This window comes from Prionailurus bengalensis, chromosome D2 (genome assembly GCF_016509475.1).
Source record: "Prionailurus bengalensis isolate Pbe53 chromosome D2, Fcat_Pben_1.1_paternal_pri, whole genome shotgun sequence".
NCBI classification, from domain to species: domain Eukaryota; kingdom Metazoa; phylum Chordata; class Mammalia; order Carnivora; family Felidae; genus Prionailurus; species Prionailurus bengalensis.
This window is the reverse complement of record NC_057351.1, coordinates 23,199,972-23,488,329: the sequence shown is the minus strand read 5'-3', so window position 1 is coordinate 23,488,329 and position 288,358 is coordinate 23,199,972. Positions and strand designations below refer to the sequence as shown.

Here is a 288,358-nt window from a genome sequence, read left to right as displayed (position 1 = left end):
ATATCCAAATGCATTAAGTAGAAGCTTTAGCTGAAATTTAGACTGTTCCCCTAAGTGAAACAAGACAAGTACAAAACACACACATGTTAAGAGTAGGTGAGAATGAGATCCCCGAGCAAGGGGAGTTAGGCACAGAGAAGACAAAGGGGAAGGGGCAATGGCCTGGCTCCCTCCCTCAGTCAGTGCTATCTCACAGTCTCCATCCATGAACCTTGGGTTGACTCTCAGTGGTGCTGTCCTCACCGACTGGCCTGAGGCCAGTCAATATAACTCTGCTACGCCCCAGACCCATAGGACCTTCTTCAGAGGGTCATTACAAGGATTTGGTGAGAAACTTTCCATAAAGCTATCTGTAAGGTTCCAAGAAAATAGTAAGTGTCCAATAAGCATTAGGTACTAAGGCTATTATTATTGTCCCACCACCTGAAGTTGTTCTAATCACGAAAAACTTCTGGCGCACTATTTAGGAGAGAGCCCAAAATGGCGTGGTTGCAAGGTGAGGATCCAGTGGTCATATGCATCTGCAACATGAATTCTGATATTAGGTTAACCTGGACTCTTCCTAAAGGAACCAAACCAGGAGCTCCTCCTTTGATGTCTCCCTGCCATTTGACAATGAGACAATGTCTTTGCCAGGAGCATTTTTTGAATCAGAGTCAGAGGAATTGATGCAATCAAATGCTCACTTGCTTAGTACACAGCACCCAAGTGCCAGTCAACTTGGAGGGGCTGCCAATCAAAAATGTGAGTTTTTATTTTTATGATGAAGGTCTTATTTAAGAATAATTATAGATGCGAGGGATGGCAAGCTAAATTATATGATGAAGCAAGAGTCATCTGAAGTTGGCACCAAAATCAGAATCGTGGGTGGAAAGTTAATTAGAACCAGGAGGCAAAAGCAAGAGGAAAGACATTAGCAAGATTTCTGGGAGAGGTGGGGATGCTGGTGGTGACGGATGGCCCTGGGCTGAGCGTTGACCAGTTAGTGGTGTACTGGTTAAATCTGACAGATGTTTGGCCTGTGAATTGTAAGATTGCCAATGAACTTAAGGCATATGAATACCTGGTCAAACCTATACTTTCATTTAACTCTCTTCAGTAATTAACAAAGCCTGTTTGTTTTCTTTAGCTCCATCTCTGGTTTGAGATCATTGTTAAATATAAAATATAAATAGAATATTAGCATCTTGGGTGTATTTGATTGTTGAGAAATCTTTCTCTAGAGAAAATATGACTTCACAATTGTACTTCAGGTTCTGAAGGAAGTTCAAAGGAACTCTGAACCACCTTCCAGGGGCAGGAAGTCTTTCACCACCTTCCAGGGACAGAAGGTGTTCCCTGAAGTCCATATCTATGGATATCTAGCCTCCATTTGACATAGGTTTTGTTTGGGTGTTTTAATAAAAAATTTATATTGTTTTTTAGAACCCTCAGCCTGATTTCTTGTAAGCTCTGGTTCTAAGAAAGGTCTTACATATAGAGATGGCTCATCTTTCCTGAGACTCGCAAGTTTTTCCACTGACAGCACTTTGTGATTCTGCTTGGTGGTGATTTTCTGGGTTTCTCCTTACCTTTGTGGGGCTAAAAGTGATTTTTTCAAAATAATAGTCATCAACTACGTAATTTCCAGAAACGGATATAACCAGTGACTTCCAAATTCCTCTTCACATCTTCTCCAGCATCTCAGATACTTCATTAAAACAGTTACGCCAAACTTAAAATACAAGGTGGCATTTCTGTGGCAGAGTGTAAGCTTCATGAGGGAAAAGACATGTGTTTTCTTCTTGTATTAGTAGCACCTAATACAGTACCTGACACATAATAATGGCCTTAGAAGAATTCTTAAGAGGCATCGAATGAACGTTTGTTTGAGCTGTCATTGTTTATTATTTTTCATTCAGCGTGTACCAGTAACTTTCTTTTAAAGATGCCTGCTATTTAGACAGTCACTTCATTGTTCATTAGTACATGACTTTGGTAAGTATATCTCCTGTGAAGAGAAATAATTTAACAAACTATTATGGCATTCAACACTGATATTTCAGTTACTCAACTAATCCACCCACTGATAGAGTGAACTTTGAATTAAATGCTTTGAAGAATAAAGTCAAGTAAATCTTGATAAAAATCAAAGGCTGCGGAAATCTTGTTTGACAGAAGGCATGAACAAAAATGCTAAAATGAATACTGTTTGGGGAGAAACAGTCATTCTACGGCAGGCTAAATGAAGAGTAATAGTTCAAGAGTATCAAAATGCCTGTGTGATCAAAAGGCAGAAACAGCTTCTTTTTACTATGTCTTAATATTCCAAGACTCATAATATCCTGCCTACATGAGCACCTGTCTTTGTGGTAACTCAAAAGTATTTGAACACCTTATCTCATCCAACCTCATATTTCCTGTGAGGTAGGTAAGTGCTGAGAGCTCTTGGTGCTGTTTTCAAGATGAGGCAAGTGAATTAGAGAGGCTGTTTGCACACTCCAAATTTCACAGAGGCCTGAGGAGGAAGTGAAGGTAAGAATTAGCAGTTCATTCACAGTTACAGAAATCAGCATCAGAGCTTGAAAGGACATTGCCAAGACCCTGGTCCAACCAGGGCTTTTCTGATAAGATCTATTTGTGATGACTTGGTTCATTTCACCAACCACTCAAATTTTATGTAGTTTTCTAGTTACAAAAGTAATACAGGATGTAGTAATACATACATACATATATATAAAACATGGTACCGAAGGGTATTAGATTTAAAAAGAAACAAAAGATGTGTATTACTCTCTCCTTTTATATCCCAGTGCCATTCTTGAAGATTCCCATCACCCTGAGGGAACCACTGTTAACAGTTTTTAATGAGTATTTCCAAAAATTTCCCATGTATCTAAAAGCGTGTGCATGTATACGTGTACACACATGTATATGCAATTACAAGTCTCACTTATTAAATAGCTGCACTTGAAAGTTCACTAACAATTCCAAACTTAACATGACCTTCTACTCTTCTCTCCCGATCCTGATCTTCTCAGTTCATCTGCTGAATGCTGGCTCCATCCTTCCAGTTGCTCAGGTCAAAAATCTTGGCATCATCCTTGGCTTCTCTATCTCCTCCTCACTCTGTGTCCAATCATCAGTAAATCTTGTTGGATTTGTGTTCAAAGTATGTCCAGAATACAACCACTTACCACCCCTCCACTGCCTCCATCCTAATCCAAGCCACCATCATCTATTGCCTGGATTATTACAAGAGGTGGTTTCCCTACTAGTATTTAGTTTCCTATTGTCTATCCTCAGTATAACAGATAGAGGGATCTCATGAAAAGACAATTTAAAATACAACGTGTGTTCTGTTGGTGGGAATGCAAACTGGTGCAGCCACTCTGGAGAACAGTATGGAGGTTCCTCAGAAAGTTAAAGGTAGAACTATCCTATGACCCAGAAATTGTACTACCAGGTACTTATCTGAAGGATGCAAAAATGCTGATTCGAAGGGGCACATGTACCCCAATGTTTATAGCAGCACTATTGACAATAGCCAAAGTATGGAAAGAGCCCAACTGTCCATCAACTGATGAATGGATGGAGAAGATGTGGTATATATAATGGATTGTTACTTGGTGACCAAAAAGAATGAAATCTTGCCATTTGCAACAACATGGATGGAACCAGAGTGTATTATGCTGAGCACAATAAGTCAGAGAAAGACTAATACCATATGACTTCATTAATATGTGGAATTTAAGAAACACAACAGATGAACATAGGGGATGGGAAGGAAAAATAAGCTAAAAACAGAGAGGGAGACAAACCATAAGAGACTCTTAGCCACAGAGAACAAACTAAGGGTTGATGGAGGGGAGGTGGGTGGGTGGATGGGCTAAATGGGTGATAAGCATTAAGGAAGGCACTTGTTGGGATGAGCACTGGATGTTATGTGTAAGAGATGAATCACTAAATTCTATTCCTGAAGCCAATACTATACTATATTTTAACTAACTTGAATTTAAATAAAATCTTCAAAATAAAATAAAATAAAATAATAAAATAAAAGTAAAATAAAATATGTATTTCTTTTATACTCAGAAACCACCCAAAGGCTTTCTATTTATTTCAGAGTAAAAGCCATTGTTCTTACAATGACCTACAAGACTCTAAAACATCTACTGACCCTTTACCTCTCTGGTGTTATCTCCTACTATTCTTGAGAGCCTCATTCTCTCAGACATACCAGCCTTTTTGCTGTCTTGAATGTGCCAAGCATATTCCTGCCTTGGGGCCTTCGCACTTGCTGTTTCCTCTGCCTGGAATGTTCATGGCCCCAGTTAGCTCCATTTCCTTCAAGTTTTAATTTAAACGTAACTTTGTCAAGCAGTCTTTCTTTAACCACCCTGCTTAAAATTGCAACTCATACTACACCCTTCCCTACTTTAGTTCTCTTCTTAGGAGTCATTTTCACTGACTTATCTTCATTATCCCTCTCTCTGAGGTGGATTATTTCCAAGGGTGACTACAACATTAGCTGCCATCCCTTTTGCTCTTTTCTGAGGTAATACTGCCACTCTCCCATCGAGAAATAGTCTATTTCCCTTCACTTGGATCTGGGCTTCTGCCTTTGATCTTTGGAGGGCTTCCTCTTGGAAGCCAACAGACAAGTAAGAAAATCAACTACCCTGAGGCCACTAAGCTAGCCACGTGTTGAAAGGCCTCCTATGGGTAAGTGCCAAGGCTCCAGACATGTAAATAAAGCCTTCTTGAACTTCCTAGCCTGTCATAGCCATCAGCTGAATGGAGTCAAATGAAGGACCTGGCCAACACTGTGTGGAAGAGAGCTTCCAAGCTGGCCCCTGGATACCTGACTGAGCATCGTGAGAAAATAAAAAGCTATTGTTTGAAGACACTGAGTTTTGGGATAGCTTATTAAGCAGCAATAGATATACAAAATATTCCTGTACTAGAATGTTAAATTCTGCGAGGACAAGGATTTTTATTGGTTTTGTTGACTGCTGTATCCCCATCGTCTACAGTAGTGCTTGGAACAAGGTAGGTGCTCAGTAAACATCTGTCGAGTGAACAAAGAAATAAATGAAAGGGACAGAGAGCATAATGAAGAGAAATTTACTAGTGGATATGTGTTTCCTTCTAATGCTATGAAAGAATCGGATATGGACCCTGACTATAGCAGTGAGAAGAAGCCTTAGTGGCCACTAGCCTGCCTGCAGGGCCAGCCACCCAGGCTGGCCAGGGCACAGAGTGTACTCAGCATGACACATCAGGAAAACCAAGTTTCAGTCATTGTCTTCAAACGTTTTATTTGAGATATCAAATCAGTCTCTTAATAAACCAAAAAGCCTTTTAAGATGAAGCTTGTTTTTCTAAATATAAAAATAACACAGACACGCAGGTCTCTGTTTTATCCCTCTGTTAACAGTTCCTTTTGTAGTTCATCTAGAAAATATCCAGGCACAAGTGGGGCCTTAATATCCCCCTTATTTTGTTCCTTGCTTTCACTTTCCATGGTATGTTCAAGAGCGTTCCCAGAATGTATCTAAAGCATTTTTTTCCATTTACCGAATACTTATTATAGCCATGGCCCATTTAATCCTTACAGTAACCTGGTGAGGTAGATATCATCATTATTCCCATTTTATACATGAGGAAATTGAGGCTTTAATAAGCAACATAACTTGTCCAAGTCAAACACTTTGGAAATGGTAAATTCAAACTCTTAACTTCCTTCTGCTGCTGCCTCAGTCACAGATATCGAACTCTTTATCTTTAAGTGCTGCATTCTTATACTCCATTGTGGTAATCAGGCTAGCAATTTTGAAACCATCTTCTATGCACTCTAGGCTTGAACAAGTGATAAATATACTGAGGATAATGGCATCCAGGCTTCTCACTGTTGGACTACAGGTATGAAAAGGGGAAGAGTAGAATATACCCTGTATTGTTGGATTGGAATTGGAAGTATCACTATTCACTCGTTTTTATTACATATCTATATCCTACCTCTATCCACTGGTAAGGCCTTGTATACAATGACATACTGGTATCAGTGAGTATACCTAGTACCCAGATGTTGGTTCTAAACACTCTTCTCCACTCAAGGAAACCAGAGTTCTTTGTAGAAATGGCTGATACAATTACTGGGATAGGAATAGCACAAGATGAGTCTGGGACACCTTCTTCCACCAGAAAGTATGAAGCTGGAACCATGTGAGCAACCAAATAAAGTAGTATTAGATTAAACACAAAGTATAAAATAACCATTCATGAATCCATACCAATATAAATTAATGATTGGATAAATAAATAACAGGAGAAGAATTCCAATATACATTCATTTGTAATTTATGTAGATACTCCCTTCTCCAGTCCTTAGGCTGAGGCTGAACATGGCATGAACTTCCTTCCAAAGAGAACACTATGGAGAGGAGGGAAAAGAGAATAACTTCACAGTGGTGAAACTTGACCAACACTACTTCAGCCATGTGAGCGCTTTCACTTGGCCCTGTATTTCTTCGACATACCCCCAATTACTGTGTTTTTCTTTGAGCACTTTCTTACTTTGTAGTACCACAGAATTCGCCAGGCTCCTCTGTGCATTTCCCACCCCACTCCTAGAATCAGCCATTTCTTCAAAGAACCCTGGCTTCTTTTATTGGTGATGGTGTTAGAAGCTAAGATCTTGACTCACTGTGCTCACGGTTACTAAGTGTCCGTGCTTCTGGATGTCTCTGTTGACAGAGCAGGAAAATAGGAAGGCATGAATGTATCCATACCCATAAATATTTCTGTGTGTAATCATATATTTATAGTAAGCTAAACATGAGTTTAAGTTTATGTATCTAGCTCGAAACCATTACCACAGAGATCAGTCTAGCCACTTCCCCTTGATAATTTGTAGCCTCCCAGGCAAATAGTGGGAAAGCTGGTTCCCACCTCCACCATCAATTTGCCTAATTGTTCAATTCCAGTGTACACACGTAGTGGTGGCCAGTCTTTTTCATTTTAATCATTTTAATGAGTAGGTAGTAGTATCTTAGTGAGGTTTCAGCTTCCATCTTCTTAATGATTAAAGATGTTGAACATCTTTTCATGTGCTCATGTGCCATCAGTATATATTCTTTGGTGATGTATCTGTTCAAATCTTCTGCTCTTTTAAAAAAATGAATTGTTTTCTTCTTCTTATGTTTTGAAAGTTCTTTATATACTCTGTATACAAGCCCTTTACCAGATATTTGGTTTGTGAGTATTTTCTCCCAGTCTGTCGTTTATCTGTTCATTCTGTGGACAGTGATTTTAATGTTGATGCAGTTGATTTATCAGTTTTTTATTTCATGAATCGTATTTTTGGTGTCATATCTACAAAGTCTGCCTAACCCAAGATCACTGAAATTTTCTCCTATGTTTTCTTCTGAAAGTTTTACAGGGTGTAGTTTTCACATTTGGTCTGTCGTCCATTTATAGTTTATTTTGTGTATGGTGTGAACTATCAAAGTTCATTATTTCTCTATGCATATCCACAACCATTTATTGAAATGACTACTCTTTCTCCACTGAACTGCCTTTGCACATTTGTAGAAAATCAGTTGCCCATGCATTTAGAAGTCATTTTGGACTTGAACACTCTATTTTGTTCCACTGATCTATTTTTCTGTCTTTACACCAATGCCACACTGTCTTGGTTACTCCAGCTTTGTAATAGTTCTTCAGATCAGATTGTTAGTCCTCCAACTTTTTTCTTTTTCTAAGTTGTTTTGCCTATTAGAGATCCTTTGCATTTCCATATGAATTTTAGAATCAGCTTGCTAATTTCTATAAAATTCCTGCTGGCATTTTGATTGAGATTCTAATGTATAGATTTATTGGAGGCCTCAAACAATGGGTTGGGAAGTATGACATCATTTTCAATTTTCTGGACAAACCTGTATAAAATTTGTATTATTTCTTCTTTCCATGTGTTGTAAAGTTCACCAAAAAAATGATCTGGTCTTGGATATTTTTTCTTTGAAAGTTTCTTTGAAAAATTTAATTCCTTTAATTGATACAGGGCTACTCAGGTTATCTATTTCTGCTTGAGAGAGCTTTCATTGTGTCCTTCAAAAAATTTGTGCATGTAATCTATGTTGTTAAATCTGTTGACATGATATTATTTATAATATTCCTTATCTTTTTAATATCTGCAGACTCTAGTGGTATCACCTCTCTCATTCCTAATATTGATTATTTTTTTCTTATTTTTTCCTGATCAGCCTAGTTAGAGATTTATTAATTTTACTGATCTAAAAAAACAGCTTTTATTTTATTGATATTCTTTATTTCTTTGTTTTCAAGACCATTGATTTCCACTTGGTTTTCTGTTATTTTCCCTCTGCTGATTTTGAGTTTCATTTGCCCTTCATTTTCTAGTTTCCTAAGGTGAGAACTGAGGTCACTAATTTGACACTGCCCTTCTTTTCTATGATAAGCACTTAGTGCATGAATTCCCCTCGAAGAAACGCTCTTAGCAGCATCTTACGAATGTTGACATGCTGTGTGTTTTTTTTTTATTTCATTCAGTTCAAAATACTTCCTTCACTGATCATGTTACTGAAGAAAGTGTTATTTAATTTCTAAACATTTAGAGATTTTCTACAGATCTTTCTGGTGTTGATTTCTAATTAATACCATCGTGTCAAGGAAAATACTTTGTATAGCTTGAATACTTTTAAATATATTGAGATTTGCTTTGTGGTCCAGAACGTTGTCACTCTTGATTATTGTTTCACATATGTATACTTGAAAGAACATCTATTCTGCTCTATACATGTCAATTAAGTCCAGTTGATTGATTGTGTTATTCATGTCTTCTATATACCTGTTATCTACCTTTTATTTACCTGTTTTGTCAATTAGTGAGAGAGGGATATTGAAATCCCTAACTGTGGATTGAAATAATAACTGTGGATTTATTTATTTCTCTTTGTAGTTTTATCAATTTTTACTCATATATTTTGAAATTCTGTTAATAGATTCATAAAATTTAGAATTTTCATATCCTTCTGATGAACTGATCCCTTTATCTTTGTGAAATGTCCTTTTCTCCCTGTCACTACTTTTGCTCTAAAATCTGCTTCATTGATATTAACATAACCACTCTGACTTTCTATTTTTTGATTAATGTTACATGGCATATCTCTGTGTAGCCTTTTACAACCTTTTACATTTAACCTCATTTGTTCTTTACATTTAAAATGTGCTTTTTTAAAGACATCATATAGTTAAGGTCTTGCTTTTTAATCCAATCTGATAATCGCTGCTTTTTAATTGGGATGTTTATTTAGATACTTATGTTTAATGTGGTTATTGATATGATAAAGTTTAAGTGTATCATCTTCCTGTTTCTTTTCTATTTGTTCCATCAGTTCATTGTTCCCCTCTTCCTTCTTTTTTGACTTATTTTAGATTAACTGATTTTATTATGCTTTTTGACTTTTGAGCTGTAACTTGTGTTTTAATGGTTCTTTTATTTTATTATTATTATTTTTTTAATATGAAATTTATTGTCAAATTGGTTTCCATACAACACCCAGTGCTCATCCCAACAGGTTCTGTCCTCAATACCCACCACCCACCTTCCCCTCTCTCCCACCCCCCATCAACCCTCAGATTATTGTCAGTTTTTAAGAGTCTCTTATGATTTGTCTCCCTCCCTCTCTAACTAACTTTTTTTTCCCTTCCCCTCCCCCATGGTCTTTTAGACTGTATAGTAAAGACCATCTTTTTAGATATGGGATTTCTCTGCTATATATTGCTTGCCTATGTCTTTTTTTTTCTTTTTTAGACAGAGAGTACAAGTAGGAGAGAGGGGCAGAGGGAGACAGAGAGACGAAGAGAGAGAGAAGGAGAATCTTAAGCAGGTTTCATGCTCAGCACAGAGCCAAATGCTGGGCTCAATCCCATGACCCTGGGATCATGACCTGAGCCAAAATCAAGAGTAGGATGCTGAACCCACTGGGCATCAATACAGGTGCTCCTATATTGGCTTTCTTAAAAGTTTTATGGAAATAACACTTTTGGATATGTACTATGTGCTATGTACTGTTCAGCACTTTAAGTACATTAACTCATGTAATACAATAAAACTGTGAGGTATGGGCTATGTGTAAACAGTCCCATGAGGTTCAGTGACATTTGCTTAAAGTTACCAGCTGGTGAATTAAACCACTCTTTCCTTAGTCCTGAATCTCTGAATCTTAATAAATTCACAGTGATGATTTCAAATCAATACTATATGTGGTAATGGCCTCATTTGAAAATTTATTTTGTTATGTTTTTATAGTTATCATTTTAACTCACAAACCTGTTTATGGTAGATTAAACATTAAAGATTTCTTCCTTGTGATTTTTAAAATGTTTATTATAATTAAATTGTTATAATGAGTTTTTTTATTTATACAGTATTTTTATTATCTGTATTTTATTTTAATTACAGTATAGTTAATATACAGTGTTATGTTTGTTTCAGGTGTACAATATGCTGATTCAACAATTCTATATATTAGTGTTCATCAAGATAAGTGTACTCTTAATCCCCTTTACCTATTTCACCCATCCCCCACCCAACTCCCCTCTGGTAACCATCTGTTTGTTCTCTGTAGTTAAAAGTCTGTTTTTTGGTTTATCTTTTCTTTTTACTTTGCTCATTTGTTTTGTTTCTTAAATCTCATATATGAGTGAAATCATATGGTATTTGTCGTTCTCCAACTGACGTATTTCATGTATTTCATTATACTCTCTAGATCTCTTTATGTTGTTGCAAATGGAAAGATTTCATTTTTTTTTATGGCTGAGTAATATGCCATTGTATATATTACCACTTCTTCTTTATCCGTTCATCTATTGGACGTTTGGGCTGCTTCCATAATTTAGCTGTTGTAAATAATGCTGCAATAAACATAGGGGTGCATATATCCTTTTGAATTAGTGTTTTTGTACTCTTTGGTAAATACTGAGTTGTGTGATTACTGAATCATATGGCAGTTCGTTTTTTAACTTTTTCAGGAAACTGCATACTCTTTTCCACAGTGGTTGCATTTGTTTGCACTCCCACCAACAATGCATAAGGGTTCCTTTTGCTCCATATTCTCACCAACACTTGTTTCTTGTGTTTTTTTTTTATTTTTTTTATTTAAAAAAATTTTTTTTTTCAACGTTTATTTATTTTTGGGACAGAGAGAGACAGAGCATGAACGGGGGAGGGGCAGAGAGAGAGGGAGACACAGAATCAGAAACAGGCTCCAGGCTCTGAGCCATCAGCCCAGAGCCCGACGCGGGGCTCGAACTCACAGACCGCGAGATCATGACCTGGCTGAAGTCGGACGCTTAACCGACTGTGCCACCCAGGCGCCCCTTCTTGTGTTTTTTAATCTTAGCCATTCTGATAGGTGTGAAGTTTTAGCTCATTGCGGTTTTGATTTGCGTTTCCCTGATGATAAGTGATATTGAGCATCTTTTCATGTGTCTGTTAGCCATCTGAATGTCTTCTTTGGAGAAATGTTTATTTATGTCTTCTGCTCATTTTTTAATTGAATTATTTGTTTTTTGGGTGTTGAGTTGTATAAGTTCTTTATATATTTATATATTTTGGATACACTTTATCTGGTATGTCATCTTCTCCTATTCAGTAGATTGTCTTTTAGTTTTGTTGATTGTTTCCTTCCCTATGCAGAAGTCTTTTATTTTGATGAGGTCCCAACAGTTTATTTTTGCTTTTGTTTCCTTTGCTTCAGGAGACATCTCTAGAAAAATATTTCTATGGTCGATGTTAGAGAAATTAATTGTCTGTGCTCTGTTCTAGGACTTTTATGGTTTCAAAAAAGGACTCAAATTTAGGTCTTTAATCCATTTTGAGTTTATGTTTGTGTATGGTGTGATAAAGTGGTCCAGTTTCATTCTTTTCCATGTAACTGTCCAGTTTTCCCAACACCATTTGTTGAAGAGACTGTCTTTTTCCCATTGGATATTCTTGCCTCCTTTGTCAAAGATTAATTGACCATATAGTTGTGGGTTTATTTCTGGGCTTTCTATTCTGTTCCCTCGATCTATGTGTCTTTTTTGGTGCCAGTATCACACTTTTTTGATTACTACAGCTTTGTAGTATAACTTGAAATCTGGGGGCGCCTGGGTGGCTCAGTTGTTTAAGCGTCTGACTTTGACTCTCAGGTCATGATCTCTCGGTTCATGGGTTTGAGCCTTGCATCAGACTCTGTGCTGACAGCTTGGAGCCTGGAGCCTCCTTTGGATTCTGTGTCTCCTTCTCTCTCTGCCCCTCGCCTGCTCTCTCTCTCTCTCTCTCTCTCTCTCAAAAGTAAATAAACATTAAAAAATGTACCAAAAATGGGGAGTCTGGGTGGCTCAGTCGGTTGAGCGTCCGACTACAGCTCAGGTCATGATCTCATGGTTTGTGAGTTTGAGCCCCACATTGGGCTCTGTGCTGACAGCTCAGAGTCTGGAGCCTGTTCCCGATTCTGTCTCCCTTTCTCTCTGCCCCTCCCCTGCTCACACTCTGTCCCTCTCTCTCAAAAACAAATAAACGTTAAGAAAATGTACTAAAAAAAATCTGGAACTGTGACACCTCCAGCTTTGTTCTCTTTCAAGATTGCTTTGGCTCTTCAGGGTCTTTTGCAGCTCTGTACAAATTTCAGGATTGTTCTAGTTCTGTGAAAAATGCTGTTGGTATTTTGATAGGGATTGCATTAAATGTATAGATTGCTTTGGATAATATGACATTTTGACAATATTTGTTCTTCCAACCCATGAGCATGGAATATATTTCCACTTGTTTGTGTCATCTTCCATTTCTTTCATCAGTGTTTTATTGTTTTCAGAATACAGGTCTTTCACTTCCCTGCTTAAGTGTATTCCTAGGTATAGTAAAATCTTGGTTTGCAAGCATAATTCATTCCAGAAAAATGCTTGTAATTCAAAGCCCTTGTATATAAAAGCAAATTTCTCTATAAGAAATAATGGAAACTCAGATGATTCATTCTACAAACCAAAAATATTCATATAAGAATGATTACAATACTGTAATATAATACAAAATAATAAAGAAAACACAAAATATGAAGAAAAATAAGCAAATTAAGCTGCATTTACCTTTGAAAGCCTTCATGGCTGGTGTGACAAGACAAGAGAGAGTAGGGTTATTGTGTAGGAAGACATTCACTATCACTAATAAAATCACTGCTATCTACTGGCTCAATGGAAACTTTTCCTTTTCGTGCAACTTTAACAAAGAACTTATCCAATGACACTTGCTTTTACCTCCTTTTGAGGATTTTGCAGAACTGTGACATTGCATTGACAATTATCCACAATCCCTCAGTGAGAGAGAGAGAAGAACCATTGGCTAGTAGTGATCATTTGACATTCAGTGTCACTGACTACTTGTACTGCAAGACATCACTCATTTATCAAGTTAAAATTTATTAGAAATGTTTGCTCATCTTGGAGAACACTTGCAGAACAAGTTATTCACAATCCAAGGTTTTACTGTATTTTATTATTTTTGGTGCAATTATAAATGGGATTGCTTTCTTAATTTCCTTTTCTTCTGTTTCACTATTGGTGTATGGAAATGTAGTGGCTTTCTGTACGATGATTTTGTATCCTGCAACTTTGCTGAATTAATTTATTAGTTCTACTAGTTCTTTGGCAGAGTCTTTAGGAGTTTCTATATATAGTATCATGTCATCTGCAAATAGTGGAAGTTCCACTTCTTCCTTGCCAATGTGGATGCCTTTTATTCCTTTTTCTTGTCTGATTGCTGTGGCTAGAACTTCCAAAACTTCCTTGAATTTTTAATTTTATATGATTTGGGAAATTGTCATATCACAAGGCTCTATGCAAGGCCTTCTCACTTCCTGCAAAGTAATCCATCAAACCAAACTCACAACATTTGCTGTTTTAAAATTCTTTCGCTGGATGTTACGTTGAACTCCATTATTTCTGGGGTTCTTAACCAACCTTATCAGTCTGAGTGTTAAAATTCTCCCCAGAACTGATTACTAAAAAGTTCAATTTGTTTATAATTGTTAAATGTTATGTTCTCCATGCAATATGGATGTCCATGTTCTTGCTTCCAAGAACATACTATCCCAAAAGAAAAAGATTCCCTTGCTCAATGATTTCAACTAATTAATATAAATGTGTATTTAGCAGGTTGGTGTATAGCAGTGGTTATCTAAGTGTGATTCACAGATCCCTGGCTATGGAGGTAGTGGGGGTATCTCTGAGACCCTTTTGGCAATACGAGAAAGCAAAATAATTTTCATAATAACACTAAAAAGATATAGGGAAGAATTTGTCTTCATTATATTCTTAGTAATCATTATATTCTTAACTGCCATGTGAAGGGAAAGAGAAGACAGTTTTGTTTAATGCCCTTGATGGATCAGTTAAAAATTCTTACTTTTATTAAACATCAACCCTTGATTGCACATATTTTTTGAGTACTCTATCTGATGAAATAGGAAGTATGTAGAAAGCACTGTGTCCCAAAGTATGATGGTTGCCTCCAGGAAAAGCATTTGTGTGGTTGCTTGAGTTGTGAGCTCAACTAGCCTCTCTCCCTCTCTCTCTTTTTAAAGTGTAACATTTTTACTTAAAAGAAAAACTGACAGACAAATTATGGTTATTTAGACTTGGTTATTTGGCAGACATTTTCTCAAAAATGAATGAAGTCAGCCTGTCACCACAGTCATGCAATTGACAGTATTTTTTGCCAATGCTAAAATTTAAGCTTTCAAGTGAAAATTAGAATTTTAGAAAACTTGTATCTGTCACCATGAATGTGACAGTTTCTTAATACTTAAAACTCTTCTGATGAAATTGGTAGTGATACCTTTCAGCTCACACTGAGCCTGCCTCTCTGATAATTGCCCCTTCCTCTGTCCACGGGGTTTGATTACTTACCTAGGCTATGATCCTTCCCCTCCTCCCCGTCAGTGTACTGGGGGATAGAAGGGGTTGGGAAGTGGAGTGCTGAGTGGATACCTGACCTCAGCAGGCCTATCTTATTCTCTTACAATTCAAGTGGGGCCTAAAATGTGCTCGTGTCTCTCTAATGCCATTATACACGATGTCTGTTGCCGTATAGGGTCCAACTTCCCACCGAGTGGGGAGAATAGAGCAGGTATTGGTTTGCAGACTAAGAATAACATGAAGCCGATAAACAAAGAGAATAGAGATGAAAGGCAGAGAGAAAATATAAATTTCCAGGGTTTCCCACAGACCTCCTAGTCTTGGTTCCAGTTTATGCCTGAGCACAAGTGTGGGTTCCATGAAAGAGCCCAGTTTCAGAGTAATAAATAATATCTTTTCCTTTAGCTAGCTTGAGTGGGTGTCTCTTACTTGAAATCACATGAATCATTTATAGCTAATAAAGTAGGACATATGTGATCCGTTATCAAACTTTGTAAAGTTTATGATGTGCTCTACATTTTGGAGCATGATTAGGCTAGAAATACAAAGCCAAAGCTTCCTGGAAATGCAGAGATACTACTTCTGTATTGAAGTTAAAAAGAAGAATTACCATAGGCTACGTATGGATTAATTACTATCTTCAAAGAATTAGAACTCTATCAAACATCTTAACCACAAAATTATGCTGAACAAAATTTAATCTTTCTGTGACTGTTCAGAAGAATTTAGAATCTTTTAATGCTCCAGGGACATTACCATTTTATAAATTGCACACACACACAAAAATTCTCATTATTTCAGCTTTCTGGTAGTTTGGATTCGGAATAAATGGGAGTTTACTGTAATACTCTGAATTATTAAGTTCTGGGGAGCTCAAAGTACTTCAAATATACATGAATTATATCACTTATCTTTCTCAACGGTAGAATGAAATTTACAAATGGAAACAGCAATGGGTGGATTCAGGATACAAAGTCATGTTTCTTGATGTTCTAGTGAATAGTCCTTCTATTTGGCTATTCTGAACTGATACTGGCTTCCCTTTCTACTTAAAAGTATGATTTTTTTTTCAGCCAAAGATCAAATAGGACTAAGGCCAGCAGCAAGGAATGTGGGCTATAATTTTATTTTATTATTAAGTACATAGTGATTTGATATAGGTTTCAGCTCATACATGTTCAGATGAACCTGGATCCTGCAGTTAATTTTCACAAAAGAGAAGCACTTAAACATAGTGGTAAAAAAAAAATTCAAATGCATTTACATATAATCCTGGCATTTGTCAGAACTAAAAATATACTTAAAATGTATGAGGAAATAAATAAAATACTTAATTAAAAATGTATGTGCTCTAGTATTTAGACTAGACCTCAGTATATCATTGTTTGACTTTCTATTCATGGGTTTTCTGTGACCAAATATATTTAAAATAAAAACTACCCTCAGGGTGCCTGGGTGGCTCAGTTGGTTAAGCAACTGACTTTGGCTCAGGTCATGATCTCGTAGTCCGTGAGTTTGAGCCCTTCATCGGGCTTTGTGCTGACAGCTCAGAGCCTGGAGCCTGCTTCACATTCTGTGTCTCCTTCTCTTTCTAGCCCCTCCCCTGCTCACGCTCTGCCTCTTTCTCTCAAAAATAAATAAACATTAAAAAAAAACTACCCTCTTGCCATCAAACTCCCTTCTGAATATCTTCCTCCCTTAAAATGTAATTAGTTTCTTTCTGCTACTAAAAAATTTAATGCTCTCTGAAGCCAAAGCTTATTTCTGTATCACCTGCTGTTTTGGGGTATCTGAACCTTCCCTCCTGCCAGTTAGCATGGATAATCAAAAGTGAACTGTAAGGAGAAATCTTCCATTTAGGAAACATCAATTTGTACTAAGTCTAATCTAAAAGATTAATATGGAGCATGTGGTACATTCAATAGGAAGATGGCATTTAAATATTAATACTAGATAAATACACTCTTGCTGCTATCTTTGATAATTTATAAGTCATACACTTCTAGAAGGAAGTAAATCACTTTTTTTCCTTTATGCTGTTGCTCAGTAACATTATACAGCAACATGTCAAACAAGGCACCATTTTCCTAGTCAGATCTGACAAGGGGAAGTGAAATATTGGGGTCCAATTTCAACCTCATTTCCTTACAGCCTAGATTTGTGTCACATGCCCGATCCTAACTGGTGCTTTCCAAATTAAATGTATATTTCTCAAACCAATATCTTAAGTGGTAATGTTCCAACAGTCCAAATGTCGATTACCAAAACAAACATTTGTTTCTCTAGCAAGTGTTTTCACACAAAAGCATTTGATTCACGTACCGCAGCAAACAAACATTTGCTTTAGGCAGTTCAGGCAGCCAAAAGTTCTTGTAGAAATATTTCACAGGCTGGCTGGCATCCGTCCCCGGAGAAGGGCTTGCTGATGTCCGAGAGTGCTGGTGAAGCCAGTTGCTGACCAAGAGAATCGTTTGCAAGACATTGAAGCTGTGAGGAGGCGCGAGCATTTTCAAAACACATCTTTTGAGAAAATGTGCTTCGAATTATGGTGTTTCCATTAGAAAATGTCTTCATGTCTCTTCACAGAGCTTCATTTGTTCATGCAAATTCAGACTTTGATATAATTACAAAAGCAAATTTTTATGAAAGTTCACAAAGGCACTTTTCACATAAAAACATTCGTACAGTTCAGGAATCATTATTTATGCAACAGCCCATGAGAGTTCACTACATAAATAGTCCTATTACTACATTAAAGTCTATTTTCTCTCTGAACAAGATGTAGATTATATGTGTAAATATGTTTTCTTTAAGTGCATGTCTTCTTCACTGTGGAGATGCAGATTTCACATGAAAATCCTCTTGTTTTCTATATTATTTAAATGCTTTTGGAATGAATCAATATTTCTGAGGAAGTCATTTACTTAAATATAAGTTCTTTAAAGCATGGGGAAATTGATTCTTAACTTCTGCTCCAAAGACAGAGTTTCCTAGCAACCAGGCCAAGATTGATTCTTGGCTAGCTCTAAACTGAGAATAGTTACTAGCTCACTTAAAAGCAAACTAACAGGAGTTCTTGGATAATTGATTGATTGAATGAATGAATAAATGAATAAAAGCACATACACATATGCACACACTCAAAGTGTCATTTACAGTGTATTTGATAGAACACATGACAATTTGGACGTCTACCTGATGAACTTGCTAGTGTTTGCTGACTACTTTCCATGGGTTTGATTCTATTTTGGCATTGATGGGAGGGGACAAGTATGCAAAGCTTGGTTCTGATATTAGAACCCTGTAAACTGTACTGCCTTCACAAGGGAAGCCCAAAGTATTTCTTGCCTTCCAGAAACTTCCAGCCTCACTGTAAAGAAAACATACCCAAAAGAATTAGGGTGTCACCTGAGAAAATAGATGCTTAAGGGTTAATAATATTAAAATAACAAAAGCTTGCATTTATTGAGTGTCAGGGGCTGTGCTAAGGACCTGACCTCATGTAGGAGATGGAGCTCAGACTTGGCCTTGAAACAAGTGGGGGTGGGTGGAAGCAAGAAAGGAGGGTCCTTGTAGCATAAGCAAAGGCCCAGGGGAGGTGGTGTTATTGGGTACCTGTCAGGCTCTGGATGACAGTTTGGTGTGTGGGAGTGGCACTAAGTGGGTAGGTGGGCCTAGGTAATGGAGGGCCTTGCAAACCAGGCTGAGATGCAGAAACTTGACTCGGGGGAAACAGGGATTCATTTAATGGATGACCTGATAATTATCCATTATAATAACTGTAATTACTAGAACACAGGGAATATGCATTTTCTGTTGAAATAGCTACTGCCAATATTCTTTCCAAAAGGCTTGCCATTCACACTACTGCCAATATGCCAACAGAGCCTTAGAGTTTTCTATCTGCCATATTTTCAAAACAGTTTAATATTTACTAATATTTTTCTTTAAAATAATATCCCTTTTAAAAGATGTTGTACATCTTTGGCTTCTGAGATGATTGTGCATCTCTTTATAGATTTACTGGCTATTTGCATTTATTTTTCTGTGAATTCATGTTTGTATTTTTCTTTTCTTATTCATAAGTGTAATTTGAGGGTTTTTTTCTTTGTTGATTTATAGAGGCTCTTTATATATTATGGTTTCTGTCTCTTTGTTTATCACATATTTATAGTATTTTCTCAGAATATTGTTTTTCTTCCAACTTAGATTATAGTGTGTTATTTTCCATATAGAAGTTTTTATTTACTGTGTATTTAGCTAAAGAATTTTTTTTAATGGATACTGTGCTCCATTTGCCTAGAAGGAAATGCCAACATTATAAAAATATTCCAATGTTTTCTCCTAGAACTTAAAACTGCTGATACATTTACATTTCTATGCATTTGATACATTTGATCCATCTGGAATATAATTTGATTTAGATGTGAATTAGAAATTTGTTTTTATTTTTGCTACTGATTTGAGATGCCTAATCATCATTTGTTAATTTTCTATATGTGGGTCTGTTTCTGATCTGTATTTCCTCATTCTATGATGAAACGGTACCATATCGGTTGAATTACTATTGTTTTATTTAAAAAGTCCTGATATAGCATAGTAGAGTGGTTAAGAGCATAGATACAGTATAATAGATAAGAGCACAAACTCTGGGGCCAGTCGACACTTAATTGCTTACTAGCACTGAGGCAAGTTGCTTAGTCTCTGTTTCTCAGTTTCCCCCTTTTGGAAATGAGGATAACAGGATGATTGTGAGAATTTCATGAATTTCTATACATAAAATACTTTGAGCAGAGTCTGGCATATAGTTAGCATTTAAAAAGGTGTTGGTTGTTATTATTTGTCATAACTTTTCCCCCAAATTTTCTTGCTTCCCTATGCATCCTCTGGATGGCTTTTATAACCAGTTCCTAAGAGGGCTAATGAAGAGACTCTCAAAAGACAATTCCCTTCCGGCAGGTAATTCTGAGGTCATTAAGACAATCCATTTTTCTACCTGGCACATAGTAAGCGCTCAATAAACAGCAGTCATTATGATAGTTGTAGTTAGTTATTTTGGTGCAAAGTGAACACATTTTCCTTAGTTGTCTCATTCCCCTCCGCCTGGAGTGGAATCTATGTAGAGAAGGGAAAGAAAGAGAGCTCAGGGGGAGGGATATGGGGAGGAGGCTGTGGAAGGAGCAGTTCCTCTTAAGTTTCTTTGGGGGAATTTGTAAGTCAGTCCCTGTTGCCCATCAGAGCATTCTCCTCTGTGGCCCTGGCCTTTAAAGAGAGCCTTTGCGAGAATTAGAAAAAGCTACCCCTCCTCTGTATATCAGCCCCTTCCTCCCTGGCAGATATGCCGTTAGTTCCTCAGAGATCTGGGGAGGATAATCCTCTCAGAAACCGCACTTGAGGATTAACACAAGCTTTAGCATAGAGTTGTTCTGCTGTTTGGCCAAAGCAGGAGTCAAAGACTGAAATACCTGCAGGTGTCCGCAGGCAGCGCAAATCAGTGGTAGTCATGAACCTGTCCCCAGATTTTTGGAAAACTGTACCACCCTCATCAGATTTTTAAGTAAAAACCTAAAATTTGTAATTGTAGGCTTAATAGTTATTAAAAGGATGGGGTGCCTGGGTGGCTCAGTCGGTTGAACATCTGACTCTTGATCTTGGCTCATGTCTTAATCTCGGGGTTGTGAGTTCAAGCCCTGTGTTGGGCTCCACACTGGGTGTGGAGCCTACTTTAAAAAGAGTGGGGTGGGAGGTAATTAGTGATGTACTATAAATGGTAATATTTTAAAATAAAAAAATTACATCATTCCAATACAATTTAGACCCCACAGCAATTTGATAACCACTATCAACCATAAAAAGAATACACAAACAAGTTCTTATTTGACAAACAGAAATTTTACTTCTTTTTTCTCCTTGAACTTGTATTTAAACATTTTTTTTTATTTTTTTTTAATTTTAGAGAGAGTGAGTGTGTGAGCAGGGGAGAGGGGCAGAGGGAGAGACAGAATCTTAAGCAACCTCCAGGCTCACTCAGCGCAGAGCCCAACCTGGGGCTCAGTCCCACGACTCGGATCACTACCTGAGCCAAAATCAAGAATTGGTGCTCAACCGACTGAGCCACCCCAGGTGTTCTTCCTTGAACTTGTATTTTAATTACTCCTCCCCCACAAAATTTTACTCAACCGTAATGCGTTTTATTCACCACACTCAACCATAAAGTGTTTTATTCATCACACTTCCCTACTTCTCTGCAACATAAGTAAAAATACAAATTGGAACTTAATATCCTTTGACCATAAGGCCATAAGTGCAGAAGTATCTTTCTTCTGGAAAAATTGATTAAAATAACCTAAATATACTTGTAAATTTTTAATGAATAATTATTAAACATAAAATTCAAATTTTGTTTAAATCATACCTATATGAGATAGATCGGTTTTATTTTTTCCAATTAGCTCATGTATGCACAGATGAATATTACTTACTGCTAGCATGAGACGGGGCTCAGCACCAAACCTTTTTCTAAGTTTGATGTTTATGGATGCAAATGCTGATAAAACTGGTTTATATAAATAAGTAAATGGGGGTAGGAAACTTTTATAGCAACATCAACATCAATATTTCGAACTGTCCGATTGTTACCCAGAGAGTCCTAACACCTAGAGGCAATTCATGGTAGGAAGACCTGAGATGGTAAAAGGTGTGCATTTTCTTCTGCAATAACACGTTGGGTTCTCTGTCACATGCTGAGACAGAATGTGGGGAGCGGGATGTTTATGAGGGATCAACACATGTGTAGAGAAGGAAGAGAAAGGAAGCCTGGGTGAGAGGAAATTGGTGAAGACTCCCAGCAGCCAGCGCTGAAGTGAACACTGCCCATTAGACTTGTGTTGGTGACAAGTACCCCACATGCTTCATTGTCGGATGTGGGGCTGTCCTGGAAAGGGTGTGACTTCAGTCAGGGTGGCCCCCTGCAGCTGAGGCCAACCTTGAAGGAGCTCCCCCCAGAGGGGAGTATATTAGTTTTCTAGGTCTGCCATAACCAATGACCACAAATGTGGTGGCTTGAAGTAACAAATTTATTCTCTCACAGTGCTGGAGGCCAGAAGTCCAAAATTAAGATGTCAGCAGGGCTGGTACCTTTTGGATGCTCTGGGGGAGAATTTGTTCCTTCTGGAGGCTCAGGGGGAGAATTTGTTCCATACCTCCTGTCTTGAAGCTTCTGCTGGCTCCTGGTGTTCCTTAGTGCCCCTTGGCTTGTAGCATCACTCTTATCTCTGCCTCTGTCTTCACATGGCCTTCCCCTCGGCATCTCTGTGGCTGTTTTCTACTTTTCAGCTTCTTATAAAGACATCTGCCATTGGATTTGTAATCTACTGTAATCCAGGATGATTTTGTCTCAAGATCTTTACCTTAATTACATCTACAAAAGCTTTTATTCCATATAAGTTAACATTCTGAAGTTCCAGATGGACATATCTTTTAGGGGTCACCATTCAGCCCACTCTGGGAAGCAAGTCATGTGTGGAAGCTATAGCTGGGCAGCATTATTTCCATATTGACCTCATTTTGTGAGGTGGGAGAAGGGTGATCCGAAAGGGGAGCTGAGAGAGAAAGGACAAATGTGACAGCTCAGGAGGCAAGCAGGTTGCAAGCAGATCAGCTATAGAAATGGGAACATATGGAAGTTGAGTGTCTGAAGATTGATACTCCTTGGAAAACCTTTGTGTATCCCCAGGGTGACTAGTTTGAGGTGACCCAGTTTGAGGACTTCGTTCAAGCTGATTATTCTCTTGCAAGAATACAGGCCTCAGGTTGCTAGATCTCCAATTAAGAGAAAGAGAAAGTGACACTTTAAGTGATATCTCATGTTTAAATGTTGTCAACTAATTCAAAAGAAATAAACTATGTGGGCCAGAGAAAAAATGTTTGTGGGCTGAATATAGCAACTGAGGTAACGTGTGCTCTATGTTTCTATCCCTACTCTTACCGTAGTAAGTAGAAGAAATATCAGTGCATCTTCCTTTGATGGCCACAAATTGATCGTCTCACCTGGAGAGCTGTATCAGTGTTCCTCAGAGAAAAGAACCAATAAAATAAACGTGTATATATATATATGTGTGTGTGTGTGTGTGTATGCTAAGAGATTTATTTTAAGAAATTGGCTCAGATGATTGTGGGAGCTGGCAAGTCCAAAATCCACAGAACAGTCTGGAAAAACCTAAACTCAGGCAGGGATTAAAGCTGCAGTCTTGAGGCAGAACATTTCTTCTCCAAGAAACCTCAGTTTTGTTCTTAACTTCCAATGGATTGGAAAAGACCCACCCACATTATTGAGCATAATCTCCTTTACTTAAAGTCAACTGACTGTGGATGTCAACTACATCCACAAAATAATCTTCACAATGAAACCTGGATTTGCATTTGATTAAATTATTGGGCACTATAGCCTCACCAAGTCAATGCACAGAACTAACCACAATATGGGGCACCTGGATGGCTCAGTTGGTTAAGTGTTCAACTCTTGATTTCAGCTCAGGTCATGATCTCATGTGAAATTGAGTCTTGCATCAGGCTCTGTTGACAGCACAAAGTCTGCTTGGGATTCTTTCTCTGCCTCTCTCTCTGCCCCTAACCCTCCCTTCTCTCTCTCTGAAAATAAATAAACTTAAAACAAAAACAACCCCCCCCCCCCAAAAAAAAGTAACTACAACAGGAGCCATTGCTTACCATGTTGAACTGAAGGACCTGAGAAGAGGAATGTGACCTGGGTCACTAGCACCCTATGGTACAGAGGAAAAAAGTGAGGCACAGGAAGCTGAAGTGACTTCTCCAAGGTCACACAGCTGGCTGGGGAAACAACAGCTCAAAGCAATGTTCTGGCCTTCCAGTACAGTACTCTTTCCATTATTTTACCTTCCCAGAACTCAATGTCTCAAGATCAAGTTTGTGGCATTTAAGAGCACAGAAAGTGCCTCAGAGGTTATACAGGCCATATTATAATGAGGTCCAGAAGCATGAAACGATAAGAATTTTGATTCCTAGTGGAGGGCATTTTCCACTACATTACATAGCCTTTCATACAAGGCAAAGATGATTGTGCTCAAAGTAAACTCATCTATGTTAATTTTTCTCTTTCAAAACATCCTTTCCAACAGGAGCTAGTTTTCTTATCATTGACTTCTCATGAGTGGATAATGGTCAACAAAACAAAACAAACAAAATCTGCACTTGTCCGATTAATTGAGAGTTGAATTTGTTGAATGCCAATCAGTATTTTTCCGGAAAATTTTGTGGATATTCACTGGTTATGTTTCTAGAACAGCTACACCAAATATCCATCAGTTCCTTTATGGACAAACCTCTCTGTTGCAGCACTGACTCTCCCAGAAAACTACAAGAATGTCTCCATTCATTAGCTCATAATGAAGTGAATTCCAACTCTAATCAATTTATGTCACATTAAAACCACTGCTCTGCTCAATCAGATATCAGAAGTCACATTTCTGAATTACCTTTAAAGGGAATCAGAATATTGCCCCCCCACACCTCCCACCTAATATGCCGCTTGGGAATAAGGATTATTTTAAGCTGAAGGCTATGGAGAGATGGCAGACACAAGGGGGGCTCTCTGCACTCCACTGATCTGCCTAAGAACAGAGCATAAATTTTTCTTCCTGGTTTTCTGCTTCCTCCTCCCATCCCAGGAAGGAGAGCACAGCCCTTATCACTGGAGACAGAGATGGCATTGAGATGGGTCTGCATAAATAAACCTTATTAAATAACCTTATGTACCATTAGTTTCCCTTTTTTATATACCTTCCTGTGATTTACCACCCCTAGAAACCCAAACTCCTCTTCCCTAAAACCACAAAATCTCCTCTACCTTGCTGCCTTCTCCACACCCTTAATTTAAAAAAAAAAAAGAAAGAAAAGGGAGAAAGAAGAATGAATATAATTTTACAGTAGCATGGAGTTCATTGTCCCTCTAGGAAGCAAGGGATAGAATAAAGTCCGTGGATACAACATGTTCTCTGAAATAACAGTGAAGAAAAAATAATTTAGCAAATTCTATTTATTTTCACAGCCAATTCTCTCCCCGTAGAATCGAGGTCTAGAATCCTGATATCAAATTTAGCAATAGCAAAATTCTTTATTTTCCAGGATAAAGAGGTTTGGGAAATGGCCAGTGGAATTTTCCAGTTCAGTGAGCTACAGGGGGGAGTGTACATTGTTACACAATTGCAATGAAGTTTAGTAATGAGTATCACCATGGAAAATTAATAAAAGCTCAGTATAGCCCAGCCCACTCAAGTAATTGTCAATTAAGGCTACAATCAATACCGAGGTAATAGCTCATGAACAAGGATAGTTGGGTACTTACTTCATTAATGTCGCAAATCGATGTTCACCATTTGGGAGTAAGTACAGAGAAATGAGCTCATATATTGGAGGTAATCATATTTGGAGAATTTGCCAGCTAGAAGTTGTCTCAGGGATCAAAGTCTGCAAATAGACAAATGTCAAGGAATGGCCCAATCTGGTTAATAAAGTGTTCTGGTTACTAGAAGGTGGAAACTTCTTTGTACCAACCTTTGATGCTGAAATCCTTTGAAAAGAGCTTAGTCTTTTTCCTACACTTGATCAATTTCCTTTTCACCTTGAGACCACTACAGGTATTTTTGTTCTTCTTATGCTATTAAAAAAATGGCCATAGATATATTTCTTACGCAGTCTTTTGTAGCACCAGAAAACCCTCCCTGAGCTAGGTCTGTTTATTCAACAGGCAGACCTTCAAGAGATGTCTATCTAGAGAAAAAGGTCTTCAGGGCCCTCATTTGTTGGAACTGTGTCTTTGCCCTACACCATCATCTATCCCCCCCCCCCGCCACCGCCCGCTGACTACAATAGCACTTAAAACAAATATGTACATAATATGAAGTTAAAAATGTATTCCTAAGCCTGAAATACGTCTAATGAAAGAGCCTGATCACATAGGGTATCCCAAACAGTGAATGGTTTTTGATCTTCCTATCTAAGCTAAACTCAGTACAAATCCAGCACAATAACCATGCTGATAAATTCCACCACCCCCTTATTCTCACCCAAAGAATTTATTTTCTTGACCTTGTTGTCTGAGAATTTATGGATGTCTTTCTTGCCTCATATTCCTCACCAGAGTGTGTAGCCTGTGGCATCAGATAGGTCAGATGTGAGCATTTCACAAAACCCTTGTAATGTTGTATGGAAAAGAGAGACACAGTGACAGGGCTGGGGTCACAAAGTTAGCGACAGGACTGGGTCAGAGGGCCAGGAAGGGATTTTAATGGCAACCTTGTAGATTTGAGGCTTGACGGGCCTTCCACACCCCTCACTGCTTTCTGAGGCATTTCATGAAGCACACGTGTTTAGAGCACTTGCACTTGGGACTCATGGAAAAGCAGATATATGGGCCAAGTGGAAATCATAGGTAAGACTTAGCCTTCAATTGAAGAGCATCTCTTTAATAGAAAAGTGGGGAAGAAAAATAGTAAGAGGTGGGGAAATGAATGTTTATTGGGCACCCACTACTAGTGTCAGGCACAGGGCCAGGTGCCCCCATAACATCATCTCCTAGCTCTCACCTGAAAGGCAGGAGACAGGATTTAAGGGCCACCTTGTGTGGCCTTGGAGAAGTCCCTTAACCTTCACCAAGCCTCTATTTTCCCATCTACAAGCAATGTCAAGATCCAACAAGACAATATGCACTTGGGAAAAAGATAAAGCTCTCCCCTCAAGGGTTTGATATCATCAGAGCGTAGCCCTGGTTATGTCTGCACACACAGATCTGGGTAGAAAATCCAGCCAATTTAAACCGTGTTTACAATCATTCAAGAATACCATTTTAAAAAGAGACATTATTTTCCTGTTTAATTTCGCCATGATTTTTCTTTTCCAAACCAAGTGTCCTCCCCCATGAAGAAACGACTGGGAGTTTATACTTAACCTAACAGCCGTGGAAGCATCCGCCCTTGCTAATTCCGGGGCAGCTGTAAATTGGGGCACACACACGCAGCCAAGGGAAACCATTTCCTTGTCTGTCACCTCGTATGTCAGCCATCAGTCAGGAGCATGTTTTTATGGCCCAGGAAATGGGGGACCCTGGTGGAGCCGCCAACGGGCCCTGGCCGACCCCACCACAAACTGAACACATATTGTGAGCTTGTCTGCCGGGAGATGCTTTCTTCACAGAGTTGAAATATGAGGTGTTTACTATAACACTTCATGAAGATTCCCCCCTCATCACAAATCCCTCCTCTCTGGAGGCTTCTCTCCCCCTCATTTTGTTCTAGGAGGGTAGACGGTTGCTCCACGGAGGGCGTGAGGGGACAGTGTCCCCTGCATTCTGAGTTACTCTTTCCAGAGGTGTGCAGGATGTATGCACGTGCCCGGCTCCACCAAGCTCGAGCACTGTGGGGTCCTGCCCAGCTCTATGTTCCCTTGCTCCCCAACCTCCCCAATCCCTCTACTGTTCTAAAGTGTCCTCATCAGCACACCATGGATCAAAATTCCTCCATGGCCAGGTCTCCTTGATGGAGTTTTGTTCAGATATGCCTAGATAATGCTCCTGGGGGGGCGTGGGGGGGTGTTTCAAGAAACAGCTATTTGAAACTCACAACTGTGTTGTCTTAGGGGCGTGTTATCTACTATCTCACAGAAAATTGCTTTATGAAGATTCATTAAAAAATTTCTTTGCCCCAGTGCTGGAAAGAACTGGGCCTTTCCTCAGGCCCTGGCTTCTTGTTATTGTTCTAATTCTGTTTCTGTGAATCTACCAGCTGAACTTTGTGCACTTTTCATTGGCTGCCCAGAAGACTTTGCAATTCACCTCTATTCAAAGCTACTCATTAGGGGTGTTAACCATTTACTCTAACCCTTATTTTATTTTATTTTCCTTACCTTCACATTCTTTTCCTCTGACTTCCTCATTTTTTTCACGTTTTTTTTTTCCTTAAGTTTCTTTATTTTGAGAGAGAGAAAAAAAAGCAGGAGTTGGGGAGGGGCAGAGAGACGGAGACAGAGAATCCCAAGAAGGCTCTGTGCCATCAGTGCAGACAGAGCCTGACACGGGACTCGAACTCACAAACTGAGATCATAACCTGAACTGAAATCAAGAGTCAGGTGCTTAACCCGGTGAGCCACCCGTGGGCACCTCATGTTTCAATAATATATGTAGCCCTGTACGAAATTCAAAACAGCTTTTGAATTGAGTGGAGTATAGACACCTAGAAAGCAGATCCTCAGTTCCAACATTTATTGAGCGCTTACTCGATGCCAGGTACTGTGCTTGGTCCTGAGGCATATAGATTAAAGTAACCCACCCGGCTGCCCCTGGGGAGTCCAAGGCCTGGGTTTAGTGTAGTGCTTTGTGCTCCTCAGAGGCTGGAAGCTTCCACCAGGCAAGCCACATTTATGTGGAACCCTGAGGATGTGGGAGCCAGAACCATGACAAAGGAGGTTCATCTCCTCTGGTTCTGTGGCTTCTGGGTCACCGGTTCCTTCCCACACTTCCTCCAATGTGTGGGAATTGGTTTTCGAAGTGCTGGCTATTTGTGTCTCTATTCTCCAGGATGCTCAATCTCCAGAGCAGTTTGTAGTCACGAACACGGGCCTAGAGAAGGATCTCAAGGAACATTCACTGACCAGATGGATGGATGCAGGAATGTCGCTTTCCTGCTTAAATCCTCCAGTTTTTAACATCACGCTTAGCATATACTCCAAATCCCTTGCATTGGCCTGTAATGAACTTCTTCGTCTGGCATCCATCTATGCCTTCAACCTTCTGACCTCCTTGGTCTGCTGACAACCCTCCTCCTGTTACTATTCCCAGTGCTCGGAAGGTTTGCCTCCAGGATATAGTAAGGCCAGATCCTTCTCTTCTTTCAAGTCTCAGCTCACATGTTACCATTTGAGAGGCTTTTTATTCCAATGAAAGTAGCACCACTGCCAGCCCCACCTCCATCACTATGGATTGAATGGCCCTGCTTTCTCTCCTTCATACCACTCATGTTGACTGCCGGTTCCTACACAGACCACTGAAATAGCCTGCTGATTGCACAACGCCAAATTTATTGCTTAGTGCAGTAAGAGATACCGTTACTTTGATGGAATCATAGAAGCTTCTTAGAAGGAAGAGGTCAAGGGTGGAATATTGATAGGGTTTTGAGGGTCTAGTTTAAGGTGGGTCTTTAAATGTGGAGTCCTGATTGGAACTGTGCAAAGCATGTGATATAATAGTCTAATAGTCTAGGACTGATCAACACAGTGAAGTGTGGGCTTTGGAGAGGACTTGAAGAATATTCAGCCTAGTTGGGTTGTTCAGAGAAGGGGACGACTACCCTGATGAGGGCTAGTGAAGAGTCTGCTGTTCAGATAAATGGGTTTTCAGCAAGTTCCTAACACACACAGGAACATTGTTTGCAGCCTCATCTTTTGGGGGTCAGCTTTTGCAGAATATTGCAGTCCTGTTAATGCTGAGTACCAAATCGTTTAATCACATTACCGTGAACATAAGCTGTGTGGCTATAATAGTTTTAGTTCTCATTCATCACTTTATGAAATTATTATGTTTATTTATTTACTCTTTTATTGTCTGTCTCCCCATCACCACCTACACACAAATACAATTTCACAGGAATGTAATTCTCTTATCACATTCATTTCTGTATCCACAGTACCTACAATGGGACCTACTAAAAGGACACTTGCTGTAAAATTTGAAGAAAAATGAGGACTTTGCCAGTGCTCGACACCAGAGACCAGAATGCTGAGTCTTGAGTTGTCTGTTGACTACTTGCTCTAAAGTTCAAGCACCTCCTTTTCCATTCAGCAGGAACCTGTGCAATGGCAATGTGGGTGTTGTGTTTGGGCTGGGGTGCTCCTGGGATCGAAGGAGTTCATTTATTTATTTATTCACTTAATCAGTAAGCATTTCTGGAATCCTTGCTATGGGTCTGGCATGGTTCAGACTGTTGCATATCAAGCATCTGATGGCTAACTACTATTTGTAAAATAGAAGGGTCTGAGAAGCTCTGTTCTAAATTCTCTGTATAATGGGAATTAACATGAGCACTTTTTAGCCATTAAAAGGCCTGCTAATGGAGAATATTTAAAGACAGGAAAATATATATAATATATATTTTATATATATATATATAGTAGATAGATAGATCTAGTGATATTTGAAATAAAGTATTTTATATGCATACACACATATATACACATACATGTAATGTTATATGGAAAAAGCATAATAAAAACCTAATATTTGGGTTTTGGTATAATCTAAATTTTATAAATATATGACTGACAATAAATCACACATACAGATGTACATATGGAATAGACCAAAATGTTAGCATGTTGTCATGGGTTAATAAATCTGGGTGGTAAAATTATGACTGGTTTTAATTTGATTTTTTGTATTTCTCTGCATTTTTTAACAGTGAGTGTATGCTTTTTAAAAATGGTGTTTGGAAATGTCACTTTTCTGTTTGAAGGTGGAAAGAATGGGAGAGTTGCCAAATACATGGTGCCCAGTTAGATTTGCATTTCAGACAAACACATTTTTTTTTTTAGTAGAAGTATGAACCCAATATCACATATGCTAAGAAGTATTCATTGTTTTTCTGAAAGTTCCATTTAACTGGGTGCCTTGCACTTCTGTTTGTTAAATCTGGCAACCCTGGGGGCAACCTCCTTGGGAACTTTCACAAACTTGTTCCCTGTCCTCCCTGCACACACTCACCCAGCCAGATTCTGATGCGTCTCCTTACCTACCTGTCAACATTCAGAATTTCAAATCTCCCAAGGTTGTCCCAGAAACCGGAGAATGAAAGTGGCATTGTAGAGGGGTGCTGTGACCTGACAAGGCTCTGAAGGTGTTTCAGTCACACGTCTCTCCTGTTCTTTCTGGTAGAACTTACTGCATTGCCCACTATGAAGACAATACTTTTGGAAGATGCCTTTCTGACTGTGTTCTGACTGGGCTGTTCTCATCACTTTCATGCTCATGAAGGCACTACTGGAGCCACTCTGCAGGAAAGGGTAGGAAGGCTGCAAAGGAAGTTGTTGAGGCTGCTTGAGGCTTCTGGCCCTACAGCTAGTCCCCTGAATCCCTGGATCTCCCAATGACACTGGTGTGGGGACAGAAGGAGGGTTGCCCCCTCTTGCCTCCAGAGCACAACTGTCTCGGCAAAGCCACCCATTAAAGGCCAGGAAGCTGACTGAACTGTTCCCCTCCAAGTTTACCACCAAGGCCAAGGAAGAAGTGTCTTTCTTCCAGAGGACAAATTTATCCAGAGAGAACAGCCCTCTCTCAGGAATGAAGTATCTGGGTGCCATGGCTAGGGTTCATGAATCAGCCTGGCACTTCTGGAGAGCTGTGAGGCATCCATAGCATTACTTTTTTGGGAAACCATTGCAAAAGACCTAAAATAACCCCATGAGGCAACACCTCACAAAATAATACTGGAGATGCAAACAACTAAACATTAGCCAGGATTTGTAAACACAGACTTCAAAAGGGTGATAATTAATAAGGTGTAGGGCAAAGAGCAATAGAAAAGAAACAGCAGGCTTTTAAACAAGGCCCTGAACCCTCCAGGCCTCAGTTTCATCACCTGCAAAATGGATGGGTTGAACAAAATGATGGGAAAGTGCCTTTTAATTTTGATGTTCTGGAACATTAATTTTGGGAATTAATTGGGGTGGGCAGTTTCTGAACCAAGGAAGCAGAAAAATGACTCAGATAAACCCAACATAATTTACTGAAGCTTTAATTATAGAAGGATTGGAGGGATTAATATTTCTCTGGTATTTATTTGGTATTGACCACTGTACATGTTAGATTGATGCTTTATAACAGCTCGTGAGGGTCAGTATTATTATCTTCATTTTATATCCAGGGGAATGGAGCCATAGGGAGGTTGAGTGACTTTCTTAAGGTCACAGAGCTGGCAAGTGCAAAGCCAGGATCAGAGCCAGATCTGTCTTCTCCTGAACCCAAGGGCTGCCCACCACACAGTATAGACTATCCCTGGCCACCAGTATGGCTGGGTTGCAGCCAAAGTTACCTGTTCCTGAGCTCTTACCAGCACCAGGTGAGGTACAGAGATGGAGGCAGAGGGAAGTCCATCCAGTAAGAACTACTCATCTTTCTGCTGTGATTAACTTACAAACTCTAAGTAAGAAATTGCCTACAACCAACTTTCACTCACCAGGGACAGATGCAAGGAGGTATGTTCAAGGGCCTCATCTTCTAAATTTCTTCTCATACTTATTGTCTGGCCCCTGGAATATTTTGAATAATATCCAAAGCTTTTTAGTGTGCAAGGAAAGAGTATATTTTAAATACTCTGAATCTCCTCTCCCCATCCTGTACTAAGAGAATAAAAGTAGCCTGTGAATTTCAGCCACAGACTCGTTTAATCATTTCTCATAAATAGGTTTTGACTGGGCAAGTGGGGGGAGATGTGGGTGGCATTTTTGCCTGAATGAAGTCACTAAAAGAGAAAAAGAGAAGCTGGAAAAAGGAGGAGTCAGAAAGTCTAAACTGATTTCAGAGTAAATACTCAAGCAAACTTCTTTGAATATGGTGGTCAATCAAATGAATTATTTGGCTACCGTGGGCCCTGATCTTTGTGGGCCTCTAAGGGCTAGTCACAAGAAAAATATTAAGTAAAAAGATTGGAAACAAGCAATAGCAAATAATTTGGTTGGGCAGGAATAGAAAAGTTCCTTTATTTGTATGAGCAACTGCTATTTAAATAGTGTCAGGTACTTCACTTGGAGGAAACAGATCATTTTGGAGTAGATCAACCCTTTTGGCTGTGAAAATTTAAGACCAAAAGGCATTCTTGAGCCCTTTGGATGATGTCTTAAGTTGAGTTCTCCAGGATCAGACTCCAAGATGAGAGCCATGAGGAAGTGGTTGATTAGGGAAATGCTTCTAAAGGGAATGGGTAAGGATGGGGAGGAAGCAGGACAAGGAAAGGAAGGAAACCAAGCAAGGATATGAATTAGCTTCACCCTCATCCCACGGAGGAAACTTGGAGTGTTAATTTCACTTCACCTCCAACCTGAGGTGAAGGGCAGGGCAGAACCTTAGTGAAGGGCAATTGGGGGAGGAAGATAGATATAAATTCCCAGACATTTCTAGCTCTAAGCAAATGCAAGCCACACAGTTCCACCCTCAGGATATTCCTCTGAAGATCCACAGGTGTCTTAACTATACCTCTTTCTATACCTCTTGGAGTACAGAACTAGTCTCTGGATAGCAAGTGGGTGAATCAGATGGATCTAGACCTGAACTCTTCCCTTTTGAAGATCTGATAAACTGAGACTCTATTTCAGCTTATCATATCTGAATGAGTCCTACTTAATAGGAAAGGAAGTTCAAGTGAGAGGGAATTCACCATGACAATAAGATAGTATAAGTTTGTAGATGCCCCTATTAAATTATCTACCCTGGTATAGTGGGTTCACTTTGGGACATTGGCTGAATGTGTAAGGGCGGCTGTTATAACCTCAAGAGTCCAAAAGTAGAGTACATGTACACATGCATAACATTGAGATAGACTAAGGTCACCCTCAAAAAAGTACCATAGTCTCAGCTGCAAGTAACATTATAGGATCTGTAGGCAGCATTGGGATGGGAGAGCCACATCTTTTCAATGGTAACATAGTCATTGCAATGGCATGGGATAAAAAGGGAAATTTGCTAGTGGACTGGTCATATTCTGCAATTTCTCTCTGTAGAATATCTGAAAGGTCCACTAACTAGACTAAGTGCTGGTATTCTTGGACCATCCACCCAGGAGTTTCCAAGATAAAGACATACTCTTCCTGCTGATATGAACATATGGTGGCTCAATATGTTAATTTAACTTTCAAAAACATACCTGGTGAACTTCTGATTTCTGGTCCAACAAGTAAAGGGCTTGAAGTCTTCACTCATGTCTTCATGACAAGAAAAAAGCTGAACCAACTGAAAATCAACAACTCTTCTTAGATCCAACAGAGAATTGGGTCATGGGGGAAACTGTTGTCCTGAAAACTGGAGAGACCGATAGGTGAATTCAGAGAACCAGAGCTTACATGGAGCAGAAACCCTTCACTACTGCCAGTATTGGTAGGAATTTTCTAAACTATAATTGGGAAGTTGCTGAAGGTTCAGTGTGATAAGCATGAGAGGTTGAAACTCTGAGAGGGTCCAGTTTTAGGGGGGCCCCCTACATTTGTGAGTTTTGTCTCCATGAGTTCTACCAGGTTCTCACTGTGAAGACTGGAGAAAATCCCCTCATGCTTCCAGCAGGGGGAGGGGAAAATAACCATTTTGAAACACACCCAGAGTTCACTCTTCCCCTTAACAAGACCTGCTGCCAAAGGAAACTAACTTATAGTGTCTAATTTACTGTGGTTTTACTGAAGACTAACCACCCTGGGGAAAGGGAAAATACCCAACTCAGGTTTACTAAAAACCTGAAATCTAATTATAGGACTATAGATAAGTTCCCCTCCCCCCTACACCTTATTACCACATCAATCCAGCTCCTGTATAATAATAGAGGATTACAGCTGAAAGAACTGCAGGCCTCAGACACTATTTAAAATGTCTAGGAAAACCCAAAATAACAAGGGAGACAAAAACAAGGACACTAAAAGATATTTTGGTCTCTGACACCACAGCTACAGCAAACAATAAACACCACCTAACTCCTAGCCAGATAAACATAAAACTTCACACTAAAGGCCTATCTAATTGAGTTCTTTTTGCCCAATACATCATGTCTGGTTTTCAGCAAAAAAATTACAAGGTGAGCTAAAAGGCAAAAGAAAAAAAAAACCCCTCACAGTCGGAAGTAATAAAGTAAGCATCAGAACCAGACACAGACATGGCAGAGATTTGGGAATTAAAATAACTATGATTGATATGTTAAGGTCTTCAGTGGAAAAGTGGACAATATGCAAGAACAGATGGGCAACGTAAAGAGAGATACTGAAGTTTTAAGAAGCAAAGGGAAATTCTGGGAATCAAAAACTCTGTAAAATAAAGGAAAAATGCCTTTGATGGGGTTATCAGCAGACTGGACGTAGCCAAGGAAAAAATCAGTGAGCTTGAAGATATGTCAATACAAACTTCAAAAACTGAAATACAAGGAGAAAAAAAATATGGAACAGAATGTAAGAACTATGGAACTTTTGAAAAAGGTATAACATGCATGTAATGGGAATATTAGAAGGATAAAAATGAGAGAAAAGGACAGAAGAACTATTTGAATGGTAATAATGGCTGAGAACATTCCAAATTAATGACAGTCACCAAACCACAGATCCAGAAAGCTCAGGGAACACTAAGTAGGGTAAATACCAAAAAATATTACACCAGTATATTATATTTAAACTGCAGAAAATCAAAGATCAAGAAAAAATCTTGAAAGGGCCTGAGAAGAAAAAGCAACTTAGCAACAGAAGAATAAGGATAAGAATTACAACAGACTTCTTTTCAGAAACCATGCAAGTAAGAAGAGAGTGGAGTAAAATATTTTAACTGTTAAAAAAAAAAAGAATCACCAGCCTAGCAATTATCAACCAGTGAAATTATTATTCAAAAGTGGAGAACAAAATAAAGACTTTCTCAGACAAAATTTGAGGAAATTTGTTGCCAGTAGACCCGCCTTGCAAGAAATGTTAAAAGTTCTTCAGAGAGAAAGAAAATGATATAGTTGAGAAAATCAGACCTTCATAAAGAAAAGAAGAACATTAGAAAAGGAATAAATGAAGGTAAAATAAAATATTTTTTCATATTCTTAATTTATCTCACAGATAACAGTTTGTTCAAAATGATAACAACCTTGTATTTGGAAATTATAGCTTATGGATAGCTGAAATAAATGATCACTATATTAAAAGGGACAGGAGGACATAACTTGGAATATGATGTTTTAAGGTACTTATTCTACCCATGAAACAGTATGGTGTTATTTGAAAGTGTACTTGTCTTCAGTGAAAATCTATGTTTCTAACTGTAGGGCAACAACGAAAAAAAAATTGTTAAAAAGAAGTATAATCTATATGTTAGGACAGGAGAGAAAATGGAATCATATAAAATGCTAAATTAAAATCAGAGAAGGCAAGAAAAGAGTGGAAGACAAATAAATAAAGAGAAGGGCAATGAATAGAAAAGTTACAAGTACAGTAGATATTAACCTGACTGTATCAATAACCAGTTTGAATGTTAGTGGGTTTAACAACACCCAAAGAAAAAAACACCCTACTATATGTTGTCAACAGGTAACCCACAGGTACAGATAGATTAAAAATTAAGCAATAAAGATAGACTATGCTAACACGAATCAAAATAAACTTGTATTAGCTATATTTCAGACAAAGCCAACATCAGAACAAGGATCAGAGGGAAATTGTGTAATTGCAAAGGAGCCAATTCTCTAAAATATAAAGCAATCTTTAATGTGCATGTGCCTGCTATACACTCGTGATGTTGACTACCCAGAGTTAGTGCAGACTTCACAGATTAAAACCTCAGTTCTCCAGAAAACCTCCCTCACTTTAGACACCACTGGCAAGGAACTACACACCTTTCTAATCAATTGACTACAAATTCAAGGGTTCCCCTCTCCCCTAGTTTTGATATCTTTCTAGAATGACACACAACACTCAGCTAAGTGCTTTACTTTTTTTACTTTGATTATAAAGGATACAATTCAGGACCAGCCAAATGAAAAGGTGCATTGGGTAAGGTGAGGTCTGGGAGGGTCTGACACATGAAGTTTCTTTGTCCTTAGGACACATCACCTACCTATCATATTGATGTATGATTGCCAACCAGGGAAGCTCACCCAAGCCTCAGTGTCTAGGGTTTTTATCAAAGTTTTATTATGTAGGCATGCAAGCTCCAATCATTGGTCACATGACTGAACTCCGATCTCTTACTCCTCTCACTGCCTGGAATATCACTATGAGGTTAGAGTAATTATGATAATATAATAGTGGCTCAAGTATAGACAAAGGAATTGGTAGAACAGAACAGAGAGGCCATAAATAGCCCTATTCCATATACAGTCATTTGATTTATGGAAAACATTCTTCTTTAATTCAGTTGAGAACAGTCAGCCTTTCAATAAGTGATACTGAAACCACATCTGTAAAAAAAAAAAGGACCTTAATTATTAGTCACACCATGTGTAAAAATTAATGCAAAGTGGATATAGACCTAAACCTGAAATTTTCAAGAAGAAAAAAATATGTGTGATGTGTGTTCCTGCTAATAATCTTGGTACAGATAAAAGTTTTTATAATAGGACCAAGAAGCACTAATTATAAAAAAGTTAGTAAGTTGGAATTGATTAAAATTAAGAATTTCTGTTTATGAAAAACTTCATCAGAGACAGGGATTTGAATCCAAAATATATTAAAACTTCCTGCAAATAAATATTACAAAGGCCAACAATTGACAATTAAAACTTAGTAGAAGACTTCAACAAGCAATTCACAAAAGAGGGTCCAAATGACTAATAAGCATATGAAAAAGTACAGCGCAGTATTATTCATCTTAAAAATGAAAACTAAAACTACAGTAAAATAGTAGAATGCACCCATTAGAATGACTAAAATTGTACAAACTGGAAATACCCAGTGTTGTTGAGGATATGGAGCAACTGTAACTTGTACACACTGCTTATGGGAATATAAATTATTGTTAACATTTTATAAAACGGTATAGTAGTAATTACTAAATATACACCTGCTCTGTGACCCAGAAATTCCATTCTTAGGTATATACCCAGAAGAACTGAATGAATATACCCACGAACTGTCATATACAAGAATGTAGTGCTTTTACTCATCAAAGCCCAAACCTAGAGACCACCAACTCCTGTCCATCAACAGGGGAATGAATAAATCCAGTGTGGTATCTTCACATGATGAAATACATCAGCAATGGGAAAAAAGCAACTATGGATACATGCAACAACATGGATGTATATAAAAAAATTACGTGAATAAAAGAAGACAAATTAGTACATACCCTTTGAGTCTATGAAACTCGACAGCAGGCAAAACTAATCGATGACAGTAAGAGTCAGAATGGTGATTACCTCCAGGTGGGGGAAGATGACTAGCAAAGAACTTCAAGGGAAATTTTAGGTGACAGAAACGTTCTACATCTCTTGATTTGCATTGTGTTTCAAGTGCATAGACATGTAAAAATTCACCAGTCTGTACACTTACAATTGATTAAGTGTGCTATAAATTATACCTCAATTTTAACAAAGAAGAAAAAAATTGAAGCTGAGTATTGTACCTGTAGCTAGAGAAGCTGTTCATGCTAGTTATAAAGTCAAATGTCAGACAATGAATGAAACATTAAAAATAAACTACAATACATCCTTGCTGTAGAACATTATATGCTTTTAAAATTATTACTTAAGAGGGAGAGAGAGAGAGAGAGAGCACAGGAGAGGGGCAGAGAAAGAGAGAATCTTAAGCACATCCCACACTCAGTGTGGAGAGCAATGTGGGCTCAATCCCACAACCCTGGGATCATGACCTGAGCAGAAATCAAGAGTCAGACACTCAACCAACTGAGCCACCCAGGTGCCTTAAACATTATTTTCTTTTTAAAAAGATCTTTGAAGAATTTTTAATGACACGGAGAAGCGCTCAGGATATTATATTGAAAGTCAAAAAGATTGGGATACACAACCAAACCAAAAGGTTTCCCCCAAATTTATTTTACTTTATTCTATCTTAATTGTGGTATAATTGACATAAACATTATATATTTTCAGGTGTACAACATAATAATTTGATATTTGTATATATTGCAAAATGATTGCCACAATATGTCTAGTTAATATTTATCACCATATGTAATAACACAATTTTTTTCTTGTGATGAGGATTTTTTTATATGTGAGTTATATCTATTTTTTTTTTACTTAAATTCAAATTAGTAAACATGTAGTGTAGTATTGGTTTCAGGAGTAGAACTCAGCAATTCATCACTTACATATAATACTCAGTGCTCATCCCAACAAATGCCCTCCTTAATGCCCATTAACCCATACCTCCACCCACCTCCCTCCAGCAACCCTCAGTTTGTTCTCTGTATTTAAGTTTCTTATGGTTTTTATATCTGTTTTTATCTTTTTCCTTCTCTTCCCCTATGTACATCTCTTGTGCTTCTTAAATTCAACATGAGTGAAATCATATATTTGTCTTTCTCTTATTTATTTCACTTAGCATAATACTCTCTAGTTCCATCCACATTGTTACAAATGGCAAGATTTCATTCCTTTTGGTCACTGAGTAATATTCCATTGCATACATATGCAATCTTCTTTATCCATTCATCGGTCAATGGACATTTGGGCTCTTTCCATACTTTGGCTATTGTTGATAGCACTGCTATAAACATTGGGGTGCGTGTGTCCCTTTGAATCAGCATTTTTGTATCCTTTGGATAAATACTTAATAGTGCAATTGCTGGGTCATAAGGTAGTTCTATTTTTAATTTGATGAGAACTTTTAAGATCTACTCTCTTAGCAACTTTTAACTATGCAACACATTATTATTAACTATAGTATCCATAGTATATATTACATCCCCATGATTTATTTATTTTGTATTGTATCTTATGACCTCCTATATCCATTTTTCCCACCCCCACTCCCTGCCTCTGGAAACCACCAATCTGTTCTTTGTATATATGAGCTTAGGTTTTAGGAGGGTTTGTTTTGTTTTGTTTTTAGATCCACATATAAGTGAGGTCATAGAGTATTTGTCTTTCTCTGTCTGACATTTCATTTAGCATAATACCCTCAAGTTCCATCCACGTTAATGCAAATGGTAAGATTTCGTTCTTTTTTATGGCTGAATGATATTCTAACGTATATTTACACTACATCCTTTTTATCCATTCATCCATCAATGGACGCTAGGGTTGTTTCCATATCTTGGCTATTGTAAATAATGTTGCAATGAACAGGGAGGTACATATATCTTTTTGAGTTAATGTTTTTATTTTCTTCAGAGAAATACCCAGAAGTAGAACAGCTGGTAGTTCTATTTTTAATAGGGGAAACTTCATACTGTTTTTTCATAGTGGCTGCACCAATTTACATTCCCACCAACAGTGCATGAGGGTTCCCTTTTCTCCACATCCTTGCCACCATCCTTGCCAGTTATTTTGTTATTTCTTGTTCTTTTTTTTTTTGATAATAGCCATTCTAACAGGTGTGAGGTGATATTTCACTGTGGTTTTGATTTGTATTTCCCTGATGGTTAGTTATGTTGAGCATATTTTCATGTGTCTGTTGGCCATACAGATATATTATTTGGAAAAAAATGTCTATTAGGATCTTTTGTCCATTTTAAAAATCAGATTGTTTTTTGCTATTGCATTGTATGATTTCTTTATATATTTTGGATATTAACCCCTTATCAGATATATTTTATTTGCAAACATTTTCTCTTTTTCAAGAGGTTACAGTTTGCCTTTTTTTATTTTGTTGATGATTTCCTTGGCTGTGCAGAAACTTTTTAATTTGATGTAGTGCCACCTGTTTATTTTTGCTTTTGGATTCAGATCCAAAAAAATCCTCCTTAAGAGTGATGTCAAAGAGTTTATCACCTACCTATGTTTTTTTTCTAGGGGTTTTATGGTTTTGGGTCTTACGTTCAAATCTTTAATCCATTTTGGGTTAATTTTTGTGTACGGTGTAAAATAGTGGTCCAGTTTCATTCTTTTGCATGTGGCGGTCCAGGTTTTCCAAAATCATTCATTGAAGACACTGTCTTTCCCTATTGTATATTGTATCTTCTTAACTCTTTTGTCGTAAAGTAATTAACTATATATGAGTAGGTTTATTTCTGGGCTTTCTATTCTCTTCCACCAACCTACGTGGCTGTTTTTATACCAATACCATATTTCTTTTTATTACCATAGCTTTGTATATAGCCTGAAATCAAGGAGTGTGATTCCTCCAGCTTTGTTCCTTCTCAAGATTGCTTTGGCTATTTGGGGTCTTTTGTGATTCCATGCAAATTTTAGTATTGTTTGTTCTATTTTTGTGAGTAAAACGCCAGTGGAGTTTTGATAATGATTGCATCGAATGTTTAGATTACTTTGAGTAGTAAGGACATTTTAACAATATTCTCTCAATTTTATTTTATATGTTTGGGGATTTTTAAAAACTGGCAACAAATAAACCAAAATATTAGTAGCAGTTATATTTGGATGGTAGGATTAGAGATAGTGACAAGCTTAAAACATAGTTGCAAATTCTTTGACTTTCTTCATATCAAGAAGTGGTATCTGTGCCCCTTCTCCTTGAATTTGGGTGGGCTTAGAACTACTTTAGCCGAAGTGTATAGTGGAAATGACCCTATGTGACTTCTAATGCTGGTTCATAAAAGGGTTCCCACCATCTGCCTGGGTCTCTGGAACACTCTTGGAGCCCCGACCTGCTAGTTATGAAATCTAGCTACCCTGAGACTACCACGTTGCGAGAAAGACAAAGCCACATGAAGAAGCCATGTACAGGCTCTCCAGTCAACAGGCCCAGCCAAGCCTAACCACGGAGTCATCTCAGCCCAAGCACTATGCATGTGAATGAAGAAGCCTCCACTTGGAGATAATTCTAATTCCCAGACATTCAGTTGTTCTTACCTGAGGTCCCAGATGTTTGGGGACAGAAACAGCCATCCCCAGTGCCCCCTGCCTGAATTCCAGAGAGTTTGTGAGCATAATAAAAATGGCTGTTTAATGACAATAAAGTTATTAAATGGAGGTAGTTATTTGGCAATAAATAACTGGAATGGAGATGATTGTAATTGTCTTTTTTGACGAATTAATAAACAAAAAGTGAAAAAAAACCAAACCAAAACAAAACGAAAAAAAAAAGTATAGAATCTCAGCTGCTTCCCTCAATAGATCTTTCATTAGACCAGGAAGGAAGAGATTGCTTGTCTTACCTTAAATGGTCTTTCATAGAAAATGTATCTGATACCTCTCACCTGCCATTATCTAAAAGATACCCAAAGGTAAAGATTCTTGGGTAGAAAATGATTGTTGTGAAGGGGAACATGATTCCCTGCTCTCTCTTCTGGGGGCTAGCCCAGGATATGAAGAATTTTTCAGTTGGAGGGCTGCTTCTGAAAGACTATCAGTTGGTAGTTAACTTCACAATACAATTATTACATTCCACACTGCCCTGTGTGGACATAGCTCCCTCTAACACAACCACAGTTAATCAGAATATTTGAAAAAGTTAGTTATACTTAATGAAAACTTATAATCCAGAGTTAAGCCAAAACTCTCTTGATGGAAATATTTCCAATATATTATGGGCTTCATTGTTAGGGGAATGGTAGCTGCTGCCACAAATAATCTGAAACTCTATAGTGGTTTTAATTTAATAGAAATATCAAGCATTCTTGCTCATGTAACAGTAATGGAAGGGTGATTGGGTTGGCGGGAGATCCAGAGACCCATTCGAACAGAGGCTGTGCCATTAACATGTGGCTTCCAAAGTCACCTTGGCAATTTTCTGCATTTCAGCCAATCAGAAGGGAGAAAGAACACGCAAAAAAGGGGTTTGTGGCAGGTTTTATGGACCAAGACTAACAATGGAACACATTTCATTCCATTGACTAGCGCTCAGTCACATGGCATCTCTTAAGTGCAAGGAAGCTTGGTAAAGTAATCTGTGAGCCTAGGAAGAAGAGGCAACAGATGCTGGTAAGCATTTAGCTGTTTTGCCATAATCTCTATGTCCAAAGATAGATAAACAAAATGGAGTCTTCTTTAAAGAAAATCTGGCAGTGCCTCTGGGTTCATTCTGAACATCGATGGTCATTGTTCAAGAGCTAAGTGAACAAAGATTAATGTGATTCCATTCCAACTTTACAAGTTTTACCTTTATGCAGTATATTATTGTCATCCACATATTTTTAAATAAAATAAAGACCAAAGGCTTATTAACTAAATTACATATAGCAAGAAACATTCATATATATCATTTTATTTCATCCTCATGACAATCCTGTGAGATATATGTTTTGATTCTCTCCTTCCCACATTCTGCATATGAAGAAATGAGCCTTAGCAAGTAGAGTGGCTTGTCCAAAGTGGTAAAGCTAAAACTCTAATTCAGGACCTTTTATTTCAGAACCCATGATCCATAGCCATCTGTAGTGAGTTCTGATTAATAGATACAAGCTGTCAGGGCCCTATCTGTATCTCCTTGGGACCTTCAATTTCCATGCAGGTTTGCTGCCAAGCTTCCAATTACAAGCCTCTTTCTGCTTGAGGGCTTCCTCTCTTGTTGCAGAGGAGCTGACTTTTACCAAACTTTTCCTTTATTAAGCTTGCCTTAACCAAACTTGAGACAGGGTCTTCTGAGGCCTCTTTCTGATGAGGCTTCATTTTGGGGTCTGTCTTTGTCCCATTTAGTCCAGTTTTAGCAAAGTCCTGCTAGATCAGTTTAGTAAATATCCCCCATCCTCACAAAAAATGCAAAAACATGAATTCGAAGGGATACAGGTACCCCTATGCTTATTGCATTATTTACAGTAGCAAAACTATGGAAGCAACCCAAGTGTCCATCGACTGATGAATAGATAAAGGAGATGTGATGTGTGTGTGTACAATGTATATTGTATATATACAATGCATATATACACAATATACATATTCAATGGAATATTACTCAGCCATGAAAAAGAATAAAATCTTGCCATTTGCAACAACATGGATGGGTCTAGAAGGTATTATGGTAAGCAAAATAAGCCAAAGACAAATACCATATGATTTCACTCATATGGGGAATTTAAGAAACAAAACAAATGAGCAAAGGAAAAAGGGAGAGAGAGAGGCAAACTAAGAAACGGACTCATAACTATAGAGAACAAACTGATGGTTACCAGAGGGAGAGGATGAGGACATGGGGGAAATAGGGGATGGGGACTAAAGAGAACACTTATCATGATAGAAAAATAAAAATAATGAAATAGAAAAGCAAAGCATAACAAAGCAAAACCAATAAACACAAAATTTTCCTCTTTGACTCTGGCCTGCTTTTGGCAAAAATCCTATCAGAGTGGTTCAGCCAGAATTCTCCTTACCCCATGTTCCCTCCATCTGGTAATCCGCACTCTACTTGTTGGCTATAAATCTCCACTTGTCTATGTGGTACTCAGAGCTGAGCCTGATCTCACCCCGCCCCCCGCCCCTGCTAAGTAGTCCCCCTTGAATACAGTCTTCCTCACCATCTTTAATAAGTGTCATGAATATATTTTTCTTTAACAGAGATCTAAACCTAGTTCTCCTTGACTTCATAGCCAATGTTATGGTCTCTAACCTTTTGACAGAAGATTTGTAAAAAAGTCAAACTTGAACTTCCAGTAAAACTATATATAAATATGCTTAGAAACAAATACACAAATTTTATACATTTTTTATGCATTTGTTAAGAGAACTGACTGTGGGATTAGCCTGGTTGGCTCCAAGTCCTGCTCTGCCCCTCATGAGCTGGGAAAGTCACTTAACTCACTGTGCCTTTGCTTCTTCATCTATAAAATGGAAAGAATATCAATACGTACCTTACGGAGTTGTTATGAAGATTCAGTGAATTAATATATATATGTAAGCACCTTGAACAATGTCTAAATACATAGAAAGCACTGTCAAATGTTTGCCATTATAATCACAATAATATATCTTTCTTTTTTTCTTCCTCCCTCCCTCCCTCTTCTCCCTCCCTCCCTCCTTTCTTTCTTCCTTCCTTCCTTCCTTCCTTTTTCTTTTCTTCTTTCTTTCTTTCTCTCTCTCTCTTCTTTTTTCTTTCTTTCTTTCTTTCTTTCTTTCTTTCTTTCTTTCTTTCTTTCATAAGCTTCACACCCAACATGGAGCCCAGTGTAGGGCTTGAACTCACGACTCTGAGATCGAGACCTAAGCTGAGATCATGAGTCAGACGCTCAACCAACTGAGTCACTCAGGCACCCCATTACAATAATATATCATATTCATTATGAAGAGTATCTCCCCAGAAAAACTGAAAAAGATGAGATAAAAAATAGATAATATATAAGTGCAGTATTTTCTGTCTGCCTTCCTGAATTGGTTTGCACAGCCATTGGCCTTCTTATCCTCTCCTTCAGACATCACTAGGTTTGCCTCACTCACGTTGGTCACTATGGGACATGAAGACTCACAGTCTAGGCCTGTTAGGATGCCATTATACACTTAAGGCATGCCATCTTGGAAACATGCTCTCAGTGAAGGCAAATGTGAATCCCCAGTCACAGAGCCAGGGTGTGCCTGACTCCTCACTTTGGCTAAACACAAGCTCATACCTCAGAGGGGCCTTCCTGAGCCCACCTCTTCAAGTAGTCCCCTCACTGTGATATTTTGTCCACAGCTCCTATTCCTTTCTGAAGTTATCTAATTTCTTCATTTGTCTGCTCCTTTATTGTCTACCCCCTTCATTAGGATATAGGATGTTATCTATTTCATTCACCTTATTTCCAGTGGTTAACTCATGCCTGGTACAGGGTAGGTGCTCAAAAGATATTTATGGAATAAATGAGTGATGGAATGAACCCTCTGATGCTCCAGGGACCATACAAAACCATAAATAGGAAAATGAACCTGAGATCTTCTCTAAGCAACGCCTCTCCTGTCTTCTTTCTCTTGTCCCAGTTGAAGCTCAGAGACGTTAGGAGGAGGTCCAAGAACTCATGCAGAGCCAGACAGAAGGCTCCCGAATATTTGACACACAGTGACCACATCATGGTGCTTTGCTCCATTGGGAGGAAATGGAGGAAAGCAGAAATCTTCTTTGTGGTTCAATAGATTAGAAGTTTGAAAAACCAGCTCCATCATCTTCCCACTGTGCATCAGAACAAATCATGTCTGTTCTACATGGTTTTGAAATAGTTTTAACCCTGAAGCAGAGAGAAGAAGGAAGGAATGAAGCATTCTCCTCAGCCACATCAATTCCATTTGCCCTAAGATTTCGAAGGGAGACTAGATTCCAGGTCCATTTCAAGGGGCAAGATGATTTTCCCACCGCACCATTCTGTTCACATTTCTTGAGGTTTTCCCTTATCTCCTTCTGGATTACATTCCACCTCATCTTGCTCTACTTGTGTTCTAGGTAAACTTCATCTTCTACATGTCCTTCCACATTCCCAACAAAAAAGGTCTCAGCTGTTTATTGAACTGGGACCTATTATATGCAGTGACTTTTGCCCCCTCTTTCTGTGAAGTCCTCAAATTTCTGAATAGCTGTATTAGCCCTATGTAATACTTATGGAGACAGAGACCCAGAAAAATTAAGGATTAATTTATCCCAGTAAACCACAATACTGGGGTTTGAAGCCAAATTCTTCGATTCCAAGGCACATTCCACTAAATCGGAGTTATTTCCTCTTACTACCAGGTATTTCAGTTAATATTGGACTTGACTGAAAATAACAGAATATCCAATTAGTAGCAGCTTAAACAAATGGGAAGCTTTTTTTTTTTCCCAGAGAACAGAAAATCAGGAGGCCAGGAATCAGGGCTTGTGCAGTGGTCCAATGATGCCAGTGGAGACTCAGTTCTTTTTTTGTTACATCCTGCTCTCCTTAACATGTTGGCTTCACCTTCAAGCAGGTTGCCCTTGGTTGTAAGATCATTACTTCACCTACAGCCTCGTGGGCACATCCCCAATTAAAGAAAAAGGGGTAAGGGACAAAAGGCCAAAAGAATAATGTTGCCTGGATCTGTCATTTTTACAGATCTTTTCTTTTTTCACTCCAAAGATTTTTGTTTATATCTCTTTGCCTGAAAGGTGTCACAGGGCTGACTTTTGCTGTATGAAGAGAAGATCAGCTGGAGGTTGGGTCAACCAACACATCTCCAACTCAAACTCCTGACTGAAATTCTGTCTTTAGATACCTCCTTTCACATGGCTGCCTAATTGATTTCTGAGGTTCCTCAGAAACATCCAGCGGTTTTTTGAGTGTATAGGCCTTGTTTTGCCATCTCTTGCACCCTGCATGGTGCTGCACACAGAACTGATCTCAGTACAGATTGATTGGAAGGATGTGGGAGAAGAAGAGCCTCAGAAACAGGTGATGTAGAGAAGACGCAGCCAACGTCACAGGACACATCCCTGGGGTCCTGGAATCCAGCTGAAGCCTGCTGCATGTTTGGGTCATGGAAGCATGCAGGGCCCAGAAGAAGGGAGAGTGGGTGTGAGCCATCGTAGTCTGCCCAGCTAAGTGGAGGAAAAGAGAAGGCTTGAGTTGAACCTGTATCTGTTTTTGTCATCTAGCTCATTTTTATCTATAGAGAGGAAATGCTTGCACAAATAGTAACGACATTCTTTAGAAGCCTGATTTCCTTTTAACTCTGTTAATGCCAAAGCCAAGTTCCCTGAAGGTTATATATGAGGGGGCCATCATTCTTTGAGGCGAGTGGGGAAGTCTGCGAGCTGTTAGAAATTCCCCTCCTCTGAAAATACCTCTTCTGCAGCTCTAGCAGCTGCACAGACCACCATTCGAGGTTCATTCTTTTGGGTCAAGACTTCACCTAGTATCATTTTCTTTAGTGCTGCCTCCCACCACTCAAACTTTGTTTTAAGACCATGGACATGCAAAGAAGAAAAAAAGTCCCTTATCACACTATCCAGGTAATCCATGTTCATATTTTAATAAATGAAAGTAATTAGTCTATATATTTGAAAACTTTCAATAGTAGAGCAAAGTAGAAAACAAACGGTAAAAGCCTGATCCCTCAAGCCTGTGTCTCTGTCCAAAGATAGCTAAGGATAAACTATTTCTGATTGCTTTCAGAAAATTTGTTTATGCCCATACCAGTGTGCATGCATATCTATCTACCTATCATTATCTATTTGTATATACCTCTTCCCATGACACAAAAGGATGCTTCTGGACACATGGTCCTATAACAGGTTTTTTCCCTGTCTCTGTGCACACAGAACTAGTTCATTCTTTTCCACAGCTGCATAAGAATCCAAAACAAGGGAGTCCATAACCATTCAGTGATTCCTTCTCCCTGCAAGAGGTGTTTAAATAATTAGGAATATATTTCTTGGGTGCTTGGGTGGCTCAGTTGGTTAAGTGTCTGGCTTTTGATCTCCACTCAGGTCATGATCTCACCATTTGTGAGTTCGAGCCTCGTGTCAGGCTCTGTGCTGACAGCACAGAGCTTGCTTGGGATTCTCTCTCTCTCTCTCTCTCTCTGCCTTTCCCCTGCTTGCTCTCTCTCTCTCTGTCTCTCTCTCAAAATAAATAAACTTTTTAAAAAGGAATATATTTCTTACACATAATTCTTGACCAACATCTGTAGGTATATTTCTACAGGTAAATTCCTAGCAGAGTAGTTGCTTAGTTAAATGATACATATATGTTTTAGTCCATTCAGGCTATTATCACACAATGCCATAGATTGGGGTGCTTATAAATAACAGAAATTTATTTCTTACAATTCTGGAAGCTGAGAAGTCCAAAGTTAAGGTGCCAACAGATTCAGCGTCTGGATGAGAACCCCTTCCAGGCTCCTAGAGAGCTGGCATTTCACTGTGTCCTCACATGGTGGGAGGGGTGAGGGAACTCTCTGGGGTCTCTTCTATAGGGGCACTAATCTCATTCATGAGCACTCCACCCTCATTACCTAAGCATCCCCAAATCACCCTGCTTCTAAATACCACCACATTAGGGATTAAGACTGAACATGTGAATGTGAGGAGGACACAAACATTCAGTCTATAGTAGTACCTTTTTTTTTTTAATGTTTATTCATGAGAGGGAGAGAGTGTGTGTGTGCCCGTGTGTGTGCATGCATAACATCAGGGAAAGGGCACAGAGAGAGAGTCCCAGGCACTGTCAGCACAGAGCTGGATGTGGGGCTCAAACCCATGAATGATGAGATCTTGAGCCAAAATCAAGAGTTGGACACTTAACCAACAGAGCCACCCATGTGCCCATTTAAAATCAGATTGATTTTGTCAAGTTTCCTTCCAGAAATGTACCAGTGCACCACCCCTTGCTGCAGTTCAATGTCTGTCAGTTCTTAACTCTCCATAGCCTTCTCAGAAAAGGGTCTCCTCAGGGCACCTAGGTGGCTCAGTTGGTTAAGTGTCCAACTTCAGCTCAGGTCATGATCTTGGGATTCATGAGTTCGAGCCGTCATGTCAGGCTCTGTGCTGACAGCTCAGAGCCTGGAGCTTGCCTCAGATTCTGTGTCTCCCTCTCTCTCTGCCCCTCCCCCACCCATGCTCTGTCTCTCTCTGTCTCTCTCTCTTAAAAAATAAATAAACATTAAAAAAATAATAATGGGGTCTCCTCACTTTAGCTTCTCACAATCTTGAGTTTAAGAAAATCTCTTGTTGCTGTTTAATTTGCATGTCTTTCCTTATGAGTAATGTTGAGCATATTTTCATATTTACTGTCTACGTTTTATTTCACTTTTTGGTAGTTGACTGCTGATGGGTACTGCTTGTCATTTCTCTATTTTATTTGCATGAGCTTTCTAAAAATGAAAGAAATTAGCCCTTTTCCTATCACATGAGCTAAATATTTTCCCAACTTGTCATTTTTCTTTTCTCTCGGTTTATGGTATATTTTTACTCCAAAAAAATCCATTTTACATTTGAATCTTTGATCTATCTGGAATTAATATTAGTGTTATAAATGAGGAAGAGATATAGCTTTATTTTTCTTTCCAATCAGCCCATTTCTCCAACACCATTTACAGACTAATCACCTTCTCCTTAATATTTTGAAATGTTACCATTTCATACATCAAGATTCCATATGAATTTGGTTTCATTTGTGGACCCTTCATTCTTATTCATTGATCTATTTTTACCTAATAACTTAAAGCTACCTATTATAGCTTTAAAATAATTTTGGCATCAGACAGAGGCAGTTTTTGTCTGATTTTTGAGAAGTTTTCTGATTGAACATTTGTTTCACACACAAAAAATTTAATATCATTTTGTTAACTTAAAAATTGATATTTTCTGGGGCACCTGGGTGGCTGAGTGGGTGAAGCATCCAACTCTTGATTTCGGCTCAGGTCATGATCTCACGGTTGTGAGATCAAGCCCCGCTTTGGGCTTTGTGCTGGGCCTGGAACCTGCTTAAGATTCTCTCTCTCTCAGCCAAAGCATAAGAGACTGTTAAAAACTGAGAACAAACTGAGGGTTGATGGGGGGTGGGAGGGAGGGGAGGGTGGGTGATGTGTATTTAGGAGGGCACCTTTTGGGATGAGCACTGGGTGTTGTATGGAAACCAATTTGACAATAAATTTCATATATTGAAAAAAAAAAGATTCTCTCTCTCTCTCCCTCTCCTTCTGCCCCTCCCCCACTTGTGCACACTCTTTCTCTAAAAAAAAAATAAATGCCATTTAAATTGGAATTTCATTCAATTTATGAATTAATTTAGGAAGAATTGGTATCTTCCCATCAAAGACAATAGTTTGTCTTTCAATGTCTTAAGCCATCTTTGGGTCTGTCAATAGATTGATAAGGTGTTTTTAAATAAAACCTTTGAAAATTACATGTTACATTCATGTCTAAGATTCTTTATGGCTGCTATTTTACATGAGATCTTTTCTTTTACCGCAATTTCTAACAAGTATAGTTTAGGAAATGCTACTGGTTTTATGTATCTACTTTGCAACTCATATCTGAATTCTCTTGCTGTTTCGTGTTGTTTTCCAGCAGTTTTCTCAGGTTTTCTGGGCCTGGCATTGTCTTTTAGAATGTAAGTTATCCCCAAAGGGGATATTGTCATTTGTTTGACTAATACCTGATGTTCTATCATATGAGAGGTTGTGCTATAGTTGCTGCACACTGAGTCAGTACTTCTTATACTTCCTTATTCAAGCAGGGACCCCAAAAGTCTTGCTTCCTCACCCCAACCACAGACCATTCTGCTCTTTCTCAGTTCCTAGAACATTCCATGCTGTCTTGTTTGTGAAATTTCATGTATCTTATTTCCCTATTCATCTCTTCCCAGATCTCTGTTTAAAAGTCACTTCCTCCAAGAAACCTTCCCTTAATCCTAATTGAAATTACCATTCCCCTTAGCCTATGCTCTCACAGCTCTTTGTTGTCTCTTGTAATACTCAGCACACTTAGAAATACTGCTTTCACCTCTGTTTTCCTTGCTAAATTTCAAGCTCCAGAAGAAACAGAGAAAGCCTGCCTTAGGCAGTGCTCTAATTGGGAGTTCTTCACTATGCCTGACACATGGGGGCCATGTAGTGAGTATTTGTTGGATTGCAGCTGAAAGCAGCCTGCTGCAAATTTGGTATTTTGGGTTTTTTTTTTAATGTTTATTTATTTTTGAGAGAGAGAGAGAGAGAGAGAGTGGGCAGGGGAGGGGCAGAGAGAGGGGGAGACAGAATCTGAAGCAGGCTCCAGGCTCTGAGCTGTCAGCACAGAGCCCGATGCGGGGCTCGAACTCACAGACTGTGAGATCATGATCTGAACTGAAGTTGGAAGCTTAACCAACTGAGCCACCCAGGTGCCCCCAAATTTGGTATTTTTGATGTCTTTGGTTTTCATCTTAGCACTCAGAAGAATTCTGCCTTTGATAACATAATATATCTATGTGATTTTCAGCATGAAAATAATGTTGCTTTTTAATGATGGAGTAAATTAGGACAACAAGAGAAGTCCATAATCTTTCCATGCCTTTGTGAACTGCAAGAGATTTAAACTCTCCATCTTTAACTTAAAAGATTAATAATGATTTAGCTTCCCAATAATGTTATTTTATGGATGAACATTTTTTCTCCCAAAATATTTTCTGTGGGGATCAGCGTATCTCAGTTTGAGATGGATGGAGGAACCCTATCCGTTACACCTTTCTGTGGGTTCCTCTACGTAACCCACAAGAGGCAGGACACAGAAGACCAGGTTCCGATGAAAGGTTACTGACGTGTCGGTGGACAACAGGCCAGCAGAGGAAATGGCCCAGTACAAACATGCTGCCGACTGTGTGTGTGGCCACAGGGCCTGGATATATAATCAATCAATAAATGAACTTCCCAAAGATGTGCTTCCCAAAGTTTGGGTGATAGATCTAAAGAAGTTGGGAAAGAGCAGTCTCCAAGAGACCATACAGAGAGAGCCCAAGGTGCCCGGACGCAGGCCTCACATTTACTCCCATCAAGAGCCCGGCGGCAAAAGTGGAAATCCTGAGGTGAGTTCCTACTGGGTCAGTTCAGGGCAGAGGCTGGGCGCTCAGACACGACAGCCATTCGTCGTGTTCATAGTCACAGTGCTCGCTGTAGGTGGATGACTATGGGCAAATTACTTACCCTTTCTGAGCTCCAGTTTCCTCATCTACAAGGAGTTTTAATGGAAAAATGAAACAAGGTGTATGAAGAACTCAGTGGCTTGTTTGCATTGCAACAAAGGATCAACAGACACTACTCTCACAAGGTCACTAACTCAGAGCATGCAAACAGTCCATTTTTCATCCACCAACATTGACATCCCCAGATCTAAGCTGCTTACTTAAGAAGATGCTAAACCTGGTAAAGACCATTGCTCCTTGGTTCCCTTATATTCCCCAAATTAATGGAAGCTTGACTTACTTCCTGGATATGACTTGGTTTAAACACATGGATGGAGTGGCCATCTTTCAGGAATCAGACATGTCAAAAATGAGGGAGCATGGTCGGGACCTCAAGGATTAAAGAAGTCAGTAGGATGTTTTCCTACTATACAGTGAAACATCTTCCCATTCGGGCCTCTGTGAAATAGAAAGGATGATGGACTAAGACATGCTCTTAGAAGCCAGAAGGTCTGGGCTTGAATTGTAGCTTTGCCATAAATGCTCTAGATGAACTTAGGCAAGTTGTTTAACTTCTCTCAGCTTTAGTTTCCACATATGTAAAGAAGAAATAACATAACCCCAGAGGGTTGTTATGAGAAGATTATATATGTGGGAGCACTTAGCACAGTACCTGGGTTACACAAACACACACACACACACACACACATACATGGAGGAGGAGAGGGGGAGGAGGAATTGTAAATGAATCCTCCTGGCTCATGGAAACTAGTCCCATTACTTTGCAGCCTCAGTTTCCCAGGACAAAGTGTGGACACCCCCACCCACGGGATCCTGACCCTCTTGCTCTGGGAAGGCCTGTTTGCTGTTCCATACAGAGCAGTGTCCCACCCGCACACAGATCAGAAGCCAAAGTTGGAAATCAGTCCCAACATGTTCTTGAAATCTGCAACAAATTTGGTGCTTTCATTCAACCCGCAGGCACCACTGTAATAAGTGCTTGCTGGCCCCACCCGGGTCTGAGGTGGAGGGCTGGCTGTAGGGACCCCAGGAGGAGGAGAACGGAAGGGAAGGGCTTAGGGACAGAAATATGTGCTCTATGGAAGATCTGAGCCCTGCTAAGGAGATTCCAGACCCTCATCCTTCTCTGTATTAGGCAACCAGGAAAAAATCCCACCTTGCCCTGAAGGTAGATGGGGTGGGTAGGAAGAGAGGAAGAAGGAGTGTTGACAACACAAGGGAGTTTCAGGAAGTATCTGTGCGAATACTGAACACCGACCAGCCTGAGCTGGGAAGGAGCCACCCAGTGATGGAGAGCTGAGATGCTGGAATGAGCTGGGCCTGGTTCAAACCTTGTGTCTACTACTCACTTCCCCAGGAGCCTTGGGTCACGCATTTAGCCTTTGTATGCCTGTGTCTGTCTCTCCAGGGTGTTATGGGGGTACGTGGGCTAAAAGCATTTGAGGCTCTGGGCGAGGGGCTGACGTGTGGAACCCGTATAGAAGAGACTTGATACATCCCGTGAGAATGGACCTTGGAGTCAGATGCACAGCGATCCCACCCGTCAGCATCAGCAGTGATGTTAGCGGCTCGGAGGTTCCCTGCTTGTGAAGTGTTTTCATATAGCGACAACACTGACTGGAGACCAGGCTGGACTTAATTCATCCCCAGTTTACAGATGAGTTAACTGAGGCTTGGAGGCTGCAAACCCACATGTCTTTACTCCACGTGCAGTGTTATGTGTCAATTAATTCATTTTATAAAGTAGAAGTCATTTCAAATACACAAAATGTGTCATAGTACATCCCTACTTTGTTTCCACTTAAATTCAGTGAATGTTAACCTTTTGCCATCTTGCCCCAGATGTCAAAAGAACTAAATTTCACAGGCAGTAAAAGGCCTCCTCTTCCCCCATCAGATTCTCCTCCTGTAAACAATCTGATGTTGATGTGCTGCTGTTTATGTCTTTATACATTCATTAAATATATTCATTACAGTATTACCCTAGTTATGTTTTTAATTCTTACACTATGAGAACTTTTTTGTAATTTTTTTTCACTCAACATTAAGTTTTTCATCAATTCTTTACATTGATGCATAGACAGTTGGCCTCGTAGGGGTGCCTGGTTAGGCCTCCGACTTCGGCTCAGGTTATGATCTCATGGCTTGTGAGGTCAAGCCCCATGTTGGGCTCTGCACTGACATCTCACAGCCTCTGAGCCTGTCTCCCTCTCTGCCCCTCCCCCCACTTGTGTGTGTGCATGCGCGCGCTCTCTCTCAAAAATAAACATTTAAAAAGTTAAAAAAATTAATTGCAACTACCGTGTATTATTCCATATACTTATTTACCCTTTCTTCATTAATGGAATTTTATTCTGTTTTGTGTCTCTGTGTCCCTCTGTGTGTGAGGGAAATCAACGTTGCAACACGCCCCTTTTAATACAAGTTGTGAAGGTTCTCTGCATACATCTAGAAGTGTTCTTGCTGAGTTTGTAGTAAGCACATCTACAGCTTTACTAGATTCTGCCAAATTGCTTTCCAAGTCATTTTGTTAAATTTACCGTTAGGTAACTTTTGGTTTTATTGCTACTCTGAAAGGAATTTTTTTTTGAGTATCATTTCCATTGTTGCTGGTAGATAAAAATGTTATGGACTGGGGTATTTTCATCTTACTTCCAGCAAATGTACTGAGCTCTCTCATTCTTTATAAAAATTTATCTGTAAATTCTCTTGGATTTTTCTGGATAAATAATCATATTGTTATGAAAATTCTCAATTTTATTTCTTTCTCTCTAAACTTTACGCTTTTTTATTTCCTTTCCCTGTCATACCACAGTGCATAGGACCTAGAGTACTATGTTAAATAAAAGCAATGACGTGATGGTAAATGTCTTTGTGTTCCGAATTTTTAAGAGGGTGAAAAGCAAGTAAAACAAATTCGATGATAGAAATTAGGACAGTGATTACCTCTTGGGTCAGAGCAGATCAGTTGACTGGAAAGTGTCATGAGAAAACATTCTGCCAAAATAGAGGTATACTATATTTTGTTCTTGGTCATGCTCATATGCTCATATGGCTGTGCACATGCGTCAAAGTTCATTGAACTGTACCCTTAAGATTTGTATGTTTTACTGCCATTTGCCCGTTTCCTTCCTGATTTCTAGGAGCTCTTTATATATTACACAGATTAGCCCTTTTTGATGTGAATTGCAGTATTTATCGGCAATGTAAAATTTGCATTTTGAATTTGCTTATATTTTGCACAGAGAAATTCAATTTTTACATAGGTAGTCATCTTTTATAGTTTGTGAATTTGGAATCACAGTTAGAATGGCTTTCCCCGCTCCAGGAGTATAGAACAATTCTCTCACGTTTTCTTCTTTGAAATTCATCTGTGCATTGTTGTGTACTGTTCCAGGTTTCCACCCACCTTAATCATTTTCCAGATGGCTTTCATATGTTATTATAGTAATAGGAGTTTTAATGTTTCACCAAGTTGGTATCTCTAGGATGAACCCTTCTTGGGCATGGTAGAATACTGCTTTTAATACATTTCAAATGCGTACATCCTTTTAGTATATTGTGCATGCACATATATGTAGAAGACGTATTTATGTGTGTGAATACGGATGTACATTTATAAACAGAAATTTTTATATTTTTCTGATATTTTACTTGGGATTGCTGCATCTGGTTTAGAAGTGAGATTGATCTGTATTCTTTTTTTCTTTCACTGTCGTCCTTTCTTGAGTTTGGTTAATGAGGTCAAAATAAACCCACAAAAAGAACTGAGTAGTTTTCCTCTTTTTCAATTCTCTGACGCAGTTTTTAAAACCATCTTAGCCTGGTGCTTTTTTGTGGAGAACTATGCGACACCTGATCAAATCTTCAGTTGTTATTTGAATTTTATATTTCTTGGGAAATTTTTGTTCATTTCTAGCTTTGTAGAAAATGGCTCCTTTCATCTAACTTTTCCAATGTTTAAGCTTAAAGTTAATGCTGTCCTCTAATAATTGAAAAAATGTCCTTTTTTTCCCTTTTATAATACTATTTCTTGATGTCTTCTCTCTTTTTTGCCTCATTAATTGACAAACAACTTTAGGGTGTTATGTGACATTTTTGGCTGATTGCTTGAATTTCTATGTCAGGGTGGCAGGAAGCAGGAGAAGAGTTGCACACAATAAGAAAAACCTGCCGTTTTGTTGTTTTTGTTAATGTTTTACTTATTTTTGAGAGAGAGAGACAGAGACAGAGACAGAGCGTGAGCGGGAGTGAGAAAGAAGGAGACACAGAATCCGAAGCAGGCTCCAGGTTCTGAACTGTCAGCACAGAGCTTGGTATGGGGCTCGAACCCACGAACTGTGAGATCATGACCTGAGCTGAAGGACGCTTAATAGACTGAGCCACCCACGCGCCCCAAAACCTGCCCGTTTTGATTGGTTATCAAAAAGCTCAGTGATGGCTTTATTTCCCTCAACTATAGAATAGGAATAAATACAGTATCTACCTCATGGGATCCTTGAAGATGGAATGAATGAATACCAAGCAACCAACCAGCCAACAAACAAAACAAAACATTTAAAGCATAAAACATATGGAGTTCTCACTGTACACCGTTGGGTGTTTGTTGTTTTATGTGTAAAGGAGAAATAAAGGGACATACCCAGGTCTGAGGTACAAAGACCAGGACACTGAAAATATTTTGTCATGGATTCCTCCACACTTGGTTCCTGGGCCCCTCTCTCTCTTCTTGATAATCTCCCTCATGCTGAATACTCTCCTGGTGTCCAGAGTTAATTTCAAATTCCCAAGGGGTGAAGCAGCATGGCTTGAACACGGCCACACAAACATTGCAGAGACTTTCTGGAAGTTGTGCTCCAGCCTTACACAATCAGATTTAACATAAAAAGCAGGACTGATTACAAAATGCCGTAATTGCAGACTTCTTTCTTAATGCTCTCTCAATGATTTATTAGTTCATTCAGTTAAGTATTTAAATGCCTGTGATGTGTTAATCCCGAGCGAAAAATAGTGTCAAATCTATAGCCACCCCCAACTGATTAACGAAGTTTTGCCAAGAAAAGACTCAATGTTGACTGCTTTAGTGTTCATGTTAACGTTTATATGCAGATATTGACCTATCTGTAACAAAGTCTATCTGTACGTGAACACTAACCAATTAGACCTTCTGGAGCAGTGCTGTTCAACGTAGGAATCACTAGCTACAGGGGGCTATTTAAATTTACATGAATAAAAATGAAATACAATTAAAGAGTCAGTTCCTTCATCACACTAGGCACCTTTCAAGGGCTCAGTAGCCACACTGGTGGGTAGCTACGGTATTGGAAAGCTTTGAATTATAAAATATTTCCATCATCCCAGGAAGTTCCACTGGACAGTTCTGTTCTAGAAAGAGTTTCAACAATAATTAAAATAGTACTAGTTCTTGTATGGATGCCTCAGGGAACAGATCACCTTGTCCTTCCTCGGTTGGCTGAATGCCTAGGGTTATGGCTAGCATGATTAAAAATAGTTCGTTCTTTTAAGCAGGTTAAACAAATACTTTGGAATGTTTTTTATCCTAGGACTTAGCCTGGAGATTCCAAAATCCAGGAATTCTGAATTGGCAAAGCCTAAATTAACATGATTTACTATACTCCCTGGGCCAAGCTTGAAGACTATGCTTTCTTTCACATTATTCCTGGCCAGAGGTCACCCCTCACCCCACTCCTGCCTCCTGCCACTTATATACTTGTTGTTGTAAATGATCACCCATTTCCTGGTCACTATCAGCCCTCAAACATTTGTCAACTTTGGCCACTTTCCTAGAATAAATCATTGGGCATTTTCATTGCTTTTGCACTATGAGTGACATCTTTAGCAAAAGCACCCTCCTTCCCAACAGTATTTGCCAGCTAGGCCTGGTAAAAATAGATAACTTATCATGATGTTTCCTGTTGTGTATGATTCAAGTATCAGATCTATAAATGCTGAATGTGTCATAGATGGAAGAACATTTTTTTTTATGTACTCATAGCAGTTCACATGATATGGTGAAATACACATGAATCAGAGTGAAGGCAAGGAGACCCTGAGGCTACCGGTCCTGTGTTTGGAGTGTTTGGATTAACAGAGGGAGAATAGCCAGCAAGAAAAGGGAGTAGCCCAGAACATGTTGCTGTAATTCCTGCTGGTCTGAGAAGGTGAGCAGGGTCCTTTCCATGGTAAGAAAAAGGTTCTAGTGTCTTTTATAAAAATATATGTGTTTCCCCACCCCTAATCCCCCTCAGAGTTGTGGCCACATGCTTGCTATCAGATTACTCTCTCCTGTCTATTCCAAGTCCATCCTGACCAGATGGTGGGGGTTGTAAAGCAAGACCCTCACTAAAGACTGTCCACCTTCTCCCCTGCCCTAATCTCCATTAAGAAGGGAGCATATAGGGTACTACTTTGTGAATGCCTCATTTCAACTAATAAGCTGAGCAAAACCAGGGGGAAGCCTGAAGGCAGAGGATTAAGGGGACAAAAGATCAGAAATCTTTGTCCATCATCAGCATGTCAGAATACGCTGTTTGCCTAGCTTTTCACCCCTCCCTGAGTATCCATCAATTGTCCCATTTAATCCATTGCTGTCTCTTCACCCTTCTTTCTAACCATCTCTGAATGGTGTCCACTCTACCATTCCACCACCCCAACTGAAATGACTGCCATCTTGGTATTAGATTGCTCACAGTCTGCCTTCACACAGCAGCCAGCGACACCAAAAGAAATCTGAACACATTACCACCCTGCTTAAACCTCTTCTTGCTTAGGAAAAAGACCAAAATGCTCAGCCTGGTCTGTTATGTTCTACCTAACTGGCCCCTGCTATACTCTTTCACCTCACCTCAACCTCAACCTCATGCCCTGGACCTTGTCAATTATGCTTCTGTCACGCAGGCTTTTTTTTTTTTTTTTTTAAATACCTATGATAAACCAAATTTGTCCCTGCTGCCAGGCCTTTGCACATGCAATGCCCTGTGTTTGGACTCCTCTTTTCCCAATTCCCTCTCACCTGGTCAACTCATGTTCCTTCTTCACATGCCAGTTGAATCACCACTTCCTCCTCATGTATCACTTTGTTACCATACTCCTCTCCCTGGGAACTAGGTCAGGTCAAGGTTTTGTATTTATATGACTGACTACTTGATTAACTGTTTCTCATAAGATTTATAAGTTCCAGAGACAATATTTATCTTTTACTCACCATTGTATTTCCAGCTCCTAACACTAAGCCCGGCAGTTCAGGCATGAGTAAATCTTTGTTGACCAAGTAAATAGACAGTGACTTTTGTTATCTGCCAGGAGTGGAGCGTGGCATACAAAGGAAGTCATAGACTTAAGAGCTCTGGGTTCAAATCCTAACTCAGTTTGTTAGGTGACCTGGGGCAAATTGCCCTCTCTAAGCTTTAGTTTTCTCATCAATAAAACAGGCGTACCTGTATTCACGTGTGGGTGTGAAGACTGTATGTCACTTGGGCACCCAGCAAATTCCCAACAAAGTAGACACCATCATCACCATTACCAATTATCATCATCACCGCTATTATCCAATTTGGCGACAACGGGGTGCAAAAAAGTCCTGAGGCCACAGGACTCCTCAGGAAGAAGTAACAGATTGCTCACACCCAAAAGGAAACAGATAGTAACATTTTTTATTAAATATTACAGTGGATCAAAAAGTACAAAATATCTCTTGCCTGCTATGTGATTGGGAAACTATTGGCACGTAATACAGTATCAAAAGCAGTAATAAGTACAATTTGGAAAACATACAAAATTGAGTGTTTATAGTTTTGGCTCAGCATTCTTCTGGTAGTGTTTAAACTAATGCAAAGGTTACTCAATAACCTCTCCATTGGGAAACTATGTAATATCACTGGGCCATGTTGCTATATACAAATAATCACCTTACAGAGCATAGAGGTTACATAGCTGGAATCACCAAAAGTATACAATATTTACAACACAGGAAAGTTTAAAAAAGTATAAACAGCCAAGAGATTATGCTGCTATTTTCAGACATATTTCAACCATGGGGAGACAAGCAGAATATCAAATACATCAACAGCCAACACTGGAATTTAAGTGCTCAAGATACTCATTGCAATGGTGTGGGTCTCACTGGGGCAAACTTGTTCCCATTTCTCTTTAAATCTGGGACAAGAGTAAAACTGGACCAGATGGGACTTGGCTGACCACCACCAAATGTGACTTTGTGGGACAACAAGTGAAGAGAAAGAAATGGTTCTCTTTGAAGGCACACTACATAAAATATTTTTGTGGGATCACCTCGAAATTTCCATCAGACACACCAACACAGTGAAATACAGTACTTGAGAATTCATGCACCAGGTCAGAAAGTTGTAAAGTCAACATTGAGTTTTAATAAACCCTTCTGTATATGCCCTGATAAACAAGTGAACTTAAGAGCTTCTAGCTAGTAAATAAATAAGTCAGTCCTGTGGCAAATATTACAAGTTCCAATCACTTACTAGAAGAATACTTAATTCTGAATCTCAGTTGGGCTGGGGTTTTGTTGTTGTTGTTGTTTTGTTGTTTTCTCTGTGTCTCTTTTTTTTAAGTTGCCAAATGTTAAACCAGAAGTTGCATGGAAAGGTTTTTTTCTTTCTTTCTTTTTTTTTTTTTTAACATTATTTAGAATCTCCAAGTGTCCAGTAAATCACGGACTTAGTGCTATTTTGAATTGCAACATTTCTTGGAAGCCACACTCAGTAAATAGATTTATGACTCCATTGCCAATTAGATTCCACAGTTTCCTTTACTAAACTACCAATAACAATGCTTTGATTGCACAAAGAAAGGCTTGGGCAATTCCATTCAATAATAAGGCCCCTTGAACTCAAACAATGCAAACAAAGCTCTATTTAAGACTTTTTAAAATGTAGTTCTCAGCCAATGAAGAATTCAATGGTTTTTTTGAAAGATTTCCAAGATCTCTGTTCGGAGTTTTAAAACAACACACTGCTTCTGTTGGGAATGTATACCCCCATCTCTCTTTATTTGTCCTGATGTTTTGCCGAGGGTATGAGCTTCCTCAGACAGAAACAGTGAGTCTCCTCTCGGAAGAGATGAGGAAAACAAAAGCTGGACTATGTTAACATTGTTTGAAAATGGTGTGATCAAATTCCAACATGATGAAACCAGACTGAAATCATTGTAGCGGGGAAAACAAATGCCCCATATTCCAAAAGGATAGGTGAGCTCCACCAGGGACAGATGGCCCCCACTCCTTTGAGAAACAGACTCCTAGAGACCATGTGCTAGGGTCTAGCCCGTGTTCTGCTGCAGAAACACTGGAGTTTCCTTTTTCTTCCATGGCCTCTGATTCTGTGACCATTCAATCTAGTGCAACTTGCTTATATGTGTCCTGGCTAGCAATTTGCCAGCTGGAATTGAGATTTTTTCCCCCTCCATCTTGTGCAATAGCAGGATAATCTGCACTCACACATTTATAATCTATATTCTACTAGTCTATCTATGGTATATATATATATATATGTAAAATTCCACAGGAAGGTAAATAATTAATTGAAGCAAATGGAACTCTTAACACTAGATCTCTACATTCTTTTGTTTCCACCTTTGGATATTAAGTATGTTACATTGAATATTTGGCTTCATGTCATGGAGACGCTTCAATACAAATGTATGGCATGCATGGCTTTAAGAGCCGCAGTGTCCTTGTTTACCAGTTGTGATTATTTTGCAGTCGAGTTACCTATTTAGAAGTTGAAAATTGTCATCAAAATTTTCATAGAATTAAATATCTCAGAGGTAAAGGACTGGTTAACTGTGGTTCTAATGTCTACTGGTAGTGTTGGGGGAGGGAAAGGTTGGCTGGGGAGTTCACCCAAGCAGTCTTATCAGCAGGGATGGGACTTGGAAAGAAAATCCACTCTGTATTGACTGACTTTTAACACACTTAGAAAATGCATCCACCTCGATGTTACATCCCAGCAGCGCATGGAATAAAGTGGCGAGAATGACCATACACATTCTCCACATCTTTTGACTGCTTGAACAACTTGGCCATTTCTTCCAACAATAAAAGAAATCGTAAAGTGGACTGTCTTGCCAGGTGGTTAAAAACATGACACGACCCACCAGATGTGCGTGCATACTCACAAAACTAACGCCCCATAAACCCAAAGAAGAGGGCTTTCTTTTGAAATGGGTAATCCAGGATGCCAATTATCCCACAGAGATGTGGCCTGGGAGGCTCTTCTTGAGAACAAGAAACCAACTTGATGAAGGCCATGTGACTACCTATTATTACTCAAAAGACCGCGACCCAGGGAAGGTATCAGGTGCCCGGGCCTCCAGCTGCTCCTTTTCTTCCGGATAGTGGGGCTCCTTCTTCTTCCCCAACCCCCTTTCCCACACTGTTTAAAGGGATCGGTGCCAACACCAATGTAAATCATTTTGGCTTCTGTTCTAATTTCTGAAATTCCTAAAATATCTGCGCAGCCCACAAATATGTCCTCTAGACTCTTGTTGTTCAGCAGCTTGCTGCCAGTGAGGTTTTTGTTTTTATGATTCCTCTGGTATGTAGGACAGTTTCACAGCCTAGATAAGGTAAGGACAATGCTCGATATTTTCACATAACCCAATACTTCAAAGCAAAGCATTTGGCCGGGTAAGCAGTGTATAAGCTCTTTCGACTATGCCATTTATGAGGAACAAAATCCTTAAGTTGCGGATCTGCAAAGGAACATTCTTTGCACTATTGTGTGCTCAACTGTTTCTTTTTCATTTGTTCCACTAGAATCAGTTGCTTCAATTTGTAAACAATAACTTTACCACCCAAAGCTGCTCAAAATGATAAGATGTGGAAAAATTACAAACACACATCAACAACTAGGACAGTCAGTCAGCCTTTAAAAAACAAAACAAAACAAAATAAAACAAAACAAAAGACCTGCAAACAAAAGCGATACTGTTTAAAAAAAAAAAAAAAGAAAAAAAAAAAAAGGACAAGAAGGAACCGGGAGAAAATGGAACTACCTGTATATAAATTAGGTGAGCAAACAGTGATACGGGTAGTTTTAAGAAGCAAATATATACAGTCATTTTAACAGTGTTTACTTCTCTGGATTGTTTAATAGTGTCAAAATGAAAGATCTACTGAAGTTTCACTATACATTGCATTGATTGAACCTTGGAGAGTTTTGTGGGAAGAGGGGCATCCCTTGGCAAATGTTTGCCAGTCTTCCTTGCCCCTTCCTTTGAAATGCCTGCCCCCTCCCCCTTTTTTCTTTTCTTTTTTTTGTTTTCTTTTTTTCTTTCTTTTTTTTTTTTTTTTTTTTCCCAGATTGTTCCTGACCATCCTCAAGACGGGGTCCTCTAAATTCTTCCTGGATACACAAAAATCCCTTCACAAGACCCACATGCAAAGGGAACCATCTAGGCGCCAGGGCATCTGGGTTGGAAGGGGCTGGACACCGACTAGCCAAGGCTGGAGTCGTCCCAGGAAAAATCAGGTATGTTCACCTCCCTTCTCGGCATGTTCAGCCCCTTTGGCTGGGACTGATCTTACCCCCGGATTAGAAGAAATACTGACTTCTAATTCTATAAGCCATCACCCTCAGGGTAAGGAGTGCAGCTCTGGGCTTACAGTTTTGTACTGGGGTGTACGGACGACAGCTGAGAAGACGGAAAGGCAGCTTGAGGATTTATAGCAGCTAGAGGGTAAATGCTGTTGTGCAAAAGGTCCCCGTACGAACTTCCTACAGGTGTGGCCGCAGCCAAGTGTCTGTAAAGCTGCTGAGAATTTGTCGGCGACGTGAAGATTCCTCTCTGCATCACAAGCGAGTGGAAAGCCAGGGGCTGCATGAGTGGAGAAAGCACGGTCTGGTTTTTCAAGTACTGCAGAGAATGGGAATAGCCGGCCGGGAGCCTGGAGTTGAGGCCCGAGCCACACAGGCTCCCGGAATACAAACCTGGGAAGATGGGGGACGAGAGCGGAAGCTTGTGGCCCTCCGATGGGCCCCCCGAGTGGGCGCTGTGTGCCGCCTTGCCGCCTTCGCTCTCCGGCTCCGAGGCCTTCTCCTTCGCACAGGCCTCCTTGGATGGGTCCAGGGGCGACACCGCCCGCGCCTTCTTCCCAGCAATCACGAGGTCCAAGTCCTCCAGGCTGCGCTTTATGGGGCGCGCGGCACCAATGTTCTGGGGGCTCGATTTCCGGTGCAGGACGGGGTGGACCATGCCCTCGATCTTCCTGAAGTTCTCCAGTCTCACGTGGTGAGGTTTTCCCGACCTGGAGAGCGATTCGGGGTACTTTTTAGGGGCCGACATGGTCATGGGCGATACCCGGCAGGCTTTGGGGTGGCAGTCTCGCCCCTGGCTGTTGAGGACCTGGAAGTGGGGGGCGCCCTTGCTCTCCTGGGGCCCTGGGGCCGAGTGCGCCAGGCCCAGGACCTTGCCCGTGGGCTTGTGCAGGTTCTTGGGAAGGCTCAGGTCCGTCGGCTGATCATCCGTGGGCGCTTCGGCCGTGGCCGACTTTTTGTCTTGCAGATGTAGCGACGCGAGATAATTCCCGTGGAGCTTGTCTTGGTGTTTGTGGGAAGGGAAAGAGCTGTTTTCTGATTCCCTGTACATGTCCCTGCAAGGGTACTTGGCTGTCTGCTCGTTGTGAAGATGGTGTTCAGTGTGTCTGTAGAGGCTGTGGAGATGAGGAGAGGAGTAGAAGTCAGCCAGGAAGCTAGGCATGTGGGAGTGAGGGAGCGCCCTTTTCTCCAGAAGCTTCTCCTTGCCCTCCTGAATTTCTTGCTTCAGGACGTAGGAGTCAGCAAGGGGGCTAAGGTGATGCTTGGAGAGACTGCAGCGGTAGGGATCTGATCGACCCAGCTTGTCATGCTTAAAGATGTCACTGATGCTCTTTCTGTCCTCCGAGGGCTTGCTTCTGAAACTCTGCACGTGCTGAATCACTGACGGCCGGCTAACGGCCATGTTGTCGGTACTCTGGCCATGGTGGGCCTGGGACAAACCCGAACACAGGTCATCCCTGGCAATGAGTTTCTTTTTGCTGATCAAAGGGGGTGGGGAGCCATAGGGGTAGCTGCCGGAGAGGCTGGCCCCACTGACTTGGGACAAAAGTTTCTTCTTGGCCAGTGGGGACATGATGCCTGGGTTGCCCCTTGAGTAGAGCAGAGGGGTGTAATTGAGCCCGTGGTTCTCATTCATGGGCCCAGTCAGGTCTTTGTCTTTGAACATGTCAAATGACTGAACCACGAGGACCTTCGGGGTCTGCTTTAGGGCATTGTGGATGTCATCGCTGCCCAGCTGGTCCACCTTCACGGTGCAGTTGGCAATGTAATCCGCCATTGCGGGTAGCTTGTCATCCTCTATCTCATTCTGGTTTGCCAGGGGTGGCTGCGTGGTGGGGAAGCCAGGGAAGGGCGCTTCTTGGAGGTCATTTTCAGGGCTCTCTGTAAAACAGCAGGGCTGGGGTTCTTGTTTCGAGTCCACAAGAGCGCTGGGAGAGGTGAGTGGCTGTTTGCCGGCCCCGGGGACAGGGGCTGGACCCCTTTCGGGGGCCGGAGGGGCACTCGGGAGTGGAGGAGGAGGCCCCTTCTCTCCCACCTCTTCCACCACCTTCTCACTGTCGGCACCTTGATCTATGTCATTGTCCTTTTCTGGGTCTGCCCTAGACCCCAGGGGTCTCGCTGCAAAATCCTGGTACCCTTCCATTTTTTTCTTCACATCTGCTGCCGGGAGAGGCTCCGTGATGCTCTTCTGATTTAAAGTCTCTTGTTCCTTCTCTGGCTCTGATGAGACCTGATAAAATATTTCAAAAGACAGTCAGAAGGAAGCCAAATGCGTTGACACATTTTGCTATGAAACAAAATATTACACGCAGCAGTTTTTCTTGAAAACAGGCTTGTCAATCAGCTCAGGGAGTTTCTGTAAAGCTTTATTCCGCACCCCCCCCCCCCCATCACAGCTCTAAACAAAGAAATCTAAATTACAGAAACATGAGGGTAGATAGGCGCTCTAGTCCCTTGTGAGACACCTATCAAATAGCAAAGTGTATACGATCTTATCATTCCTTGATTCTAATATATAGGTTAATTCTGAGGTTGTTTTTTTGTCAAATCAGTCAATTATCCAAATGGGTTTTAAATTACATGCTGCGCTTTATGACACTTTGGAGAAAGATTTTTTTTTTTTGAAAGCATCTCTCTTTCAAAAAGCAACCAACCCCATATCAACAACAGGCAACAAACTTCCTAGAACCCCTTGCCTTTCTTTGAGACAGCAAATCTCATCCTAATGTGTTCAGTATGATGCCTAAAATTAGCAATGCTTAAGTGTTAATTTCTACTTGGTGCCATATGACATGCAGATAATGCTAAAATATTAAAAAATTATGCGGATGCAACACCAGCCTGTCTACCTGAGGGACAGAGGACTCAAAGTCCTTCTAGGCTGCAGCAAACTATATTTCTATTAAAGCTGAAAATGAAGTTATCAAAATTCAGGCAGTGAGCACCACCACAAATGCAGCTTTTCTGTTCACTGAAATACACTGTGGTCAATGAGATGGGTGTGCGCTTTATGTGTCCCTATTGACAGAAGTTGTGGGCACAATTTGACCCATTCATTGCATTATGTAGCTGTGCAAAGTTTGACCTTAGAAGGTCATTTTAACTTTCCATCTGTGACCCAGCTGGCTGACAAGCCCTTTCAAAACTGTCACTCTGCCCTGACGTGTCTAAGAGGAGAACAGTCACAAAACAGTTGTATTGAGCTGGTCTTTTTCCAACCCTTGCCCACCGCCCCCCCCCCCCCCCATCATCTCATCCCTTGAATGTTGTTCCTCTTTGTTAAGAAAAGAAGTATCAACCACATTAACATCTTCGGGTAGGACTGAGGATGCTGGTGTAGGGGTGCACAGAAAAAATATTTTAAAGAAATCAAACCCTTTCAGAGGTATTTCTCCTTAAATCTACTTGAAGATAACTCTGTCTTTTAGGGACGTGTAAGACCTAATAGCTTTTGCTTCTCTTCTCTTTCTTTCTTTTTTTTTGTACTAATAGTTGCCTTTTCCAGTACAAATATCATTACTTGTTCTACATTAACAATCATCATTGGTCCCCTGAGCTTATACATTACATGAAAATACAGAAAAATGAGTACAGCAAGGGAAAAAGGCAAATTGCATTTAAATGTCAGTTTCTGATGGGGCTGTGGTTTGAAGTAAAGCTACAGGGGATACTCAATCTCACTGAAGTTTCTGGGACCTAGGTCTTCGGTTACATGGAGTTTTATGGTTTTGTTTGTAAAACAGGTTTAGAGGGTCTCTGGAAGCTAGGCAGAAAAAAGTAAAGGACCGTTTTTCCTGGGATGGCATTTTATAATCTGCCTTGATGTGTTAAATGGTACCTTCCCACCATGCCATTTGCAATCCAATTACCTGAAGATAGTGGGTCTGACTGGAAGGGCTTTATAAGCCCTCCTGTCTCCATTGAGTTCACTGCTTCATATTGAAAACATCAAGAAAAACAACAATAAAATCCAAACTCCAAACACACAGTCACCGAGGAGAAATATACCTGGCCAAACACATGAGTCTGTGTTGGAGGTGGGCAGCAGTTCTTACTCTAAGGTCAGCCTTGGAGAGGGTATGAGAGTCCAGGTAGTTCAGATGACCTGACCATGATAACCTCTGATACTCCAACATTACAGTGCCTTGAGGCACTGGGGCCTAGGAGAAACAGGGAGCCTGAAGGCCTTAAGAATTTCTGTGATCTGGAGGGAGTCAGGCTCTACTCTTGGCAACAATCATTCCCCAAGCTGAGGGGCTTCAGGGCAGCGGGCTGAGGACTCCTCCCCCACCTCACAAAACAACCATTTCAAACTTCATCCCCAAAGTGGAGCCACTCAAAGGTCAGCTGGCCCCGTGGCCTCAGTTTGTCCTCTGGTGCTTTGGCGATGCTGTACATATGGTATCTAATAGAACTCACTGATCCAAAACCCTATAATAAATCACCAGGCCAACGGGATAAAGGAAGAATGGAATGTCAGCCTTAACTTGGAATTTCCTTGCTTTTGGCCATTTATGTTGCAAGCTTGCAGATGTTTAGAAATCTCTGCATCATTCCCCCCCCCCCATTTTTTTAATTACTAAAGCTTAGAATAATTACGAAACAAAAATAAAAAATAAATCTTTTCTTGGTATTAATAATCTCTTCTTACACAGGAGTCAGTTGGGTAGGTTAATTTCTAGTTAGGAGGTTGGTGTGGTGTGTGTGTATGTGTGTGTGTGTGTGTGTGTGTGTGTGTGTGTTTTAAGCCAGTGTTTAATTAGGGAGTCTCTTATGTGTTCATTATAAACCTGATTTTTAGGGGTGTTTAATATCAGTACCAAAATTCCCTTTGGGGTTGAATCCTAGAACATGCTGTCTCCAAATGTGGCTGCTAATTTTTTTTTTTTTTATGGGCAGCAGGGTTTTTTATTATTCATGTTGAAACAGAGCCCAGATCAGCCTCCATGACTGGCTGTATGCTGACAGTAATGGCTTCTACCAAAGGGCTGTTGGGGGCTGTGGGTAGCTGGGGCTTGTTTTAAAAGATTCAGAAACTACCTGTTAACATGAGAGATAATAATGGTTTCAGAGGAACAATTTCAAAATTCTCCTACAAATAGTATATACTTAAGGTGTTTCTAAACTGGTTTCAACCCAAGGCTCATGCACAGAGGTCAATTATGGGAGGCAAACAAATCTCTGAGTTTTTAGGGAAGTCCTGTGGAGACATGGCATATATCATTTCAACATCCCTAGATGTGCTAGAACCCACAAAGTGTGCTTTAGAGTCAGACCAACTCCTCAGATAGACTGGCTGTGAAATGACAAAGAAGCCACATCACATAGGAGTCTCTTTGCTTCCCAGAGCTGAAGCCCTGACTCCTTCTATCTCAAAGTCAGCATTTGCTATCAGTTTTATACAGGATGTTCTCATCTTTCTAGATCCTGTTATTGGTCCATCCAGTTAATACCACGCACTGCCTTCCAGCTCCTGGGCAAACCAACAGATCCGCTCTACGGGGACCCGTGGAGCTGAGATGATGTGAATTCTTAGTCTAGGGCTGTGGGTATTCAGGGACACGGCTCTGGATCCAGGGTTCCAGAAGACACAGGACAGGATGTGTCTCACAGAGGTATTTCTGTGGAGGACAGCAACTCACCTCTGATGATTCCTGGGGCTTTGGGGCATTCTCTTTTTCTTTCTTGCTCTTAGGGATTTCATGTTTGATGCGTTTGGTTCCTGATACTTTTGTTTTATTCTCATTTTCCTGTGAACTGTTCTCCTGTTTCCGAGGTTTGATTGGAGGCAGGGGTTTATCTTCCTCTCCTTTAATAAACCTTTCATATGGTAGGATTAATCTGGAAGGATATCAGAAGAGATGATCAATCTTGGGAGGCAATTCCAGGTAGCATTGATGCTACTGGGGTTTAGTTTCTTTTCTCAATACAAGCAATTTATTGAATGACCTCATCTCCAATGACACCTGTGCATTTCTAGAAACTTACTCCACACTTCCGGGATCTACTTCCTTGGTCAAAACCAGCACCTGGTAACTTACATACTTCCTTGCAAGACATCTTTCTGGTTTTATGAATCTATATACCAAAGATACCAATGGAAGTGTCCAAAGTTAACATCATTATCACAGCTCATGGAACCTGGCTAAGTGCCAAAAATATTATCACAGCAATGAAAGCAAGACTAATGACAGCTGGCATTCATTTATTGCTCTGCCAACTATTATTTATTGAGCACCTACTATGTGCATAAGTGCTCAAAGCACTGAGATATAGCAGTGAATAAAGCATTCAAAGCCCCTGACTTCATGAGCATGATAGTCTAAGTATGCACTAGTATGTGCCAGGTAATGTCCTAAATGCATTATATAGATTATTTCATGTTATCTCCACAGTATCTTTCTGGAGTGTTACTGTAATTGTTATTATTATGATATTACTACTACTACTATTACTATTATTACTGTTCCTTTTTGAGAGATGAGGCAAGCGAGGCCCCAGAAAGGTTAAATAATCTGCTTAAGCATTACACCATTTGTTAGAGATGGAATTTGCACCTAGTTCTGCCTGTCTCCAAAGTTTATATTTTCATTCATGTTAAAATATAGAGCAGACACTTAAGATAAAGAGGTTAATGGGAGGCAAGCTCAGTGTGGCTGAGAGACAGCTGTCTTCTCCCGAGTTCTGAGGTGGGTGGGTGACTCCCACCCGTTTTGGGGTGCCAAACAAAAGACAGCCCCAGTGAGGAGGGTGGACAGACCACTCAAGCCACAAAAATCAGAGGGCTGAAAAATTCAAGCATTTTAATTATATAACTTTTCAAACAAAGTACATAAAATTGTTCTAAAAAGAGAAACATCAAACAGCTCTAGTTTTAATCTGTTTTCCCTTTGCGACATAGCTCTTGATCTGAAAGGGAAAAATAGCTGATGTAATTAAAAGGGATGGATTGCATTACAATCTCAGTTTCAACTGCAGTGATTAAAGTTTTTATAATGCATTTGGTATGATTAATGACTCACTGTGGGATTAATACAAGACTCAGCCTTAAAAATATGAACTTTAATACGGCAAACATAATTTGTTTTAAATAAGACAAGTTGACTCAATGAAGAAAATGTACTTGGCTTATAAACAACATAAATCTGTTCAAATATTGGGAACCCTAATTATTTTTAAACTAAGACTTCCAGGCAAAAACTTCTTTGGTTTGGATATTTGTTAGCTATCCTACCATCGGCTTCTAACCAGGCAATCTGGATCTCAGCTACTTCAACACACACAACTGTTCAGGTTTGCGAGTACAGACGTGGGGGCTTTTGTGATAATAGTTCGATGTTTAATAAAATACCAAGGAAATTATGGGAAAATGAAATCCCGATTTACAGCATATTAGAAACAAAATTCATTTACTGAGCATGCTCAGACAAGGTATGTGCAAGGAGGCGTGAATAATAGTTTCGAGCCCTCTGTCTGGCAGTGGGCCAGCCATGAAGATCAACACAGCCCGTGGGGAATAGTTATCTTCAGATCCCATTACAAACTGAGTTTAAACATGTTACAGCTGCTAAAACTGGAAACTGTTCTCTCGATGTAGACTTACTAAAATAATATATGGTTGCCAAATACCTGACTCCCACTGTAATATTACAGTTAATGTTTATATAATAAAAAGCATAACTAAGCAGAAGAGAGAAAAAAGCAATCTTGTTCATACTTGAATTTATCCCGTCTCATCTGTAAAGTCCCCAACATTACCCCGATTCCTTTTATCTGCGTGGTCCTGCCAGGGACTTGATCCCCCTTTAACATTAGCAGGTTGGGGATTTTTGTCTGGGGAGTGAAATGCATTGAATATTTTAAACGGGGGGAAAAACATTTTAAATAGACTTTAATGAAAACATATTTTTATTGTTGGGACGGATAGGTTTGTTTTACTTTTGTTTGGTTGCCATGGGAACCCAAGTAGCATTGAAGTCTGGGTATTCCAATGGTTGCTGTTTGTTGGGACCCCCTTGCCCTCAGCTTCATTCTGTAATCGCGACGGTGACACGTGGAGGAACCCTCTTCACCGGGAAGCATGACAGTGTTACCTCTGAGTGTAGGGAGAGGGTGACAGAAGGCAGAGAACTGGGTTGGAGGCACACCCAACGTGGACCCCTCCCCTCAGGCTCTCACAGGCCGGGGCCACCCAGGCCCTTTAGCTGGGTGCCTTTAGGAGACTTTAATTTCCTTAGACAATTCTGCAGATTCAAGAAGCAGGGCAACATTTCCATTTCATTTTTTGCTTCATTTTTTTTTCCTTTTCTTTCTTTTTTTTTTTTTTTTTTTTCTTCTTCACTCAACTCAGCAGCTGGCTGGCCGACAGCAGTAAAAAATACATTTCACTTTGCTGGTCAAAGGCCTAAAGCCAGAAGCAGGAAATCTGGAATTAAATGTTTCTTGTATCTGGAAAGAGGCATGACTAAGGTAAAACTGAATCCAAACACAAGCTTTGCTTGTTCAAGGCTTCCAGAGGGAGAGAATATGTGAGTGAGTGAGTGTGTGTGTGTGTGTGTGTAAAGGTCAATTGAGTGGTTTTTTTTCCTCCTTCTAAATCACTGAAAGATAATTATAGTGGCTCAGGGAAAAAAAGGTTCCCAAAATAAAACAAGAAAGGCAGCAGCTAAAAGGAAACAAGTAGAAATATGGCCAGCTAAGCCCCAAAGAACAGGGCACGATCTCACACAGCACACAAACAATCACTGTTCATATAGTGATTTCCGTTTGGTGCGATTTTCACTGAATGTTTTTTCAGTTATCCTGTCATGGTACAACACAATTACCCCACAGGATATGATCTTATCATCTGATTATTAGAAGTTTTTACAGTACAAAAAGACGAAAGCTATTATAGGCTTTGGAACATTTTAAACGTTTAGGGTAAATGCAATACCATTAAAAACAGGTTAGCCAATATTAAGGTCAACGTTACCCAATGCAGGAAGCTGAGTAGGCTCGTATTGTATAAAGAATCTAGTATAATGAAACATGCCTGTGCCTTGCGGATGATTATTCCTCAAATATTTGTAGTACAACAAAGATTTAATCAGTCTCTAAACTATACAGCTAAAAGCAAAAATGCACCCCAGCCCCTGAGAACTCATTACACAGCCCATCTTCAATGGGCTGCAACTCTAAGAATGTGGGTTGGGCTTTAAGGTGGGTGGAAGTAATGGGGAAGAGAAGCAATATATTCATTAGAAAATCCAGAGAGATTTTTACCCCTGATCTACATCTACTCTGGGAATTGAAAGCTTGGCAGATAAATGGGCCTTTATTATTATCCAGATTTCACATTTCAGATTAGCAAAATGCTTATTTACGATGCCATTAATGGATCTGAAATAGGTAAGCCATCATGTATTAAAAAATAACATCTTTCCATAGGCATAAGATTTGTAGCAGCATGAGATTTTATTTTTCCCTAGGAATAATACAAGAATAACATTTTCCACCCCACAGCAGAAACAGTAGGGGAGCCTTTTGCTATCACCAAGATTCTTATTAAATTCAGTCACTGTGAAAGCAAGATTTTTTTCTCCTTCTCCTTCTTCATCTTTTTTTTTAAATAAAGACGACTTAAAATCAACCCAAGTTAAAATTAACAAATCAATAGCGTTATAACCTTGATTTATTAGCATCTGAGCCACTAAATTATCATCATACAAGAAATTGCTGGTTTGAAAAGATTTCGGCTTTGTTAAATCTCAAGTTAAATAATGGTGCTCAGTATACTAGGTTTTTAGATCTGCCTCATCTGATATTATGAAAAATTCAATACATTTCTCTACAGCAGAAGTCAGGGGTCAGCAAATCTATTACTGTAATGTAAGTAATCTGGCAACCTGCCAGCTCTTTCTCTCTTTTATTATTTTTTTAAACACCAAGGCAGATAATTTTATATTTACAAATTCTAAAATCCTCCAGGGTCCTGCCTCTTTCTTAACAAAAACCAGCAGCCTCACATTCAAGAAATGTATATCGCCACATGTCCTCATCATTTGCATTTCATACAAAAGAAGAAAAGACTTCATCTTTATTAGGCAGCGCTGTCCCCCTCCCTTCCCCATACTCAGACAGAAAATAATGTCAAATCTCTTTTGAACGAGTAACCACTAATAATCTTCTGTATTGATTAATGCTTGCATGGAATGACTGAACTTTGGGGCCAAAAACATTGAGCAAACAGTGCTTAAGAGGAAAAATGAGAATCCATCTATTTATAGAGCTCTGCAAAATGATAGTATAATACTGTCTAGAACTGACTCAATTTGGAGTGGGGGAAAGAAGTAGGTAATTTATAGGGTTGTAATTGATCCTCAAACTCACCCTCGTCACTTTATAGACACTGTTATGGTATCAAACCTGTGAAAAACTCTAGGCCCAAAGATCTGCTGGTGCCCCTGGAACAGAATACCTTAGGGTCAGAGGGAAATAAAGTTGGTGTGCATGTAAGGGCCAAAATGCTCCTACTATACTTACAGTATTAGGCTTTTGTATGGCGGTAGAAAAGAAATGACATATTGGTTCCGCTGGGGCTTCGGATCTGATCTGATCCCAAATGAAGTCATTATACCTCTAAGTTGATTCCAGGGTTGATAAATTCTAAGGCTTGGCCAGACATTTCCCTTCTCAGCCAGAAATTGAAAATATAACTTCACTGTGAAGTGTGGGAAGCAATCTTTCACCAAATATGGAGCCAATAGAAGGTATATTTTTCTTTTTTGAAGATGATGTATGCACCCTTGTTAAGGTTCCAAGAAGACTAGAAAGTTTCTAATCTCACATACTGTCCACCTCTCAGGGTTCCAGACCACAACCATAAAAATGGCAGAAGGCATTTGGGTGATTGGTACCAAAACAAAAGTCAAAGACACAAATGTGCTATGTCAGCGTACACAGAAGTGGGATGTTTCCTCAGTGGGCACAACACTCACTGAGTACAACAGAAACTTTGTTCCTGTTCTCTTAAAAACCAAGCTCCATCTGAGAAAGATGTGGGCCCTGGGTAAATATCTCCTCTGTTTTATGGTGTGTTTCTGGAAAGCAGAAAAAATAGCGTGCAGAGTGTGAGGAGCAAAATGTCAGTAACCAAGAGAGCTGAGAAAGAGGTCTCCAGCACCCTCCTAAAACAGATGAGGAGGTGAACTAAAGGCTTTGAGCATTGAACCATGCTGACCTGTAGGCCATGCTGACCTGTAAGCCATGGAGAATGGTGAATGGCAGGACTCATGTGAGCTAAGAAAACCATGGGAGAATGCAGCATGGGTTCTATATGGAAGACTTAGCTTGACCGTGAGGTCACCAAGGGTAAACTGTATGGAGTGCTTTAATAAGGAAGTGGGTATAAATAGCATCATTTGTATTCTATGTAAGATACCCAAAAGCCATGTGGCCCATTATATCAACAACGATATATGGCCACTTGTCATCAGAAAAGGTCTTTCTTGGGAAAATTACCTGCCTAACAGGGCTTCATTGCCTACTCTAGAGACAACAGAAGATGAACAAGAAACTTTTTTGAAGGCATTAATACTGTCCATTTGCCCCTGGAAGTGGTGGGAGAGTTGTTTCCTAGGCCCATTAATGACTCTGACACCTTCTTCTGTGGTCCTGGAGTGCCTGTAACCCTAAGTAAAAAAAGAAAAGCAAGGTACATGAAGCCTGGGCCAAGCAAGATGGTGGCTTGACTCCTATAAAGGATTGTCAATGTGAGAGAGGTTGCTCAGGGATGACAGGCCCACTGAACTGCAGTTACATTGGTCTGTGGGGGCCTGAGGTGGGAGGATGGGGAGAGAAACTTCTGGTTATTCTTATATATTGATTAGGCATTCCAATATTAATAACAGGGACCATGTATTAAATGCCTATTAATAGGAGGTATTTGTATACCTTAAGTTCAACTATTACAAAAAGAAGTATATACTGGTACATTATTTTACCCTCATTTTTATGGATGAGGAAATGGAGGTTCAGAGTGAAATTATTAAATGACTAGTCAAAGGCATGCAGCTATTAAGTGCTAAAATTTGAGTTCAAACACAGATCTGTCCGCCTCTCTGAGCTTCCTTCATATCAGCAGGGTAACTGCACTTTTATACCTTGTCTGAGAAGCACTGACACTCAGGAGATACTGAACTGATCACCCCTGGGTTAGGAGAATTCTAAGCACTTAAGGCACTAAAAAAATCAGGGTGAGCATTTTCTTTTTCTCAGACGCAACAGACCTATAAAATACACCCATGGCCATTCCACAAGGAGTCAACCCATTAGAACAGCCCTACGGCTTGGGCACTGGGCACAATACTCCTTTTTCTAAAATACCATGACTCTCGAAAAGGTGGTGACCCTAGGTGGATGAGGCCCAACTTGATGTTGGATGGTAAGAGAAACTCAGGAATCATATCCCTTCATGAATTCCAGCCTGGGGTACTTAATCTTACCATGTTTGAGGTTCTCATAGCCTCCCCAGTTAGAATGGAAGCTCCTCAGGGGCTTTGCTTCTATGAGGCCTCCTTGCCTCTTCTAAGAGGGTCTAGACTGATGTTATCCCCATGTCTTTCTCACTAAAGAAAGTTGGAATGGACTTAAGGCTGACTTTATGCCCTGGGATTAAAGTACATTCTCACAACAGAGGGCATAGACCATAAATAGCACCCAGCCCTCCACAATGTCAGCCAGCAAAGATGGTGGCAATCATTCTTCTCAATGAAAAAACAATGACTAACTCAGAATCAAGTTGCATGGATCCATTTCAAGGGCAGATGAACATTATTTCAAGAGTAACAGACAAATATAACTACAGTGTTTTCAACATAATGAGCACCCCACAAATGAAGGCAGACAGTGTCCATTATGTGAAGACAGGCAAACAACTATTGCATTTAGGTCTCATCTACGTGAGACACCATGGGTTCCAGGGCTTCTGAAATGTTCAACAATTCCCCCAAACATTTATAATTTTGATCAAACTTCGTAATAAGTTGTATAAAAACAAAATGTTCTGAGAGGTTTTCGGTGGAAGAGTTAAGGATATATTTTAATGGTAAACAATTACATTCTGTCATCTGATGCTTTTTTTTCTTTCTTTTTTGGAAACATGGCTCTCTGATTTTTCAATAGTTCCTTTGTGAAGGCATCTGTTACTCACGTAATTGAAAAGATGTTTGTGCAGTGGCATGCTTGAGAGTACAGTTATTTAATCTTAATGATAAAGCCCCGAGGACAGAAAATCATAAGTAGAAACCTCTTGTTATTTATCAAAAAGAAAAGGGGCTAAGACACCTAATCTATTCTCAAATTTAAATTCATGCTTGATGAAAACTATCAATAAAACATAGGACCTGAAAAGTTTCTTAAATACTGTACCCAGGTTCAAAGGAGTGAGAAAGGGGGGAGGTAGGGTGAAAACAAAAATGAGACAATAAAGGAGACTGACAAAGAAAAACTGCTGTTTGGCAAGCTTTTTTTGGGTCAAACAAAGAACTTGCTGTAGTTTACAGCATGACATACACACTTGATTAGTTTGTGCCTGAGGGTGTTTTTACACTCGATAGTGTAAACTCCAACTTCTATTAATTACAACTTGCATTTAGAGGCAAATTTAAGAATTTTTAAATAGAGATTTTTCAAAGGCTGTTGTTTATTTTTTTTTAAAGCAGAAACCAGTTTTTCTACTCCAGGGCCTGGCGAGAGTTTTGTTTTCCTTTTTAAAAGTTTCTTGAAATATCCAGGCATTGGAAAGTTATCAGAGCATTTTAGGCATGCTGAGTGATACAGAGGAAGGCTCTTGCTTAGGAAATTATCTGACTGTCCTTTGGGGAGGAATTCTATAGGTCCCCCAGAACAAGCTTGGTGGAGTGTAGACGGAAGAGTGGCAGAAATGCCTCAGCCTGCCTGAATCTCAGCACCTTAGGTTTCCCAGGCTCCTGGCTGTTGATAAGAGCCAGGAGGACTTCTGTGTATTTGAGGAAAAAGGGAGTTGAGAAAGCCTGCGTGGCAGTGTTGGAGAGGTATTAATACCTGTGCCCACTGGCCAGAGCCCACATTACCAACACAGTATTTAGAAAGGAGCTGCAAGTCCAGACATTGGTCAACCCCACCATGGTCACCCATGGGTGAGGATGGGAGTGGTCCAGCCACTGGACCTCAGGGCAAGAGAGTTAACAGACACTGAGAAGATAAACTGCAAGACCTGCTTGTGGTGGATCTGATTTGAAATTGAGCCTTAGTACTCCCCTGACAGCCTCTTCCACCACCTCGTTTCCTACCTCTTTATGCACATTTTGTAGAAGAAACTGTCCTTTTTGTTTGGATTGAAATCAATTCATTCAACCCCTAATTCCTGAGTTCCCAGATATGTTCATGATGCTGCACTGGGTGCATTGGGGAGACTCAAGGAAAGCAATACCACATGATCCTTGCTCCCAAAAATAGTATCTTTACTGTTCTTGAATTCTTCAGCTGAATATTTTAGCTGTATGTTGATCTCTGTATGTGTGATGTATGATGATCTCTCAAGTTCTAACCTAACTCTTTTAAGATCCAGTTCAAATTCTAGATCCTCCTGGAAGACTTTGCTCATTCCAGCTGAAAATTCTCTCTTCTTTCTTTCATCCCTGTTGAACTTCTTATTTGTATCTATTACTTACTTACCTAAGGTGTTTATAGCCTTAAATATTCAACTCTCTTTCATGTATGAACTAAGAGTCAGATCGTATAAGTTAGATACGCCAAGGATCATAGTACCTCCCAGTTCTATTGAGTTGGTAGCACTGGCCTGGGGGTGCCATACTGAGGAGAATTCTGAAGCTGAGCTTGGCCTCATGGAAAGTAGCATCATGTTTCCTTAGCAATCTCTTCCATAAATGTGGTAGGGTGAGCACCTCCTCATTGTTTGTCAACCCTACTCCAAACTCATTGGTTCATCCATTTTCATTATCCCAGAGAATGCTTTGTACATCATAGGTATTCAAAAAACACCCAATGGCTCTTGAGGACAGCAGCAAAGGAAAAAGGCAGTCAGTCAGTCACTCAAATGGCAAATCACTCCTATCCCAGAAAAAGAAAGTGGCCACTGGGAGGGGGCTTCTTACCAATTTCAAATGTAATCTCAGGCTATGTTGAAAGGCTGATACTGCTACATCCCAAGAAGTACTATATACCACATCTGGAATCGCTTTGGGTATTCTGAGTGACACAAATTGGAGGCATCTACGTAAGAGCAGGCCAACCTCGTGAAAACCCATAAATCGTGCTCTGAGGCTTGGTTGAATGGAATAGGAGGCCTTGGAGTGGGAGAGAAGCTTTGCCAAGCATGTGGCGGCCCATCACCAAGGAAATGGCATGCAGAGAAAGAGTCAGACCCAGAAGGTGAGGGAGGGCCAGTGGGAAGCCACAGATGGTGTCTTGTTCAGCATGTGGAAGAGTGTTTAGATGAAGAGCACCTCCAACGGTGGCCCGCTTCTTTCTTGTTCCCCAACTGCAAGGCGTTGGAGCAGAGACTGGATTAGCCCAGTGCCAAAGGTAGTTCAGTCCCCACAGAACTTGGCAGCTTATAGGCTACATTTTGCCCAGGGGTATGTTTAGTTTAACTGATGTAAAATATTTTCAGAAATATTGGATCCAATATTTGCAAGTCAGGTGCCTTCATGTAAAAGTTATCATGAAACCATTCAAGGTCTGACAGTACTGAGGCTGTATCTGTCCAAGACAGTGGTGTTGGCTGATCCTGCCAGGCCTCTCTGGCCTGTCTGTGTGTGCCAGCTTCCTACTTTCCTACCTGGCCACTGCACTCACCTATGCTACCTCCCCCACAAACATCTGAGTCTGTGCCCAGGTGTGTGGAGTAGTGCTTCTTCAGTGGCCTGACATGAAGGACCAGTTTTCTGAGTTTCCTGTCTGTTGCTGACTGACACTGGTGTAAAATTCGTAACTCACAAAAATGAATTAGTAGAAAATGAAATTTAAGAAAGGCACATAAAACACAAGGCCCGATTTTACAGACATAAAATGATTCTGGCAAATTGCTACATACGTGTAACAATGCTTATTCATAATTATTCTGTTCACAGAACACAGACAGGCCAGAAACCCTCACTTGAGAAACACTGGTCTAGAGGATGACTAAGGGACCTCTCAAATCTAAAATACTCTGTGATCTTGCCTGTGTCTTTCTGAATTGTGTACTGATTAACTTCAAGGGTATCAAAATGACCAAAAACATAGCAAATCATGTCCAGGACATAAACAGAACTGGAACTCACTTTACTTTACTTTCCCTTGGTTTTTTCCTCACAACATGATTAGCTGAGTTCCTTAGGACTTGATATATTTTTGGTCTTTATCTTAAAGCACATATTTATCTTACTCAAAACATGAACCTCTCTTTCTTCAGAGAGGAAAGGCTGAGGTCCAGCCGCCACTAGGGTTCTGCCCAGATGTGTCTGGCTTGGGTACCACTGACCCCAGGTCACTGCAAAGGAGGCTGCCCCAGCCCTGCAGCAGGACAGTCTTGCCAGGGGAATACTTCCAGGCAAGGCAAAAGGTTAGAATTTGAAATTGGGCATTAGGTATATAAGAAAATGATGCATAATTGCTCATTTCCCGCATATAAGCACATTTGTTTATGATTTTGATTTTCTTTTTTTAAACATTTTTTAATGTTTATTCATTTTTGAGAGACAGAGACAGAGCATTAGCAGGGGAGGGGCAGAGAGAGAAGGAGACAGAATCTGAAGCAGGCTCCAGGGTCTGAGCTGTCAGCACACAGCTTGACGTGGGGCTCGAACTCATGAACCATGAGATCATGACCTGAGCTGTAGTCGGACGCCCAACCGACTGAGCCACCCAGGCACCCCTGATTTTGATTTTCTAAATACTCAGAAAAGCACATCATAAAGTCCTTTTGCCTCAATGCTCCTTTTTCCAACCCTAATAACAACTTCACGTGCTCCTCAGACACAGACCATGCAATGTATTCAAGAAAATTCAAACCAGTGATGTGGTATTCTGTGTGAAGATTTTTTTCCCTCTTGTATGTGCTTAAAAAACAACAACAACAACATTTTTCCAAAAAAGAAAACAAATCTGCATGTGAAAGCAAAGTCTTTAAAGTGAATTACTATTCCAGAAAACTAAGCTAAGAGAATGCCATAAAAAGAACCATTCCCCTTTTTTGCTCCTGTCCTGATAACGGTGACTCAGCACATCTTCAACAGAGAGAGTCAGATCAGGAGGAAAATGTTAGGGTCCTGACCAGGAGGAGCTGGGCATTTTTCTTTGCATCATAACTGATAGGAACTTTATCTATAAATCCTGGGCAAGGAATGTCCAGAATAACCACACTTCATGAGCTTTGCTGAGTTTGAGACGTCTACATAGCAACAGTCTCACGATGGGGAACATTAATGCTTTTTATATTGGTGATCAGCTGTAACATGAGCAATTAAGTACAGTACTAATGGACTATGGCCAGGAGCCTGGTACTAATATTAAAAACTGACAGAGATGAATAGGTTTGGAAGTAAAACCAGGCTGACAAAGACATTTTTATGAAGTGCTTGGACCTATTTGATTTAAACCAATCAGAGGCAAGTTTGGACGAGTCAGGCCTTCAGCAACAATGATGCATTCACAGGCATTGTACCATTTCTGCTGTGCCTTAAATAAAAACACTCATTGATTCTTTTCAACAACCCACACTTTCATTATTACACTCATTAATAAACCAAGAGTGCCCGAGTAACATACAAGTAATATTCACTGAGGAACTGGCTACTTTTTTCTTGTTGGAAAATGAAAACATTTACTGGAAACATGAACCACACCACACGAAAAATAAATCAGTGGATAATGCCTACTAGATCACTCATTTCTTCATCTTCTAGGAAAGCAAAGCTGGTGGTAAGGAAATAGGAAAAAGACTGAGTCTCTATACCAGAGTGAAAAGAGTGAAAAAAGTGAAAAGAGTGTGACTGAATGCACAGGGGGAACTCGGTCATTCTGATCTGACCGGGAAGGTTTGACAGATTTCCACGAGCATCTCCGGACTAGATGTTTGCCCACAAGACCCTGATCTTTTTCAACTTCTTGAACCTTCTTGAAAACGGTGGCCTTTCCCCAATCTAGACCTCTCTGTTCTGTGTTAGCATGCCTGTAATTAGCAAGAAGGAAGGAAATCTGCCAAGTCCCTAAGCACAGTTGTGGCTGAGAGCTTCAGGCTCTTCTCTGACCCAAGCAGAACTGTTTCTAGTCACTGGACAGATCTCAGTGTCCTCTGCCTTTCTCCCGTAGAACCATTAAAGAGAATAAAGATGTAAGACATCTGCAGCAGTTGCCCCAGACCTTTCTGCCTACCACAACACACAGGAGCATGGGTGATTCCTTTCAGGATCATGAAAGTGGAGCCTCTTTTTTTTTTTTCCAGAAAAAGTCAGTTATCTGCAAATTTTAGTGCTTCACTATTATTAATTACTAATCACTCAAGACACCCTTTGTATCTGATCACGACAATGTGAAAGGGGCCTAGATAGTGAAAGGATATCCAAGGAAGGATGCTAACCACCCTGGGACAAGGTTTCTGGCTCTGTGCAGAGCTTTCCATGTTGGGGGTCCCACTTGGCAGCTGACTATTGATTGTCTCAGCTCCAAACCTACTCTTCTGTGTTCTGGGACCGGAGTCCCGCCCATTACATGTCTCTTTTGTCAGTTGTCTTCCTTTTGGGGTTCTGCAATGGGGCCATAGCAGGCGAGGGGAGGGGTGGAAGTCCCTCCTTCTTTCTAATTTGTTCGCTGCTCATTTCAGGGCCAACCCAACAGTGATGTAGCAGCAGCAGTTGGTTCCAGCCTCTAGCTTCTTTCGACAATCCCAGAACTATCACCCTCCATTTGCTCTGGGGCCCAGCATCAGCTAGGGAGCCCTCCCTCCTCAGGTCTGAGCCTAGCTCCGTGATGCTCCACCTCTGAGCTCAACCACCAGCACTCGTTGGGAGCCTCCCCGGGAAGGAGGGATCTTAACCCCAGCTCTGTGAGGCATACTCTCTAAACTTGTGGGTGGCAACAGCCTCTCCTCTAGGCCCCAGGGAACCTGTGGTTATTACCTCCGTGTTAACATACAGCCTCACAAAAACAGTGGTTTAAGCAAGTCTCTACGTCAGTTCTCTTTGTTGAATACCTAGTGTGGTTTTTATTGTCCTTACTAGATCCTGACTGGTAAGCACTGACCAAACAAATTCTCGATTTGGAAGAGTAAGTGACCTAGCATCTCAAAAGTATTTAATCCAGTGGGACACCAAACCTTCATGAAACATCCCCTTTACTCCCAAGAATGAGGAGGGAAGAGAACTTTTTAAGAATGTTAAATAATGTTGTATAGTTGCTAAAGTGTAAAGTATCTCTCCTAGAATTTTCCAATTTGACTGACTGAAGGCATTTGGGATTTTACTACTGCGGATGAGGTATGTCATGCAACTAAGTACAGATCTTGGTATCTCATTTAAGATTGAGGCTATTTTTATCTACACCAGTACTTGAGTTAATTACACACACACACTCACTGTATTATCAGATCCAATCTTTTTTCCATCAAACCCAATCTGTTTTTTGATCATGTGATGCTTTGTAATACGTTTAATATTCATCCTTAAAGTGAGTGAAACAGCTGAGATACACTCTTTTTGCAAATTTTAACTGCTGTCTGGTCCTTTACGTTTGATGGTTCAGGTGTTGGGAACATTTGCACATGGAGGTATGGGAGGTTCACTATCAGAATAGAAGCCCTTTGAAAATACAGACGGTGTTTCTAATGAAAATGTTCTGATTAAAGCCTTGAATCATAAGTCAAAAATAAGTTGAATATGTTACCTTAAGTGCTCTTAACACAACACTCACCTGAGATATCTATGCTATTTTGTATTAGGGTTTCAGTGGTGTACCTGTTATGTACAGTGAGAATGTAGGCTGTTGTAGTAAATACTGAGAGAAGTAACACTCACATTTAAAAAACTGATGTAGCATACTAAAAAAAAAGGCTAGGAAGAGTAATAATTTGAATTCCTGTTACCATTTTAAAAAATCCTTGTGGACTGTAACAGCACGTAAGGCAATCCCTTAGGAATACTTCATGGGGATTTTTCCATGGGCTACTAAACCCAACCTAGTTTACTAGGTTATACCGACCAAAACATTCTAGGCTTCGTGGAATGGCTATACTAAAAGAGACTCTACGCTGAATGCAACACAGATAAAAATTTAATTGAACTAAAAAAAAAATATGACTAAGAGTTGATGCTCCAGATGACATTATCTGAGGATGCATTTGTATGATCCAAAGGCAGGTGTTGGGCATCTGGGATGAAATTGGAATGGTAACTCACATGTAAAAGGCAACCATCACATTAGGCAGTTATGTTTTACCTTTCAAACTAGCAAGCTAACTGGCCTGTTTGTTCAGCTGTGTCTTGACTTCATTCCATCCATGACTGTTATTAAAACATATGCATACACACACACACACACACACACACACACCCCTCTACTTGGATCTGAATTTGAAACCAGGTTGCTGAGTCAGTCAACATTTCAGCAGGGAAATGCCAGAGATAGAGAAGTTGGTGTGACTTTAACACATTAAGTATGGACTAGAAGCGCAGAACAAGGATAATGCATGAATTCACTAACAGATCTGCAATGCTGTGGACAACAACAGTCCTAATGCAAAGAGGAAACACTCTTGTGGATACAACCTTCATAGTAGGCTAATTTGGCATTACTTCTTGTTTGCATGATCATCACCTTCTGAGAGAAGCTAAAAGTGTTAGAAAACTGAGCCATGCACGGCTTGGCAAGAAAGGATTTTCTTGGTGAAAAGCATAGCTGTAGAAGAAAAATACCAAGATGGGAAAAAAACAATGGATCTTATCTGGGACCAATTTTCTTATTAAAGAAATGCTTACTTTTCAATATTAACACATTCAACGTTAATACATTTCAATGTTAACACATTTACATGGCAACCTCATAGTAACACTGCAGACTTAGGATTTCCAGAAGTGGAAGGTTCTGACAGTAAATGAACCTACAGAAAACATACTGAGTAGTCTAGGCTTGTGTTGGGGGTGGGAGGGAAGGCATTGTCAAATAGGTGGTCACAGGATAAAACCAAACTAAAAGAACATCTAATTTTAGCCCCGGTAACCAGAGAGAGCCATGTCCCTTAAAAAACCCCAAGGCGGTATGCAAGGTAAATGCCAGGGGATATTTTCTATTTCCAAAAAAGTCCTTTAGACTTCTCCTTATCCTTCACCAGAAGCTGCTTCCAATTAACACACTTTTAATTAAGCAAGGGCTTTCTAAGAAAGGGCTTTTTTTTTAAGAGTAAAATTCATGGTATGTGAATTATATCTCAACTTTTATTTTTTTAATGTTTATTTTTGAGAGAGAGAGAAAGAGAGAGAGAGAGAGAGAGAGCATGCACGAGCTGGGAAGGGGCAGAGAGGGAAACACAGAATCCGAAGCAGCTCCAGGCTCTGAGCTGTCAGCGCAGAGCCCGACGCGGGGCTTGAACTCTCAAAGTGCGAGATCATGACCTGAGCCGAAGTCGGGCGCTCAACCGACTGAGCCACCCAGACGCCCCCGAGAAGGGGCTTCTTACCTTTCATAATGTCTGCGGGTGCAAGTGGCGGCGCTGGTGCTGCCAGGATTACCGCCTAATTCATCATAAATATGTTTCCATTGACGCCGGGCTGTTATCTGAAAAAATGGCAATGGGAAATTCAATCTTCATCGTAAGAGATTCACAGTTCCAGGATTCAATACATATGCAACAGGCAGAAGAGAACAGCCTGTTCTGGAAACCCAGAAACAGAGAAGTCCACACGAGTATATGGGGAGACTCGGGTTTTACAGTGAGATCTCTCCTTTAGCACTTTTCTTTATAATAAAAACGGAATTCTGCTTTGGGCTCTGTTTTGTCACCCTAAGGCATCTCCCTGGACATTTATGAAGCTAGTTCCCCCCGGGGTCCCAAACTCATACTCTGTTCCTTTATGTCAGTGTGAGGAAGCATCCAAATAAAATGAGATTTCAGCTAAAATATCAGTTTAAGAGAACCAGAATTAACACCGGTTGCTTAAGGAGCAGGGAAACGGGTGCCCAAGGACGTAGGAAAAGGGAGAGTTTTCACTAAACGTGCTTTTGTATCTTCTGATTTCTGAACTGTGTGATGCGTAGACTACTTCAAAAACTAAATAAAATTACTACGTAAATTAATTAAATTGACCCAATTGGTTGTGGGATTTGCAGTCATCTCAGGCTAAATGGTTATGCCAGCTCCTCCCACCACCCAAACAAAACCCAGATCTCCAACTGTGTATGTTTCGAGCTGTTTGTTTTTATTCACTTAGGTCAGGAAAATGGGATATCCATCAAATCCTACAAAAACGAGCAAATTCCAAAGCTAAAACGCAAGCTCAGTCTACTGTTGAGTTGGGTGAATAAAACCAAACAGCTTGCAATATACTGATGGCATGCTATGGCCCTATTTCCTTTTTTTCTTTAATTTTATTTTTGTACATAAATTAAGACTTTACAAAATAGCAGATGCATGATCTGGCAAATGATTAATTTGGGGAAACCACGTCATTTACTAACATCCGAGCAAGTCTAGTATTTCCTTGAAACCAGGAGACAGAATGCATTCTGAGGTCCTTGTGGATGTTTCCAAACAGAGTTACAGGAAAACGCTGTTATTGGAACGTGCAGGGGGCAGGGCGCTGCACAGGTGCCAGTGGCACTGGATACAATCAGAGTAGGAGGCTTCTTTTGGAAAATAACCGCAAAGCTGCCAGCGGAGTTCACTTAGGGGCTGAAGGCAGCAATCCGAGGGAAAAAAAAAAAAAATCTCAGCTCGCAAACAGGGGCTCGTAATTGTAATGGAAGGAGGAGGGGTGGTTAAATATTATAGGGTAAATGGCACCTTTTCCATCTCAAGTAAAGACCCCTTTATTTCCATAAACCCTGCTCGACAGGCCCGGGTAGGACCTCGAGACCATGGGAGCTTTGCATTGTTCAGCTTCCCACGAAGCATGCTTGAACCAAGTTGTGTCCATAGTCCTCTGTAGACAGAACCACCCTTTACATCTACTAGCAGGTATGGCTAAAAATAAAATCTTCCTTTATTTATAGCTTGCTTTAGATTATAATAAATGGTTTCAAGCCCCTTTCAAAACACTCAGAATATGTGTTTTAGTAATCATTTTACATTTAATTACAATCTCCCCCAATCTTTTTAATAATACCATCTCAGGCTGGTCTGTTTGAGACCTGTTGAGACCTCCCCTCCCATATGTCCATGTTATTCCTCCAAGCCCTTAAGATACTGAGGCCCCTTGAAACACTCCTCCATATTCCACCCCCCACCCCCACCTCAGATGGGGTGGGGAGCCCAGCAAGGCCAGAAGACAGCCTGTGTAAGTCCCTGCAATCACTTCAGAGGAAACCATCGCTCTTGTCATCCTTTATCTCTTCTATGCACTCTATTTCATATATTTTTTGAAAATGTATTTATTTATTTTTTAAATACATTTTAAAAAAAATTTTTTTTCAACGTTTATTTATTTTTTGGGGGACAGAGAGAGACAGAGCATGAACGGGGGAGGGGCAGAGAGAGAGGGAGACACAGAATCAGAAACAGGCTCCAGGCTCTGAGCCATCAGCCCAGAGCCCGACGCGGGACTCGAACTCACGGACCGCGAGATCGTGACCTGGCTGAAGTCGGACGCTTAACCGACTGCGCCACCCAGGCGCCCCGAAAATGTATTTATTTATTTTGAGAGAGTGTGTGAGTGCAAGCGGGGGAGGGGCAGAGAGAGGAAGAGAGAAAATCCGAAGCAGACTCTGCACTGTCAGCACAGAGACCAACATAGGGCTTGGTCCCACAAACCATGAGATCATGACCTCATGAGCCCAAATCAAGAGTCAGATGCCCAACTAACTTGGGTCACTCAGGCTCCCCTCTACTTCATATTTTATAAAGAGTTTTCACATGCTTGATTATCACTTCATTCTCCCATCAGCCTGTGAGGTAGATTAGAGGAATCTCGCCACAGATGAAGGAAGCAAGACACAGAGAGGTTGCATGACTTGGCCAAGGACACACAGCAGTAGAATGGCAATGCCAGAACTCATAGCTTAGGATCCCAAGAGCAGACTCCTTTCATGACATCAAAATGGTGTCCACATCAGATTGAGCTGGTGAATAGCCCATGTGTGTAGCAGGGTGATAATACAGAACTCTGGGGACCTTTTGCTTCAAGTGAGGCAGAGGACTGTGGAAATCATAGCTTCTGCTACAAGTTGTCAACTATAAGCTGTGGGTCTCTTACTAGGGGGGAGATAGTGCAGCAAAGAGGTCAGCAGGGATCTAAGGGGATGGGTTAGGTCAACAGTGCTCTGAGATTTTACTCTCAGTAAGTAAAACTATGGTTCCTCTGACCCTGCCCATGTGTGTCTCTAGTTAGAACAGAGGTTCTATATGTCCACCACTGAATCACAGATAACTCTCAATTATATTGGAATCCTTCTACTTACTCCCCCAGGCACCAGACATTTCTTGAACATCTCCCATTGGTTGAGTACTGTGCTAGCAGCTGGGACAAAACAATGAAAACCAGACCCAATACCCAACATGACCACATCCTAGTGTCTGTGTGTGTGTGTGGGGGGGGGGTGGGGTGGGGTGGGGAGGGATAACAAAAATAAAGAAGGGACAGAATAGATAAGCAAAATAATACAGGTTGTGAAAAATGTAATGAACAGGAGACCACTGGTGATGGGATATTTAATGTGTGGAAACTGACCATGCCTCCCTCCCACAACCTATCATCTAGACTAGGGAGTAGTACCCTGTTCAACCCTGGCCTATCACAGAAATGACTGACTTCTTTAAGAATAAATAATGAATTATCAACAGGAAAAAAACAATCTTCCTCATACTAGGATTGAAACCGGCAGCAGGAGGCCAGCATCAGGTCCCATTTGGCATTATAGGTATGTGTGGCTGGCCAGGGGTCTGTGTTAGCCCCTGCTGTAGCAGGTGCTGGTGTTTAAATACAGTTTTTACAAGTGAAAGTTCATCTGGAGCAAAGACAAGGGCTGGGCCTTCCAGGAAGTGGTCCCTGTTTACCAAGCTTCCACAGGCCGGCCTGGATGAATCAGACCGTTTTGAGATATTTTCTTTCCACAGGAAAGTCATAAAATGTGCTCTTTCCAACTGCTAAATGATTTTATGCTTTTAAGTGCACAGTGCTCCTGGGTACACATCTCCATTTTTTGTGTCCAGATGCGCTTTTAATTCAAATGCTGCCCATGGGCTTTAAAGCAAGAAATGTCTAAACCTTCCCATTGTCTAAACCCACAGTGGGTCCCAACGCCCTATAAGGAGAGAGGAAAGGACAGGAGAGCCCCGCCTGGCCCAGCCACCGGGCATCGGGCTCCCACCTGTACAAACCTGCCTCCTGTGAGAGTCTGTGTTCATCATGCCGAAGTGTGCATTTGCTTAGGGTTGTTATTCTGTTGTCCAGAATGTGTGTTAGCTTTAAAACCCCATTTGGGCAAAACCAGTGTCTGCCTAGTAGTCCCCAGCCCCACTCAGCTGGGAAGTTTGATACCGCCATGGGGTGAGCTTGACTAATGCTTTCATTAAGCTGAGGCCTCCTGGTTATGTACACGTTTCAAACTGACCTTATATTATTTTAGGTTTTTAAGGATACAAAGGACTTCTGGCTCTTTGTTTCCTCAAGAAAATGGTCAAATTTTCTCAAGCAATGATTTCTCTTAGCTTGTGCTTCTCCTGTGATCTCCTTCAAGATCCTCATTTAAATGTTAGGGATTCATGACATCAACCCATCATCTACTGCTTGTCATTTTAGGGCCCTGTGCCAGGTACAGAAAAGCATACAGGTAGAAGGTAGAAGGTGGAGGGTGGAGGGTGGGGAGATACAATGAAAACAAAGAGAAGTTGCTGCTATCAAGGGTTCATGATTTAGCAGGAAGCATAACCCCATACAATTAACCATAAAGCAAGATGAAAAACCGAACAGACCACACCCAAGTAAAACAAACCAATGTAGGTATACGAGAGACTTAATCTCACTTTGAAGACACTTGACAGTTACTTCTTTCCCCAGTGTGGGGAAGACCCAAGAAACTATGAAAAGCTCTATACCTATTATGTTCATTAAGTTTCATTGCTTCTAAATATAGTCGTTTTCAAACTGTTCTTTAGAAGCCAAACTATGTTAGAGGTGGCTTGAAACCAGCTTTCTAAATGCTCACCTCTGCCAAGAAAACAGGTCCAGAGAGTGGGAAAGGAATCTTCCCCTTCTCTACTTTCCTGGATGGACATAGGAAAATATCCTGTCACTTAAAAACAAAACAAAACAACAACAACAACAACAAAAAAACAGGGAAACTATTTTAACCCAAGGCATAGTCTTGGGGCTTTGGTTTCTCTAACCTTTGAGGTTGCAGGGATGAAATAATCTTGGAGTTTTTGTGGCTTGGTTAGGAAACAGCAATCAGAAATCTTGCAGGACTCGAGTGTGTCCAGAGCTTAAGAACGTAGGAGATGTGAACTCAAAAGGCACACTGGCCTGCGTGCAGTGTTACCCAGGCAGCTCTGAGAAACAGCCTCTTTCTCGGGACACCTTGAGGGCGGACTGAATTCAAGGAAGATGACTTTTTTTTCCTGGTAGTACTCCAGGAACTGGAGCCTTTCAAAACTACATGACATCATCTTTGGCCTCGAGAATTTTGAATTAAGCAAGAGGCTTTGTCCGTCCAGAGTACTAGGGTTAGATTCAGAGGGTGTCTTGAAATGATGTCAAAGCTGGAATCTGGTGTCAAAGCCTAATCCTTCCAGCAAGAAGACACGTGGCTTCTTCTTCCAGATGAGAAATAATGGTCCTGTCTCACCCATGGGGAGAGGCGGAGCTGCTGACATTCTTAGAAGGCACCCCTTGCATGGTCTTTTGCATCTAGAATAAGATTTTCTCAAGATCCATTTCCCTCCTCTACCTTCTCTCCAAATATTGCCTCTGATTCACCTTCAAATGGTTAGCCAAATGAAAATCACTTTAGCAAACTACCTTCAACACACCGCATCCTGGTAATACCCCAAGCTACTCTTCAAGCTTTAATTGCTTCACCAGACACTGAAGTGAAGACCTCTTTAGTTTAGCTCATCAGTGTGGCTCTATCCCGTTCTGCCTCCTCAACTGTAGGTGACCCATATTCTAAAATGTATGGAAGGATGCATGATTATAAAGGAAAGGATCCTCATTGCCAACCAATCAAAATGCCAGGATATTGTTTTTTAGGGAATCAAATTCATTCATTACATTTATGATCTCGACCTAAGGAGGCACAGACACAAAATCCATTTCCAGCAAAGACAGAGGAGGCCAAGAGAACTGAATATAGCCATTAGTCGAATGCTTATAAAGGCTTAAAATAAAACCTTTGCTCCTCTTTTTTTTTTTTAATTCAATTTGAGGGTTATGAAGGACTGAAATGAAATAATCCATAATCCGCAATTCAAACCAGAAGGTTTGGAATAGTTTATAACCACAAACAAAAACAAGCCAATTAAGATGGCCTCTTTTTATAACCAGAAGGAATTCCAGAGAGATGTCTTTATCCAATCACAAGTTAACAGCAGGAGAGATACATCCACAAGTTTTAAAATTGCAGTTTTTTTACTGTTACCGAATGTTTACATCATGCAGACTTCTTGACCCATCTCCTAAGTTCACACATTTTTCTCAAGACTCAGATAAAATCTCAGCTAATAGTGTGTCCGGTTAGGCTCAGGTTAGTTCCAAAGAACTCACTGTAAGATGCTACCAGTGAAGGTAGGTTATTAGATGCTTTTCCCAAAATACCACTGGAAATATGGAGAAAGCATTGTACACATACCTAATTGACTGCTGAGGATGGAAGATATAAACACTGGTCATTTATATATGAAGGATGGTCTTTCCTTTCAGTGTTGCTATGGAGCTTGAGGCAATTGTGCACAAAATTCTCAGCAAGTCAGAATTTGAAGAAGTCCGTAATGACCCCATGCAACTCATTTCACTTCTCTGTGCCTCAGTTTCCTCATTTATAAAACGAGGGTGTGGGCTGGAGCAGGGCAAGTATCTTTCTCTGCACAAAGGCCTATTTGCAAAAAATAAAAATGTTCTGACGCTAGGCTTTCCTGCATTCAAAATGAAAATGGCTTATCGAGTCCCAATGTAGCTAGATTACCACTTTACCAAATGGAAAAACCTTTGCTGGAAAGTTTGTGCTGCTTGGGAGCCAAAGGGATGTTAATACTCCGGCTTGCTTCTTTAGTAATGGTGTGAAGACAACTTTCTAATCTTTGATACTTGACTTAGATGGGGCCACATTTTGAAGCTGGGAGTCATGAGGGCTATTAGGCTAAGTGAGAATAATCTGTTACCATTAGCTTTGAATTAACATCCCCTGGACAGCTTATAAAAAAGGATTCTTGGGTTCTTAGGCCCAGGGCCCACCACAGAGTTAATATCTCAGTGTGGAGGTCTAGACAGCTACGTATGCTTTAAAGTTCCCTTTGAAAATTTGAGCCCCAGTCCTTGAATAGCCTTTAGGAACCACAGATCTAGAAGATTCCAAGATCTCCTTTGAGCTCTAATGACAAGTCTACACTTGCATCTGATATCAGATAATCTCACAGATAAATGTCTTTCAGTAACACAGTGATGACAATTTAAGTCCTCAGACTGGATCTTACTCATACGTCTGCTGGACTGATGTCAAAACTGAATCCTCACTGAACATCTCATTTTGTTTATTGGCCCAATTCTACCAATAGAAAAGTGTATTCTGTACTTAGGTTCAAAAGCTTCAATGGAGCAAGGGAGTTGCAAACTTCAGTGCCTACAGGGACAACAAGGTAGCATAAGGCATTAAAAAAATAAAAAGGAAAGGAAGGAAATAAGGAAGGAAGGAGGGAAGGGAGGAAGGACAAATCCTACCAAACTGGCTTCATCCAGTTGATGACCCTGGATGTAGATTTTAGAGTAAGAGGGCTAAGTAGATTCACCGTCTCAGATGTGATGTTAGAGCTGGGGGTGAAGAATGGCAGGGGCCCAACGAACAATGAGGGAGTTGATGGGTAAATAGGGAAGGAGGAAGGGAGCGATTCCAGAAGTTGCCAGTCCCCTCTGTGGCTTGGCAAAAGAGGCTCGAAGCTCGTGACCACATGAAAAGCAGATGCCGGGGTGCCTGGGTGGCGCAGTCGGTTAAGCGTCCAACTTCAGCCAGGTCACGATCTCACGGTCCGGGAGTTTGAGCCCCGCGTCGGGCTCTGGGCTGACGGCTCAGAGCCTGGAGCCTGTTTCCGATTCTGTGTCTCCCTCTCTCTCTGCCCCTCCCCCGTTCATGCTCTGTCTCTCTCTGTCCCAAAAATAAATAAACGTTGAAAAAAAAAAAAAAAAAAAAAGAAAAGCAGATGCCGATCTGGTCTCCCATGTGCCCCCACCCCAGCCTTTCTCTCCTGCACTCCACCTACATAGAGTGAAGGCACAGCACGTGGCAAAAGGGAATGCTTAGCTTGTTATAAATCTTCTATGCATTTCCTTCCATCCCTCCGCTCGCCCCCAGCCTACAGAATAATCCCAGGGCCTACCATCCCAAAGCCTTTTCTCACTGGGCTGCATCCTCTCTGGACTCCCCTTCAAGGTCACTTGTCCCAGCCACCTGGTCACTCTAAGTTATTCAGACTCTCCATGTCCAACATTATTCCACCTCCACACTTTCTTCCCCGCTTTGGCTTTCTCTTCCTGCAAGACCATGATCATTCACGTCTGAATTCTATCTATCCTCCAAAATTCTGCTCGAATGACATGAGAGTCACAAGCCTTCCTTCCCTCATTTCTAAATGAAATAGTACTTTACTTGAACAGGGAATGGACCTTTTTCCACTTGTCTTTTCATTATAATTACTGCCTCTCCTGGATGGTAAGCAACTAGAAACACTGGGGTAGATATTTTTGCATCTTCTAGAGTGTGTAGCACAATGCCTCCAATATGTACGACTTAATAAGTATGTGTTCTGGTGATGTGCTGATTGCGTGGCCATTCATTATTTCCCTCATTCAACAAAAGAGAAGATACTGTGTGTTCGATATACTGCAAATGCCCTGAAACTAATCAGAAGTTTCTTTTGTGTATTCTATACCAACTTGCCGTTGCATGGCAAAAAATAGATCCTTGTGAAGATACAGAAGATACAAAAGCAGGAAAAACTGATTCTGTGAAATTTGTTGGCACTCTCCCTATCAGCAGGCAATAACAAATTTCTGGGTTTAAAAAGACATTTCATAATATTGTGCAGTATCATGTAACTTATCTACAGTTCATAAAAATGTGTATTCCTATTCTTAACATCAAGAGTTAGGCTTAAAAATCTAAGCTATGGGGCTGACTCCTGAATTCATGAGACTAAGTTATTTTTTTTTTTCACATGGACAAAAGCTATAATTAGCTTAAGATTTTGCAAAACTGTGAGCCACAGTGGCAAGGAGTCAACCTCTTTGTCCTATCAACAGACCCAACCAAGTGAAAAATTTCATTATTTATTTTGTACAGTGGGTGCTTGATAAAACAAATATTGTAAGGAAATTCATGTCTATGAAATGCACATTTTATATGTGCTTCATATGAGCATTTTCTTTCTTTATAAACTTTATTTCTTTATAAACTGGTACTAGTACCTCCCATGTATTAAATGAATATTTTTACACACACACTGACTCACATCTTAAGAGTTTTTAGTCAGAATTCACAGCAGGGATTTCTACAGTAAATACCAGATTATCCGAATCACATCATGCCTGCCATCTTTTCCCGTTCCAACCCCATGACATCAAACCATTATATTAGTTTGTGGAGTAATATGCTCTATCTGGCAAGACACACTAGTTATTATGGTGGGGCTAAAATGAATTTCATTTTCTTGACTTTGTGTCTCTTATTGTCATTTTACTAAGATACAGAGATATCCCAGGTTACCTCGTGAGGAGAGAAAAAAAAATAATTTCTTATTCGATTGCAGAAGAAACTGCACAACTTAATCTGATCATTGTGTGGAGGAGAAAATATTTCCAATGACGACATCTTCCTATGTCAATTGATTTTATTACAGATATCATCTTTGCGTGCTCTATTAATACAGCTCTTTCTTCTTTCAAGATTTTAATCTTAGTTTGTTGCTCTCACATTTTATTGGTTCAAAATACAGGCTGTAAAATCCGTGGCCATCAAATTTTCCTGTGGGCTAAAAATAACCCATTCCTGTCAGTTAGAATTAGCTGATAAAGAGTGTCAGAGCCTGTTCTGAATAAGTTTGATAACTTCCTGTTTATGCGGCACTGACCCTTGTCTAATAAAGCTTCTTTGCCCTAGAATAAGAGGAGATTCTGCTGTCTTCTATTCCTTAATGGCCAATACTGATTACTTTTGAAAGCCTTTAATACATTTCCCATATTAGACATGAACAGATGTCAGGTATGTTGCCAAGGGAAATTTCTTTTATGCAATCTTGGCTTGTTGTACAATAATAGCCCTTTCTCAACATGGGAAAAAATTACAGACCCAACTAATTTCCCTGACAGGGGGAGAGTTACATATGTTTTCCACTTGTAGTTTTTACGACAAGTTTACAATTTTGCCAAACCTGGAACTAATTGGGATCGTTTCCAAAAGCGGCCCAATAAACCCCCAAAAGTGTGGAGCCATTTGAAAAGGCAGTCAATGACGGTTTACTCTTGCATTTTCTCCATTTTGGTCAAAGGAGGGGTGGGGGGAGTTAGGTTGCAAAATTATTTCATTTAAGTTGCTTAAACACTTACTGTTTCATATCCTCCCAGTTTTTGAGCAGCTTGAAACATAGTCCAAAGGTTAACTGTTAGAGGGACAATAAGTATTTAGATAAGCATTGCATTAACATATTTCCAAGAAATGTCAATTAAAACATTTTGTTTTGTTCTGATTTCAATGAGAAAGAGAAAAAAAAAAATACGAGTACCCCAGAGAGCTAAGTTCTTAGGCAACAATTTGCCAAAGGGCATTCAACACCAGGATATATTATTACCACTTAAAATATTTCTTAAGAAACAGTCGCAAATACAGAAATGGTTCTACTTTGAGGATAAAGGACAACACAGTTTTAGTCCTGTGGCCATCAGCCGACCAAGGGAAGCTAGGTTATGGTGTCCTTGGGAAAAGTGTGGCATTTCAAAATTAGGGTTGGTCTTATTCAACCCTTAGAAAGAAGCCATTGATTAAACGGTAATATATAATGCTTCCTTCAGATAAGACCTTTGCCTAATGAAGAAATAACAGCCACTTTCATACATGATTATGTTTTCAATAGAATGTCTGAAGGCAGCACTCCATTAAGAACTCATACAGTATTTCACTAACGCGTGGTGCCTTGTAACGAGTAGGAAAACAAATATTTCACCCTAGAAGTAGCAGTGATAGAACACATCCAAGGGAAGGAAGATCCTCATTCACAGAAGAATGGAGTCCTTAGTTCTAGTCCCCTAACTTGTCTGTGTGATGTTACAAATACATACTTTTTTAAAACAGATTTCTCTTTGCAGGTTTGCATATGTTTACGCTGTTAAACGACTGTGCCCAACTGCTGGCAATCCTGTTTGTTTGTCCCAGACACCATGGAATGGGACTGCTATGGATTTGACTCTTTTACAAGAGGGGAAAATTGAATTTCAAGTAATTCCTTGGTAAGGGAAATGGAGAATAAAATTAAAATTAAAAAAAGAAAAGGCTCTTTGACACAACACGTTGGAAAAGCCTCACTGAACCTTGCACTATTTCAAAGCTATCGAGAGCCCTGCCTCGGCCTTGATTTAATCTGAACCAATGCATAATGCAACAAAGCTGTTCATAGTACATTAATTTTACTTCTATTTCAAGCAACCAGTTTTCAGACAAACATTGTAATCATTCGTAGTTATATAAGTTTATAATGGCTGCGAGTGCTCTCTTGCAATCAGTGCCAACTGCTATTAGGTATGTAAATTGTTATGTAAAACATACAGGTTTGACATTCTTCATCAAAATGACACATGGTTTTAATCTAGGAAGATACGTTTGGAGAAAATACGATTTCAAGCCAGGGGCTCATTGCTTTGTGTGCCACAAAATCCAGACAGAGGCAAAATATATATTCAGTTGTGAAATCAGGACCGGATCTGGGTTCCTTCTCTTTTTCTATGGAATTCTGCTCAGCTATGAGTTTCCTTTTCTAGTTAAAAATTTATTACGATGCTTAAAATGTGCATGTCAAAGTAGTTCAAAATCGGGCTTTCGGTTCAAATCTGTGTCTTTCATGTTTCCTCTGAAGTCAGGTTTTTGTTATCTCTTAACAAATTTGGGGCTTAGGAAATATGTTTTCTCTTTCTGATTGTTTTGTCCACCTTTAAATGTCCTCCTCTTAAAAGCCGTCTTTTCACAGGCAACATCTGTGCCCGATAAAGCGACGTCATATTATTATCTCAGAAGAAAGGCGTGACAGACACTCAAGATTGACAAAACAGAAAATGAGAAACTTTCAACATGTCTATTTCCAGTCATAATCAGTGGATTCAAGCCTATAAATATCTCACTGCAACTGCCCCAGAAGGGAACAATGTAGCGGAAAGAGGCAGGGAGAAACATTCCTGGCCTGGATGATTTGTAGATTTAGTATAAACACAGAGAGCATCATCCCCAGATTAGGATTTCGACATAATCCTGAGTCAAAACTGTTTTCCAGTTTAAAGCATACGAGTAGTGTTGATATTTCAGAGATGAAAACAAGCATACTTACTCTGTTTAAAACCTAAATAGGGTATTCGCTCTATTGGCGTCTTCCTTTCTTTCATGTATTTATAAAGTGCCACCAGGAAAGCCTGTTCATCTGCCCTGCACTCTTCGCCAATGGCAACCTTTGGTTTTTCTTCATTTGAGACTTTTTTACAGTTATTATGGTTATTCTTCGGCTTGGACAAGGCTGACCTGGCCTCACATTTCACCTGGAAAAGGGGGGGAAAATATGCCACATCAAATCAAGTACAGCCTCAGGATGCTTACAAAGACACAGCCAGTGACAGCTTGCACTGTGTGGGAAGGGTGAACCAGTAAATTATCCTTGTCCTGAAGTAGCTTTTTAAAGGCAACACTGCATATGAATGGTCTCACACCACGGGGTAGTAAATTTCTGTAAAGGGCCAGGTAGTAAATAGTGCAGGCTTTTGGGCCAGAGAGTCTCTGTTGGAACTACTCAACTCTAGCACGAAAGCAGTCACGGACATATAAACTAATGGGTATGGCTATGTTCCAATAAAACTTTATTTATAGAAACATGTGGTAAGGGGGCCATGGTCTGCCCAACTGTGCCAACCTCTGTTAGAGTCCTTACAAGTATGTTGATACGATTCCAGAAACAGTGTTTGCATCTGGCTGGACCATTCTTTTGCCTCCTTATACACTTTATTTTCTCAAGGGGCATCAGCTGTTAATGTCATTGAACAAAATGTGTCTTTTTAATATATAGTCCCATATTTTGCACTTTGTATCAACGTGAAGTGTATTACTTCTTCATAGTAAACTTATCTTGTTGCTAATGTTTCCAGCAACCTGAAAAAACACGTCACCACCAGCGGATGTCGGCATCAGGAACACCAGCAAAGTCTCTACTGTCTGTCACCTGAGGGTGATGCCCAGATGCACCCTCAGTAGGTAACAAAAGGTCCCACTCTTTAATGAGGGCTTCTTGTTTTTCAGTCAGCTCTGAGAATGCTGAAGATGCTAACTTGGCAAAGGCAAGAGTAGAGGTCAGCTAAAAACCAAAGAAGAGTTAAGTGGAAAGAGCCATGATTAGAGAATAAATGGCAGTAAATGTGCCAGATGTTCTTGCTTCCACACTCTAGGGCAAATATGGAACTCGGCAACCTGAGTGGCTAACCTAAGGTCCCCTCCCCACCGCCATGTTCTACAAGAGGCCTCTGATGGGTGTTAAATATAACGCTAAGTTGCTGAGCTATTTTAATTGTAAAAAGGGGAAGTACAAAGGGTCAGACTTTGAGTTCAAATGTGCCCATGGGGAATGTGTACAGTTCGATATTCTTCACATCTCCAGATCTCACATCGGAGAGAAGAGGGCTGGGGAATTGTTATGAACAAAAATGTCCCACATATTTGACATTGTTTTCCATTTCAGATTTTTGAGCCTTCTTTTTCTTCCCCTTCAGAGTCTCCTTCCCAGGCATTAAGAATATAAAAGCCTATGCTCATCTATAAAAGGGGATGGTGGCCTCCTGTGCACAGGGGTTTTCTTCACGTTGTTCTCTTAAGGGAATATGCGAGGTTAATATCTTCAGACTGGTTCTGGAAAAAATAAAACTTCCTGTACAACTCATTCGACTGGGCCCCTAGATAAGATTATAATTTTTAAGGGGCTGGTGGAAATGGGATTAAAATAGTTTTCCACGTAGAATTTTTACCGACAGTATTTTCAAACCTTAGTACTTTGCCACATTATATTATGGCGAGCATCCTGTGAAAATTTATGTTGTCATCAGTTTTCACTGCCAAATTTTCGATGCAGTCTACAGTTCTGATGAAATCTATAATTTAATGGCTTTTTGAAATCATAAAATCATTCCAGTTTTTATCTGGATTGCCCTGGGCCTTTTGCGAGTGTGTACTATGTAGCCAGGCTCTATTCTAAGCCCTTTTTAGGTATTATCTCATTTTATGCCCATAATTCTAATGAGGCACGTTGTTATTCTCCTGTTAGAGATGAGGGGACTGAGGTACAGAGGTGATGAGTAACAGGTACAAGATCATGTCCAAGTTAGTAAGTGGTGAGTTTGGGATTGAGCTCTAGGGCCTGTGGTATCAAACACTATGATTTACTGACACTCAGAAAAAAAAATTAAATCGATAGTCAAAACGCACTTGCAATTAAAAGCATATCTTATTAGTGGGTGTCACAAAACATACAGCTTAGAAATATGATCTATCAAATAAGGAACAAAAGATGAAACTAGATGGTTTCCAAAGTATGAAACCAAAGGGCTCCGTTCCTTCTATTGTATATCGAGCAAAGGGAAGGAAACCAGTATCCACTGAGCCCTGGCAGTGAGCTGGATACGGTGCTGTGGTCTCACACAGTCTCCTGAATGTTCGTTCGTAACAATCAGAAATAACAATCATAGATTAGCTCCACTTTACAGTTGAGGAAAATGAAGCTCAGTGAGGTTATGTATTTTGTTACTTGGCGCATGGGGGGCAGAACTCTGGGTATGGACTCAGGTCTGCCTCACTCCAAATCCCAGTTTTGCCCAAACAGGAGTAGATACAAGATTTGCATATAAAACAGGCTGAGTCTTAAATGTGAAGCAATAATGGGCCATATATATATATATATATATATTATTAGATCAGAAGCACCACTATTAAGGGAATATGAGGTTTCCTTCTGTGTCTAGATGGCCGCCTAACCTTGTGCCTCAACTGTGCAGAAACACCCAGAAACAGAAGGAAAGCATGGCGGAGGTGCACAACCCAGGCCCAGAGTCATTCAGACTCCCTGCTTTGTAGAAAAGTCTCCTGGGAAAGCCAGGCTGCCACCTCCTGAACTCCATCCTGAACCTCAGTGGGCATCCCAGCAGGTCTCTCCTTGCAGGGGTGGGGGGAGGGGCACACATAGGCTTTGTAAGAAGTGAACAGTGGTTTCCTTTCTCAGACTCACTCCATACATTTCTTGAGTTAACATAAGAGCCCCTTAGGCTATTATCCCATTTCTGGGTAGGACCTGGCCAAGTTACTTTCCACATTTTTCTCACATTTACCCCAAATATTCTCATTTTAACTTAACATTTTAATCTATTGCAGTTCCAATAGGAGCTAGTCTTCATGTTGACCTTGAGAATGCCCAATCTTTTGATGGTGACAGTTAATTACTCGATCTGTTTTTCCAACCTGAACACCTTATACTTGTTGAGTTCACTAAGAGCTTTGGGGTTTCTAAAGTGATTGAGGAAGTGCTAATTAAAGAATCCACATTTAATGTTTTCAATGAACCACCACCTATTTGATATTAACCACATCCTTTCACTGGCCTGAGTTATAACTGATCCAGCCTTCAACTGGGGCAGCAAGATGTGATGAACCAGCAAGAAAGAAGAGCCACAGTCTCATTTGGATTTGTCACTGACTTGGTAGGAGACCCTCATGTTCTTCCTCAGTAACGCAGGAAGGATAATCCCTGGGGGTCCCTGGGGGTTTGAGGACCAAACTGGATGAAAAATATTGAAGATAATTAAAGTATCACCTTTGTAAACTATCAAGAGGATGTTCCTGATTTAAATGTAAGAACATATGGCACACCATGGCTTCCCTTCTTTTGTTCCTTTTAGAATCTAACCACCTGTTATATACTTCTGGCCTTTCGAAGGGGCTTACAGAATGTGAAGACTTATTTGCCTCTTATTGGTGGAGGCCTTCCACTAGAGGCCTGGACTGAGAGGGATTTTCTTGCACAGATCACCGTATGAACAGGCTTGGGCCCCCCTCTGCTGCCATAATACGATCCTAGGGAAACAGCAGGATTTGGTTGGACACTTTCAAGACATCCTCAGAGAACCGGTAGCCTCTTCCCGTGTGTCTTTTGCTGTCTTTGGAAAGCCATGAAATTCTCCGTCCCTTAGAAAACAGTCTTGCAAAGCTGGTTTTTATGTTCTCATTGAGAGAGTGCAAATTTTTGATGGCGACAGGCAAATGGCTGCCATTGTTCTTCCAGCCATGCACACAACAGATCCAGGAGGTTCTTCCTCTAGAGAGCTTAGTGGGGTGTAGCTGCACGAAGCTGGGATTTATCCATATTTAGAAATGGTCTGTTTGAGACACTTTTGTAAAACTCAGTCACATAGGTCTTGGTCATAAGGCCAAACTGTCACTTGAAACACTGCTTCCAGTCCAGCAAGTGATCAGACGGTCACAGGCTGTGGTTTCCATTCCAGTGTTTCATGAGGAAAGACTCCTTGAAGACATAAATGCCTCTCTAGTGGTTGTTCTGGGCCCAGACGTGGCTTGTTCATTCTGTAGAGACTTTACATCTGTCTGTTGGTGCCAAGAGACAAGCCCACCATACTTCATACCTATTCATCTCTTTCTTCTAGTAGAACTGATCTTGCCAGGCCCGTTGAAAGCAGCCAAGGCAAAACTGTAATCCAAGAGTCTGAGGAGAGCTGGGTGTTTAGACCAGTCCACCAGTGGGAGAGTGACCCACCTCCTTGTAAAGATACTGAATGGAAGCACTGGTGGGAGGGGGTGGAAAGGGTCACTTAGAAAACCCAGGTTTGACCACTATCCCTCCTAGGAAGTCAGTGAACATCGCATACAGAGCAGGTTTGTGTTCTCTTCGGTTTTGTGGATCCTAGTGTGAGTCTTGAGCTGCCTTCCATGGTGAGAAATATTGGAGGTGCTGTTCTTTCAGATCAGTTTGTAGGAGTTTTGTAAAATTCCCAGAGGCATACTTCCTTAGTAGCTCCAAATGACATGGGAAGGAGCTTCATCCTGCTGGGCTCAGGTACAGAACATACTGGGGTAAACACATGATGTCACCTTGGAGGTATGAGGCAGGGTGCCAACATGAGACACTGGCAGTGCAAACTCTGTGCAATGCAAAGATCCTAAAACCTTCTCGCTTCATTCTATGGTATCTTGCAAACCACATCACAGGGAATAAACTGTTCCTGCTGACATTCTTCAAGACTATGGAAGCTGATAGGCAGTTCTAGGGCTGAGATGTCCAAATTACTAGAGAGTGTCATTCTTGGTACCCACGTGCACTCATTTGCAGAAGGTTAAATAAGCAGAACAAAAATAACTTTAGGGAAAGACAGATCTGTTTTTAGACAGAAAATACACATTTCTACTGGCTGATCTCTTTTTAACCCTTTGCATTCTTGGAAGCATGAAGAAACCCTAACAGGAAGGTCATCAGAACTTCCTGATATAACAACCACCTGCTAAAAATAAGATTTATAAACTGTGAATGTCTCAGATTTGCTTCCATTACACTGGGAAGAGGCTTGGCACATGTGGCAGAAAAATAGTAGACTGTCAAACCCAGAGCCGAATTCATATTTTTCTACAGCAGCATCTTCCAAATTCACCACTAGCCAAAATGGTCCATTTTCATACACTTAGTCCTTGAATCTGGAAACATAATATCAGTTGAAATCTGGTCTTCAATTCAAGTCCTAAAGGGGTTAATGCTGTCTTTGGCACAGAATCAACACCTAAGTATGAGCACCCAGTAAACAGAACCGTGCAAATCTGACCAACCACCCCCACAAAAGTCAAAAGAGTGAGTCTAAAAATATGAAGTGACACTTCACCCCTCATCGTGCTCAGTCCCTCAGGTGTGCACTTTCCAGACTCCACGGAACTCTTTGGCAAAATGGGCCTGCTCCCGGAAAAAGAGTTTAGCATTTGTATTTTCCTTCTGCGTTACTGGAGATCTTTAAAAAGACATAAATGTATATATGGCTGCATGTGTACGTGTAACTCTTTTGCTATGTAGGTAAATATCTTCAGTTTTAATCTAAGGTAAATTAGAGGTGACTTTGGGAAAAAAATCACTAAAAAGCTTAATTCTAGACATTTCTAATTTCATCCTCTGTTAATCTCTGAAACATATTTAGATGAACACGTTCAGAAACAGGACGGTTCAGCTTGGTCTATTTTTGACACAAGCAGAGTAAACTATGTCATTGTGTCACCTACTATGAAATCTCAGCTTCAATGACGTGGGCGCTTAATCATCTGTCCTTTACCCAACCGGCCAGCCTGGGAGGTGGGAAGCCTTTCTGTTGACTAATCAAAATGCCTCCACTCCCCCCTCCCCCTGCCACACAGGGGAGAGGAGGTGGCGGGAACAGACACAGAGGGCTGTGAATACCAAAGTCAGATTCTCCACTAAAAACTGCCATCAAGACACAAGAGCAGAGAGATAAAGAGAAAGAGGAAAAATAAAAAGATGCAGCCAAATGGATACCAGGGAGCAAATGACCCTACCTTGGCAACAGCTTTGCCGTCGGAATTGTTGTTAGAATCTTTAACACCACTGAACGAATCTCTTCTCTGTGGGCATGGCTTCTTTTTGCGTGGTCTGCCTTTAAGGTTTGGCGCTGAAAACAAATGAAGAACAAATTGATGTACATTTTCATGTGCGTGGGCTTCCTTAAGAAAGACCATGAGTGTTACTACAGCGGTGCCCTCTAAACTGTTCAGAGAAACGTACACATCTCATTTTATGCTCCTCTCTCTGACGGGCCGCATCTTGGTAGACTCTACAGTTCTGTACATGCTTCCCCAAGCGAATCTACTGCACGTTAACATGTCTAATCAGTGTAAATAAAATGAAGCTCTCCGCTCTCAAGGACAATGGTAAGGAAAAGGCACTTCCCTACTGTTAGAAAATAAACATGTTGAGCTGAAAGTCAACCCGAAGCCAGTCTCGGAGATTAGTCTTTGTTTTGTTTTGTATCTGTTTTTCAGAAACCTAGGTGAAATGCAAGCCCACTGTGGTATCATAGTAATGTCCCGTTTGAAAACCTCTCTCTTCAAAAGTGGAGACATGAGCAGTTTCTTAAATTATGATACAAATAAGTTGATATGATACAAATGAGTAGAGAGAGAGAGCTATAGAAAGAACATTCATAGTTAACAATCCAAAAAATATTCTTACAAGTATTTACTAATAATATTGCGACCAGCATGTTTCAAATCTCAACAAATCTGGCTGATACATTTAAATCAGCATGCTCTCTTTTTCCTTCTCAATGTAGTAAGATATCGAGGGTTATTTAAAATAACTTCCAAAGATCACACTGGGGCTAGCCTGATTCTGTGAAGATTATACTTTTTGAAAGCCACAGACAAGGTGCAAAGCAGAGTTCTATTTCATCCTTGATGTTGAGCCTGAATCCCTTTAAGATCCATACAGAAAGCAGGGGGAAAAAAAGGCTGCTGTTTACCTAGTGCTCGGACTGTCCGGCATCAGCTTTCATATTTAGCTTCATCAGTCACGCAAGTCAAGCAAAATTAAAACAAACCGTGAAACAAGCAGCCCTTGAACGGTTCCAAACTAGTGAATTGTACCCTGAGCAGTTTTTCCCAGCCCTTTCGAGGTACCCGCGCTTTTTTTTATTGCTTAAAGATAGGATTACGACGGTGCCAATCTGAACCACTGGAACGCTCTTAATTGTTGTTAATCTTACATCACACATTTAACCAGTGGTTTTAGGACATTTTACACTCTGCTCCTCAACATGACTCCCGCGCCCTCGCTTTTCTACCGTGGATAACAGTTGTGCTGTTGATAAAGCCCAGAAGAGCAGAGCTGCCTTTCTAGCCCGGCAAAAGTTTAAAAAGTGGCTGTGGGGCTCTGGCTCCCCCTCCCAAACCCGTTCCCCTCTCTTCTCCCCCCCACCCCAGACGGGTGTCCAGAAGTCCACCCCCGAAAGCCAGCCTGGAATTATCACAGGTAAACACCCTCGCAGACAAAAATCAAGCAAAGAGAAAGTAGCGATTACCCATTCCAGTCGACAAACATCTGCCTGAGGATGTCTGTGCTCATGAAAGCTACAGCATGTGACTGCTTCCCGGCCACGTCCCTGGAAGTCTTGACTTGGTGTGGATGTCAGCTTCCCTCCCAATGCGAACGCAAGTGCAAGCTGCCAGGCTCAGCGCTGTGCTTACGACTCCCCTCCCCCGGCAGCTCCATTACTCATGTAAACACACAGCAGTGACTAGCACGGAGTGTGTGGGATGAGCTCTGAGGACTTTGCCGAGTTGCCAGACTGGCAGGGAGGGCTCTGCTCTCTCCCCCTCCCTGCACTGCCTTGGTGATTTCATCGGGCCTGTGTTGTGGATCCTGACCTCCTGCTCTCCTGTCACAGCCTAATGCCACCTTCCATGAACTGCCCGGGTCCTCAGCCTGGAGCCAGGGCGTGGACTATTTTGGTGTCGCGCAGAAGTGTTTCCACAACGACTTAAGTGCTAAGACTTTAATGACCGCGAGGGAATGATGTACTTTCATGTCCCTTATCAAAATAATAGCCTAGCAGAAAGCTGACAGAGAGACAAACAGAACTTAGGGTAGGTCTGAGACATTTCATTAAAAGCAACAAAACAATATCGCCTCCGTTCTCAGATTTGTTAACTATGGTCTCTCCTTCCTAACATTTTGGCAAAAAAAGACCTCCAAAACATTTAAACCTAAAAGCATTTATTTCCAGAAGAGCTTTCAAATCCCAAAGGCCTTTTAGATAGAACTTGTACTGAACAGGCTGTTTTAAATAAAGGCAAAGGTTCCGGGAACCGACAATAAAGTCATCCTCAAATCGGGTCTATTTTCTCCATTCTTTGAGCTGTTTTCAGAACCCAGAAAAGCACATGTGCCCTTCCCCAACAGATTCTGAGAATCGTAAATTTAGAACAGGCTAGCACCTAATATTCTGGTCACACAAACTTAAACTCTCAATGGGATTTGATCAAGAGAAAAAGCCTTTTGTTCCTAATGAGGCAAGTCGCTGACATTTCAGGTAGGCTGGGCAAATCCCACCAATCACTCAAGCCTCAAACTCAAATATCTCTTCTCCTTTCCCCTCTGCCCTCCTTTTTCCGACTTTCTCTCATGGAAGGTATCACTGTATTCTTTGTACTTTAGTTGGGTTTTATGGCTTATTATTATCCTAAATTGGAGAGTCCTTAAGGGCAGGACCATGTCAGACTCATCTCTCACCTGCCCAGCACACACCCAGGAGGCGGCATTACATAATATAAATCTGTTGAATGAATAAGTGACTAATGGAAATAAAGATGCCCACATGTAACTCCTTCAAGTCTTCGAGCCGGACCCACACACTTGGCCTCGTGCATACCTGTCATGTTGGGCACCTGTAAACCTCTGCTCGCCTTTACTATTTACACTTGAGCTCTGGGAACATAACCCAATGACCAGGAAGTTTGCTCTGGGAATTGAGACCGAAAACCTAAGGCCTTTGGTTCCTGATGACTGTTAAGCCTTTGTGTCTGGCATCTTAGATGAGCTGTGATCTTGTACCCAGTGTAACCAGTGCCCTGATGAGCAGATGTTCAAAGTCCCAGGGAGAACGGAGCATGCAGAACTGGATGGGAGCCCCCATAACACAATTTGAAACCTTTTAGATCCATAAGACCCTGGGCAAAGCTTTGGGACCGAGGAGCTGGCTTTTGGGGGTGGGGGGAGTAAAAATTCTGGTCTCTGGGCTACTTTTGTTTTTCTTACAGAGTCAAGAAAACAAATCATTTGCAAGGGAAGTGAGTGAAAACAAATGCTTTATGGTGTGGTGGTGTTCAGGAGTGCGGGAGGCCAGCAGTACACTTATTGATAGCATAAATGGGTCTAGTTAGATCCGCTACGGAACAAACTAGTGTGAAGCAATAAATGCTCGGTTACTTTTGCATGTGTATATAATCCATGCTCATTCACAGAATTCAGTCAATGTTTTCAATATTACACATGAATAATAACAATAGCTGGTATTTATTGTGCACTTTCTCTGTGCCAGTCAGCACTTTGCATACAATACTCATTTAAAATTCACAGCAAACCAACGGGAAGGCACCATTATTACCCCCATTTTCCAGACCAGGAAACTGAGACAGCGATGGAATTAGTTGTTTTAGGTCATGCAACTGGTTACTGGTAACAGGATCCAACGCGGGCAACTGGACTTTATCCAACATCCCTGCTTTAAGTAACTTCTAACAGACACACACACTCAGTCTGTCTCATAATGAGATATTTATATTATTAACTTGGGCCGGCAGTCACCAGGGAGCTTTCCCTAAATGAAAACAGTCAAATACCACGACACGGTACAAGGGAACTAAAAGCCCATCTCAGGCAGCAAACAGCATCCTCCAGACTTGAGGCAGGGTAGGGTCCCCATCAATCCTGACTCAGCAGTAGGTGACAGACTTCCACTAAAGCCGCAGAGTTCCAATAAAACTTCGTGTGCCACGCACATCATCCCTTTGCAGGGGGCCACTGACTATTCTGCCCACTGCAGAAGAACAGTGAAAGATCTCTGTGGTTTAAAAAAAGAAAATCTTTCCTCTCTGACTGCCCATCTGTTCCTCTTACTCAGGGCCATGAAATTAACAAGTATTCACCTTTGTGAAGTCACTGCTATTTCTATAGGCATTAATCCCAGGAGAGTCGGCAACCGGCCACTTTGACATCTCATCCACGTGTTTTGTCTTCTCCTTTTTTAAAACTCATTCAAATATCAATAAAATATAGCTTTCTTAAAGACAATATAGCAAAACAAGGTTTTTGTTTGTTTGTTTTCTTAAAGCGTCTAAAGTTCAGAGTTTCCAGGCATTCATTTATATATTCACTTCTCTATGGGTTTTGCCAAAGTTATGTGTCAGGACAGCACAGGTGTGGGAAACTTTCAGCTCAACCCCAACCCTTGAAATAATAATAATAAAACAAAGGAAATGTAACCAGTTACTGGCAAAGTAAATTGCTTTTGGCTTAAACGTCCCTGTTTTTTTTCTACTGTGTTCTTCCTGTCATGACCGTCTCTCTTTTTTTATAACATTTATGCTCTTGGAAATACCACGAAGATAAACTGCTATAAAAGCTGGATTGACTCATCAGTTAACAACTCTTTCTTCTCATTTTGCAGAGACGATTTTGTTGCCAGCGCAGTTCCATATTCTCTCGAGAAATTCTTTGTGAGCTTCCACTTAGAGATAGGACTTGCTTGTTGGTGGGGGACTGCAATTAGGAGGATGGAAAACCAGGCATCATTTTCTTAAGAGTCTGACCCCCTAGGGTCAATATCTAGAGGAAGTTGGCAGAGCGTTAACTCACTTGATTTGCAAGTTGTGCGTGCGTGTCCGCACTCGGGTTGTGTGTGTGTGTGTGTGTGTGTGTGTGTGTGTGTGTGTTTTAAACACCAAACACAAGCCAGAAAACTAAAGTCCACTGACTGATGCATTAGGGACTGAGAAACATTGGTCCATGTATAATGCACATTGCTGATAATACTTTGCATTTCTGTAATGCCTTTCCTCTGAGGATCTCAATTCTCTGCTACATTTTCTTTGTAGACAATAATCTTAAAATACTCTGGCAAGTTTCAGCATGGAGCTTTGCTCTTGCTGGAAAAAAAATACCCTAATTTAGTTATCATTTACTGTGTTCTATTTTCAATGTTTCCCTTTTGACTATTTAGAAACTTCCTCTTTCACTACAACAAAAATAGGATGAGTGTTTTTAAAGTTATTAATGTATGACTAAAAGATTCAGAAACCAAGAATGGCAGAAAGCTTGATCAGAGCCACTCCTGAAATTTATGGGTGTAATAAAGGAGAGCCATTTCACAGATAATCTCTTATAGAATTTCAGTTTTCAAATACTTGGAAAAAAAGAAAAGAAAAACAGAAGCTCTCAGCCCTCGTTTTGGCTTTAGCTTACAGCCAACATTTTTATTTTAAAAATTCATAAATGATACCCTTAAATGTTTGTTTCAAATCCACAGCATTTCCATACACTCACTACCCCGCACCTAATAGAGCGGTGCCAGGAATCTGTGGTTGCTAGTACTTAACGTCTGTTAATTAGCTGAATCTTTCTGTGAATTCACAGGGCGTTAATTACATATAGATTTAAAAATTTTCAAGTTTACTTTTATTCTGTTTTCCTATAAACAATCTTCTAGGCCCAACAGGAATGTTGGAGAAGCAACTGTGTTATATAAGAAACGAGCACCCGGGATCACAGACCAGCAAAACTCTATCTTGTGTGGTGTCCTAACCTTAAATGATGACTTCAAAGCAATAGGCAAGGTAAAACAAGAAAACAAACAAACCAAAACACTGCAAGAATGTTATCGCTTTCTGTAACTGTTCTGACAGTTCCCTTTTCAAGAGTAATTTTTTTTTCTTAAATAAAGCCATGAAATGGGGCGCCTGGGTGGCGCAGTCGGTTGAGTGTCCGACTTCAGCCAGGTCCCGATCTCGCCATCTGTGAGTTCGAGCCCCGCGTCAGGCTCTGGGCTGATGGCTCAGAGCCTGGAGCCTGTTTCCGTTTCTGTCTCCCTCTCTCTCTGCCCCTCCCCCGTTCATGCTCTGTCTTTCTCTGTCCCAAAAATAAATAAAAACGTTGAAAAAATTTTTTTAAAAATAAAGCCATGAAAAATAATAATTTAGAGTCATGAACCGAGACTAGACCTGGCCGCAGATGCTCTCACTCTCAAATGTCCCCGAGACCACACAGCCCTGAACAGCGAAGGCTGCACCTGCCCCAGAGGGATGATCACACTGCCACTCTGGATGTCATGGCCGCCTTGAGTTTCCAAGTGTGCTTTAGACCTGGTGTGGTTTGGACCACAGTGTCCATAAAAACAATTTAGCATTTCCAATGCACTACACTCTCTCAGAACCCAGATCCACTTCCACCTCCTGTGAAGGGTGAGCAGTGATGTTGTTAGAAAGGGGGGGTGGGGGGAAGACATGAAGCAGACTTTACATGAGGTCCAACCACTTTGGCTCTTGGTCAAAATCACTGAGATCCCCACGAGTCACTAATGAGAGTGGAATGTATTAGTGCGTTTGTCATACCTGGACTGCTTTGGCGGCTTAAGTCCAAAACAGCCATGGACTTCATTGACTGCTCAACAAACCATGTACGTAAACACTCTTGTAATCCCTTCCAAAACATGCCCGTCTTACTCACTCTTTGTTTCATACTTGTGAATGCTGCAGCAATTGTTAATGCCCCTGATCAAAGTTTTAGTAATTTCATAGGCATGTGATTTGCATAGCTATTTCCTGATCCGCCTTCTCTCTGCCCTGGAGGTCTTCATTTCTCAGAAACATTTAAAAACACAGATTATTTGACTTATCCCCTTCCCCCACCCTATAAACGGAACTCGATTTGCTAGCTCATCTGTATTGCTAACTGGTTTGAATGCATGTGACTCCACGCATTCTTGCCATTAAAACACAAGCAAACCTCTTTTTTAGTCAGGTTTTACCAGCAGTGACAGGCAGATTTCTATCTTTATTTCCCCTCTGTGTCTTGAGGAGGAGAGAAATTTAAATGCCCAAATGTTATCTCTATATTATTCTGAAACAATGTAGTGAGTTCCAAAGGAATGCAGAAATGTTCTAGAAGTATAGAATAGGCTTGTCTACAAGGGCCTTGGCAAAGAAGAAAGGGATTACAGACACTTTTTCACTACCACTTGCAGAATAAGAGGAAAATCTGGGAGTGAAATCAAGGTGCGGAGTGAAGAGAGATTCTGGGTTTTCAGAAGACGGACTTTCTAAGGAGAGAATTCTGGAAATAGGGAAGAAAATGGAAATCCATGCTTGACCTTTCAAACGCTCACCTTCCCTTTGGTTTGTTCTGGCTAGGCCCAGTATCCTTCATGGAAACCATTCTCAGCGAAAGGTCCCCTTCAGGACCTGCTGAAGGGGCAGAGGGGGTGGCTCCCAGGTGTCCCACAAATGTTTGTCTCTGAGGGTATGAGATCTATGTACCATGGCATCAGGAGCCAATGGAAGACTCTTTTGCCTTCAAAGTACGAAATTTACAATTCTGTAAAGAAACATCAGAGCAGGGCTGCCTTGGTGGCTCAGTCGGGTAAGTGTCCGACTCTTGGTTTTGGCTCAGGTCATGATCTTGTGGTTTTGTGGGTTTGAGCCCCACATTGAGCTCTGTGCCGACAGCGCGGAGCCTGCTTGGGATTCTCTCTCCCCTTTCCTCTGCCCCTGCCCCACTCGTGCTGTGTGTGTCTCTTTCCGGATGAATAAACTTAAAAAAAGAAAAAGAAAAAGAAACATCAGGGCAGAGTGGATGCCTGAGGACTTAGCTTGGTACACGGAGTACAGGTGGTGGTGTGGTCCAGGTGTTACTACTGAGCACAAAAGGTCTGATTTCTTGCCCCCAGCTGCAAGATCTTGTCATGAAGTCAGGTCTCGTCATGAAGTGGCAAACCCAGCAAAACCAAAAAGGGCCTCTAAAAATGCCACAGGGTCTCAAACTTCTACTTTCACATCTACCCAGCAACTCATTTCTCCTGCTATAGTCTTCTCCCTGGATGCCTGGTGCCCACGGTCCCTTTTTCAGGCCCTGGGTCCCAGCCTCCTCTCTTAATGGAGAAGACCATGTTGGGTGTTGAGGAAAAACCTGCGTGAAAGCTGTTAATAATTAGATGAAGTGCATTGTTTCAATGCTTACTATGTACTTTTTCTTAAGATTTTGAAATAACTTATGTTTCCATTTTTTGAAAACTATTCCATGAACAGATTTAGTTGTTCTTTGTATGATTGTCTGTAAGAATAGAATATTAATTTAAGATACTTGTTTTTTTTTAAGTTTTAGGCTATTTTAAAGATCCAGTCTGAAAATACTTCTTAAGGACATTTTGATTTCTATAATTTATGAAATGTATAAAGAAAGGACCTCTTAAACATAGAGACTTTTTGTCTCTGTCTCTCTTTTTTCTTTTTGTTACAACCAATAGACCCGCTCATTCTAGTACGTGATTGATATGTTTTGTGGTGTTACTATTGAGCATGACAGCACAGAAGTGAAAGTTACATGTTTTGTGTTGAACAGCCTTGCAAGGGGCAGCAAATATCAGAGCAGTTTTTAAACTCTCTATAAACAGAACATTCTTGGTCAGCCATTTCTCCAGGTTTGGAAATGAGATATTCCATTTTCAACATTGAGGATAATTGATTTGCTACATCTCTCAAGAAAACATTCCCTACTTGGAAATAAGTAAAAGAGACATTGTGTGTGTGTGTGTGTGTGTGTGTGTGTGTGAGTGCATGTGTGGTTTAGCATGGAGGTATTTAACTTTGTCAGACTTGGACTAATATGTTATGAGAGACATTTCAGGTTTTCAAACACATACACATAAGAAAAAGTAAAAGGTCATCAAGTAATAGGCTTCCAATCTCTTTTTTAAAAGATCCCAAAAGGAATTTGTACTTAAAAGGGATTTTTCACTTTCTTTATGCTTTTTCTATCTTTCAGAAAGAATAATTGAAAAAGGATAGTCTCTTACTTAAAAAATAAAAAAAAGATGACTATTGTAGTTTGTCTGAGACTTACACATTTTTCTTTCTCACATTAAGCCTTCCCATCCCTTTTTCCCTTTCCAAGCTACCAGTGGCATCTCTGAGCTTCATTTGTTTGTGGGTACATACAAGCCCCAATACCAGAAAACGACTTCAATCGCTCTCCTGCGATACCAAGGAACTCCTAGACCCACGGCAGAGAACAGTGTGTGTGTTGGAGCAGAGTGGAGTGAGGGTCCAGAATGAGGACAGCAAGGGTCTGGGCTGTGCGTGTAGAGTCAGGGCAAGCTAGAGTGCTCCGTCAGTGGGAGTGGGTGTGTGTCACCTTCTGGAGAAACACGGACAGATAACTACATCAGAAATCCTAATGTAAATCTTACGATGAACAAGAAGAGTACGCAGAAGAGGTTAGAACTGCTTCTCATTTTTTTTCAGTGTAAGAAAAAAATGTTTCTATAACTGTTTAGAGCTGCTCTATGTAACACAGTCACCTCTAGCCACGTGGGGCTACTGAGCACTGGAAATATGTCCAGTACAAAGCTAAGACTTTCCACGAGCATAAAATACACACTGGATTTCCAGGACAATATATAAAATGTAAAATATCTCATTAATGACATTTTATAGATTACATATCAAAATGATATGTTGAAGATACTGGATTAAATAAAATACATTATTAAAATAATTCTACCTGTTTCTTTGTACCTTCTGAAATGAGGTTACTAGAAAATTTTAAGTTACATGTGGCTTGCATTATCTTTCTTTTGGGGGATGCTGGTTCAGTCAGTTCAATGTCATGATTATAGATACGTCCTTGGAAATGTGTTAAAGAGTAGACAGAACAAGATTAACATCTGAAGCGGGAATAATCAGCAAGAGCGTTGATTCAAAGTTTCAGTGAAATTTAGGGTTTTATTTGCTGTTTATATGCAGGAGAGTCATACACAGATGTTAGTATCTGAGAATTTTGCTGAACCTGAGGTGTTTCCTTAGTAAAATTCAGATCTGGTAATCATTGACTCAAGGTTACTCAATGGCCCCAGTGAAGATATTATTTCATTAACTTCCTTAACTAATATGTCAAAGCAAATGTTAAGCCTTGACAGGACACTTGGGGAGAAGAGGGAAGAGACAGAGAAAAAGAGAAGCTGTCTAATTATTAATTTTACTAACTGTTCTCTCCAGCTACCAATGTGGGTTGGGTGTAATGTAAGCCATTTGCAAACTGAGTAAGAGAAAATAGATCTTCAGTGATTTCAGCTAGTTGTTAGGTGGAATCTTCTTAACCACAAATTGTTGAATAAATTCATGGTCTGGCTGTGTTTTTCTTTTTGGAGATTGCATTTGCAAGTAGGAAAAGCGATCAGATATAGTCAGTCCTCAAGTCAACCAAGGGCATGGCCTTCTTGGCTTTCCCAAGGTGCTTCAACTCCCATGGTTTTATACAACAAAAAGTGAGATTATTCATTGAAGACAAGCACTCCAATAAACCCAGAAAAGCTGACAGAACAAAAAGGTCTGAACTCTAGGGGGCAGAGGAGGAGACACATTCTTTCCCCATTCATTCTTAGCACTAGGAGCCTCTGGGGTGTCACTCTAAGAAGACAGCAGCTGCCCAGTGGCCACCTGGCGCCATGTCCCAGCCTCTCAAATAACTGGTCACAGTAGCTGAAATCAAAGCCTATTCGCTCCACCCCTCACCTTTGGATTCCTGTTGCAGCAACAACACAGAAACAGAACTAGCAGTTAACAGCTCTCCAAATACAACAGGCCAATCAAAGGGCTACACATCCACCTGGATTCTTTTATGGAACCTTACCCCCCCCCCCCTTTTAGGGTTCCCATTGTAAAAATAAAAGAACAGCAATGGCAGCAATGGAAATAAGCTTAGGAAATATTTTCTTTTCTTAGAAGGCAAGAGTTGCTATAGCTCTTAAGGCAGTAACATGCAGAGAGATTAAGACCAAATCCCTGCAAAAGCAACAAATTGTGCAGTGAATATTATACGTTCTCCTGTGTGGTACCTATAACATTTTTAAAACGAAGTTATCTGGCAGATTCCACCTTCATCCAGTGAAGCAGTCTGCACACCTCTGGTATGTTTCTAATATCTAACTTTAGCAGTATTTGTCTTTGTCCTCCAAACTTTTTTATAGCACATGGTATGCATATTTCAGCATCCAACATTATTAACTCATGACCAACTGTCAGTTGATGGTTATCTAACACATGGGGTCTCCAAAAAAGGATCCTTATTTGGGCAAAAGCTCTTGTCTGCACCAGTCTGTCTATATTTCCCCTCAGAAGAACTTTATTTGGATTATTATTCGTTGTTCGTGGAAACTCAGAGGCTGCATGTGTGGCAATCGGAAGGCGGGGAAATAAATCCTTAGCAAGTTAAAAACACTTAGCTGATATTAAAAGCATTTCTAGCTTTGTTAGCTTGAAAGTAAACTCTTGGTTGCCCTCTTGTGGTGAATCTATGTCATGTGGTGGGAAGACCATAAAAACCCAGAAACTAACAGACTTTAATCAAATACAGGTAAGAACATTCATCCTTGACAGAAACACTCACAAATCACAACCTTATGTTGCTGTATATGTTTTAGAATGTACATTTAGCAGCCCTCCCATGCAGAGGGGATGGAGGTGGGGGACGGGGGTTAGGAGGGGGTGACTCATAATATGGAAATTAGAACTGTCATCCTAGTATACAATGACTTCACTATGTTTACTACCATAACTCTTATATATGTGGCAAATTGATCTTTATGAGATTTAGAAACGTCAAAAAAATCATACCCACATTTTAAAAGTTCCTTCATAACCAAAAATAGACTGATGTTCCAACTGGTTTGGAATTATAGGAACCAAGGAAAGAAGTCTGAATAATTCCCTAATATGGAAGAAAATCACTTTAAAAAAATAAGGAAAAGTTTATTTGTTTTTGACAATAGGCAACATATGGAAACTTGGAATTTACAGAACCAAATATAGGTACACAGTTCATTCGTATCCTCTAAAGATAAAATTTTATAAAAGTCTGAACTCCAAATTTAATAAATGGTTGGTTACTCAATTTGGTGTTTAATTTTAATTTTTAAAAACAGCATTTAAAATTTCTGCTGTATGCTTTTTCGACAATTTCCTGCCTAACAGGCCCATCCCCACAAAGCAAACAAACCTGGTATTAAAACAGACTGAGCAGCTTAAGAAAAAGCTGGGGGCAAAGTACATAAGAACATAAACTATTTTTCATCATATTACTAGCAAATGTACCATTTCCCTTTTTATGTGTCTTCTCTTCAGATAAAAGCCGCTCCTCTAACCTGCATTAACAAAAATGCTCTGTATTTCTAATATGAGTTTAATACGAGTTTAGGGGCAGAGTAATCTAACTTGGCTTTTCCACTCACACGTGGAAATTCAGTTTTGCAACAACAGTTGTTTGGGTCTGTCTTTGAATTAGCAAAGTTCTTAAAGTAATTTTACTATAAAATTAAACAGCTGTGAGTTCTTTAGCAAACATGATGATTCTTGTTCTTCTTTGTACTATTGTGCAAGCTCGAATACCCTTTCTTTCATGTCTTTTTATACCAAAATGAATTCCCTAGTTAGCCTTGTTTAGCTTAAAAAAAATAATATTAAAGAAGGGGGAGGGATTTGCTGACCTCTGAAATCCATCAGAATTTAAGCAGAGGGCGTTTACACAAGGTGCACACTCAAAAGGGCTTTTGTTTCATTCCTATTATGGAATGGAAAATTATATTCTGTTCCGATATAAAGCTAATCTGTGTGCACAACGAAGCTGTTTGCCAATATTCCTGTGGAGCAAGGCATCTTATGCCTATTTTGCAGATGAGAAAATCGAAACCTCGAGAAATGGTAAGGAGGCAAGAAATGAAGACATTCATAGAGGCTGGAATTAAATTTAGAATTTGACTCCTAGCCCAGGACTCTAACCACGTGAGGGCTCTGACTCTTTGGAATCAACAGAAGAGCAATTTTAAAACATTCTTTTGACATTATTAACCACAGCCTCAGGGCTCAGGGAAGTGGGGGTGGGGGCGGAGCCTGGAAACAATGCAGAGCTGCTAGGTGACAGCCTCTTGCAACATGACTAATAAAATGGGTTACTTGATCCATACTGCTATATATTCCAGGAATGTTCAGAGGCTTAATGATTCCCTTTGTATCTTGAAAAATTAAAATCTAGATTTGAGGGCTAGTGTAGATGACCTCCTAAAATGCAGAGGCAGAGAATCATTACAAGACATTAATTAAGTATAGGGGCATCTGGGTGGCTCAGTAGGTTGAGCTTCTGACTCTTGATTTCGGCTCAGGTCATGATTTCATGGTTCACGGGATCGAGCCCCACATCAGGCTCTGAGCTGATAGTGTGGAGCCTGCTTGAGATTCTCTCTCCGTTTCTCTGCCTCTGCCCTGCTTGCACACACACTCTCTCTCTCTGTCTCAAAATAAATAAACTTAAAAAAAAAAAGACATGAAGTATAGAAAGTGGTTCTTGGCTTTTCACATGAATTTGGAGCCAAAGATCATTGCTAGGAGTTGGTGAATCCACAGATGTTATGACTGCAGAATTCTTCATTCAAGAAACTTATAAAGTGTTGGAATTCCCAAGTTTAAGAAGAACCTCAGCTACCACTAATCCAAAGTCTTGTTTTACACATCAGAAAAGGGAGGCCCAGAGAGTCTGCAATTTTGTCTGAAGTCACACAGCTAGTGGCAGAGCTGTGATAGACACTGGCGTCTGTTGGCTGCGTGGGATCAGCAGCAGTGACTTACCAGCAGATGGCTTTTCAATGGGCCCTGATTACCTCCTCTTGGGTCTCTGCAGGGCGAGCTCTGTCATCCCAGAGCACATTACTAAAACACACTTCCCAAGGAATTGCAATTAATAAAGTCAAATGGGAGCTGACAAGGACATTCCCACTGTGTTCAAATGCCAAAACATACAACTGAGAAAGCTCACTTGGAGTGCACAGCCTGTGGGTCCTCCTGGTGAAACTTCTGTGTACCACATAGAAAGTGTGCTCAGACCCAAATGGGAGGGACTAAGAGGCAAGCACGTGGGAAGCCATCGGGGCAATACTCCAGCATTTGGCATCAGTGCCTGCCACCTGCTTGCTTTCGTTGGGCTGTGCTGAAGAACGAAGGGGGCCTCCTTGGTTGAGGAAAGGCCTGGGGAATTCAGGACTTTCAGGGGTCCGGAGAATGGACCACAGCAGACCTTGCTTTGGAGTGACCTCGCTCTATCTTCCAACAATTAACAAATGCCTTAGAGGTTGCAAGCACCTCTCATGGCTTCACCCCTGCGTACCCATGCTCACAGGCTTCCCTCTGATGATACCCTTCCTTCTTCACCCTTGTCCTTCTTGCTCCAACTCTTACTTTTTCTCCTAGACCAGCACTGGGCATCACACCCACTAAAAAGTGTCCTTATTCTCCTCACCTCTAGCTGGAGGAGGAACCATTTGTCAGTAGCTTCGACATCAAGCATGCTTCTACCCTAGGCCCTATCATCCCATATTCAACTTGTAGGTCTCTCTCCCTCACCAGACTCTGTCTTGGTCACTGTAATATCGCTATAGTAGGTGCTCAATAGATGTTCACTGAACAAGTAACTCTCTCTGTACTGTATTCTGAAAGCCCTGTCTGGTACTTGGTAAGAGTCTAATAAATGTTTATTAAACCGAACTCCTGATCCCACTGGAGAAAATAAACAACCTCTGAAGAGGGCAAGATGGCTGGGTTATCCCTGGTGGCTCACCTTCCTGTCTGTAGCACCTTCCACTGGTCACAATTACAATTAATAAAGAGAAAGCGTGTATCCCCACATTATGTAACTCTGAGACCCAGCTTTGTCAATCACTTAAATGCTTAACAGGCCCTATCTGTGAATCTATAGATCTGACCTGGTTTGCCAAACTCTCCAACCCACAGAGATGCTGGCTCTCCTGGAGAACCCTCAACAGGGAAGAAATCAGTGACACCTAAGAGAAATTAAGTTCCCTGGGGAAGATAAGATGGCAGCCTGCCTAGTGAGAATTACTTTTTAAGGAACCCCATCCCTGCAAAGCTGCCTAAAAAAATGTGCCTTCAGACAAAAGTCGGGGCAAATCCATAATGTAGAGATTAAATTTAAATTCCAATAAAGATTTTTAACAAAGGGATCAATAGAATAGGAGATTGATCTTCAGTTAAAAGTTCCCAGTAATGGGATAGTCCAGAAATTTCATAAATAATGCTTTTATCTTGATTGCAAAATAATCCCCTGCCACAAAAACAAGGCGAATCAAGGTAGGAAATTGTTCAGCGGGAATTAAAATGTCACACTTTACACAGAATAAAGCATTGCAATCACCAGGAAAACACACATTGCAAATGTGTTAACACAAAATTACATACATCACTTAATTATATAAGCGCATAGCTCCGAGTAACCCATTAGCTAAACATGTCGGGCTGCGGTTGAATATATACATGCAATATTTTTAGCACAGAGGGGATGTAACTATGTCAGGCCTGGCACCATAAAGCCTGAGATGGCAAGTGCTATTAAACTGAGATGCAATCATGTTGAAAAGGAAACATGAACAAACAGCAGACAATTGAGAAGAAAATACAGTGAGCTTGTGTTCTACTACATGTGCTTTCCAAAACCTTATATAACTATTCATTGTCTATTTCGTCTGGCTTGCATCCCGGGTTTGTTCTATGCTATACTAATTTTATAATAATAAACTGCTACACCAGTCTTATGAAATCACGCACGCAGAGAGGTTGCAGATGACATTACATCTGATTATCTTCGCCAGCAAAGGACACTGTTCTGAAATTAAACACAGTCTCATGCAAAATAATCTACTTTGTTTAAAATGTCCCCTAGAGTTTGCTTCTGAAAAAGCGATACAGCGTCTCTCCTTTCATCTCCAAAACACTGGCGAAGTTGGTGAAATTGCTGCTGGATCCAGAAGTTTCACAAGGAGGTAAAGAGGGCCCTTGGAAAGCAGGTAGCTGTGCATTTACTTCACAGACCAGGCAATCATATGACCCTAGGCAAATCATCAGCTCTCTCTGGGGTTGAATACGCTCATTTATCAAAATGGGACTCTATCTCTATCTTGCAAGGTTAGGAATTGCAGACAAAGACTATAAATGAGATAAAATGAAACAACATGTCTGGCACATTATTCGGGACCTAGAAGACACTAATTAGTGGTGGATGCCATTATTATTACTATTACTGCATACACACTATCATATGCACAGACACAAGGAAATCGTGCATCACTTCAAGCTTTTTGAGAGGCCAGTGGTTCTCCAGTGGGAGAGTTATTGATACTCTGGATACACCTGAACCTTCAGCACAGAGATAAGCACCTTACAGAACCCAAGAATAAGGAATAAATACAATGAAAGCTAGAAGATCATTTGACACAAGCCCTGGGTATACCTCATTGGAGGCTGACTCCTGTCTACTCTGGCAGAGCCTTTCATCGTAGAGGCAATAAGTAGGTTGTTAAAAGAGGAGAACATGTCTTGGTAATAATGGATTCTAGGTTTTAGACCACTTTATATCTCCAAAGAAAAAGTCAAGTCAGGAAATTACCACACAGTAAAGTGTTGCCTAAGTAGAATCAAAAAAAACATTGAGATGAAAATAAAAAGGAGACTATGCTAAGTACCTTCATTCTCTGCATTAATTGTTGAACATTTCTGAGGCCCCCAGGCTCAGCAGGATCCCCTATATCTTGGAATCACCATACAGAGGACTCTGCACATTGTAGGAGCTCGAGAAATAGACACAAAATTGAATGGAATTGAATATGGCAGGCCAAGAAGAAAAGCAATCTATTGTTTATGGCTGTCCCAGTACACACGAATCTATGGGAAGGTTTAAACCCAGGCAGGGTGCAAAGTTTTTCCTCTGGAGTTTCTATAAGAACATTTCCCTGAATCAAATCTTGGTTTAAACAAGGCCATTATGTGGCCAAAGGGAAGAGTAGATTCCATCCATATGAAAGTCATGGAAGGCCACTTAGGGGGAAACAAGAGTCACTTAAGAAGAAGCAGTTGAGGTCCTGATTTCTTACTGACCGAACCAAGTCCTGGTTTTGCTTCTAACATGTACTATTTGTTGACTCAATAAATATTTGTTGCATTGCCAGCATATGCCTGACCTTGTGCTAGTCCAGCTGGGGATAAAACAAAGAAGGTCACATAGTTCTTGGCTTTAAGGAGTTTACATTTTCATTGAATTTGCATAAGTATACTCACTCACCAGGCCTGGTTCCTCATCTATAACACTAGGGGTTTATTAAACAAGACTGGTGCATGGGCCAAATCTGCCTGGTACCATAGTTTACTTAGCTTGCACAGTTTTTTGTTTGTTTGTTTGTCTCTTTCTTTTTAATCATTATCATCAATCTAAAGTCATGAGATTTTCACATAGAAATCAGCATGTCTAACTTTTCTTAGAGAGTTGAGAGATCTGACAACACTGGCCTCCTTTCCACAGAGTAGGGATCCACTGCTTCTGATTTCTTACAGACCTCACCTGCCCTTCTTCCTCTGTGCTCCCTGCTGACACCTCTGGAACCTGAGTTTGTGCCCTCTGATCTGGAAGCTCACTTAGATTTTCATTTCAAATAAGGTATGATTGTGAGAGCCAGCCAATGGTAGAAATCAGTAGCCTGCAAAGAAGAGGTAGCTCCTGATTAACCTATGTTCTTTACCTAGTGGTCTCAGGCCAAAGGTTACAAGATCCAAAAGTGGGGTTACTAGAGGAGGTATTATTATCCTTCCTCTTAAGAGTTTTCCAAAACTTCATTACCTTCACATGCATTTGGAATTAGGTAGAAAGCAGTCCTGCCTGAAGGCAGAAAAGCATAGCAAGCCTCACTTAAAGGTTTCTCTTATATTTTACATATTCCCCCTTGCATGTGTCCAAGATGAATAGGACATTGCAGTGAGTCTCCAAGGATGCCAGACCAGTTCTCATTACTCTTAAATGAGTATTTGCTGTATTTTCTCTTCATTCATTTTTAGACCCTTTGCGCTCCAAAAATGCTTCTTGATGGTTGCTAGGCAACTATTGTTGAATACATGGAAGAGGCATTAATTGTGTGAACACTTTCAAAAAACAGGGGGAAAATTGTTTAAAACTGAGGACGCTGCCTTACCTAAAATAAAGCATTTCCTCCTTAGTCCTGGCTTCTGTCTGTTAGGGGGTAAGATGATTCACCATAAATTACTCCCCTACTCTCTGTCTCTTCCATCATCCCTCTTCAGCCCCCCACTCAAATATGTAAATCGCCTTCTCTTCAAGTCTCACTCCCAGGATAACCAGGACTTGTCTTATTAAATATTCTCTGCTTTCCTGTTGTGTGGTTCCACACTGACCACATTTTCCCTGACATGTGTATTTCATACTTGAATATCCTCAGGGCAGGACAGCTTGTGGCTCGTCACTTATTACATCTAGCTTTAGAACCCACTAAACTTATCATATAGTGATCGTCTCTTTCTCTGACCCAAATGGAAACAGCAAGAACTCTTCTATTTTCCACATCAAAGACTAAGCTTTCTGCTGATGCCAAATGCTCTGTGCTTCTTACCAGTAAACGCAGACTTCATTTTATAGTGTTTTGCCTGCACTTTTTTTTTTTGACATTCCAAAGTCATGATCAAGCTACAAAGACATAGACTTCCATAAATTGAGTCAAACGTCTAAACTAAACAAAGGTAGAACTTGTGGCAATATGATCTCCCTGTTTCGTTGGATATTAAGTGAAGAAAAATAATTTTCCATCAGAGTCCTAAGGGCAAACTAGGCTAACTGCATACTCTTTCCACTACATGGTTCACACAGGTAACTTAGTTTCATCATCTGTAAAATGGAGAAGATGATTCAGGGCTCAGAATAATGCCTGGCACAGAGTGAATGGCACATAGCAGCATCAACATCAGTACCACTACCACCACTATTATGATGATGATTATTTCTGGGTCTTAGATTTGTCTTCCCACCATTTCTTGGCCATATATTCTCATCGTGGTTAATTCTAATCAAAGATTGTGTCTTTCCAGGGTGCCTGAGTGGCTCAGTGGGTTGAACGTCCAACTCCTGGATTTCTCTGGATTTTTGGCTCATGTCATAATCTCACAGTTCATGAGATCGAGTCCCATGTCAGGGTCTGGGCTGGGTCAGCTTGGGATTCTCTCTCTCCCTCTCTCTCTTCCCCTCCTCGGCTTGTGCATGCATGGGTGTGCACTCTCCCTCTCTCAAAATAAATAAATAAACTTAAAAAAAAAAGATTACATCTTTCCTATGAAATCAATTTTGAAATATATTGAGGATAATAGACTTAAACACAAAGAAAAAAACAGAGGTTGTTATCAGAGATAAAATTATATTAAAGTAAAAAATATGATAGTAAACCTTCAAGTTGACTTTTGGAAAGCCACAAAGAGAGGGCATGGTGGAACTGAGAGCAGTCTACACAGTATGTGCGAGCATTAGGGTGGTGGGAGGGCAGAAGGAGAAAGAAAATAGATGCAAGAACATCATGATTCTGGAATATTCTGGACAGATCAATCCTAGGCCTCTCTGTGTCCCTATTGCCAACTCAGACTGTCCCACAAGCAATTCTGGACAGCAGATATCTGTTGACTTAGGTGACTCGTGGTACACGCTGTCAATCTCTAAGAAGTGTTTCCTGCTCGGCACCGTGCTAAAAGCTTTACGTGCAGCATTTCACTTAATCCTCGTATGATATCCCCTTGAGGCGGTTAATATCATTAACATCAACTGAAGAATTAGATGAGAAAACTGAAGCACAGACAGGTAAAGGAATTGGCCAGGAGCACAAGGGAGGTAGGTAGCAGTGAGTGGGGACTGAGACCCAGACCCAGGTGTCCTCAGAATTCAACCTCCTGGTGCCTGTGCTACCTGCCTCTGTACAGCAGCCTGTTCAAAGCAGCCTCTTAGGGAACAGACTCTGGTCTCTTCTACAGGAGGCCCAGGGGCAGAAGCCTCTAAAGCAACTGCAGTGGTGACTGGCACTCACTTTCCACACGCTTGCTCCCTTAGTACTGTAACCTGGCCTTTTTGTGCTTATGTAACTCCTTCAAACTAAGAAAGAAACAAGCCCAAGCTCGTTCATTCTCTTCCCTGTCCCACACATCATTAAAGGAAACTCCTCTCATTCCTAGCTAAGGTAAATATAAGACCACAATTAAGAACTGTTTTCAACAAATATTTCTTGAACACCAGTTGGCCTCATGAGGGTCACCAAAGAAACGAGACCGGATTCTCACTTTCTAGGGAAGTTAGAACTGAGTTTGTTTGCTGGGAGTCATAACTGGCTTATTCCTTCAACATTCACTGGTCACCTAGGATATGCAGGATATGTACCGGGGACATGGGGGTTTCCAAGACTTCTCTTGGCCTTCATCTCACAAAACTGAGGTTGTGGGAGAGTGGATGGGTAGGTGCTCTCAAAAAGCAAAAGTAGGAGTTCTGGGAAAATCATGGGGTGCTGAACTCCTGGAAACACCAAGGAAGACCTCTCTGAGAAGTGATGCTTAAACTGAGGTCAGCAGGATGGAAGAAGCTGGCCAGTGTGAGGGATGTGAGATGATGATGATGATGATGATGATGATGTTTCTTTTCTAGGAAAGACATATACTGAGATAGACATATTCCAGGGAGAGGAAAGCAAGTCCAAGGAACTGAGAAAATCCCAGGCTGCTGGCTACAGAGCACAAGGTAGGGACTGCTACCCTCTGACCAGACACGATTGGAAACATGCATCGCTGTGATAAAGACCTTCTATGCCACAGGTTCTGGGGAGACACACAGAGGGATTCAAGGAGGTGGGTGCAGGACGTGTGGCAGGATGGCCTGATGGATAGGCAGGATTAGGAGAATCGGAGGGGGGACGAGATGAAATACACTCCATTTTGTTCCCTGCTCTTTCATTCTGTATCAGGAACACAGGGGAGACTAACCTGGCTGTCTGCCCTGCCGAGAGCCTTCTCACCCCAGCACCCTGTCTCCATGACACGGATCTGCATTTGTACATGTCATGCTTGGTGATAAAGGACTCACAATTACCCCTTTCACCCCCACCCCACTAGCCTGCCCATGTTCAGCCCCTTCTGTAGGCTGAGGATGACTGTTTTAATATGTGATTCTTAATTTATTCATTTTCAGCTAGCAAACAATTTTTAACTAGCCTGCTCTTTATTAAGGACATGGAGTAGATTATTAACTAGGTGCATCTTTGCGTCTTTAAAAAAAGTGAAAAAGGCATAATCAATCTGTGTGTGATGTTTAGGGGTTTAATTGGTATTAGTCAACATCTTTAGAGCAAATCTCATCAAGTTCCATTTTTAAGCCCTGACTCAGCTGACAATCCCACAAGGCGACAGGGTAGAGTGGGATTAATATATTAGTCACTTGTAAAACTTGCCAGTCCCTCAATTACATTAGTTCCAGTAAAATATTCAAGGGAATAATCAAAATTAAAAAAAAAAATAAGTATCTTCTTCTCTGTCTACTGAATCTGAGAAGAATTCACTTAGCTCCGTTACAGTACTTAAATATTGTTTAAATACTTAAATACAGTATGTAAATACTAAGTGTCTGTTTAATTCAAGAGTGCCCCCACTAGCATGTGAGTGCCTCAGAGGTTAGCTCTGTTGTGTCTTAATTGTATTAACCCTGTATCCTCACACAGTGCAACACACAATTACATAGCTGGATGTCAAAGCACGTTGGTTGGACACACAAATTAATGAGCAAACTGTTTACACCCCAAGTATCTGCTAGCAAGTAATGCAGGAAAGTGGGGATCAAAACAACCACATGTGCTCTCTGAGAGATGGAAGAGAAGGCCTTTCAGATCCTCCCATTTGGCAGTCCTGCGCTGGCCAGTTGTTCTGTATGGTTTGGTTTCTTGCAGCAAAGATTGGGTGTAGTTACTCAGCATGAGAATGACTTCGCTTAGGGAAAAGCCATTTGGGCTCTGAAAGGAGTGAGAAAGAGGTACATGAGTGGCATCACCACCACATTAGAAAGCCAGGCCTTTAGGAGTTACTCAGCAATTTTTTATTATCCATTCTGAGGCACAGGTCAGAATGTGCATGACCAGGGGCTTTGGGGTCACTTCCCCAGATGCAAATGTCTCTTGAGCATCCACTGACTGAAACTCATCTTAGACTATACTTATCACAATTTTTTTAGAAGTCTTTCCAATTTGCCAAAGTTAAGAATACAAATGTGCTTTTCCTTTGCTTCTAGAAGTTCCACTGGCCCTAGGTTAGCCTGCTTGGAATGACCTGCTTGATTATACACACAGAACCTGAAGGACTGATATTCATATAAGCAGCACGATTTGGTACCAGGTTATTATCCTTATACTTCTCAACACGCAGTGACTTGATCAGGAGGATTTGCATTTCGCATGCTTTTCTAATTATCCCTCTGTTGTCCTGCCTGGCAGCTCTTGCAGAAGCTCTTGCAAACACAGGTCATCTAGCTAATTTCAAGGTGACAGATGCCGGTTGTGGATTCAGGAGCAAGACCACCAGCACAAATGCCCACACTTGCTTCAGGAAAATATATAACCAGTAAAGGCAGACAGGCAAACCCAGGTCACCCTTCCCAAAAGCCATTAGAAATGACTCCCAACCTTCCCCGTACTCCCAAACGGTCTTTAAAGATACCCATGTATGTCTGCTCAAAATAATGTCACTAGATTCTATGACCAAGATAAAGAGGTTCCTTTACTGTGAGCTCTGTTGCAGCAAAAAGTAAGGCACAAATGAATCACAAAGATGTACGATAAGAACTGTGTGGAAAACACTGTGATAGATGACACATCTCATTAAATATAATTTTATGTGATCGGTTACTGTATTGCCCTGTTTAATTGATTTATATACACTTTAGGAAGCTTTTTACTGTTCAGAATGTAATTATATACTTTATAATTGAGTACATAGTTGATTAATTACAATGTTTATGGTCATTTCAATTAGAAGCTGGATATCAGGCCCACAGTCAGAAACCTACCCTCCCCACCTTTAAAACGTTGCTTCTACAAATAATGTTCTATGAAAATGAATTATACTGAACCTATAAGACTTTTGCTCACATCTCTGTCTCTAGGAGGGCATTTATATATAGCAATCAAGGGGATATCTTTTCTTGGGATAACTGCCTACTCCTAAGTATCTGTGGTACAGGATCATTTTCAATATTTTGAAAGTTCTTTCCAATTTCAGAACCAGGAAAGACTATCAATGCAGATGATAATTTGCATTCAGTGGGAATGCAGTCAGTATCTACCCATGAAAACTTTTCTAGATTCTCTTCAATTCAACAGTTTGGTAGCTTTTGTACTCTTTTAGAAGAACAATGAGAAGTTAATCTCTCTTCTTAAAGAAAAAAAATCAGAAAACATAATTTTGTCAAATCTCTTTAAAAGGAATTTCTTTTCTAGCTTCTTATCTGTTCAAAGCTGCTTAAGATATGGTAGTCAATATCAATCAGGAAACATTTGACCCAAAGAGATAAAGTCCGGAGGTATGATCGTTTGATGAATGGTCTGTCCTTATCAGCTTGTAATTGCTATTATAAACTCAACAGAAAGGTTCCCGTCCACTCTTCTTTCCAAAATAAGCCTCAAAAAAAAAAGGACTGGTGGTGTCACCATTCAATCTCAGGCACTGAGCATGTGCAGTAGCCACCGGCTGCCACGAAGACAGCAGGTGTTACATTAGTCAAAACTAAGAGTCTCTGAAGGTCTACATTTTATAGCCTATGACGCATGTTTACATACAGTGTTTCATTGAACCGAGGCAGCAATCTTTTTAGGTTTGTTGCTCTTATCATGGCCTGTAATTCTGTGTGTGTGCGTGTGTGTGTGAATATATATATATGTGTGTGTGTGTGTGTGTGTGTATATATACACACACACACACACACACACACACATATATATATATATATATAATAATTTCCTTGCTTGTTATCCCTAGACTCCAGACTTCACCAGGCACTTACATCTCTTTCATTCACTAACGTTGACTCAGGGCTTAATGCAATGTCTGGTACATGATAAGTTCTCCCTAAACATATTTATTGAATAGATGAATGGTGGCCTCAACAGAAAGAATAGCCAGATGGATGAATAAGGAGCTCTGTGTTAAGGGGATTGTCTTGCTCATTTATTTTATTTATTATTATTTTGTAAAGCTTATTTTTTTTTTCAACGTTTATTTATTTTGGGGACAGAGAGAGACAGAGCATGAACGGGGGAGGGGCAGAGAGAGAGGGAGACACAGAATCGGAAACAGGCTCCAGGCTCCGAGCCATCAGCCCAGAGCCCGACGCGGGGCTCGAACTCACAGACTGCGAGATCGTGACCTGGCTGAAGTCGGACGCTTAACCGACTGTGCCACCCAGGAGCCCCATATTTTTTAGAGAGAGTGAGAATGTGTGCATGAGGGAGCGGGGGAGCAGCAGAGAAAGAGGGAGACAGAGGATCTGAAGTGGGCTCTGTGCTGACAGCAGAGAGCCTGATATGGGGCTTGAACTCATGAACCATGAGATCATGACCTCAACTGAAGTCAGATGCTTAACCAACTGAGCTACTCAGGTGCCCCAAAGCTAAGAAGACTGAGGCTTGAATGTGAAGCTGTTTATGTAGAGGACACAAGCACCTAAATCAATGTCCACCATATCTTTGGGTGGATGTTGCTATGGATGCTGTCTCTTACCTTTATGGAAGACACAAAATGGGTGAAGCAGCAGAAGGAATCACCAGCTCGATCTCTCTGTGACTTTGATCATAACTACTATTGTTATTGTTTTAAGACTACCACAGCAGGACCACCGTGCTAAACATTTCTCATATATGATCTTGGCCCATAATTATGGGAACCATGGGAAATAGGCATTGTCATTCTTCTATATGAGATGAGAAAGCTCAGTAAAGTTAACTCAACAATGAAATTACGACAACAGAACAAGAAAGCAGACCAAGCATTATGAAAATTGGGGGGTACACTTCCTAAATACTTATTATCTATTATCCAGAGGTGAGTAGATAATAGTGATGTTAAAGCAATGGCTCCACTTCTCAGGGCCACAGGGAGCCTCTAGCCAGCATCCTATCACTGGAACACAAGAGTATCAACAGTGTCTGAGCTAAGTTTATTCCAGACCCTTCCATCAACACATTTATGCCATGAGTCCCAATAACCCTGTCTCTTCATCTGTGATAAGGGGCTCATATCATTTTCCTCCATCCACTCAAAGGACTCTTGGAGGAAGAATCACATTTATCAGCTAAATGTTACCATGATGATTTGGAAGGGGGGCACTGGTGTGAAAAATTACCCATAAAACCTCCATAATCTCCAACCAAAGGCTCCATCTCCATGGATTATGGCTTTGTGTTCTGTAGGCTATTTCACCCACAACTTCATCCAACCCAGTAGGTTGCAAAACAAGCTGCTCTGAATGCTATCCTTTAGAGGTGGGACATAAAGTCTCATCAGGTTCAAACAGCACAAGTGTGTCAAATACTGTGGACCTTGTCTCAGTTAAAGGCCATTCAGGAAGCTGTTCTAACCACTCTGGCCATCATTGTTAACTTTTTTCAACTGCATATAGTCTTCCTAACACAGCTAGAAACTTATTCTTCTATTCACAATTTGTTTTATGGATCAGTTCAAGAATATCTACTAACTCTCCTAAACAGACTGTGCTCTCCAATGTGCCTAGGGCATTCAAGTTAAAGGCAGAACAGCTACCACTCAAAGATTTGTGGCTTGACTGGCATATCAGAAATATCCCTCTTGACTTTGTCCAAAAAACCATTCTTATTAACTTTATAGTCTTCCCTTCACTTGATTACTGTGACATTTCACTATCTGTCTCTATTTATAAAGTCACAGCTATCTTATCCTTCTTATCCTCCTTCCCCCCCCCCCACCCTTTATGAATAAGAGTCTGTTGTTTCTGACTTGATTGTCTAGCTTCTACCCCTACAGCAAACTTAAACTGACCAATCCCTTCAGCACTTCAGCATTTCATTCTTTTGGTATAAGAATATGCCTCAAAATGTGGCAATGACCTGCCCAGATGTGTATAAATAAGCCATTTGGTCAAGTCGGTATGAGTAGACTGGAAAGGACTGTCTGTTATGTATATATGGAACTCGGAAGGCAGCAATACTCATTTCAGGGCAGTCAACTGTATAATGTGAATGATGGTGAGCGAGGCACTGGGGGAAGAGGTCCCTCACTGAAATTTATGGAGCGAACCCATAAACAGTCTGAACTGATGAATATTCTAATAAGTATCTTGTTACTTTCAAACATTTGACCATCTACTAGCAAAGCATGTCCAATGAACAAAGTGTGTTCACTTTAATGAACAGATAAGTGTTATGCACAGAAAGGGACTAAAATCTTCAAAACAAGTCTGCTCTGAATCATCCAAGACCACGTGGTTCTGCCACACCTACTAGGTGCTGGGGAAGGACTTGGCGACTTGCCCCAGTGTATCGAAAGTCCAGGCAGAAGAAAGAGATAAACACAGAGGCATGTCTTTCTGGCTTATTCCCAGGATTTCCTTGATCTAGAGACCTCATCTAAACTCTTAAGAGAATAGATGGTTTGTTCTTGACAGTGGCTCAATGAGTTTTCCTGCTCTGGTCAATGAACAAATTTAACCTTGTACTCCAGTTACAGGAGATCTCTGTGGATTGTTCACACTGAGGGGTTTTGTTTATTTTTAGTTTAAATTTTTAGTCAATTTCCTTGCCAGAAAGTACGCTCCCAGTTCCTTTCTGTCATTTTAGTTCTTTACAAGACCCAGGGAATTGTTGTCCTGGGAAAACACATTGATTTTAATATTCCTTTGATGATGGCCCTCAAATCTTCTCAAGTCCAGAGCCAAAGCCACAAATGAGGGATTGTATTAGCTGACAGGAACAGGGAAAACAGGGAGGTTTTCGAAGGACCTCAGGCCCTCATGGGTTAAAATAAAGTGAGAGTGCCCCTTAGCTGGAGACCCCTATGCTGCCTAGAGAATCTCATCCACAGAATGGGTTTTAGAAACCCAGGAAAGTGGTGTTTGGAGGAGGTTGGGGCTCATCTAGTGCAGTCCACTGGACAATACCAACAAAATTATATAAGTTCTGCTCATATCACAAAGAATGAATTCCATTTCAGAAAAAAAAAAAAAAAAAAAGAGGAGGATTAAAGAGCCCCGGGGCAGAGGGAATTGCCCTGGGGCTTCAGTGCTACCAGAATGGTTACAGAATGTGAACTTTACAAGAATTGAACAGAGCTCTGCGATATTGGGTCTAATTTCTACTTTTCCCAAAAGGAGAAAATTACAAATCATTAATAACTTCCCTTCCTGATTCCTCCCTATGTTGTGTCATCTTCCAATTACTGTGATTGTGCTGATGGTGCCAGTTTCTTAAAGGCCCAGCCATAAAATATATGGACTAATTGTCGAACAAAACCAGGGAGCTATTAACACCCCAGCGGTGCAGCCCTTCTGGTCGGACTCTATTACATCTACACCACTGGGTCTGTGGAGCTCCAACGCGGGCCTTGAAGTGCTGAAATAAATTAACTCCTTTATTTAGACATAAACATCACATCACACCCCAGAAGGAGCCAGAATGGACATTTCTGGTTCACACATTAGTCCAGGGCAAAGAGAGCTACTTCCCTGTAAATATCGCTAACCATAATCTGAATTTTCTAATTTCAGAAACCCATTCCTCCAACAGAGTAATATTTATAGAAAATGAAATTTGGGTTTTCAGTTATGCCAACTTTCTCTTTCATATTCAAATGCTACATATATTCCAGAACATGTTTACAGAATTCTCCCATATTTCTAAATAAATACACAAAAGAAGTTCTGAAATATACACATTTTAAAGATGACTTTGCACACAGCAGCTTATTCCCAGATGTTTTACATTCTGAATTTCTCAATAAATGAATAACATGCTAGGAAAGCAAACACGGGCTGACAGTATTTAGTCTAAGTTTTTTAAATGGGATAACATATGTAGCTAAAAACAATTTTCAATAACGATATTTCACCATGAAATTGTTATTAAATAATTCAAAATGAGCATTTGTAGGGTTCAGCACTGGAGTTCTGATAAAGGCAGTTTCGAGGATGATTTTAATTGTTTTGAGTTTCTCACAACCACACGGCAGCAACAATTCTTGTCTTCTATCTTCTGAGTTATATATATGTGTGTATATATATTCATGTGACAAGCCCATGATCCCAGTTCACTGCCACAAGTGCTCATTAACAAGCCTCACAGCCCACAGTCAGTTCTGCGAGCTTTGAACCAGTTCCAGAACGAGGGCTACAGCAAATGGCAGCCTGGCCCTTTCACTTCTTCCATTTTTTGTATTTAAAAAAAAAAAAAAAACAACGCAGAAAACTCCCAATAACTGCTCCTTTCACACCTTTTATCTCCTTTATAAATTTATAATATTCACTCATTAAATCTCAAACTTTGCTACATTCTTATGTAATGCTTAATTCCCTTCTTCTCTGGGGTTGGCTGGTGAAATGTCTTTAATTAAAAAAGCTAAAAGCACTCTAAATCTGGATGGCAGACTCATTTCCAGGGCATTCAGGCATGTTGTCTAATTTTAAAACTCTGACAGGATACATGTAAATTTATGCAAGTTTCATAAAAGTCACAATTTCCTCCTTGAATTCAAGCTAAAGAAAATGCCCCCGAGCTCTTTTCAAAGCTGTTTGTTTTACTGGAAAGCTCATTTTGCCCATTGTGTTGGAGGTGATTATTCTAAAGAATATCCAAATGTCAGAATCCCATCAATCCCTAAGAATTAAGGAGTTAAGTTTCCCTACTATTGATCAAACAGGCTCTTTGATCACTATTTTATGGCTCTTTAAACACAGATGGGGGTGGGGAAGGGAAAATATTATCATGCAAATTATTTTGTTTGACAGTAATTAAGAAATTATATGTTAAGAAAATCAGTAATTGTTCACATGAGTCACTAATGTGTTTTCATTCTTTGTAAAACTTTCTGGCACGCCCTTCCTTTCTTGCTTTAAATAAGCAAGGACTGGAAAATATGCACAGTATTTGGAACCCAGGGGAGTGACATACTAATTCAAAGTTTGCTTGGAAGTGTAGCTTTGTGGAAACTCAACCCTGTTCCCATCCTTTTTGCTTCTACCAGCCTTTACCCAAGGCTTATCTCCAGAATGTTGGGGTAGCCCCTTTGCACGTGTGAGGTAGGGCCTCCTATGGGCTGGGACTCTCCCCTTTTCTTCAGAAGGCCATAGCTAGATGACCCAGTGCTTATGAAATCTATAAGAATAACCACAAAACAGGGGAATCAAAACCAGCTCAGCCATGGGCAATTAACTAGTCCTTGCTAATTCTGTTGCTCCCCAGAAGCAAATCTTCACTCCGAATTAAACATTTGCCAAAGTTTGTTTTGGACAGGCCTTAAATCCACAGGAAAGCGACTAACAGGGTAGGATGGAAGGCTGAGACAGGCCCCCTCCCGAATGGTTGGGACACCTTCAAATGAACTCAGGTTAGCTTACAAATCACTGATCCCTAAAAGAGCACAAACTAAAATTACATTTGTTTTTATTGAAAGACAGTCTCAAGTGCTGACATGTAGTGTAAGACATGTGATACATAATAATACTCTTAAACCAGTTCTGACATAATATCTCCGGCGGCCTAATAACCACAAATGATTGCTTTAGTTAAGAACTAGCCAGAAGCAAAATAGATCCATGTAAAAGTAGCTTGAACCATAAATACCTCAACAATATTTTATGTCACTTTGTAAAAGTTAAAGGAGTCCTATAATAATTAACAACAAAAACGCCATGTTCTTTACTATTGTGTGTTGGTTGTGAAAGGTTATTTCATAGTCCCCCAGGCTGCCAGTGCTGTAAATTATGCAGGCACCAAGAAGCATTAAGGAGAAATAATAGCAATTTAAACGAAGGCTGACGTAATTCATGATAAACAGTCATTGGAAAATATTACAATGTTGTCTTTTTTGAGTGGGTTTAATCAGAAGAATGTGACCATATTCTAACATAAACCACTTCTCTTTTCCATTGTGCTAACACTTGGAATGTTGGCACTCACCCTGGCTGCAAGGTTCTTATTCACAATAATTGCTGGATCCAGGGCTCTAACACCTCTGGGGAACCTAACAATGTAAATTTGGTATTCTGATTGATGGAAGGAGCTTCCAAGACAAAGCTCAAAAGCTCTGGGCTGCATGGTGGTCCAAAAGAGGGACTGAAATTTGAGATGCACGTAGCCAGGATAACTTAAAGAATATATATCAAAAAGATGGCTAAGTAATGCAAACATTGAAGAATTGCTTTATTGTCACGTCTAATAGAACCTTGAGATGTGGTATAAATCTGGCAGCTGTTATGATAAAAGCAAACCTTTGTCACACATTGTTCTGGGTGAACTGTAAATACAGCAACACATTAAGAGGCAAATATGATGAGAAACACCAAACCCGCCAACTTTCATTAATGCAAAGTATCGCCAGGTCAGTATCATGGACATGATCACAGGATATGGCGGCCAAGCAGATGCGTATATCTGAACCCACAAAATAATTGTTAGATTTAATACGGGGGCAGGGGAAGCAGAATTCTGTGCATAAAAACTGACTGGGAGAAGGTGGGGTTTTGTTTTTGTTTTTGTTTTGTTTTGTTTTGTTTTGTTTTGTTTTTTACCAAAAAAGAAGAAAAACAAAGGCAGCAAGCTCAGAAACATGCCAACATGCAGACTGGGCAATATTTACCTCTCTGGAATTCACCCAGTCTTTGGGAGCGTAAAGGGAATAATATTGCTATTATAACTGCAAAGCCTTCCAAGGTACAGTTCATTTAAAAGTCTTTAAGCCAACTATTGATTATTCGTGTCAACGAAGGAAGGCAAGGATAAAAGAAAACACTGAAAATCCAATAGCTTATTTTTCCCACTAGTTTCTATTTCATTCATGATCCATTCTTTCCAAAGGCCATTAAGAGCAGAACAAGTGATTTCATTTTTTCTTCTTCCCCTTTTCTCTGCCAGCCTTCGGGTGGAGGTGCTAATGAGCTGGAATAAACTCAAATGAAGGCAGAGGAGGCAGAGGAGGCCTGCCCAGGGAGTCGGGGGGCTTGGATCATCTACATAGTGGGGCCCCTGTCCCTGATAATCAAAAGTTAATTGCCACCTTCCAAAGACCACTTATAATATCCATTATATAGCAAAACAGACTATTTTTGACTCAGGATCTCTTTTTCCAACTGAATCTATTTAAATAGTCCCAGAGGTCAAATATCTGGCCACTCCTTTAAAAATATTCTTTCAAAATATGATAAATGGCTTTCTTTGGCATTTATACTAATAAAAGCGTATTTTATCTCCTCTTACCACACAAACCTTACTCTCTCTAAATAGCCCATTGCGAACATTATCAGTGAATTTTGCTCAGTGTACAAATATTTTATGTATTACAATGAGTAGCAGAACGCAAAACTTGCAAATATTTATTTTTAGACATATGGGAAAAAAAGCAATTAGAGCTAAAAATGTGAAGAATGAAGAGCTCACTTAGAAGCAATTACATTGGACATGCAAACTGTTCTGCCATCAAACTTTTATTCAGATGCCATAGAGCATGTTAAGAAATATCACTTGCACACAAAAAAAGAAAATATTACTTCACAACTGAAAATATCCAATCACTATAAACAACATCTGGGGGTCATTAATAACTTACTCCGTAGTTGAATTAGCCAAAGAATAAGTGGCCTGACTCAGAATTCCTAAATTTCTATTTTTGAAGGAAAAACAAAACATAAAACCATGACTTACATTTGCAAATATGGATGCTCTCTGGTCAGTTTACACGAATACGCAAATGTGTGTAACACACAATGATCAGTTTGTGTACACACGGTGGGCACGTACTGTTAATGCATCAATCGCCATCTCACCTTAAGTGGTGTCGTGTTTTTGCTTTGAGGAAGTTTAAAATTGTAATATTGAGTTCACTCTTCGCTCAGAGCCCTGTATGTAATTAGCATATTTTTCAGACTGGTAAGAATCTGACCATAAGCAGCATCTAAGAAGCTTCCCATTCCAAACTACTACAAAGCCTTTTGTACGCAGCCTAACACATTTTAAGAGCAAGCATACTGTTCAAATATTCCAGCCCTAAGATAAAAGAACTAACAATTTTACTGCCACACAAGCCACTGTGCTGCAACACCCTAAATATTTATACTAACAGGAGTTGAAAATAGTATCAGAGAACAATGCCAAAATACTTCTTCTACTCATTAATAGCAACAGTCTTTGGCAAGACAGATGCCAAAAAGCCAGCACTTTTCTAATTCACTGGGTCCCATCACATGGTCTGTTATTATAGGTTTCACAGGGAGTCAACAACGTGGTTGATTTAATGGGAAAGGGAAAATAGTCTTTATGACAATCCATATTTACATTTTTAAAAAATGTCTCTAAAATATCTCTCTGAAAAGTACCAAATTTCAAGAGTAAGGCACAGAGTTCTTATCACATTTCAATGTCTCCAGAATCGGTGGCCTCCCAAATGGACAGCATCTTACAGTGATAATGCTTTTTATTTCTTGGCAGTATGTATGAAAATGATGTGTATTACAAATGATGTTTAGATTGGATGAAATATAGTACCTAGTTGTTTGGTCTGTATCAGGAATCGGCAAAATTTTCTGTAAAGGGTAGGAGTGTAAATATTTTCATCCTTGTAGGGCATACTCTACTCGACTTGTCTGTTGTAGCACAAAAACAGTCATGGACGAGACAGAGACACATGAGTGTGGTGTGGCAGCGCTCAGCAAAACATTCTATAAGACATCAGGCACCTGGGTGGCTCTGTTGGTTAAGCATTCGACTCTTGGTTTTGGCTCAGGTCATGATCTCAAGAGTTCATGAGATCAAGCCCTGTGTTGGACTCTGTGCTGACTGTGCAGAGTCTACTTGGGATTCTCTCTCTCCCTCTCTCTCTGCCTCTCCCCCATTTGTGCTCGCTCTCTTTCTCTCTCTCTCTCAAAAAAATTAAACAAACAAGCAACTCTGTAAGACAGCAATGGGCCAGATAGGGCCCATGGGCCGTAAATCTGCCCTATTTAGCACACTGTGAGAATGGAGCCAGTGTTGCACGCTGAGGGAACTGGGCCTGATGCAGTGCCCCTGATGGCGCACACCTGTCTCCCTCCCTGTCTTGCCAGTGTAACACCTCGCCTTCAGCAGGTGCCCAGTATATGTCAGGTGAGGCTGAGGCGAGCTATCATGCTTAGGCTTACATGCCTCATTAAATGGATATTGCTGGGGGTTGGAAACAAAGACTGTGCAGCTGAATGTGAAGAACTTCTGTGGGGACATTTTTTGCATCCCTTTTGTCAAAAATTTTGAGCACACTTTGGATTCTTGCAATCATTCTTCACGCGAATCAGAGTAGTTACCCGTTTACCATGGACAGCAATGCAGCACACCCCACAGGAGCACTAGCTGGAGAGTACCAAGCTGGGTTTGAATCCCAGCTCCACCACTTGCTGGTGGATGGCTTCCTCTTAAAAAGCTCTGAACCTCAATTTTTTCATCTGCAAAACAGGACACTACCTACCTCAAAGTATTGTGAGAATTTAAGGAGGTGATGTATATATTAAGTGCTCAATACACATTGAACCTTAAACCTTCACTAAACCTTCCACTAAAGTGATTAATCATATAAAATATATGTGATCCATTAAATAGATATCATTTTGGGACACAGACTCTATTTAGACACCTAATACAGTGCCTGACACATAGTACACTCTCAATAAAAGGTATGAGTTATTGTTATTTTTTAATTACCCAGAATTCTCAGGAAATGAGTTGCCCTAGGTAGTGAAATGTAACATTGACAGAGAATCGTTACAAATCATTATCTGTTTCACAGATAGAATGCAAGTATGTGAGGACAGAAAGAGATCTGGAAGATCACCTGGTCTAGGGGTTCATAACCTAAGGTTTCACATAGTGGACAAATCCTGAAAAATATATGCAGATTTCTTATATTTGCTTGATAGGTTAATTTTTGCTAACATTGTTCAAAACCATGATGGTAATGATGATGATGATGCTTGCGTGCACACTTTCATGAGAAGAAGACTCATGGCTTCCTTCAGATCCTCAAATGGGGTGGAAATCCAAAAAAGCTCAAAAATCCAGTCCAACCCTCCATTTCAGAGGTAAGACTGGAAATCTAGAATTAACTGAGTTGGTGAAGCTCCATATTTGGTGAGAGGGCCAGATTCTAAACTCAGTTCTCTTGACTCCCAGTCAAGGGCCCTTTCTGGTACATTGCACTTTTTCCTAACTTCTGGGTAATTCATAGCACTAGAGTGTATCCCTCCAAAATCATGCACTTTTCCTTAAGGAAAGCCTTTTATGGGAGCCCGTGACTGCCCAGGGAACATACCCTACCTTCTGCTGCCATTTGTCATCTCAGTCTAGCATGTCAGTGCAATTGCAGCTCAAGGGTTCTGCCATCACACCTGGATGGAAGCAATTAAGGAAGGAGGAGCTGGCAGTAATCATTACCCTGTCGACTTCCACTCGTCAGCATCATGGCCACCACTAAAACTTTGGGCATTCCTGCAACACTGAGTCTCAGTCTTAAGTGTGCATAAAATAAGATTAACATGTTGGTGACAGGACATTGCCCATTCAAATTCAGGAGGTCTGAGACTAAAAATCACAATTTTAGTGAGTTCTTCGGGAGACCAAAGATCTTTGCCCGAGCTCACTTTCTTGCCTAAGTCCCCCAGTATTCACTGAAGAAATTTTTTCCTCTTGTGCCTTAGAGTCATACAGAAATTGTGGATCTTCATTCTGAACACTGGGTTCTCAGTGTCATCAACCATAGCCATAGAAGGTTCAGTAGATAGGGCTGATTGTAACCAAGCACTGGGCTGGCTCTGATTATCTGATATCTCTGCTATTGCTGAGAAGGAAAATAATTTTGGCAATAAGAGATTCTTGGAATTTATCTGAAAGAAACCATCAAAATGCTGATGCTTTTATAAACAAAGATGTTCATTACAGTGTTAATTATACATTACCCATTGAAGCAACAAAGCTAAACAAAACCCTGGAAGAAACAAAGCAACTTCTAATAGAAAGGGATTATGTAAACTCTGATAAAGTCATTTGATTCAGTATTATGCAACCATTAAAATGGTGCTAGTGAAACTGTTCATAAGGATATGAGGAAATGTTTATAAGTGCTAAAATGTTAAGGTAAAACAACTGCATGTATAAAATGTTCTCAAGTAAATAAAAATGCTATGGAAAAAGTCTGGAAGGAAATAGATAAACCCTGATGAGATTACCAATGATATTTAGGGAGGCAAAATCAAAGAGTGGAGGAGCATACCAGCTTTGAAGCCAGACAGACCTGAACTGGAATCCAGCCTGACCACTTACTAGCCGTGTGACTTTGGGCTGATGTGAACTTTCTTAGCTTCTGCTTCCTCCCATGTGAAGTGATGGCTAATATGGGATTCCTTACAGGGGCCTTTAAGGAGTGAGATTATGTATGTAAAGGAGTTAGCATAAGGCCTGACATATGGTGCATGCTCACAGAAGAGTGGCAATTATTATTATTATTATCCTTGTCCTTTCCATAATGGAAATAATTTCATAATGAGAAAAATATTTTGAAACACATATGAGCTGTGTTTTACTATTTTTCCCCCTCCTTGAAATATTGTACAAAGGGTATTCGGGATGGGGAGCATCTGGTTGACTCAAGATCCTGGTTGACTAGAGTTTGCTGCATAGGATCTCGTGGTGGTGATGCCATGCCCTTCAGGACTGGGCCCCATTTGGGGGGGGGACAGCCCCCAGAAGCACAGATCGAGAAGCTGATGCCCACATCCCATTGAGGTCTTACCACTACTACACTCATGTTTAACTCCTGAATTTCCCGATCAGTTCTTCAACTGCCCAAAGGGGTCATGGACATGGGTCCTTGAGGTTATACAAGGTTGTTCAGAGGCAAGATCTTGAAGATGGGGTAAAGGCCACTTGAAAAGTATGGTCAACACTCCTCTGTGTGTGAAGGACATTCCTCTCCTGGGTTGTGGATGCCAGTGTGAGGGCGGGATGAGCCTCTGCCCCAGTTGGAAGAGACCAGGCCATGGTCTCTCTGCTCTCTGAGGCTACCTCCTCACCTCAGCTCCAGCAAGGTCAGCAAGACACTTTAATAGGGCTCCCTGTGGCCCCTTTTGTTCTAGTTCTGACATATTTCAACTCCCTTTCTGGAAGAACAAAGGGACAGGATGCATTCTCTATAGCATACAGCCTGTCATCTGGACTATGATAAAGAAAAGGAGCAAAAGAATCCACTTTTACCAACATCCTTTCTCTTTCTGAAGGTGTCTGTGCTGGGAATGGGGCAGCGGTCAGCACCCTGACAGAGTATAGTTTCTGGCACTGTGCATGGTCATCTTTGTTAAAATATTTGATCTCCTATTTTATTATTTTAATTATTTATTTTTTGAGTTTATTTGAGACAGAGTGAGTGAGTGGGGGTGGGACAAAGAGAGAAGAGAGAGAATCCAAAGCAGACTCTTCACTGACAGCGCAGAGCCTGATGTGGGGCTCGAACCCACGAACCACAAGATCATGATCTGAACTGAAACCAAGAGTTGTACACTTCAGTGACTGAGCCACCCACGTGCCCCTATCTCCTATTTTAAAGACCTAATTTTCGGGGTGCCTGGGTGGCTCAGTTGGTTAGGTGTCCGGCTTCAGTTCAGGTCATGATCTCACGCTTCATGGGTTCGAGCCCCGCGTCCGCCTCTGTGCTGACAGCTCAGAGCCTGGAGCCTGCTTCGGATTCTGTGTCTCCCTCTCTCTCTGCCCCTCCCCTGCTTGTGCTCTGAATCTTTCTCTCTCTCTCTCTCTCAAAAATAAATAAACATTTAAAAAATTAAAAAGAAAATAAATAAAGACCTAATATTCACGTCTGGAACTGTGAGGAAGAAAGTGTGGCCTGTTAAACCCTGTGTGTTGTGAACTTGCCTCATCCAAAGATGGAGCTCTCCTCACTGAAGCTCTCCTGAGAGATAGAAGGTCTCATCCTCATCCATAAAGAACACGATGCAAGTCAACAATCCACAAAGTATGCTCAGGGTGTAAGTGCCATCCACCAAGTAATCTTCCTAGTAATGAATGTTCAACTGGCTAAGATTTTTCTTTTCCAACACTTTCTGATCTGATCCCAGTGTGAACTGTGATCTATATTATGTTTCAGATCCAGATAGCCCACATTTAATTGGAACTTGTCAATGTCCTAGATGCTAATGACCCTGCCAGTGTTCCTTGATTTTCACACCGAATTCTGAGATCTGTGGGTTAGAGGCTAGAAAGATCAGTGTGGTGACTTATGGGTACAGGCTACTATTTGCTTTAATTTATGGATGCTCCTTGACTTCCTCAGAGAACACCCTTCTAGGTTGTGCAGACACCGGGATCTATTAAACATCACAACCAATGAAAACTCGTCAACCAAAGATCTTGACCGATTTATGAAGAACATTCCTCTGGTTTGAAGAGGTGAGTAAATGTTGAGGAAAAAAAACAAGTCCTTTGAGCTAGATACTTTCCCTTGAGAATTCAATCAATTGGCAATGAGCTAAATAAAGATTGAGGTTAAGAAATACTTGACTTTAAGGAAGGAGATAAAATGATAATTTGAAGTCTTCTGACATTTGGCAGGATTTTTACTCACTTACACAAACATGTGTTGATACAGAGGTGAGTAACGCATGATTCTTACTCCCTCTAGGAGCTTAGAATCTAGGGAAGAGAAATGCAATAGAATCCATTAACTTTAATACCAAACAGAAGAAAAAAGCAACTTTGAGAAAGTACTGAGGAACACAGAAGGACACGAGTGAAGTGTTCTAGAAGATTGTTCTGAATCTACAGTTTCAACCTAGAAGCAGCCCCTAAACGTCCAGGAAACCAAGCAGGCACCTCAGTCCTTTACCCCCTGCTGCAAAGTTGATGCATCTCTCCTTCTCCTTCTTATAGGCCCAAGGGGAAATTTCCAATTTAATAAGAGACAAGTTGATTTTTCCTCCAAGAGGCTTCCCCTGGGTCCTAACCACAATGGGGTCTCTGAGAGAAGGACTCAGAAACACCGGCTCCCTCAGGGGAAGGTGACATCTTCTAGGAAGAAAAAAAGTTTTGCTTGCAGAGGCTGGTATTTTGTTTGTTTTGTGTGTGTGTGTGTGTGTGTGTGTGTGTGTGTGTTTTAAGGTCTACGCTGAAAGCTAAAAATGGCAGAGGAAATAATCTCTTTCTTTGAGCTTCAAAGTCTGGAGTACTTTCCATCTCCTCACCTGAAATAACTTCCTTTTTTTTTTTTTTTTTTTGAATCCCTCAAGGTCCAGTTGAAGATCCACTTCCTTTCAGAGCCTTCTCCTGATATCCGGGCCCTCTTTTACATCTTTTAATTCCAGGGGTACCTACAATTTGGCCTCCTCTGGTTAGCCCTTAGTGGACTGCCTTGCAGTGCCCATTATATGGCAGAGCTTTCCCATTTACAAAGCTTAACAGATATCATCTCCTCTGAACATCAAAATAAGTCCTGAATCTTAGCCCCATGCTTCTGTCACTTTAGGGTGGAAAAGTGTACCCCCTGGGGTCAGCAGACTGGGGTGGGGGTGCTAACTCCCACTTTGGCAACGTGCTAGATCTGTGACCCCGAAATAACTATGTTATAAGGCTGCTCGTGGTAAGATGAGGAATTGTTAAGAAGATCACAATAATATCTATAGTGGTCCATCACTCTATGTCTTATCTCTGCCAACTCAAGTTTTAAGTGTCTTAGAGCAGAGAACCATGTCCCAACAATGCCTGGACCTCTGCCTTCAACAGAGCCGGTGCTCAATGCATGAATGGAAGCACCCAGAAGTATTAGAACGTACCAGTCTTTTTCTGCCCAAATCCCATCTGTTCTTCAGTCTTCCATGATGGCAACTGGAGAGCCAAAAAGGCCGTTCAGAGAAGAGACTCTCAGGGAGAGAGTTTCTAGGCAACTTCCAGAGGGAGCATAAAGCCTAGATGATGGAGTCGAGGCCCACGCCAGCCAGCGATGAGAAGATTTCCTGAGCAGGCAGTGCTGCCTGCACCTGTGCCAAGAGCTTGGCTAGTCTGCCTCCTTTGAAAACCCATTACCAGATCATGGCAAGCAAAATTTAATTTTAAGAAGGGAAATGATTTATGTGCTACAGGAATAAAGAAGTGACAGAAGCAGGAAAGCTTGCATACATTTCATTTTTTGAAATTAGACCTATAATTTTTTCATTAAGGGAGGATGCCAAGTTGGGAAAGCCAATGCGTTCCTAAGCAGAAAATTACAGAGAGGTGTATAATCAAAGTCCTGTCAGCATCACAACCCTGTGCCTTAAAAAGAGTCCATGGGAGGGGCGCCTGGGTGGCGCAGTCGGTTAAGCGTCCGACTTCAGCCAGGTCACGATCTCGCGGTTCGTGAGTTCGAGCCCCGCGTCGGGCTCTGGGCTGATGGCTCAGAGCCTGGAGCCTGTTTCCGATTCTGTGTCTCCCTCTCTCTCTGCCCCTCCCCCGTTCATGCTCTGTCTCTCTCTGTCCCAAAAATAAATAAACGTTGAAAAAAAAATTAAAAAAAAAAAAAGAGTCCATGGGAACACAGGGCAGTTTACTATCTGCCCCTTTCAATCTCCAGCTCTCACAGCGCTCTCTATTTATACCTGCTTCTGTGATGAGATGGGGAGAACCACTCTGGCTGGTGTGCAGAAGAGACCGCAGGCCAGCGAAGGCTGAATCAGGGAGGCTGGTAGAATACAGACAAGTGAGGACGGTGGCTGGCATCAACATTTCCTGATCAGATTTTGAATCGTCATGATCATTCCTCTCCTAACCTCTCCGACACACACCAGTCTCTCTAAAGCCTACAGAACCCACTGTATATTCATTATCTAGAGAGCTGGTGACCAGTTATCTGTTTCCAGGCAGCCGGATCTTAGGAAGCTGGAAAGATCTTTCTGAGCCGGGTCCAAGATGAAAGGCAGTCTAGCGTCATTGTTCAGAGCATGGACGCTGAGCCAGAGTGTCTAGGTTCAAACCCTGGTTCTGCCACTTGATAGTTAGGTAACTTTACTGTGCGTAAGTGTTCTTACTTCAAAAAATGGGGGAGAGCAATGATATTGACACAGAGTATTTATGCATCCACTCACTCATTTAACCCAATATTTATTACACACCTACTGTGCGTCTAGTATTGTTCTGGTCCCTGGGTGGGTACAGGGTTGTGAACCCGCTTTTTTTAAAGTTTACTTATTTATTGAGAGAGCGAGCGAGCGTGGGAGGGGCAGACAGAGAGAATCCCAAGTAGGGAGGCAGGGCTCGAACGCTCAAACTGTAAGATCATGACCTGAGCCAAAATCAAGAGTCAGACACTTAACTGACTGAGCCACCCAGGTGCCCCGCGTGAACCTGCTCTTAAAGACTTACATTATAACACAGGTGGGGATGGGGGAGACAGACGATAAACATATAACAAAACAAATATGATAGTTAATCTCAGATAGAGATAAGTTGTAGGACGATAAGTACATGTTGGATGATGGGGTACAGCGGAACACGTGAAAAGGGGCAAGTCAGAGAAGACTTGTCTGGGGAGCAGACATCTGAGCTGAGGATGCAATGATGAGAAGAAGCCAGACCCATGATATCTGGGGAAACACATTCCATGCAGAAGGACAAACAAGTATTTCTGGAATGAGTGGTTGTTGAATGATCTTTACTAGCAAATGATACCTCATTTCCCCAGTAGTCTGTATAGGTATGAAATAATTCTATAAATGTTTTTTTGAGGAACCACTATGGACTTGGTAGGTGGGTAAGGTTGTGTGGGGTGGTGCAAGAGGTACAAGAAGATTTAGTTAATGATGAGTACTTAAGTAGTACTTGCCATGGACCATCTAAGTGTCCTAATCCTCACAGCTCTTGAGGTATGGTTAATACCCATGGCATGCCTATCCCATATTTTCCCAATCTTCTCCCCACATACCACACTGTAAGATCATTAGGAGTATAAATTGTTTTGTCTTATTTACAACTGTGTGCACAGAGACAAGAACAATACCTGGCACATGGTAGGTGTGTAGTAGATATTGGTGCAATGCATAAATGGACAAGAACGTACTGAGTGTCAGGCACTGTGGTGGGCTCCCAGCATCCCCAGACAGCCTCGCTACAGTCCAAGAACTTTAATCAATCCAATTTCCTTGAGCAGATAGAATGAAGGGGTTTAGAGGGTATCTTTTGCTATCAAGAGGATTTTACAAATCAAGCGAATACAGACTTATTCTGATCCTCATTCTACCATCCCTACTCTAAGTAGCACTTTAGCCTGTGATTTTTCAATGACCTGGTTCTTTCCTGTGGTGTGTGTGTGTGTGTGTGTGTGTGTGTGTTAACTGATAAAAATATCTATTTCACCCTAGAGAGGAATATGTTGATCTTGCTAATGTAATGGGATATAACTTTCTTGCTTTTCTAAATGAAATGCTAGGTGAAATATTAGCCAATATAGACACAAATCCTTTCTTCTGGAGTGAACAAGAGTTTATTGTACCCGTGAGTCCAAATAGTTTTTAATAACCCATTGAGTCCCCTCGGCTACAAAAGGAGTCCACAGTTATTTTAAAATATCCCTTCAAGTTCCAAAAATAGAAAAGAAATCCGTGAATCCTACCCATTCCATATAGCATGACTCTGAAAGTTAACTTGCAGTAACAACATAAAAATTCTGTTCGTTAATCCTCCACAGAGATGGTACCCTAGCTTCCAATGCCTCTGCCCCAGGAGGTCTGCTCTCCAGCCCTCTTTGTGTCTTAGCGTCCTGGAAGCCAAGGCCATATGTTAATCATTACCTGTACTATTGAGCACATCCGATATGCCAGTACATTTACTACATTGTATGATGAACTTAAACATTCCTCTGCCCCTACTTGGGCAGCACATGCAATAAACAGAAAGTACCAAGCATGGTCCTGGGTAGGCCACTATCTAATGGCAAACAGAATCTCTAGAAAATTTCCAAGACAAAACAGTCCTCCAAGAGAGATCTCTGAAGGTTAAGGTCTTCTGCATAAATAGCAATATACAAGAAGCACGGCTCCTTTTCCACTCTGCTTCAATTAAAGAGAAACATCTGCCTTGTTATCATTTGGGAGATCGGTGGGCACTGCAGGCAGGCAGCAAAAGCCTGAATGTGGACAGGGGCCAGGAGCAAGGCCATTTGATCATCGAAATCCACTGTGACCATGAAACCTACTTTGGCAAGGAAAAAAAAATGTTTACTCACTTACAAATTCCCATGATCCTTAACAAAACAACTGCCTTTCCTTTCATTTCCAGCAAAACATGTGATGTTTAGAGGGAAGAGGCACAGTCCAGCTCGTCCTCTGCTTCAAAATAATTTTATGCATCCTGAATTTTCTTTCATAAGTCAAAGTTTCATTCCTCTTCTGTTTTCCTCCCTCCCTTGGCTTTTTCTTCTTTTGTCTAGAATGTCATTATTTCACCCAACAGGAAAACAGAAATGGAAAGTTCAGTGCAGAGTCAGAAAAGATTCTTTAAAACATACTGTAAAAAGTAGGAAAGTTTTCTTTTCCATTATGGTTTTAGCAAGAGTCCCAAGGCCTTAGAGGAACAGTTCCTTTATTATTTACAGAGCAAGATCAGTGTAGATGATTCTAAGTTGTCCAAGTCCTAAGTTCTAATAGAAACAGTAGAGAATCTTCATTCGCCATGAGGACTTTTTTTTGGTCAAGCGGAAACAGATTTAGTCTGAGTCTGGCGATGAGCTATTACTACCCGGTTTTAAAGATGGGACAAGTGAGGGGACTTACATCTCTTGCCCAGAGGAATAGCAAATCAGACAGGCGAGCCTTGATTAATACTGTGCCTGTTTGTAAGCCTGGCACTTCTTTCCCCTAAATGGTTCCATGCTCCTTGCGCTTCAGCAAAGGATATGTTTTAATGCTGATGTAGCCACCTTCTCCCTGAGGGGAGGACCTCATGGTTTCCTGCACGTGGACCAAATGCCAAGACAGCAGTCCATCTCATCTCTGCTCTTTTCAGGTGAATTACCACATCCTTCCTTTAACTCCATCCCATTCCTTGGTCAGGGAACACACACACACACACACACACACACACACACACACCGACCCCAAAGAACTTAGGAGAATGTCTTATGTCTCTTTGTAATTCAAAACTCAGACTAAAATAAACCGTATCTTTCGTTATATTTTTAATTAACCATATCTTAATCCATTTAGTTCCACCCATATTTACGGACTGATTTCATCTCATTTATATATACTGGGTCCACCTTACATCTGATAAAGCTGGTACCTTAAAGTTGTCCATGTACCTACTGTACTGTGCACACCTCTGTTTGGAGTTGGCTGTCAACACTTCACACGTGTGAAATCAATCGTGTGATAGTCATGTAAACAGCACGCATGACAAACTGGTAGGCATTTTATTGTTCTAACAGGGAAAATAGGCAAAATGGGTGTACGTGTGTGTTTTTCCTACCGTCCAGACAATAGCATGATATAAATGATGGTATGCGTTTTACAAAAGAGGAATCAAATTATAAAAAGAGGTAAAAGCAAGGTGGGGGGATGGTTGAAGAATGCCTCATGCTAGGAGAGTCTAACAGGACAGTGGGGGCAGGAATTATGCACAGGGGAGAGATTTTTATGAGAAAAATTGTCACTCGTAATGTCACTGTCCCTTCATTATTATTATAATCTCATTTCCTAATTGCATGTGCAATACAACCAGTTTTCGCAATGCTTTAATGGGGAGTCCATTGCTTTAGTTTAAAAAATAGTCCATTTTCTTGTGCTGAGAAAAGAGCACATTGCCTTTAAGAGCATTGTAACTGACAAGACGGAAGGATTCAGGCAGGATGTCGAGGCTCAAGCTTTTCAATCACCTGCCATTAATATGATTCGATTTATGCTTATGTCATAGGTTTAGATATCGCACAGCGCTGTAAGCAGGGAAGGGACTTGAATAAAATACAGGGACGAAAGCAGATGGTATGCTATCAAAACCCTTCAAGCCTAAAATAACCTTTCCCAAGTAAGGAGGATAGTTAATTAAAACCAGGATATATTTACTCTATTCTGAATATCTCAATGTAAATAAAAATCAAAATGACACCACTGTAATGTGGGACTAAATGATGAAATTTCATCTATTCTATTTTTCTTTAATAGTTTCTAATCAAACTTTTCATTAAACAGCTTCATAAAATTCCACGGAGAATTTATTTATAGGGATTCATTGTAGATTTAAAAGCCTTACTTTTATTGTTCAATTAAACCTGTTATTCAGTGGACAACATTGAAACAGTGGGGAGGGGGAATGATGTCTGAGCAGTTGGAAGAGGCTGTCACACGCACAGAGGATGTGGGTCATCTCTGCCCAAGAAAGCCTAGTTTGGGCTCTAAAGCCACTGCCTGGGTTCGTCCCAGCCCTGGTCCACAGACTCATATTCCTGTCCCCCTGGTAAAGAGAAGGCACCAGTCCATTTATTGGGGGCAAACCAAGTAAGGGAAGGCCAATGGTTCACCCAGGGTGAAGGCAGCCATTCTTAACATGGAGAGTCAGGACATGAATTGTCAGTGATCTAGGTATTTCCAAAATTTTCTATTAGCCTTTCTCCCTATCCTTTTTTATTTCTCTTAAGTTTTTATTATTTATTTACTTTTGAGAGAGAAAGCACGAGTGGGAGAGGAGCAGAGAGAGTGGGAGAGACAGAATCCCAAGCAGGCTCTGTGCTGTTGGCGTGGAACCCAATGCGGGGCTCGAACCCACGAGCTATGAGATCATGACCTGAGTGGAAGTCAGATGCTTAACTGACTGAGCCACCCACGCGCCCCTCTTCCTGTCCTTTAAAACCAGACCCAGTCCTGCCTTTTTCATGAGGCTTTCCCTGACCCCCCTCCAAGGATCACCCCCCTCCCTGCCCCGGCCAGCCCAGTGCTAAATTCCTCCTGTGCTTGCTTTCTGCAACACTCACCAAATACTTAATCATTGACTTTCTTGTAACATTAGTTAACCTTTCAGGTGTGTTAATCCTGTCTTCCCCAATTAGATTTTTAAATCCTCCAAGCAAGCAAGAACCGTGTTTTATTTATCTTCTGAACGCCCTCTCTCACCCCCACTCCATAATCCCATTTAAGAGGAGAAAGCAGAAAATATATTAGTTAATAAAACAAACATTATTTAATCATAGGAAAGCAGACACTGTCCTTTTGAGAAGGGCCTTGCAGGTACGTTATGGCAATTTATGAATTCCATGTGTCAAAGGTGTAGCTGATAAATGCTATAAACCCTTTGCCATCAGCTCCACCATTCACCCACCTGGTGATATGGCTAATAAAATTTGATTTTTACAGCCTAGGCATACTGTTACCTAAATTACATTTGACCAATTACTGAAGTCACCAAACGTGTGGTACAGAATATATACTGTGTAGAAAATTCATCTGTGGGCCCCCTGGCACTCGCGGTAATCTGACAGAAGTGCTTCAGTCATCTGGCAGTGTTTAATATTAGGAACATTTGTTTAATGCTAATGAAATTTATGTTCTCCTACCAACTGTTAGTTGGTTGGAGAAACCCAACCCCACATTTTAACAAACTCTTTAACCCATGTTGCTTTCAAATACAACCAATTGGAGGTTTAAAAGGGTGTTTTCTGAAAATTTAGATGTGTGACCCAACGTGGAAGGTGGGGGAGGGATGTTGGCGAAGGTGTGCAAATCAGGTCAAAATAAGCTCTTTTGTGGGGGGGAAAGGGTGTCCACTTAGGAGAATGAAATACTATACGAAGTACAAACTCAACTAATATTAAAGATTAAAGAAAAATCTAATATTCTAATGATTAGGCTAGCCATCTAAAAGCTCTTTAAAGGTACCTTTATTCCAAAAGAAAGCTTCCACTTTAAGAGGCTGGAGAAGAAAAACAGCATTAAAATTAGCTTTACCAGAAGAAAGTTCAGGAAAACATTCAAAAGTCAGATGCTTGTGTTTGTGAGAACATTTAAAACTAATTTAGTAACTCTTAACAACCATTGTGATCACTGTTAAATTGGAACTTCTTTCTATTACCAATTCCAGACACAACAGCTTTCAAGCTCAATGACTAATAACTCTTAAATTAGCCAAAAAGGTTAAAACATTTTTCATCATGTTACATTGTGATGCTCTTTGAATACTCTTAAGTGAGGGAAAGCATTCTTTCAGTTTTATTTTGTGTCAGAAATTTACAGACCTCTTCAGTGGCAAGCAGGACAGAGGGGTTTGGACGTCAGGGATATGGGGAAAAAAAACAACCCTCAAAACAGAAGTGTTAAAAAGGGAAGATTTGTAGAGGTTGATCTGAAAAGAGAAGGTATTAAAAAATGTATTGGATACATTCATCTACTTGAATACAAAAGGTTATTTGAGTATTAAACAATTCTTCTTGGAAAAAGGAGAAAATAACTTATAGAAACACTACTATTCTCTTATAGAATGGCAGTCGTTCGGTAAGCCAGAGCTGTGAAAGGCATCCGACAAAAAAGTTTGTAAGGAAAAAAGAAAAAGCCAGGTCCGATGAACCTAGGTGCCCTACTTCTTTCTTCCCTTCTTTGTTGGATTATACATCATCCCCTCATCCTCACCCCTACGTATAACACCCCCCTGAAACAGGTGGAAGGCTGCCGAGGTCATGAATACAGTGGATTTCTCAAACCATGGTGAGGCCTGCAATCGTTTAGCAGAATAATCTGAATCTGAATAACCCACAAACTAGGGATCCTTGGGAAAACATTAGCCAATGGAATCAAGGAGTGTTCCAACTCAAGGGGACCCCATTAGTGCTCCCTCTGGGCCAGTGGTCTCAGACTCTTCTTCACCCCAGGACCCATGAGAGATTCAGCATGGGTCGGTCATCATACTGGTCGCTCCATGGTGGCAATTCCCAAAGAAGGGGTAGGTGGGGAGTTTCATGCCTCTGTAAGTACAGGAATTTCCAGGGAACATTTATAACTTGATAAAGCACCCCCAGGGCATTCTGATATCCCTGCCCAGCCTGTTGAGAACCACGATATGATCCAGTCTCTTCAACAAACAGATGAGAAAATGAAGATGTGAGAGATGTGACCCTGGCTTGCCTCCAGTCATTCACTGCATCATGCAAGGTCTCCCAAATGTATATCTCTTCTCCTCCTTCACTTCTATCTATAGAGACACATGACTGATCAGCTAGGCAGAGATGCAGATAAAGATATGTGTGCATATATCCATCTTTGGTGGGCATGGTGTACAAAAAATATATATAGATATCTGAATATAGATATATAAATAAGTATAAAAATATACACAGATATCTGAATATAGATATATAAATAAATCTCTCTATATTTTTTATGCACTGTGCCCACCAAAGATGGATATATATGTGCATACATACATATATATGAAAAAAATTAAGGGGCATGGGGATCTATCTATCATTAGTCTATCTGTTCACCTTTATAGTACTGAAGTAGTCACAACTGGTGTATTTTTATAGTTCCTTATAACACGGAAAAGGGTGTGATCAATTAAAAACAAAAATCAGTATCCAAATAGCCAAAGCCTTCGAAGAAAGAACTAACACGGAAGCTTCTTGTCTGAAAGTCCAATTTCAAGGTCGACCAAGCAACTTTGGACCCTATACTGAACAACAAATTCTAAATAATAACCTTTTACCCTGGTAAACAGAGGCTGCTGAAGAGGCAATGACACTTCATGCCACAATAATTTTGGGGGGAGGGTAGGGGAGGGGTGGCACACAGAGATTGTGAAAGTAAGCCTTGTTCCCCATCACCGCTCTTTACAAGAACCGAAAACAACTAAACACACACGCGCAAGTTTCAGGTAGGAAAAAAAAAAAAAAAGACTCACCAAACTCATCGCATATACTCTCATTTTCAATGAGAGTTGGGTGGTCAAACGTGTCTCGACAGTACAGGATCTGAGGGTTCTTGCTGACCACCGCAATGCCCCCCAGGGCTAACGCAAACTGGTCCGTTAGAATGGAAGACGGCTTATCCTGGATGCGTTTCAGCATCGATCGGTATCGGCAGTACTGAGGGTAGCTGAGAACGATCACATTGGTTTCTTCATCGTCCTCCCCTAGACAAACGAGAAAAAGCTCCCATTACTTTCTTCCCTCCAACAAAGAACTGTCCGGGCTATGGCATGATTTCAGTGATCACTCTGGTTTTGTATTAAAATGTGTCTTCAGTGAGACTCTTCTACCAAGTCATGTTTGTCTCTGTCTGGCTGACGTGGGCATTCTCCCAGCCCCACTTCACCAACCCAATTCCACTAAAAAGCCTCAGGTTACTGGTAGGGAAAAGAAAAAGTGGGGAAAAGAAAGAGATGGGGTGATCTCATAGACAGATTAAGCAATGTTTGGGTCACCAGAAAGCAGCAGAACCAAAAAACTGTTTTGAAAGAGTCTGATATATATTTTAAGCATTAAAGTCACTCATCATAGGAAAAATCAGAATTTTGTGGAGCTTCTTTATACATATTTCCAGAGTCTGGTATTGCTACATTTTTGGATTATATATTCTTTCAGTGCTGGAAGTCTCTGTAAAGGTCATCTGGCCCCAGAGAGATGTCCATAAGTTCAAATAGCATCATCATCAAATCTGGTGGTGGGTAGTGCCATTCAACAAATATTTCTGGTTCTCTTTATGGTCGTGTGGAAAGACCATGCTTCCTGGCCCACTGGAGTCAAGTGACCATGTGACTTGTTTTGGCCAATAAAATGTGACAGAAGTGAGTGGCTACTTTAGGGGCCAGTGTTTGACTGACAACACTCTCTTTCCCTTTGTCCTGGGCATCTGTAATGATTCAGATAGTGGCTACTCTGCCAGTCAGGGTCTTGGAGTAAGAATCACATGGAGTAGAGACCCCTCCTTGATCCTAAATGGACACAGAACACAAGCACAAAAGGAACCTTTGTTGTTGTAAGTGAAGCTGTGATTTGGGGGGTTATTTGTTTTTGCAGCATGATCTATCCCAACTTGATTGATACCTCCACCTTCTTTGCCCTCCCCCTTTCTCCTACCCCCTACCTTCTAATGTTCCTCCAATCCATCTGGTAACTTGGCACATCTCAGAGAACCATGCTGAGAGGACTCCCCAAGCATCCTTGTGACAGCTCCATCAGAACCAACTTAGCTCAGAACATTTCAGCCACTTTAATGAAACTCTCTTTTACAATGATCTTAATGCTTATCTACACCTCTCTATATTAAGTGATTATTTATAAAAACCAGATTCTGCATGGAGGAATCCTGCCTTCATCTTAAGCCTGAGAAATGGCAAAAACTCCCCTTTGGTAGCGTGCCACCTGCACAATGTCAAGCTGAATTTAGGCTCCATGACCCAGTCTGCCATCACTCTTTATAACCACTCCGTCAGGGCGTTTGTAAGCAATTCCCAGATATGTCACTGGCTTATCCAAAGGGAAAACACTCAATATTTTGAGTCCTTACCATGCTGCAGGGAATTGCACAAGACAGTTGTTAAAGATACCAACATTATCGTGGCCATCTGGTAACCAGTGGGAGACAAATGAGTCAGGACAGAACAAATGATATAATATAACCAGTACCAGTGGAAGGTGTGCATGTGACCTTTTCAGATAGGAGGCCAATACCCAGATGTATTTCTAATTATGTTCACTTAGTTCCTCAGGCTGGAGGCTTCTTTGAGAATGGAGATGTTTAGCTGCTTTCAAGATGACATCTTTTAACAGTTTACATTTCTTAGACTCCTGCCTGGTTGTGGGTAGTCACTTTGTCAGCTGCCATACTGAATTAAAAGGAAATATGTTTACATTGAAGGCAAGTCCCCAAATGAAGTACAGTTTTTAAGATGCTGAAATATGCCCCAAGGCATTTAAATTTGAGATTTTTATGGCAGACCCAGACCCTAGTTCACACTTTGGGTTCAAATCTGTGCTTTCTATAGAGTTCAAGCACAAAGAATTTTATAGGAACTATCCACCAAACATCATCAGAACTCCAGACCACTGAAGCGGCCCCCAACGCGTCAACTGTATTATTATGCTGTATTTGTCCAAGACATTGTGGATGAGAGAGGGTATAACCACGGACTCTGAGGACTTATTTCAGCATGCTCGTCACCTAATACCATGTCTGTAAAGAGTAAATACTGTGCAAATCTATACACAGCTTCCAAAATTCTATCTTGGTTGTGCTGTTGGCTTTCTGTACGGGGGCAATGGTTGCACTAGTTTCTCCAAGTGGTCTTGAAATGAAATGGAGGGCATCCTGCTTTTCAGGTGGAATGATGGCAGAAGAATGGATGCTTCAGGGTTAGTTTTATAGCAGAAGATGTCACCTGCGTTCTTGGGACCATTTCACTTCCTTCTTGTCCCTTCATTCTCTTTCTGTTTTTCTCTGATCATTTTTCATGATAATGCCATCTCTAACCTCTCCCTAATTCTCTGGAATCTGCTCCCTGGCTATCTTCCGTGCTTAGAAATGACCTGGTTTTTGTTGTTGTTGTTGTTTGTTTGTTTGTTTGTTTGTTTGTTTTTGTTTTTTCTCTTCACCTCATCCTAGCTCCAAACATTTATCCCTCTTTCTTCATGCAGTTCCCAAAACACAAGCCAAGCCATGAATCCTCTTTCTGTTGGAAGAAAAGCTAGCAATTTCCCTCTGGTCCAAGTCATGGAAATATGTCCTATCATATCCATTCATTTTGGAGATATTACCTCTAAGAGTGCTCCCAGGACTGCCCGCATCAGAATCGCATAGAGTAACTGTAAAAAGGCAGGCCCTAGGGGCCTATCGAGAACCACTAACTCAGAATCGTGAAGGTTAGGGCCCAGGAATTTACATTTTTAACAAGCTCCCAAGTAGTTCATGCACATTAAACTTTGAAACCACTACCTCAGAGTCTGAATTTAGCTTTTGCACAGATGTATAATAATTTATTCAGTTTGGGTTTTGATTTGTTTCTGTATGTATGTGTAAACACACACACACACACACACACACACACACACACACACACGCACTCCACTTTCAATGGGAATATGTCTCGACAACCCATTATAAGTTGAAAATACCCTAAATTGAAAAGACATTGAATACACCCAATCTACCAAACGCCGTAGCTTAGCCTCGCCTACCTTAAATGTGCTCAGAACACTGAGATTGGGCAAAATCATCTAACACAAAGCCTATGTTATAATAAAGTATTGAATATCTCATGTTATTTATTGAGTACTTTACTGAAAGTGAGAAACAGGATAGTTGCGTGGGTACAGAATGGTACCAGTGTGTCAGTTGTTAACCCTTGTGACCGTGTGGCTGACTGGGAGTTGTGGCTGGGGGCTGATGGCAGGCACCAAACAGTATTGTGCCCATATCGCCAGCCTGGGAAAAGATTCACATTCAAACTCAAAGTACAGTTTCTATTGAATGCATATCGCTTTTACACAATTGTAAAGTCAAAAAATTGTTAAGTTGAAACATCTTCAGTTGGGGTTCCCAAGAATACATATATTTATAACTTGTTTTTAGGTATATGCTTCTATCAAAACCCCCACTGTATCCAGAAAAGAATATAGGACCGAATTCCCTTCTTCTTGCCACTTTCCCAGATTGTTGTAGGTGTTACAGAAGACCCCAAATGAAAACAAGCTCTCTTAGCCAAAAATACAAGGGACAGAGGGACTATTTGTTTAGAAATACTATGATTTGTAGTACTGATAATAGGACACAAAAATTTACAAGGGTCTTTCACAAAACACATCTCTTCTGTTCCTCACAACAACCCTATTAGTTGGATTTACTGCTTCTGAACATCCCCCAATTCAGAGGTGGGGTAACAAGTTCAGACACCCAAGTGACTAGTTCGGGATCTCAAGGAAGCAAAGTGACAGAGGTGAGATTGCCACCTGGTCTTTTAATTCCAAGTTTGACGGGCTTTTCATTATGACAAAATGTCACAAATACTAATAATAGCAAAATTATTATCATTAAGGTAACACTTTGATTTCTTTTCCTATGTGGCTGTGGTTGAAAGAAAATCTTTGTTTATTTGACATATTATTATTAGAAATTTAAGCAACTTACAATATTAGGGAGGAGGATGATGGCTTTTGGTCATGTAAAATACGAAACCTCTGTTTCATCAAGAACTGTAGGATTCAGCCAGCTATAAGCCAGGTTCTACTCCGGTTCAGTTAGCTTGCTGTTATTTGGGAACATTGCAAGTCACATTGTAATGATCTAGCAGCACTGACACATCTTTCATGTGCAGTGGTCTCGCTTTTTGCGGTTTCGCTTTCTGCGGTTTGTGGTCAACGGCGGTCTGGAAGCAGATGATCCGCCTTCTGACATATCATCAGAAGGTCAGTGGTAGCCTAACGCCACGTCACAATGCCTACATCATCCACCTCACTTGTTCTCCTTGCTCGGGCATCCAATCATCTCACATCATCACAGAACAAGGGTGAGTACAGTATAAGGTGTTTTGAGAGAGACTACTTTCACATAACTTTTCTTACAGTATATTGTTATTAGTGTTCAATTTTATTATTAGTTATTATTATTCATCTCTTACTGTGCCCAGCTGATAAATTCAACTTTTTCACAGGTGTGTATTAATAGGAAAAAACAGCATATATAGGGTTTGGTGTTATCTGCAGTTTCAGGCATCCACCCGGGGTCTTGGAATGTATCCTCCATGGATAAGTGGAGGATTGTGTATATCAGCTTCCTACTTTCTACCCATATAATAGGAACTAAAGCCAACTTCAGGGTTGTGCAAGCCCAGAACCCCTGTGCCTCATTAACCTCTTCCATACTAAGAATCTAGAGGTCCAGCTGGGACCTGGTTTAATGTGGCAATGCTACTTACCACTACCAAACCAAAAAAATTATGATACTTTTGCTCTTTATGAAAAGAATCATCCATTTGGACCAGAACTTTGGCATTGTTTGGACAGAGGTAAATTTCCAACCTTACAATTAGACATCATGAAAGGAACTGTCCTTAATAAAAAAAAAACAAAAAAAAAAAACAAAAAAAAACAAAAACAAAACAAAACAAAAAACAACAGCAACAACAAAAACAGACAAAGCCATGAGACCCTCAGGACTTCCATGAAAGTTAAGAAAACATTCTAGGTGAGAGTGAAGAGAAGATCCATAGTGAAGGTGTGATCTGAAAGAACCAACCATTCATCTAGGGTAAAATTTCTCCGAGTGAAGACACCTCAGAGAAACTTTACCCTAGAAGAATTTGGTAGACATGCTTAGTCAACTGGAGAAGAATTTTATTCTCCCAAGTACAGTCACCTTCACAGGAAAGTATGTAAAGCAGAGAATAAAATTATGAGTTTGGAAGACTTTTCCAGATCTAAACTCATGATCCTATAACTTCCCCCTAAGCCTTTGCATTAAATTAACGTCTTCCTCATACAGCTACAAAACTATTAAATTGTTCAACAGCTGTCACATTTTATTTTGCCCTAGTACACTAAGAAACAAATAAAGCCAAACAACCCTTTCAAGAACTCTTATTTAAATTCCTCAGCTACTACTTTCCTCCTTTTGCATTTCATGTACATATAAACAAACACTCCTATGCAGTTACCCATGAAACGGAGGCTGCCGATAAATACTGCATAGGATATTTTTCCCTTTCCAATTCATAACAGGTCTAGCAGATAAATCTAAGAATGAATAAAGAATGGATAAATTGCACATTTGTTTAGCGAAAGATAAACAGAGTGTTCCTGGAACAAAGATTTTCTTTCAACCACACCCACATAGGAAAAGAAATCAAAGTATTACCCCAAGGAATCTTATTCTAACACACTCTAGTCAGCTATAGTTGGTTGGATTATGTATGCATTACTTGATTTCTGTTAACAGAAAATGATCAGCAATAAATTGTTGGTACCAAAGACTGAAATTTTAAGCCATATTATGATATTCTATTAAAATGTCATCTCATTTCTCAATTCCCCTCCCCACCAAAAAAGAAAGTGAAATATTTTTAAATGAAATATTCAAAGGGAATAAGAGACCCAAAATTACTAAACCTCATTTCAACTTCAGTGAAAAGAATTTTGCCTATTAAAAGTTAATACCTAAAGTACACTGCTTGTAATGCTCAACCAAAATTACTCTAATCCTGTGCTTATATCATAATTACACGTTTTGTTAACCTCTCTCAATGTCAATTTTTCACTTATTTATATATTTTCAAAGTCCAAAACAGAATTCCACAGAGAAACTGTAATTATAACGTGAGACTCCACCCAAGCTTTTCAAACAGTAACTGTATACCATTGCTTTAATCCTCAGAGTTGGGCTGGGAATGGGGAAGGGGTGGGGGGGGGAGAGGGTAAGAGCAGGCATTCATTCTGAATAGCACGTTGCTCAAGTTGTCTTTATACAAAGAGAGATGCATGAAATAGCAAACACAATGAATTAATGGAGCATTGACTTTCAAATATCCATAATGCTATTTTTTTTTAAACAGATAATGGTGGCCAAATGCACAGAAGGCTGAAAACATAAATTCCGGAGGAGAAATTTGCTTTTATCTGTTACACAACATTTAGAAATGTAACTTTCTTTTTCATTCTGGGGGAAGAAGGGGAAGGCTTGTTTCGGAAACATCACACTATTATGCTTACTGAAAACCACTATAATCTACTTCTAACATCAGTAAGCTTAAAAAGAAAAATCTTAAAAAAAAAAATCTTTGCACCAGGATTTTATAGAGCCTGGTGGAAAAAGTATGCATGTTCCTTCCTGCACCTAATTACCTCAACTGAAAAATCTGCCAAGTATTTTGCCCTTTAGTTCTCTAATCGCATTAGGGCAAATGCATTTGGATGCCAATAGAAACAAACATTTAAAGATTTTCACTTAAAAGATTCCAAATATGTATGAAGGCTACGTTTGAGACACAAAGTCCCCAGTCCTTCAAAGACAACATACAGTGTTCTTTTTTCCCCCCAAGCAAATATGAATTTGCTCCTGTTATAAAACTTGATGTCTAGTTTTGAGACAATTTAAGTAAAATAATGTCAATATGAGAGGCTCTTACAATGATTTATGCTTCTTTCTGTTACTTTATTACATTAGACATTCCTTTCTCAAAGCTTTATACTTTTCACTGTGCTCCTAGCAACCAACCCACGGCAAAGCATCAACTTTATATACCTGGCACTGTTCCAATTCTTACTGCTATTGACAATTATATTGAAGTTTCCATTTAATTGCTGCTCTGCTGTGACACTGAATATTTGTCATAATTAGGCATTTCCTATTTTCTGTCCATTCATTTCTGATTATTACTGAAAATGATTTTTTTTTTTACTTCAGAAAACCTAAGCATGAAAATTCTACAGATAAGAGTAGCTACAGCTGTTACTATCATTACCAACATTGTAACATGCAGGAGAAAAAAAAAGGAGAGAGAGAATATAATTTCTCGGAAGGTAATTTTCCTTCCAGTCTAAGTGCTCTTATTCATCTTACAGTTACTCAATGATTTCCTGTTCTAATTACAGGACATTATACAGAAAGACATTCGTAAAAGCAAAAGACAGCAGAGAAGGAGACTAAATAGCCTGACTTGGTTGAAAGTGTTTAAAATTCCAAAGTTGTACGTCAACTTTATCAATTCCTGGTTACAACGCCGTGTAAATGTGTAATGTGTCCCACCATATTTCTCAAGCTCTCTCAAGGCAGTAAACTCAGTACCCAGAGTAAGTACACATCAAAGGGGAAAATACATTTGCAGTTAAACTGATGTTGGGGAGGAGCTGGGGTCGGGGGGAAGATCGGTTGTTGGTTGCTTTTTTTTTTTTTTCCCCTCATCAAAGCTGTTAAATTGGAGGCATGCCAAGACAAGGAGTGGAAAATATTAATAATAAAAATAAATTAAATGCCTGATTAGAAGGGAGAGAGAACAAGATTCCATCCGGAATAGAAATGAAAATGCCACAAACTATTTCATAAAAACATACTGTGACGTAAATTACACATCAGTATTGCACTGTTGTGGTTATTTTGAGAAATGGTTTGTACTGTAAGTCAGCTGGTGCTGCCCCACCCTTGATGATTTTGTAATTCTCTACACAGTAAGCAAGTGGGGCAGCCCTGAGGTTGCTAAGACAGAAAACAGACCTAGCCATAGAGAACCGGCAATAAAAAAGATAATGTACTTTTAACATAACAGAACAAGGAGATTGGCTTTATTAACTAAAAAAACTACTTTAAATGGTCCCCAGCTTGCCATTTGTTTTGATAAATGGAAAGACAGATCTTCCCAGGATAGGCCACGAAAACATCACTGGGGAACTTATAAAGAAGAAAATGTGGGAAAATATCTCAGGGCATGGTTGTAAACAGAACAAAGAATATTTCAAATGCAAAATCCAGGGTTTTTAACTAGCTGTTTCCCAAAGCAAGCCCCTTCCAGTACATGGGCACACAAATATAAAGCCATGTATTAATACAGTGATACTGGCTTTTGCCGTGACCGTTGCTTCCTCACTCCAAAAAGAAAACAATACGAGGCTCAACTAAAACCAAACGCTGCCATGACTCTGAGTAACAAACGAACCCCCTGGGAAGCACGCCAGCCCCACCTCCAAGGTTTTCCCAAATGGTGCCTGAATTCTAAGCCACATCCAGGAGCCACTCTAGATTTCACTGTGAGAATTCCGCACCTTCTTTCCACATGGCTCATCTCAGCCAAGTGGCAGTGTCACACATGACCGTGGTTAGGCAATAAGTGCATGTACCGTTGAGACCACGTGGCCAGACTGACACGTAGGTGAAGTGGTGACCTCATTTGGAGTGTGGTTCTAAGGGCCCTGGCCTACCTTCACTTGCCTCCCTTTCACAAACTGTTTAACTATAGTTAGTCATTCTCTTTTAGTATAAATGAATTTCACTATCCGAAGAAGAAAGTATGAAGAACCCATGAGGGCACCAGGGAGCCAGGGCTTAGACACAATTTCTCCTGCTCTAAAAATTGTGCCCAAAGTTTTCTCAGAGATGAACTCACACATTTGTTTATTTACTAGCAGCCCAGGTGAGGCGATTATATTGGCTTTGAACCTAGTTAAACTCAACCCTTTTTTGGTTTACAAGGAACTACACCAAAGATCCAGCCTCTACGGGTACTATGACAAAGTTGTTACAAGAGAAGGAAACCTGACCTCACTAGCCCAACTGGCTTTAAAAATTATAATTATAATTACTTCTGCCATCTTTTCCCTTATAAATCTATATGGCTTTTTATTTCCAAGTTGTGTCTTACACTTGCCAACATTGCAAGAACCACAATGCCATTACTGCAGCAACTGTATAAACCCTTCACATTTGAAAGACCCTCCTGAACCCCCACACTCATGAATAAACCTAATTAAGGTGTCATCCAGGACAGATCAATAGCAAAATAATTAACTTCCACACATCAGTCTTCTCAGCATGTAAGATCCAAATGTGTGTCTTAACAAAATGACTAATCACTATTTGTCATGACTTTCAAGGACATGATTATTTCACAACTAATCAACACTGATCAGGCTAAATCTCATAAATTCCAACATTGTTTATATTAGGGGAAAAACCCATCATGTGTATGGAGAATTAAACACCAACATTGTAGGATTGACTTATATTGACATGTGTGTGTGTGTGTGTGTGTGTGTGTGTGTATGTAATGAATGCTGTATCTATTTTCATTAAAACTGTGTGTCTATTAAAAGTAACAAAATTAAAAAACTTTCAGGTCATGCAAAGATTCCGTTACATTAAGTAAAAAAAAAAAGGTATGAAACAATATATTCAAACCTATGTCTCTTGTTTAATAGCATTACTGAGATATGGGTTGCATATCAGACAATTCTCTCATTTAAAGTATACAACCTTTTAGTATATTCTCCGTGTTGTGCATCCATCACTACAATCAAATGTGCAACATTTCCATTCTCCCAGAAGAAACTCTGAACCCTCCTGCACCCACATCTCCCTTCCCCTGGCCAGCCATAGGCAACTGTTTAATCTACTTTCTGTCTCTACAGATTTGCTTATTCTGAGCATTTAATATAAACAGAATCATACAATATGTAGTTCTTTGTCACCGGCTTCTTTCACTTAGTAAAATGTTCATTGTAGAGTATATCAGTACCTCTTTTCTTTTTATTACTGAATAATATTCCATTGTACAAATATGCCACATTTTATTTATCTATTCCATAAATGAGACATTATTGTTGTTTATACTTTTTGGCTATTATGAATAATACTGTTATCAGCATTTGTGTAAAAGTTTCTATGTGGACATATATTTTTATATCTCTTGTGCATTTACCCAGTAATGGAATTGCTGGGTCATATGGTAACTCTATGTTTATCCTTTTCGGGAACTGCCAGACTGTTTTCACAAGTGGCTGTGCCATTTTACATTTTCTCCAACAGCGTGTGAGCGTTCTTGTGTCTCCACATCTTCTCCATCATTTGCTATGATTTGTCTTTTGACAGCCATCCTAGAGGATGTGAAGTGGTATCCCATGCTGTTTTGTAAACAAATGCTTAAAACTTGTTAATAATAGATGCTTCTAGGTTGTGAGATTATCTGTGATTATTTCATCCTTTGTTTGCCTGCATTTTAATTGTGTAATTTTTTAAAAGATGAGAACATCTGGAAAATGTATATGAAATTTCAAGGGATCACAAACAGTCAAAACAATCTTGAAAAAAAAAAGGCCAAGTTGGAGGGCTCACATTTCCTTATTTAAAAACTGCTACAGGGGCGCCTGGGTGGCGCAGTCGGTTGAGCGTCCGACTTCAGCCAGGTCACGATCTCGCGGTCCGGGAGTTTGAGCCCCACGTCAGGCTCTGGGCTGATGGCTCAGAGCCTGGAACCTGTTTCTGATTCTGTGTCTCCCTCTCTCTCTGCCCCTCCCCCGTTCATGCTCTGTCTCTCTCTGTCCCAAAAATAAATAAACGTTGAAAAAAAAAATTAAAAAAAAAAACTGCTACAAAGCAATAGTAACCAAAACAGTGTGGTATTGGCATATGGATAAAATGTGATTGAACAGAATAAAGAAACCAGAAATAAACTTGCAAATATATGGCCAACTGATTTTTGACAAGGGAGCCAAGACCCTTCAATGGAGAAAGGACAGTCTTTCCAACAAATGATGTGCAGAAACTAGATATTCATAGGGAACGAATGAGCTGGACCTTTCTCTCACACCATATGCAAAAATTAACTTAAAATGGATCCTTTTAAAGACTCAAGGCTATGAAACATAGTGGAAAATCTTTATGACTTTGGATTTCACAGTGGTGCCAAAAACACAGGCAATAAGAATTAAAAGATAGGTAAACTAAATAACATCAAAATTAAAAACTTTTGTGCATCAAAAGACACTGTCAAAAAAGTCAAAAGACAATCCACAGAATGTGAGAAAACATTTCCAAATCATATATCTGATAAGGGATCAAATCCCAAATATATAAAGAGCACCTACAACAAGAGGACAAACAATCCAATTTTAAAATGGGGAAAGGATGTCAACAGATATTTCTCCAAGGAAGTTACACAAATGACACATGAAAAAAAGCCTCAACATTTTTAACCATTAGGGAAATGCAAATCAAAACTACAATGAGATAACTACGTTGCACACACTAGGATGGCTATTACTTAAAAAACAAAGGCAAAACCAAAAACTCCCAAGTGTTGGTGAGGATGTGGGGAAATTCAAACATTCATTCATTGCTGATAAGCATGTAAAGTGGGGCAGCTGTCTGTGGCGGAAAACAGTCTGGAAGTTATTTCAATGTTATATATAGAATTACTACATGACCCAATAATTCCACTTTTAGGTATATAGCCCAAAGAATCGAAAACAAGGACTCAAACCGATACTTGCACACCAATGTTGACAGCAGTATTATTCATAAGAGTCAGAAAGTGGAAACAACCCAGTAGATGAACAGATTAACAAAACGTGGTATGTTCAAATAACGGAATATTATTCAGCCATAAAAAGGAATGTTCTGGGGCGCCTGGGTAGCTCAGTTGGTTAAGCGTCTGACTTCAGCTCAGGTCATGATCTCAGTCCGTGAGTTTGAGCCGCGCGTCAGGCTCTGTGCTGACAGGTCAGAGCCTGGAGCCTGCTTCCGATTCTGTGTCTCCCTCTCTCTCTGCTCTTCCCCTGCTCATATTCTGTCTCTGTCTCAAAAATAAATAAAAACATTAATTTTTTTTTAAGAAAGGAATGTTCTGACACATGCTATAACATGGGTCAACTTTGAAAACATTATGCTAGGTGAAATAAGCCAGACACCAAAGGACAAATACTGTATGATTCTATTCCTATGTAGCTTCCAGAACAGGCAAATTCTTACAGAGTAGAATAGAGAGGTTGCCAGGAGCTGGTTGTGGGGGGAGGGGACAGAGAATGGGGAGTTGTTGCTTAACCAGTGCAGAGTTTCTGTCTGGGATGATGAAAAAGTTCAGGAAATAGATAGGATGGTTATGTAATATTGTGAGTGTAATTAATGCCCCTGCACATTAAAAAAATAATTGAATGATGGGGCGCCTGGGTGTCTCAGTCGGTTGGGCGGCCAACTACAGTTCAGGTCATGATCTTGCGGTTTGTGAGTTCGAGCCCCGCATCGGGCTCTGTGCTGACAGCTCAGAGCCTGGAGCCTGCTTCTGATTCTGTGTCTCCCTCTCTCTCTGCCCCTTCCCTGCTCGCTCTCTGTCTCTCTCTCTCAAAAATAATAAACATCAAAAAAATTTTAAATAATTGAATGATAAATGTTATGTCTATTTTACATAGTAAAACAAGAGGAGAATGTGGGGCAGGGGTTATATTTTCTGAAGGTGCTCTGAGTTGTTCTTGGGAGGAGAAGAGGCATCTCTCCAGCCAGCAACTACCTATGAACTCCTGGAGGGCACAGAACTGGTGTCCTCATTTCTGGTTATCACCCACCCCAGACCCCGGCAGGTGCGCTCACAAGTGTAGTTGCCTGCAGACGGTGCTGCACTAAGCACCTGAACCTTCCATCCAGGAGTGAGAGCAGTGGGCCATTAGTTCACCCAAAGCTCTCACCCGAGGCTCTGGGCCAGCAGCTCTTCTGAAAAGGTTGAAAGAATCTAGAGAAAGTTGTTGAGCAAAGTGTGGCAGTCACTGGCTGGCAGGCCTTTTTGGATGAAGGGTCATGAGTTTAGGCGGACATCTCATTTTGGGGACTTATTTTCGGAAAGATCTCACCACTTGAGGAGTGTGTGTGCTGAACCACCTCCAAATTCCTGCACTGACCTCCGAGAGCTCACATTTTGAGGTAAGAAGAGTTGTATAGATTGCATTGTTATCTTTCTTATTATCATAGGCCTTCTGGAGTGGCTTAACAAGGAAAAGAGGGCAAAGGCTTCTATCTTGTATCAGTGGCTCATCTTAAATCAGTAATCTTCAAAGAGGTAAACCCCCACCCAATGGGAATAAGAGAACTTTCCTAGGGGAACCTACCTACGTAGCAATGGGACAGATCCTCAAATCTGCATCACTCACTCTTCTATCCATGAGACCGCATTCAATACAGCCAATGTCCTTCTTTACCCATCACCCATCCCTGCTGTTAGGACTACGAAAGAGACTGCTCAAAATACTGGTTCCGAAGAAACTTCCTTTATTGCTGTGTCAAGGCTTTTTAAACCATAGGTTTCTGATCTTTCCCTTCTTCCACAAATTTCTGTTAAAGGAGAGGCTTGGCAGTAGAAATAGAGTACTTTGGCCTGTGTTAGGATGTTCTGAATTCAGAAAAGCCAGAGCAATAAAGGTTAATGATGCTGATCCCTTTAAAGATAGGTGGAATGCTCTACATGGCTACCAGATCTTTTGAAGTAAATTAGATAAAACCTAAGGATAAACATTTCACGTGATTTATTCAGAACTGTTATACTATTATTTAATAAACTCAGATTTTAAAACTTAAGATTTTATCAAATCATACACGCTCATTTAAATTATAGCCAAGTACCATATACATCATGTTTAACATTTTCTACCTCCTATTAACAAAAAACTTCAGTCAAACCAATGATAAAATTTAGACGTCCACTGAAAACCGGGTAAAGGCCCAAATACAGTGTTTCAGAAATCGAAAGCAGCGCTATTCATGGAAACAAAATGGGAGCCAAATATGTAAATAAAATCTAAAAAGGAAAAAAAAACCCCACGAAATAACTTTAATAGCCCATTTATCTATTTTAGCTCTAATTTTTATTATTAAAAGCAAAATTCAATTTTGTCTTGATCCCTCCAGTTCTACTGAAATATAACTGACATATAATACTGTATTAATTTAAGGTACACAACACAATGATTTATATATAAACTATATATAATAAGATATATATATATATCTTATATATATATAATAAGTACAGTGTTTCTCTAGGGTATACCCTTTAAAAAAAACTATTTTATCTAACCCAATATACCCACAATATTATTATAACACACATGCAATGTAAAAAATTACTAGTGAGATATTTCACATTATTTTCTCTATATTGAGTTTTTGAAATCTGGTACGTGTTTTACATTTACAGCATCTCTTGATTTGGACAGGCCATATTTCAAGGGCTTAATAGCCACATATGGCTGGTGGCTACCATATTGGACGGCACGGTTTTAGGAAATCCACCAGAAAAGAAACTTGAAGACTACTGTGTTGGATAGCCTGGACCTGAAGAGGCAGCCAGGAGGGAAGGGCAGTTCTGAGTATTTGGCATAGTTCCCCTGATGCCTTTCTATCCTGGACTCCAAGACCCTACAATCTTAAGAGGGGTTCAGAAACACAACTGGAAAAAGGGAACAAAACTGGAGGAAAAGCCTTAAGTGGCTATTATTTCACTGTTCTGATAACCAAAACCCCAAGCAAGGCTAAAAGGTAGCAAACCACCCTGTGCCATTATCTCAGCAGAGATCCTTGCTTGCCATCTTGGTTTCTGACGAATGATAAAACAAATAAATTAACTGATTTATTAAATTAAAAAAAAAGCTTCAAGTATAAAACCTGGTAAGAGCCCTCTCTCTAGGTTCTATCTACTATCCTGCACAAACTAACTACAAGTTCACCTGGTGCATTCCCACAAACCATCTGCTCTGTTTTCTATCACAATGCCAAGGAGAACATCAGTTGTTTGGAATGAGTATTTTTCTTTCTTTTTTTTTTTTCTAGTGTGTGCAATATGAAAATTAGTTTAACATCTGAAGGCAAGAGATACTTATAAAACCTACTGGAAACTAAAACCACTATTCAATCTCACGGCAATGCAGTCATATAAAAACTCCAGCACCTTCTAATGTGCTCTCACAGTGCACCGTGGAAGAATATCATTGAAAGCTGATGATACGGATATGCTCTGTCTTACTTCCTTTTGTACAGTGTTAGTAGTGAGTAAGCTGATGCAACATAGGAGGAGGAAGAATCTGGTTTATTCACATTTCCCATAATACCTATCATCCGCTGAAAATCATTTCCACTGCAAAATTCCTCCTTTCCCCAATCTCTAATATCCGCACCTACTTCCCTTTTCTCATGAAAGACACAATAAACAAATTGCTGGTGACTAATATATTAATTCCAGTTAAAATTCTGTGGTTTCATATCACGAGTTACCAGTGCTACAGATCCCCATTCTAGATATTTCTGTGAGATGGTTTATGTTAAGCAAGGGTTGGCAAACTCCGGGCCAAATCCAACCTGAAGCCTGTTTTTATAAAGTTTTATCGCAACACAGCCATACCCATTCATTGACACTGCTACAGCAGCAGACTCGCACAGTTCCAGAGTTGTGTTGTTGTGACAGAGGCTTTATGGACAGTAAATCTGATCTATTTGGTCGCTGTAGGATGATCCTTGCTCTGGAGAACAGATTATTGCTTCCAGAAATGTTATTTTGGATCACTGAGATCAATTTAACTCCTAAAATGCAGTTACTCTGTGGTATTTTACTGAATTTATTTGTTCATGTTCAGTCCCCCTTTCTAGACTGTGGGTTCTTTGAAAGCGGGAGCAGAGTTTCTAGCATTCTGAATCTCCAACAGTGTAGATACAAGTGAAGCACATGGTAGGCTTTCAACTGATGTTAATTTCAATTAATGTTCAATTAATATTTCAAATTAATATTTTCTGGTTTTTCACTATTTGGTGTCCTCTACTCATTATCTAGCCTCTCTACCTTGCTGTGTGACCCCTGAGGGTATTACTGGGCTTCCTCACACTCTGGCCTTTTCTTAGTTCAGCAAATGGAAGACACCAACAGGAGATCAGAGGGTGGAGAGAAGCTGGGGTATTTCTTCGTTGCTCCCTCTCAGCTTTGGTTTCATAGTTCTGCCTGTGGCTGCACCCCTATACCACTGCCCTTCCTCCAGGGCTCCAGCTTTCACCAGCTAGCAATATTTCCTCCCCTTGCTTCCTGCCATTTCTAGACCCTGGGTGCCTCAACCATCCTCTGGATTCTCTTTACCATAACCACACCTCTATAAGTCTTCCTTCTGTTAACATCTCTTCAGTTGAACCCTCTGAGTGGAAGTCTGTTTTTGCCTCAACTTTCACTGATACTCTGCCAAGGTTCTCATTTGGCAAGTGCTAGCTCGGTAGGATGTCCTCACACTCAGAGCTTAAATGAAAATCAAGTGAGGACATATGTTTTTTGGACCAGTCATAGCGGAACTGCTGAGGGGCTTGTTTAAATAGAGATTCCTGGACCACCTTGCTGCTAGGTTAAATGAGAATGTCTGAGCTGGGTCTCTGGATTAATGCTTGGTAACAAGTATCCCAGGTGTTAAAGCACCTATTGAAACAGATGGTGAAATTCAGGCTTGGGGACAGGATGAAAATAAGAAACAGAAAACCAGTTTGAAGCACTGCAGTGTTCGAAAGATCCTAGAGTGAAAAGGGGGTCAGAGCTCGCTAACAGAAGACCACAGGTGGCGTTGTAGCTAAAAACGGAAATTACTACTCTTTTCTCTTAGTAACACCAATAAACTCTTTAAAGTAGGCTACGCATTTAAAAATCACATACTCCACAATGTTGGCCGCACTAGTCTACCTACTGTCAGCACCAGTATATGGTGAGCATTAAGATCAATTGCTTTGAGAGTTTGGGAGGCATGAGTTCAATCGTTTGTAGGATTCAACAAGGTAGCTTGTATCAAAGAGCAGCAGGGCACACGACTGGTCAACTGCTAACCATGTGACCCGGGGAATGACAACCTCAGAGCGTCAGGATCCTCATCTCTAAAATGGACATAAAATACAGTGCCTTCCTGGAAGCATCCATGAGTTAAAAGATGAAAAGTACTGAGGTTTGTATCAGGCACAGGCAACACTAAATAGATATTCACTATTATTCCTGCTTTGCAGACTGTTTTCCAAAGTATTCCTGCAGGTTGTTTCCCAAAGTATTCCAAGGAAACCAGTTCCTGGGGAGAGAAGGGAGCATATACCCAAGTGTTACGAGGGAAAGGGTACCACAGTACAGAATACACTGCGTTTAGCAAAGTTATACAGACAATCTCCCTGCCCTGGAGACTTCAACCTGCTAGCCGGCATTTCAATCTACAGGAGGGAATAGGCTGCGTTTCCCGAATTTATTTTATCATGGAATCCTCTCTTCCCCTCTTTCCTCTCCCCACTTTTTTTTTTTTTTTTTTTTTTTTGGTCATTCACGGCTCACCTTAAGAGGTTGTGTTTTCTGATCACATTTTGGGGACTGCTAACCCAAATGTTGATTACAGGACTCCCCAGCTCTCTGCAATTCCCCTTTCTGCCTACATACCCTGCTTAACACTGTAAAATTACAAATAAGTTATTATGCATAGTATAATCACTCATCTGCATAACACTTCACAATTTATAAAGCCCTTTCTCATACTTAGATCCATGTAATCTTCCCAGAACCGGCTTTCAAGTCTATTACGAATATCCCCATTTTACACAAGAGGACATAAAAAGCTCAGCAAGGTGAATGACCTACTCAGCGTCACCTAGCTAATGACAGGGACTGGTCATCTGGCACGAAATACCATACTATCCTCATTACACCCTAGCTGTCTTGTGTTTGGCCCCAAACTTCTGACAGGGGCTCTGGCAGATTCATGAGAATTTGAGAGACTCTCGGAGCCTCCCCAGTGGGCTGGTGGCCTTGAAAATCCTCGTGATTTTATGAACTAAAGAGAAGCAAACTTCTCGTTTCAGGTTGTGCTATTAAAGTATCCCTTCCAATCTCATGTTCAAAACAATCCTTAAAGTGAAACTTGATTTTGCCTTATTTGGAAGATAATCTCAGAAAGAGACTGCCATTGTATAAAACATCCCTCATCCACACACTTCTCCACGTTTAACCCCTCGGGAAGCAAATTTTAGGCTCAGTGAAGCCCATAGTGTTATTTCTCTCTATAACCTCCCCCTCTTTGGATCCCAGGGCAAAGATCCGCAAACCATCCAATTTTCATCAACATGCAAAGTTTACACAATTATACCCTCTGCATCATGAGAAAGATAGCATTTGATGTCAAAATAACCGTCCATCCATTGACTGGTCAAACACTGGTGTCAGGAAGACAAAGATCAAAGAGCCAGTGTCCCCCTCTTCAGGGATGTACAGCCTGGGAGAAGTGGTAGGCACGTATGTGAACAAGTAAATAAGTGTCCTCACAAGAGTCACAGCAGAGGCAGGTCCCCAGTACCAAAACAGCACCAAGAAAGTCTTCAGGAAGACAAAACTTGAGCTGGGTTTCGAAGTATACACAGACACCCCCAAGGCCAATAAAAACACTATCTCTCACTAAGCCCCTTGTGTGTGTCAATCATGAACACATCTCTCTCCTTCTCTATAGGGAGTTATTATTCCCATTTTCCAGATGAGGAAACTGACAAATAAAAAAGATTAAGTGGCTTGCCACAGTCATGCTGCCAAAGAGGCTTGAAGAATGGATCTAAGCTGCCGTCTCAGAAGGAAAGAGGCACATGTTCAGTCCCTCAGACTCTAACAGGTTTGGACCGATGGAGATGATGGGATTAAAGTGCCATGGCTGGAGTGCAGGCTTGGTGCTCTGTGAGGAGGCAGAGAACCTCGAGCCACATGACAGGGTTCAGATTAAATCCTGAAGGCACCGGAAATACTTTCAAGCATGGTACCCGATTCATTCATTCCAGAGCTGAAGATGCGTTCCAGGAGACCAGATCTGAACCCTGCCTTTCATTTTCCTCCTTTCATCACAGGTGACTGAGGGAAGCCCCCCCATTTGCTCCCATAGCTAGACCATAGCTCCACTGACCCTGGCTCAGAGGAGACAACATTCAGGTGTCCCAATCGAGTCTCTTTAAAGGAGAAAGAGGCCGTGGTGGCCAGCGTTCAAAGCCAAGATACCAGGAGGGGTATCATATATTTGATCAACCAGACATTCAAGAATAATGCCTTGTGCTTTAGTCATTCATTCAACAAGTGCCTATTTCGTTCCTACTCACAGCCAGACACTGCTCATCAGTTTTCACTTGTGAACATGATAGGGCTCACCCTCCTGGAGCTCCTTGTCTTGTGCTCTGGTGGAGACACCAGGAGGGAGAACCCAGGTGAAGGACGGATGGTGGCTCCAAACAGAACTTCAGAGCCCCAGGGAGGAAGAAGTGAAATGCAGAGCACACCACAGAGCTCCACACTTTAGGAGTGTTTATGCCCCAGCTCTGGAAGTGATGTTTCTTATGTCACCATGTTCAAGTTTGAAATTTTAAAAGCGGTGGTTGGTGAAATAATTTGAACAAAAGGGGGTTTAAAACATGCAATTCGGATTGTGACCAGGTTCCTGCAGAAGAAAAACGAATATGTCAACTACGTCACCTATAATTTAAATACTTCCTTTTTCATTTTTATTTCTGGCACTTGGCTTACAAATAGCCCACACCTCCAACAGGGCAAGCACTTCACATTCCGTGCAAGTAAGCGGTCGAGATCTCTTTTGCTAATGAAAGATATTATTAATATATTTTGCCTCAACTGAAATTCAAACCCAATTCGATTTTTTTCCTCAGGTGGGATGTGGACAGAGAACATCTAGATAATAGGTGTTATCATTCACAAGGCCAAGACAGAACCAATACTTTGTAGCTAAATGTAATTCAAGAAGCACAATTTAACAGCTCCTCTTAGTGACTCTTCACAATCAAGATGATTTCGAGTCTCTGAATACCAGCCAAGATGCCACCAAAGTACACTTAAATACCAGCAATCATTACATGTTATAAGAACCCCATGTTTGTCTCCTTCGCTGACTTGAGAAAATCACCTCTCTCTCTCATCCTACCTTAAGACAAAGCCATTGCACCTCTTCAGTTCTTAATGGAAGGAGGAGGGGAAGGGCTTGCATGAGGAAACAGTCTGCTCTTGCCTGAAATTAGCATTCATCTTCCACCCACGCTCTTTTTATTGGCTGTTAAGCTTTCAGGTCCTTCAAGTCGAGTGGGACACCCCAAACACCCTTTTCCTGCTGCAGCAACAAATCTTGAAGCTTAGAGGACTTCCAGCACCAGTTATTCTAAGGATTTAGTCAGAGGCACATATGAACAGCATCTGAAGGAGGTCTTAGGCAGCCAAGAGAGACTCCCTAAGACCCATCAGATCCCTCCACCTTCCCCAGCCTTCAAATCAAGCCAATTACTTAAAGTCATCTCTATTCTTTTCATTTAGGATGCCTATTTCTAAATTAAAAAGCAACACAATTTACCACCTCGGGTGGTACTTCTTGTTATAAGTTTGCTCATGCTTTGAAATCTAGAATGAGAATTTCATCTTCACATGCACAATAAGGAGAACCAAAGCAAGGGGTTTCCAGCACCACCATTTTCTTTCTGGCTGAATCTCCTCTTACCTTTTGCTAACAGAGCTGGGCTTCAGAGCTGGGACAAATGTTCTTGTGCACAGACTAGTGGAAGAGATTCTTCCAATAAAGTTTCCCATCACATCATATCTTGAGTTAAAGTGCTCTTCGTAAGTGTCAATCAATGAGTTGCTCCTTCACAGGTAACCATGAGGAGACCGAGAATTTCTTCAGCCAGAAGAAATGAGATAATTCTTTTATCTTTGCTCATGCATTCTTATTGAGAGAGAGGGGGTGGGGGTAGGGGCAGAGAGAGAAGGAGAGAGACTTCCAAGCAGGCTCCACACTGACACAGTGCAGAACCCAACACGAGGCTCAAACTCACAGACTGTGAGATCAAGAGTCAGATGCTTATCCCAGGCACCCTCAATAAATATATATTTGGGGAAGGGGTGCCTGGGTGGCTCAGTCGGTTAAGCATCCACCTTTGGCTCAGGTCATGATCTCATGGTTCGTGAGTGGGAGCCCCGTGTCGGGCTCTGTGCTGACAGCTCAGAGCCTGGGGCCTGCTTTGGATTCTCTGTCTCCTTCTCTCTCTGCCCCTCCCTCACCTGTGCTCGGTCTCTCTCTGTCTCTCAAAAATAAATAAATGTAAAACTTTCTGAGGGTTTAAAAAAATATTTTTCTTAAATTTCAGAACTAATATATAAATATATTTTTGTAAAAGATAAAGTGAAGACTCTTTTGATTTCACAAACCCTCAAACTTTAAGGAAAGCTTATACGTCCATTTCAATAGAGCCTTCTGGAAAACTGGAGAACTGGTCTTCTCAAGATATGAAGGGGGCCTGGACGAGAAAGGGAGAGGTCTGGCCCAGAGATTCTGCTTGGGTCTGAGGTTTCCCACTCTTTCAAAAATCACAGTGAAATACTAGCCCTCTTAATTCTTCCAGAGTACAATTCACTTAATATAGACACACGCAAAATCATACTTATATGATACACCGCGATGACTTAGAGCACATGGCATGAACACTAGCCTGTGTCAACACAACCAGCTCAGCCCAACTCTGTAGCTGTGACACTGCTTCTTCCAACCCCTGAGAAGTGAGAATGATTACATTTTGTTCAAAGTGTCTCATTACATTGATTTAAATAAGATTTCTAGACCTGCAAAAAGAAAAAAAAACATTTAAAAATGCCATGCCATGTGTGTCAAAGAAGACTCTATACAGACAGTGAAACCCTTCAGACACTCCATTGGCGGTGACTGAAGTCGTCTCTTCTGCCATGCACGTCTGACAGGAGGTAATGGAGTTTAGTTACACCCAAGTCGGGTGCTTCTTTCCTGCTGAACACATCCTCCGATGGCCAGCACAAGGTAACAGAAAGGTGTGAAGAGATCTGTGTTGAGAAATATACATCACAGGCTTTGAAAAGATCTTAAACCTGACGAGCTGGTTTCATCTCCGGCACCATTCAAGTACAACTAACTTGGAACCATTTTCTGCAAACATCTCACACACCTGGACAGGTAAGATACAGTCCAGTTTGCAAAATGCCAAGCACGCTTTCTGATGTTTATTCATACTGCTGTCATCACAAAGCTGGATGCCAAACAAAAGAAAAACACAAATAAAAACCTCCGGGCTACCTGTCAGAATGTTCAGTTATCCAACACTGTCCTGCTTGCATACGGCTGCCTTTTATCGAACGTACACTATTGACAGGCAAGCGCTAAGCCCTTAATGTGTATTTAATCACTGCAGCAATCCTGAGGGATATGTTTACTGCTTCCATTTTATAGATGAGGAAATTGAGGCTTAGAAAGATTAAGCATCTTGGTCAAGGTCACTGTGGAACCAAGGTCTGTCTGATTCTGCAGTCCCCGGTCACAACCACCACTTAGGACTTCTGAGAGACGCCTATGCCCAGATAAAGCTATGACACAGTGCTGAGAACAGAGCCGCGAGCCATGTGCCGGGCAAGGGAGATGCCCAGAGGAGCGGACTATTAGCTGAGTGATGATATTTGGGATCCAGGCAGCATATAATCCAGAGGACAGGAGACAGTCCCGGGAAGCCACCATCCTCCCCTTTCCTGTTCACGGTCAGCACAGAACCTGCCACCCCGGAGGAGGCAGGAGGGACCCATTCGGGTTTTGCAATTACAATTCCTTCACTGCCCGCTAAGTGGAGGCAGGTATTTACTGAGTGTGCGACACTTATTATTTTAAGAGAGGCCTTTGGAACCAGGAAGCTCGATGAATTTATGAGATCAGCAGCTATTTTCCTAAGATGGTTATAATACAATTCATTTCATTTGCAGCTGCTTTAACGTGAAACGTGGTTTAAGAGAGACAAACAACAATTCACATTCGCTGGGCTTCTCTCCTCCCCACCCTCCCAGTTGTTCCACAGGAAATTTTTTTATTGATTAAAGTACAATTACATTACCGTTGGCAAAAACCAGTCCCAGAATGAATAGTTTTAAGAAAAAATCTCCTTGATGTCCTATAAAGAAGCAGCTCCAGAAGGGAGCGGTGCACCGGGCCCTGGCTTTGGATCTTGGGCAAGTCCTGCCCTTTCCTGGGCTTCAAGTGCCCTCTCTGTACGATGATGGGGTCACGCCTTCTAAAGAAGGTGGGACGGGGAGAAGGTAGCACTGCATTATGACTTCCAAAGGCCCCTGGGCACATTTACCTCCTTGGGCCTCTTCCGACATAGGAAAGTACTACTAATTATATTGTAGACATGCATTGGCATAAAGATGAATATAGAAATATTATACATTAAAACATTTTCCATGGGGCGCCTGGGTGGGTCTGTCGATTGAGCGTCTGACTTTGGCTCATGTCATGATCTCACAGCTAGTGATCTGAGACCCGCATAAGGCTCTGTGCTGACAGCTCAGAGCCTGGAGCCTGCTTCGGATTCTGTGTCTCCCTCTCTCTTTGCTCCTAACCCACTGGTATTCTGTCTCTGTCTCTCTCAAAAATAAATAAACATTAAAAAATTTTTTTAAAAAGAACAAAAAACATTTTCATTGACCAAAAAGTTGTATTCTCCTCTGGAGACGTTTTTGTGGATGACTAAAAAGGTGCTGTGGGCCTCGGGCACTGTGCCCCCTGGGCCGACTGGACAAAGGGCAAGCCCCTGTTTTCTGAGGTCCTGGAGACGGGAAAGCAAGTTTGGGGCCGTGGGGTTCAGGCAGTGTCACTCAGTGAAAAACGGTTCTAGTGGGAGAAGGGTGGAGAAGAGATCTCCCATCAGGGGCAGGCAGCTGAGGCAGGGGGAGAGGAGCTGGGTCAGGTGGGAAAGGACGCTGGAGCTGTGACTGGGTGCGGGATATAAGCCAAGCCCTCTGCCACTCCGCCATACACCCTATGCCATCCTTGGTAAGATCGCCACTGCTCAACCAGGAAACTGAATTCAAAAAATAAAAGCAAAATCAGATTGGATTTCATGATGTCAAAAGTCTCTCTGTTCCCGCTCTATTTTTAAAATTTTATTTATTTATTTATTTGAGAGAGCCCGAGTTGGGGAGAGGGGCAGAGGGAAAGAGAGAATCTCAAGCAGCCTCCACACTCAGCACAGAGCCCGCGGTGGGGCTCAATCCCACCATCCTGGGATCACGACCTGAGCTGAGATCAAGAGTCGGATGCTCAACTGACTGAGCCATCCAGGCACCCCTGTTCCCACTCTAATACTAGACTTTTCACCACAAGTATTTACATACTGCTTCACAATGCCAAAAGCTGCTTCCTCTCCCAGAGGAAACTTACTAATGTAGGAACCAAGAAAGGACTTTGAGGAACCCAGACCACTTGCAAAGAAGCATTGTGGTCCAGTGCTGCAGAGGTCTGGATGCAGCAACCCCCCATGAGCGGGCCCTGAACACTCTGGCTGCACAGGGAGTTCCCCCAGCGATTTTGTGTGTTCCCATCTTCGATGGCTGCATTTCAAACCAATACCTTTCGATATTTCTGTTCCATAGATAAGAATGAATTTTGATAACTCGAAATGAAGATGTGAAGTGCTGTATTTTCTCTGCGGGGCAGGGAGTTCTTTACTTTGTAGTTCAATGTTCATAAATCCTATACTTACGACCGGTGGGTATGGATGCCCCCAAATTGCCTTTACTCACCAGGGCAGCCAGACAATCCCCCCTACTTGGCTTGGCTGAGGCTTCTTCCCGGCCAGCACCCTGCTTCAGCACCACCCCCATAAAGCTGCTCAGGTTTAGGCCCTGTTTGAGTATTTTGTTCATTCTCCCTGTCTATACATACCAATTCCTGTTGCGACAACACACACACTAAAAAGCAGTTCATCCATTTTGTCCAATGGCATTACCCAAATGCCAACGTTTTGAGTTTTGGCATTGTGTCTCATTAGAAAGAGGAGAAACATGGGTGTTTTTTGTCTCCAGGTGCTTCCAGAATATTTAGGTTTACTTTCCAAGCTGGCAGTTAAACTAGCAAACCTTTATTCTGGAGCTGGGCTGTCCAATACAATAGCTCCTAGCCACAGGTGGCTAAAGTTGGATGAATTAAAATCAAATAAAATTTAAAATGTTTAGTCAGTTTTTCAGTCACACTGGTCATATTTCAAGTGGTCACCAGCCACATGTCACTGGCGGTCCCTTATTAGAAGGCACAGATACAGAATAGGTCCCTCAGCACAAAAAGTTCAATTGGAAAGTGCTCCCTGAGGCTTGAAGACTTGCAAAGGTAAAGAGTATCTTCGTTTCACCTCTGTGTCCCTGATGCCTACCACAGGCTCTTCCTGACATGGAGTAAAAGCTCTAAGGAACCAGGATTCTTCATCTCTAAACACAGAAACCAAATGTGGTCCCCAAGAAATGTTGGGTTGGAGGAAGAAGTAAAAAAGTACAAGGAAAGGACTATATTGGGAAAATTGTTTCCATAAACAAAAACTCGAATTCCAGTGTTAGCACAAAACTACTATTCCTAGACCTCTCCTTTATGGAAGCAAACAACGAACGAGACTGTTGCTTAAAATTTGTATCCATGAGCCATTCACAACATTAATAGACAGGCAAAGTTACCAAAGCCAACATAATAATAACACGATAGTGATAAAAATAATGATGACGTCGGTGATGACGATACTCATGAAATACAAGGCATTCTATATTTATAAAGCTCTTTCAGAGCTTGCCTCATTTGCATCTTATGATGATTTTGTGAGGTTGAAATTCTTACACCCATTTTACTGGTGGGGAAAAAAGAGGATTGGAGACTCACTGTCTTGCCTAATGACTCTGTTGGTCTATCAGGGTAAGAGAGCTGATTATCAGAAAGCTCAGGCTTTCTAACTCCAGGGCTCTCTGCCTATCCCAGCTGCTATATTTTTCCCAGAAATTACCCACTAGGCTATTCCTGCCTTCTATCTAAGCCATGAAGTGAATTGAGATCTCTTAACAAAGGCAGACCTATATTTCCAGTGCTCCAGAAGGCCAACTAATCGATTGTCCTCCTTAATAATAATTTTTGGCTTCTGCAATATCGAAGGGCTAATCTTTGGTAACCATAGGCTCCAGAAAACATTATTAATTTATCACCCAAGAAACCATTTGTTCTGTGGATTATCAATCTCAAACAGTGGTTCTGAAGCACAAGTATGATATACTGTGCTCTGGGTTACACAGCTGCTTTGCATTTTGAATTCTTTATTTATAGAACAAGTCAAATTAATAACTCAAAAATGTTGTTTCAGGCAAAGTAATGGACACACAATAAAACTATTCATTTCCTAAAAGGTCACTCCAGGAGATGCATACATTGTTTAAAAGCCTACCAACAATGCTATTATTCCTTCGAAATCTGAAAATGTATAATAAGCAGTTAGAGCACATATCTGCCCCCAAGACCCCAGGCTAATTTAAAGTACAATCACAAGGCAATCAATCATACTCCAAAATTACTTCATTTTCCAAACTGTTTACACTTTTTAAGTTACAAATCCACTTTCTGCTATTTCAACTCACGATTTACAACTACAGATTTAGACCGCTTGGCAAGCAGCCAAGAGCTAGTCATGAGGGAACTAATGATATGAACAGATCAGTGTTTTATAAAGGAGAAAAGCGCATGTAAATTTCCAGTGTGTCTGCAAGTAATCAAGGCACTGCTGACTATAAATGAGACCGTCTCAAATTTATTTTAGGAGAAATATCTTAAAGCTGCACTTTTTATCCAGGCCAAAAAAAGCCTTTAGGAGGAACTCTGAGATTACTCAAATTATTGTAAATAAATGGTTATATGAACAATATGGAAAGAATAGTGCAATGAGCGACTTATTTTAACATTCCTGTTCCCTACGCCCTTATCATGATTTCTGGAATGCTAGAGTTAAAGGAAAGAAAGGAAAAGATGTGCCTCTCTCTCTCTTCTCTTTCTCTCTCTCTCTCTCTCTCCCCTCTCCCCCTCTTTTGCTTCCCCCTCCCTTTCTCTCTCTCCCCCTCCCTCCCTGTCTCCTTTAAAATTGCTGTTGTTAACCATAGCAGCAAATCGTGTTTGTTTTAGTAGCCAAAAATGCTCTGGATAAAAAAGAAGACCCTGGGGGATACTGTTTTAAATTAAATATGATCTTTATTGTTTCATTACAACAGCACAGCCAAATAATCACTTTGTGTTATTTGTACAAATAACGTAGGATGCTCATTTTCTTGCGGAAATAATTACTCTAGTCTATCATATTCTGCTCGTCATCAAAACTCCCCCTTTGCTGTCACCAACCATGTGCATTAGACTCAGGAAGCTAAATGTAGCCAAAGTTTCATGTGTTCTTACATGTTAAAGAGTAAAGCCAAGTAAGCATATTCAGATGTGAGGGCGCCTTGAAGAGAGAAGCTCAAAATAGCCTCGCAGTATACACATTGGAAAAGTCCATGCACTGTGATTGATATTTTAGTTAGAGAATCATTACATGACTAAACTCAATTTTATAATTGGATAAAGCCAGATACAATAAACTGGCACTGCATTGTTAAAGCATCTTACATCTTAAAACTATCTGTAATCATAAATCAACCTAATTATTTGAAATACTGTCAAGAAGTGGAAAAGAAAAACAGAAAAGAAAAGAAACTAGCTGCCTGAATATCTCATTTTATTTTCTAAGGACCAAAGCTTTTTTATTGGCCCTAAAGCCCAGTCCCACAATAGCTGGTAAACCATACTCTTTAGATAAAACTGTACACACAGAAAATCAATAACAAAGATTAAAAGCTTCCCACCCTCCCCTTTTTACACTGGCATTTGGTGTGTGTGTGTGTGTGTGTGTGTGTGTGTGTGCGAGAGAGAGAGAGAGAGAGAGAGAGAGAGAGAAAGAGAGTTTTATGTGTGTGTGCCTGTGTGTTAATTTAACTGTACTCAAAATAATGCTTTTTCATTAATCTGGAACAACACATATAGCCTTATTTTATTAAAACTTCAATTTATCCTGTTTTTTGTCACACTCAGAAAAGCTAAGAGTGGAATGAATGTTTACAGTTCTGAGTAATTTCATAAAAAACTCCCCGGAGCCTCTGATATCACCAATGTGACATCATCAGGATAAATGCTCATTGGCTGTAACAGTCTTTCAGGTTAACCCTTTCACAGATGTCCCAGCCTATCACTGGCTAGTTCATTAACATGAGTCCCCTAAATACCCCTGTGAATAGGACAGCACAGAGAGAACACTTCCTCAGGAAGAACACTTACTCCCTAAACACACACACACACACACACACACACACACACACACACACAACATGGAGCTAGAATATTGTAAAAAGCAGGGGGTATGTCTCTTCCACTAGAAAGCTTATTGTAACTATAAGCTCCCAAAGCGACCTTGTAAGAAGTTCTGGTAGGTGGAGAAGGGAATGGTTAAAAACACTCTTATTAGAGTTAGGGTAGTTTTCCTAATCACAGCATGAGAACTAGAGATAGAATTTGGGGTATAGAAACATGTTCTACCAATCTGCCCAAGATTGGCTATATCTAAATTTGCCCAACTTCTCTTGAAACCTGGTAACATATTTTTCATTTTACATTAGCTTCAGCAATGCCAAGCACTGAGGGATTTTCAGTATACATGATATCCTAATTCTACTGAAGATGTTCTATTTATAGTTTAACTAATACCTAGCAAAAGTCTCCAAATAATGCTTTGAACTTTGACCTCACAAGCTCCACTTCTAGGAATTTATGCTAAGGAAATAAGAATACAAAGAATGATAAAAATTCAAGGATGTTCCTAAGAGCACTGTTTATAATAGTGAAAAGCTAGGAAAAAACCCCAAAGTCCAACAATAGGAGAATAGACAGATAAATTATGGTACTTCTGTATAATGGAATACAGTGGAGTCAGTTCCTAAAAATGATACTGCAGATGAACATCGTTTGTGTATAAAAGATCACATTAAATAAGAAAAGAGATATGAAACTTAAGATACAGTATAAATTAAAAAAAATTAAAACCCACGTATAGACAGGGGAAAAAAAGATTCAAATGATAGACAACAAGTAGTAGTTATTTCTGCATGGTGTCATTATGGGTAATTACATTTTTTCTTTCTATTTCTTTATATCATCTTAAGATGATAAGCATACAGTACTTTTATTATAAGAAAGTAAGAACAACTAAAAGAGATGAGGAAAATAAATGTGGGCCTAGAGAGAGATGGTGGCCCCGCATAAACTTTCCAATGTTGGGTTGTCCAAACATTTGCTCAAACCTTTTGGAAATAATATATCCAACTTATGTGTTTGTAACTCTGATAATTTCCCCTTAACATACTTCCCCCTCTTACTAAGGGGGAAGAATAGGATTTTGGTTGGCATACTACTTACATACTCCCCCTTTTTTTTGCTGCTAGTGTCTTTAGGCAAAACATATTTTTAAAACATCTTGCATTAGTGTGGTGTATTTGTTAAAACTCATGAACCAATATTGACACATTATCATTAATCACATCCATAGTTTACATTAGGATTCATTCTGTGTATTGTACAAGAGTTTGGCCAAATGCATAATGCCATGACAGTACCACCATGTATCCACCATGACAGTATCATATAGAATATGTTCACTGGCTATCTTTCCTTTTTAAATGAGATTGAAAATTTCCTTCTAATAACATATACTGACTTCGTATTATTAGATAGATGCAAACATGTCAACAACCCTCAGCACAGTCCAAGGTACAAAGACAGCTACACAGTCCCAGAGAAATTAATCATTTTTGGTGTCAGGTTTAAGGGTGGCTGTGAAAAGAGATAAAACTTTGGGATCAGCTAGTCCTTTTCTCTGAAATGGAAGGAGGAGGAGGGGCAGGGGGAGGGGATGGGGGAGGAGGAGGAGGACCCACTTAAATTTTCTTCTTCTCCAGCTCTAAATTCAGAATTACTATTCAATTACAAGACAGAATGTCAAGATATAATAAACTGAACTGAAAAAGGGAAAAGAAAACATGCTCTTTTTTTCTACAAATGAGGTTCAGAGCTTTTGCCCATTAAAGTAAACCAAATATGTTTCTCTCAAAAATTCCAGCCAAAAGGCAGGATGCCAAACACACTTAACAGATAAATCACTGTTCCAGGGTCTCTTTTTTACTCTTTCCCCCTTTCTTCTTTTGTTTTTCTTCTCTCTTTTGCTACACACACACACACACACACACACACACAGTTTAAAAGCAAACTGAATACCCCTCCCCCGTTCTCAATCTATTTGCAGAAAAATAAACCAAGGGAAACAATTACTTTTGTTGAAGAATGCATTGTTTAGGGGAAAGTCACATTAAAATAAGTTCTACCTTCTTCATCAGAGATGAGCATTTCATATTTTGGGATCAAGCCATTGTCCTGCACACTATGTATAACTTATTGTAGTTAATTTATCACTTAGGTCATTGTAAACTAGGAGGGAGTTTGTAAACAAAAATGAATCACAGGTTTCATTCTTGTATCCTTTTCAAACTGGAAGACCTAACTGTTTCCTGTTCCAACATACAAAATAGTATTGCTTCTATCAACCTCCTGAACGCTCTTGCCAGCGGTTTCCATTTAATTAAACTGACAGCAAAACAGGGCCTTTCGCTAATGGGATCCAGACCATTTTTCCTTCAATGTAAATTCTCAGGCATGAAATTACATCTGAAACAGACACAATAATCCTTCTATATCTTCGACATACATTTAATCTATAATAACAATTCCTTTGTCTATATTACAGTGTGTTTTAAATTTCAGTCAACTTGTTTGAACTGGAATTCTCCAGCATTATCCAATTTGAATTTACCTTAGCATTCTTCCAGTGCCCTGGCTATATCTAGCCATAGATTATAGTTAAAGACCAGATGCCAAAGGCTAATGTCCACAGCAGAAAGGAACAATTATAAAATGAATGAATTATGTTTCTCTTTGTATCCTTGTTCTCAAAGTCAATTTATTTAAGTAAGAGCTTTTTCATCAACTGCTGACTCTAAGTAAATAAAAGCTATCACCATTTATAAGTATGTCTGAATTTCATATTACAATTCAGGGTTTCAAGTATTTCAATATGGCTAATCAAGGCAGAATATATTGATGAAGTGCAGCTTGGAGACCTGTTTATATATATTAACATAATTAGCGGGCTGGCTAACTATTTTTCTTTACTTGGATGTTAGTCACTTTTCTGGTAATGGCATAGGCTTGCCATTACCAGAAAGTGGTAATGGCATTACTAACATATGCTTTAAACTTGACTTTATCCAGTTCTTTAAGTGTAATTGTGAAAAACTCCCCTTATTAAATGTATCAGTCAGATAATTTAGCATGGAAATCAAGAACTTTAGGGCAAAAGAAAAAATCTAAAAGAATAGCCTCCTGGGCTATTTTTAAACAAAATTAAAGCACTTAGTAAACTGAATATGTCAATCGATTCTGATGTGAGCAAATAGAACATGATGATTCTAGAGTCAAAACCAGTTGGGTCAAGTGTCATTACAAAACTGAGCCTCTTTCACACTCAGGGCAGGTCTAGAAATCAGCAATCTAGAGTGTATAAGAATATAAATAACTTGAAAATGCTAAACCTGAAGGTCAGGAAAGCTGATTGATAAGCTCAACTCAGTCCTTTTGGACAGCCTGATAAAATGGCAGATCCCTTGATATGGTTTGTCCAGCTATCAAGAAAAGGCCTGCCAATGTTAACAAAGGAAAAGAGTTTTGCTGTAGATACTTATTGCCTTGACTCTTTCCCCACCTAAAGGGATAGTGGTTTGCACACAGATACTACTTTAAGGTTCAATTCTTGCTGCATATCCAGAGGGCTACTGTCCTGTTTGACCATCCCATAAAACTGGCAACTCTTGGCAGTTAGTGAATCAAAAAAGAGAATCTTATCAGCAACTTCATGAAACAACAAAAAAAACCTGGCAGAAAATAAGCATTTTAGGACCTGTTAAAAATCATATCTTCCAATATATGAAATAATGCCATTGTTCTCTTAAAAATCCAAAGCAAAGCACTTTATTTGGCTGCGGGGGGGGGGGCGTGCAGGAAGGGGGGCAGGAGGTGCCTTGCAGAGTAGCAAAGGAACTGTCTTCAGAATATCCTGACAGTCTCTTTGAAAATGAAACATTTCATTTATACAGCAGAAGACAGTTGTGGCAAGATTAGAAATCATTTCAAATCTCCCAGGCAATCAAAATACAGTCTTTTCATGACTATGGAAGGTCTCTTGTTTTACAGAAAATGCTAAATAAACAATTCTATGGACAGAAATGTGAAAGCAATTTATTATTGTTCTATTCACTTTGGTTAAAACTTTAGAAACCACATGAAACCTATAAATAGAAGCTTTTCTTTGTCTTTGGGATGTTGAAAGCAGTTTCTCTTAGGTCCAAGGCAAAGATTCAGGAAATTATTGCTTTTTCCCCACCAAGGAGTCACACACCAATTCAGACAATGCCTAAAAGGTAGATTCTCTAAACACACTGTATATGTGAAGAAGAGTGAACCTACCCATACATTTTGAAAAATCAAGGGCATTGTGTTATAAAAGACTACATGTGGGATTTTCTTTTTATTTTAGACATGGAAAGCTTAATTATTTATGATACTATTGTATATTAGATTACCAGTAAGAACATAGAACCATGCTAGTAATGGTGCCCTAGAAGTTGGATATATTGGAAGCATTCATTTCTAGACTTTGGAAAGGAAAACACAAGTTCTGTAGGGATGGTTATAGGGTTGGGAGAACCTGAATAACAGTTGGCCAAATTCAGGTCCATGAGCAGGTCAGTTCAGAAATAGTGTCTTAACCAGAAATCAGATGTCGTGGAAAATGATTACCTCTGGGTCAGTGTTATTTAAACTGAGGCTTGCAGCCCATTAGTAGGATTACAAAACCTAGTATGTGGGCTGCAACCATCATTTAAAAAAATGAAATAGAATCTAACATGCAAGAAAATGTTAGAGTGCATCATTCACAATAGTGTTAAGTAGGGTATGGTGAAAATATAGGTTTGAACACGTATACATGTATATACACACACATATACATTTATATAATATAAATATAATATAACTATTTGTGTGTGTACTGGCTTACCATGTTAAATTTATTATTGTTATTAGTATTATCAAATATTATTAAATTAGGTATATTTGTATCCATACAAATTCTAACCTAAGTAATTTTTATCAAACCATTCATTCCCAATGCTGCCATACAATAAGAATATTAATATTTTTGAGAATTTTTCCAAAAGACTAAAGTCTAATAGAGAGCCTGAACACAATAGGCCCTTAGGCATTTAATGAATAAGTCAATATAAGAATGTACAAACAGATGCTTATCTACATGATTACAACAAGCGTATCCAAACCGGAAGCTTACTCGAACTACTCCATGGGACCGGGATGCTCCCTTTACTACATCAAGCCATACTTCCAACACTTTGTCAAAATACAATGCCAGCATCACTCTTCTGTTGTAAATGGCACCTATATTATTAACAGAGGCATTAACATTCACAGGCCAGAAAAGTAGCTGTGGAAGCTGTGTCTACATTCTAGCAAAACATCTGCTTGGAAAAAGAAAAACTTGAGTTAAGTGTTCGGGCAGTTTGTCTACACACACTATAAATCATCTAGCTGAAAGATGAGCCTTAATCTATCAACCAGCTCTGTTTATCATTCTGTAAGAAAATGTATGGATGAAAAAAAGGACTCTTATGTGTGAGGATACATGACACTGTATGAAACATCTCCACCCAGGTCCACCGTATGGCCTCATACCACTTAATTTCCCTTTTGTTTACATGCAAAGAATTGTGGTGGTGGCTGATGGTAAGGTGAGGCAGACACATTGAACAGGCAACAGATTCATCAAAAGTTTATTCTGAACTAGGAGCTCTGGAAGATCCAAATATTGACCAGTAAGACAAGTTTCTTCCTGTAAGACATTGGAGTCACGTTAGGAAGATATACCTCAGAAAGAAATTCAGGTAGGAATATGGCCACATCTCAATAATAAGAATGGCTTATGTTTACTTGCAGATGATGCAGTGGGGAGATATGATCCAAATATATGAGACCCAAGGATATGATCCAAATACATATTCAGCTCTTAAAGGGCTGAAAATTGGCTGAAATCAAATAATGCTGAATGTAATAAGGGAGAATGCAATCTTACACTCGGTTTTAAAAAAGAAAAAAAATTACTGTGTAAGAACAGGATGGTGGTGGCCCATCTTAACAACATTTCATATGAAAAAGACTTAGTTTTCTTAGCTAAACATAATTTCTGTATGAGTCAAAAGGAAATAGTGCTAGGAAGAAACAATAAAACATGGGCAGAATTCATGGAAATATAGGTCCAGAATAAAGAATGTAATGGTCTTATTATATGCCACATTGGTTAGAAAACATATAGTCTGCAGACACTATTTTTAAATACACACTGATTAACTGAAGCATATCAATAGAAAAGGAGAATAAAAAATTATTCTGGGTTGAAAGGGATGTTCAACTTAGAAATTAGAAGACATCAGAAGAACCAGTAGAACTTCAGGAGCTCTTGAAAGCAACGAGACAGCTGTTTTTAAAGTATCTAAAGGACTTTTAGGTAGGAAAATAATTTATGCCCTTCTCTTGTGGGGTTTCTTAAAGAAACCAGTCCTAATGGAAAAAATGTGGTGGGACATACCATTTGGTCCAATATAAAAAGAAAGCATTTTCTAATATCCAGAGCATGTTAAAACAAACAAACAAACAAACAAACAAACAAACAAAACCACTATGGTTGTATAAGGGAAGTAAAGTCAGTATGACTGGAAGAACAAGGAAGGATTACTGTGTTGGATGTAAAATGAGATTAGATCGAGTTGTTGAGGTTCCTTACAATTCTAAGAGTTTCAGACCAGGGTAGGATTCACTGTGATCTGGGAACCCTGGGAGTAATACAACTTCTTGGGGAAAGGAGGGCCAGAGCTGGCCCTTTTATGATCAATTCTAAAATGTACTCCCTGGTCCCCTTCACAAATTACTAATTTTCTGATATCAGTATGTATCTAAAAACTGGAATGAAATTGCTTCTTGTTTCCCAAAAGCTGTCGTGAAATCAATGATGCATCTTTACAACCGGTGGCATCTTAGGATCAAGAAATATAGTAAATTGGAATTAAACTGTTAACAGTGGTAGTACCCTCTGGGGAGTGGGACTATGAATGATTTTTATTTTTTCTTCTTGCATATCTTCACTTTCTGCAATAAAAAACATATTACATCTGTAAGAGGGAAAAACATTTTAAAAGGATGATTTAGAATTAGATTAGATTTTTATCTAGAAAAGCCCCACTGGTGAAAAATGAAAGTGGTGCTTAAGTTATGACATTTCAATGTTTCCCAGAGAAAAGACTATACACAGTTTTCATTCAGCCAGAGCACTTACTTTCGTAGACCGTGAAGAACGACCCGTGGCCTCAAATCTAATTTCAACATCAATGACTGAAAAGTTGCCTTTATGTTACTACTCTCCAAATACCCACATGTTAACATTTTAGTGGGCAATATTCTACCGACATTCTTTTATTTACTAAAGTAGTTAATCTGAGTTGTAAAACTAGAGCCCCCAGGGACTCCAAAAAAAGCCATTTTTGTTTTAAATAAGGGAAAAAAATGCAACCTGTTAACATTTTTATTTCTCTGAACTGGCCTATGTACACAAAAGCTCTTCACGTGGGGCAGGGATAGATCATGATTATACTGCAGCGATCATGGACTAACTCGTCTACCTAACAGCCATCTTCCTGCCCTCACTTAATTGTCAGGACCAGTGAAGACTTATTATTATATCCCACTCTGTGGGTTCACAAACTGAATTTTGAAAAGAACTGTCGGTTGCTTTTCTTTAATATAATGTTAAAACTAGTATACATTTAAAATCCTCCTCCCTCTACACCCTACAAATGAATGCAGAGAATAGGTGGTATGATCTTTAAGGAGATGTTCAAAGGAGGTGTCAGTTTGAAATATATAAATCTGAATATACACTGTTCTTTCAATAAAGGCTGGGCAAGGGTCATAAAACTATAAAAAAAAAAAATACCCTGCCCCTTTGGACTATAACAGCTAATCATTAGCCATCCATTCGTAATGTTTACTTTTAGTGTGTTATTTTCACATTTTTCTTCATGGGGACTAACCATTAGTATCCCCCTAAGACTAACAAAAGTACATTCATTGCCTGCTGGCAAATGATTTCCGGCCCCAGAGCATTTGCTGGTAGAAAAAGTTAAAGTATATCTAGGCTTATATTTCTATTATTGTTGGGCATTAGCAGCAGCATAAAATTTTCTTCCCAAGACCTTCATTCTGGCTGGTTCACAGATGACAGTAAAGGAGGCACCCCAAATTTACACATATTCTTTACATGCTTGTGAATCAAATTTAGGAAAATACAAAAATGTAAACCTAGTAGATGTCTCAGAATGTTTTACAAAATGGGCAGATTTTTAAATTCATTCTCCAGTCAGCCTTCTCCCCTCACCCCAGAAAGGCTACCCCGATGTACCATTGCTCCCAAATTAATATTCTTCTGCATTTTAAAAAGGGAGCTTGTTTGCATTTAAACATGGCTATGTAAACAAGGTGTTTGACTGGGATAGATTTTCTTCTCAGAGTATTCAAGAGCTGGAGTGAAGCTATTTAAAGAATGGAGTATTCAATTCCTTAGGCCAGATGCTAGTATAAATATGAAACTATGTTCACACTGCAGATGAAACTATTTTTAGTCGGTGAATTTTGAAGAGCACTATTCAGTTAAGCATTGTAGGGTGGGCTTTCAGCAAGCTACAAACAGAACCTACACGGATTCTTGCCCCCATGTTAACACACTGACACCAGGACCATAGGGAGGGCTGTCCCTCAGTTGGGCTGCACCACTGTGGCCTCACCAGTTCATGAGGCCCGAGGACTTTCTTGCAGGCTAGTAAACAGCCAGTGCCCCCAGCCCCTGTCTCCTCCTCCATATCCCTAGATCCTCCCTTAGGAGATTCAAGACATCCCCCTCAGTCCAGCCACTGTGGATTAACCTTGGCCACACCAGGGGCCCCCGGTTGCGGACTGGTGCCCGCACGTGCCCTCTAGTTGTTTATGTGCCAATTTTCACCGGTGACTCTGACTATCCAGTAAGCTGGACTCTGGATTTGATTCCAGACTTCAAAATCAAGAAAGGTGCAAATCTTTTATTTTAGAGAGGGGTGGGGGAGTGGCAGAGGGAGAGAGAGAAAATCCCAAGCAGGCTCCATGCTGAAGAGGCGGACGAGGGGCTCAATTCTACCACCCTGAGACCATGACCTGAGCCAAAACCAAGAGAGTGGGACGTTCAACCACCTGAGCCACACAGGTACCTAAATCTGAAAGGGATTTGAGGACCACAGACATGTGCAAAAATGAAATGCCTCTGGGGCAGATCCAGGCACACCTGTCCCTGGCACACCAGGCATATCTGTCCCTGCATGTAAGCTCCGTTAAGCAAGTATTGCTAATGATACCAACATAGGTGTGTTGGCTGCACAGGTCATTTCTTTCTCAGTGCCTTGCACGTGCTAGATACAGTTATAGTGAGTGCACACAGAAGGAGCTCAAGAGATGCATAGCCAGGGATGACTGGAATCTCCTGAAATGGGCCAGAGGCACAGAAATGCAGCTATCGTGCGGCAAGCAATGGTCTACACCCCCCAGCACTCGGCCTGCACCGCTTTCCATGGAGCTTCCTATGGGACTAATGGACTTTACAAAGAATGGTCTTGCTCCCTTACTCAAAAGATGCTCTGCTGGGCTGGTCCTGCAGGGCAGCAACCCTGGCCTGTAGATCAGATGTTGGGCTGAATCTGACACCAGGCCACTGCATTCAGGTCACCAGACTTTGTTTCTGGACGTGGCCTAGCTCTCGCCCTCCCACCGACAGGCCACCTTTCTGCACTCTGAGTGAAGCCAGGAAGGCAGGTGTGGGTCGGCACCCCTGTCAGTGTCTCCAGCATTAGCAGGCCGGCAGGGAAAAAGGTAGGGGAACAAAGTCCAGAGCCGGAATGATGAATGCTTTACTTCTTACAATCTGAAATGGGGGATAAACCAGCCAAACTGGGGACGAGGAGCTGAGAGGCCCGGAACTTTCCATTGTTGTCTTTTTTCATTTATATAAAACTCATTCTAAGAAAAGCGTTCTGAAGTGAGGGAAGCAAGAGGGGAATAATTTTATTTTTAAGTATATATTGTTTATTAAAAACTTCATGCAGAGGCACCTCGATGGCTCAGTTGGTTGAGCGTGTGACTTCGACTTAGGTCATGATCTCACGGTCCGTGAGTTCGAGCCCCACGTCGGGTTCTGTGCTGACAGCTCAGCCTGGAGCCTGCTTCAGATTCTGTGTCTCCCCCTCTCTCTCTGCCCCTCCCCTGCTCATGCTTTGTCTCTGTCTCAAACATAAATAAACATTAAAATTTTTTTTTAAAAATTCATGCATTATTCAAACCAAGGGCCTCTCCTCCACCCAACAGTCCGTACACTCCCACTGCCTCTGATGGAAAAGAAGTGCGCATTTTTGGATCAAACCCCACACTCCCCATAAAAAACCTAACTGTGGCGCTGAGAACATGGATCTAAATATTTCTCAAGGTTCTACTAACATTAGAAACCACTCTAGCTTCTCTCGTGGTTTATTATGATATCACCAAATCCCTGCAATGTATTTATAGCTTGTGAGTCCTAATTACCAGTCATTTACTCTAAGACTATAAATGTTCTTTGGTGACTTAAATGGGCAACTAATATTTTGGTTGATGAATTAAGGTACTGCTCATGGATGGTAGAATTTATTCTAGTCCAAACTTCAGGAGTCCATTTGTCAGATATTTTATGCTACCCTTCTTTTAATGATTCATTTACCGTTAGTAATATTTGTATTCAGAACTGTGGTGGTTCTAGCCAACGGCGCTATGCTCGGCTGAATTATCTTTTTCTTTCACAGCATAACAGAGTAGAGCACAGTCAAATTGAGGATGGTCCTCAGTACACTGTTGGAATCAAATTGTCTGGCAAACACATCCAGACCCATTTCTCAAACCACATGCAATGTTTCGACTACCAACGTGCTTGCGGAGTCATTAACAAGCATCCTAAAACGTGCTGTCCATATTTAAATGATTAGGAGGGGTATATAGGCGATGAGCCTGTGTGTCTTCAGCTTTTATCAATTATGCAACACAACACAGATGTGAGCCTTCACCTTTGTTTTTTGTGGGCCACTAAGTACACTCCCTTTTAAAGCAGGGTTTATTTTCTTCTGCTTAGCTTGAACCCAACACTTGGGCAAGGGAATTGTTTTAATCTTGACAAGTTGAAGGATTCAGTCTCAGCAAATCACCTTTGTCTAGGCAAATTTCTAAAGAAACTAATTTTACCCAGGATTGTTTTAAAGGTTTCACAATCACTGTTTGGGGCCAGTTGAGGGTAACAACGATTACCCTTTTCCTTATCCACTGGGATCTGTGTTCAGAAACTGCCCAGAGTTGAAATTCTTAAGTTTGCAACCCCAATCAGGGGCTGAGTATTAAACCATTCACAAGAGTCCAGGAATCTCAAAGGAAAGATTCATGTCCTTACTCTACTGTTGCTACGGCATCTAATCTATTGGTGCTCAATTAACGCTGTAACGGACACACGAAAAAGGCAGGTGCGTGGTGGGTTATTTTCAGACTTCACATCTGTGTGGCAGTTACACTTCTGAGCCTATAGATGAATTCAGTGTAACTGGTCCCAACCCCTCCTGGCCTGCTGTTGACATGAGGCTTGCCACAGCCTGAGCAGGTCTCTTTGCTATCAATAAGCGAGGCTGGGCTGTTGCCCAAGAGAAAAGCCTCAAAGGAAATGACTTAAGTGTGGTATACACTAGTGGTACCCAAGTCAATTTTAGGTGGTACGTGGATAAACAATTTTTTTTTATTTTTAAGAATTATGTATTTATCTTCACTGTTATTTATAGCAAGTGATACAGGTTTTCCATTTATAGTAGTGAAATAAAATTTTCTATTAAATCAAGTTAGGTTAAAAAAAAGCAGTTAATTTAAAGAAAAATATTAAGTAAATAATAAAATAGGGAATTTCAATATGACAAAATTGTGATGTTGGTTTATAAACAACTAAAGTCTATGATATCTTAATTGAAAGCCTAAGACTTTAATAATGCTACCATTTAAATTGTCTTAAATATTTATTTATTGTTGACACACACACACACACACACACACACACACACACACACACACACAGAATCTGAAGCAGGCTCCAAGCTGTCAGCACAGACCCCAATGCGAAGCTCAAATCCACGAACCATGAGATCATGACCCGAGCCAAGTTGGATGCTCAACTGACTGAGCCACCCAGGTGCCCCAATAATGCTACCATTTACCAAGCACTTTATTGTGCCAGACATTGTCTTAAAAACCTAAAATGGAGTGTATTATTAAATCCTACAATATCCTTGTGAGGTAGGAATTATTATAGATTTTTTTTTATTGGGGATCCAGGGTTCAAGTCCAGGTCTGTAAGACTTCTACCATTACATCATGCTGTCTCCAGATATAAGATCTAAAGCCTGGTCATGCAACCATTTATCCAAAGTACATTTTGAACACCTACTGCATGCCAGACAATATCTTACATTAAAAGTAGGGTTGGGGGAATGAGGGACCCTCATTCCCTTCCTTATACGTAGTTTAGTCTAGTAAATGGCAGTTAAGGGTTTTGATCAGAGTTAAAAAAAAAAACGTTTCTCATTTTGGGCTTCAACTCATATTCCCAGGAAACAGACTAAAATTAGACTCATAAACAATATGCAGAGCTCCCTAAGTAAAAGACAAAAGTCATTATTTTATAAATATTAAGAATATTGAACATGAGATGGATTCACATAATAAATAAGTTGCTGTTAGAAGTGGCCACTGGGTCGATTTGACAAAAAGCCTTTCAAAAGACTCCTTAGGCCTAATTTTATGAAAATCTGATATATAAAAATTAAGCCATAGGAATTGTATTTACATCACAAAAGGGCGCTCTACTTCATCAAAAGGAGTCTGCAGAGGGTTTCCCAGTGTTGCAAGCTTTTTACAGCACCCTATGGAGGAAGTAACTAATAAAGATATAATGTCCACACAGCATATCCAGATTATCCAGACAGTAGAAAATAAGAATTGCCTATGGTCTATTCTTGCTGTCAAATTTCTGGTTTGAAAATATAGAAGAAAAATATATGAGATGAGAGAGCCACACGTGTGAAAACCGGAAATCCTCATATCTGAAAGTGGATTCTCACCAACATTGTGGGTGGACACACATCATCCTTGTTTTTCTTCCTCATAGGATGACGATTTTGTACTCTTTGAAGGGAATCAACCAGCAGTCTTGACCCAAGAGTTCAAAAAGCAAATTTCAGGACAGAGTCCATGGATGTGCTCAAATGTCATTCCAATTTTGTGGATGTCAATGTCTTCTGGGTAGGGAGTCCAGTGTTCTTTAGATTCTCAAAGTCATCTATGGCACCCCCACCAAAGTTAAGCACGATCAGAACAGGAGAATCCAACTACCTTTCCTTCCAGTCACATATGTATGGACTAGCAGGAAAATGCAGTACATAAAATTTGGCCAAAATGCCTGAGTAGTGTTTTTTGGAGAGAGGGATTACTGATAATCAGATATTAAAAAAGTATTTCATAACTTTTTATCATCACAGACTCCTTTCAGAATCAGATTAATGCTCTGAATGGTCTCCAAGAAAATGTGTATTTACATACAGAATTCTGCAGGAAGATTTGGCATTGGTTGTGGGGGCGGTTAGGAATCCTTACAAAATTTTTTCCATTGTTCCTTAATTAAGAACCCATGACTCAGATGATTCTTCAACAGAACATTCAGGCACTTGACTTAAAACCTACCCTAAGTTACAGAGGTTTTTTTTTGGGGGGGGGGGTGGGTAGGAGAGAACTGATGATTATCAGTACACTGCCTACCAAACCCTAAACCTGTTATCTGTAGTATAGATCTATACCATGCCTATCTTCACTCCTAGAACGGATTCGACAGAAGTTTTATTCAGTCAGAAAGCTCTGCTCAAGGTAAATTCTCTGATTTTGTGAGATCCACCACTAACACTGCCTTCCGGAGAAACTGTTTTATGTGAATTGATTTGATTAACCACACTAGCCCCATTTGCAACTATGAATAATGTAACCAGACAGAAAGTTGACATTTTCATGGAAAAGTTCTATCATTTGCAAATTTAAAATTGCCAACTTTTTTCTTAGCTTCTAGGTAATACAAGCAGAGAATATGATATGAAAATATTGCTTTGATGAATCAAGGACACTCAATGAGAGGATAAAGACAACATTCTGAGTTTCAACTGATAATCCTTTTATCATCAGAGAATGCATTAGTAGGCATAAAAAGTCTTCATAGTTATGAGACAAATGGAACTCTATAAACTCAAATAAACCAAGAAGGAGACTTCAGTTTAATTATCTTCCCTTCAACATCTCAGAACATTTTCTGGGTAGAAGTGCTAAAGCTTTGACAAAATATTAGGAATTTCAATGAGGAATATATAATATATATATTTCTTCTGCTAACTAGACAAGCTTGGTATGAACCACAATGTGTTTAACAGAGACAATGAAAGGTCGGCATTTAACATCAAACACACGAATTCTATCTGGAAGGCCAAATTTGAACAAAGTCCAAATTCCCAGTGAGAGGAGTAGGCCGTTCAGAAAGAAGATCTACACCAGAGATGATCGATCATGAGATTCTTTACTTCTAGTAATATCCTGGTAGGACAGAGAAATCACATGGGATGGGAATCTCCTCATTTATTCAACAATCATAAGCATTTATAAGTTTGCTCACATTGCGAGACATGTAGTGAGGAAACTTCTTCCACGTTTCCAGTGCACTTTGCTTACACTTTTATCCACGCCCTGGCAAACTCTGTCACAACCTAGCCGTGTCTGTTTGCCCCACTACACTATGAGTTCCTGACACTGGGTCACTCTCATCTTCATCTTCCTTCCACAGCAAATCTAGTGTCCTAGCCTTCTTAAGCACTCAGTGCATACAACAGCGATCCTACTTCAAAATAAAAACTTTGGCTAACCATCACAGCTATTCAAATCTCACTGGATCGACACCATCCAATATAAATATAACGTGAGCCACATATATAATTTTAAATTTTCTAGTAGCCATATTAAAAAAAGTTTAAAGGAAAAGGTAAAATCAATTGCAATAATATATTTTATTCAACCTAACACATCAAAAATATTATTTCAACATGTGACTGATATAAAAAATTATTGATGAGATATACTTTTTATGCTAAGTTTTTGAAACCTGGTGAGTATTTTACTTACAGTACATGTAATTTGCATGCTCAGTGTGTAGCAAAGTGTTAAGTAGCCTTATCAAAACAATAAAGTTATTTTATGCTTAACCAAAAATATTTTAATTGCTTCAACTTTTAATTTTAAACTGGAATTCATTAAAAATAATTAAAATGACAAACTCCGTTTCTCTGTCGCAGGAGCCATGTTTCAAGTGCCCCATAGCTGTGCGCAGTTAGTGTCTACTATACTGGACTGCACAGTTGTAGGCTGTTTAAGTAGCTGATAAGAGCAAGTTGTCAGACAGTGAGTGTCCACAGTAAGATCTTATTTTTAAAGCAAAACAATTTACACGCGCACACACACAAGATAACTGAAGCAGGAACCACCAAGTGTTAGTCACATGTAAATGTTAAGAGAAGGAGTAAAACTGGAAAGGAGGGGAAGAAGGACTCTTACTTTTGAATTTTTACATGTATTGTATAAATAGTACAATTATGGGGAAAAACAGTTTAAATTTTTACATGTATTATACACAAACAATTAAGGGGTTGCAGTCCCATCTTTTCTTTAAGTAGCGACAAATATAGTTACACTCTGAGAGTGGCAGGGACAGCTGAGACTCCTCTAGATGAGGACTACTAGCGAAGGGAAAGAATTAGAAGCCATGCTACATAAGGAATGTGGGATTGCGGCTGTTGGTGTTGGACCAGTAGAATGAAAAACTGGGGGCGGGGGCAGCTCCTTTCAAATATTGGAAACACTATCAAGGAAAAAGAAAATTTGATTTGTTGTCTGTTTTTACAAGAATACAATTAGTAACCACAGTATACCGTTAATATAATAGTGTGTACTATAAGCCATATATTTCAAGCTTAAGTCATCAAAAGTAATAATTTCTAACACAGAGATGATCAAAGATGGACTGGAATTGCCTCATAAGGTCATGAGTTCCCAACCGCTGAAAACAGTAAAAGGTCAACTAATCAAAATCTCAACAGAAGACACTTAAAAACTAGTAAGTTCAGGAAAGATGTCATAAGCAGAATCTTGTAACTAAATTATCAACTCTAAGATTTTATTATTCTCTGAAATTGATCATTATCCCAAGGGCAGGTGTGAGATATTACACATGTTTACCCGACATCCAATTTTCCTTTCCTTCCAAGAATGCTGGAGGATTATATATCCTAACCTCCTTAAAGTAAGACATGACCATGAAATTAATCTGAATGAGTAGTGAATTGTGAGTGGAAGTGATGTGTGTTACTTCATGTTACTACTGAGTGTAAACATTTAAACTCTAGCACATAGCTCTCCACCCCTCTGTTCCCCTTCCTATAAGCATGAAGCACCACTGTGGAGCCATCACAAGAGAGAAAATTTGTTATGTAGAGTCCTGTACACCACAATGAACTGTGTGCTTAAACAAGAAATAAACATTTGTCGTGTTGAGCCACCAAGACTTGGGAGATGTTTGTTACTGTAGCACAACACAGGCTGTCCTGATGAATACTGAAAATTCTTGCTCATGACCTTCAAGAGGAAACACACACAAAACCACGGCCTTCACAGCGTGGTTTGGTTTCTTTTGGAATAATTAGCTACCTCAAGGACAAACAGATTTCCAGTGTGGACCAGTCCACAAGCACACAAGCATCATACATTTATCTATACAAACCCAGTATACCACAAGAACAGCCAGTTCACAGCCAGAGAAGCAGCAGATGAGGCCAGTAACTCACATGTTTCACATGTGAGATCCCAAAGTACATTTGAACTCCTGGCATCAAATTTTCTAACCAACTAGAATCAGCTGCTCATTATGATCTAAGCATGATCAGAGGAAATAAAAGCAGATGGTTTGCAGGGCAATACACAGGTAAACACTAACCAAAAGAATTAAATTTCAAAACATCACCTTAAAAGCACTTCGAAATAATCCTCCAGGTTGTTTTGGACCCCTAGGAAACTGGGATCATGACTTACTTAACCCTGAATCAACTTCTGGGCCTTATAATAGATACTCCAATGTTTAGGAGTCAACCTGAATGAAGTCACATACTACTGTTATCTATTATCTAGGTATTCTTTTATGTTGCAATTGTCTACTTTACTTTCTGGGGGAGAAAACAGCATTTTGTAAGGTTTACTCTTCTAAAGGAAAGAGGAAACTAAACCAGCATTCTTGACCAAATGCTCCCACTGTATGCTTGGTGATTCTTCATATGTGATCTACTCTAATCTTCCCCAGTCCCGTGAGACAAGTATTGTTAACTGTTTCACAGATAAGCAATCAAAGCAGAAGTACAACTTTTAAGGTCATACAGCTTATGGAGCAAAAATTTGAATGTGAATCCAGATCTGTCTTATTTTAAAGTCTGCTCTACAATGGTTTAGTACAGTGGTGAAAAAGAAGCCAACCTAAAGTGGCAGCTTCTGTTTGCTCATTCTAAATCTTGGATTGAAAATATTAATACAAAACAATGTCAACTAAAAAAGCGTTCTCAATTAAAAAAAAAAAAAGGAAAGAAAGAAAAAAAAAAGACACCCATACAGAGGCTGCAAATGTGAGAAGCCTATATTTACACACAACCATCACGTGATGGGTAATTAGCCAGGTAACTATAGGTTTTTCTCTGCTTGAAAAGTATATGTTTCATCATGCTTTGAAATCTGCCTTATTATCAGCACTGCTATGAAAACAATGTTTTATTTCTTATCGAGTGAATAGGCCAGGCATGAAGCATTGTTTGTGTAGGGCCTAATAGAATAGTTTCTTTGTGAACCAAAGAAGTCGAATGGGTAGTTGGAAGGTGGAGAATATCCTCCATCATGATTAGCAAGTAACCATTTTAAGGTAGGTGAGGATTAAAACAGTGCAATTGCCCAGAATACAAAATATTAGATGCCATGCTAAAACCATCTCCTTAATAACCTGTCACCTAAAAAAAGACAGATTATGAACAAGCCGATAATAAAAAAAAGATAAGGCAGAGCAAGTCCAGTCTGGATTTGTTTATTTCCCCACACATTTTTGTGACTGCTATAATCCTGAAACATGTAAAATATTCCCTTGAGGAAGAGACGAATTAATAAATGCCAGCATTAATACATAAAATGTCTACACACAACAAATCCCTACAACCACACCAAAAATCCTCAGGCCAGCAGCTAGCTTCGAGCATGGTCAAAAGCTCTCTTAATAAGTTTCCTACAATAAGTCTACACATGGCTGACTACAAATTAAGCCAAAATAGTTAAAAGCGATATACCCTTCCCAAGCATATTGCTTCTCCTCCCAGGTACCAATGAGACAGCCCCTCTTCTAGAGGGTGTCATCCTAGGAAGTGCTGGAAAAGAAGTCAACCACTGTATGCACACAGGGATCCCAATTCGACTCGGAGCAGAGAACGCCAGAGATTTCAGAGGTTGATCATAAAAGTTGCATGTTTACTCAACCTAGGAGGTATAGCTTTGAAGTTAGAGTGCCTACACGATAGACCTAAGACTGTTATGGGGAAGATAAGAAAAAGATACTGCATTCTATTGCTCGTTACAGAGTAAGGAGCTTAGTAGGTGGTAGAGACACTAAGTGTGATAAGAGCTCTGTAAGCAGGGAAAATACTAAGAGCTGAATGTACAAGGGCTTTCGGGGCTTAAACTGAGTCCTAAAGAAGAGAATTTCTATAGGTAGAGAGTCCTGGAAGGGGCATTTCAAGAATGAGTGAAGGCATGAGCCACTCAAAGTGTACTGCAGAGATCGGGGGGTGGGAGGGTAGGTCCATGTTGTTAAAGAGAAAGAAGACCAAGCAGTTAGACAAGTTAGACTGAAGCAGGAGGTTTACATAAAGGAATAGGAGATAAGGGAGAGAGATAGGCTGTCTTAACATTCCAAGTGCACTTTGAGCTGGCAATTCCGCCTCTACAAATATATAAGGAGATAGTCATGGGTATGTGCAGAGCAACAAGAATTTCACAGAGTTTTGGGAAAACAGAAGTGTAACCAAAATGTCCAACCATAGAAACACCTCTATGATAAAACATTATGCAGGCAGGAAGAAACAGTGTGGACCCTTTTAGGACATGAAGGCACTGTCGCAACACATCTGTATGAATTTAAATCAGTGAGGCAAACATTAGATTTTGTTTTTATGGGGAAAAGGTATATGCATATGAATGGTCTCTGCATATATGATATCCACTGGCATATAGATATATCAAAGTGCTAACAGCAGTTAGTTCTGGGTGGGAGGGATGCAGCTTACATTTTTCTGCTTTTTGTTTGCAATGCCTGCATTTTCAATATGGATAGCATGGGTAATAATAAAAACAACAACAGTGAAAGTTATTTAATAAGAAAGAAAAGCACTGGATGCTTGCCGACAACATGGTACTTTATCCAGCAGGCATGAAGTTTTTGAAGAAAGGAGGGCTACAGGCTGAAAGCCAGTATTTTAAAAGGGTCAGAAGTATAAAAATGTTAAAAATTACTGAAAATTTAGAAAGCAAGTGGAGAGGTCCAAAGGAAGAAAGTTCGCGGCAAGGCACGGCTCTGGGATTTCAGGAAAGAAAGAAGGAAGGCTACTTCATCCCAGCATACTAACTGGAAACACACAAGGTGAGGCATCAGGAAACCCCGAAATGGCAGCACTGTTTGCTCAGCCCCTACTGTGCATGAAGCACTTCGTAAAGGCTTTGAAAACCCATCATTATTCCAGTCTGTCCTAAATAAATATATTTATTAAAACGGGGTAAGGGGCGCCTGGGTGGCTCAGTCGGTTAAGCATCCGACTTCGGCTCAGGTCATGATCTCACGTTTCGTGAGTTTGAGCCCCGGGTCGGGCTCTGTGCTGACAGCTCAGAGCCTGGAGCCTGCTTCCGATTCTGTGTCTCCCTCTCTCTCTGACCCTCCCCCAACTCATGCTCTGTCTCTCTGTGTCTCAAAAATAAATAAACGTTAAAAAAAAAATTAAAAAAAAAAAAAAAACGGGGTAAAAGTCCAAACCTCAGCTTTTCTCTGCAGTGACCTGCACAAACTACAGACTTAAACACATAATGCTGGAGGAGAGAAGGGGAGCGCATCTTTGACATTTAGGAAAATTAATGTTTTGCAATAAAACCTCACATTTCAAGTACTCTAAAAGATAAACGAGCTGTTTGGAAGAATCAGCATCAACACTAAAGAGAATTAAGTCTAAATGCCCCAATCAAATATCTGCTCACAAAACCCCCTGGAAAAGTCACATCAATTCACATGTAGGATGTATGTGCTTTGTGCTCCAAGGTGAGGCCATCGTGGTAGCAGCTATAATAACAGCCTGCAGTCAGTAACCATGCAGAGGCTCAATAGATGAGAGGTGGAAAGCAAACAGAAACATTTTAGGGTTACAAGAATAGGAGGAAAGCATTATGTATCTCCAGTTGGAAGGGGAACTGTTGAATCTAACCTCATTTTTAAAGCACATTAGAGGCACAGAGTCAATGTTGCACTCCTGTCACCAAATGCAAAAAGATTTATTGCTTCAAGTTCATCAATTCATCTATGATACCAGAAATTAACGAGTTTGCAAGAAGCTAAGTTTCCCTAGAAGACTTTCTCCAGTAGCCCCAGATATGTAACCAGGCTAAAGGGGATACATAAATACACACACACACACACACACACACACACACACTGTATATATATATATATATATATATATATATATATATATATGGCAAAGGACTCTGTGTCTCTGTGTGTGACCACACCTAAATTTCTTTCATCTTTTGTTATCTATCCTCAGATGGTGACCATCACAGATAGTTAATTGTGAAATTAACATTTCTTATTACTGAAATAATAAATAATGAAATCAGTGAAATAATAAAACAAAATTATGGGTTGACTGCTTTCCCCATCATGGTCTTTTTATCACAGCCATGACCACAGAGTATCTGATTAAAGACCAAATGCCAGAAGAACAGAAAATGAAAACAAATGAAAAAGCAAAAACAGCTGGAGTCCGGGAGAATGATAATTCATTCAACTAACACATATGATAATTTAGGGAATACTTCTTGGTCTTTATCTTATTTGATTGGAGCAGGTTAAACTAGCTGGACACCAAGCTGGTATTCAACTGTGGACCTTTATTGAGGCAAAACTCAACTGGGGCAAGTGCTACCTTAAATGCTATAGTACACAACTACAGGAACAACAGAAGCTAGAAAAGCACAGCACTGATTTTGAGCCACAGAGACTCCTGCCATCTTAGTTAACAATGATGTTCATTAGATAATAGTCTACACTTAATACTACTACAAAACCAAACTAAACCAAACCAAAACAAACCAACAACAACAAAAAAACCCAGGTGACTAAAATTCAGGAATAGTGGCTAAATAACATATTTTCCCTCCTTCTTGCTCTGAGAAGTAGAAGTCCAGACGATACAGCTGGTATTAGAGTCTCATATGTTAGTCAGTGCAGCCTGCCAAGCCTGAAGGATGTGTATCAGTCTCTGTTCCACTGGAAGCCGCCTCTCATTTTGGTCTAGGTTTCTCAGCACAGATGAGCTCATAAAACATAAATGGATAAGCAGGTGTAAAAGGACACCCAAAGTGGATCCTAAGATGAGTAACCAGGATGGTGAGAGATTTTAAAACCACATCCTGGGGAAAAACTGAAAAAAATTGGGATTGTTCAGCCAAATAAACACTAATATTAGAGTATATATATAATAATAATATAATAATAGGGATTGAGAACTATTTCAAGGAAAGGGGAGAAGAAACATCAACGACACCAATGTCCAGCCTAACGACTCTCTGAAGAGCTAGAAAAAACCATGAGTTTCTTACCTTGTTCATGCATTGTAGCCAAGAGGTGAATACTGGTAACCTGAATACTAAAAATAGCACTGAAATTTCCAATTTCATGTTTTTCCCCCTACTTTTGCCCCAAGATCTCCAATTTTAAAAGAATAAACTCTTAAATTCTACAAATTTCTCTTCTATTGACTACCCATCTTCAGTCCATTATCAAGAGAAGATAGGAATCTGGAATTCTAAAAAGCATTCATAATTCTAGAAAACACTAGAAGATGCACAAGTCAACAGAAATTCTAAATGAAATGGTCTTAACTTGGAATGAGCCTTCATGAATGATGGCAACACGAATATCTAGACAGCAATATCCATGACTAGCTGCTGACTGGTTTGCACATGGTTAGATTTTGCAGACTTCCTTTCCAGCAGGAACAGCTAAGATGGCTAAGTGCAGACAAAATACATGACTGTCATTTTTTCAAGACACTTCTTACACACACATTCTACCATTACTGCAGGACAACGTTCAACTATTTGATTACGTGGGCAAGCTGAATTTTAACGTTGAAATGAAATGAAGTAATCTCCCTGATGTCTTCCTAGATCCATAGAAAATATCCCATCATTAAGTTGTTCTAAAGCTTTGAACATCTTGGATACAGATTCTTGGAAGTATGAACTCACTCCTGTCAAAGGTCCTTTGGGCTGTCACTTTACAGTGGCATGAAGTAACCTTGAGGAAACAGCCATGTTGGCCCTTTGACAGCATACTTCTCTAGTGTTAACTGTGCCATGATGGGTTTCTTTAAAGAATGCGTGGTTCACACAACAATACTGTCAGAAGGCCTTGTGAGAAAATCCTTTAGAAAGTACCTTTACAAATTTCTGATAGGGTCCATATGTAATTGATTTCTATTTTGAACTCAAGGCTACTATAAAGGCCAGATCTGTTTCAGTGAAGGGGTCCTTCCGTAGGGATTCCTTATGATATTCATGAATAGAAAAATTCAACAATATACCATCTAAGAAACTTCACAAGTTTCTACCTTAGGGAAAACAGTACAGCTAACCCAGCAATGGAAGTTAAAACGTAAACAGCAAATATGTACATAAGACTGTTTAATAAATATACGAAGTTTACATCTAAGAACGAAGGAAAGAGGAAGGAAGGAAAGGACTGTCTTAATAATTAGCATGTCTTCAATCCTAGCAAGTTCCTTAGATGTATCAGGTGAAAATTCCTCATTATGGTAAACCATCAGCACCTTACCATGCTTCATAATGCAGACATTTAAACTGTTTTCTTCCAATGCAGAATAAGAATCATGACCCAATCCACACCCTTGGAAGCAGCTTGACACATCAAACTCAAAAGTGATCTGAAATAACCATTTGAAACACAAGGCTTCCAAGATTTCCAAGCAGTATAGTTAATTTCTAACTAAAAGTACTAGAGAAGTCATTTATACTACTGGGCACTTAACGGCCCAGTTTATTTTGACAAAATTTTCAAAAGGAAAAAAGTTATACAACATAAAAAAAATCTATATGTAAAGAAACTTACAAATACATACATATATTTTATATTTAATATACACATAATTTATATGTACATATATACATATGTACATGTATACATAATGTATATACATAGTATATATTTATAATATATATATACTTAATATATATTATATATTCAACATATAATATATATACATTATATATACACACATAATTTATATACATTTATACATATACACATAATATATATTTAATATATAATATGTAATCTACTTAATATGTAATATATGTGCATATTACATATACACAATATATACACATTATATATAATATATAAGTAAATACATATATAATATATATTATATATAATATATTAAAGCAAAGACCAGAAGGATTTTAATAACCGTCTTCTATTGAGGCAGACAGTAATGAGAATAAATCCTGCCCTAAACACTAGACCACATGATTCAGGAAGTTCAAAAGGGACAAATAAACTAATATCATACCACATAGCTCCCTATCATATAGAACCTCCTTCTCACAGTAACATGGTGAAAATACTAGGACTTCAGTATCACAAATGCTGCCATTGACACTAACTAATTAGTCCCCAGTTGACCTTCTCAAAAATCAAGGGAGATAAAGCAAGGTACACACTATTACACCGATTTTACATCCAAGGAACCTGAAGGCACAAACACCTGCTGACTGTTCCAGGGAGTGACAGATCTACAGGACAAGTAGAGCCAAGAGTCTCCTGACCTCCCATCCACTGCTCTTTCAACCACCATGCTGTTTATTCCCCAGAGTACAGTAAAATCCAAGCACCAGAAGGGACAGGGGAAGCCACACTTTCTCAATCTGATGGGCCTTTAGAAACAGAAATTGAACTGAGGGAACCCCCATCATTAAATTCAGCTGTACCCACACCCACATCCTTTGGTCTCTCTTCTCAATTTCAGCTCAGATGCTTCTATCTTTTCTTTCTTTTTCTAGAGACACATTTGGAGATGAAACCATTTATAACTGCCCATCCACAGACAGTTTGTGGCAGCATAATTGACAATGAGTCTGCTGCAAAAAAATAAAAATGCTGTTTTAATAACCTTGGCCTAAAATACATTCTGTTGTATGCCTCAAAGGGTTTCAATAAAAAGTCAACCTGTAGAGACATATTTTCTTGGCTTAAACAACAATCCAAAGCATATAAATGTAGTCCAACTATAATGACATATTTATAGGCCAATAAAGCTTACTCTGCAGCTTTCATACTTCACTTAAAGGAACTCTGTAAGAAGCAGTGTTATATAAAATAATTTGATTTTTTTTCAAACTATAGCCCAAGGAATAAAAAATGCAAGTTTGCTATGTTTAACTGATAGTGTTTATATTCCTTAGTTGCTAAAAATTTCGTAAAATGAAATAATTCTTCATTTGACTACTTCCAACTGCCATACCAAATATGGGTATCAAGTCCACTTTATTACAAAAGCTAAGTACTGTAATTCTAAAGACAAAAATAAATAACTAGAAGCTTGTGTAGTGAATGATTTAATCAACCCGATTCTTCTGGAAAAACAGGTTCCTGTGTTCGTTATGCTTATGAATAATACATTCCTTAACCCTTCTATTTTAACACAGTTCTTTCTTCTTTTTTTTCTTTTTCTATAAACTTCAGTATGAAACTGACAGAAGGTAAAACATCTCACTGAGTAAAGTCATAATTTGAATTGGTTTCATAGTGAACTTTCTTTCTTTGAAAAGGACAAAGAGGAGGGAAGGGGACGAAGGCGCTGCAACACATCTCAGGAGTGTTTTTGAAGATTGTTGTCTTTCCCACTACCTAGATGTGTCATGTTATCACCAGCCATTTAGAGTCTTAAACGAAAACTGCAGAGATTTTGTAAAAAGCAAACATGATATCCACAAATATTGTCCTTAAAGGGGAAGGGGATAAAAAAAAAATAAGAACTGTGGTTTGAATCAGAGCAGTTATTGGAAGCTGCCATTTGGGGCAGAGTTTCTCTTTGCGGAGTATTAATTTGTTGGCAGACACACATTTGTGAGAACATTCTTGTTTTTTTTACTATTCAGAGAGGGACAGGAAGTGACACAAACCAGGATTAAAGGGAGCTTATTCTACCTAAACGTTGAGCAAGAAGAGTTCCTTAATTAGCTTTTAGATGGTAGAATCCCTTCTTTAAGAGTCAACTTAATTAGTATGTTGTTATTGATGTTTTAACGTGATGAAATACTTCAGTTAAAAAAATAACGTACTGGAGTTTTATTTTAGCCACAGAAAGGTGAGATCTTTCCATTCTTTGCTTACTTCCACCAGAAAAAAAAAAGGGGGGGTCTTAAGTAATCTCAGAGTTCATCTTCTTTCTTTGGTAAGAACAATGAGGAGTTGGAAGTGTTCTACAGAAGGAAAAACCTAATAAGTGTGTGAACTTCCATTAACAATGTGGTATTGGAAGTGGTTTCAGTGTGGCCAAGAGAAAGAGAGATAAGAAAACCACTGTGCAGAAAGAAAAGTACAGACAACAAATATTTTGATGTTGCAGACAGAGAAAGGAAGAGGTTGAAGAGAAAGTTGCTGGGACAGGAATGCGTACAGCAAATGACACCCCCTATCTCCCCAATATAAATCCTAACAATGTAGACTTGTAAACCTTAGATCAGGCAGATAATGGAAACTCATTACATTAAGGAAAGTTTTTGTTTCTCTTTCCACATTATTACAACACAGTGTGCATTCCAATTACAAAAGCTATTTGTCTCAAATTCCCCACAGTTCATACCAACTGAGTAGAATTTCAAGGCCCCAAATTCTATCCTTAAAGGGGTATTTTACATTAAAAAACAAAGAAAGGAAAAGTACATGGTGTTTCTTGTTCACCAGAGGAGAGCCTCCCAATCAAATATCCTGTTGATTATTTTCCCTTCTTCAGCACTAATTGTAGTGCTGTTCCCAAATGAGACCAAAAAAAAAAAAAAAAAAAAAAAAAAAAAAAAAAAAAAAATTAGAATCACCTAGAAAGTCTTTTATCAGTACACATTCCTTGGCCTTGTCTCAATCTCACTGAATGAAGAATTTGGGGAAGCTGGACTTAGCAATCAGTATTATTTTCAAAATTCCCCTGGTGAGTCTAATGAACAGCTAGAGTTAAAACACCACTAAGTAATTTGAATATTCACCATAAATCAATTTCTTCTGAAATCAGTTATTAAAAAATAGGTCATGGACATTTTTTAGAATTCACTAAGATCAAACCCTCTAAATCTTTTGTTAGAATTAAGATATTGAGTTTCTTTTCATATTCATTAATAAACTATCAATTTTAAACAGAAAACAGTTCCACTATAAATACTCTTGTTTATATGTGCAACAAGAAGCTTAACCATCTACACATCCTTTTGTCCCCTGTGGGTTTCCTGTTTAGTTTTTTATTAGTAACAGTATATTCCATAACTAAAAAAAAAAAAAAATCAAACGAACAAAAGAAACATTTTAATGTTAAGGAAAACATAAGACAATAGCAATACAACTTAGATCATACATTAGGAAAAGAATACAACAGATGTATTATTATTCAGCATTAGCACAGGTCAGAAGACTGGTCATTTGTGTGTTCATAAAATTGGGACGTGTAACAGAATATATAGGAAGTTTAAGAAATCAATTTATTGGCTTTAAAATAAAACCACCAGATTAAATAATTTTCTCTAAATGTACACGACAGGCCGCCATGTCCAAAATATTACTGCCTGACATCTACCAAAAGATGACAGGAAACTGTTGGTCATTGATTCAAACTGCAAGAAAATATTAATATGAGTCCCAAAGCACAGTACAGCTCATCACAAATCAGAATCCCATGAAAGACAGTTACTGTTGTTATGTAGTCTCTTTATGCCAATTAAATAAATTGTCTAGGTTTGTTGTAATAGTTAAATCCTAGGTTAAAAAAAAAACAGGAAGTTGTCACATTAAGGCATAAAATAGGGCTATGAAAATCAGCATTGTGCCAGAATGAAAGAAATAGATGCCTTAATATGTTAAAAGTGAAGTTCCTCTTTGCCTAAAGAGGAAATAACGAGTCTAAATCAGAGGTCAACAACTTTGGTCTTGAGCAATGTTAGAAGAGTAAGCCACTGAATGCCAGAGGGACGTACAAACAAGAGGAAAAAAAAAAAACAAAACACAAGAAAAGGGCACAAAAAGGCACTGGAGAAGAAACTGTTAAGAAAAAGCAATAGAATTAATTATGGAGCCCCTCCTATATACCAGTCATCACGGTCCGAAACCCTTTGTATCTTACATCTCAGTGACCCTGTAAAGTTCTCATATTTTTCACATAGGGAAACTGAGGCTAGGAGGTTAAACAAATTGCCCAGAAAACACGGCTAATAAGCAGGAGAGTCAGGATTCGAACACTAATTAGAATAACTACTCCAAATCTCAAGTTCTCCTTTAAACTCATAGTGGAATAAGGGAGGGAAGGAAAGAAAAAAATACGTTCATGGTGATCTCCGAATGCTAAAAGCAGGGAAACCTATGCCATGAGTCGCCAACCAGTGGCTTCCCCGCATTGACACTGCTCTCCTGCTCCACATGAAGTCACTCGCCTCTCTTCCTCACTTCATTTTCCACCCAACATGAAAACATGAAATTCTGACATGGTATTAATAGATGTCATACTATCTACTTAGAACAAATATTTAAACTCTTGACTAGTTCTATTTCAGCTGTCCTAGTTAAGTCTCACGCCTTGACACCATGTGGAAGCTGCCTGAGGTCACGTGTGCTATCCCCCAGGTTCTAGCACAGGGCTCCACGCCAAGAAGGCCCTGTGATCCGGCAGGTAACACCCATCCCTTACACACCCAGACTACGTGCCCATAAGGTGTTCCGAGGACCCTTTGAGGCTAAAGAAATTTTATATGTAAAATTATATATATGGCAGGATTTCCAGAAAAGTCTATGACCAAGAAAAAAAAAAAAAAAGTAGGTTACTGTATCCGCCCACACGTTAGATTTGGAAGTACAAATTCTATTTACCAAGGTCAGCTTTTTCCTTGAGAACATCTTTGAAGTTGAGCCCACTGTTGAGGGTTGACTGCCTGTACTTGAGCAGGGCTTCTTTCTGTCCATTCCTTCCCAAGGCCTCGGTTTTCACCGACCCAGCCTGGAGGCCACACCTCCACTTGGAGAAATCGGAATGTACCCACTTGACCAGGTCTTCAAGCTTCACGATTACCTTTTCGGAAACAGCAATGACTTCATCCTACAAGAGGTGGTCAGGAGAGAACAAAACTATTATTGGTGGTTGAGAGGCAAATGACAAATTTTCAACAAAGCCCATCTGAAATACCATTTGAGTGGTTTAGCCCTACACGAGCAAGCAATGTGTTTTTTGGTGACAGAGTATCTTCAATAGCTCGCTTCATTTCAATGGGTTTTCACTGCTAGCTGTCTAGTTGAAAAATAATTTATAAGATATATTTATTATATGATTAGAGCAGTAATTCTGATAGCTATTTTTAATGCTAGCTGCCAAAGCCCATGCTGTCTATCTGACCACTCAGGTGAAAGCTAATTTTTAGGTGCAGTTAATTGCAAAAGTAAAAAGCGAGAACTAGGTGACTAATGGTTAGCCTGTCTCTATATAAATGGTCTAAGTAAATCTGGGATTCTTGGAACTCTGACTCACCCCCAAATTCCTATGTTTATGGTACATTTTCCCTTGGCTTATACACAAATATTGAATTTAACTTTTGTCCTAAAAATTAAATAAAACTGTGATGTAATCCCAAAAGAAATACTTCATAAATGTTATGTGCTTCCCACTGAAAGAAACTTACACATTCTCATGTTTCTTAAAAACTTTGTAAGTTGAGAAATGAACTGATTTTTTTTCTTTTAATACATATGGGGTAAGAAGAGAGAGGGTGAGTGAGGAGAAAGCCTTTGAATCTAAGAAAAGTAGTTGAAACTTAAGTTTCTCCTATGGATCATAAATTTGAATTTTAAGCATCCCTAATTGCTTCCAGGAAACAACCAACTTTTCTGACTCAGAATTAATTTAGCAAGATATTTAATAGAGATCCATCCATGGAGCAAAGGAAGGCCTCTCCTACCCAAAGATTCCTTGGAAAAAGCTTAAGAAGATCATCTCACTGGGTTTTAAGTTAAATTATTTGAAGCATTTGACATTTCAACTTGAACTGACTTCTTTCATTTCTTTTACTTCACATTTCTGAAGAAAAGCTTAGCTGTGAAAACCCCTAAGCTTACAAAATCTTAGAAATATTTTTGACAAACAACAACAGGAAGATGTCTCTAAGCTATTAAACAAAAGGAATTCACAAGTGATTTTGGCTAATTTTGCTGTTAAACATGACTCTTTCCTCCTTCCCACCCCCCACCTCCACACACACACACACACACACACACACACACACACACAGTACTGCACACGTTACTCCAAAGCAAACAAAAAAGGGTTTATTAAGATAAGCTTCACACAATGAGAAACCCTGGATTTCATTTTTAAAAATGTTTTAAGGTAGGATCTAAAATTTCACTTTTCCTCATCCAGTTCCAAGCTGCTTCTGAGAACAAAGTTTGTTAGGCAGCAGCAAAATAAATACTCTATCAAAAATGAAAAGTAAAACTTTCGTAATGGAGTCCTTTCTCTTATCATGATTAAATATGAACTTCCCCTGAATGGGACCCAAAGTGGAAACTGTTTTTATCCTTTGCTCCTGAAAAAAAAATTCAATACTTTATAAACAATGGGGCATATTACAAAGTACCATTTCAATGGATGATTTCACTCAGATTCACTACACCATCCTCTTGAAATAAAAGATCTGTAGTTGTCACGCATTTTATAGCTATTACATGGTGATTATTAAATGTCAGAATGAAAATTCAGGCTGGATATTGTTTCAAAGCATATGGGAACAGCTTCTGGACAGGGCACACCAGAAATCAAGTTTAGAATATACTGAAAATAATTAAGTATCATGGTATAGAAGACTCAACATTGGCAAAGATGGAATTTGGCAACAATGTTACCAAATATGGTTCCTTAGAAGAGACAAGTTTGGAGATGAGTGTTATTTTCAAATAGCGCTATGATCAAATGATTATCATGTCAATTACCAGTTGCTTCAGATCTTTTCCAAGAAATGGCATGACTAGCGCTGGCTGGCTTACAACGCCCGCCAAACAAACAGTTTATTAACCAAGAGAAAATACAATCCTTATGATGTCATTGATGAATAAACCCATCTTTCAAGATTCAGTCTATAGATTTTATTCTTCCTCCTTTTCTCTCTCTCAGAAACAGACTTTATGAATATACACACATATATAAAAACAAATGCAGGAATTCACATAAACACACATAAGCCATAAACCCAAGTTTGGATTAATTGTGAAACCACCAGTATGTTTTACTGTGGATTCACAGAGAAACTGGCCCTGCAACATTGTCAAATGCCAGGATTTAGAAGGAAATCTGATAAGCGGAGGAGGGGGAAGCAGCAGACCAGCCCAAAAAACAAAACAGCTAACATATATATAGAAAATGTCTCAGGAAACATTGCTTTGTACACACAATGGCATAAATCACATGTTCGTATTTACTATTCTGAGCAAGCTTTGACTAAAGTTCTTAATACACGCCGTTCTCGGGCAAGCCTCTATGTCTAAGAAAAGAATTTCAATAAGCTCATCTCATGATTACATTAGCTCTCTGCAAACCGAGAATTAGCACTGGATAAATATTGCTGATTTACTCTAATACAACACAAAAGGAACACAAAGAAATACACTTTGTTATTCTATTAATGTACCTTGGCTTTTCAATTAACCCAGTTCCCGATCAATATTTATGTAGGCTGTGTTGAGACGCTATCGGAGCCCATATCCCCTTTCATCATTGTTTTAAACGGCTTGTTTCTGTAATTTGGATTTTGTGTCTACCACTGTATAAAAAACAGCTTTTTGAATCACGGAATCCTCTATGTCAGAGGAAAGGATCTAGTCATGAATTAGCCTGCCTGTGTATTGCCGGCCTCTGCACATGTTCTAAAAATTGGAAAACTTTGCACAAGGTATCCAGACGTCCATCTTTTCATAAAATGAAATGAAATAGTAAAATAAAATGATATCTCTGCCAAAACAAACAAACAAAAACGTCCCCCCAAACAGTTGGAAGTGGTTGCTTTCTTTAGATAAGATGCGAGATCTCGAGTTGACCACTGACCCCATCACTCCCTGTTGCCTTACCTGCCTGGCCCCCCGGACAGCCAATCAACATTTAAACTTGCACACCCTGATTTATTCCACCTCCTTCATTTTATGACATATCCTCATACCAACTTCCAATAGAACTTAGACAAAAACCCAGGTTTCCTATCTGCCCACAGAGTATTCATCCTGGACTCAGGAGCCTTCTGCCTGGGTTTAAATCCCAGGTCTGCAATTTATTCACCGTGGAACACTGAGAAACTTCTTTAACCTCCCCGTGCTTCAAGATTTTGTATGTATGTAGAAAAAAAGGATAATAATACTATTTACCTCTTATGGTAATTTTGAGGATTAAATGGGCTAACATAAATGAGTGGTACGTCAGTATTAACTCCCATTTTCATTGTCCTGAGTCCTTGCAGAGATGAGTTTAGATGGCTCACGGGTAAACTTTACATACATACATATACATATATATATATATATATATATATATATATATATATATGTTACTCATTGCTTATTTATTTTTGTGGTTACTTTTCATTTATGGGAAAGTGGTACTGGTTTTCCATTTACAGGAGATTTAGAATGTTTCCTCTTTAAATAAATTTAAGTTAAAAAATAGGTCAATTTGAACTAAACCATTAAGTAAACACAGGACATGTGGGTACAGCCAAAAAAAAAAAAGTCAAGATGCATGAAAATTACTGAAATTTGGGACAGTGTATTGTGTCAGTGGTTCTCAAAGTGTAGTCCAGGAACCCTGGGTAATCCCCCAGATTATTTCAGGTAGTCCATAGAATCAAAACAAAGATCATAATAATACTAAGACATTACTTGCTTTTTGCAGTCTTATTCTCTTTCAAGTGTATAGTGGGGTTTTCCAGAGACTATATGACATACGGTAAGGCAAGAGAGTAAATACAGAAGCAGATATGAGAATCCAGCTGTCTCTATTAAGCTAGACAGTAAAGAGCTTATAAAAATGTAAAATAATGCCACTGGTTTTTTTTTTGTTTTTGAAAATATGGTTAATTTCCATAAAAATGTGGCAAATATATATAATGGGTTTATATTGCTGTTCTTATTTTTTAAATTAGCTTACAGTAAAATTTCCTGTTTTGATGTATAGTTCTATGACTTTTACCACATGGCAACCACTGATCTGTTCTCGCTATCTTTTTTCTATTTTCCAAATGTCGTATAAATTGAATCATACCATCTGAAATCTTTTGAGATTACTTCTTTCACTCAGGATAATTCCTCTGCGATCCATCCATGTTGCTGTATGTATCAATAGCTTGTTCCTTTTCACTGCTGAGTAGTATCTCATGATATGGATGTGTCCCAAAATTATTCATCCATTCGCCCATTGAGGAACACTGGGTTGTTTTCAACTTTGTGAATTACAAATAGAGCTGCTATAACCAGATGGTTTTGTGTGTGTGTGTGTGTGTGTGTGTGTGTGTGTGTGTGAACATACATTTTCAATTCTCTAGAATAAATACTTGGAAGAGGAACTGCTGGGTAAGTGTATATCTAATTTTGTAGAAACCAGTTTCCAGAGTGGCTTTACCATTTTGCATTCCCACCAGCAATGGATGAGATTTCCAGTTGTTTCTCATCCTTGCCAGTCCTTGATACTGGGTTTGTTAATTAACTTATTATTGCTATCATAATATAAATGCAGTGGCTTCTCATCATGTTTTAAATTTTCATTTCCCTAATGACTAATGATGTTGAACATCTTTTCAGGTGTTAATTTTTCATCCGTATATCCTTTTTGGTGAAGTGTGGGTTGAGGTCTTCAGGCTCATTTCTCAAATTGGGCTGTTTATTTTCTGACTATTGAGTTTTGAGAATTCTTGTATGTACTGAATACAGGTCTTTTGTCTGATATGTGTTTTGAAAATATTTTCTCCCATTCTGTAGCTGTCTTCCCATTCTTTTAATTGTGTATTCAACAAAACAAAAGTTTTAAATTTTGGCTAAGTCCATTCGATCAGCTGTTTTATTTGAATCGTGGCTTTGCTGTTGCACCTATGAACTCTTTGCCTAATCCTGAGTCACAAAGAGCTTCTATGTTTTCTTCCCAAAGTTGTATAGAAGTATGATCCATTTTGACTTAATCTTGAATAAAGTTTGAGATTCAGCTTAACATTCAGGGTTGTTGTTTTTTGGGTTTTTTTTTACATATGGATGTCATTTTATTTTTAGTTTTCAATAAGTTACCAAGAATTTTTAAGTTATTTCTAGCTTTGACTTACAATGCAGTAAATATTAATAGATATAACCCACATAAACAAAAGCTCTTCGGCGTCCTCAGTAATTCGAGTGCAAAAGGTCTTGAGTCCAAAAACTTTGAGAACCATTGTGTTGTATCGTGAAACCAAGACCTTTTCTTATTCTTTGGTTTCTTTGACCTCTTAGTGGCATTTGATAATGAACAACCCTACCTTTGATGAAACTCATCCTCTTATTAAGAACTGTGAAGAGTCTAAGATTTTACTCTACTTTCAATCTTACAAGTTGTCCTGCCACAGTTCCATGGATGCTGGCAGAGGACACAAGACTCCTGGTCAGAGACAAAGAATGGTTTATTGCTTACAGCAATAGCTGCAGTGAAAGGATCATGTTTGTGTTGCTTCTTCAATACCTAATTCCCAAAATGAGATGCCAAGAGAGCTAGATGATACCTGCACAGGCAGTGGGGTGCATTATAGGAGTGAGACCCTGAGCGGAGGGAACCCAAATCTTTAATACTGGGCAGTGATTATGCCTGCTCTCTGTGCTGGAGACACTAGCTCTGTCTTCCAAGGCTGTTCATTACATAAGCATCCTCGAAAGGGAAGTCCAGAACAGTCAGTGGCTCTGCTCACGAGATGTACAAAAACTCAGTGGATCCAGGAAGAACACCTACCCAGCATCTACCACCTATACATTTCTTTGCTTTGTTCAATTTTTCTTCTTCCTTTTTCCATCTCCCTACTGGGAAAATGTAGGAAACATATATCCTTAGATGCAGTCTGGGTCTAGATCTTCTTTCTCTGCATATTCTCCATGGGAATTCCAATATTTACCTTTAAGCCTATGACTACTTTCCAGTTTGGTTCCAAAAATTCATCTAGATTCCAGCCCCGTGTTGTCAATTTAGATGTCTCAGAATGAGCTCAAGCTCAGTGGAACTCCACAGCCCATTTGACTTATTGTAAGAAAAGATCTTAGCTGACACAAGGGAAATTTAACATCCCCAACTGTGGCTAGCTTTCCCCCAATATCTATTCTTCCTTCATTCTTTTGTAATAAACTGCTAAATTGCTGGGCACAGAATAAACACATCATTTTCCTGCTTCCCTTATAGCCAGGTGCAGCCATATGACCAAGTTCTGACCGAAAAAAAAAAAAAAAAGAGTATTAGTGGTGTGTGCAACTTCCAAGTCATGCCTTAAAAGGGAATGGATATGCCTTTGGACCATACGCATGAGGACAAATCTCTCAGGGGAAAAAGACAGAAAGGAGTTGCCCAGAGTTGGGTCTCCGGACCACCTCATGGAGCACAACCACCACACTAGCCCTGAACCATTTACCTGTAGGCTGTGACATGAGAGAGATTTGAACTCCCAACTTATCTAAGCCACTTATCTAATTCTACGTCTCTCTCACACACAGAGAAACCTCTATCTTTATGACTATATCATTCCTCAGAAGAGAGAAAATGAATGCAACCTTCCATATAACACTATGAGGTAACCAATAACCAATCACTGCTTAGGAGAACAATATTCAGCTATGTTAATAAAGCTTAAAGGAGTATGAACACATAAGTGCAATATAGAGGGGTTGGCAGGGGGAGGATGGAATGAGAACAAGAAAACACAGCATATTCAACTCAATCTTCCCCAAACATCCTAGATTTTTAAAATATTCATTGTAGCAACTGAAATGCGATAAACGGGAATGCAAGCATACCAACAGGTGATGTTAGCTAAATAAATCGTGAAACCAAAATAATAGTCCAACTGGTTCCCCAAGAGTGGGCTATTTTCAACTAGATAGAAGCTAAAAATGAAGAAAAACTGTTAAATGTTAACATTTAGAAAGAGCAGTGCAAGCACATCAGCTTGTGCCCTAACCATTGTGCTAGGCCTGTGTGCCCATGGTGTGCAAGGGGCAGAAGGTGCCACCACTGGGCCTGGCTGGGTTGGCCACTCTCATGCTTTCAAGCCCCGCTCAGATAACTGTCATTCTAGGCACCTACTTGTCTGGCCGATCACTCTCCCAGTTAGGCATTAATGTGCTCCACGAACAGGACACCTACAGGGTGAGTAAAAAGGTTTCACTCTACAGGCACGTGGTTGCCAGTCAGAGGTCCGAGAAAGTCAGGCAGGACAGAATGGTAATGTGGGTCGACAAGATGAAGTTTTCACTGGCCAGCCGTGAAATGAGAAAAATGAAGACCATGCAGCCAGCGTTTCATGAAGCTCAATTTGCTAGATTTCAAGGACTATCTCTGTACCAGTTAGGGTCCCAGTGGGAAATAGACAGAATACTTGTGTAATGATAATCCAAGGAAGATTTTAGGAAGGGACTAATGACAAAGGTGTTGGTGGGATGTAAAGGAACCTCGAGAGAGATCGTACAGGAACTTGGGCTTAGGGCAGGTCAATTATCATCACGTCTCGGCCAAAGGGTCAAAGTGGGAGTGAATGATTACCAAAATCAGAGCAGACCCTTCTCCCGGTGGCAGTGACTCTTCTTAGAAGGACACCTACAGCCTGGAGGAAGCTCACAGGATAAGAACAGGGAGTAAATACATGTCTCCCCCACTCCTGTCCCTGTCCTGGCAGGGAACCTCTAAGGCCAAACCCCCCTGGAAGCCACAGGGCCCAGGAGCCCTGTTACTGGAGTCACACCAGGGAAAGACACAGGGCAGACAGCAGAGAAAAGGAAGCAGTGCTGATCTAGAGGGGCCCCTGCACACTCTTTCCACTTAATACTGTATCCCTCCTCCTTTCATCTGGTGTTAGAATATCCATTTTTCCTCAGAAATGAGGATGACAATAGATGGTAGCAGTTGTTTTTTAATGTCCTGAGTAGACAAAATAAAATGATATCAACACTCAGTTGGTCCCTGAACTGGGAATTACTGTTCTTATTACCTCTGACATAATGTTAAATCTTTATTAGGCACCAGTATTTGATGCTGAATCATGGAATTCTATTCTCTACAGTCAATGCCTGCATCGCAGAAACTTTTTAGTGGCAGGTACCTTTGCTTAATTTCTACTTCTCTTGTACTTCCCAAGGAACCAAGGACTGTGCTGTGCCTAAAGCAGACAAAAAATACCGATTTTAATGGAAACCATCTCTGGATGTTCCATGTTGGGAGAAACTAAGGGATACTTAGAAAGCACAGCCTTCTGAGTCTGGCTGACCCAGATTCAAACACAGCTGTACTAGGTTGAATGTCCACATTAAGCTTGAGACACAACATCATCTTGCCAAGGTCTCATCTGAAAAATTGGGTGGGGCTCTTGGTTGGCTCAGTCAGTGGAACATGTGACCCTTGATCTCAGAGTCATGAATTCGAGTCCCACATTGGTTATACAGATTACATTAAAAAAAAGAAAACAAAAACAAAAACAACCTAAAAAATGGGGGAAAATAAGATTAAAAAAAACCCTCCCCTCACTGGGTCATAAGGATGTTGAAGTTATCACAGTACAATGGTCAACACAGAGTAGGCATTCAAGAAATAATGGCTATTACTATTATTACATCGTGTCACTGTGACTGAAAATGAGGGCGTGAGAGCGAGCAGTATTAAGATGTCACCTGTGTATTCCTCACTCCTCTTAATTCTTTGGGAACAATGATACCCCTGTGGCTACGGCTGGCTACCTCCAAGGGGTAGTTAGGGCAAAAAGCAGTTACTAGTGTCTGGGATTCTAAGTCATTCTCCTCAGTCCTTGAGGAATAGAACACTCTAAAATGCTTTACTTTGTCCAGACACTAATCCGTGAATTTAGCAAACATACTCTCTTCTAATCTCTGCAAAGACTATCTGAGGTAGGTGTTCCCAGGCCCATTTTAGAGACGAGAAAACTGATGTGGAACCAGAAATCAGATTCGGCAGCACCCTTGTCTCCCTGGCAAACTGGTCCCCATAGCCCTTTACTCCCACCTGGGACAAGGGCACTCACCCCTAACAGTGTCCTGGGAGATCAAAGGGGTGGGATTTAAAGTCATTTTGCAACAAAAGGGGTTTTAATTTTTGATTTGTATTGTGTTCTTGTCCCCAAAGTAAGATGGCAGAAATTGCCATTCATGTGCTATTTAAAAATGCAAAGAATTTTCTGTTGTCTGAGTGATGAAGATATCTTCTCAAGTATGTGCTAAGGTTTCGTTTGACTCCCTGAACATGATGAAATGGATTTGCCATGGAGGCTCATTAGTGTATTGGGTTCCAATTTCCCAAGCCAGCCCCTTTTCTTCCAACCTCCCCCCTCCTTCCCACCAGACATTTGGGTGAAGCTTGTGGCTCAGTGAACTTTGGAAAGCCATCCTGGCACAATTAGAGGGAGTAAGCAAACAGAAGACTGCTCTGAGGTGTGATTTGTCAGATGTAATGTGACCATCCGTCATGGTATAGCCAAAGGCATTTGCGTATCAAACAAGTAATTCAAAAATCCTAAATATTTTATGTTCCTAAATACATTTTTAATACACATGAATCTAAAACCTGTTAGGCTGCAGCCTGCTCCCTGACCAGAAGCCCATCTCTAAAGAAAGCACCAGAAACATCATCTCATTAATTCTCAGTTTCACTTCTTTCCTTTTGGATTTACCACATATGTGCTTTTTTTTTTCCTCCCTAAGATGAAAAACCATTTACACGAAAGGCAAGAAGATGCATCCCAGTGTCCTAGATATTTCATCTCTAAACAAGCAAGTATCTGATATCCACTGAAGATGTGTGAAGTCAGGGGTTGAGCCTGCCACCTTTCCTTTGGCCAAATAGATAGGGTGTTTACTCCACAGTCTATTTTTTTAACTACTTTCAGGTTGCCATAATAAAAACTAGCTTGGCACTCATGTTCTTAGCTCTGGCCATTAAAACATAAGCAAAAGGAGATAAATGAGCCCAATTCCAGTGTTAAAGTTCAGGTAAGTTACCTAGAAGAACATTCTATAAAAGCAAAACTAATAGCAATAAACCCAAACCCAACTACCACCCAACACAGGTGATCTAATATGCCGAATGACTCCAGACCATTCCTTTGACATCTCCTGATCTTTTTCCACCTAGTTTTACAGGCACATTGTCTCCTGCCCAGGTACACAGTTCAACAGAGCCTCTACTTCAGAAAGACCCTAATAGGAGGAAGAGAAAAAACCCTTTGCCCCTGTTGGTATATGCAAACCATGGTGGAAGCTGTCTGAATTCTTCAGGGTTTTGGTGATCTGGCATGGAGTCTTGATATACTGCTGTCATTAATGAGAAGAGCAGTCTTCACAGAGAAGCACCAAGGGCCTTATGCCTATTTAGAACGCTTTAATGTAGAAACCAAGTAAATCTTCCTGTTTTGTGTAGCCTCTATTTAAACATAAACATATGATTTAGACATGTTCCCTCTTGTTAAACATTTTTTTTGCTCTGTTCACTTAGCGCAGTTCACATTATTATCCTTACATGTCCAATGGCAGTGGAATAATTTGAGACCCACAGCTTTATTTAATAATGTAATTATCCTATATTGGATTACTTAAAGGGGCTTTGTATTTTTAAGTTTTAGTTTTTCCTATACTGGTGATATGCTCTGCCGTGGTAAATGATTCAGGCTTCAATCAAAAGCTCTAAACTCAGTTTGGAAAAATATTGAGTGTTTTTGAATAAGCCAGGATTAATGCAAGAGCCAATTTGCAACCACAGTGGGTGACCTTTCTACTCCTGTTCAAAGCCGGTGGTGTGGAGGCCGGCACAGAGGACAGAGCCAAGCAACTATAACAGCCTGATTCCAACTACTTTGCCACCTCAGGCAGGTTGTATAAACCGAAGAATGAAGCCCGAGTTTTCTTCAGGGTAAGCTTTCTGAAACCTGCATAGTCTTCCATGACTTCTGGTACCCAGCACGCTCCTGAGTGCAATGAGGAAGTGAATGAATGCATGAATAAATGAATGGATGAATGAATGCTTCTGGGCATTCTGACAAAACAGTTGCAGAAGGGAATACAGAAGGAACCATCCTTGCCGCCTTCACGGGAGTATTCACAAGCTGAGCACACTGGGTTATGGTCAGGAGAGATTTTGTTAGAGCTTTTCCCTAACTCAACTCAATCTGATCCAATTAACCTGTGTTGACTCTGCTCTGTGCCAAGCACTGGGCTGAGTACCAGCCACGGAAAGATGAGGAGGAAGAAGACACTGGTGCTGCCCTTCAGAAACCCACAGTGCCCAGGGCCTCCTGTTCTTGCCTAAGAAGTGAAGGTTCTTCCCGTTTTAGTCCTTTGCCAGAGAATCCATGCATTCTTCCATTGTCAGTGTTCTGTGCATCTACACTGAGCTGTGCTGGGTACTAGAACAGCTGGGGAAGAAGCCCCTGACTCATGGAGGCCAGTTTTGGGGGTGGGTAGACAGTAAACAATAGCCCTCAGCTAAACGTGATTTATTTGAGAAACTGCCATAAGTTATTTCATTCATTTTCATTCATTCAACAAATATTTAATGAGCACCAACTATGTGTCAGGCATTGGGGTTATAGTCAGAAATAACACAGACAAAACCCCCTACTTTCCTGGAGCCTACAGTGATTAAGTATGGTGTGTAGTGTATGGTGTGTATGGGGTGTGTGTGTGTGTGTGTGTGTGTGTGTGTGCACACGTGTGTGTTAGGGAGAGAGAGGGGTGGGGCAGAAGAGCTAGATAATACAAAATAGGAAGTAAAAAACCTAGAAGAGGCAATAATGAAAGACAAGGGGTGGAACCGGGGATGATTTCAAATTGAGTGGTTGGGGAGTTCTCTCTGCTGAGACCCTAAGGAATAGAAGGAGCTAGCAAGGTTAGGAGGTGAGAGGAGGAGGGAGAAGAACCCAGGACATTGCATGCAGAAGAAACAGAGGATACACAGGCACTGGGGGGAACATGGTGAAATGTCAAACTAAAGGTTAAACACACACACACACACACACACACACACACACACAAACAACACAGTTGCATGCTTCTAAATTTGAATCCAGATTCCTTTTCTCCAAGTTTCCAGTAGGTTTAGCATGGAAGCTGCATTATAAATCAATTTCCATTGTTAAAAATTGACCAAAATTTTCTTTATGCCACCTTTTCCTCAAAACTTTAATGCCTACATATGTATGGGTTTTCTTGTTTTTAAAAAATGTTTACTTATTTTCAGAGACAGAGAGTGGGGGAAAGGGCAGAGAGAGAGAGAGAGAGAGAGAGAGAGAGAGAATCCCAAGCAGGCTCTGTGCTGTCAGTGCAGAGCCCAATGTAGGGCTCAATCTCACGCACCGTATGATCATGACTTGAGCAGAAATCAAGAGTCTGATGCTCAACTGACTGAGCCACCCAGGTGTCTCTGTTTTTTTGTTTTTATTTTTGTTTTTTTGTTTTTGTTTTTGTTTTTTTTAAGTAGGCTTCACACCCAGTGCAGAGCCCAACACAAGGCTTGAGCTCAGGACCTTGAGATCAAGACCTGAGCTGAGATCAAGAGTTTGATGCTTAACAGACTGAGCCACCCAGGAGCCCCTACATTTGTAAGTTTTGAACACTGTGTTGAAAACAAAGCTGCATCCTCCATGAAAGTTTTCCCATGAAATAGCTGATTTCCACAGAATTTACAAGATGCAAGTCTCTGACATATGTACAGGGTTGAAGGGTAGCTAGAACATGTTCATCTCCTGTAGACACATGTTAGAGACACAAACTGGGACAACAATCCCTCTCATTTGGGTGTTTACATGGACATATACCAACCTAATTTAACGCCCCTCCTCAACCACTGTGCATGAAACATACCTATTTTCTTAGGCAGTAAGGAGCCTGTTTAATTATACCAGCTATAGGGGCCTCCTTCCCCTTCCCTCTGCAGACTTATCATCACACCAGACACAATGCCCTTTCCAACAAAACTCTCCAAATTCACTGATCAAGATGTTAGGTTTAAGAAAGACCCAATATGGCTTGTTGACATGCTCTAAAACTAACAAATCTTTAAAAGATTAAAGCAATCTGCTGTCTACCATGTATGCCTTCTATAATTAAATGCCCAGAAGAGCGAGGAGGTGTTTGGAAGGAGCCACCCGGGGAGAATACGTAATAAGAGCTAGACAGAGTAAGAAGAATATCCTTCAACCCTCATTGACTAGCCTCATGCTAAAATGACTGGTTCCATCGTTGATGGCTAATCTGGCTCCCAATGATGCCCACCTCCCAGATTTATGCCCTTGAGTAATCCTCTTCCCAAGAGTGTGGGCTGCACATCAGCTGACAAACAGAATTAGGCAAAGGTGATGCATATCATTTCTGTGATTAGGTTACAAAAGGACTGTGGCCTCTGTTCCACTTGCCCACTGAGAGGAAAGTCAGCTGCCTTGTTGGGAACTGGTCCATGGAGAAGCCCATGTGGCACAGCAAGAACCTGAGGGGGCCCAGCCAACTGCCAGCAAGGAATGAGGCCCTCAGGCCAACAGCCCTCAAGGCCCTGAGGCCTCAACATGCAAGTGAGTGAGCTCAGAAGTAGGTCTTACCTCAGTGAGCTCTGAGATGAGTATAGCCCAGGCGGGATCTGCAACAGCTTTGAGAACCACCCCCCAAGCCCACCCTCTCCCTCCGCCCCACACCCCCAGCCAGAGGCACCCAACTGAGCCTCGCCCAGACTCCTGATCTACAGAAATGCTAAATAATACATATAATAAATGATGTTCGAAGACACAAAATTTGGGGTAACTTATTATACAACAATGGATAACTGGCACACTAATCTTTAATATGGGATACATTCACGCATTTTTGTGTGATCATGAAATACAGTCAGTGAAACAAACTGCTTAAATACCAATTTTCACTATGCCTGAAAATTAAACTAATTTCTGCCAAGAAGTGGTAAAAGGCTTCATGCAACTGCCTAAATCTTGACACAACTGCCCATATAAGAGATCTTTTCTTTTTGGGGAGTACCCACAGAAATTTCTAAGAAAACTACTTAACAATATGAGCATACCTTTCTGGATGGAAGGGGCAAAGCAAAAGATAATCTTACTAAGTAAGTTGCTAACTTTGTTTTGTCTCCTCTAAGCAAGTAGAGGGAGAAGGGCCGATATTACTCGTCTTGTTAGCACCCCCACAGAACTGTGGGTATAATAATAAATACTGGGTGAATTGAATCGAATAAAAATTTGCAGTCAAAAGGCCTCTGTTTAAAAATAGAACTGTTTTTCAAGAGCAGTATTGTATTACATCCTTAGCTACCAGAGAAACCCAGGCCTTGTCTCTCTTTTCCTTCTCCCACCTTTTCTAGATTCATCTTTTAAAGGCCCTTGACATAGCTGACCAGTTAGAATTCTGTCACCTATAAGCACAATCTGCAGGTCCTGTAGACATACAATCCTCCAATCCTCATGGCCAAGATGTGGCTTCTCTTTGCTTAAAAAGAGAAACAAACAAACAAAAAGGGCAGAAAAAAATTAAGGCCAAAAAAATATTAAGGCAACTGAGAATCTCAATATTCTGACATGCTGAGAATGTTTTCGCTCTGCTGCTTAGAGGGGTCATTTAAGGAATTCGGGGGGTCAGGAATGATTTGAACACCTGCTTGGCTGTCTATTGAATTACTGATCTATAACATCAAAAATGTGGAGTGAGAAACAGGACCTATAACTGTAAAGACAAAAACCCAGAGACTGTTGATAATTTTAAAAGACACTACCATTTATGTGACTCATACAATTTGCATTAGGAAAAACATCTTCAGCCTTTTTACTCAATCTTTTTTGCCTGCCCAGATAGTTGGGGATGCGTATTTTACAACCCAATGCATTGTTGCTGAACACACATTCAGCTCCCAGGAGCACAAAACACAATTAGACTATTATGGAGAATATTCACAAGAAACAGAATGGAACAGATTATTTCACTTAAGACACACAGAATTCAATTATTTTCTGTATTTATAACCCATGTACACTCGATTTTGGAATAATTTGGTGAGGAGACGGAGTACTACATCAGGGTTTCCATCTGAATTCTAGTAATCTGATATACACTGTGGGATTAACCCAAAGCAAAAGGATTTAATGGCCCAGCAGGCAGTCTCTATTTTGAAGATCCTTCCTCTGAGATCCCCCAGCCATTTTGGCTGGGACCCCCTTCCCTTCCCTTTGCGTCCTTTTGCTGATGTGTTTTTGCTTTTTAACAGAACCTTGCCTTGCACATTTTAAAGATGTGTGTGAGAATACACTTGCTATCACCACCACCACAGGAGGAGGAGGGAGAGGAGGCATCTAGGAGGTGAAACACATTTTTAAATTGGGAGGGAGGTGGTTAAGAATGGGAAATAGGAGAGGCTTTTTGTTTTTTTAATGAAGGGAAAGTGACAGTACTTAAATTCAAAGTTGTGCACATTCAGTAGATCAACACTAGTCTTCTGGAGGTGGCATTGTGGAGGGGGAGGAACCTGAGAAGCAGCAGGTTTGAACTTCCGTTGGTGTACCAATATGGAACATCTAGAATGCAGATTTTGTCTCTTGACACCATCACTCTCCCACCTCATCCTATTTTGTTGTGGCTGATGGAATAGATGCTCCCTCAAGGTCCTTTAAGACCTAAATGGTACAGAACAGAATGGAGATCTGACTGGAAACCTCAAACATGGATCAAAAGCTCTGCACCGAAACAGAAAAGTCTCAGGATAGATGGGAATCCAGGAAGTTTAACTCTATGCAAATTGACAGTTTTTTCAATTATCATTTTCATACAATAGTTAGTAGTCCAACGGCTCAACCAATAAGTTACCTATTAATAAGCTATTAACAATCTAGCACCATGACAGTCTTCACTGAGACAGTAATGTTAGGATTTGGCCCTTGACCAGCAAGGGTGGGGTCGATAGCTAGCATCTGCGAAAGGCCTAGGAGAAGCCAGGCCATGGTTTGGTGCTCTGTGCCCACATAAATTTCATTTGAGATTCACAGTCCAGCAAGCTGAACCCATTTTACAGATAAAGAAACAGAGACCCAGAGAGATTAACTAAGTGGATGACACCCAGCTCCTAACTGGCAAAGTAAGTATTCATATTTGGTTCTCTCACGCTTCCAGACTATGAGTTTATATTCTAACCAGAAAAATCAAATGCACATGTGAAATTATTAATCAGAACTGCCTTCAGATTCCAGTCAAGTCTGACCTGCTAGACCCCCTGAAGTCTGGCCTCAGTCTACCTTATTTTCCACTAAACCCCTGCCCTCTTGCCCAGCTCAGACCATATCTGATATTGCTATGTCCTCCCTTCCTACCCGCCTACAGCTTTTTCTGCCAAGGATGTCCCCTTCTGTCCCCCTCACTCCTCAAAAATCTTTTTCTGTGAAAGCCTTGGTTATTTTCAAGGGCCTGCTCACAAGCTTCCCTCCTCTGGGGTACTTTCAGCATGGCTACTGGTGGCCATGCTCCCAGTCACACACACTTTTCACAGCCAGTGCCTGCACCCTTAGGACTTACTATGGGCGCCAACACAGAGCCCTGGTGTCCTGGCACAACCAGTCCTTCCGTCCCTCCAGACCCTGGAACTCTGGCTAGAGAGAATGGTGAGGACTTGGTCTACTGGCTCTCCCCTCATCTTTCCTTTGCTGCCCCTTTAGGACCAGTAGGTTCCTTTTGCTTTATTTACAGAAAATGGACCAAATACAAGAAAAGTTTAAAAACTGTAACAATCCAAAGCTTTGCTCTAGAGAGTGCAAGGTGGCAGTCTGGGAAACGGGGGACACGTCTAGACTGAAGACATGTTTTGTTTGGCCCACAGTGTTTTTGAAAGTTGGACCAAACCGCCAACTAAACTTACATGAAAATCTGGATTTCTGACACTTCTCTTGAAAAATGGAGAGATCTGGCAATATGAAATGACATTCCTGCCCAGCAGTGATCGGCAGGATGAGAGAGGCACGATTCAAAGGAGCCACGTGCTCCCTGCTTCCCTCAAGCACGATATTTTCTCCCAGACCTGGCTCATTCCACCTCATCTTACCTGCCTGGCCTGGTGGGCACTTACAAAGGTGCATGAGCTCTAGGTCCCTTTCTTCTCTACACAGTGGAAGACATCATGGAGGAGGTGGCTTTTGAACAGGGCCTTGAAAGATGGCCTTTTACTTCACTGGGGGATGTCTCAATGAGTTCTACACCCTTTTTCTAAGACTGCCTGTGTTAATAGTTCGTTTCTAATACAGTTCCTCCACTTGTCAGCAGGATGCCATGCCGGTTTTGCCATCTGTATTTTGGAATCAAGACACCTCAAGTTCCCATTCTGGGAACTTACCTGATGAAGGAATTTAGAAACCTCCACAAGTCACCTAACCTCTCAGTTTGCCCTTCTGGAAAATGGAGATGACATTACATTCTACCTCATAGCATTATCATCGTAAGAAGTAAATAAAAGGTCACATATGAAACCATAACCATACAGTTTACTATTACCTTTACTAATATCATTTTAGGGGCACTTGAGTGGCCCTGTCAGTTGAGCGTCTGACTTAGGCTCAGGTCATCATCTCGCGGTCATGAGTTCGAGCCCTATATTGGGTTCGCTGCTGTCAGCACAGAACCTGCTTCAGATCCTCTGTCTCCCTCTCTCCCTCCCTCCCCTGCTTGCACTCGCTCTCAAAAATAAATAAAAACATTAAATATATATATATATATATATATATATATATATATATATATTTAGACCAGGGGTCAGGCAAACATTTTCTGCAAAAGGGCCAGATAGTAAGTATGTTCAGCTCTATACATCACATGGTCTTTATCACAACTGCTGAATTCTGTCACTACAATATGAAAGCTGCCAGAGACGATTTGCAAACAACTGGGTGTGGCTGTGTGCCAATAAAACTTTATTCACAAAACAGGCAGCTGACCAGATTGACCTTAGTTTGCTGACCCCTGTTTTCGATACCCCCACAGCCAGCCAGCGTAAATCAGCTCTGAAGATGCTAGGTAGGTGTCTCACTGATATCTAGAATAGAAAAATAGGTGCCTCCAGTGGGCATCAGTGGCCATCTCTAATCTGTTTACTGGATTCACCAAGATTAGGCTCAGCCCAGAAATCATCCTGCAGGGACACTGCACATCGTGGCAAGAAACCTCTTCCCAATCTTCATCAGAATCTCTCTAGACCTGAGTTCAAATGTTATTTTTTCCAAAATGCCTTCATACAGCTTCCCAACGAGATCGGCACCCCTGTCACAGGTCCATATATTTTCACTTCATCACACTGACCTTGCCACACAATCACCCATGACTTGGGATTGTTTGATTGATTGCATACTCCCCACCTGACAGGAAGCTCCGTGAAGGCAGGATCTGCCTGGTTTCTTTCCCACCTCTGTCCCGCCAGGGCCTGTGCTGGCCTGCACGCAGAAGGCACTCTGGAGGGACGGAGCGTGAGTCTCCTCTCCTGTGAAATGTGCAAGAGGCACCACATGCCTGCCTTGGGGGGCATGGGATTTAAGGAGCCCTTTTAAACGTTTTATTCCTCAAGTGCACAGTATTATTATGAGTCATCTGTGTATCAGTCAACTGCCAATTTGCACGTTCCTAGAGAGCAGGATAGAAGCTTTCAAGAGTTTTATACTGAACAAATAAATGAAGGACTAAAATAAACAATTTTCATGAAGGCCTAATTGGAGAATAGGTCAGTAAATGATGAAAGTCCCAATATTAGTCCCTCAATATATTCTAAAGTGATAGGGGACACGAAGGTCAGAGTCCTGGTACAATCGAGGACATCCAGGTTTCAATCCTGGCTCTGAGTCTTAACTGTATGCGACCCTAGGCAAGTCACTTAACCTCCCTGGCCTCAGTTGCTTCATCTATAAAGTATTAAATGCTACAATACAACCAACCTTAGAGAATTTCTTTGAGAATTAAATGAGCATTTAATTTACATACCAAGATATATGCAATGCCTGACACTAATAGCTAGTCAATAAACAAAAAATGTAACTTCATTGAAAACACCATGGGTAAAATTTTTGCAGATGGTTTTGAAAAACAGTAAGTTGGGGCATTTTCTCTGGAATGTGCAGAAGAGAAACCTTTAGGAGAAAATGTAGGAATAGGGTTTTAAGATGATGGAGATGGGTTTCCTCCATTTTGGAAACCTCAATCAAGTTGCTTTTCCCTCCTTACTATGAAAGAATGAGTAAGCTCTATGAGAACAGAAATCTATTTCTCTGGAATGTGCAGAAGAGAAACCTTTAGGAGAAAATGTATGAATAGGGTTCTAAGATGATGGAGATGGGTTTCCTCCATTTTGGAAACCTCAATCAAGTTGCTTTCCCCTCCTTACTATGAGAGAATGAGTAAGCTCTATGAGAACAGAAATCTATATCTGTGTATTAGTCAACTCTCATATCCCCATTGTAGAGACACGACACATAGTAGGCATGCAATAAACATTTCTGAATGAAAGAAACCATCCATGAATATCAGATGTAGCAGGAATGCCAATTCCATTTATCACCAAGAGTGCCATCTTGGCAAAGCTTTTCTTAAGCCAGTATAAATGTTACCATCAGTGGGCCCTCCTAAATTCAGGAAAGAATGAGGAAATGAAGGTAAGGTCTAGAGGGGAGTGTGAATATCCAGCCTAGTTTCTGTGTCATCACTGACCCTTGGGTAAGTATTGTGGCATTAAAGTCCATACTGTCATTAGTGATTTTATGAGTGATATACCACAGAGGCATCATCTCCTGGTATAAGACAGGCCGTTCGAATGACCCGCCCTGAATACACCCATGGGAAACTCTTGCCTACTTTCCTCAGAGTACAACCTTAAGAGAGCAGTCCTTCCTCAAAGCAGGAGACCTGCTGTGCCTGAGGGCACAGGCTTCTAGTTCTACTTGTCACTCACGAACTCTGAGCATGTGGCCAAGATTTTCCTGGGCCTTTCTGTGTCCATTGAATAAAGGGGGCTAGACTCACTCTCTTGAACGTTCTGCAAGTCAATAAGATGTCCATGACAAATCAGACATGAGCCTTTTCCTTAGATGACCATGGAAAGTCTTCCTGATCCTCTTTATCAACAAAGACAAGGGACGTCCAGCCAGTCACGCCTAAAACCAAACATGTCTGTGCAGATGGCAGATCCAGAGAGACCAGCCGCACCTACGGATCTGCCAACGTTCCAGCCAGAAGGATTCTTGAGAATCTGAGAATGTTCTTAGCAACCTTCTCCACCTCTGAACCCTTCACCCCATGTCAGAGGTCTTCATTCTACAATGCAAATTTCCAACCCGAATGTCCCCAAAGCTGGGTGGTCATGGAGGAAAAACATCTAAACCTGAGTCTGTTGTTGGGGAAAGTCACCTGAGTCTGTTGTTGGGGAAAGTCAGAGAAGAAGGCAATGAGGAAGAACATTTTTATTCACTGGCATACTATCTGGATAGTTTGTTTTTGTCCAGTGGTACCCTAAGCTGAGCTCGAACCAGATGATGGTGAGCAAAGCTTGGACTAAAGGGAAAACAGCATTATGTCAAAATGATTTCCAACTCCATGTTCCACAGGGGGCTTGGGGCAGGCCCAGGGACAAGGAACTGGTGATAACTTGTCCTGTTATCTCTGTAGCATGGAAGACTTCCCATGTGGGGGTAAAAACAAAACAAAAACCACACGTCCATATCCGTATGTACATACACACTTCAATGAATATGTATATGTACATGTACATATTTTTAAAACATATTCCTCCCTTAAGAAGAATACACAGAATTAGCAAATTTAAATTATTTGCACTTAGTTCTTTGTCTCCAGTTATACTGTGTTCTTTTGTGCTGGTAAAACAACATGGGCTTTAATTAGCAAATATCTGTAAATAATTTACTTGCTTTTCAAATACAGCAGAACAATGGGGTCAATTTTCACATACATTTACCCAGCATGCATCTTGGGTCTTAAGCCAGACTCTCCCATTGTTCAATAACTATATCAAGCTGTCCAACTCCTGCTGCCTCCCTGGTGGCGGGTGGGGGTAGGGGGCCAGATACCCAAGTTCCAGTAGCAACATCCCATTTTCCAAGACCCCAGAAGGCAAGCACAGAGCGTTGTCCAGCCCAAGCTACAACACACACTTAACGATCTCTAACCCTGGGGCCTGCTTCAAGGAACGTGGAGGTGTGCCAAGAGCAAGGGGCATTTCATGGCGTCAGGATGCAGGTGCTCCACAGCCCTGCTGCCTCCGACCCCTGACAGCGTGAGCCCCAAAACGTAAGGCGCGACATCTGAGGCCTATGAATCACAGCCTCGTGTAGGCTCTGCAGGGTTAAAGCTGGGCACCACACATGCAGTGCAAAGAAAGATGTTAAATCAAATGAGAATGACTGCTCCAAGACTGGAGGCACTATTATTTTGAATAAGATTGAAAAGGCCAGAAAAAGCAATTCAAAAACATTTCAATTATGTATTTCCCAGAACTACATCTTTGAGCAACTAATGCAAATGTTACCACCACAATAAAACTTCTTCCCACATAAAAGCATATAAAACAGGTTGAACAGCATATACTTTATATATCATATGCATATTTTTGACTATTAATAAAAAATTCAAAATCTATGTATGCTTTACTCTCCTAAGCAATACAGTAATTATGATTAAGGGACAGGCAGCACAAAAAGAACCAATTTATCTTCTCGTGCTCAGGAATACTATTGTGTAACTAAGCAACTAAAGACAAAATATGGTCTAATTAATTCACTCCTATGCTTATTTAAAAGACACAATTAGAACATTTTTATTTTCCAGCCTGCACAGTAGCTCAACATGCTTGAGGGTGTAGAAAGCAAAGCCTATTATTCTCAAAGACAAGAGTTTAATGTTTAGTGCCACTGATCAGGCTTGGAACTCAATGCTGGGGAGGAGGGGGGGTGTTCCGCAGCCTGGGTGTGCTCCGAGTCACGATAAAGGAAAGGTAAGGTGGGGGGAAAGATGTCCGTGGGGCCACTAGCTTGACTAGTAACACATGGCCTCTCCTCCATTTTCCTCACCGTGGGCCAAGAATGGAGACAGGGCTGTGAACTTGATGGTCACGTGGGTAAGGACATACACTACCGTGCGTCTATTTATACAGCCACAGAGATTCTATAGAAAATTCATGTAATTAAACCACACGTCCTCGTCTGTGTGATAAATGTCAAATATCCATCTTTGACGCTGCTAACAGTGCATCTGATTTTAAAAGCAGAATTAATTTACGCGTGTGTGCTACAGATTGATGCCATTAGCATGATTCTAAAGCACCCTTCCAGTAATAATCATCATCTGCATGCTTGAAATGTGTTGTGGATACGGATGCTCACAGGCCAGGATGTGATCCGTGCTTCTGAAGGCCAAGGTCCGGGTTCTAATCTCCAGTGGGCCGGCAAAGATCACGGTGTGGCTGGAAAAAGCCATCCATGCCTGTGCAAGGGCATGGGAGCAAATTTTTCGAGAAATGCAAGAAACCCACGACCACCTCTCTGAGAAGCCAATGAATCCTTCATCCAACAACCGATAAATTTGTTTGAAATTTCTTTAAAAGCCAAACCAAAGGGTCATCACAGGCTACAATATTATTCTGAGTGGAAGATGGCAAACATCCAACTACCCTGGCTATAATAAATGACACGCAAATACATTTGATTTGAGCAATTATATTCTGGATATCGGTTAAAACCAGACTTTGATAAATGGGCTTGCATCATGTATCACTAGATGCCGCTATGAACAATGGTATGCTTGATTCATAATTAATAACCAAGTATTTACATGTATGGACTCGTGTACTTCATAAAAATAACATTTCCTTAGTATGTGCCTGACACTCTAAATGTCAAGGGAGGTTTTAATTGCTTACAATTTTGACTCACCATCAAACACTGGCCTAGTTAAGACCATCAGTCTGAAAAACATGCTGGCTGGAAGTAGCTGCAACCACACTCAGGTGAGGAGGGACTGTTCCCCTCAAGTCCACTCTTTGCTCAGAGTGCCACCCCACAGCCCTGACTTTTTATGGGCTGAGGGCCGAAGGTTGGAAAAGTATTCAAATGGATAGAGATGCTGGCTCTTAGCCTCATCATCCAGTCCCAAATAGGCACCGATTTCTTTGGTGAGTACGCCTCAAGAAAATCCTGTACGCTGTTTCACATCCTCGGTGCAAGACAACCGTGGATTTTAGAAGAGAAATAAAAAGTGTGAGATGGGGTGCTGCAGCTGGCCTACGTGTGAATGGCCGACAGTGGGTCCTCTGCCAGAAGACGCTGGGCCAAGCTTAAAGAAAGCAGGTGGTGGGAAAGGACATTTTAAATGACTTATGTCATTCAGTTATTCAATAAATACTTAGTGAATAGCGCTGAATAAGGTATGGGGACCCAGAGGTGAGTAAGGCCCAACCCTCAGTTCCTGAGAACCACCCTGGGGTGGGGAGGGGGGCGGAGTGAGAGGCAAAGGGAAAGAACACAGATAAGCATCACAGAACGTACATGTGCAAAGTACAGGGGAGGCTCAAACCTACCAAGGCCCCGTAAGAACCCTGAGGGCAGGGATTCTCGCCTATCTTGTTCACGGCTGTATCCCCAGGGCCTAGAACAGGCTCTGGCACAAAGTAGGTGCTCTATAAATAAGCACTGAGTGAATGAGACTTCGAAGATAAAGACAATACTTTCTAGTTTCCAGAAAGATCATGAAAGGCTATAAATAGTGACTTTAGTTAATCTCCACTTTAACTAAGAAGCACAGAGAGAGTCTGACAGCTTTTCTGTGACCCATGTCTGTCCAAGAGGGTAAACTATGAGCTCTTTCAGGGCTGAAGCCATTCTCCTTCATCTCTGTATCCCGTTGTTCAGCACATAGTAAACTTTCAATCAGCATCTGAGGAACTGAATAAATTCTTGTTCCAAAATCATGCAGATAGCGAGCCTTCCCTTGACCACATGTTGCATTTATTGTCAACACAATTCTCCGTGTTATAGAATGTCTTTTGCTGTTTTTACCTTTTTAAAAACGTGTTGATCTCATCTCTCTACCAAGATTGATAAGCTTCTTGAGAAACAGGGTCACACCACGAACTGTTTGCAACCATCTCTGCACCTAGCAGAGCTCTAAGTACATGGTCAGCATTCAATAAGTAGTTTTTGATTAACTCAAGACCGATGATACCAACATTTGCTGGAGTTAGGATCTTAACCATACAAAATATAACTCAGTATACATTCTACTGATTCTCAACTTTTAATGTCATTAGACTCAGTGCTAAAACAGAGATTTGTTTATGTAAATATTTTTGACATATTAATGTTAGATTATTTCTTAATATTTACTGTATCTTGTTCCAACCCAAGTAAGAAGGAGAAAAAGTACACAATCACATTCCCTATTTCAGATCAACTCCACAGGCCAAGGGTCAGCAGACATTTTTGTAAAGGGCCAAATAGTAAATAATTTCCACTGTGCGGGCCATATGGTCACTGTCACAATTACTCTACTCTGCCACTGGAACCTGAGAGCAGCTATAAACAATGTGTAAACAAATGAGTCTGACTATGTTCCAATAAAACTTTATTTACAAAAACAGACAGTGGTTCAGATTTGGCCCTCCAGCCTTAGTTCGCTGATACTTGTCACAGTCCAATAAATTCTCTCCATATAATTCATTAGTTCTCACCCTAGTTCTAAAGGGCCAGCCAGTTAAGTTACTCCTTCTCATAGTTTACATCATTTCTAAAAATAATAATAACTAATATAACTGCATCTATCCTTTGCTGAGCTCCTGTGTATTAAGTACTATGTTAGTTAGCAGGCCTTTCTTATTATTATTTCTAATTCTCTTGGCAAAGTAGAGATCAGTAAGTCCATTTTACAGATGGAGAAACTAAGACTTGGAAAAGTTAAAGAAATTGTCCAAGGCCAGTGAGGTCACTGAAGAGGTGTCAGAAATTTTTTTTTTTTTTTTTTTTTTTTTTTAAAATTTTTTTTTCAACATTTATTTATTTTTGGGACAGAGAGAGACAGAGCATGAACGGGGGAGGGGCAGAGAGAGAGGGAGACACAGAATCCGAAACAGGCTCCAGGCTCTGAGCCATCAGGCCAGAGCCCGACGCGGGGCTCGAACTCCCAGACCGCGAGATCGTGACCTGGCTGAAGTCGGACGCTTAACCGACTGCGCCACCCAGGCGCCCCAGAAATTTTTAAAAGCCAGCTCATGGGTACAGACCTGAGACTGAGTAGCCATCCAGCCCCTCCTGGATTTCAGAATGTGTCTGACCAACCTGAGATATGATACAATCAGGCAATCTTTGAAACAAATCCTGCTGATCCAGATGACAGACAGCATACCTCAATACAAACATGTAAATCTTCAAGGAGCTTTTTATCTTGGTGACATAGCTAAACCCATCACATGGATGAAAGCCAACCTGATTTGGGGAGACCTGTATTGGCTATCTGTACTAGTAAACTAACCTACGTGCCGTCTTCTCATAGAGAAAACCTTTCTTTAGGAAGGTCTATGGTAGTCGTCTCAAACTTCAAGGAGAACAGTAATACGAATGTTAATGATAATAATAATGAGTCACCCATTACTGAAGATTCTTCCATATGCCAACTGTAAACACTTTATATGTATTAACTCATTTAATCTCTAAAATAATCCTCAGAAGTAGGCACTATGTGTCCATTTTATAGATGAGAAAATTGAGGAACAGAGAGTTTAAAACTTGCCCAAGATCACACAGCTAAAGCAAGACTGTTCAAAACGCAGGATCCTTGACCCCAATTCCAGAGATTCTAATTGAGTTAATTTCAACAGGCGCTTTGGAATATGAAATTTTGACAAGTTTTAATGAGGTAAGCACTTTTAGAAATCCTGACTACATGCTAGCCTCTGTAATGCCTAGATGTGCTAGATCCTGACTTCCTGACAAAATTGGCTTACTCATCCACACTCACAGTTGCAGGTGACCAGTAAAGCTTCTTGTAGAATCTAGCCCATGGTCAGGCTGGAATCCAAGCTTGCACATCCACCTATTTTAAGGGGGTATATTGCCAATAGATTAAGCGCTTGGCACTTTGAAAATGAATGTAATCAGAAGTTACCCAGTAACAGAACCAATTACCCGCCTACTTTGCCATTTTCCTCCTCTGAAGAGATACTGGCTGAATGGCAATTGTGGGTAATTACTAAAGACACTTAACTCCTTGTATATGGGCCTGCTATTCACTTTCATGGTAATTTAAGACAGTATCATGATTAGGCCTGGGAACCTCCACACAGACATAAAAGTTATTCTGCTTATCGTTTATAAATTAAGAATATCTAGCATAAAGTCCACCATAATCATTACTCTTTTCTATTTATGTAAGGACTACACAGTTAATGAAGTACTTTTGTCCATACATATTCACAACAAGCCATAGACAGTCAGCCTTATTATTGTTCCCATTTCACTGCTAAAGAAACTAAGGCTCAGAGTGTTTATGACGGTTCAAGGTCAAACAAATAATAAGCTGCAGAATCAAGACGCGACTCTGGGGGTGCCCGGGTGGCTCAGTCGGTTAAGCGTCCGACTTCGGCTCAGGTCACGATCTCACGGTTTGTGGGTTCGAGCCCCTTGTTGGGCTCTGTGCTGGCGGCTGAGAGCCTGGAGCCTGCTTCGGATTCTTTGTCTCCCTCTCTCTCTCTGCTCCTCCCCCACTCATGCTCTGTCTCTCTCTCAAAAATAAACAAACATTAAAAAAAAAAAAAGACATGACTCTGGACTGCTCTTCCTCAACACCAGAGGCCAGCTCTGGAAGTATGGGAAGGCAGCAGTGCATGTAAGTATGCAAGTCATTATCATAATCAGTACAACTAACAATAAATTGTCAATGGTGATGAATCATGGTACTAAAATGCAACTATTCTTGTTAGCTACCACTAGCTAGAATTAGCTGAACTTTATAAAATAAGAATGGTTCTTCTACCTAAAATCTAGTGACCTTTGGCAAAAATGATTGACTAGTCATGATTCTAAAATGAACAAGCACCTGCCCACATTAGTACATACTTCTAGAATATAATATGATGCATTAAGCAGGGTGGGATTCAGTGGGAAGATAAACCAACCCTAAAATTTAGGAAGACCTAGGTCCTACTCCGGTGACCTTTGACAAACCACATAATCTCCCTAAGCCTCTGTCTCCATCTGTAAAATGGCATACAAAGTCCTGCCTTATCCAGCCTCTTCCAGTTATTGCAAGGATCAATAAAATATTCCCCAAAAAGGCCCTCTGCAGATCACAGCAAACCACACAGGGACGCTATTTCTAATCTCGCACAATGATAATTTTCCTGCTTTTAGAACTGACGTCTTTACATTTCAAGAAATCATAAATAGACAGAATGGTTCTCTTAAACCAAAAAAGCATACTGAGTCCTGGCTGTCCTTTGAAATGGATGCTGATGTCAGCGCAATCAAGAAATTATTAACCTCCATTTGGTTACTTAAAATAAACTGTACTGGCTGATTAAATGTGCTGAACATTTTCTCCAAGTAACCGTGCACATCACCAAGAAACCTTTCTCGTTCGGTCACACTTTGTAAATGGCAAATGCATCATTCAAAACTATTTAAAATCAATAACAAAAATCATCTCACTGTATATAAACAAGTTAATGGAGTAAGTGAAAACAAAGCAAATTTCTTAATGAGAGGACCCTGTTGCCCCCTCTAGGTGCCTGCAGTAAATGCTGGTTTCTGTAGGCTCTCCTCCAGAGGAGACGGCTGCTGCTATTCAGCTAATGAATGACTAACTTAGGCCAGGGGGGAAATGACATCACCAGGATGGAAAACCGATCTGCATTGGGAAACTTTCTACCTGCTTTACATTTGTCATAATTATTTTGCACAATGCAGCCTGCATTTGCATAATTTTGAGGCGTGTCATTATCTCAATTGAAAATTGTTTTAATATGGCTGAATAATTCACAATGACATCAGCCAAAGTCCTAATGAAATATACAAGTATAATCATACAGCTAATTACCAGCCGTGTTAGCATTAAAAAACAAATCATGCATAATATTAGACGATGTATATGCAGCTGAGGATTATAAATAGAGCCATCTCCCTCCCCAAACCCCCTAGAGTTTACTTTTAAATGGCAAGATTAATTTTCTTAGGTATGGCTCATATAGCTGTGACGAAATGTACAGATCATTACAACGGCTCACTTTCATTTCCCCTTAATGAACATTTTTTTAAAAATCGTGTGTTTAAAAGTATTGTATATCTATCCATTACCAGCAGTTCTAACAGATGCAACCTTGGGCTATTATTGTTTTTATTCTTAAATCAGAATTCACCATTTAATTACACCAACAGAAATTAAAACTGGACCAAGTGGGGTCAACTTGGGGTCTTTAAAAGTATTTCAATTTCAATTAAAAAAAGAGAGAGAGTGTGTGTGACCACAAAATATCTCATAAAACACTGAATAATTTCCTTCTGGGTTTAGTCAGAAGTCTATTAGGCACCAGCTCTTTTCTGGATATTTAATCCTTCCCTTTTCCAGATCACAGGCCATGTTGAAGTAATAAATTTGAAAAGCAAATAATAAGAAATCAGGAGGGGGAGGGGAGGAAGACAGCTGCGCAGGAAAGTTGGGTCGGGGGAGGGGGCCGAGCTAGACCTCGGGAGGGGGAAGAGCTCAACCTGTTGGTAGGTTGCAGGATTTTTCACAGTATTTCCAAACAACACCTTTGTAAAATTGCAGGCAGACGTCGGGAAGTAAGAACGTTTAAAACCCAAAGCTGGCGGTGGAAGGCGGGGGGGGGGGGGGGGGGGGGGGGGGGGAGGCGGCATTCGGGGAGGGGGGCGGGGCTTATTTCCGAAGAGGCAGATCCGAGGGCGAAGGTTTTGACGAACTCCAGTAATTAACCGGCATAGACCACTGATGGGTAATTCGAGCCTGGGAGAGGGAGTGAACTGGCGATGCCAAAAGTAAAATCAACTCCATCAGACCAAGGGATTCTGGAAGCACTGGCAGGCAGCTCTACGCTCCGGGATGAGTTAAACGCGGAACCATTCATTTAACAAAAAGATCCTACACCTACCTCGAAAGCTCGAGGGCCTGGCACAGAGCTAGCTGCCCTCAAAAGTCTCAGTTTGATCACCCTGCTCTCGCTTGGGAAACACAAAGCCTTGCCAGGCGGCCGCGCGCCCTCCCTCCCCACCGCACCGAGGGCACTGCCTCCCCAAAATAGTTCCCCCGGTGGGTATCGCGGCGCTGAGGTCGGTCAGCTGACGAGGGGAGCCCGCAGAACTGCGGTCACACATGAAATGACAGAGCCGAAGGGAGGCGGCCGCCCCGGCGCCCGGTGACAGCAGCTCACCTCGGGCGTCCTCCCGGGAGCGCGGCTAGCGCCCCCGCGGCCGCCCAGAAACGTGCCGGCGAAGCTCGGTCCCTCCCCACCCTTCCCGGGAGCGCCGTCTGGGCACGGAGGCCGCGGGACCCGCGGGGCCAGTGGGCGAGCACACACCCCTCTGCCCTTCCCTCCCCCGTCCCGGTCCCACACATCCCAGAAGATCGCGCTGGAAGACGTCCACTTTGCGTGGAGTAATTGAGAACTAGAACATCAAATGGCTTGTCCGAGGGGGAGGGGGGTGGGGGCAAGAGATAGTTGTTAATGCTTAACGTGTTTGTGCCGGTTACACGACCGCTTTGAAATCCGCCCGGGCAGATCTGCAAGTTATTTGAATGTATTATTCCAGTACCTGTCATTTATCACTTTATTCAACACGTCTTTGCCAACTCAATAGCTTTTGATCTCACTCTGCCTCCATTTCGTAATTTCCGCCCTCTTAAACATATCAAATACTTACTTTAAAAAAAAAAAAAGTGAACAATATCGAAACCCACCGAAAGAAATCCACCCAGCCCCGACCGAGCCAGACGCGAAGGTAAAATTTTCAAAAGGCAAAAAATATAAAAAAGCATGTGATGTTCAAGCAGCAGTAGCAAGAGAGAGAACGATCACACACACACACACACACACACACACACACACACCCTTGAACAAAACCCTTCTCGAACAAGTTATTTGATCTTGACTAAAATCAGCAGTTGGATCCTCTTTGTAAAGCTGACAGCCAAACTCTGACAATGGCAAAATACTCGAGCCCCAGCTAGTGGCGCTACCCCTTTAAAAAAGGAGTCGATCCTGCTCGCCTGCAGAAGTGAATACAGTATTTTCAAGCTTGCCCTGTAATAAGCATTACTAGGGGAGGGGGGGGGGATAATAAAGAAAGAAGAGAGGGAGATATAAGTTTACCACCTCGCCATGGTCGCTATTTCTGCCCTGGGGAGTGTCTTCTGGGAGGAAATAAAGTTTAGAGCTGGATAAAAGTTGCCGGCTGGTCCTCTCTTCCCACAACAGCTGGAGCTCCGCTATGCAAATCGGATCCTTTGGCGTACATCTTACAAAGAAAAAGTCGCCAAGGGACAAAATTCTTGGTTTGCCTTCAAGGTGGAATTGAAAAGCCTTGTAGAAAATGTAAGGTCCGTGCAAGCCACACGGTGAGCCGACCCACTGCAGGGGAAAAAAAGCACCAAATAAATAACGTAGCCATCAGAGCACAAACATCTATTCCCAGACACATTTACACACAGACATCCACACTCTTAATACAGAAGAGCCAACAGATATAAAGCTGGGTGGAAAAATAATAGAGCCCACAAATTTTCTGCCTCCCTTAAAAATAAAAAAAAATTAAAAAAAATAAAAAACTCCGGGCACCCCCACCGCCACCTCTCCCTACTTCTCCATCTGAGGCGGTAAAATTACATTATGTATGTATGATCAGTGCAGGGATTTTTTTAAACAATAAAAATGATTTGGGGGGATGCAGAGGGTAAAAGTTTGGTGAAAAGTTTGTGGGGGGTGTGGGTGGGTGCAGAGGTGTGGGTGAGTTGGGGGGCTGGGGGGTGCCGGGGGGTGCCGGGATCGGAGGAGCGGAGGAGAGCGAAATACCTGGAGTGAGTTGGGCTCCATCTCGACGTTCTGAATTGATTGAACTCAACATTCTCTCCAAACTTGTTGGCTTGAATGGATTGCATCAGGTCCTGGCAGGGAAAAACATTCTCTGCCTTAAGCTGGCGTAATGTCTCAATATAAAACTGAGCTCTTGCCTCCCCTTCGGCACCAAAATGATTGAAAATATGTCCTAATATTTCTCTGACGACTCAATTTTCAGCTCCTGTCAAAACTGTGTAGGTTTCCTTCCAAATGTGGGATGATCAAATTCATAATCGGAAGTAAGGTTCTGTCCGATCTCGGCGGGAAGCGGATGGATCAAGGCAAAAAACATATAGAAAGGTTTGTAAAAATAAAATCCACCCTAAAACTGTGTGAAGATGAGATCTCCCTCTTCCCAATCTCCCTTGTCTAGGGGTGTCGTCTAGTGAGATTTTTGGAGGAGACGAGAGCTCGCGAGCTCCGCTTTGCATCTGACAGGACCTGCTTGTATATGTCTAATATAAAGAACATTTCCTGCAGAGATTCCGGGGCGCTGCTCCTCTTTCTAATGCTCCTTAGCAGATTTGCTGTTATTAGACATGTAGATTTGTTTGATAGTTAAATTACGCTTCCTCACTGCCATGTTTTCGAGAACTAATCTGTTAAATTATCTTTTGATGCCTATTTACATGGAAGGGAAAAGTGGGTTATCGATTATATAAACATATAAATATTAATGCATTTGTTCGCTTCGCAAAAAAAAAATACTCAGCGGAAAAAAAAAAAACCCAGAAAGACAAGTGAGCAATGCACAAACATCTCAGGATTTTGCAAACAATATTGAACGGACAGCGACTGCATTTAGGGACTGGAACAATAAACGATGCATGATAAATCAATAAATGCGAGCAGCGAGTCTGCTCGGAATATGAATTCAGGCTCCCGGTTCTGCGTGTGCATTCTTTAATTTTGAAGTATATACACTAGTACGTGTTTACAATGCTGATGGACGCCAAGGGCGCTCTCAAATGATAATGTGTTTATATAACCCAGCGCTACAGGAATAATATACCGACTCCTACCCCACCCCCATCCCCTCCCCCGCCAAAAAAGGGAGGGGAGCTTCCTCAATAATAGTTTGAAACTGAAAAAATCCATTTGCAAACTAGTTAAATACAACCAGAAATTAAGCTGTTGAAAACCGGGGGCATGAACCGTAAGACAATAAAGGTTTTAAATGTGTATATTTATTGTTCTGGAGCCCTGGAGCATTGCGAGGTTTGCATGCACGGCTATTATGCAAACACAGAGAAACTTAAGAGCGACAGAACAAGGAACAGGCAGAGACTGCAAAGCCCTCGCTCTCTCCGACCCAGCTGCCCGTCCTCCGCCAGGCTAGATTGCATTTTCGCAGTGTTGATGTAAAATGGTGTACTCGCTTCCCCCACGCTCCCCACCCCCTTCCCCGCTCTCCTCCCACTCCTTCCAGTGCCTCCCGCCCCCCCTCCCCGATTTTATTATATTGGCACCAATCTTTCTAAAGTGGGTCTGGCATGCTAAAAAAGTAAACATGTACTATATGGGGAATAAGGTCTGTATAGTATGACAGTTGAAACTTGATCTGTGATAAAATTACAGGATGTTGAAATTACTAGTAAGCTATTTTTAACGCTTTCGCAACGTTTCACCTCTAGTCACAGCATCTAGTTGAAACAGGATTACTTTAATGAAAATTATATTCACATGGCTGAAGTTAATACACCCGGCAGAACACAAATGCCTCATATTCAGTGACTTGAGGTGGAAAGACCCTCTGTGTGTATTTTTATGCCTTTTCATAACGTCTGCGTCCGCTGCAGTAAGAATTAGGGCACTTAACATTATCTAAACCACATTTTTGATTCAGAACATGGGGAAGTAATAAAAGGCAAGATCTATCTCGTTTCTATACACAGAGATAAACGAAAGAAAATGGCAGATCCTCCAATTACAATAAGTAATAAAAGCCCATGCCAGAGAGCCGGTATTCTTAAAGATGAAAACTATTTTAATAATTTAAAGTAATATCACAACTCTGCACCATGAAGGAGGACAATGTAACAATTCGCAGTCTCCCATCTTTGCATTAGCCAGATTATGACTTGCACGTCACTCTTTAATTATCTTCCTTGAAATTTCATCTGATCTTTCTATTTTATAAACATGGGTTACAAAGAGAAATTACAGCTCTCTAGCGTTTTCTCTCTCTTTTTAACTTTATGATGCACACTGCAGACGTTTGATTAGAATAACCCATTTTGTTCATTTTTTTACATATGAATGGACTTGACTGAAGGGTATTTTACGTATCTTTTTTTTTTTAAATACAGGAGAGATGCCTAAGGCTTCAGTTAGTCGCTGTCCTGTTAGCGTGAATATATACATCCAGTTCAAGACATCCTATATTTAAAAACTTGAATTGCAGTATTTTGACAAGATCATGTTTGAGATCGACTCTGAGTCAGTTTCCTGTATGACCAATGCAGCAGCATTTATGCAGGAAACCTTAACAGAATGCCTGAGGGTATCCCTGGATTGTATATTAAATCTCTCTCTTAAAAAATACACAACTCTTTACAGCATCTAAGCAACTTCTGCTGGTTTTGGTGCTGTAAGTCTTTAAGTGTCTGTAAGGGACTTCATCTAATTAGAAACGCTGTTTCTATGTCTCTTCAAGGTAGAAGCTGAACTAGGGCTGCATGCTGAGTAATCTCTCTTCTCGTAAACTCCCGATAAGGTTTTTCAGATGTTAACAATTCCAGGGATCTAGGTCTGAATATTTTTGAATATCTGCAGTCTCGTATTCAGATGAATGCTAAATTTCAAAACTGGATCCCAGGGGTATCTTCCCTCTCTTTTTACAGCACCACCCACTACCACCCCCATGAAAATAATAAAATCTAATAAATCAAGCCTCTGGTCCAATCCTGTAAATAGCTTTTAAAATCACAGATCACAATGGTGTGTGTTTACAAAAAAAAAAAAAAAAAAAGAAAAGAAAAAAGAGAAACCAAAACCCAAAAACATCCTCTATTTTACCTCTTTAACATGATGCTGATAGGCACCTGTAAATTATCTGTGTAGCAAATATCCATACAAAGAAAGTTTCAATTAAGATAAGGAGATTGTATTGAAACAGTTCTTTGAAGTAATGTAGTTAATAGCCTGTTTGATTTCTGCTTGTGAGAGAGTAATAACGTGGATTCAAGGCTCCATCAATCACAGAGCAGATGTAAGACTTGAGACACCGACACCCAGGGGAATAGAGGCAAACTCCTGCAGTGCAGGGTCCTTGGGCTAATGTAAAGTAAATACTCATAAACAGATTGAATGTTGTAAGAAGACAATCCATTCAGGACAGTTATAATCATGAAAGCAACTGCTTTATTTATCTATAAAAAGCTTGTAGCTGGGACTCTGTGTATAAAAGAGGAGTGGGAAAGAAAGCAGTGCATGTTTATATGACCCACTATTTCTGGGCTCTTTCTTACACTGAAACACAGGAACCTGTACCTACACATCTATATTCCTGCTGCTTTGCTAGCCCAAAAATCCAACGCTCTGTTTTATTTGGTTTATTTGAAGGGTAAAAAAATAAAAAAAATCATTCTCACCCCTCAAGGAGGGGGGAGTAAGTAGCCACATTTTTTTTTTCAGTGTCTGTGAATCGTTTCATAAAGGATCAGGAGGATTAAGTTAGTTGCAAAAACCAGCAGTGACATAATTAGGCAGCTTGGGCTATAATAAACAGGATCATAAAAAAAAAAAGTACAGTTTGAAGAAAGAAGGCAACCATTTCGAAAATTCAAATCTCTCTGCGCACCTCTGGGCCTCCCCCTCCCCCAAATTGTAAAAGACAACTGAAGCATTTTTGACCTTGGCTACAATAATACTTCATGTTTTAGCACTTTAGTCAGCATTTTATCTACTAATTGCTACACACTACCGCATGTGGCTCGAATCTGCCACTGCAGCTTGCTTTCACTGGTGAGCGAATTGCTTGATAAAGACTGGGAATTCAACCTGGCTGTTTCCTTTCTTGCTCCCCCTCGCCTCCCCCCTCTTTTTTTCTTTCCTCTTCCAGCTAGAAGCAGCTAATTTTTGCAGAAAATACCGCATGGATCAGAAAAGGGACGGTGAATGGTTCCCTAATCTCCTTCCACAGGCTAAACTCCGGCCACTTTGACGATCGGGAGGCAAAGGGAGGAGATGAAGGGGGGCGGGGAGGAAGGAGTGGGGCGAAGCCGGGGGAGGGTGGATCCTGGCCTGTTGGTGGACCTGATGCTAGGTGATTCTGCACATTGGTCCGCTGGCTAGTCCATCGCTGATTGGAAGTCCGTGGGACTCCGTGCTGCCACCTGGGGACCTCGAGTTAGGGGCTCTCTCCCGTCTTGCTTGGTTAGGAAGTGGGGTTCGAGGGGGTAGCCCCGGAGTCCTCAGACTGATTCGTGGACTGAAAAACTAGCAGTGTTTGAGGGTCAGTCACCGCCTAGTCCCCTCCCCCTCCCAAGCCTGGCGCCGTAGTCAGCGGTGGGGGTGGGTGGCGTTATTAATAAGGCGGCCTCCAGCAGAGCAGGCTCGCCAAGTCTTAGTGCAACAAGTCTATTGGTTTGAAGGAAGATAAACCGGGTTATACGGGTCATTGCTTTCCAGGAGACCTCTAGTGGTCAAAGGTTGAGCTACATCTTAAATATGGGGCTCGTGTTTGTCGCCTGTCTCCTGGGCTGGGTCCCCAGCTCCTGTCAGGCAATAAGGTCGGTAGCTTGGTTCAGATTTGTCGTGCACTTGAGGCCAAAGCCGAGAGAGAAGCAGGGAACTGTGAGAAGATCCCCCAGGGAGGGGTCATGTGGTGCCCTTTGTGGACACAGAGGCCCCAAGTTCCTCTGCCCTTAGTACAGATGGCGACTTCCTATCTTATCTTGATTTTCCTTCCAGGTCTGAGATTGATCAGGTATTCTCAGGGAAGTTGGGATAAATTTGCCCAAGCCATTTCCAGTTATAGTAACAATATTGAATCTATTTTTTAACATTTGTTTATAAATGAAAGCCAAGTCCCACTCCTTTCCCCTGATCACAAATATACCCAAACCTCCTTCATTTGAACAATTCATTTCCTTCAAATGCCTCCATATTTATGTGTTATTCAGTTTAGAAGCAAATAAGCTTCATTTCTTCTTTTTAAGGTTGCACACACTGCAGTGGCGCCCATATGATATTTGACTAAATTGTTACCTTGTTCCTCTGTTGGGATGACAGACCATTTCATCTCAGGTGTTGAAGTGCTGGGGGGATGGGTGGTGGTAACATACAGGCTCTTTATTTTTCACACTCATTTGTGATCCACATATTAATAAAGAATTTGATCACATTGCCCCTCAACATGGTATTGCTGGGGACAGCTATCCTAGCTCATTCTAAAAACAGAGGTCCCAGCCATTTGAGGTTATTAAAACATCTTGCCGTACCTGATTCTTTTTAAAAGAAGGAGGGAAAATGGACAGACATGGAGCCTTTGCTCTACTGGGGGACTCATATAGTGCCTACTAAAAATTTCTCTGGGCCATTTCAAATGAACGTTAATGATGCCTTGTATTTGGTGATTTATGACTTAAAATTACTTGACAGGCATTAAGTAACTCATTACTTAGAAGCAGAGTGGGTATGGTAGGTAAATCACTACACTGAAAGTCAAGGGGACCATTCTTCACTGATTTTCTGTCTCCCTGTCCATGGCTATAATTATCTGTAGGACTCAAACCCTAATTCTGGCTTTGTCAGGATTTCTCAGATAATTGTGGCAGAATTATCCAGACTGGTCATCTGTGTAGTCGCAGCCCCTGTACTAGGCCATCAACCAAACCCACGGAAGCGCCAGCAAGTCCCTTGGCTGCCTCCACCTACATTTTGCCATGCCACAGACTGATAATTTTATGACTTGTTATTACAGGTTGAAATATGTAAATGTAGTAATTCACTAAGGGTGTAAAGAGATCTGAGTACTTCAGAGGAAAAATAATACCAAGAAGAGTAGTGAGATTGTTCCTGTTCTTCTCTTCAGTAAGCTTTGGCCGAAATGAAGTTGCTCAGTCTTTTCACAGAGAAGGTAGGGGCCAGATGAACCTTACTTAGGACGTACACAATTCCATTCTCAAGGTGTGCTAGAACCAACAATTATGGGCTCTCTAGATCTGATTGTTATGTTTTCAGGAATTTTGCAAGCTGGCTATTAAACATATCTATTATTAAACATTAAATTATATAAACTTATAATTAAATATTGTATTAAAAACAAAGGTAGTACATACTCAAAACTCATTGCTTTCTAATTATTTTCCTAGATTTTACTATTATCTATACTCTTCAGGCCATTTTTACCTTTTGTGTTTTTATGGTTGCAATACTGTAAGATGGTGTGCTAGTGAGCATCTCTTCTCAGTCCATGGCCATTGGTATGTTGGTAGCTTGAAATTGGTTGTGTTGGGAGTATTTAAACCATGAAACTCAGCAAACGTTACAAATCAGGGCTTGATTTATTGTTTTGTTGATTGTTTAGACTTACGAAAATGATAGAGAAAATGTTAATATTGAAGATTGTGATAGTTCTATTTAGATATCAGTCTGGGTCATGGGGTGCTCAGATATCTGCTCAAATATTATTCCAGATATGTCCATGAGGATTTTTTTGGATGAAATTAACATTTGAACCAGTGGACTAAGTAAAGTGGATTGCCCCCGTTCCCCAGTGTGGATAGGCTTCATCCAATCAGTTGAAGGCCTGAATAAAACAAAAAGTCTGAGTAAGAGAAGACTCTTGCCTGGCTTCTGGAGATGGGACATAGTTCTTTTCCAGTCTTTGAACACCGACTGAAACATTGGCTCTGTGAATCTCAAGCCTGCTGACTTCTGGACTGGAACTTTCACCATTGGCTCTTCTGAGTCTCACATCAGCCCTCCTGGTTCTCCAGCTTGCCAGTTGCAGATCTTGAGACTTCCAAGCCTCCATAAATCATGTGAGCCAATATACATACAGACATCCTATTGGTTCTGCTTCTTTAGAGAACCCTGACTGATACACAAATTAGAAGTGTGTCAAGTCTATACCAATTATATTGTGAATAGTGCAAAAAACAATGAGAAAATACTTGGAAGTTACTATGCGATTCAGCAAAGAAGTTGCTCATGTCATTAATGAGAGTGAAGTTCTGAGATATATCTTTGTTTTTTCATTTCTGTCTTACTCCTTAATATAAATGAAAAGATCAACTGACATTCATGTTGGAACTATACTCATTTGTTAATGCAATCATAGGTAAGCAAAATAGTTATACAAGAGTTCAGCAAATAGTTAACAAAATCATTCTATGCAAATAGGTTGACTATATGTAATTGACAGTGAAAAGGGTTGTATATTTTATTATTATTTGTGTATTTGTGCTACACTTCCTGTATATCAGCAAAATGTATAATGGATTTATACACCCACATATTTGTATACATCCAAATTTGGATATATACATATGTACATATCTAGATCTAGATATAAACAGGCAAACACATACTTTTTTTTTTTTAAGGATGGGAAGCTAGTTAAATATTTAGAAGCACATCTCTGTCTAAAGGTAACCTTGAGCCTGACATGCAACCCAAACTTCTAGAGCAAGGATTGGCAAATTATAGCCTACCACCTGTTTTGTACATGAGCAAAGAATGTGTTTTACATTTTTAAATGGTTGAAAAAAAATCACTAGAAGAATAATATTTTGTGACATATAAAAATTATATGAAATTCAAATTTCAGCACCCATAAATATATTTTACTGGAACTCAGCCATGCTCATTCATTTATGTATTGTCTATGGCTTTTACCACGCTAAAATAGCAGAGTTGAGTAGTTGTGACAGGGACCGTATGGCCCTTAAAACCTAAAATATTTACTATTGTGCCCTTTGTAGCAGAATTTTGTAGTAGAAGTTGTCCGTTCTAGAATACGTAGGTACGTTCCTTGGCTGGGAGTAGTAGACACAACCAAATGACCTTCTGGAGTCTTTCCTTGCCATTGGTCCCGGAAATCCTTCCTCAGTCAACAGAGAAAATGAAACACCCAGCGTTGTGAGAGATTCAAATCACTGACTCAAGGAGAGAGCCAATGCCATCGCAAAAGTAGGACTGAAGTGTGAGATTTCCCACTCCTTGGCTTGTGTTCCAACCACTGGATGACAGTGCCTTTCTTCCTTACTGCTTGTCCTAAAGCACTGTATAATTTTGTTGGGCGCTGTTAAATATTTATTGAATTTTCTCATCCAATGTGGTTCGGTTACTGTGTGTCTGTGTGTGTGATGGGACCCTTCAGGATTAAAGGTGCTATATAAATAGAGGATTATTTTATGACTCGTTATTGCAGGTTGAAATATGTAAATGTGGTAATTCACTAATGCTATATCAGTGCATATATCTGGGAAACAAGAATGCATTATCCTTCCATTTGAGTCTAACATCATTTACATCCTTTTAAAAAAAATACCCAATCAATTTTTTTAAATGAGGGAACGCAGTGGAGGAAAAAAAAATTCCTTTAATGCAATACTTCAGCTGAAAGTTTAATGACACAAAAGGCAGGCAATTCAAAGTTACAGTTCCCACAGCAACTGTAACTCTGCTATATAGCACATTTAGGCATAGATTTCACAGCATGTACTGCAATACAAAATACTCCACACTGGGCATGCAAGGGGGCAGAGTTATGGTTGCTATGGGTACCATGACTTTGAATTTCCAGATTTTTTGAGAGTTTAAATTCTCAACCAGAACATCACATTAATAGTTCATTTTTTTTTGCATTGAAAATAATAAAGATTGTATCACTGTTTCCACTGCCAAACCTATCTCCAGCTCAGTCCACCACTTAGTATAAATACCTACCCAAACATATTCACCCTGCTTGCTAAAATTAAACACATGACCTCAGCCCAAGGAGTATTTTAGTTTGCAAATTTATATGCGATGACTTTCACTGGATTAACTAAATCTGCTCCCCCCTCCTTTCCAAAAATCACAATAAATTCAGGTTAACTCTTTCAGCATTCTGGTGTATTTTATCTGTTATTCATGGGCTGAGAGGATATGATAATCAGATTCATTGTGTATGAATGTGTGATGTATATATTTATAATTTATACTCTGTCTACTTCCAAAAAGAACTGGAGGCAGCTAACTGCATGTATTCATTTATTCATTTATTCCTTAGACAGACCATGAAATTTTATGCCCTTATGCTAGTGGTCTCAGGACCCTTTTCACTTTTAAAAATTGTTGAGGACCTCAAAAAGTTTTTGTTTATGGTAGATATATTAAATATAAATATATATCTTGATATTTATCATATAAATTATAATTGAAATATTAAAAATTAAATATTAATTTTAAAATAACAATAAGAAACTCATTACATACTGGCATGACTTTTTTTTATAAATAATAACTATATTTTCCAAAACAAAGAAACTTAGTGAAAAGAGAAGCATTGTTTTACATTTACAAATCTCTTTAATGGAAGATAGCTGGATTCTCATAGTTGTTTCTACATTCAATCTGTTGAATATCTCAAATCATGTAGCTTCTGGAAAATGCCACTATACTTTTTTGAAAGAATGTAAGTGAAAAAAAGCAAATAATATCTTAGCATTATTATGATCATTATTTTAACCCTGTGGATGATCCAGAATGGTCTGCGGGTGTCCCATGGTACTTTGAGAATCAGTGCTCTGTATATTTTCTTATGCTATCTTTCCAAGCATATGCCTCTTCTTTGTCTATAGGAAAACTCCTATTCATGCTTCAAGGCCCTAGGAAAAATTGTTCCCTTAGCTATAGTCTCATAGCATTTTATACATGTGCCAATCTGAACATCTATTATGTGTCCTTATGTTTGTTTAAGTGTTTGGAGTTGTTGTTGTTGTTGTTGTTGTTACACTATGTTAGACTATGATAGACTATGAGTCTAGTTGTTAGTCTATGTAGTCCATATGTATGGGATGTAAGAGTTCAACTCAACAAACAAATAATAAAATCATTCCATTGAATCCACAATATATTTTAGGAACTATGTCTCAAATTTAATCCTCATAAAAATGCTATGCAGTTGGTACTATTATTATCAATATTTTTGAGTGAGGAAAACTGAGGCTTGTCCAAAACTGAACAACCATGTGTCACCATGCCAAGAAATGTGGAGGGTAGTAAAAAGCAAGAAACAGTCTCTGCCTTAAAGGCATTTACAACCTCCTTTGGGAGACAAGACATAATGCACAAATGAAAGACAAATAACAATATACAAGTAAGCTAAAAACAGGCCTCGAAAACTATAATTAAAGAAAGGCCCACTTACTAGAAATGGCTACTTACCCAATGAATTATTTAGATTCAAACGTTTAGAGGACACACTTCCATCAGGAAGCCTTTGTTTTGGAATGCACACCAGATAAAAGTGTATTTGTTTATAAATTGTATATTTGCCATTACCCTACATGTTACAAATGTAATAAAATATACTAATATAGTCAAAGATTTAAATTATAAAGAAATTTAAAAGAATTAGATAAAATACATATAAAAAGACATTCTAAAATTTCGTTCAGTGTGCTAATGAATTACGCACCTCACTTTGGAGTCAGTTTATCTAGACTAGTGGCAGTCAACTTTGGCTGCACACTAGGGTCATCTGGAGAGTTTATAAGATAAGATGCTGGTGTCTCACCCCCAGGTCCATTAAATCAGAGTCTCTGAGGGTAGGTACACAAATCATAGAGATTTTTTACCCTCCTCCCCCAAGCAGAGAATTTTAATGTACAACCAGAGGTGTGAATCCCAGACTGTGATACTAGACAAAAATCAGGGACTGCAGCTTGGGAAAACACCATGGAGAAGATGATATTAAAAGCAGCTTTTGAAATTTTTACTTGGAAGTATTGAAAAGTCCTATTTGTGAAGTTGAGTAAGATGATCTTTAAAATGTCTTCTTTCTTAAGGTTTTTTTGGGGGGGGGGAGCAATACCCATTTTGATTGTACTGGCTTGTCATGGTCTAGAATTGAGGAGTCCTGAATTTTATCCTATGCCTGGCTATTAATTTATGCTTACCCCTTGGGCTATTTTTCAATAATAGTAATTTTGAGGGTGGGGATTTCCTGTTGTTATGAAGTATTGTATCTTGGGATAGTCTATTCTTTGAGCTATTATACTGGCCTGTAAATGGAATCATGAAATGTTTGTTATGGAAGGCATTTTAAAACTGAACCCTTGTTTTACATATGAGGGAAACTGAGACCCAGAGATGTTAAGTGGTGTTGGATGACTTCTGTAAGGCAAAACTCTGAAAAGGAAGGTTTAGCACATTACGCAAATAGTTCTCAAATATGTGCTGTTGAATTCCATCTTCATAAAATGCCTCAAGCCATTCTGGGATGGGATGTACAAGCAGAAAAGGTATAAGGTAATTGTGGCTCTTCCATGTTTAGCTGATCCTGTTAACATTGGGGTTGGGTTAAAACGTGTTTTTTTTTTTTTTTTTTTTTTGGTTTTTTTTTGAGGAGGAAGGGAGAACATGCATGGGGGAGAGGCAGAGGAAAAGGGAGAGAGAGAATCTTAAGCAGGCTCCACACCCAGCATGGAGCCCAACATGGGGCTCTATCTTAAGACCCTGGGATCATGACCCAAGCCAAAATCAAGAGTCTGACTATTAACTAACTGAGCCACTGAAGATCTGGGTTTAAACATTTTTAGACATACATACATAAAATAAAATAAAATAATAAAATAAAATAAAATAAAATAAAAATATACTCTGTGAATCTGTGAATGTAAAAACCCCAATCCCCCCCAAAAAACCCCAAAAAAAAATTTTTAGACAAATTACATAGAACACCCCTAAACTCCAAAAGTTAGAAAGCTGAGCTCTCTGCTCTCCCATTCTTAGGTCTGTTGTGACTGTAGGGGTCTAGAACCTTCACTATGAAAGAAAAGGTTGAACCACATGAAGTCTGAGGTTTCTTTTGATGCTTCATGAAATTTTGGTACTGAATTTTTAGGTAGAGTTACCCAAACATGAGGACAATATTAGAACACAAAGTTGGGTTCTATGCATCCCCCTTTGTGCTGCACAACAAGGACAAGAGAGATATTCCTGTATAACTTCCATTCTGATATCCAGAGCCTGGGGCCCATAGAATTCTAAAACAAGAGTAGCCATACTTCACTGCACCTGCTCAACAAGGGTCATTACAGGTAAAAGACAGCACAGAGCTGCTAGACCCAGGAGGACAGTGTCACGCTTAGACCAAGGAAATTTCATGTTGATGAGCTATCAAGATTTTTTTTTCTATTTGGTTTAAGTTGGATTTCATGAAGTGAAAAACAATGCATGAAACCATGTTTGTTTTTCATTCTTTAAATCACATGAAAATATTGGAAAGGTTCAAATGTAGGAGCTAGCATGACACTTCATGTTCTTTTATGCATTGTTTATGCCGTTACTTGTTTGGGATATCCTTCACCTTCTTCATCAGTCCACTGAAAGAAGTCCAACACACCAATGAAAAACAGGCAAACAATGTCCTAACTGCCTGCATGTACTCAGTAAGTACTAGTTGTCTCCACATTTTCTTTTTTTTAAGTTTATTTATTTATTTTTGAGAAAGAGAGCAAACACAAGCAGGGAAGGGGCAGAGAGAGAGAGAGAGAGAGAGAGATAGAGAGAGGGAGAGTCACCGAGTCCAAAGCAGGCTCCAGGCTCTGAGCTGTCAGCATGGAGTTGGATGCAGGGATTGAACCCACGAACTGTGAGATCATGACCTGAGCCAAAGTCAGATGTTCAACTGACTGAGCCATCCAGGCACCCCAGTATTATTCACATTTTAGATGAAGGCACTGACGTGCCTGATAAGGATAAGTAACTTGCCTCAGATCACACAGCTAGAAAGACATAGAGCATGGATTCAAACTCAGGTAATCAGTCTAGAGTTTGCACTCTTAATACACATTCTACCACCTCTCTGATGACACTGTCAGGGATGACACAGAAGAAAAAATTCAAATATTTGATGAATGTCTTAAACAGTTGTCTTCATTACTTTTGATTAAAAAAACTAAATTAAAAAATGAAATGAGATTTACAACCTATCAACCTGGCAAAGATTTTAAAGAGTAGCCAATGTTCAGCTGGAAGTAAGAGAACAGAATTTTCTTTACAGAGGGGAGTGCCAATTTGTATAGTCCTTCTGAAAGACAACGGGGCAGTATATAATACACCCTTTAGATACAGCCTACCCTCAAACTCAGAAATTCCCCATCTATGAATTTATGCTAAGGAAAAGTTTGGACAAGTTCACAAAAAAGAATATAAAATTTACACCAGAACATTGTTCAAAGTAACAAAAATTTGGAAGCAGCATGAGTAACTGAAATAGTGGATTGACTATAAAAATGATGGCACAATCCCAGGAAGGAAAAATATGCACACATTAAGAATGTAATAGAAACATGTTTATTGACATGGGAAGATATTAAAAATAGTGTTGTTTTAATAAGGAAATCTCTTTAACTTAAAACATACAAGTTTATGTCAATAGGAGATTTAAGACAATTATGTTTCTTTGTATTTTTTTGGTAGTTTCAAAATTTCTACAATGTAATGTATATGTATTTATATATGTATTTTTATATATCTCACATATATACACTAGAAAGTGCTCAACCTTCCTTGCCACTTGAAAACCTTGTGCAGCTGTGCAAAACAGGCAGTGACTGTAACCAGAGAAGGTTCAAAGTGAAATTAACAGCTAACATTTATTGACCACTCATTATGGGCTAGGAGCTCCACTAAATACTTTGAATGAATTATTTCTTTTAATCTTTACAAATTGTATGACATGAAGCTCTCTCAGCAGTCCTTTTTAGCAGTTGAAGCATGGAGAGATTAAATAACTTGCTCAAATTCACTAAGGAGGAAGCTTCTAAGGGAGATGTGAATAATTTGTAGGATTCAGAAATAAAAAAAAATAATAAAGTTGACCCTATGGTGTTAAGGAATCATCTCCTGGGGAATGGAACATTAGCTGGTTAACCCCGAAAGAGGATAAGTTTATCTGGTTAAAAATTAAACCATCCATTATTAGAAATTGAGACCTGAGGGAATCCAGGATGGGTAAGTAACTGTATTGTGTGATTTTTTTTTTGGTGGGACAGTTAACTTTTCTACCACATAGAAAGTGGTTTACTGGTAGATTTTTTTTTTTAATTGGATGTGATACAAAGGGTATCTGATCTGAGGAGGAGCCTAGAGCAAGTCAATTCAATTCATTTTGGTAATTTGGGGATTTTGCTTGGCTTGGCACCTATTTCTCCCTTCCCAGTCCCTCTGTATGAACATTTGTTGTTCTCCTCTACCTCCTGAAGAGTCTCCTCCTTTGATATCTTGCTGTTTCTCTTACCTAACTACCAGCTGGGAAATACAGAAGTACTAAATGTTATAGTGACTTTAGAACTTCTAAATAGGAGGGCCCTAAGGGTGGCAGTACTGTTGGAAGGAGGTGACCTGGAACTCTTTCAGGTTGTGTTTGCATAGCACTTCGCATGAGAATGAGACAACGTTAATTGTGTACATCAAAGAATGGGCCACTGATAAGTGATTTAGTCCTAAGGACAAGTACTGAATCAATGACCAGTTGCAAAGTAAATGTGCCTAGTGCCCTTGGGTCTCTGTCTAACCTCAAGTCACCTTCTAACCTCAGACACAGAAGAACTGTTTTCCTAAAAAGCCATTGATGATCCTTAATATTCTATGTCAAATAGTGGGAAACAGAATCTTGAAAAGACAGTAAAACCTTCATGATTGTCATGAAGTTTTGTTCATGGCATTTATGTTCCTTGGAATATAATTCCAAGGAATGCCTCTACTCATCATTCCTATCCCTATCATTCATTGAAATCCAGCCCAAGGGCCCCTCTTCTATGGAGAATTCTCTGATGCTATCAGCTGAGAACCATCTCACCCTTCCTGGAACTCGATAGGCAGTGTTTCCTTGGCTGCGACTCTTTGAATAAGTTGTATAGTTATATTGCTCTTCCCTTGAGAGACAGGAACTCTACTAAATAACAACAAGGGGGAAACAACAGCAATGACTAAGGTGTGTGGCAAACGTATTTATTTCAGTAGAGAGAAACCTGGTGATTTAAAGTTAGACACAATCTACCAGACTAAGCCTTCAATGCACGGGCTTCAAAAGTCCATTGTGTTGAAAACCTATTCTGTGCAAGGGTTTAATTGGCTTCTAGCTCAATACTGAGAGGTAGGAGGTACTTTATAGACTTTGGTCATCACTAAGACATATTCTCAGTTACTTCCTGGAGCCTCAGTTCCCTCATCTGCCAATGGGACAAATGACATGAAGAGGTCATACCTAATAGAAGTATTGTGAGAACAAGGTAAAATAAGGGATGTGGAAAAGCTTTATCCAAGGCATGATTGGGCATTATTTTAAACCATAAGCCAAATCCTATGTCACAGAGGAGATTGCTGTTATAAGGATGCGTGGTCAACACCTAGAATTCATGTATGATCAGTGAGACGAACTACCTGGAACTGACATCCACTAAGGAAAAGTCTGAGTGGCTGAAGTGGTCATAGGGAGATGAGGGCAGCTTGTACCCAAACAAGGCAGAATATTAATATGCTGAAAAATAGTACTCTGGCAACTTTTCCTAAAGTAACTGCCTAAATCTTGATCTGTGAAATGGGTTTTTCAGGAAGAAAAATGTGTCAAATAAGTTTGGGTTAGGATTTTTACCCACAGCCTTTAGAATACAGACATGACTCATTAAGAGAACATACGCAGGCAGCTTTAATTTTCTCCATGGCAGTAACCTGGCCGAAGCTGAAACTTGACCCATTGCCTTAAGATCTGACAGAAGAAAGAATGTGTTTGTGAATTGCTTAGGGTTGCTGAAATAAGAATCAAAAGAGGAAGATTTGAATGATGTTTATCCAGCATTAAAAAGGGGAGGTTTTCATTTTGGCAGTCATGGGAGTATTAGTCCTTGGAAAGCTGGATTCTGTTATGAGGGAAAGGGTTAATCAGGCACACCTTTTCTGGCCTTCCTTCCTCAGCCCCATTCTAACAGGAAATAGTTCCATGATTGATTAGTAATGTCTGCCATGGTGTGGGTGGGGGGAGTTATGGCACATCTGTCATACATTTTCAATCCTTCGACAATTATGCATTGAGTGATATGTGGTTAGTATAAAAGTTAGATGCAATTGTGTCTACTAAATTATAAAAGAGTTTCAATACAGATCAACTATGCTTAGAGACTTTATGTCTCTATTCTCTGTGTGTTCTGAATCTCTGTTGTAGAGTAGGGTGGAGGAATAGTCTGGTTCCAGTAATTTGTAATAGTCTAGGTCGTGATGCTTCTTCATGCTATTCCCAGCACAGAGATGATATTTTCATTGCAATGGTTCATAATTCAGGACTCACATATCCAAATCTTCAAATTCTGCACAGGGGTAACAGAAGTGGAAAAGAAAAAAAGCCAATGCTTGCCAAGTAGCCAAGGGTAAAATTGGTAGTGGAAAAATTGGATTTGCAAGCTATTAAGAATTTTTTACAAACAGTGGAGCATTTAAATAAAATGATGCTGATGTCTTTCTAAATACTTGGTGCTTTCTCCTTTGTGTTCTTGTTAATGTTCTTTCTTGCAGAAGGAATTTTTATTTATCTATTTTATTACCTTTATTTAGATAATTTCCATTTGTTCTACTGAGGAGAGAAGAAAATTTTTTACTGGAGTTGAGTGCTTTCAATATTCAATATTCGAGAGAAGAGTCAGATTTGTCAGTGACCAATTAAGTGGGATTTAAAAAATGCATGCACTTAACAGAAGACCATGGGAGAAGGGAAGGAAAAAAAATAGTTCAAACAGAGAGGGAGGCAAATCATAAGCGGGCCTTAAATACAGAGAACAAACTGAGGATTGATGGGGGTGGGGGTGGTGGGGAAAATGGGTGATGGGCATTGAGGAGAGCACTTGTTGGGATGAGCACTAGGTGCTGTATGTAAGTGATGAATCAAGGGAATCTACCCCGGAAACCAAGAGCACACTGTATACACTGTGCGTTAGCTAACTTGACCATAAATTATATATTTTTAAAAAAATGCATGCACTTTCTAATAGAAAAATAATAGGCCCTGGGTGGGGTGGAATTAAGGGACAGGACAGTAGTGTACGGAGGAGGAAATAAGAAACACTGAGAAGACCAAAAGAGGTCTCTTCTTTGATTAACATCTCTCTTTTTTTTTACCCTTTATTATTTCTGGTCCTTTTCCACTTTCAGCCAATAAGATGACTGCTCCCTGGGGAGGGACTTTCATTAACTTGTAACTAGAGTAAGTCATCTCCTCCTTCAGACTAGTCTTTCTCCAATTTCAGACATTGACATGTTTTCTTTCTGATGTTTGCTTTATCAATTTGCTACCTGTATTGTTTCCCCTTCATTGCTATTTATTTGTATTGACTCACTTTTACAACTTTTTATGACTAAAAGAAAAATCAGTGTCACTTGTGGTAAATAGAAGGTACCCAAAAATAAACAAACAAACAAACAAACAAATAAAATGGAAACAAAAACGTTGTTAAAAAATTTTTTTGGAAATAAAACTCAAAGATGAAATGTAATTATCTCTAAACCTGAGAAATTTACAATTTTCTGCTAATTACTAATTTTCTGAAGTAAGTCCCTCATTGAGAAGAATGTATCTACTTATTAATAGTCAGTAACGGAGGGGTATTCAGCCTACTTCAACCTAAAACCATGTAATTGTCTACAGTTTAGGAAACAGACTTTTCTAGGGAGCCATGATGGATGGTAGGAAAAGCTTGATTTCTAATCAGACCACACCAAGTTTGAGCTCTTACTGGTCTCTTACAGTAAAAGTAAGATGATAATATCCACTTCAAAGGGCTCCTGTGAGGCCAGAGGTAACATATTAAAAAGCATGTAGAGCATATTTAGGCAACTCCAATTTTATTTCTTTCTTCCAACACAATATTTGTAGAATATCTCCAGTTTTGACGTATTTTGTTCTAGGTGGAGAAAGACATTAAAACAACAACAACAACAATAACAACAACAACAACACAGAATCACAGAATTTGAGAAATGGAAGGGATTATTCAGAATAAAAATAAACAAAATTCATGGGCTGTTTTTATTTTACATTCAAAATAAATATAGCTTTACTGAGTCCCATAGGAAAAACGTACTGGCTTATGACATATACTATCTGCTTCATTGACTAGAAAAAAGTCAGTGAGCAAATTGTTACAGTTTATAGTCATTCAAAGTTAATATCTGGGCATATTTGAGAAGCAGCAGTAAGGTAGCATTTTAATCCCTTAGCTTTACATTCAAAGTGAGGGCAGGGGGTTGGACATGGGGGCCTCACAGCTCTTTGTTTAGCAGCAGTGCCCCTCATGAATGTTGAAGAAACAGACTCAGAGCATCAAGTGTCCCCATGTTCTTAAGAAATACATAAGTCATATATAGTGACAACGGAATTTTACCCCTTGTAGAGTCTCATTAAATGCTGATTAGCAATTGACAGCATTGTGTACAATTCTATAATAAGAGAATGCTCAATATGGAAGGAATTTCAAAGATCACCTAATTCAGAGGTCAGCATTAAGGAGTGATGTGGGCACTGGGAGAACCAGAGGGATCTAGAAAGGGAATCTCTCCTAACTGTTCCTATGCAAGACTTTGGACCCAATGTTGCCAGGTGTGACTTCTAAAGAGAAGACAGGTATTTAGACTTTTGGGTTTTTATATGAAGATGTCTTTATCTCTTGGCAACTAAGCAACTAAACTCCCCTACCTCTTCTCCCACCCCCACCCTCACCTTTGCCACACACACACACACACACACACACACACACAACTTCTGTGTAGGTCAAATAGGAAGTGTCCATGGTTTTCAACCATTCTGAGTATTGCCATCTTGGTGCATCTGATTTAGTCCAAGTGTTTCTACCCAAATGAGAAGATGTAGGCTAAGAAAGAATGACTTAGTCAAGGGCACATCAGAAGTCTCTCTTCTAAAATCTCCTATGACAAGCTGATAGATCATTTTAAAAACTATGATGGAATAAAACAGTAACCTGATAATCTAAAACAGCAATAATTCTGAGTCCCAATCTTTGTTTAATTGTCTGTAACCTATTTTATCCAAGCTGTTGAACATATGAAGTTAAGAAAGTAGGTCACTATTGAAGAGTTGGTAGGGGTGGTTTGAAAATTAAGTGGAAGTATTTGTTGGTGTAAGACAGTCCCAGAGGTGAGCTCCTATTCCAAAATTGTGGACCAGCAGTTAAAGTAATGTGGAAATATGTTTACCCATGGTCTCAGAGAGAAAGTTGAGTGAGATAATGAGTGTCATTTGCAGTTCCATGGAAAGAAAACCCATGCAAACTTTGCATTGGTCTTCAAGGATGGATAAATGGATGGATGATTCATTTATTAATGTGACAAATAATGACTGACCTCTGACTATGAACTAGTCATGGTTCAGGCACTGGGGATGCGACATGAGCAAAGGAAAAAAAAGAATCCCTGCCCTAATGTGACTTATATCCTCATGGGTTGAATAAGCTGCTTAGGCAATTCTCAACTGGTTAAATAATGGATCAGCTCTGCCATCCTTTTTAGTCACGCCGACAAGAACAAGAAAGTTGATGATGGCATTGGGGACAAAAAGTTGGCTCTCTTGCTCTTAGGCCAATATTCTATTGCCAAGGCAATGATATGCTCGCTGGTCTGGATTATGGCGTACACTTTTATATTTTGAATCAAAGCTCTAAAAATACCAGGAGGCAAAAGATGCTATTAACTGGACAAAGCAAAAGGACTGATATCAATTTACTTCTTTGTTGCCCATGCCTCACTTTAAAAAAATACCTGAAACCCAGTACAAACAGGGCGTGCACCTAAATTAAGCCCGTGGTCAGCTTTGCTGGGGAGGGACAGACACGTTTCTGTAAGTGATTCGTCTTCAGCCCTGTTGGCTCTGGCAGATTTATAGGGGTTATATTTTCACACACAAATTGTCCTTGAACAATTTCTCCACTACCTGGAACACTGCTCCCTCCTCCCTGTCTCTTGTCAGATGTGCCCATCTGCTGTCTCCCTCCCAGATTTTTTCTTTAATAACAAAGTAATTGTTGACATTGTAAGAAAAATCCAATTCTTGGTTGAAGTTTATGTTCCACAAGGTCTCTCTTCAGGGAGAAAACCAGCAGCGGATAGAGTTGCACATTCCTTATGTTGGGGCCAGCTCCCTCTAAAGCCTGTATTACCGTGAAACAACTGCACTGCCCTTTCCAGCTGGTTCTCTTTTCTTTCTTGGGAGGGATCAGGAAAGACTAATGTTTCTTGTCCTTCACCTTCCCTCTAAGTGCCAGAGCTGCTTCAGGGACCAATGTCAGCCGAGGGTCAAGGAGAAGATGGTAGATGAGCCTGGTAGCCCCTGAATTAGCCAGTGATGCCCACTTCCCATCTGCAAGGTGATTTTATGACCTTAAACAGGTCATTTCTTAAGCCTATCAATTCCCTGACTACAAGGGGAACTTGGAAGTCATGATCAATGATTGCGAAACCTCCTGTGGCATCCACAGATGAAGACACCCAGCCTGGCTGAATGGACTTAATAAAGATCTGATCAAGTGTGGCTACTGTTTTCTAGAAACATGCTGACCCTTTTGGCATATTTCATTGCAACAAAGTCTCTACCAAGTTGACTTAACTGGATTAAAGAATCTTAATTAAAAGATAAAATAGAAAAATGGTTAGGAGAAAAGGCTTTAGAATCATTTAATCCTTGGTTTGTATCTTTGCTTTATTATTTTTTAGCTTAAGGACACTGGATGAGTTACTTAGACTCTTCAAACCAAGCTTTCCTGCTGGTACAAAGAAAAGAATGGCTTCTACAATATATCTTGAAGTTATCACGTTATCCTAAGGGTTAAATGATATGATGGGTACCCCAAAAGGCACTCAATAAAAGGTAATTTTTATTCTTGTTATAAAGTATAAATTATAGAATATTTTCAGCAAATACATTTTTAATTAAGAAATCTCGGTGAACAGAGTCTTCATGAGTAGGCCCTTATGGGACTTGCCATAACAAAGCAGTAAAAATATTTCTGAATTGCTGTATTACTTATTTATAGGAAGACATTGCTTTGAAAATATTTCTTAAAGTTCTGAGCAAAATGCTTTGAAGATCAACTCAAGAGTAGGGTCAATACTCCCCTTGAAGCCTTGTTTACACATTAAGTCCTTATCCTGTAGTTGGTGCAAAGGCACGTTCAGTTTAGCTGCCCCTGTGGGGTGATATATTCTGAATTTGCAGTGTCTGGATTCCTGAGACTTTACTATTATTCAAGGCCTTAATCTCAGAGAGATCCTCACTGTGTAGAATATGAAATAATGTAGTCCCACATCCAGTATTGTTGACCTAGAATATGCCCTGTTGATGACATGATTTTGAGGCATAGGTCTTGGTGTTGGTCTTCAGTTAGATAGTGATAAAGATAATAATGATAATACCTCCTACATCTGTGGAAGTGATCTTATTTGTGCTTTACAACAAATCTGTGTGGCAGAACAAAACACATGCTATTTCTCAGATTTTACAGTTGAGAACATTGAGGATTGGAGAGTCAGTCACTCATCTCGTGACACTTGCCTCTCTGGTTTACAAACCTTTAGGTAGCTATTTAGTTGCAGTACTCTTTCAGAACCTGAAATGTTTTCTGGAAGAGAAAAAAATGAATCAGAGAATAGCCTACCAACCTCACTTTTTTGTCCTGTCTTGACATTCAGTGATCCCTAATCTGAGGCAGCCTTCTCTGACAAAGAACATGGTAGCAATGGCAGGTGGTCATGAGAGACTAAAGCTCTTTGGTTCCAGGTTCCTAAAGGACCTTGACATCTAGTAAGAATTAGAAATGAGATCTGCCTGCCTGATGCTGGTGGAGCATGTAAAGCACTGGTGGGGCCAGTAAAGCACGGACCTTAAAGGTGAATTGACATGGTGCTGCAACCTGATGGGCTCTGCTCCCTGCTCACCATTGGCTGAAATCCTGTTTCTTACCTATGAGATGTACACGGGGACTCGTAGAGTCTATAAAAGAGGAAGAGACCTAGTGTTGTGATGCTGGCACACACAGAGGAAGCAATGAATGAAACCCGTGTTTCTGAGTTGAGGAAATAGCAAAGTGGCCAGAGGGACATGGGGGCCAATTTTATAAAACCCTTTTTTGCAGTCTCTGAGACAGATTATAATCCTTTGGCTATAATGCTATGGCATATTCTTTTTTTTTTAATTTAATTTTTTAAAAATTTACATCCAAATTAGCATATAGTGCAACAATGACTTCAGGAATAGATTCCTTAATGTCCCTTACCCATTTAGCCTATCCCCCCTCCCACAACCCCTCCAATAACCCTCTGTTCTCCATATTTAAGAGTCTCTTATGTTTTGTCCCACTCCCTGGTTTTATGCGATTTTTGTTTCCCTTTCCTTATGTTCATCTGTTTTGTCTCTTAAAGTCCTCATATTAGTGAAGTCATATGATATTTGTCTTTCTCTGACTAATTTCGCTTAGCATAATACCCTCCAGTTCCATCCACGTAGTTGCAAATGGCAAGATTTCATTCTTTTTGATTGCCGAGTAACACTCCATTGTGTGTGTGTGTGTGTGTGTGTGTGTATTTATATAAATAAATAAATATAAATAAATATATATTTATATATATGCCACATCTTCTTATCGATTCATCCATCAATAGACATTTGGGCTCTTTCCATACTTTGGCTACTGTTGATAGTGCTGCTATAAACATGGGGGTGCATGTGTCCCTATGAAACAGCACATCTGTATCCCTTGGATAAATACTTAGTAGTGCAATTGCCGGGTCATAGGGTAGTTCTGTTTTTAATTTTTTGAGGAACCTCCATACTGTTTTCCAGAGTGGCTGCACCAGCTTGCATTTCCACCAACAATGCAAATGAGATCCTCTTTCTCCACATCCTTGCCAGCATCTGTTATTGTCTAAGTTGTTAATGTTAACCATTCTGACAGGTGTGAGGTGGTATCTCATTGTGGTTTTGATTTGTATTTCCCTGATGATGATGAGTGATGTTGAGCATTTTTTCATGTGTCGGTTGGCCATCTGGATGTCTTCTTTGGAGAAGTGTCTATTCATGTCTTTTGCCCATTTCTTCACTGGATTATTTGATTTTTGGGTGTGGAGTTTCATAAGTTCTTTATAGATTTTGGATACTAACCCTTTATCTGATATGTTGTTTGCAAATATCTTCTTCCATTCTGTCGGTTGACTTTTAGTTTTGCTGATTGTTTGCTTTGCTGTGGAGAAGCTTTTTATCTTGATGAGGTCCCAGTAGTTCATTTTTGCTTTTGTTTCCTTTGCTTCTGGAAACGTGTTGAGTAAGAAGTTGCTGCGACCAAAATCAAAGAGGGTTTTGCCTGCTTTCTCCTCGAGGATTTTGATGGCTTCCTGTCTTACATTTAGGTCTTTCATCCATTTTGGGTTTATTTTTGTGCATGGTGTAAGAAAGTGGTCCAGGTTCATTCTTCCGCATGTCGCTGTTCAGTTTTCCCAGCACCACTTGCTGAAGAGACTGTCTTTATTTCATTGGATAATCTTTCCTGCTTTGTCGAAGATTAGTTCTTCTACTTCTCCAAAGAAGACATCCAGATGGCCAACTGACACATGAAAAAATGCTCAACATCATCATCATCACCATACGTTTGTGGGTCCATTTCTGGGTTCTCTATTCTGTTCCATTGATCTGAGTGTCTGTTTTTGCACCAGTATCATACTGTCTTGATGATTACAGCTTTGCAATACAGCTTGAAGTCCGGGATTGTGATGCCTCCTGTTTTGGTTTTCTTTTTCAAGATTGCTTTGGTTATTCGGGGTCTTTTCTGGTTCCATACAAATTTTAGGATTATTTGTTCTAGCTCTGTGAAAAATGCTGGTGTTATTTTGATAAGGATTACATTGAATATGTAGATTGCTTTGGGTAGTATCGACATTTTGTTCTTCCTATACAGGAGCATGGAATCTTTTTTTCATTTTTTTGTGTCTTCTTCAATTTCTTTCATAAGCTTTCTATCGTTTTCAGTGTATAGATTTTTCACCTCTTTGGTTAGATTTATTCGTAGGTATTTTATGATTTTTGGTGCAATTGTAAATAGGATTGATTCCTTTATTTCTCTTTCTGTTGCTTCATTGTTGGTGAATAGGAATGCAACCAGTTTCTGTGCATGGATTTTATATCTTGCAACTTTACTGAATTCATGAATCAGTTCTAGCAGTTTTTTGGTGGAATCTTTTGGGTTTTCCATATAGAGTATCATGTCATCTGTGAAAAGTGAAAGTGTGACCACCTCCTGGCCAATTTGGATGCCTTTTAATTTCTTTGTGTTGTCTGATTGCAGAGGCTAAGACTTCCATTACTATGTTGAATAATAGTGGTGAGAGTGGACATCCCTGTCTTGTTCCTGACCTTAGGGTGAAAGCTCTCAGTTTTTCCCCCTTGAGGATGATATTAGAATTGGGTCGTTCATATATGGTTTTTATGTCACTGTGGCATATTCTTATCTCTCTTACTGGTTTTGAGAACAGACACACTTTAGCAGAAACTTAGCTCATTAGAGAGATACAGAAACATAGTCATCAACAATTGTTGAGTGCTTTATGCTTACAAAGCATTACACAGATATATGTACCTGCTCATTTCATGTGGCAGTGCAACCTCATCAATGTTGGTTGCATAAACAAAATTGTCTGCAAAGTAGGTATTTTTATGTCTATTTTAGAAAGGAGGGAACTAAGAGATTAGGTGATATGCCCGAGGTCATGCAATTGGAATAAGGTTATCTGACTCTGAATCCGGCAATCTTTCCATTACACCAGTGTCTGGTCTCATTGACACCTTATCATCACACCACTGTATGCTCTTGCTGACACCCTTGTCACTACATCACAGAAACAGACGTTTTATGTTACAAACAGGTTTAGGCCATGTCTACTTTATGCTCTTCTTTGTCTATAAAGAAAAGGTGGCCCAGGGGAGTTTAGAGTCAAACATTGATGTGGACTTATGATCTCTTCTTCCAAAGAGACTTGAATTTTATCTTCTTGTTATCTGGTCTCCTGAGACTGTACAATTTATGATGTATAAAAATTTAGAGATAGAGACACCTGGGTGGCTCAGTCAGTTAAGCATCTGACTTTTGGTTCGGCTCAGGTCATGATTTCATAGTTCCTCAGATTGAGCCCCTCATTGAGCTCTGTGCTGACAGTGCATAGCCTGCTTGGGATTGTCTCTCTCTCCCTCTCTCTCTACCCCGCTTCCCCTCCCCTCAAAATAAATAAATAAATAGACAAACGTACAAACAAACTTAAAAGAAAAGTTTAAAAATGTACAAAAAGTTCCCAGGGAAACATGCAGGTATTCAAGAAATGAAAATGCAAGGTGTCTGGAATAGAGAAAGATACTTGTATTGGTTAAGGGTATAATAACGGCTGCAACAAATTCTAAAATATTAGAGGTTTAACACCATGAAAATTTACCATTTAACAATCTCATCCAGATGCTGCTCATTGGTAACATTGAGGTGTTTTCCCTTTGCAGTCATTCAGATATCCAGGTGAAGGGAGGCTCTGCCATCCTCAACATGTGGCTTCTCAGCACAGGTCATGTTGGGCATCAGAGGAAGCAGGCAAAGGAGGGAGGAGTATGGGGGGGAGGGGTTGTGTGGAGGTGTTATTTATGGGCCAGGCCTGGAACACAGCATTACTTTCCACATATAATTGTTTGAACTCAGTCACATAACCATGTAGGATGCAAAGGACACAGGGAAATGTAGTTGTCTACAAGGAAAAGAAGAGATAGTGGTGACCAGCCAACATTCTCTGCCACAATATCCAATGGCAGGATGGTCATTACAGTGAATGGACAACCTACTCAAGTTGAAAATATTCCTATGTATCTGCCCTTTAGATGGAGTTCTTAGAAGATCACAATTCTGAACGATAGGTTTGCCAAGGAAGGGTGAGGGGAGAGAAGGGAGGAAGGAAAGAATGTCCAATGTATGTTCATCCTTTAGTAATGATATTATGAAGTTTCTCCTGGTCAGCTCAACTATAGGTAATTGTTTCCTCTTTTGGATTGCCATACCACTCCATTTCCTCACCTTCCCTGCACTTAACAGCTTTTGGCAATCAAGCTTTCACCCTTTTCTTCCCTCCATTAACTTTGAAGTATAGAGTGATTTCTGGAACTATACAATTTGGTTCCACATCACTCTTCCTTTACTTATTGTGTGACCATGGACAAGTCATCTAGCTTGTCTCTATCTCAGTTTCTTTCACTATAAAATAGAACCTACTTCCTAGAGATTGTGGATAATAATTGAAAAAATATGTGTGAAGGGCTTAAAATGGCAACTGGTACCTAGTAAGCATTCACTAGTTGTCAGTTTTAGTATTCTGATGCTGTCTACAAGTTCCTGAAATCTTCTTTCCCTTGATTTCCATGGGCCTCTCTTGGATCTTTTCCTCCTTCTTCTCAGTCTCGTTTGTAGGTTCTCACTGCATTGCTCACAACTGAATTGGGAGTGCCAAGAATGTACTTTTCTCATACATTAATACATCATAAATGTATTGTCTTTCTTCCCTCACAGTCCTGAGGAGATCTCATTCACTCATGTGCCTCCATCCACAAGCTACATGTAGATGACTCTAAAACCATATGTTGGCACAGTTGCTGTCTTTCAAATCTAAGTTGGTGTAGTGTAACCAGGTGTCAAACCACCATTTCTATTCCAGCAATTGCACGGCCATCAACATCTCAACATATTCAAAATGTAACCCATAATCTTTGTCTTCACCACTTGCTCCTCCACCTATATTTCCAAACTTGGAGGGATGGCATCATCATCTGCTCTATTCCCCAGGCTAGAAATAGGCGAGTCCCTCCAGACTTGGGTCTTTTTCTCATTCTCAATATCCAAACTGTAACTGTAGAGGACAGTATTATTACTTTTTCTTTCCCAAAATATTTACTACCCCTCTTGCTGCTCCCATCTTTACAGGATGTCTTCCTCTACAGGACCTCCCTCTCCATGGCAAGAATATATTCCAAATATCGGCATCAGGCTTTGCCATGTGAATTACTTTACCCAATGAAATATGAGCAGCAATGTGTCATATTCTCTGTCTGAGCAGAAGCTTTAAGAACCATTGCTTTCTTTTTGCCTGCCACGAGAATGCAATGTCTCCAAGAGGGGCTGATCCCTGAGCATGAGTCCTAGGATAAAGAAGACTCATGGGGCAGAGCTGCAGCTGTCCTACAGCTGGCATGCAAGATGAGTGGGAAATAAACCTTTATCATCATAAGCTGTTGATTGGTCATTTCTTATTGAAGCATAGCCAGATTATGTGCCATTTGGGGCTAGGTAATGAGCAAGCAACTGTTCCTGGAGGATGGAAAGGTGGCAACCCACATTATAGAAGGTGAGGTAACAAGGTATACAGAGGTAAGAAATGCCGTTTGCAATTACTTGGAAGTATGGGAGTTTGGGAAACAGAACATTACTAGTATGCCTTGGTTCTGTTAGCTGCATTTGACAAGAAGGAGAGGAGCTTGACAATGAACTGGCAGGTTGACAGGTAAAATTAAAAGGACATATATAAGCTCCAAATTGCAAGCCTTATGGAAAACGGAAGCATTAGTCATCTATACAAAACACATCTGATAAAACACAAAACTGAGAAAGTCTCTGATTGTCATAGTGGAGTTAAAACTTGGTCTCTTAGAGGGGTGCCTGGGTGGCTCAGTTAAGCTTCTGACTCTTGATTTCGGCTCAGGTCATGTTTTCATAGTCCTGAGACTGAACCCTGAGTCAGGCTCCTCGCTGGGCGTGAAGCCTGCTTGAGATTGTCTCTCTCCCTCTCCTCCCTCTCCCTCTCCCTCTCCCTCTCCCTCTCCCTCTCCCTCTGCTGCTCCCCTGCTTGCACTTTCTCTCTCTGAAAAGGAAAAGAAAAAAAACTTGGCCTCTTATAACAATACGAGTGTTTCCAGAGCCGTTTGTAATGATGCTTCCTGGGCAATTGCTTCCTTTTTAGTCCTTTACCAAGTATCATTTTACTTCATTGGAATTTTTTTTTTAGGTTTATTTATTTATTTTGAGAGAGAGAGAGCACGAGTTGGGTAAGGGCAGGGAAAGAAAGAGAGAACTCCAAGCAGGCTCCACACTGTCAGTGCAGAGCCCAACTCAAGACTCGAACTCATGAACTATGAGATCATGACTTGAGCCCAGATCAAGAGTCAGACACTTAACCAGGTGCCCCTATCAAGTGTTATTTTAAAATAGAACTCTGCCCTTAGAGATTTTTGATAATCAGTTTTATTCACAAATGATAGGGACCCTAACATGACTTACTACTTTATTCAACAAATATTTATTAAGCACCTACTGTGAATGAGGCATCGTGCCAGGTAATCAGGATGTGTCAATGAACAAAACATGCAAAAATTTCTGTTGTAAAGTCTGTAGTCTGGTGTAGGTGACAGACAATAAAGTTTAGTAAAAAGACAGTAGACTCTGGGATTTGGTGGAAGGGTAGGAGGGGTGGTCACGTTGGAACTGACTGCAGAACAGATGGCATTGGTAGACATTCTTCAAGAAACTTAAAAAGTGGGAGTAGAATGGCAGGTGGTAATATGATGAGATTGGGGTGTTGGGTCATTGAGACTTTAGTTACTTTATTTTATTGGGAGATAATAAAATATACTTTGTGCTCAGGGAACAATCTGCAGAGAAGTAAAAATGCTCCCATGCAAGAAGAGGAGTGACAGAAGTAGATTTGTCACTTGCTTTGCTCTGCATCCTGGAGTGAGCCATTTCAATCATGGGTCTTGGTTTCCTTGGATATTGAACCAGATCAGTAGTTTTCAAACCATATTCAGGAGTTTTGTAGATAGTTAGTTGTAATCTAATTTTAAAGTAGATTTCTACTCAATTTTAAGAATTATAACAAAAACCGTATTCTCCCCAATTCTAAATATTACAGCCTATCTATCCTTTTACTTGTTTGGCCACATTGCCTTGCTTTTGTGAAGGCCTTGGCATAAAGTGTCCTCTGACATTTGAAATTTTTTAAATAAAGTGTTCAATTTATATTTTTAAAATATAAACCTTGCTATTCTACACTACGTATTTGTGTGAGAGATAGTGTTCTCAAAAGCAATGAACTAGATGCTGAGGCAGATATAAGAATTGTCATTCATAATTCCAAATATCAATATTTTATATTTATCAAATCAGTCTTATCATCTTTATTTGCCAATTGTATAACAGGTTAAATGTTAAGGGGAACCTGGGTGGCTCAGTAGGTTCAGAGTCCGACTCTTGATTTTGGCCAACGTCATGATCTCACAGTTCATTGGGATCAAGCCCTACATCGGGATCTGCGCTGACAGGAGAGAGCCTGCCTAGGATTCTCTCTCTCTGCCCCTCCCCATGTTGGTTGGCTCTCCCTCTCTCAAAATAAATAAATGAACATTAAAAAAAAAAGAGGTTAAATGTTAAAATCAGGACTTTTTCTCGTTTGCTTTTTAAGTAAATTTATGGCAAAATACTGTTAAAATCAAATTTATATGTTGGGGTTCTACATATGATTTCATTGACAAAATATTAAAGTCTGAAAGTTGCAAGATAAGGTAATTTCTAAAAATTCCTTTAAGCTCCATCAAATCTGCAATTCTGTTGACCAAACAACAGAACCTGGATTTATAGGATAATTGCCAACTTCCCACTTCACTTTGTGGTTGGAGCAAGCTTTTGAGCAAGAAGAAGGAAAAAATGGCTGAGTGTGGAGGAGGGAAAATTTACTGAAACCAACTCAGTTCTGGAGAATATGCTAAAGAATCAAGGGGCCAGCTTTATGTCACTGTTTCCTATAGTGTAGTAGGAAATGGATTCCCCTTGGTGGGCCATATCTGTCCCTTGTAAATGACTCTAATTCAGTTGGCTACGTAGAAATAAAGTGACATCCAGGAGCTATTTTGAACTGTAGCAAACTGAATTCTGTAATCTAACCCAGCCCTTAATTTTCAGATTGTCAGTGTGTAAGTATATGCTTTTTGCTCTCTCTGAATTTGCATAAACTCCGGTAATCTTTTTTTTCTTGGTTGATAATAGTGTTTGTGTTAAAATCACACCTTCTTTTGATTTCTTGCATGCATATAGGCTTTTCTCCTGTTTGTGGACATAAGTGCTTTTATCTCACCCTGCAATCAGTCACAACCCAGGGTGGAGGCAGGGAATGTTTGGTACAATATTTCCTATATAAACAGTTTCACTGTAAAAGGAACAATATGGCTCTAATTTTGGTGTATGATCAGTTTAGAAATATGCAAACACATTTGAATATACATCCTGTACATGACAACAGCAATGTGAAATTGGATACACAAAAGGGTCTTTTTTTGCTGTAGTGATTTCCCCAGCCCTCCCCCAACTAGATGATATCAGCTTTATTTCCAAGCTTTTAAGTGGAAATGCTTGCTTTGATAGCTTTCCCAAATTGATAAAAATATATGTAGTCAAACGGAATTTTTTAAAAATGGTCAAGTTATCCCCTGGCACCCACACTCTATCTTAGTCTGAATACAAATAAAAGCAGCTTAAATTGAAGAGGCTTTAAATTTTTCCAATGGAGCTGTGAAATAAAATTGGACGTGGCAGTGGTAGACACACAGCCCAGGGACAGTTCAGATGCATTTGTTCTGTGTGACAAAAAGGCACTTGGATCATTATGTCCTATTCGACTGTGCCAGGTGGGAAGTGAACCTTTGTCCCTCTGGTTTGGTCACAAGCTGCCCAGGTGTGGTTTAGCCTTGATCGGGCAGCCTAGTGGCAGTGGGGCCTTTGCTCTTTCCCACCGTACGACTTTGGGGTTGAACAATAAAAACACAGTGAATGTCGTGGTAATTTGGCTACTTACATTTTCTATAGTGAACAAAAATCCTTTCTTAAAAGGTAAAAGTATCACACATAATCCTATGACCTGAATATCAGGACTGTTTATTGCAAATTTATTCGGTATCAGAATTTACGAATACCAGCTAAGCCAACTTGTGAGGTTGGTACTATTATTAATATCCCTGTTTTTCTGAAATGGAACCCAAGGTTTAGAGAGACTATGTAATTTAGTGAAGATAACATTCAGGAGGAGGCCTAACTGGGATTAAAGCTCAGTTTAATGGACTCAGGACTTCAGTTCCATGCCAAACTATCTCTCAGCCCTAATGCACAAGTTTTACTTTTTTGTGTTTATTTACTTGGCTGTGTTTTTATTTGTCTTTGTCCATAAATATGCAGTTTTTTTCATGTGAAATTAGAGTTAATATACAAACGGACTATAATATATTAAAATTAGAATACTTGGGATATTTTAAAAATTACCTTAAGAGTTTTTGATATTATTTTTATAGTCTTCTCTACTATAATTTTGTCTTTTTTTTTTAAGAAAGAGAGAATGGGGGAAAGGGGCAGAGAGAAGATCTTAAGCAGGCTCCACGCTCAGCACAGAGAGACTGATGTAGGGCTCAATTGCACGACCCTGGGAATATGACTGGAGCTGAAGCCAAGAGTTGGATTTTCAACGGACTGAGCCACCCAGAAGCCCCTATGATTTGGTCATTTCTAATGGCTGCATAGTTCATATTAAAAATATATTTACTGTGTGCTTTCAAATTATGTGCTAGGCATTTTTAAATATACACTAGGCATTTTGTCTAGCCCTGTTCCCACCTCCCTGACCAAAAAAATTGTTACAAGTTTGGATCATTATCTCCATTTTACAGATGTGGAGGTTGGGAGTCACAGGATTTATGGAACTGACCCAAGATTGCACATCTGGTCAATGTCTGGGAAGAAAAGCCAGGAGAGACTTGACTCCATAACCTCAATCTTTCTACTATCCCACAGCTGCCTTCAGGAGCTTAGTAAACTACAAGGTCCAATACTTGGGGCATGGAAAGGTATCATACCTTTTTATGGGCCATAAATGCACTGTGTTGAGGGCAGATGAATGTCACAATGAGCACAGTCTCTGCCGAATGAGAGCTTATCGTGTGGACCACAATGTGGGGAGGTGCACTTCAGTGGGCATTCCAGTGATTAGGATAGATTTGGTCAGATTTATCCAGGTCCCACTCTCTGTCAAACAGCAGGAATCTGCAGGGTCGGGGACTGATGTCTCCTGGGGCTCTGGGACAGAAGGGCATCAGATGGGGCTGAAGGTGTCTTGAGCATTCAACTTTAGTGCTTCGTTTGGGGAGTATGTACACAGATGGGGAGCCCCCCACCCCCACCACCTGACATAGTTTGGAAACTCTGTTTCTGCAAATGCCGAGTCCCAGCTAATTTTTTCTCATTCCTGCCGTTTCCTGGTGTCTTCTATATCTTAAGAAAGGTGTCTTCATCTGTTCAGGCTGTTACAATAAAATAGACTGGGTGGTTTAAGCAATATACATATATAATAATAATAATAATAATTATTATTATTATTATTATTTTTTACAGTTCTAGAGGCTGGGAAGTCCAAGATCAAGGTGTCAGAAGATTCAATCAGGCCTGCTGAGGGCCTGATTCTTGGTTCACAGACAGCCCCCTTTTCACTGTGCCATCACATAAATGGAGTGGAAGGCAGAGACTCAGAGCCAGCTCTTGGGTCTCTTTTTATTAAAGAATCCCATTCATAAGCGCTCCACCCTCAATACCTAATTGTCTCCCAAAGCCCTCACCTCCTAATGCCATCACATTAGAGTGCAGGATTTCAACATATGGATTTGGGGTGGGGTGGGGGAGGACACAAACATTCAGTCCATAACAGCAGGGTTTCCCAAAGTGGGTTGTGGGGATGCCTGGTGGTATGCTTGAGATAATTTTTAGGGGCACCCAGATAAACATTTTATTTTAATGGTTGCACTTATTTTAATGTATATTAGAAACAAACATAGAGCAGCTCAGTAAACAGTGCCTTTCACCAAAGTGTTTGCTTGGGATGAGGCTGAATTAAAGGAAAAAAGTGAATCGTCTCAAGAACATATGAAATAAATAAGACAGGTGGTATTAGGATGTGCAGAAATCCTGAAGGTGGTTTGTGAGAGAGGGAGGTTTGGGCAACACTGCTTGGAAGATGCTGTTTCTTGCCCTTGCCTCTCTTTCTGCACTGCTGCCCGGTCTGTTGCAACAGCACCAGGCTTTCGTGATCCTTCCGACTGGAACTCTGCCTCTCTCACCCTTCGAGCACACCTCTTCTCGGCCCCCAGTGCGTGGCACAGTGCCCAGCACAGGGTAAGAAGCTCAGCAGGGGTGCTCAACGTCTGGGCCCTGAGATGGCACATGGGTCAACCTATGGCCTCTCTTGGGCTCTGCCTCCTGGCAGCCAGTTCTGGGCTCCAGGGTCCCTGAAGTCTGATCTTCTACGAAGAGAAGGAAACAAGGGACAGAAATAGAACAAGAAATCTTGAACACAGATAAAAGGCTTTTTGATATTTGCATGAAATATGCTTCTTAAAGAGGAACTATTTTTATAGCATTATCTATAAGAGATTATAGGCAAAAATTAATTTTCTAAGCCTTTATAGTTAAAACAGTCTGTGCACAGAAGGAATTTAAATTCCTCTTTTAATAAAAAAACCATGCATTGTCCTGCAGGCAAAAGGCTAGATTTTTGTGTTGTTTTTTTTGTTTGTTTGTTTGTTTTTTCTTAATGTGATTATTATGTGATTTCTGAGGCCAAGAGAAATTTGTGAAATGCGGTAAAGACCACTGTGCTTCCCTCACTGCATTCCAGGCTGTGTCTATGCTTCCTCATAAAGGATTATTTGGGGTGGGGGTGGAGGGCAGAAATATTACAATATAGCAATTCAATAAAGTATTGTAAAAACCATAAAATCTAGCAACGATAGAATTAAAGCTTTCTAGATGAAAGAATTAGGAGACAGATGAGGCAGGACTAAGTGCCTGAGCACTTAGAATTGAGTTTAGGACTAACTGAGGGTTGAACCAAAGGCATTTGAAGTGTTAATTTATTAAATAACCCTTTGCTTTCATGGCTTACAATAAAAAATATTTGTGGTCAGGAAAGTTAGGAGACAGGAAACTGAAGTCTTCTAAACCCATTTCTATGCTTGGAATGAAACCAAACCTTTATCCAATCATAAACCTTATGTGTTTATTTGCAAGGGAGTAGCAAGGGAGAAAGAGAGGGTAGGTAGCAGTATTTGATTTCTATTTAAAGTACCTCTTTTCGCCCCGGATTTTGGTCCTAACAGGGTGTCTTCACGCGGCTTAGAGGAGATAGCTGTGCCCCTACCTCTCTCCGGCCTTGATCCATAGCACCCCCCCTCTGAGGTGATGGGCATGTATTGGCTCAGTTTCCCGCTTTGGTGAAAATTCACAGGGAAGTAGGGAATGGTTTAATGATCAAAGCTGAACTTGATCTGTATCAAAAGGATCCTTTCCATCCTGGACATCTGAGCCACTTGAAAATAGTTTAGATCCAAGAGAGAGACTACCCAACTGTCCACACAGGCCAGCTTGAAAGGAGACTGGGGCAGATCACCAAACAGGACTTGTCTCTAATACGATGGCCTGAGAACAGCGTGTTTGAGGGCGAGCCTCTGCCCTTAGGCTCCTTTCCAACAGCGGCTGCATCCTGCTGTAGTCTCAGTAAAGAATTTCATGGGGAAGACCCCCAAGAGCCAGGACAAAAATATGAATTTCTTATATGGTTGGATATTACCGAGATCTGTATTTGATGGATGAAGCAAAATGACTTATCTTGGTGTGAACCTACTGAGGAATGAGGTGCCGATTCCTTGTTGATAGCAGAGTGATCTTGAACGAATGATCTAGCCTCTCTAAACCTCTGTCTCCCCACCTTTAAAATGGGGTTAATGACAGTTTGCATTTCCATGTTTGTTTATAAACAAACATCTAATTTCTCTATTCCCAGTCCAGGGCTCAATGTGGTATAATTTTGTCTTCTTTATAAGCTTTTTTCGCAGTGTGGATGTGTAGGAATATGTATAGGTTTGGTATAATCTCCTCATTCTTTACCCAGTGATATTCTGGGACAAGGTTGGCCAGAGGTTTTATAGGGACTAAAATGTGCAAAATGCCTACTATGTGTCGGGTATTTTATGTACAACATCTCATCTAATTCCTATAAAAACAAAAAGAAAATTTAGAAGACAGAGATTATTGTTCTCACTCTCAGCTGGGGACATTGAGCCTCCAGCAGCTCATGTGATATAACTGAGGTGGCACAACCAGGGACACCATAGGTTCCAGACCAGGTTGTCCTGTCTTCCGAGCATAGACTTTGTTACTTACAGGGGATTAGCTGCAGTGGTAGGGTGGTGCTGTTGCTGGTGGTGGGGGAGAGAAGACATTAGAGGGACACTAGAAGTCATTACCCTGGGACAACAGGCACTGCTCTGGTGTTATGAGATTTCCTCTTGATTAGCTCCCGAGAAAGGCGCATCATGAATCAGATCCCTTGACATACAAGGAACATTCAGATTCTGTGCTTGGGTCCGGGGCTGGATGCCTGGAGATTGCAGGGACTGTGTACACATGGGGTGGCTGTTTACTGAGCACCACACTGAGCCTGGTTTAGATGCTTTATGAGTACAGCTCCCACTTAACTCTCCCACCAGCCCAAGAGGGGAGGTGGTCATCATAGCAAATAGAGGCCTACAGACATTAGGTGGCTTCCAGTCCAGGATTCAAGGTGGTATTTAGTTATTTTTTTCCGTTATCTTCAAACAATGTACAGAGAGACCCTGTGGAGGGAACGAGATAGCACAGCACTCAGGAGGAGGCCTATGTCACAAGTTTGATCTTTTGGGCCAGTTGGATTTGCAAACTCCTTTTTCTTTTTAATGTTTATTTCCTCATTTTGAGAGAGAGAGAGAAAGGGGGGTGGATAGAAAGAGAGAGAGAGGGAGAGAGAGAATCCCAAGCAAGTTCTGCACTGTCAGCACAGAGCCTGATGTGGGGATCAAGCTCATGAACTGTTGAGATCATGACCTGAGCTGAAATCAAGAGTTGGAGCCACCCAGGCACCCCTGCAAATTCCTTTTAATGGTTATTGGTGTTTTCTCCCTTTTGCTAGAACATGGCACATAAGCCATGGTCCAAGAGACATTTGAGAAACAGATTTGGGCAGAACTTTGTGACAATCGCTACTGATGGGTAGTGATCGGGCTTGGGAATCTTCATTCCCAGCTTGAGTTCTGGCATCACTCTGTCTAACCACACAGAGGGAGGGAGCTCCCGAATGGCTGTAGGCCAGTTTCCTTTATGAAAAATGGTAAGCATAATAGTACTCACCTTGTGGGGTTGTTTTGATGATTAAATGAGAATATGTTTGTATAGAAGTAGCAAGATAGAGTCAGGATCCAGCCCATTGGTGGCCTGCAAGGTGCTTTGAAATATTTTAAGTAGCTGCCAACTTTTAAAAACTATGAGATATCACTGCAGTATCTATCTATCTATCATCTATCTATCTATCTATCATTTTCATCTTTTTCTTCCTCAAATATAAAATCCATGATACAGATTTTCTCTAAAAATTCAGAAGATCTGGCAGCAAAGGACTTTGGTTCCCATGATGTAACAATCAAATCAAGGTAAACAGCAGCTACTACTTCAGAAAGAGCACGTATGTCCCAGTTTGCCTCAGTCCCCTCTACTCCCTTCTGTCTGCTTTGTTTATCTGGTTTCTGTAGACCTTGCAGTGGAGAGACTGGCACACGGTAGCAGTGTTGTGTTTAGCGTAGAGTAATGTGCAGAAAGTACCTGCCAGTCTGATTCCAGAACCAGCAAGATTCATCGCTCTATTCTCTGGCCTCACTACTCCAAGTGCAGTCCACAGACCGGGGTCCTAGTGTCACCTGGATTTTGTTAGGCAGAACCTTGGGCCCCGCCCTAGGCCTACTAAATCAGAATCTGCACCTTAACAAGCTCCCTAGGTGACTCATATGCCCATGAGAGTTTGAGAAACACTGTTCCATTGCTTTTATTATTAACTGGTTGTTTAGACCCTCAGCTTTATGGAGTAGGCCAGTAAAGTAAATGGGAGACTGGCCTAGGACTTGAGAATGGAATTCAAGTATATGTGCTGTGTGACTTTGACCAAGTCTACTCTGGGCCTCATCATCTTTGTAAAATGAGAGGACCAAGCGATATTTATACTTTGCATTCTACAAAAACACTCATTTACTAGGAGCATGGCCTCTAGGCAAATGCTTCTAATGCCGTGCTGGGTGCTGAGGTTACAAAGTCCAATGAAACATAGGCAACTTGTGCCTGCCCTCTGGGGGCTCCCAGTGTAGTGTAATACCAGAGAGACAAACAAATTAACAATTATTGTACTTATGACAAACATGTGCCCAGGTCATACCTCATGCTAATACTCTGTGATCCCCAAACAGCATCTAGGATGCACTAAATGGTCCCCAGCGTCCTGACCCAGGTAAAGGAGCCCCCATGTGTGTCTGAGCAGCTCTCTAGCACAAAACACGCTCAATGAAGAAATGGGCCTGCCATGTTTATAGGCCAGCAGCTGGGTGCAGCCCTAGGGGAAAACGTATGTTGGACCAACACGGTGAAGAATGTAGCTCTCACAGACCTTTATTTATTAACATTCATCCTGGGGGGAGAATGTTTTTTCATTTCATTTAAAAAGTAAAATAAAGCAAGGCCTCTAAGCTACCACTGAATTATAGATAGTGCTAATTTGGTTCAATTATTTTGCTCATTGTGGGCAGAAACACAAGTTGCCAGTACAGGCCCAGGACTGAGAAATCAAGCCCCAGATTACTCGTGTGAAAATACAAGTGGGATTTAAAAATGTATCAAATAACTAGCTGTCACACCTGATTAATACCACCCGATCTAAGAGAAGTGGCCGTTCCATCTTCTAAAATGTCATTAAAATATCAAAAATAAAGAGTTCACGTAATTAAAGAAACATTATTTTGTTCACACAGCCTGAAAAAATGTGATTAGGCAGCACTTCTGAAATGGTGCTATTCAATCAGGTGGGCGTTTGTATACCAGCTCGGAACAGATACTGCTGGTTATGTAAAACGTTGCCTCATTATGTGCTGCGTGAGGACAGGCACCCGGGAAAGAGAGAGATGGAGGTGAGGGCATATGGTTCACTCGTTCTGAAGTCAAAAGAGTGGAATTTTTTGTTTCAAAGCCAAAACAGCCCTGTTTTATCAAATAAGCTCTCTGGGTTACATTTCCTGTCAGCAAAGTGACAGGATCCACGTTGATGCTTGGGTTCCAAATAAGACTGATTTAGTTATTCTGTCACTAAACACAAGCTAAATTTCCATTCAACAAAAACAAGAGTAATTGGTTTGGTTTTAGAAAGACAAGCAATCATTTTTCATTAGCGTATGAGGGAAGGAAGCATGCTGTTGGTTGCTAATGTGTGCTCACAATGATGCCAGGGGATGGGCATGCAAACTCTACTTAGCAATCATTTTTTGTGAAATAATTTTCTTAAAGTGGGAGCTCTGCATATAAGTGAGTCTCTCAGTCCACATATCTGTGTCGGCTCAAATCATTTGGCAAAACTAAGTTTTTATTTGTTGTGTCTTGTTCAAGGTAGACACTCCATAAATGATGATTGAATTAATTTACAGGAATATGAGTAGAAATTGGTGTAAGGAAACACTGGCCTGTACAGTTTGGCCTTAGAAATAGAGAATGCCAAGAATACTGGTGCTTCTTAACTAAGAGCCTGGCTGGAGTGTGTAGCCAGCTGTGTCCAGGTAATGTCTTTCCAGAGAGAATGCACTGGAGACTCTTTGTAGTTCCTGAGTTTTCCAGCATTGGCCAATAAACCAGCTTGTCCTGGTGTGTATGTGAGCTATTTTGTGAGGAATATTCAAGCAGCATGTCTCCCCAATACCAAAGCCAAAGGTTGAAAAGTGAAAACTCAGCTGATTTGACCATGGTTGCCCTGATTTCAAGAGCAAATACCAGACAGGATCACTGACAGTGACCAGGCACTGATTGGTGGCTTTCTAGGAAAGAATAAGAACTACTCAGCTCAGTGCTAGCCCCGGAGTGGAGGTCAATCATTGATTACGCCTGAAGGGAGCTGTGATTCAGTTAGGGCAATTGTTGGCCATTGGAAGCCCAGTCCACTAGCCCAATGGTCTCCAATGAGGGGTTTGGGAAGGAAATATTGGGACTCTTTATATTAAATTTTGGTCTCATCCAAGGAAAACATTGGTTTCAATGTATATACACAATACTACACATATTTAAAAGTAGAGCAAGGATAACATTTATGAACAAGTAAATATACATTTCTGAGGGATGCTTTCTCAAGAGTGTAACAATGGAATAAAACGATCAAAATAGTTTAGAGATATTGTACTTGATGAAGCTCTGTGAGGGCAGGGCTGATGCCACTTTTACTTATCTCTGTATGCCCTGTTTCTAGCACAGCACGCAGAAAGCACTTTTTATACTATAACCTCCAAGAGAACAGACTCTCTTGTTTTTGCTTAATATCATATCCCAGGTACCTAGCACAGTCCTTGGAATTTAGGAGGTGCTCAAAAAAAATTTTTTTTAAATTAATGACTACTAGATAACCCAATTGTTCCAATAGAAGGGTTTTGTTTGTGAGGCACCTGGGTGGCTCAGTCAGTTAAGGGTCCAACTCTTGATTTGGCTCAGGTCATGATCTCATAGTTTGTGACTTCGAGCTCCAGGTCAGGCTCTGCACTGACAACACAGGGCCTGCTTAGGATTCTCTTTCTTCCTATCTCTCTGCCCCTCCCCTGTTTGTGTGTGCGCGCGCGTGCTCTCTCTCTCTCTCAAAACAAATAAATAAACAAAAAAAAAAAAAAAGAAGGGACTTTGTTTGTTTGCTTTTATCAAAGTTTCCTTACATAATTGAGGATCTTTATCCAGGAAGATCTGTGGAGGTATTTTGGACATTTTGAATGATCTCTTTGTCCAAACCTTCTAAACAGAGGGTAGGACATGTTCTGTCTTTTACATGTGACCTACATGCTGTCAGGATTCCTTTGCTTTTTAAATTGTAGATCAAACTTATTTTTAAGCAATCATGATTAATCAATGCCCAGATTTAAATTAAGGTACTCACTTCCCAATGATTCTTAATGTTTCTTCTCAACATTAAGATTCTTCACTTTGCAGAAGGATTCTCATAAAACCCCTTTATTTTTTTACTTTTTAAAGTTTATTTATTTATTTTGAGAGAGAGAGAGGAGAGAGAGAGAGAGAGAGAGAGAGAGAGAGAGAGAGAGAACAAGCAGGGGAGAGGCAGAGAGAAGAGGAGACAGAATCCTAAGCAGGTTCTGCACTAGTGGTGCAGAGCCTGACATGGGGCTCCAACTCATGAGCTGTGAGATCATGATCTGAGCTGAGATCAAGAGTCAGATGCTTAACTGACTGCACCACCCAGGGACCCCTTATAAGATGCCTTTAAAAAAAGGATTTTTCTATACTATAAAGTTTGCCTAATAAAAAGTCTTACGTACTCACATTTTTAGGAATACTCTTCTGTGTCATGTGAGGCAGAACTTAAGAGCTGTTTAATGTACTAATATGTCTTCAGTGGAGAGAGGAGCAGAATGACCCACAGAGGTCATTGAAAATCTCATGGTGAGGTACAGAGATTGTGTGTGTGTGTGCACGTGTGTAAGTGTGTGCTTTCCCTCATCCACATTGTGCCAGGTTTTAATCACATGACTGAAAACAGCAAAGTACAGTTACAAAATCCCAGATTGAAATCTTAGCTGTGCTGTTTGTTAGCTATAGTTTGCCTATAGTGATGTTCTGGAATCTTAGTTTATAATAATTATATCTAATAATACTTCCTCTTTAGGCATATGGATTAAGACTATTTTGGTTTGTAAATGATAGAAAATCTAATGCCAGTTGACTTATGTAGATAAAAGAAGTTGATTTGCTTGTGCAAGTGACAAGTCCAGATCATAGGCTTTAAGCCCACTTCACTCTAGAGCTTATCCAACATCATCACAACTTCATCTCCCCTTTCTTGGCTGCCCCTTTCTCTTTGTTAGTGTCATTTGGAGGCTCAGGTGGGGCAAGACGGCTATAGCAGTTCTGGCATCATTTCTGAGGAAGAGAATGTACATTTGTCTCAGCTGCTCATCTGCGTTTCTTGCCTCTCATTGGCTCGTTTGGTCATGTGCTCAGCCCTGAAACAATTGCTGTGGCCAGCACAATATGCTATGCTATTTGGCTTTATTTAGTCTTGGCCATCTGCCCATTTGCTGCTGTGTGCTGTTAGCATCCCCCACTCCACCAAAATCACTTGCTTCTGGACTAGGAGATGGATTGTTCTGCAGAGAAAATTTGGAGTAAGTTTATAAGGTGAAAGAGAGTGAATGCTGGAAGGAAGCAGAAATACCAGCTGTCTACCTTGGCCAGTTTGTGGTGAGATTAAATTTAGGTCATGTATGTGAAAATGCACAGCATGTGGACAATCAGTAAATGACCAAAAGTAGACAATCAGATTAGGTCAATCTCAAGAAATGAGACTCAGAAGCAAAGTAGGTAGGACAAGTCTGAGATTAAGCACACCAGGAGCCTCACTGATTTGGAATAAATTGATTGAATCCACTAAACATTTCTTCAGCATCTATGCTGTGCCAAGTGTTGTGTATAGGCCTACAGGTATTGAAATTTAAAAAAGAGTTGGTCTTGGCACTGGATTATGTTATGGTGTAGCAAGGGATACAGGCGTGCGTGTCATTTCAGACAATGTGCAGTGTTTGATGGATATGTGCATGGGGCCTGTGGGAACGCTCACAGGGAGGGGCTCCTAGCACAGACTTGTGGGGGAGGTGCAGTGATGAGGAGAGGCATGAAGGGGGAGCTTCTTTCCTGAGGAAAAAAGGTCCTGATTAGAGTTTTTAACAACTAAAAAGAGGTATGCAAGTGAGAAAGCTTTTCAGGAGCAGCAGAATGGCATGGGCAGAGATGGCAGAGCTAGAAAATGCACAATGTGACTCCTGAGAGAGCAGGAGTGGTTGCTGGAGGGCTACTTGCTATATGTGGGGTTGGGAGTTGGATGCTGAGAGTGGCAGATGATACTGAAAACGCTCTTCTAGGGGCCTGACCATCGAGGGCCCCATATTCCATGTGATGGACACTGGGCATTGGCTTTAGCTTATGGGAGACCACTGAATGGCTTATAAGTAAAAGAGTGATATAGTCCAGCTGGAAATTTTAGACTCTTCAGGCTGAAGTGGGTGAATGGAAAGGGATGGGCCCAGATGGACTTTAGGGGGCCCAGTCTGGGAGAGAGATGTTGGGAGGGCCTGGACTGGAGCACTGGTAGTAACATGGAGGAGGAAAGACAGAGGGCAAGAACAGAAGAGTTAAGGCAGAGGGATCCAGGGACTGGTCAGATGTATGAAATTAGGGACAGAGAGGAGTCAAGTCAAGTGCATGACAAATAATGGGGTACATATGAACCCATTCCTTTCTGATAAAAGGTAAAAGGACAAGAAAACTGAAACGGACAAACAAGTCCATTAAAAAAAGAAATGGTTGAATATGTAAAGGTACTTCCATAGGGTAGACTAAAATTACTCTGCAGAAGTCAAAAATAATATTTTAGTAAAATATTTAATGGTTGGGAATATGCCCATGATATAGAAAGTGAAAAAAAGCACGCTATAAAATAGAATAGTATTATGAATGCAGTGCATATAGTTATAGAAACATTTGTATTATATAATTGCAGTTGACTTACAGAATAATGATAATTACTTTTATCTCCAACACAAGGGAGCATTTCTACATTTTCCACTTTTAAAAACAACGAATTTGTAGTACTTCTTAAAATTAGAAAATAAATGACATATAATGAAAGAAAACCAAAATGGCCATTTTTGATAGCCATTGACCTTCCAGGAAAAAGGTTCTCAGTGAAGAGGGGCAACTGAGTTTGGGGTGTAAGTCCAGAGCTTGGGGAAGGAGTGTCCACTTTGGCCTAATGCATTGCTGGGTAAGAATGGTCATTCATGCTATGTATTTTGAAGAGGGGTTCTGGGAAAGACTAATACTTGAAGTATCTACCCCACTGAAGCCTCAAGTCCCCTACTTGCTCTTGGTTAAGCCAGAGGCTCCCTCAAAGCCGAAGGCCTTAAAGTCAGAATGTGAATGTGAAGATTTGTTCTGTGTTTTATAAGCAGTGGGATCATGGGAAATTTACTTATCTTTCCCAGACCTAATTTTTCTCATTTCTAGAATGGGGTGATTCCAACATGCCTTGCCTAACTCACGAGGTTGATGCAGGATTTAAGAGATGATGTGAATGGGCTTCCTTATGGGTAAAATTATTACCTTTGTCTTGTAATAGTTCATAGCTCAGTCCCACTTCCTCTCCCCAAGATGGCCTCCCACCTCATATGGGAAACTTGAAGGTTTATTCAGTGTGAATATGTTTACTAATAAATCTATGCATGTACTCACTCACATCCCTCCCTCACTCCCTACACCATTGATAGTGTGTCACATATTCTTACCGAGAGACATGGAAAAGTGTGTTTGCTTTTTCTTCTTTTCCCCCAATGATATCTGCTGGCTTACAACTCACGTTTAGTTTAACGCACCAGAGATTATAAAATTCAAAATGTCACGTGATGTTGTTCAAAATGTTGGACAAGTGAAACCTTTAGATTAGCTCTAGGTGAATGGCATTTTTAAAATGTATTAATGTATGAGTGGGGGTATTTCATTTTGAAAAGCATGCCCTCAAAGCATGACTAAAGGCAGGTGATGCAGGCAGGGCGGTCAGGAAGGGTAGCTGCTCAGGGCTTCTCTGGCAGCCTAGAGAACAGCCACCATCTCCACGGAGGTGAGTTGCCTTTCACTTTCTCTTCAGGATTTTCCTGAGGAAGTGAGATTTCATCAGGAAGGAAGAACAAAGATGGCAGTGTGAAGGGCATTCCCTAGAGTTGTATCTGTATAACCATCCACAGTGGCCCTGGAAAAGAAGCCTACATCAGCAGGGAGAAAAGTGGCTGCTCTTGGCTTTCATGAAATATTTAGACTCTAGACGAAGTTGATTTGCTGTAACAGTTTTGGCTGCTTTACATTGATGTGTAAATGTGACGCTTGTAATAATTTGGACCTCATGTCTTACTCTCATGGGTTTACATGGGCATCATAGCTTTAATAAATGGCATTGGTGGTATATCCTTAGTGCTGGACTGGAAATAGAGCAACTTCTAAATACTTAGAAGAGTCAACTTATTGGATGCAGAAACTACATATTTAAAAGAAAAAGTCTCATTTTTAGTGGACCAGGCATCTCTTGAATTTGATATTATTAAGATCATCTGGAATGGTTTCAAATCTCTTGATGCAATTCAGGCATCAAGATTTTGTTTCACTGTACCATTTTTTATCTTCCCTAAGCTCAAATCTGTTTCTCCCCAACTTCTTTCCATCTCAGTAAATGTCTCACTGCCTACTCAGTTACTCAGAACATTGGAGTCATTCTTGTCTCCTCTATCTTCCTTCATACTTCATCTCCAACCCACCAGCACCAGGTCTCTATCCCAAATCTGACCACTTCTTCTCATCTCCACTGCCTCTACCCAAGTTCAAACCATTATCATCTTTTTCATACAGCATTGGGTTAGCCACCATAGAGTGTCCTTGATTCTATTCTTAAGCTCCCACAATCTGTTGTTCACATAGCAGCATCATGATGTTTAGAAAAACATCCAGAGATGTTTGCCATCACCCTCTCAGAATCCTTCAGTGACTGTATCTCAGGGTAAGCAATAATGGATGACAAAAAGTTTCTCTTTATAAAAAAATTTTCTGCCAATAAATAAAAGAGCAATGTTAGACTTAGAAAACCACCATTTGAAAACTCTCTAGTGAAAAAACGTACCTAGGTACCAGTAGTGGCTACTAAGATTAGACAGAGAGAGAGAGAGAGAGAGAGAGAAACTGACATAATGTGTGGATGAACATACTACCATCTACAAAGTTTTCTTGCTGAAATATTAAACCCAAATATGCCATACCTTCCACATCTAATTGTCAACTTACAGGCAGTACAAGGGATAGAGGTATATAATAAATGACACAATGGAACATACTTAGCAAAATCTAGAATGCAGGGAATGCTACATGACAAATAACTTGGCCACTGTGGTGTCTAAATGTGGTATCTCTCCTGATCTGATGGGGGCCTCCAAATGTGGGGTGATATAGGGTGGACACCAGTATCCTGGGTGGAGAAAGGATTCACCTGAAGCAGAACAAAGGAGATAGAAATTTATTGAATACATTTCAAGGGAGCAGCAGGCAGGAGAGTAAAGGGGAGGCTCTCTGCAATGAGGCAGTGGGTGGGGTTGTTTTTAAAGAAGGAAGATGAGGAGGTATGGTGACATATGGAATTTCCTCTTTTTTGGTACTGTGCCTGGTTATAAGTAGCCCACTGGTCAGTTAGGGCCTATGGATATTTTGAACTGGGTGGCCTGATGAGCCTGACTGCATTCAGCCAGGGGGTCACTGTGGGCCCTTTCTGCATTCCATTGTTCAAGTCTGTTTGCCTAAAAGCCACTTCTGCAGCCACTTCAACAAATAAGTAGTAAGGGGGTAGAGCAAAGAGGGGAACCAACTTGTACATTCTTGGTTTCAGTACTGAAAGTCCAGCATCATGGAAACACCCTCAGTCCCAGGCAAAGACCTGGATTATGGTCATCTTCAGCAGTGTGGAGGGTGGGTAGGGAAGAGGATCTCACAGATGAAGAGAGACTTAAGACACAGACATTTGGACATTATTTGGATCTTAAATAATTGTATGTGTGTGGGGAAACATGACTGAATGTTTGATGATATCAAGGAATTATTTTTATTTAGTTATTTTTTAGGTCTGATTATGATATTTTGGTCATGCTTTAAAAACACTTTATATATATGCTGAAATATAAAATGACATTGATGCCGAGGATTTCTTTCTATATAATATTGTGGGCTTAGATGGAATGAGGTCATCTGAATTGGCAATTGTGGCAGGATGGTGAGAATATGGGGATTTGTTATACTATTTTTCTCTAGTTTGGTAAAAGTTTGAAATTTTTTATAATAAGTCAACTTACAAACAAACATTCCCCAGATTCCCTCCAATGTCTTCCCTTAGTTTCCTACTTAGGAGACAGTTCTGGAACATGGCCTCCAGAGCTCTGAGAGGTTTGGCTCCTACTGTCCTCTCCTACTGCATTCCATTGCCCTTACACTGGCCCTCTTGCTGCTCTTCAAGTACTAGCCCTGCTCTCCCTAGGGCTTTGGGGTTTGCTTTGCTCTTTGTCTGAGGCTCCTCCCCAGACCTCTCCTCCTGTAGGCTTCTGCTCCAATCCTGCTTTTTCCCTGACTAGTCTACAAAGTGATGTTTTTCCCCAACTCCTTGGTGTACTAACCATGCCCCCCCCCCCCCCCATACTTTAAGAGGCTTTGACTACTCAGGGCTGGGGAAAGACTGCCTCTCTGGAGGTTGGCTAATTCCTAGAGAGTGCAAACAACTTGCCTTGGGGTAGAAGCCTGACTTTGATATGTAAACCAACCAATCCTGAGCCACACTCCCACCCATCTCCTTTGATCAATCTCCTATAGTCCCAGACCCTAAATCACCCAGGGCCAGGTACCAGCGTCTACACCTGGAACCCAGACCCCACAGCTCAACTGCTTGCCCTGCCTTTCCCATTCCCTTCCACGAAAACCACAACAGAGGCTTTTTGCCCACTTTTTCTCTTATTCCTT

General features: G+C 40.3%; 1 protein-coding gene across 2 annotated transcripts; it reads right to left on the bottom strand.

Moving 5' to 3' along the window:
- Window positions 1–60,022: 60,022 nt before the first annotated feature.
- On the bottom strand, window positions 60,023–241,689 carry ARID5B (AT-rich interaction domain 5B). Of its 2 annotated transcripts, XM_043596433.1 has the most exons (10): window positions 241,299–241,689; window positions 240,603–240,857; window positions 209,831–210,056; window positions 152,469–152,699; window positions 104,182–104,294; window positions 97,922–98,126; window positions 95,937–95,989; window positions 85,652–85,749; window positions 69,600–69,798; window positions 60,023–66,187 (listed from the first exon to the last, which is right to left on the bottom strand). In XM_043596433.1, exons 1-10 carry the CDS (start codon window positions 241,317–241,319, stop codon window positions 64,022–64,024), a joined length of 3,567 nt encoding a protein of 1,188 aa, XP_043452368.1. In that variant the 5' UTR covers window positions 241,320–241,689; the 3' UTR covers window positions 60,023–64,021. The 2 variants fall into 2 exon arrangements, with proteins under 2 accessions (XP_043452368.1, XP_043452369.1); XM_043596434.1 differs by lacking the exons at window positions 152,469–152,699; window positions 209,831–210,056; window positions 240,603–240,857; window positions 241,299–241,689 and adding an exon at window positions 105,702–106,147.
- Window positions 241,690–288,358: the final 46,669 nt, after the last annotated feature.

Excerpts from the sequence above, each read along its gene's own strand:
- ARID5B (XM_043596433.1), bottom strand. The coding sequence starts at position 241,319 with ATGGAGCCCAACTCACTCCAG. Across the intron at positions 98,127-104,181 it reads ACGGCAAAGCTGTTGCCAAG|GTGAAATGTGAGGCCAGGTC; the intron begins GTAGGGTCATTT and ends CCCCTTTTCCAG. Across the intron at positions 95,990-97,921 it reads CTATTTAGGTTTTAAACAGA|TTAACCTTTGGACTATGTTT; the intron begins GTAAGTATGCTT and ends TCCCTCTAACAG.